This window comes from Agelaius tricolor, unplaced genomic scaffold (genome assembly GCF_023055355.1).
Source record: "Agelaius tricolor isolate 1412-34295 unplaced genomic scaffold, bAgeTri1.0.p SCAF_5, whole genome shotgun sequence".
Taxonomy (NCBI): Eukaryota; Metazoa; Chordata; class Aves; order Passeriformes; family Icteridae; genus Agelaius; species Agelaius tricolor.
The window spans coordinates 39,378,060-39,621,678 of NW_027269265.1; the positions used below are offsets into that span (position 1 = coordinate 39,378,060).

Here is a 243,619-nt window from a genome sequence, read left to right on the forward strand (position 1 = left end):
GAGAAGAGAGGACTGTCCCTTTCTGCTGTGCCAGACAGCCTTGCTGGGCTGCCAGAAAAACTGCTGCAGTTTGATGGAAAGGGTGATGGGAGTGTAGGGCCAGGACAGGAGTGTGTTGCTCCTGAGTAGTTGTTAAGTGAATGTCTGTGTGTATATACATGAGTATCTTCAGGCTTTGGTTACTCCATTTCCAATATTAATGTTAAATGTTGATTTGCAAATGTTTGGTAATATTACCTCTGGCCTGGCAGGTGCTTTGGACCTGGGAAGCTTTAGATATGCCCCAAAGTAGGGGTATTCTAGCTGATGTGGCCTGGAGTTTCCTGGATCTGAGGACTAGTTTTAGATCTTGCTGTGGTGGTCTGTTTGGAGATGTTACAGGTGTCCCTGCTGAAAGCAGGCTGTTTGGCAGGGGACAATCACTCAAGTGATGGAAGACATACACATCACACCACATGGAAGCAAGGTGAAAAACTGAGAAATGAGTAGACCCTGAGCTCTCTTCTTTCAAGGGCAGTTGACAGCACAGGCACTAACTTGCCTGAGGTCAGAACCAGCAGGACTGTCCACCCGTCAGACATGACTCTTCCAAATTTTCCAGTAGGTGTGTAATCTCTCTTCCCTGCAGATCACCCCACTCAGGAGTTTCCTAAATAAACTGAATCCCTTTAGTACAGGGACTAGTTGCCTGCAGCCCCTACAAGCATTGGGAGTGTGCCTTAGGCAGAAGACTGACCCATGAAAGAAGGGCAGGCAGAGCTGACCAGAAGACAAGGTAATAAGCAAGGCAATATGAGAAAGCTCTTTTGAAAACAAAGGATTTTCAGAGTAGAATCACCACTGTCTAACAGGTCACTAGGACTGAAGGATTTGGGTGCAGGGGGAGTAAGTAGCAGTACTTCAGCTCCATAGGTGGTTGCAATGTGTAGAGGGGATGCAGAGCCACTGGTGAAACAAACATCCATAGAATTATGGATGCAGCATTCCTTAGGAACTGTCTGGCACTGTCTGTGGTGAAGCCCTGAAGAGAATCTGAGAGAAAGGGCTACTGTGGTTACAGCTGGGGGCAGTGACTGCTTCAGTGTCAGCCTTCTGCTGCAAGCAGGATCAATAGATTCAGGAAGGAGGTTAAGTCAAAGGGGGAGAGTGGAGGACCTGGAAGAAGACTTCCAGCTGCTCGGACAGAAAGAAAATGCAGGAAGGAAGGGACCACAGGATGTGTAATTAGGACCCAGTGAAAGTGCTGAAACTGAAGAGGAGAGCTTATGGATCCCCACACTACGGGGGAAGAAGTGTTGAGCACCACTACACTGCCTGTTGAGCTGTCTCAAGCTGCAGCTATAATTGCCTTAAGCTGAGAGACTGATAAACCAGAAACCTCTGCAAGCAGGGTTACTGAATGATGAAAAGCAGGACATGGCCAAAAAATAGATGTGCTGAAAGCAGCTGAGGTGATTTGCCTGAAATTTAGTTCGGAAAACTTCACTGGAGCCATGTTGCTTAGTCAAGATGTTCTGAAGATAACTAACCAGTTTCTTCCAGTTACAGAACCTACTTCACCACCCCCCCCCCCCCCCCCCTCCCTTTCAGCAAGGATTTGTTCATCATCTCATATTAATCCTCTTTGATCTGCTAAGAACCTAGGTAGCTTGGTAAAGTCTCACTCCCTTGTAGCCCTGAGTTTTTCAGCTCCTTGTAGCCTGGACCTGGGCAGGGCTTCATCACATGGTTACAAGTTTTTTTGTTGGGTTTTTTTTTTTTTTTTTTGGTTGGGTTTTTGTTTGTTTGTTTGTGGTTTTGGTTTGGGTTTTTTTGGTTTGGTTTTTTTTTGTTTGTTTGTTTTTTGTTTTTGGTTTTGGTGCAAGGTCCCTTTTGTTTGGTTTTGGTGCAAGGTCCCTTTGAAGACACTTTGCCTTGTATCATGCCATCTTACTATTCTTGTTTATTTTGCACAACCTTTGCTGCCAGCCTGCAGTGGGTATTTTCCAACCACATTTCCATGGGTCAGGATGGGGTTTGTGGCACTGGCTTTGTCTCACGTTCAGCCCCATGATCTGTCAGCAGCTGGTCTCAGTGCAGTTACCCTAGAAATGATCACCTATGGGTCTGAGTGTAGTGTTCAAGCCCATTTAAACTCCAACACCAGCTTTCTTGGCAAGCAGAAGGGATTTCAGCAGCCTGCTGTCCCTAAGCATAATGCCAGCAGCTCACAAATGCAGCCAAGGCAGCTCTAGTTCACACAGAGCCTGCACTGCAGTCGGGGGAGCCTGCAGGAGACAAGAGAGCTGAGCTGCACAGCTGTGGCCTGGGGCTGGACCTGCAAAGAGAGCAGAGCAGAGGTGGTGCAGGACACTTTTTAACAGCACTATGCAGGATTGCCACATACTTGCACCTGCCTCGCTGCTTAGTGCCAAGCAAAACAGCCACAAGGACACAGGGGATGGGAAGTGGGATGGAAAGTAAACTAAAGCAGAAATGGCCCCAAACTCCAGGCAGGGCTGTGGGAGTGCCACCCAGAGCTGGAGGCTAACCACAACTCAGCTGCCATCCCACTGCACAGCTGGCCTGTGGGCTCTGTGACCCAGATTTTGCCTACAGGGCAAAACCTTTACTGGGTCAGGCGAGCTCAGCTGCTACTTTGGGGAAATGGGTGTGATCTGTCATAGATAATCTTTAACTTCCTCTTCCTACAAGATTCATCAACAGGAAGTCCAAGCTTTGCATGATAGTTCTAAAATTCTTTTCCAGGAAGATGCCAGAACCAAATGAATTATCTGCTAACCACAGGTGTATGTGCTTTCCACAAGGAATGGCTTTATTAAAAAATAAAATATGACTAGATAATTATTCATTGTGTTGCCCATCAGGCACAGAGGTGCATTTGTATTTTCTTTTACAAAAACCATGGGGGAAGAACAGGCTTCACTGGCCTTCTGGAATTCAGGCACAGCAATTAGTTTCTGTGTACATGTCTCTGTTCACACACAAAACTTTTGGCATGGCACGGAAGTTTCAACTAGAACCTTTGTGGTTAACTAAAACCTCATTTGCTTCTGTGGAAAACCAAGTATCCAGGTAGAGCAATTACTTTAATGCAAGATCATTAGATGTGGGTTGGCTTGGGGTTGTTTTTTCCTCCTTCCCTCCAGCTAGATCTTCACTACACAGGCTCTCTTTTACTAATCCAGATGGTTTTGGGAAGCCAGGACTAAGTGCCATGCCTGTTTCTGAGGTATAGCCCAGCCAAGCAATTTTTCATTCTCAATGTATTGTCTGCTGTCCATTACTTCAGCTCTCGGCAGGAATTTCTGATGTGCAAACAGTCATTAGAGAACTTGTTCATGTAAGATACAATATGTCACAATTTCTAGAAACCTTCAAGCAGCCCACTATAATCAGGTGGTCATGTTTTCCTAGGACAAACAAGCCTGTTCAGACTTTGTCCTGTGGAATTTCAGGTTGTTTGTACTGTAATCAGAGGTTCTGTTCACTGGACATTTCTGTCCTTTAGCATGTTATGGCCACCCCTACCTCCATCCCTAATTACAGCCAGACTAGAACTCAAATAGAGTTAGAAGTAAATTTTCAATGTCATCCTCTGTAGCTCCCTTCTACCCTTTTTTGACCTTACATGAAAGTCTAGCACTAGTGTTTGAAAGATGCAGGTTAATCAGGGAAACTTCAGTATTGTTTACAGGACATCTCAGGTCATTTTAGTGCAGTTTTAATCTCAGTTCTCTCAGAAGCCTGGCAGGCTCTCTTCACATTCATGTGTGCTAAGACAAAGGAGCAACAAACCATTCCACTGTGGGTCAGCAAGTATAACACTTGCAATTACTGCACAACACTATATTTTTACCTGGGACACAGAACTGAGAGCAGACTGGATCTTTAAATAAATCCAAGTGCTTATACACCAACATGTCTAATTACATGACATAAGCTTAGAGGCATCTTCAGATACTGAATCTAGAATACTAACTAAATTCATAGCTAAATCCAGCCATTTTTAATGTCTGTTGCTTAGATATTTAATTGCCTTTTGGAAATATTTTCTCTTTTATTGAAAAATGACATAATAGACTATGAGCAAAATGCTTTAGCCTTTTTCTTTTGGTTTGCACCCCTCTTCCCCATTCATGAAGTACATTGCTAGAGATATTTCAAGCAAAACTTTCCAACTGTAAGTTTCTGTGATCTCCCATCTCTTTGTCCCTGGCAAATTACATTTCAAGGCATGCAGTATGCTGTAAAAGGTTAATTTCTGTTGTCAGCCAGGCAATGAGATATTTGTGATACATTAATCTTCATAAATTAAGTGTTTGAATATGTCTATCCCCTCCTCTGTTTCAGTCTACATTTTGGTTTACTAGCTGCTGTTAACACAATACTGGCCATTTAATCTTGATGTTCACCCATGACTTCAGCCTTTCTTATGTGTAGCACCCTTTTTCCAAACAGCTCTGAAGCAGATCATCCCAAGTGGTTGGTGGAGGCTAAACTGAGTTCTGTGAGTCTGACTGAGCCAGGTCACTCACACGTGCTAGGCCAGAATAAGAATGTCACTACAGAAGGTTACTACAAACTCAAAATGCATTTCAGCAGCAGTTTCAAGCAGATGTACTAAGTAAGCCATTTTTAAGCAACTGCTTGTTTGCCTTTGTTTCTCTGGCAATGGGAGATTTTCCAATTTTTTGTTCCCTCAAGCTCTTGGGTTAATGAGTCCCTATGCTGGAATATACAGAGCACTAGGATCAGGTCTTCCCAGCAGCCTCACAGGCTTTCAAAGGCATGAGGACAGGTGAGATAAAAATGTTGGATACATCCTCCCTGCTGAATGGCACTTAACAACTGGGCATAAGTGCACTTGCAGCAATTCAGGACAAAAAGGGGAGTTACCCCTCTATAGGTAATTTGTGCCAGCCAGCAGGCAACTTCCACAGTGCAACCCTCATCACAGTGCAGGGGTCTTTGGCAAAGCAGGGAGTGCACTTCTAGCCCTGTGTAAGCCAGGGCTAGATACTGGAAAGGAAAAAAAGAGGGTCTCTGCTGCGCACTAAGTGCTCTTGAAGAGAGGTGTAGCCAAAATAATCTAGATGCATTAGAAACCCCAACATACAGAAGTGAATTTAGGAATCCTAAGCAGAACAGCACTGGAACGTGGCTGTCATTTTGTTAAAACCAGCCTTCAGCATGTGTCAAAGACCATTCTAGTTCAGGGAGCATTCAGTCAACTCCAACTTGCTGCACAACAGGTCTGTTCAGAACTCATTAGCCTGAACAGCCACACCATGCAAGACAGAAGCTTCTTTCTCCTGTGCCTCAGCTATACTATCATTCATTCCTGGGGTTATCCCAATAGAAATGAGGGCAGTGAAAAGGGATGTTCAGGTTGTAGCTGTGTAACTTTTACCAGCTGTCTTATCAGGGAAGCCAACAAGCTTGCAGGTGAGGGATACTGAAAACTTATAAAATACATGGGAGAATAGAGACCTTTCTGCCAGTCAGCTTGATGGAGCTAAAAGGGGTAAACAATAGTAGAAGTTCCTTATTACACTGTATATCAAAAATTCATTGAACAGGAAGCCTGGTGGCAGGGCAGACCTCAACACCCAATGCACTATGGATGCATGTGCACTGAAGTCAAGGAAGTATGCTTTCTCTCTTTTATAAAGCTCCATGAAAACACCTCCTTTCACTCAGTGCAAGTCAAAAGGATCTGTTTCTTTCTGCACTCCTACACTACTGTAGTGCTCAGAAAAGTCTTTATTCATCCTTGTTTATTTTTTAGAAAATCCCTACAGGTCTAGATGTTTAAATGAAGCATTAGTTACATGGAATATGTGCCTTTAAAGTCCAGAAGCTGCAGGATATACCGCAAAGGCAGGTTGGGGCCAGGAGTGACCCAGTGACCTCTGCAGGAGATGCTGGTATGGCTGTGAGGCACTGGTGGGGCAGCAGCAATCATGATCCAACCTTCTCAACATAATTAGCAGGATAGAGTCCAACTTGACCAGTGAGAAGTCGGCCTTTGCACCAGCCCTGCTCATCTTCCTCACTAATCTTCATTAGTTCTTCACCTAAAAGTAAGAACAGTCATTAAGAGGCAGCCTTGAGAAAGGTAGCATGGCATTTTACCCACCCAAGATGACTTTATAAAAAACAAAACTATTGGTCTCAATCATCACACTCTTCTCCCCTTATCAACACCCTTATCATAATGCAGTTTAATCAAAGCCAGAATCACTGATCTCTTCAGTATTTATACTCAGTACTACTACCTTGGCCAAGGAACTTAAACAGACCTTCACTTCTTCTATTCAGCATCAGAAATCTTTTGGCCCTATAGTTATCTGCCTGCTTTTCTCTCCCTAAGGAACATGCCTACAAACCAGAGTGATCAGACTGATCTGAGACATTTTTTTCTTAGTGGCTCCTCTGACAGGCAAGTGGGAAGGAAATTCAAGAAGCTGCTAAAGCTCTGGCTGGTAGGACCCAAAATGTCTATTCCATGATGGAGTGTCTGGTTTGGCCAGTAAGGCATGAGATCAACTGATTTCTCAGACTATGACCAGGAAAGACCTTTAACATTCCCACATCAACTTTGGGAGGGGCAGAAAGATCCCCTCCTCAACCAATAGTCATACTTCTGCCAGAGAGGGAGGTCTGACTGCATCAATAGGCACATCCCACATTGGCAGAGTCTCAGAAAGTCACTGCTGTTCCTTAATGGTATGTGTTGCTCAGAGCTGATTCAAAAAGGAGATGACTACAGCTAATAAGTCATACCCCATTTCATCTGCTGAGTGGAAAGAAAGAACAAAGTCAAGTTCTAGAGCACCCATATTGCAGGATATTTTAAAGCAACAAGTTAATGTTAGGAAGTTTACTAGTATGGTAACACTGCAGCACAGATATTGGCCTCAGGCACAAAGCCCTGCTACTGAAGGACTTCAGTGACTTCCAGTGGGTGTGTTTTGGAGAGCTATAGCACAGAGATACCATGTAAAACTCAAAACAAGCAAGATCAGAGACACTCCCAAGATCATGATGTCCACTTGAAGATGAGAGGAGGCCACATGAAAACTTAAATTTAACTAAAGGAAGAAAAGGGGACAGGTCTGTTTGCTCCAGCGCTCAATCCTCTGCTGCAGGCCAGGATCTCCATTCATGAGATACCCATTCTGAGCAACAGTTTGCATAGCTGTTTTTTTCCCAGCTGACCTCTGCCTTCAGTAGTGCATGTCAGTCAGGTGAGCTTCTCCCAAAATATCTATCTTCACATTATTTGAAAAGACAATCCAGAACAGCCGTGTAATTTTTATATCAATGGTGCAAGGGAGAAACATTTAATAAAGGTTCAAGACACAATTCAGAATAAATGCCCTAAGAAGAGGCAGGGGTCTGCTCTCCCTGCACTCTGACCAAGGCCTAGGCAGTCTCTTGCCATGTGGCCTCACTACCTTATGGTCTAGAAAAAGCTGGATTTCCCACTGTGTCATCCACCTTGAAGGAGCTGGCAGTGGTCCGACCAAGGGAAGAATAAAGGTCAGTTTTCAAGTGGACATCCAATTCTTACAGAGTGTTGCAATCATTCATTGAGCCCATTGAGGACAGTGGAAGGTTAGTAAGAGATTAGTACTTCTGTACCTGCTTTAAAGCTCAGCTCATCAGCCTCCTGTCCCGTGTAATCATAGAGTGCTCGTACCCGTACACCGGGTACCTTTAGGTCTTCCTCATGCCCATTGGCATCCAGGCACTTCTTGGGAGTGTCCTCATCTGACCACTCTGAAATGTCTTCCTTCCCTCCGCTGTGTGCGTGGAAGGTGAGAGGGGACAAGATGGTTGTTAGTGGATTGATCTTTCACCAACCTTCTCCTGAATCATGCACCACCCTGACTCCCCCTGATACTGCTCTGCTATAGGACAGGGTGCAAGAGGCCCAAAAGTCAAGCAAGGGCAAACAGGGAAGAGAGATCCCAGAAGATAATAGATTTTGTTGAGAGCACCCTAGCATTAGAACCCTGAGGGCCAGGAGGATAACTCACTGTCAAAGTATTTTTACACACACACTCTTCATGACCTCCTCCTACTCTAGCAGACGTTCTTATACGAGGAAGGCCACTCCTAACTGGACAGCCCGGCTGCATCCAGAGTTATTCCAGCCAAGAATAAGACAGAGAGGAAAAGCTGTGTTTTGCATCCTGACAAGATGTCTGGAATTATGTTTTCCAAGTCAGGGACAAGAGCAGAGGGGAAGAGCAGCAGAGGACAGACACCTGGAACCCAAAAAACCCTGCAGAGGCTATGTTCCATACTAACTTCACATTGGTTGGTGCCTTCAGGGTGTCATAGAAGAGACTGTTCTGCTCCTCTTGATAGGAAAACCTGTAGATTGGCAAATAGGGCCCTTGAATCCAATTGACTGTGAAATACAGTAGTGGCCTTGAAAAATCTCTATATCCCCATTCTTCTCTGCTCAGTTAACTTCTTCTTCTCCGCTCAGCCAGAGTCTATCTTTTAAAGCAGGACAGCTACTGTTACAGTAGGATGAGTCTGTTCTGCTTCTCCCTGTTCTTCAGCCTTGCCTCCTGGCAAGGGAAGCAGCTATACTCAAACTTGTCAGGTACTGCTCAGCACCATACCAGGGAAAAACAGTAAGAATTTGTTACTTTCATTTAGGAAACCACACAACCCCCAACTTTTCTCATCCTGTCTGGGAGGAAGAACTGGGGAAATGCATGCCAGAATCAGACAGCACTAGTCAGGATTGGGCTAAATCTTTTCACTAGAAGGATCTTTACCAGGAAAGCATTTTGTGAGGCAGAATGTGCTAGACAAAAAATCCCCAAAAAACCCTACAAAACAAACCCAAAACCAAACAGCTACCCTAAACAGCATTTTCTACATGGCCTTTTTCCAGAATGCCACAGGTAAGGCCATGGGCAAGAGACAGGAAATTAAAGAAGAGATTACTCTTTATCAACCCAACTCATTCATGACCCTAGGCAGGACTGTACTTTTCCTAACATGATATATCCCAGAATTCAGCCTTTACCTTGTCTGCAGAGGGGTCTGTGAGACAACACCATCTCGTGTAGGCAAAATGCTGGTCAGTGTGACATCATCAGGCATCTTGCCACTCTTCTCCTTCTTGGTGATTTGCCTCTGTGTTTCAAGGGACCATTCCTGTCCAGGGAAAACCAGTAATACCATCAAAGCCACTCAGATAGAAATACTCTGTGCATCTTTTCTACCCAATACAGAACAACAGAAGACCAGGTTGTACTTCAATAGCAGCTGAAGTGGTCAGCTCAACAGCCTTGCTGGTATAGCAGGCTCATTTCTGTTGAATCCCAAGCTGCAATGAGAGAGGCTGTGAGAAAATCATCACAGAAAGCTGTCCCACGGTCCTGAGCACCACTTCCTGTTCTCTGACCTTGCAGTTGGATGGCTGGAGTATAGCTTGGCAGCCTGCGTGTGCCCTTTTGGGCAGCAGACACCTTGCAACACAACAATTTCAGAAGAGCCCAACATCCTCAGCCTGCTGAGCAAAGACATGGTCTTTCCAACACAAGACTAGCAATGGCCAGTTTCAGCTGAGCAGCTAATTGTTTGGAAATAGCATTACCAGAGTCTAGAATGCTGCCCCACCTCAAACTGAGGCCAATTCATCGCCATGCCCGGTCCGTGAGTGTTGCGCCACCACTTCAGGTCCTCCTGGTTGTCTGCAGCCATGATGACTTGGTGGAGATCCCGATACAATGCATGAAAGCTACAACCAGAACAGACAGAACCACCAGTAATCAAATCCCTCAGCAATTTCCCAAAAGCCAAGTAGGAAGGAAAATATTAACCTCATGCACAATTACATAGCATCCTCAATCCCACAGGATTGAGCATCACCTATTCAGCCCTAGGAAAACACAGCCTCCCTTTCTGGAGAGTCAGCCTGGCAAACGGGACGGGCTTGTTTGGTGTGGCAGTGCCTAACAAGTGCCAGCACAGCTCATTAAGTGAGCACTGAAATGACTTGGCACACTCTCACACATGGACAGGGAGGTGGCTCAGATTTGTTGTCTATACCATAAAAGGGGCAGAGAAGATTTTTGGCTGCGCCTGTTACCCCTGTGTAACCTCTGCTTAGGGCAACTCGTGGGCATTACTTCACAAAAGGTCTCTCTACTAAGGGCAAAATGGGAATGGAATAACCATCAATACTAGACCGCAACAGAGCTACTACATTCCTTAGCCTGGGATTACATACATAGCTACATGAAGCTTTTAATAGGATAGAAGTACACACACAGGACAGTACTGGAGAGTAGTGAAAAAGAAAGGGTTCAAAGGCAGAAAATCCTCTTTGGGGAGCCTGGTGCTGCCTACAATCACAGACCCCAGCACTTGTCACTCTACAGAGACCAAATGCCAATTCTAATATACACTTGAAAGGGGAAGAAGTGCGATCTGCCTGATGCAAGCAGCTTCCAGAGACCAGAACTGGCACCCCTCATCAGAGCCTAAGCACTCCAGGCTGGCAGGATTCCCCTCTGCATTGGGGCCAGTACCTTTCACTGGTGGAGAGGTTGAGATGCTGGTGCAGATTCAGAAGCATCTCCTTGAAGAAGCACAATCGCTTGCGCTCTGCCTCCTGACAGCCCTCAAACACTTGCTCCATGTCCTCCATGTAGCGGGGATTGTAGCGATTCAATTCTTCCAGCATCTTCTCATACTGATCCTTGCACTGTAGCAGGAACACAGCAATGGTGAGATGTGTTGCCCTGATGGCAAAGAAGTAACAACCCTCCCTACTCTGGCTTGGGACTGATAAATTTTCCCCCCCCCCGCACCGTTGAAAAAATACACCAAAGAATTAAGAAATCCTACAGCTGATGTGCCAGTCCATTGCTCTCCTAATATTCTTGCAAGTTCCCTGGTTTCCCTTACTACTCTCTTTCATACAGGACCTTCCACACTTTCCCTCCTGTGAAGGGACAAATCAGGTATTTTTGGTAGCCAGGTCTTCAGCTCTACAGGTTCCACTCCCTGCGCCAAATCCCCTACACTTGTTTCCTTTTTTATTTAAATTAATTTATAAATTAGGATCTTGCATAACTCCAAAGACCAAGATCTTAGTTACTGAAGTCTCAGTCTAGCTCACTAAAACCGCAGATGATGGGATTTCACATCTTCTTACAGGCTTCAGCTGAGTAATTTCACAGAGGGACATTCCCACCAATGCTTTCCTTGAAAGAAGTGTCCTTGTGACCCCCATCCACAGAACACACACCCCCCCACACACACCTTCTCAGCCTCCTGAGTGCACTTCTCTACACGCTCTTGCAACTTGCGCATCTGCTCCTGGGAGACAGACGAGTCTGCCTTGGCATGGTTCTCCCTTGTATGGGCTGTTTTCTCCTCCTTCCGGGCTGCATGATAGTTTTTCTTAGAAGTCTCCACCTGCAGGAGAAGGAATGCAGAAAAAGCTGTGATCCTGCCCACATTGATACTCAGAGGAGGCATGTTAACATTTGTTAGAGTCTGCAGCAACCTAACAAGAATGCCAGTTCAACATTCAGTAAACAATGCTTCAGTGGGAGTGGTACCTTCAAATGATCTCTTTTTCAGTGCTCACCTGCTGTGCAGGAATACAAAACCTGTTGCCAAAGTCTTCCCATATGGGAAGGAAGTTATAAAACCACAAGAACATGAGATCCTCGAGAGATCCATCCCTCTCTGGGAATTCTCTGCTACACTAGCTAACCTAGTTTGTTTGTCCAGTGGCTCTTGAAATCAGGCAGCCAGCTCAACTACCCTTATCTCTCTTTCCTCATTCACACTTTGCTTACATCTTTCATCTTCTTCACCCAGGGTTTCTGGGCTTTGCGGAACCCATCCTCTGCATCCTTTGTTTCCTTGAAGCCTCCAATCATCTGCTTGTGGTAGGCCTCCTTCTGCCAGGCCTTGATCTTATCGGAATCTTCACCAGCCAGGTGGTTCCGCACAGCCAAGTGAATTTCACTCAGTTTGTCTGCAGCTGTCAGGAAGGCATGCCAGGCCTTTTCCAGAGTACCATACTGCGGACCTGCAGGAACAAGCACCAGAGAGACTCTTATACCTACTGCCCACAGAAGGGAATGCAAAATCTCTTCCTCTTATATCTACCAGTATGGAATCACTTTCTCATCCAACAATTCAGCACTGACTGGTCTCCACAGTTCCACCAGGCAGCATCTAGACTGGCTGGTAGAGCTGGATGACATAGGGATTTCTTTGGGCAGCTTCAACTGTCCCAGACGGTGCCTGCTAGGAGAAGGTTTCTGTAGAAAAAATTCTGTTCCCAAATCTGGCTTAGGCTTCAGAGCGGAGAGCAACATTAATTCATGTCTGAGGCTAGGCTTCTGTTCCACAGACCAGCAGGTCCTTTGGGACATCTGTCCCATTGTTTCCCGTTACTTTGTGAGACACTATCAGTTTGAACACACTGCCACTAAGTCACAGCGTTAGTAGTTATTCTCAGACTGCAGGAGAAGACAGCTAAGCCATCCTTAAAGGGGGTATCTCCAGCTTGATTTAAGACATGGACTGCCCAAGGACTTGCCAAACTAAGCACCAAGTTTTTTTATTTTTAATAACCATGCACATGGCAAGAGAATACATCTCCAAGTGAATCAGAGGACTCACTCAAAAACAGGCAAATACACAAAAAAGACACCCAAGAAAGTTACCCCCTTCCTGGGGAAGGGAAGCCTGTCCCTCAAGGAAACAATGTCACCTCAGTAAAAGATAGCACTCAAAGAGGGGAATGAAATGATTGCTTCCTGTTCCCAGTCTGATATGCCAACTTTACCTCTCTCCACATTGGTCCTCCACTTACGGGACCATTCTGTTAGCTGCTGGGCATAGTTCTTCTCTATCTTGGCTCGCTCCTGGAAGCAGGAGATAAGGTCATTGCAGAGCCGGTAGCCATCATCCACACGTTTCACTGTCCGCTTGTAGTTCCCAGCCTGAAACGTCACACAGCATTATCCTTTAGACCGTACTGACTTTCACATTCCTACAGTACACACAAGAGCAGGTCCATCATTGCACGGGGAGGGAACATGGGTCCTTCTGAAGCATCTGCGCTCAGACCCTCCTCTGGCAATCTCAGGCAGACACAACACTGGAGGGAAGAAGCTGAGATGCTTTGCTTGCTTCTCTCACAGCTCAGATCAATGTCAGCTGAACAAGGAACTCTCATTCCACAGTATCTATGGAAGAAAGACTCACTACTCCCTGCAGTAACACACAGCATAGCACTGAACCTTCCCACAGCTCCTCCCTTCCACTCCTCAAGGGCAACATGTCACCACAGACCTGGAACTCAACCCAATTCCAGTGGGCGGTAAGATGACACTCCTACCTCCCTCACATTACAATTATCCTTCCTTACCTCCCAGAAACTGCCCCCAGGAGCCTCCCCGCCAGCATCATCTTCTGATGACATCACCCTTTTTTTCTTGCAGCAGAGAATGTTTGCAGATTTCAGTTAACCTGAGAAGAGAGAAAAGTGATTTCCATCATAGCACTTGGCTGAGCCTTTGCAGACAGCATAGTTCTCCGTGGCTCTTGGAGCTGGAGGAGCCCAACTTGCTGCCCTTCAGTCAAGTAGTGTCATCAGTACTACTCTAGCTGCAGATGGCAAGGTCCAGCAAAGATGCCTAGGGCTGAACTGGCCTCCTCCCTCCCTGCAGACAAGAGGCCTCCTTGGCAGGCCTGTAACACATTGGGAAAGGATGTTGTAGAATACAATCTTGCCAGCCTTGGCTGTGCAGATATCAGACATGCTCATGAATCCAACACTCTTCAGCAGCACCAAATACTTCTGCAGAGATTCTGTTCTTAACCAAAGCCCTGGAGAGGGTAACAGAAACTGAGGTAGCTAAAGCTATTTAAAATCTACCTTGAAAGACTTTAAATAAAGTCTTGTGTCAATAGAGATGACTCCAGCTTCCCAGTGTGACTCAGGATTACAGGATTACAACTGACTGGGGAAAACAAGGCTGAGCAGTCAGCAGGCAGGCATGTCTTGAATGGGGAGGAGCCCTATAAGCTGCCCACCAGCTGAACTGGGCTTGAGCAGAGTACAGAAATGTTCTGGGGCATACCCAGCCAAACGGCAGCACAGCACACATGCCTGTTACCCATCAGCACTGCTTCCCTAGAAACATCCCTGCACAGCTGCTCTTTTCACTACACTCACTGCATTAGGCTCAAAATCTAGATTGGAAGGTAAAAGGTTCCTGTCATTCTCTGCTGTCTCAGAACTTCTGCCCATTTCCCTGTGCACTGCCAGTTTGTTCCTGATGTGGTATGGAGCCATGAATTCCTTGGGGAGAGGTTCAGGGTTGTTCTTGTGCAAGAATGAGAGAAGGAGTAACAGGACCCAAGCCCAGTCACTTGCTGACAAACCCAGTTCTTTTCAGACGAGCCCAGGTTAATGCAGCATGCATGGCCTTTGCTGCCACTTCTCCTCTTGCACATTCCTAGTTATAAAAAGCTTCCCTCACACCCCAGAGAGGTATCTGCTCATTCTGCCAGCCCACAGAGCACACAGCAGAGAAGAAGATCAGGTCAAGAGTCCACATCTCCCACCTCATGGAAATCCTTCTTGGTGGCACGAGCCGCATAGTGAAGCGCCCCAACCCAGACTTCAGAAATTTCCCACATTTAGCTATGTTTGCCCAGTGTCATCCCATGGAGTGTGTCAGAAGTGTATTAGTGCTGTTCCTCTGGCCTTCTTCAGAAGGCTGGAAATGCTGAAATCCAGTCACTGAAGCAGGTTGTTAAATGGGATATGACATCCAGGTACACAAACCTTGAAAAATTAATTCCTCCACCATGCCATCAGCTGTCCCTGTCCTCCCTCCCCACATTTGTCATCTGACTGCAAAGCCATCCTACAGCCTCCAGGGCATGGAGCTCTACTCCTGGCCCCAGTAACTACATACCTGAAAGCTGAAAGCGAGACGCTGCTGCAGAGGAGCAGTGGGAAGCTGGCAAGTGTGTCTCAAGCTCTTCAGACTATAAAAAGACTGGAGGAGACAGAGATGGACATGGTCAGACACTCCTTTGCAGGGATGATGCCTGTTCTGATGCACACAAAGGGGTGTCCCTTTTCTACCAGCTACTTAGGAGGGGCACCCTCTGATATAGCAGCTGCACCCACTGTGCCTCCCGAGATGCCATGTTCCAGCACGTAGGAGAGATGCCAAATCCTTGTGTCACAAGATCTAGCCCCAGAGAGAGTTAAAATAGAAACACTGGGGTGGCTGACAGCACTGTGCAGGAAAGGCAGCATCACAACAGCTGAGCACAGGGAACGGCTTGGGCCAGAAAGACCTAAAATAAGCACCCAGGCACCCCACATGGGGCCTGCTTCCCCTCACTGGACAGTGTCCATTTTAGCAAACCCCACTGCCTTCATGCCCTTGATGCGTACACTTTTACACAAAGCTGCCTTTGGAACAAAGAGAGAAGGACACACACATACCTTCTCCAGTCTCTTTTACTAAAGATGAAGATTTATACACAAGTCAAAGAACTTGATAACTCTACATAAAGAAAAAAAGAAAAAGCCACCAAGTCACCAAAATGCATATTCTGGTCTACAGTTCCTTTAGTACAAGAGCACCTAGCACTGCACTGGTAGAATGTGGCCCTCTAGCAGGAGAGCTTTTTTGTCCCTTGCTTCTGTAGGCTGTTCCCATCTCATTCTCAGAAATACCTTATTTTGCTGTATGGTACAGGTAATGGTATGGTATGGTACAGCCTTCCACAGAGCAAAGAGAAGTAAAAGGTCTGCAGAAGCTAAGAAAAGCCAGGACAGAACAAGATATTTTTGTTTATCTCACATTTACATCCCTGGGGATTCACCTCAATCTAAAAAGTTTATTTATTAAAAAAAAAGAAAACCCAGACAAAAATAACAAAAAACCTCAACTACAGACAAGCAAAAAAAATCCCTTCTCAGTCACCAGCATGCACTCAGCTGAGGCTGGAGGGTTAGGGCAGCTGAGAGTAGAAACCGCAAAACATGGAAGTGGGATCTTTAGCCAGATGATAAGACCATTATTGAGAAGAAATGAAAGAAGGTAGGGAAACTGAAGGATGGAAAGAAAAGCAGACTGGGTTATTGCAAACTATTGACTTTTGGTGAAGAAGGGGAAGGCAAGAGGTTGAGGGGGAAGAGTTGTGACTCTGAGTCGTCCAGGTCACTGGATTAAAGGTTATGGCTTTCCTGTAGTCCCTGATAAAACCAGACTAAACATTCCTGAAATTGCTATGATTAAAAAAAACTTTGTGAAGGTATGTAAAAGTGTATTTAAAACCCATCCTTTCTTTCTTTCTCCTGATGAAGACATAGATCAATGATACATGACACATGAATGCTGTATCACTTTTTCCACGCTACTCCCCATCCCCACTTTATCAGGAAGCAATGAATCACAAACATGCCTTCCATCTCTTCTTTCCAATTCAGGCTGACTACATGGCACTATAATTTGGGGGGTAAATGTGGAAAGCTGTTGTATGGCAGTATATGCTTGTTCATTTGAGGGACAGTCAGGCTAAGCAAACATCCCAAACCCTGAATCCATTCTTTCTGCAGTTTCCATGTTAGAATTTGAGTCACATCTGCTAGCTTTCTCAGGAGTCACAAACTCAAATAAGCAGATTTACTATCACTAACAGGCTCTGAAATATAATAGTAGCTGTGCTAGATCAGACTAAGTTTTATCATGGCCTCGTAGCCTTTCAGACAGCAGCCAAAAGGAGGTACCTTCCCTCACTTTGACAACAGAGCAAGCATACATGATGCCTCCCTGCGTGCTCTCCAAGCCTCTAACCACTTGCTGACAGGAACTTCCCTGAGCTGGATGTGCCACCTATGAATGAGCACTCAACAGATTTCTCTTCCATTAATTTCTTCAACCTACTTTTGAATTCATATGATTTTGCAGCATCTGTAATATCATATGCCAAAGTATGCCACAGCTTAAGGCTTTACTGTAGTCATCAGCACAGTAGCTGGGGGGAAAATACAATGAAGTGATATTTCTACAGACTAATCTCCATGACCTGAGTAAGCAGTCAGTTGAGTACATATTTCCATAGCAATTCCATAGCCTTTATAAAAATCCAGAAAAATCCAGCTTGGTAGAGGCAAAAAGGTCAAAGAACAAGAAGGACCCTTTCCTGCTGGGCTTTTTCTGGACTTTACATACTTCATGAGTCCAGAAGAGTCAGTCAGCAGATCAAATTGGATCTGCATGCAGACATAGGGAAGGTACTTAGTACTGCACAGAGGGGCAGAAAAGAACAGCTGCTGCTGTCACCCTGAGTGAGCCCTGGATGAGCTAGTGGATTGCCAGTCCACCCCTTCATGCCGATCTATTCCTGAAACACCACATGGTGTGAGCCACTAAGTGTTTGAGACCAAGTTCGACAGGAAAAGTAAATGTATGTGCCAAAGCCTGGACGTTGTTTTACAGCAAAGTATAGATGACAGGGATACCTCATGGACAGCCTGATTTAGCAAGAGCCACCAAATGATTCAGGAGGGCTGGCAGAGCCTGTACAGTATGAGCAATGTAGCTGGAGTTATATTGAATCAACTAGAGTTTTGGAGTGTTGTATGTAGGCCAGTACCACATACAAGACTCCTCCTGATGCCACTGCCACCTCTGCTAAGAGGAGGCTATCTAGCAAATCATATTTGCAGGGCAAAGGAATGTTTATGCCTACCTTCCCACCTTTGTTTATCAGCTCTCACAGTTAAGAGCTACTTGAGACCTCACAGCAGCTCCTGCAAGATAAGGTCTCTGAAGAAGAAGGAAAGAGTGACTACACTGTCATTCATTTCACACCTCCAGAGGAGTAATGGATAAAGGCATCACAGACACCACTTCAAGCAGCAACATCAGGCAAACCAAACCATGCAAATGACAGCTACAAGTATTTCTGCTTGCTGTGTTAGAAAAAATACCTCCCTTCTTCTCCCACATACCTGCTCTCACTTAGGAGCCAACATAATTATTAGGCCACACCTGCTATCAACTCCCTATTAAGTTATCAAAAAATGCTTCTTGTTCTTTAACTGCAGAAAGATGGAATGGCTCATGACTGTCTCACTGGTAATGAGCTCCACTCAGGAAAATACCTGAGGCCTCATTGTGATAGAGCTGTTTCTACCTTTAAGCCATGTTGTTATTCTCACTCGTGATCCAGTCAGGGACACGTCTCAGACCACACATCCCTGCCCTCAGACCAAGGTGTCAGGCTAAAACATTCCCTTTCAAAAACATGTGAAACCCATTATGCATTGTAGGGTGGACCTTGTTGCTTCATGCTTTCACAGCATCTGTGCAACAGGGTCCTGATCCACAAAGAAAACTTCTAGATCCAAAAGTAATAATAGCAGTTGTCCATTGAAAGCTTTCCCTCAGGAGGTAAACCACAGAAATTCTCTTCCATCTATACCACATTCCAGTACGTCCAGCCTCCAAATGCCCAAGGCACCACTTCTATGCATTGCTTGACTGCCTCCTGAGAATCCTTATGAGCAACCGTTTTCCTAAGTTCCCCAAGATCAAACCTCTGAACTCTACAAAGGCTCAAAGGGCTGCAGTCCTGCAGGAATTCATCCACACAAACAAAGCTTGTATATTGCACCAGACAAGGCCTTCTGCTCAACTCCTCTTCCCTTTCCCAACTACAACAGCAAATGCTGGATACAGACACATGTAGGAACAAATTGAGTAACATTTATCTAGTAAGTGAGGCTTTGGTGAAGACACCTTTTTATTGTGGATCAATTTCTATATAGGTGCTAAAGCCAAGCTAAGCAAAAGTTTTAATCAGTAATAGGTTGCTACTAACTAATTTCCACCTCAAGACAACTACCACCAGAAAGGAGGAATTTCATACTTTCTGCAACCAATTTGTTTGATTCCCTGGTCATTCTTCTGTACAGCACTACAAGGCATTATTTTCCCTCCAAAAACACTGGCACTCTAGTACAGGTTGCAGATAAATGTTTCAATCTGAACAATCCAACTACACAAAATGGCAGCCCCCCTTCCCTTACAGCATGAAATCCCTTTTTTTTTTTTTTCTTCTAACTTGTCAGAATGAAACTAGAGAGCTGAAGCCAGGAGGTTCCCTGTCACTCCAGCAGTGTAACAAACTCAATTGCTGTTGGTACAGCAGAGCTAGGAAGGTCCCCAACAGAGAGAATGAAATGGGGCATGGGACAGGGTGTCCTTTCCAGACTCCCCAGCTCTGCAACTGCACATCCAGTAGCTCTGCACCAGTAACTGGGATGACGTCCAGTAATGTCCTCTCCACTGCCATTATGTAGGAGGTCTGGTATTTATAGGCAGACACTCACCTTTCTGAAGAGGGGACAGTTCTCGTCTACTGCTAGAAAGAATGCCAAGTAACACAAAGATCCCCCAAAAATTCCCTTAGAGGTATTTATCTTATTGCAGTGTCATGCCCTCAGCAGTCACCTGACTTGGAAAGGGACTAAGCCAGTGTTTCCCAGCCTCTCCCTAAGGACTGAAGCCTGCCAGAGCTGTCTAATACAGTTTCAGGCAAGATTTCAGTTTCAGCTCATTTCTCCAGCCAGGGAAAGGTCAGAGAGACAGCAGGCAGAACAGTAACTACACACAGAGGTCACTAACAGAAGCCCATCTCCCAGCCCATGATTCTCTAGAGATCATGTGGCTGTCCACTAGCAAAATTCTCAACGATTATACCAAAATACTAAAACACAGACAAGATTGAAGAGCTGACCCCCTGAGTCCAGACCACAGCTTCTTTAGCTTAGTCTTCACATTCAGATCAAGTTAATGTACTGATGACGGGCATTCCCCATGTGCCACCCCAAGCTGTTTTCAAAGTGTTCATGCAGAACTCAATCCTTTCTACTATTAGCTATTCCCTGTCAGCAGCCAAGGCTACAGGCCAGGCTTCTACTAATACACTGCTGCTGATCTAGGGTTTAAGATTCCCGGCTGACATAGCTTTACCAGACAGAAACTGTTTTACCAAGAAAAAGAAAAAAAATCTGCTTTTATTTCCAATATGATGTAGAGGATCTTTAACATTACAGGAACACAGATCTATTCTGGTTAACATGACAGTATGAGACAATGTTAATGAAGGAATGTAGTGGGCTAAGGTAAATGTTACATTTTTTCTGAGTTGTTCTTTTTATTAAAAAAAAAATCACAATCTCAAATACAGACCTGAAGGAGGGAAAAAGCCAGCAGCAAACCATTGTGTACCATACTCAAACAGGGCAATAGGCTATGTTAATTTTTATTCCAAATGGTTGCTGGTATAATTTAAACATGTATGTTGTGTCTATATGTTTAGCAGCTGCAGCTGACTTCTTAGTAAGAAGCCACACATACAAGTTACCAGGAAGAGCACTACCCTAGCTGTTTTCTTAGACCTGTTAACAGCATCATTGCTGTTCCACTCCTTAGTCACAGAATGCCCACTTTCCAGCTCTCACACTCCCTCCCTTACCACTCTCTCAGGGCAATGTTTTAACCCAGGCAGATATGGAGAACCTGTAATTGCTACTGTCCCACTCCCTGGCCTCTTCACTTGTTTGCTTCTACGCTGGATATTTCCCAGGGTACTTCCCACCCTGCTGCATTCAGTATCTGCAAGCAAACACCAAACACGTGCACTTCCCTCTTCATCAGATAGGACCCCAAACAACTGAAAGTTCTTTCTTCCTAAATCACTGATAAACAGGTGTTTAAAGCTCTAGTAAAAGCTAGTATATCCCTCCTTAACAGTCTCAATCCACACTGAATGCAAACATTTTCCAGGATTTAATCTACATCTTACCTGGTAATGTTCTTTTCTGCATTTATTAACTGGTAAGATCAATAGTCCATTCTGTAACACAGTTGCCTGGAACTTTAAGTAAAGATAAGTTATTGCAGTAGCAGGTTGGACCAGTCTATCCTCTCCAACTAGGCTTGGAATAAGAAGTTTGCTTTGTTTGGATCTTTACGTGAACAACACTTATCCAAACAGAATAAAATGCCCTGGACTCATCTAACCCTGAGTAAAGAAGGCAGAAGCAATAGGAAGTGGTGAGCAGGGGTGTTTGCTGTGGTTGTGGATGGGAAGTGGGTAGGGGGGCAAACTCCAGTAAGTTCCTGCCACTGGAATATTCTCCTGTGATTGAATCACCTTGCAATGCCAAGAGCAGGGATCAAGTTTACATGAATGCATTAGAAGTCCTAAGGAAGCAGATTGCCCTCAATGCAATCAAACTTTGTGGGAGCCACAAGCCAATTAGTTCCATTCTAACAATGAGCTTCTGGAGGTTTCTTGCTTCACTAGACTGCACAGCAGTCAGAAATCTCCAGCCTTCTCTGCTACCTTCTCCCACCTGGAAGCCACAGTGAGTTTTTAACTCATTTGTAGTTCTGGAGCTTCTGGGTTTCCTTTACCAACAGTTGTATTTTCCACTGGCTGCTTTTTGAGAAAGGGGAATGGGAGATAAGAGTTGGAAGAAATTTGTCCTTCAGACCAAATGTGTGACAATCATGGTAAATTATTTCAAAGTACTGCATTTCTTTATCTATGGCTGCATCAAATAGATTTCTGGTTTTACATGGTAAAAGCTGATTTACTAGAACTGCTTATTATGTGAATACTTTCCTTCCAAATATTCATATAATGGAGACAAAAACATTGAAGATCATCCTCAAGGCATTTCTGAAGTTCATCCAGTTCCCTGAAGAGTTCTGAGTCCCAAACAGTGAGTAGAAGGGAGTGCAACCAACTCCTTGACTTGAGAGCTAAGTAAGATAAAACTGAGTGCTAGGGCATCTCTCATGGTAAAGAAGAACGAGGTTAAAGCATCATACCCATTGCTTCTGTTCCAGGTGTGACCAGTTCCTCCACTTTGACAGCAAGGCTCTTTTTTCACCTTTTGTTACCAGAGCTAGGTTTATTCTGCAGGAAAATCTAAACAGCATAAAAACAACTGCAAATTAAGGCAGATTGCAATACCATAAGAACTGGAAGGACTGCAGAGTAGCTTTTACACAGAGTCATTTTGCATTTTTTATGGGACCAGATGTGAAAAGAATGCATCCTTTGCTCTGTGGACTGGAGAGAACTTATATTCCCTTTGTAGCATCTCCTGGTTCAAGAAGAGTTTGGCAGATCAGCCACTTTGGAGGTACTCCACTTCTAAACATGTTCATACACCTTTCTGACAGATTTCCCAGAGATACAGGTAACAAGGTTGAAGTAGGAAAGCCATTAGGAACTGGCCTGCTCTGTGGCGATTCATACTTCATTGAATATTAGAATGGTTTTGGTTGGAAGGGACCACAAAGATCATCTAGTTCCATGCCCATCTCCATGGGCTTGGATGCCACCCATTAGACCAGGTTGTTCAAAACTCCATCCAACCTGGCCTTGAATACTACCAGGGATGGGGCATCCACAACTTCCCTGGGCAACCTGTTCTAGCAACACTTTACTTAAACAATTTCTTCATAACATCTAATCTAAATTTCTCCTCTAGTTTAAAAGCATTCCCCCTTGTCTGATCACCATCTGCCCATGCAAAAAGTTGCTCTCCCTCCTTGTATAAGCTCCTTTTAAGTACTGAAAGGCTGAAATTCTTCTACTGAAAGGCCACAAATACTTCACACATTCTTCTTGAAGTTCATTGCCCTGCATGTCATGGAGCAGCTTTTATCTACTTTCATAGTATCTGCACAGAATCTGCTCCTTAGTATCCGTAGTGCCTCTTAAAATAAGTTTTTGGATCTCAGGCTGAAAAACAGAACTGTTAACACTTCAGAACAGAACTATTAGCACTTCATATCCTAAATTTTATTCAGAATACTTTAGGACAACACAGGCAAACAGGGCAGTCAGCCCAAAGTGCACACGTGACAGGATAGATTTTAATGTTCAGCATCACTGGAATGTCAGTTGCTTTCTCAGTCCACTGCCCAAAGGAATGATTTCAGTTTCTGGTCCTCAAGATACAACCTGACATGTGAGGGAAGAACACTGGAAGGCTTTTTAAAAAACCACAAGCACAACAAAGCAATCCAGTGGGCTTTATTTCCCTGCAAGGCTTCCTGAAGCAGCTCAAAACCCTAGCTGTTTGCCTGCATTGGAGTAGAAGCCTGCTGGAGTCAACAGCAAGGTTTCCCATGGGTTACCATAGCTCACCAGTCCTTGTCCAAGGCAGAGCTGACTGAAAACATCAAGAAGCAGAAGTAAATACTTTCAATCATTCAAGGAGTCAAATATGCTACATCTTCTCTCAATCATCCATGAAAGCTTCTTGCCCTTGTCAGAAAAAGCAGCAAGGCCACTTCAGAGCTCTGCACAGCAGTACTGCAGCTGGTGCAGCTCAGCACCCTCAGGAGTGGGAGAAGTTTGGCTCAGCAGCAGGGGTACTGTACTGAGGCATGGCAGGAAGCTACTACCAACAGCAAATCATCTGTAGGTGACTGAAAGGACTATGTCCCTGAGAGCCAAGGAGGCAAGTACTGTGTCTTCCTGCAAACAGGAGAGACACAGCATGGGCGAGCTCACAGTAGGGACAGGACTGAGGAGGCTGAAGGGTTGCCAGCACTGTTACTTATGGGTTGCCTGCAGCAATTCTAACTCCTCTAGCCTGGAAAAACTTGGTTGCAATAAATAGAGTCCTACCACAGTCACCTATTAAGAGAGCATAAAATCCCATACAAACCTAATGCCTCTGGATCCAGGCCCCCCGGTACCATGGAGATCTCTCACATGCCTTTTCAACAAACTACAGTGCCCAGTGACAATCACTAGATTTAACACACAAATTCCAACTATCCCAAGTCTGAAAGGCTCATTGCCATCGTCCCATTCACAGCAAGGAGAATCCAGTGAAGGCTCAAACGTGATTAGGATGCCAGTCACATTTACTGCCTTATAGCGGTGCCCAGCTACTGGAGACCAATGTACCATCATTGAAACAAAGCTGGATGATTACAGCAGAGAATGCACCAGGTTCTTTGCACAACATTTTCCTTTGTGCTGCTGGAAAAGCTTGTGCTCAAACAGTCAAGAGTGCATTTTGATGTTAAATTACAGAGATCACCATGCTGCAGGGTAGTGGCAAAAAGCTACCACTTGAACAGCTTCTTAACTGCTTCAAGGATGCCAAGTTCTTTTTTAATTCTTCAAAGAGCAGAATCCTAAATTCTTTGTGGAAACTTCCAGATACAGCCGTCACTGTTTTCTGACCCATCCACTCAAGTCTTAGACTAAACATTAAGGCTTTTTAAAAATCTATCTGTCACAGTTGCCTCTTACAGAGTACCCTCTACACCCATCACACTGAGTAACTAGCGATAAAACAGCTTGCCTGATCACAAAGTCTGTTTTAAAAAGATAAGAGCTCCTTAAAGGGCTTAAACAGCTCTCGTATTGTTCAGGCATTTCCCCATGAACTCTCAAGAGCAGCCCAAATTCACAGATCACTGATCAGCTGATGGCAAAAATAGAGGCAGTTTATTAATGCTCTCTGATCAAGAGTATAGCTTTTTCCAGTCGGGCTATAAGCAGATACTTTTAGCTTTTGTTCAAACCCTGGATGCTAGCCATGACACAGACCAAATAGTTCAAACAACAACTGAATAATCTCCAGCCCTTGAGATGGCCAGAATAAAGAATATACAGTGTTTGCCATGCTTGCTGATATCATGAGTTCTGACAGAAGCTCACATCACCCCGTTGTGGTGGTAAAGGCATTCTTACAGCTTTGCATCTCCTAAGAAGTCCCATTATTGTATTACTGTGTGTATATATATATATATATATATAGTATTACATAATCATATAATATATATACATTATATATATGTATATATATTATTTTATTTTTTATATATATATATGCATGCATGTGTGTAAATATACATTGATTCTCTAATACATATTTATTTTCTTTTTGTTGTAAATTTATGAGCATCCAGGGAAAGCCCAGAAGATTCAGGCTAGGTCCACAAAAACCTAAAATGACTAAAAACACCAATCATTATCCTGTGAAGAAATTAATTTGGGTCCATAAAATTTTCAGGCTTTTATGACTTGGTTACACACATGGTCTGCCAGTGACCTGCAGCATTTTGGTGCAGTGCAGCCACACACAAGCCTATTCACTTGTTGACATTTGATAATAGAGTTCCAGGTGGGCAGTTGTTCTCACCCATATACATAGATGATACACTCAGGTTACTGCTTTTTTCAGCCTGAGAGAAAGACAGTCTTCACCTGAACAAGTGCAGGCAAGCCAAAGAAGCTCAAACACACAGATCAGAAGAAAAAAATTAAAAAGCCAGTAAAGCAATACAATGGACCAGGCACAAAACAGGGAAGGCAGCAGGCAGCTGATCAAGCTCACACATTCATTCTGTTCCAAGCTGCAACTCAAAGGACAATCTAGTAAATATTTTAGGGAACTTCTAGAGAAATACCACTAATTACACAAAACACTATCAAAGCAGACTCCATCTCACACAAAGCATATTGTGGACTTCAGGGAAAGGTGAATCCTTGCATGAAAGAATGTGCCCAGTTATGCAACTCATGGGGAGAAGCTCCACTTTGACTCCACCCAAAGACCAGCTCACACCTGGAGCACGGAGTATCTGGACCCTGTCATTTTAGCCCACACACTGCAGTTGTGCATTCTGCTCTCATTCCTTCCCGAGAATGACTTGAGTCACCCACTGTAAGGCTTAGTGACACTTCAATGTCAGGGTGGAGTGGGAGGCTCTGCTTGGGTTCTATACTGCAATCAATTACCATCGTATCAGAAATTCCTTTGTGTGAATTAGACCAGCAGCTGATTTGAAGGAGAGAGAAGTTCACTTCCAGTTTCAGGAAGTAGGGAGCACCAGTTCTATAAGGTGGGTCAAAGAGTGAACAAAAAGGCTAGACTACTTCCTAGGGCCAGGAACAAGGGTCTGGCGGTGGTCAGCTAACCTCAACCTCACCCGTCCCACCAAGCCCTGAGCCTTCTTGCATACCTGAAGAACTGAAGCAAGGAAAGAACACATAGTTGGCACAGAAAGTGGTGGAACAGGTTAATGTGTTTGGGCCACGCTAGCTTCACTTATCGATAGCTTTGCAGAGACCTTGGAACCCTCCTCCCATGCCCAGTGACAAATCAGACTGTCTTCTCAAGCGCTGGATATTCAGGCCCACTAATACCCTCCCTGTTTATCAGCTTTCTCCTGCCCTAGCCTGGAGAGGACACAGTAACCCCAGCAGCCTGCCAGGGGCCCGGTGACACAGCCACAGGCAGCATCCCTGATGCCTGTCCCTCGCCCTCCCCTCACTGCTGTGGGCAGCCAGAAGAGAGGAGGAGGACGAATAAGGACAGAACTGTCTCATCTGCCGAACTTCTCCATTCAGCTGCCCAGAGTGCGGCTCACAGACCAGCAACAAGGACACCGGAGACAAGGGACTGCAACCCCGCGAGCCTGGGCCCCGGCGCGGCCCCTTTCCCAGGGGGTCCTGGGAAGCCGCTTTAACCCCACTCTCCACAGCGCTGCCAGCGCCCGCGGCTCCGGTTTCAGAGTGGGAAGCGGCTCTGCGCGGATCCGGCACAAAGAGGCCCCTGTCCCCGCGGCGGAGCGGAGGCGCGGGCTCCAGAGGGAGGGAGGGGGAGCCTCGGCAGCCCCCAGTGACGGGGCGGCGGCAGCGGGCCGGCCCCGGGAGGCCGGCGGCGGGGCACCCAGCGAAGCTTAGGAACGCAAAGGGAGCGAAACTCTGGGAAGAGCTTCTCCAGCCCCTCGCGAACAACCCGCCGGGACCGCAGCCCTGCCGCCCTTCCCAGCCCCGCGCGCCTCCGCTCCCGCACCTACCGGGGGTCTCCGCTGCGCCTCCAGACGAACCGCACCAAGCCGCCTCCCAGTCCCCTCCTGCCCACAGCCAGCGCCCAGCCGGGTACCGCCTCCCCCACCCGCCCCCTTTCCATGAGGAAACTTTTCCCTCGCAGTTGCCAGCGCGTCCCAAGACGCGCTGCCCGCCGCGGGAAGGCGGCGCCGGGACCAGGACGGGCTCCGCCGCCAGGGCCGCCAGGACCCCCAGCACCCCACGGGGCACAGGACCGAAAGGCGCCGGGCCCAGGAGAGCGGAGCCCGCAGCACTGACCCCGCCGCTTACCTCGCAGGCGGCGTGGCACGGCGGAACGCTCGGCGGGCAGTGGCCACCTGGGGGAGGGACTGGTTGAGCCCTCCCCCTATTTCAACCGCGGGACTCAGGGGTCCCGCCCCGCCTCCAGCAGCGCCCGCGGGGCGGGCCCAGGCTCGGGGTGCTCCGATGGCAGCGACGGGGCAGCTTCGGCGCAGCTCCCGCCTCCCCGCCCCCGCCGCTCGGCCCTTGATCCAATTAACGGGAGTGGGCTCTGCCCAGGCAGGTGGGGTTGGAGGAGGGTGTGGGGAGGGTAGCGCCGGTTCCTGTCGTCGTTCCACCCTGCCTCCACATTGGGAAGGGCCTGCAGCCGTGGGGTGAGGAGGGGGCTGAGGGAAGTCTCCCTGGCCGGGATCCCCCTCGTGGCTGGGGCGGGAGGGAGGCAGCTCTGGGAGCTGCCCTGAGTTCGGCTCCTGTCCGTGAGTTCGTTCATCTGTGTGCTGTACCGGGCAGATGACCTGTAGGGCCCGGAGCTTACCTGGTGTTGGAGGAGGAGGTTCCCCAAGGCTGGCTTCCACCCAAGTGAAGTGCTGTGGTCTCGCTTGTGAGAGGGGTGTGGGTCACTCTCCCTGGGCTTAGAGGGTGGCATCAACTCAGTTCGCCTTGGCATTCATCTTTCTCTTTTAGCCCGATATTGCTAACTGGTTTCAGTTACTCTTCCATTTCTCTGAAAATCTCTATCTGAATAATCGGGACCTCATCTTTAAGTCCCCGAGTGCAATTTCTCTTGAGGCCGGGCTTGTACAAGGAGCACTATGAGACCTTGCTGGCCCGCCTCCTCTTGACTGCTTCCAAGTGACTTGGGACACAATTCCAAGGCCCAGCTGTGGGTTTGTAGTGATGTTTATTCAATTGGTCGAAAAAGGAAAGACTGAAGAGCCTTGCAGAAGGGAGAGAGGAAAGACCGTGCCATAAATCTTCCACTTCTCTGGAGTACTTGGGTATTTTTACAAGTGCCTTAGATTTCATAAGAGCCAGAAAATAACTGTGCTGATGCCCTTCACATACAGTGAAATTCTGTGTTAGAAAGTGGATATTAGAAAACATTCCACTTAATTTCTTCTGAGACCAATCCTCTGTTCACTTTTACCAGCATAGGGTCCCTGGAAGATGGACACCCGACAGGTCATTGCTTATTATGGGTGTCACTATGAGTATCCTTTAAAGAAGTGAAGAAAGATGCTTGTCTTGTCCTCAAAGTTAATAACAGTTGAGAGTATAAGCAACAACATTGTCTTTTACTAAAACAAAGCTGAACCCTATTCTTTGGCTTAGATACTCCCTAATTCAATTAAGATCTGAGTTTTTGATTTCCATTATCAAATTAATGTACATTAATGAAGGTCAAAAAAGGTAAACTCCTGTCATCCATTAATAGTCTATATTCAGTGTTTGCCCTTGTTGTGTTTGCATACTGATTTCTATATCGATATCCCATGTGCATCTAAGATAGCGTGTCTAAGACAGATGCTGCCCGTGTGGGACTTGGCCACCACCAATACTGATTGCAAGGTGAGAGTATTAAATAGCATGGCTGTTACAATCCTGTCTTCCAAGGCTGAAATGGCTTGGAGAAGATATGGTGCTTGGGTAAATGAGGCCATAATGGTAGTGATCTTTTTGTTCATTTTCCTGGTATGGGCAGCTTAGCAATGGTCATGGAAGAGAAAGAGGTCAAACAGCATGATATTTACTCCTTCATCTCTAGGGTTTTATATTTTATTTTACTTTTTCATGAAATATAGGCTTGTTTTCATATGCATGGCAAACTCTAGTTGCTCTAATGATATATACATCAGTATATATAATTTATATATTTGTATATGATTATACATTTGTATATAATTGTATATTTAGTTAAAGTAGCCAAAATTATTCATGCTTTAGACAAAGATCCTGGAAACAAGGAGGCAGAACACCTAATGGTATTACTAATACCACTAAGCTGATCTTAGTTACAGTATAGCTTTACTGGACCCGGTGACAACACAACTTGATTCTGTGAGAGAGAACCATGTCCCATAACTGAGGTAGAGCCTCAACATAATTGTACATCCGAGAAAAGACATAATAAAAATAAGCCTAATATCCTGCCCATGCAGAATTCTACTCCTCTGACTTTGTTGCATACTGCAGTTCTAAAAGATGAAAGAATATTTTTTCAAACTAGTCTTTCTCTTGCTTGCTCAGACTACCATCCAGACACTGAGCTGTGAGACATCAGGGCAGTGGCATTTTTTTTCTGTGTATGAATTGTGTACTGTCGGCTGTTCTTGCCCTTAGCAGATAATAATTACAAAAATATCCCATGATTCTCTAGACAGAAATCAAACTTGGTGTTAGTCATTGACACAAACACTCTATTTAGCATGTGACGTCATCGTGAGTACTGTGTGCAGTTCTGGGACTCAAAATTTGAGAATGGTGTTGAAGTCCTTGACTGTATCCAGAGTTTGGCTTTCCTAGGCTGGGAGAAAGTAGGCTGAGGGGTGACCTCACGGCTCCCCACAGCTTCCTGAGAAGGGTAAGTGGAGTGGGAGATACTGATCTCTTCTCCTGGGATCCAGTGATAGGATGCATGGGAGTGGTTTAAAGCTCCACCAGGGGAGGCTTAGACTGGACATTAGGAAGCATTTCTTTACAGAGGGGGTAGTCAAACACCAGAACAATCTTCCTAGAAAGGTGGCTAATGCCCCAAGCTGTCAGTTTTTAAGAGGCATTTGGACAATGCCCTTAATACCAGGCTTTGACTAGGTCAGCCCTGAACCTGTCAGGCAGTTGGACTAGATATTCACTGTAGGTCCCTTCCATAGGCAATAGCCTTTTCTACTCTTTTGTATTCCATTCCATTTCTAAAAAATGCTAACTGTGATAGCTCCAACTTGGAAATCTGTAGGTTACACTGTTTTTTGCTAATGGATACAGTTGTAAGACAAATGCTGTGTATTACAAAAGTGCCTGATGAGACTTTAAGATGTGCTAATTGGTTTGATGTGTATGTCCAAAACCAGATTGTATTAGTGATTATCGTTTTTGTGTATGGCATTCTGATACAGCAACTAAAACAACTTTGTTACTGTTCAGGGAAAGAGCATAGAGACTGAGTATTTGTTGTTTTTCTGGGGAGTTTTCCTGTGCATTTTCTGTTATGTGAGAAAATCCACAGGTAACTGTTGTTATAGCTCAAAAAATAGTAGCACTTGAAACCAAACCCTACAGAAGGCATGACTATGTACAGCTACTTTAGAACCTGTGTTCATAGCTTCCTGTGTAGATGACTGTACTTTAATTACTCAGCATAGTTACTGGCAGGCCTGAAGCCAGGGAACCTTACTGCTCCAGAGATGAGGGATGAGGTTCCCCATGGTACATGGCCCGCAGACAGCAGCCTCCTTTGCAGGTGCGGGAGGGAAGTGCTGGTACCTCCCTCTGTGTTGGTAGAGCTCTTCCTTTCCTGTTCTTGTCAGCTTCGTCATGTAGCATCTGGTACTCTATGAGCTGCTCTCGACAAGACTGTTATCAGCTTTTGAAGCGCCTTTTCTTGCTCACGGTCCTGATGCTATTGATGATGTTGTGTTCCAACACCAGCTGAATTTTCTTGTGGAAATGCTATTTTGAATTTTTTTTGGATTGCCGTGTTTGGGGCCCTTACCAAACAGCTTTAATAGGACAATTTGATGCTCTACAAACTAATGAGGGGCATATGATTTTACGTGCTGCACCAAATAAACAAGAGGCAGACAAAGACGGATCGCGCGTTTCAGGGCGGCTTGGCCCTCGCAGCCGGAGGATCTCTCGCTGGTCTCTCGCTTGCGGGAGCCGGAGGTGCTGCTCATGCTGAGGGCCGGGGAGGCCGGCAGGGGTAGGGGCGGTGGAGGCGGACAGGGACTAGACAAGCACACCGAGTCATCCCCGACCTCCCCCGTCGATGGCGCTGCCCCTGCCCCTCTGCCTCACCACGGCCGGCGAACTCGGTGCCGCTCCGGGGGCAGGGCCGAAGCCGCTGTCCCCCGTTCCCGCCCCGGTTATGAAACCGCGGGGGAGGGGCCAGTGCCGGCCGCCGGCCGCGGCGGCGCCGGGAGAGCGGAGGCCGCGGGAGCGCAGGTGAGAGCGGGGTGGGCTTTCCGCCCAGGCCGCGGGGGCACCGGGCCGCGCCTGGGGCTGCAGGGCGGCCCCGCGCTAGGCCCGGAGCTGCCGGAAGGGTAAGAGCCTGCGCCGTGGACGCCGAGCTATATTTAACACGGGCAGATATCCGTGACGGCCATTCAGGAATTCTAAATAAGCTCAGCGAGAGCACAGGCTCAGCCTAGGGATGCTTTGCGGGAAGGCGCTGCCGCTGCGGAGGGCGTTTGGCGCACGGCGCGCTGGTTGCAGAGAAGGCTGTGGAAGGCCCATGCCTTTCCTCAGGGGCCTGCTGGTGTTGTGGCCGGCATAACGCGGGACACGAGTGGCTGAATCCCACCGCCGTCAGAAGAGCAGTTCCGGTGTGGTTGCCAGGCAGTGCAGGAGCCCAATCCGAATACCAGGTGGTGGTTGTGAGGAAAAGTGGCCATTATGGAGGAAGTACCTTCTGAGCACACTTGTTGCAAGGCCAGTCAGCCCTGGCCATCGTCACAAAAATTCTGACCTTTTGCTTTGCTGAATCTAAAGAGCTCAGTGTGAGTTACCAGAGAAACAGTTAGGGTAATCTGTGGTTTCACAGATGTACTTTATGCACATCTTTGGGTTTTGTGTTTAAAAGTCTGGTAGAGGCACATCTGTCAAAACATAATCTAGTGCTTTAGGATACGTTAATTTTCATATGTGAGCAAAGAAGATTTTATTGAACCTGTTTCTCTCTTCAGTAGAGAACAACAAAAAGCTAGTGTCATCCCAATGAAAGAGGATACAGGTCTAATCACTACCTTCAGACTAACTGGGATATGTTCCATTCCAGTTTTTCTCTCTGTCCTCTGGTTAGAAGTGTATGACAGTCTTACCTTCCATGCTTTGTTTGCTTTCAGTGGTCAGACAGAATGGCTCCAGTGAACCAGCCAAAGGACAAGAAGCGTGAGAGGGCATGTCAGCATTGGCCAGAGGAGGCAAAATCAGCTGGGAAGAGGAAACGGGACTATGGAGAACGAGGGAATGAGAAACAAGAAAAGAAGTTGTTTGTGAGAAAAACACCTAAACCCTCAGGGAAAATCGGTAACATTTCTTCAGGTTCTTATTTTTTCTCCCTACCAGATTTACAACAAATAACAGGCATTGACTAGTTGAAGAGGAAGAATGCCAAGAAGCATGTTCAGACATGAGTGTTCAGATGGGGTTATGTTGAAGTAATAGGCAGACTTGTGTTGGGGTAGTACATCCTCCAAGTTTTTGTCTAGTGAGTGTGTGTGCATGCATGAATGTTTAAGTTTTGAGACTCTATACCCCTTGAAAAAAGCCCGAAGCACTGAAGATGCTGTTACAGCTCATTTGAGGGTGGTCAAGTTTTATAGAATTCCTGTATTACAAGATCTCTGCTTTAGTGTTGGACAGACCAGTCTTGGTAATACATTCTTACTGTCATGCAATTCTGAATGCAGTTGTTAGTTTTAAGGCTGGTGTCCCACAGCATCCAGTCTGAACTGGTATTTGAACTCCATTCTTTTCCTGTTCTAAGTTTTGCTACAGTAAGTAGGAATACTTTCTACCTCTGTTCAGATTCTAAAGGACAAAATTTTCTTCTGCTTATGTGCATTTTTTTCCTTTAGCGACTAACTTACGAAAAAGACCAAATCTTAATGATTTTTGATGTCATGTGGAGTTGTGATTAATTTCTAATATACTGGAAAGTTTAATCCTTTGCATTTATTGAGGAAGTTGTCTAGACTTTATCTACAGCAACTTCTTAGAATCATTTAGGTTCAAAAAGACCTTTAAGATCATAGAATCCAACTGTTAACACAGCACTGCCAAATCCACCACTAAACCATGTCCCTAAATGCCACATCTGCACATTTTTTAAAATATCTTTAGGAATGGGGACTCATCCACTTCCCTGGGAAGCCTGTTCCAATGGTTGACAACTCTTTCAGTGAAGAAATGTTTCATGATAGCCAATCTAAACCTCTCCTGGTGTAACTAAAGACCCTTTTCTCCTTTCTATCACTTGTTACTTGGGAGAAGAGACCAACTCCCCTCTTGCTACAGCCTCTTTTCAGGTGGTTGTAGAGAGCAATATGGTCTCCCCTCAGCCTCCTTTTCTCAGATAAAACCTTTAATTCCATCAGTGATTTAGGAGATCAATAGGGTTACTGCCATGTGGAGATACTATGTGTTTTCTGTACAATTTTGGCTTAAGGATCCAGAAATTACTGAAGTGTTTTTCAAAAGTCAGAGATACAGGGATTCTATGATTTTGCACATTTCCATTGTGTGGTCTGTAAGTCCAAACTTGGAGAAGTTAGCAGGATGAACAGTGACTGTGGAGGCAAAATGTTCTGTTTGAAAGGAGATCTGTCTATAATTGCAAATAGTTAAAACATCTTCTGTAGTTAATTTAGCTACATGATTTTATTGAAACTTCATGACCTGATTTTTGTATTTGGTAAGCATCTGCCATTCCTGTAAGATACTTCAGAAAAATGAGGCTAATAATATTTTTCCCTTAACCCTTTCTTAAAAAGATTAAGACCTTTGTATTTGAGCCTTCCGGTTCTGTGTTCCAGTTTGTATGTGTTGGGAATTTTTTTTCTCCTGATTCATATATGACAGTTTCTGTTTCTTAAAATTAAACCACCTTTTTAGAGGGTTTCTTTCAGCTGATCCTAAAAAGGCCTGAAGCATTGTTTCTTAATAAGTTATCCTTCATTGTAAAATGGAATCTGAAAAAAACCCCTCAATTTCTGTTGCCTCTGAAGAAGGAACTGTGGATACCAATTCTTCAGTGAAAAAAAAGCAATTAGAATAGAAATACTTATGTAACTATTTCAATAAGTGTGACAAGTGTTCTCACTATGTGAACAAAAAAGTGTGCTTTTCTCCATCATTGCATTAAAGAAAGATCTAATTAGGTTCTAATCATATAGGATGATCTGCGTGTTTTCAGTCTTCTGTGTTTGTTTTTTTAAAATGTGTCCTTAAATGAAAATAGCATTTGTGTTTCTTAAGAAATGCATTTGACATTTAGTTTGCCTGGGACAGACCATTGTTGTGGGGATGATTAGATCACAGACATGGAACTGAACAGATCTAATTTTTATGTAAAGGTCCCTGAAGACAAAAATTTGGAACATGAACAAAATCTAGAAACAAGCTGTGCTCTCAGCAAAAATCACTCAGAACAGAAAGGTTTTCAGGCAGTGAGGCATCAGCAAGTCTATTATCAAAAATAAAACTGGCAGCGCTGTAAGCAGACTGTATGGGCTACAGCGTGAGCAGACAGAAAGTTCTGATTCACAGCAGGCTTTTCAGGAACTGTGTGGGAGCTCATGTTGCCATACCTGGGAAATTTTCAGGTGTTCCTGCTGATCACACATGTGACTTTTCTTTTGCTGTATGCATGGGCTTACCACCTCCCATGGCATATTTCCAAGTTGCTGGGGCTTTGGATAGCAGCATTGCATTTTGGGTATGAAACATTGAAATTGTATGTTGTCCAAGAGGTGCACCATCCACCTGTGGCATTACTTTAGTCCTTTCCTGTTATCTTTGATAAATCTGTGGGAAAGAGAAGGAAAGTTTAACAAGAGGAAGTATACACAAATCTCTGGTGGCCTATGGACTCCATAATTGCAGAAGCTGTTGCACCTTAGATGTGTAAGAATTATTTAGAAGCTTTTATCTTGTGGCTGAAGCTTTTCATGGATGTAGCAGAAAATGCAGATGTCTTCCTATATTGTTTCTATTGAATGAGCATGACAGGTGTTGCTAATCAGTAGGTTTTACTCTTTTCCTCACTGGCAGGTTGCAGTGGAGGTGGGTTTGTGATGAAAAACAAGAGAGTCCTTTCCTCTCAGCTGGAGCGGCGATGCAGCATTGTTCATTATGTCTACCAGAAAATGCTGGGGGGCTCCATTCAGGCACAGCTCAGGCAGGTGAGGAGTGTATCCTTCAGGACCTGTTGGACATCTCAGCTCCCTACATCAAAAGGTCTTCAGCACAAGCAGAGGAACTTTAAGGAGCCTAAAAAGTTCCCCACGTACACAGTTTGTGGCTCCAATTTTGGTGCACCCTTATGTTTCTTAATCCTGTAAAATGGAAGAGCTGAGATGACTTTCCCTTTTGGTTGACCCAGCCCTACCAATTTTTATCCTCTGTTAATTCTGTACTTCCTTGAATCATATTTAAACTTGTCCACTCTCCCTGTTGAGTTATTGCACAGTGATAGTTTTGCATGCTGGTCTGACTGTTTTGTCATACTGTTCTTGTATCCACACTACTTTGCCAGTCTTGTCACGTTGTTGATTTTTTTTCCTCTTCACAGACATAGTCTTCAAGTCCATAATGTTTTACTGTTTTGTAGAGCCAAATGCCTTTCATTTGAAAATTAATTCTTCCTGTAACATCTGTAGGTGGGAAGCACCTGGGCGAGCTTTGTTGTTAAGATTTTGTGTGAACATATTAACATTAATGACAATTAGAAATTGTTAGCATTCCTCATTCAGAGAATCTCAGGGATGCTTGCAAAAGTCATAATTCTCTTTACCTTTTGTAACAGAGATTGGAGCTGGCTTTTCTGCGTTCTCTTTCCTCATACTGCCTCTTTCGAAGAGCAAGTCCCTTTGACAGGAGAGTGACATGTCTGGAATGGCACCCAACACACCCCAGTACACTAGCTGTCGGTTCCAAAGGTGGAGACATCATCCTTTGGGACTGTGAAGTACTTGCTAAAACCTGCTTCATAAAGGGGGTAAGCCTTTGTATGTGAGGAATGGGTGGGAGGGAAAACTGGAGTACTATGAAATACTGCAGATAAAAACTGAGGTTTGTTGTGAGAAGCACATAAGGGTCTTGGGTTTTGAAGTAGCTAGTTAAGGGTAGGACTGAGATGCAACAGCATGTCTGTTCCCAAGTCCCAGACTGTTTTAGCACTGGGGAGAACTGAGGCATGGTGATTAAGTTCATAATGAAGCAGCACTTGGTCTATGCTCAGTGGAAAATACAGCAACTGGCAAAACCAAGGGATGCCAGAAACAAGTAGGCAGAGAGGGTCTGTCTGGTTTAGGTCTCGATCTTTCTCTGCTCACCTTTTATTGTGGCAGATGAAGAAACATCTTTGGGGAGAAACAAGGTGCCTTCATCTCAACAGAAAAACTAAGATAGAATGAATGGTGTGTGCATCTGGCATACCCCCTCATTGCTGTATTCAGCCATTTCCATTCCAATAGGGGATCAAAGACTTTGTTCCTTTTATCACCCTTCTAAGTTAAGATAGATACACATTGAGAGGTCTGTCCTCCAGAAATTCCAGAGTCACCTTTCTCTTTTTGTAAATAGTGTGGTGCCAGACAGCAAGTACCTTGCCTGGGGACTGAAGGAATTGCAGATTTGTCCTCCAGGAGGGCAGCTCCTGGTTTAGACAACCATCATGTCAGAGACATGGTTGTCTTTCCTGCTTAGAGGACTGTGGTGTGTTTCACTGTTACTGTTAAAGACATAGCAGTGCCTGCAGACTTACAGAACACACTTTTCTCCTTCCACATCACTCAGTGGATTTTTCTTTTGTTCATCCCCTTCCTTGTAGATGGGAGCTGGAGGGGCCATCACAGCAATGAAGTTTAACCCTTTTAACCCTAGTCAGCTGTACACTGCGTCAGTTGCCGGCACTACCACCCTGCAGGATTTTAATGGCCATACTGTCCGGGTCTTCACCAGCACCGAGGACTGGGAGTAAGAATACAGTAATGCTTTGGGCCTCTGTGTCCTGCTGGCAGAAAGCACTACAGAGAGCAGGAGAAACAGGGAGAGATATGTTTGTCTCTAATATGTGAGAGCTGGGCTTCCTCTTCCCCATATACATGTCCTTTATTCTCTGAATTTCAGGGAGGCTTATTCTTTTTATTTTTCCTTGAAATGGGGTAGTGGGTAGGAAAGAGCTTTTCACTAATGGGGAGGGACTCTTTGATGCTGCTCTTCCTGTTGTACATGAGTGAGTGGGGATCCAGTGGATTTCCTTACTTGTGTGTTCTTAACACATCAGAAAGCTCTGTGCCCTGGGGACTGTCTAACCTCTTCATCTGCTAGCAGTGCTGCTTGATGTCAGGTGGTTTTTACAGGACAATTCATAGTTCTCTCCATGCTTCTCCACGAATACCACTGACTTCAAGCAGTGCCTGCCATTAGGGTCACGCCAGTTAATCCCACCAAGCTTCTGGTGCTTGTCTAAAATACCAAAATTAAGAGTCTGGGTTCCTTCAGTAGTGAGTGAAAAGAGGAGATGAATTGCTAGAAGCAGCTGTGAGAATTATCTTCTCAAGACTGTTGTTTTTTCTGTGGACTCAAGAGGAAGCCTGAGATCTTCAATTAGTTACTTGAGTTCTGTGCTTAAAGGTAAGTGAGAGAATTTGAGTTAGCTTTCACTTTACTTTCCCCCACCTAATTCTTTCTGAGTGCAGCTTTCATGGTTACTTTTTAATTTGTCTGTTCGCCTGCAAGCTTGTAATAGGGCAGAAGGTGAACCCAAGTCATGCTGGGATGACTGGTGGGGTGAGCAAGGAGAGATAAACTGCATCCTGAGACCTAAGTAGTTGTTCTGTGAGCAGCAGATGGAGTGCATTTGAGTAGCAAAGAGTTGAGGGACTCCCAGGTAGTGCTCTTTTCTTCTGTCCTTGTGTAGGGCTTCCACTTTTCCTCAGTAGACCAGCTAGGGGAAAATGACATAACAACAATAACAATACAACATTACATAGAACATAACATTCCTGCCATGGGGTTAGCTTAAGTAAGATTTGCACTTGGCTTTCCCTGCTTGTTGGTACCTTGAGAAAGACCAGAGACAGCACTGGAAGCAGCCTAGGGAGCTAGTCAGTGTAGTTTCTGTAAGAAAAGCTTGGTGCTGGGCTGTGAGATTTTACATGGTTTATGCATGGAATGGTGATGGTGTTGCTTGTGATCTCCTAAGCATGGTCTGAGTGAGGTAGTTCACTGCAGATTAGTCCTACCTCCATACAGAAGCAGCAGTCCTTCCTGCTAATGAGGTTTGCAGCCCAAACTTTGAAGGCTCAGAATGTATGTGCTCGGATTTGAAACAGGTTAGAAAAAAAGAGTTCTTGTGTATGTGCTCTGCCAGAAAGCAGTGCTTGTACCTAGAGAAACCGACAGTGTGTACCAGGAGGTGACTGTTGAATTAAGATTTTCACTTTCACTCTAACCTTGATGTCTCTTGGCTTTGTGTGTATTTCAGAAAGGGCCAGGAGATTCTCTCGGAGACATCAAGTTCAGTCCTTATGAGGCAGAGAAGCTTTATGTGGCATCAGGTGATGGCACCCTAAGTCTGCAGGATCTTGAGGGCAGAGCGGTGCAGGTGATCTCTCGTGCCCTGGACTGTGGCCATGAGCATCATAATGTTTGGTGAGAAGAGGGCACTGCAAGGTTAATTTTCTGTTCCTTGGGGTTAATGCTGTGTTGCTTCTTCATCTCTGCCAGTGTTAGGAGACTCTTGGTATGCATTGGTCCCATGGGGGAGCTTGGAGACAGGGTCCTGGTTGCTAGGCATCACAGGGCACGTAGGCTTTTACATTAGCTGAGCGTGCTGCCCACATTTTCCCATGTTACTTTCTGGTGGTGCCATCTCCTATCTTGCAGATACTGATGGCTTTTCACTTGATGAAATATGAGGTGAGAAGAGCAGGGTAACTTCCTTCTCTTCATTGTTGTCAGTAGTCTGTTTTGTCAGTGGCAGCTCAGGTACCGTAAGGAAAGCCACACCACATTCCTGCACAATCTGAGTTTCAGTTTATTGAGTTTACCCCGTGGCCCTTTTGCAGACTTCAGGCTCATCATGTAGATTTCCATGGTCTTGAATTCTTAGAATAATGTATCTTGCAAGTGAAGCTTTTGCAACAAGTTCCCAAAGGATCCCAGCTCTATTCTCACTGCCCTTCTCCTGGGAGAGCTGGCATTAAGACATATGTCTTGATCAGATAAGTTTCTATTTAGTTTTGTTTCCTGGACCATGAAGCTGAGACAGTTTGATGTGCAACTCTTCAGTCCAAAGCTTCTGTCTTTACTGCTGCTTCAGTGTTTTGTGGAAAATGTAATTTTAAAGCTGTTTCTCCACATTTGTCAAAGTCCCAAGGATGTTCTGATCTTTCCCAAGGTATTTTCATGTGCAGGCACAAAGTGGTTCTTCAGTCTCAATTATGTGCCCCTGTTGCAATGTGTTACACTACACCTAATAAGCACTTCAAAATGACTTTGAAGTTGTTTCACATTCAGTCACAGACAAAACATTGCTGATAAGCCGTCCTTCTTCCTCATACTCGGACCCATACCACCAGGCAGGAGATTACAGTTACAATCTGTTGCAGTCTCCCTTGTCAGGGAGGAGATGTGAACCAGAACTCCACTGCCTTCACTTTCTTGAAAGAACAGCACTGATTTGTGTCTTTCCCTCTAGTTGCTGGTACTGCAGTGTGGACGTTTCTGCAAGCTGCCGTGCAGTGGTGACAGGTGATAATGTGGGCAATGTGGTCCTGCTCAGCACTTCCGGTGAAGAGGTTTGTATGGCTCCATGCAGCATCTCCTCTACAGGAATCTTCATGGCTCATGTGCTTTCCTACTCTACAGGGACCCTGCAAAGAGGAGCAAGTGACTTGCAGCTCAGGAGATGAGTTCACTCATTGTCTGGGTGCTGAGAAATCCTCCACTTCTGCCACCCAGTAGACATTTTACATTGTTGAGTAAAATGGTAATAATTTCTAAACAAGGAATTATTACCTGTCATGTGCTGCCCCTTCCTTAAGAGTATTTGCTACTAGCCAGAGTAATTATAGGGTAACCTGAAGATGTGAGCACCCTCTGCCAACAACCTTCACACTTCCAGAAACTTAGTGCCCTGATGGGAGTAATTTAGGAGGTACTGCTTTGCTGTGCACCCTTCCATGACCTGAGGGTAGGCACGGAGCAGTAATGCAGTGAATGTTGGGATGGAAATTGCACTCCTGCCGTTGGACACGAGAGGGCAGGCAGAGGCGCAGACTGTGAGTCTGGAATGTGGTGAAAGAGGAGAGAGTACTTGGAGTGGGCCCTGCTTCGAGTCCCTGCAGTACTGTCACACTGGCACTGCCCTCTCTGCTGCATGTAAGGGTAACGTCTGTAAAAGTTTGCCACCCAATGATCTGTGGCTAGAGGCAGCTGTGCAAAACAGTGGGCAGAGTCAGGAGTGCTCCAGGTGACTTGTCCGTATTCAGTGTTAGTTGCTGACTTACTTTTTTTTCCCCCTGAAAGAATGTGACAGTCTTTTCTGCAGTAGGGAGATATCCATTATTCTAGAGAGGATAGGCCAGCTTCAGCCCTTAGATGAGAGATAACCTTCTGGCTTTGTATAGAAATTTATTCATGGCCACTTTGTGTTTAGTTGTTGTTGTTAATTGAAATATTTGTCCTACCCTCATGTTTCTTTGGTGACATGTTTCTAGAAGCCAATTATATCTTCTCTCACTTTTTTTTACTTAAATGAAGGTTTTTTTGCTTTTCCACACAAAGCAGTTCCTTCCATCTTGATATCTTGGCAGCAGATTTTCTCTACATGTTCCAGTTTGTTTAAATCTTTCTGCAAGTGAAAGGCTGGCACTGCTTAAGGTCTTCCAGATGTGATCTTGCTTTGTACAGTGACACTAATATTTCCCTCCATGAAGGCCTGGGCTTGTGTTTTCTTTTCTCATAGCTGTAATAAATTGTCAGATCAAAGTTTTTCTAGAATGAAATAGTTATTTCCCAAGGTCATTCTTTTCCTTTCTTGTTTCCAGTGAATACACTCTTGGTGAATTGTAGAAGATTTGTTACTCTATAAATGTGAGACCTCTTTACTTGGCACTAGTAGATTATAATTTCATTTCTTTACTCCAAATCTTGATTATTTTGTTCTACATGATTTTCTGTTTGCTGCAGGTCTGGAAGCTGAAATTGCACAAGAAAAAAGTGACTCATGTAGAGTTTAACTCCCGATGTGAGTGGATGTTTGCCACAGCATCTGTGGATCAGACAGTCAAAATCTGGGACCTCAGAAGCATCAAAAACAAAACAAACTTTCTTCATCTGCTTCCACATGAGAAACCTGTCAATGCAGGTGAGTTAAGGATTTCATTGCATGTTTCATTGCACTGGATTTCTGCAGAGAGTCCACTTGGCTCAGCTTTTATTGTGGTGGCAGTATTAGGTTTTACTCAGATTCCAAGTTGCATGGTAATTAAAGCAAGGAAGCTGTTGGGAATGTGTGGCCAGAGGCAGGGAGGTGGCTAGGGCAGCTGCAGCACCTTGTTAAGACTTGCCATACAAACTGTGACACTGTACCTTAGAAGTGAGTTTGAAAGGAGCAGTGGCTGAGATTAGAAAACTGAATTTATTGGGGCAATCCCTTTAACAAGAGCAGAGAATGGAACTCAAACCTCTGTTTCTTGGGTGCAACTTCACCAGTTGATGGAAGTCCAAACTGCAGGTATTCATCTCATTATTCCACTGTCTTTCCATTTGAATGAGCAAGTTCCTTTCTTTGCAATGTTTCCTCCTGTGATTCTGAAATGAGAAAAAATTTCTTCTTAGGTAACCCAGCATGGTAGGTGTCAGCTTTCTTTTTGTAAGAGTTTTGAGTTTGTTTGAGACAGGTAGTCTGTCCTGTCAGAGTCTTACCTATTGGGACACACAGCCATATTCACATATCAATTAAAGAAATAGTGATGGATTTTCAGTCAGTGAAATGTGACACATTTCTTGTCAGTCACAGCATTGTGATCTTTAGTTTGCCTTATTGTCCCACTTTCCTAGCTTACTTCAGCCCAACACATGGTGCCAAGCTTCTGAGCACAGACCAGCACAATGAAATCAGGGTTTACTCATCTTCAGACTGGACCAAGCCACAGCATCTGATTCCACATCCACATCGGCAGTTTCAGCACCTCACACCTATTAAGGTGAGTTAAGTCTAAGAGGAGCATCATGCTTGGTGCTAGCAGCCATCTGCAAATCAAAAATGGTCTGATTTCTGGTCAGGATACTACACTGGTGGGTGGATATTTACACTGCTGCAACTCCTAGTGGAGCAGTGTTCCTCAAGCTGTGGGTGGGATATAATAAGAGTTGCTCCCAGTGTCAGTTGTCCGGATTGTGTCAGTGCTGAGCTCTGTTCCTTTCCCTAAGCTCTCCATGATTCTGTTTCCTGATCAGGCGACGTGGCATCCTCGCTATGACCTCATAGTGGTAGGTCGCTACCCAGACCCCAAGTTCCCCGGGTACACACTGAACGAGCTGCGCACCGTGGATGTGTTCGATGGAAACACCGGCGAGATGGTTTGTCAGCTCTACGATCCAAATGCTTCTGGGATCATCTCGGTGAGCTGAGCGCTGCAGCTGAAAGGGCTGTCAGTAACACTGCTCTGTCTGTGGGAAAGAGGCATGGCTTAGGGACTAGAACAGTATCCAATTTACTTGTGACAGACTCATGCTGCCATGGGATATGGCTGCCAGCTAAAACTGCTGACTCAAGCAGGGCTAGCCCATGGTCCTTTGTGGGGCTTTTGTGATACTCTTAGGGAACACTTTTTTCCAGATGGTTTGTTGCTGTTATATAAGCTGTGGTGCTCTTATGACTGTTACATAAGCAGTGATGCTCTTACAGACTCTGTGTTTTCATTTTCAGCTCAATAAATTTAACCCTATGGGAGACACACTGGCTTCTGGCATGGGTAAGTGAAGAGAACCTGGGGCACTAAATGTGTGGGTTGTAGTCCCAGGAAAGGGCTGGCTTGTTATTCCATGCCATCCATGAAGCAGTAGAAGAAAACAATGGAGGGGGAAAAGCCTTTTCCTGCTAGGCTGTACCATTTCCCTTTGTTTAATTTACCTCATTTCCTAGGCTGCAGAGCCAAGTTTAGTCAGCTTTTCACAGGCTGTGTGGGATTAAGTTAGCTGGCTATAGATTTAGGTCTTAGACCTGTGACAGATGACCCTAGGAATTACGTATATTTCTTAGTTAGATCAGATTTCCATGGCTATGTGGACACAGCATCTGCAATAACTATTTTTACATCCTCTATACTTTGGTAATACCTTAGAAAAAATATTTTTGAATGTCTGGGATTTAAGTGACATAGCCTAAGGTATTACGATTGATGCAGAGTTTCTGATATACAGTATTTAATTTTTCTTCTCAGGCTTTAATATTCTGATCTGGAACCAGGAGGAGATGGCAGCCAAGAAGCATGAACATCTCTTGAAAGCCATGACAAACGAGGAGATTGAACCATGAGAGAACAGGGGATTGGAAGCTGGAGTTCATCCAGACGTGGAGGGCAGGGACAGGCAAACCCTGGCACAAGCAAACTCAAAAGCTAAGTTAATGTCTGGGGAGCTGCAGGAGATGAAAACAAAAAGCAGTGATTCTAAACCGCAGGGAAGGAAGTAAAAAGAGACCGGATCTAGAGAACTGTTTTAGTATTTTGATCCTTTCTGAATCCCAGCATACAAATTGTTGGCAATGGGAGTATTAAGCTGTGGAATTAGACTTTGTCCTTCCTCCCCAGATCTGATGTTGCTTCCGTGATCCTCTTGGCCTCTCTTTCTAGAAAGTTATGTCAGTACTTGGTTCCTCCAAGTGGAGTTACTGCTCGTTTTCTGAGGCACTAGGAGAACTTCAAAGACGTTCCCAGATCTTGTTGAAGTTACTGCTTTCAGCCTACCATATCTGTTTGTCATCACTTGTCACAGGTTCCCATTTCCTGTAGTCTGCAGTGGAGCAGCTCATGACAGGGTCCCCAGCTTGTTCTAGTCCAACCACGCTGAGAAACCATTTGCTAACAGGATTAACACCCTGAAAAGATAGAATGTTCACAGGGGTGAATTCATGGATAGCTTGGGTATCCTAGGAAACACCAAGCTTTCCCATACGCAAGCTTGGAAAATGTGTTGGTCAAAACATCAGGCTTAGCCTGTTCTCTGCTTGCAGCTGAACCACAAAGAACGGGATTCCAGAGGTCTCTATCATTGATTGCAAGGACAGTATGGAGCTGGGCACCTACTGATTCTGTAGTTTCTATTTTCAGAGTTCTAGGCTGTTTCTTGCCAATGATTAGGCATTTTTTTTCACCTATGCCTATGTGCTTCAGAATGTTTGGTAAGAGTGTTATAAAACAAATGAGGGATTTCTTCCAAATACCCCTGCTCAGAGCCAAATCTCAAGACTGTTGTTAAAGGGTTAAGTTTTGCTTTTTCTACTTTGTTTACAAGGCTGCTGCTGTCCCAGAGGTTGATGGGATGGGATGGGCTCCAGGCCTGTGCAGATTCTTCACATTCACGTTTATAGTTTTGCAATATTAATATCAATAAAATTTTGTACTAAACTAAAATTCTTTGATAGAGTGGCTGCTTTGAGGATACTGCTGAACTGCTTTCATAGGGGAGAAGTTTGAAACCTTTATACAGGAGGGCTATGAGACATAGTAGTGGGTCTGCAGCAGACCCCTCCAAGTTGGACAGGATGCATCATAAGCTGTATCCCCGAATAGCTGCTGCAGTCAAAACCAGTTTATGTCAAATCTCCCTGTGTGATATGTGGGATTGTGAAACAGGGAATTCCTTTAGGGGGGGTATGCTGCAGTAAATTCTGTCTGCTTTCCAACACTGAGCACAGTGGTGCTAACCCTGTAAACTCCTAGAGAAGAGGAGAAGAGTTCACTGAGAAATTGATTTTAATAATGAAATGTATTGGAACAAGTACAGAAAGTCATTCACAGTCAAAATGTCTAAATCATCATAAAAATCTTTTCTGTGTGTGTGCAAAATTTGGTGCCTTTAAAAATAACAGGTCTGGTCCTTTTAAATGCACTTTCTATTACCTCTTTCTTGTGCCTGTTCTCACAGGCAGTAGCTTTTTCTTTATGACTGTCTTGCTGTGCAGGAGACCTAGTCTGTATCTTCAGAGGACAAAAAGGTGAGGAAGATGCTGAGAACAGCAAGCTGCTTCTGCTGATTTAGGGTTCCCATGCTGGCAGATGCTGATTACGGTGTGGAGAAAAGTCCCCATGGTACTCCTTAGGGGGAACAAAAGGAAATGTTTGTAACCTAAGAACTGGCTTCTGCATCCAAGAGGGGAAGAGAACTGCACCAGAAAGAGAAGTAAAAGTAGGAAGTGAATGTGCAGTTTCACCACGTGAAGAGCCTGTGCTTCTGGTGCCTGCTGCAGTCTCATTTTCTGCCAAAAACTACAAGGCAGGTAGTGAGCACTTGGTGTGAAGGTCTCTGCAGCAGCTGCAGTGTGCAGAGAGGCCAGGCTGGAGAAAGAATCACACTTTGGACAAAATGCCCAAAACTGTGTCAAATAAAGGAATCCATACTGGCCTGCCAATTCTCATCCCTAATGTTTGTTGTCCATCCAGTAGGGAAGATAGGAAGAAAAACTATAGAACTTGGCATTTAATCTAGTCTTAGGTAAACAGCTCTGCTACATCTCTTAATTACAGCATAAAAACATTGTGCTAGTAAAGCATATTCCTTGGGCTGAAATCTGGATTACCTGGAGTACTGGATACTCCCTGTAATAAGTCCTTGAAGTTCAGATGTGGGAAGTAAAAATTAAACTTGGGATCTTTAGACAGAAACCAAGTTTCTTATCTAGAGCGACTTTCTTTTCTAGAGCAACATTGCACGAGAAATTGAGTGTGGGTTTGCTTCGGTCACAGAAATTGCTCTCTCTCATGAGAGAGCTTTTTTGGGTTTACTCTTGATTCTACTCTGAGCCAAATCCCAGGACTGACTGAAAACTGCTAGGTTTTCAGGCTTGTCCTGATTTCAGTACAGTCCTCTCTTGACCCACAATGTGAAGAGGGGAAAAAAACCCCAGTTGCCAGCAGCAACTACTTGACAGCAACCTCAAGAAATGCTTTACATTTCTCCCATTATCTGCAGAAGTTCCCTCTGCATGGACAGTAGATGAGTCTTGGTGCATTGTTGGTGAGCTGTACCCCCAGCTCAAGTTCAGCCTTTCTACCATCAGCAGCTCTATGATGTGAGGGAAAAGCACTCAAAGTGGGTTGACCCTGAAGAGAAATGCAACTGGATGTGGCAGCTACTGCACGCCCAAGCTTCTCTGCCACAGCCGTGGTGAGTGGTAACGTTTACAGTCACTTGAAAGGAGGAAAACTTGAAACTGGCCATGTTGGGAATCATAGACTGGGTGAGCTGTATGAGGACCAGAGCACCACAGAGTATATTGGCTTCAAAGTTAAGGTGTCATTTCCTTAGAGTAGGTCAGTTCTTTTTCTCAGTTATTTCCAAAGGATGTCACCTTTAGAAAGTATCCAGAAATCAAGTCCAGTTCTGTTCTGGGAAGTAAAGGCCAAAATAGAAGAATGCTGAGTAACTGAAGGTGCCCAATCATCCTTAGGGGCAACATAGCTCCTTCCTACTGCCTGGGAAGGAGTTGAAGCAACTGTCAGGCCTGCTCTTCTCCTTCATTGGAGACGTGCCGGTAGCCAGGGGGCTGAGACTGTATGCGAAAGAGTACAGTCAAGAGGAGAATCAAGAGGAGAAGGAGAATGGATCCACACACAGCCAAACCCACAAAGAGCTCTGTAAGGGAGAAAATAAGTGGTCAGCATGGTATCATCCAGACTTTCCCCTTCTGCCACACTCTGGTCAAGCCTGGGCTCACCTGTGTCGTGCATGCTGCTTGATACCTTGCATTCCTGCTCCCAGTCCTGGGGCACAACAGGATCTGTGAGTTCCAGGAATCTTTGCAATGGGCATTTATGCTGACAGCCAGGGATTGTCAGTGGGAAGGGCTCCTTCCCACTCTCATTCCGGTAAAACATTTCCACGGAGAAATTACTGAAAACGAAATAGAGCAAGGTGGTTTTTTTTTCTCTAGTTGAAGTCATCCCTTCCCAAAAACTAAGTGTGCACACCCTTTCCTTTATTCTGGTGATAAGTTTTCCTCATGAGTCTTCCACTAGGAGCAAGATTGCATGCCCCAGGAGTGGAGCCTAGCCTAGGTGTCTAACCCTCAAGGTGAAATTACAGCAGACGTCTTTACTGCAGCCCTCACCCATCATCCTCTTGGTACAGTTCAAATAAATGACATGAGGCGTATGGTGCTTGGTTCTTGTTGTAGACATCTAGAGCCGTCTGCAGTGCCACAAGTGTGGTGTCATGCTGAGAAAGAGGGAAAAAAACCAAATCAGTCACCCTTAGGGATGTGTCAGGGCAGCTCAGACCATACCAGTAATGGAGAAGGCAGTGCAGAGAGGACGTCACCTTTGTAACTTCCATCTGGAAATGGGAGAGGAACTGTACTGGTAGAACAGTGGTCTGTGATGGTGCCAGAGAAGGGGAGGAAGTGAAACAGCCATATGCACTGTTTTTCTGAGAATTAATCTCTAGAGAGCAATTTGGAAGAAATGCTTGGCCTTTCAGGCAGTAGGCTGCTGGAATGGGGAGACAACTGTATCCACACTTCTGAAACATCATATTTGAGTAGCATCAACCCATCTAGCAAATAAATAGTGTCTCCTTAAAGTCTGCCAGTCTTGTTCATGAGCCTGAGCTAACAGGAATAAGGACACATTGGGAATTTTCCTCAGGAATCCCAGAAGAACGATGCCAAATACTGCATCTCCCACCCAGTCAGAGGCAAAGATGCATGTCCTGATCACTGCACGGGGGCTGTAGGGAAGCTAGAAAGGGTTAAAACTATCACCAAACCCCAATCCCCTGCAGGCAGGAGGAGATGGCTAAAAGCCAGCCCCAGCTTTAACTTACCGCTGAATAGACAAGCAGTTTTAGGTTCTGATGGGCAGAAGCATTTGCTGCTTTGGTTAGATTTTTCCTTATGTGATCCAGCAGGACCCCTGAGGAATGAGAACAGCTGGTAAGAGGCAAAAGCCAGAAAGAGCAGCATAAGGCTCCCTCCCTGGTGCACTCACCGCCTTGCAGACGAGCTTTTTCTACCCGATTGTGGATCCCAAACAGAAATTCAAAACCAAAGTCTTTCAGTTCCTTCAAGTGAGTCATGACTTCTGGAGTCACCCATCCAGGCAAATCCATTTTGTGTGCTTGCTAGAAAGAGAAATAATATTCATGTGCAGGTAGCACAGGTCACAGATTAAACAGAGAAGGGGAGGGTGTCTAGAGACCTGCCCATACTGCTGCTACTTTCCTACACTATTTTAAATATGCAATATAATATGCCCCTTTCCTATTTGTGCTTTTGAACCTCACACTGCTATGCTGGATACAAAGAATATATGTGGGTTTTGGTGTTATTCCAGAAAATAGTAATGAGAAGAATAAAGATTGCAACCTAAGAGCTCCATTTCTGTGAAAGCACAGCTGGAATGCAAGGTTATGTTCTAATTGATACAATAATCTTAGGGCATTAACTTTACATGTGGGTAATTCTGCCCTGCAGATGGCATGCAGTCAAAGAAAAAAAAACAGGTAAGTGAGTGAACACAAACTCAGGGTTTCTGGTGTAGCTGCACCTATTTCCCTGGAGGCTCTGAGGACCACTGAAAGACACTAGACAAAGTTAGCAAGTGCTCTGTGGACAGAAGAGTGGGATGCACCACTGACAAAGTCGTGTACTCAAACCCAGGAGCCCAAGAACTGGGAACCAAGAGAAGAACTTGCTTTGCAGCCAACCCATTACACGAAAGGATTAGTTATAATGGCAGAGAAACAGCAGTTGTGGTTTCCCGGCATTACTGAGAACAATTTTCTTTGCCGCATCCCATTAGATTTCCGGAAGTTGAGGCTGAATATCCTTAAGGGCACATTCTGTCTGAGTGATTCAGAGAAATTCCATCAGCAGCTTGGATATTTAGTTAGTTCTTCATTAATTTACAAAGAGAATCACCGGTAAGTTCAGCTATTTCTTGGACTTTTTTATTGTCTCCGTCCAGATAGCAGAATGACTCTACTGGCAGAGGTGAGAAAAACAATCCTCTTCAGGGCACTTTTTGCATGACTTACTAAAAAGGAGGAAGACCAAAGAAGCTGAAGAGACCAATCAGCCTGAGGGTACAGTTCTGAGTGAGAAACACTCTTTCCTTAACAACATTCTGGTTTTGCTTTGGGACTGTGGGCTGTTCTCAAAGTTCTTGGGGATTATCATGGTTGTCACCTGGCCTTCTAGGCCCAATCTGCAAGTTCGTTAAGTGACTCTTGAAAATGAAGATCTGAAATTCTTGATCTCTCTGACCAAAGGATATTTTTTTACCAATACATGTTGATTCACTGTGATTGTTACAAGATAGGAAATGAGATTTGTGATACAAAGGGCAGATTCACATGGGACAATGCAGCTTTGGACTGGAATATTCTCAGCTTGTAGCAACCCAAGCTGCTACTTTACATAGAAAAGTGCAATTCCCTGCTGATTTATCTTTTACACTCCCAAAATAGTGCACACCACTGTATACCACTGCCAGCAAGCGAAGCAGTCTTGCACAGTCATAGAATTAGCGTGACACAGTGTCAAAATGCTTTGGTTTACTGTGTCCATAATTCAATAATTCATTAGTTTGACATGAAAGATCATGCTGTACAGTTATACACTGAGAAACTTGTGTGTAACAACTTTAAGTATCCTGGATTTGTGACCTTTAGTTTAGCATTACCACAGCACAGCTAACCCATTCTGATTTTGTTTAAGTCTTTGTGAGATATGTTTTCAACAGAAATCGACTCAAATACTGAGTTTGGTGCCCCCATCCCAAATGGTAAAGGGTAACATCTGTCTCTAGAGTCTTTCTCTGACAAAGGAAAATATGTCAAAAACAGATGTGAGTGAACCCCGCTTAACTTAGGATAGCATTATTTTCTTTTAGATATGGCATTAAAATAAGCACAGAAAGATAAGTGATTGATTTAAAAAACCAGAGAGGTAGAGATATCACCAGGAATAGTCCTAATTAAGGTCCCAATTTAAATAATAAATTTAATGTTTCTTCAGTTTGCAGAGATCTCATTTCTATGGTATTTGACTTAAGCTGGTCAACAGATGATCTAAAGATTTCAGATTGCAGTCATTTTCTAGCGACTTTCAAGAGAGGTAGGGCTTTTTCTGACTCTGGCATGATATATATCTGAGGTACAGAGTGGGAGGTTATAGGGTGCAAAAATAGGTAATTCTTGGCACATGCCTCTAGTGAGTGGGAGCTGTTATTATTCTGAAATTAGAACATTACTTCTAATTGTAAGGTGAAAAGTTGTTTCACGGGATTTTGTAAAATAATTTCCACCAAATCCAGTGAATACTAAAGACCAGATTCCAGTGGGTGTAAGATGATGGCCAGACTTACTTCACAGAACAGTGTGTCATATACACTCCATATACTCTCGAGAGAGATATCCCGGATCCCAGTCTCCTTTGCCACCATCTCCAGGAATTGCTGTAGGTTGGACAAAAGAGAAAGGTCTTCAATTTTCTAATCTCATACTGTATTATATGCACTGGTATCCCTTCCCTTTTCTCAGAGCTCTGATTATATGGAGGTGATAACTACAAGCCTAGAACCACCTTATTCTCATGTAAACAGTCACTTACCCAATTCTCTTTGGTCTTATTTATGTATTCTGCTGAGTGCCGTGTTTCAGTCTGTAGCTGTTCATACCGTGGACAAGGGGTCAAAGGGAACTTCAGTAGCTGGGCAGAGACAAGAGCAGCCAGGTCACCAAGAATGCTGGAGTACAGAATTTGCAGTAAACATGCACAGCTGTAATAAAACCCTGACTGCATCTATAAACAGCCTCAAGTACTGCCTGTTGACATACTCCCGATCATGTGTGGTCTGCTCGGGCGTTGCACCTGACATGTTGAGTGAACCCAGCCCCTGAATTCTCTCATCTTCTTCTGAAAATACAAAAACCTCTGCAAGGTAGGTCCCAGGAGAAGTTCAAGACAATCTGAATCAAGACTATAGCAAATATTTTTGGACACTACACTACTTGAGTAGTCAATACATGTCTTTGAGATGAACTTACCCTTTCATCAGACTCAGGGACTGTGTGCACAGGGATAGGCTGCCAGGAGATGTTAGGGTTGAACATCTCTTGTCCTCCTGGGGGATAGAGGCCTGCCAGATTTGCCTCTGCACTCATCAGTGTCCGATCACAGTCTGTGCTGCGGATGAAGATCTGCCAGGACAGGGACAGTGCACCATTACTAACGCTCCTGCAAGCGGTGATGCTCAGGCACAGGATGATGCACTCGCCCAGGAACACTGCCAAGTGCCCTGCAGCTGCTCACAGACAACAGGGGAATAGGAGTCAAAGGGACCAAGCCTGCTGATGTTGGCCTGGACAAAGCTGTAAGGACACACACAGAGACAATCTGCTGTCTAATACTGGAGCTGTCTGGTCTGGATCAATGGGACACGCAGGTGCAGCGTGCAGAGGTTAGAGATAGAAAAGAGTCTGAATCTGAGTCTGAGGAAGGTTCAGAGAAGAGGAAGACAAAGATGCAGAAAACTATGGGTACAGATAGGAAATGTGCTATATTTGCAGAGCAGGACTGAGGCAAACTCCTGCATTCTGCTGTCAGTTCTAGGAATGACTGACTGTGCTCAGGAAAAGAAATGGCTTCTTCAAACCTCAGTTTTTCCATCTGAGAAAAAAAGACAAAAGTGATCTGACTAACAGGAGAGTAAACAAAAACAGGGAGGGCTGGGATTTTATCTGATCATTGTGGGCTCTTGGGATTAATGGGCCAACACTTGACCATTCTAGAGCTCAGAAGAGAGAGTTCTGAGCCAGAAAAAAGGAAAAATGAGAAAAATACAGCAATGTTCAGAAGGTCAACATGGCAAAACTTTAGTATTCCGGTATCTGTGTACTGAAAACAGTTAAGGGGAAATAGAGAAACCAGTGATAAAATAAGAGGACCAACAGGAAATCATAAATAAACGTCCCAGGAAACAGCATGTTTGATCCAAAACAAGAACAAAAAGCCTGAAGAATGAAATATAATGTAAAGATACTGATTTTTTAAAGTGTTAGGACAGAATCGTAAAATATATATATACTCTGTATAATACCTCTCATGTGAAGTGTACCTCAGAAACTTTACAGTCACAAGAAAAAAACCCAACTGTCTGCCCACTTTTACCTCTTAACAGTGGCTTGAAAAAACTGACCCTGTACTCATTAGACAGGTTTGCTTTTATCCTTGGTAAGCTCTGAAGAAATGAGATATTTTAAAAGATAAGGACCTAATTCTAGAAGTATCATAAAAACCCCAAGCAATTAAGCCCTGAGTGTACATGCTTTCTTCAGCACCTTTTGCCAGGCTCCAGCTTGTCGCTGAGTCAGGTGACAGACAGTCATATGGTGTCACCCAGAGGCAACACTTCTTACAAGGGAGGTTGCTCAACTTGAGCAAGGGTTCAGGCTTGGTTAGCAGAACAGCTTTTGTTTGCACATCTTGGTTTGTTTTTCTTTCTCAAGCAAGAGAAGGAAAAGAGTTCCAGCTTGCAGAAGGTGTATAAGAGTGAAGTATGTTTGGAAAGGAAATAGTGAGGATAGTTAAAGGATCTGTGTTTGAGACAATGCTGGAAGTTTTGTTGATGAAGTAAATGTCAAAGAAGGGATGTAATCTTAACTGTGACAAACTGGGTTCTTACTGGGAAGCCCTAGAAGGGGAGAAACATGGAAAAGTGTATGGGGATTCTTAGTTTGCCCCATCTGTACAATCAGCTAATTGAGCTTAGATAAAATAACTGAAGTGGTGCAGAGCCTGTAGCAGGGCAAGAGGTCTTGGCTGCCCGCTGTCCATCTGAACAAGCCTCTCATCTGGACACCTGTTCATGTTTCAATTGACTCAGTACCAGTTGATTATTAGCAGAGGTACTTGGGAGGACTTTTTATTTCCTTACTTTTTTTTATCTTTTATAATTTCGTCTGTGCTTAGTACATGGTTTCACAAGGGCTCTGTGACTTTTTCCAAAAGAAACCTACCAGTTTCTCAAGAACTATTATAAAGTGTGAGGACATCCTAATGAGAGAGAGGGGAATGAATAGCTTTGGGCAACTGTCAATACTTTACAGTTGAAAGGAAAGGAGAGGGTCATTGCTGGCCAGTAACTACTACTAATATCTACTCTGGTAAGATTGTACCTCAAGTGCACTGGGGAGGGCAGGGCCAACACGGGCTGCATTCTTGTGAGCTATTGTAACAGGAAAAGAAAATCTCATAAGCTCGAGTAAGAAACAAATACCAGCTACAACAAACATTGCTGTTTAGTTCCCTGGACTTCAGAGTGAGTGGCTCGAACAGTCACACAACTCTGGCTGGATTTGCCTTCCCACACCGCGGCCAGACTCAGCACAGAGCCGGCGTTTGGGCCCTTCTTCTTCCTCTTGCAGTGGGAACGGGCTAAGAAACGAAAGTACTTGGAGACGAGTCCCGGCGCTGGCTTTTCCCTTCCCAAAGGAGCCACCCGCAGCCCCAGCCCGCGCGGCGCCCCGGGCCCACCGTGGGGCGGCCGAGAGCGCCGCTCCCCGAGCCGGGGGGCTGGCACTGACCTCCTGCCGCCGGTACGTGTCGCTGAGGAAGTCGCGGTAGCGCCGCCGCAGGGCCTGGCCCAGCTCCCACTGCTGCCGCATCCCCACCTGCAACGGCACCGGGCGTCACCGGCGGTCCGGACCCCGGCCCGGCCCCCGCCGCCCGCCCCGCCTCGCACCGCACCTGCGTGAGCTGCCCGAATCCCTGGGGCCAGGCGCTCTCCTGGTACGGGTCCCGCGGGAAGGCCTTGATGGGCGAGCGGTCTCCGTGCCGGTACACCTGCGGGCGGCACCGCGTCACCCCGGCCCGGCCCGGCCATCGCGGCCCGGCCCGGCCCGACTCCCCCCGCGTCCCCCCGTCCCCCTCACCAGCGTCACGAAGCGGAGGCTGCGGGCCCGGGCGGGCGGCGGCTGCAGGCACAGCGCCAGGAGCAGCAGGACGGCGCCGCCCCGCCCGCCCGCCATGGCGCTCGCACACCGCCCGGAACCAAGCGCCGGCGGCCGCCGGCCCGCGCGGACGGCGTTTCGCAGCGCACAGCCCCGGCCGCGCTCTCGGCGCTGCGCCCGCCCCCGAGGAGGAGGATCCCGCCGGTGGGAGAGCCCCGCTCAGGCCCCTGAGTCTCGGGCTCGCCGGGCTGGCGGCGCTGAGTTCTGCTGTCAGCCCTCCGGAGGCTTCGCCCTGGGCTGCAGCCGCGCAGGCGCTCGGTAGGAGCGGCGGGAATGAGGGCGCTGCGGTGTCACCCCCGCCGCAGCTTCGCTCTAGGACACGAGGTTTCGCAGTGCTCTGACGCTGTGCGTGTGCTCCTGGGTAAACTCGTGGGCAGAAGTAGGGAAGGTGGCCTGGCGCGCAGTGCCCGGCAGCCGTGAGTCGCTAATCGTCGCATCCCTCCGGTCAGCCTGAGGATGCCCGTGTGGAATGGAAAGCTGCTGCTGCTCCTTGGCAAAGAGGCTGCCCAGCGTTGGCGGCTTTTGCCCAGTTTTGGTTGTTCTTTACGAAACTTGGTCGAATTAGACGAGTGTGAGATGAAACCCGGCTTCTGCTGCCGCCTGTGCATCCACTGGATCGTTGGTCGAGGATCTCGTAGGTGCCGTGTAGAGGGAAAAATCATTGGCAGTTAAACGAATTTACTGCTACTTAGTGCTTGCCTGCACGCAGAAGTGTATAGAGGGGGGTGAATGAGGTTCTCAGCTTTCTCTTTTGAGGAAAGAAGGAAACATGGCTCTCGCGTTTGCAAAGAAGTCTTGGAGTCATGAAGCACAGCGGCTCATAACCCAGCTCTTTGGTACCTGTTTATTTGCTTAAAACTTTCCGTAGTTTGCAGCGTTAGAAAGTTGTGTGTAAGGTCTCAGTAAGGGTGCCAATTGTTTGTGAAGCAGGGGGGTTATTTCAGGGCAGGGTTGGTGCAATACACGAGGCTCAGCTGGACGGAATAACGTGTTTAATTTGCTCATGCTCGAATGCTTAGTGAATTTAAACTGAATTCTATTTCCTATCTCTAGGACAGCACGAAGCCGCGTTCTTTTTTTTTACTCTGTTTGCCGATACCCCACCACTGAGGAAGTTCTTGGCGAATGCTGGAAGGAAAAGGTTCTCTGCGGAGGGGGAAGGCGCGCTGTTCCTGCGGCACCTGCTTTGGGATAGTTCTGTTGTTGCAGCTGGTTTTGCTCCGCTGCTGGGGACTGAGCTGAGGGTGGGCGGGCGGGCGCGGCGCGGGAGGGGCTCCGGGCCCCCGTGCGGTCCCACCGTCCGGGAATCACCCGCGCCCGGAGCCTTCGCGTCCCGCGGGACCCGCGGGGGCGGAGCGGGGCGGGCGGCGCCTGCACGTGACCCGGGCCCGCGTGACATCACGGCAGCTCCGCCGCGGCGCCGGGAAGAACGCCGGCAGGAGCGCCGGGAGCAGCGCCGGGCCGGGCCGCCCCTCCCGCCCGCGGCTCGGGCACCTGCGCCACGGGAGGCGGCGGCCGCGCATCGCCGGGAGCCGCGGCCCGCGCCGGTAACTTTTCGCGCTGGCTTTGGGGGCGGCGGCATCTCCTTCTCGCCGCCCGCCGGGCCGTGACTCACGGCGGGGGACGTGGACGCGCTGTCCCGCCCCGCGGCCTGCGCCGGCCCGAGCGCCGCAGCGTTCCCTGCGACCCGGAGCCGGCGGCGCAGCGCCGCCCGCCCGCGTCCTGCTGCCGGCCGGGCCGGGCCCGGCGGCGCTGGAAGGTGCTGGAAGGAAGGGGGACGGCGGCGGCCCATCCCGCTGAGGCACCCGTGGTCTGGCGGGGTGCGGGCCGGGCTGGCGGCCTCAGCCCAGAGGGGCCCGGCGGACGGGATGGAAGGGGTCACTCTCGGCCTGGGTCCAGAGCCCAGCGCCGGCCGTAATGCGCGGTGTCTGCCGGCGGGGACTGAGCGGTCGCGCTGTCGGAGAGTCCCTTTGCTAAGGGGGTCGGAGGCGTCTGGGGAACGGAGTCAGTTTCTCGTGGCTACTGTCGTGCGTCTGAAGTGCCCGGGTTTCTGTCTGCTGTCTCCGGACGTGCTGTCAGGAGATGTTTACTTGCTTTGTGGTAACTTGTTAGCTTTCCACTCTGCTCAGCTTGAAGTTCTCTGTGTCATTCACCTGTTGCATCCTGTCAACCCAGGTCGCGAGTTTTCTAGGACAGAAACTTGTCTGTACGGCTGTTAGTTTGCATGGTGCTGTTAAAAGGTAACTTTGCTTACATTAGTGGTTACTCTTCATTGTGCTGTTTCACTGACACTTATGCTGCTGAAGTCCACAGATCTGTCAAGAGATGATTTCGTTATGGGCTGGAAGCAAACCTTGGATCACTGGTGAAAGAGAAATGCTCTGTCTCCTGAAAATTCCTTCCCTTCTTTTCTTTTTCCTAAAGGGACAGCTGGGCTCTTCCCTGCAAGGCTTTTTTTGAGGGAGTCTCCAACACTGAGTCACGTTTCTGACTAACAGTTTGGATCACTGTGTGTCAGACAGTTTCTGGCTATGACTGCAGGTTATGTTTGTCTGTAGGGAAGAGTCCTCTCGGATCTGCTTCGTGTTCCAAGGTATGTGGAGTTGATCTGCTGTTCCTGGCTGTCAAGAGAGAGGGCTATACCTGAGCACAGACAAAAGAAAACAGAAAGCCTGTTTTTTATTTCCTTTACTGAGTGATGGGGCTTGATTTTTTTAATTGAGTCTGAATCAAGACATAACCCCCTTGCTGAAATGGAAAAACATTCCTTATATTTTAATTATAGAAACAAAAACTGTTTGAAAAGTTCAGCCAGTTGTTGCTGAGCTCTACCTTTCTATCATTTGGGTTGTGGAAGGAGGGCATTGGATGTGGTACACATTGTGCAAGGACCAGGTGGAGATTGGCCTTGGTACACTTCTTTGTCACTGCACCTGTGGCATATTCACCAGAAGATACTGCTGCTGTAAGGCTTGTAAGGGTAGACAGGCTGTGTGGCTTCCTGCTGTGACCCCTTCTTGAAATCTAGCACTTGCAGTGATGCTTCTTTCTCATACATGAATATGCCCATGCATTCTTCTTCATACAGGAAGGCCAGCATTTGCAGGAGAAAAACCAGGGTGAAAATATTTAACAACTTTCTCCCAGACCCCCAAAACAAAAGGTGGAGGAAATAAACCTAAACCAGCCTGAGGGAGGATAGAAAATGGGTCATTTTTGAGCTGCATGGGAGTTCTGTAGCTGCCAGAGGAAAGTTGCAGCTACTCGTGTTGTGAAGGGATGCAGAGAGAAGTACCACAGCAGGATCTATGTCTATATAAATTGCCTAATCTAAAAAAATATGGACAGGAAACTTTATCACAGAATTAGTGTGTCCTGGCAGTGTGCCTGGGGTTGCTCTTGCTTGCTGTTTCCAGTTACTGCTGCTGCAGCTCCCTGTGCCTTGTCAGCATGTTTTCCTTACCAGCTGGCTGTGCGGGGAGGCAGGGGGAGGCTATGCAGGACAGGCGTGCAGCCCTACGAATATAGAGCAAGAGTTAGCTGCCTTGTCCCTGTCTTACACCTGCAGGAAGAGTGTGTTTCTGCTGTGGTAAAGTGCATTTGATTGCTATGACTCTCTTTTCCTTTCTCTTGGATTAGTCCTCGCAATTCGGCATGCTTGTTCTGAGGCAAACAGAAGGAATTTTGCTGTTTGAATGTTAGCTCAAATGGTGATGGTCTCACATCTTGGAAGTATGTCTCTTGTAATTAGATCTGGCCTGTGATTGTATGGCTGTCAAGACTGACAGTTTTCAAAATTTCAAGTTTTGATTTTAAAAATCTTTAACTCTTGCTGTTTTTCAGAAGTTGTGATTCCATCTGTCTAAGGAAGAGTATAGAATATAATGTGCTTTGTCTTGGGTACATTGAAGGATGATCCTGCTTTCTGCTCTGGAAGCAGCTGCTGTGAAAGTCTCATTGTTGCAGATGTGTGGGTCTTTGCATGTTGAATAGGAAAGCTTATCAGATTGTTTGTCATTCTCCCTCTTCTCCCTCCCCCACCATGTAATGAGATTCACACACCTGACAGCCTTGGAGAAAAGTCAGTCTTCCAGAACTGTCATAGGTGTTCCTGCCCATTGCTGTGGGAGTTGAACCTACCTGATTTTTTAGGTCCATTCGAAACCATTTTATGATTCTATACAAAGATACCTTGTTTCATTGTGGGAGAATTCTCTGCTGATCTTCTGTAGGATGTGTTGACTTGTTTTCCTTACAGCATAATAACTCAGGAAGGCAGATTCACATTCTCTTGGCTATGGAAACTGTCTCGGTGTGAAGGAACTTAATTTTAGGTGGGAATTCAGGGGAGTGCTTCCTTCTGATAGGTACAGGTCTGCATTAAGACCTGCATTCTGCTTATGAACAGCTTGAACTTGATCATTAGATCATACTTCTGCCAAAATACAAGTACTGTTTGACTTAGCATTTTCATTGTAGTTATTTCAGGTTTCAGAGATGTGTTTAATATTGTTAAATGAAAAGAGGCTGTCCATGTTCAGTCAGACCATAAAAATATATCAGTTAGAAATGGAACAACGGCTTCCTTTAGCATTCCTGTGTCAATTTTGTTCTGTGACTTCCTGTGACCAAATACTTTTTTTCCCATATTTGGAACACAGACATATTTCTTTCTTGTGTTCCCGCTGAAAGGGAGACACCCCTAAAGCTAGTGTAACTTGTACTTTTATATTTGGAGATCTCAAAACTAGATTTCCTGTAAAGCAAAATTACTTGCTTAATGGAGTGTCAAAAAGAAAATTTTACAGTGATTTACATAATTTTGGTGTAATATTATAAATCACTTTGGAGTATGCACTGTCAAACTCTTAACAATCTTATTTGGGGAGGACAAAGGTTAACTAAGGTAGTGCACAGAGGAGAGCAGAGCGTTGCAGATCTTCCCAGTAGGTTTAAGGAGGGGAAAAAAAGAATGTTTATTTAGTGGGAAGTCGGTGAAGAAATGAAGAGAAAATGTTAGAGAATGAGAAACCTAAGCTAGTGCCTATCAGGATTAAGTAGGAGAACTATCTTGTGGGATGTGAGAATTGAAGCAATTTAAAAGCCATGTTGCAGAGTCAGGTTATATTTTGTACTCACAGAAACCTCTCTGAGATGTAAATAAGGTGTTAGGTGAGTATCAGACTGATTGCTAAAGCACATGACTGACAAGAGAGTAGGTGTCCCCTGGCACATAAGGCTTTCTGGTTTGTTTTAAGATTTAAAAAATATTGGCAAATATGCTCACAGAATTTCTTGAAACCAATAGTGCATGGAAGCCTATCCTCTCCCTCCAGGGAGCGGGGCAGTGTTGGCCCACTGGTCCTCCTGCAGCTGTGGAGCAAGCAAGGTCGATTGGTTCAAATCAAGGCTTCCCACTTGCTGATAGAAATCATGATTAAAGTTAGTGATTTAAATAATTCATTTAAAGTTTGTTTTGCATTTGGTAATTTCTTAAAAGGCAGCTTTAGTCTAATCAGTTAGGCTCATCTATTACTGCTTCTTGCCAAACAGGATGATACACTGTATCTGCATACATCTATTTATGCTATTATATCACAGTAAATGTTTACATTACAAAATGGCCAGTTGTAATTACTGGGTGAATTTCTTTCCTCATGAATTGTACAAAACTGCATTTGAATAAAAAGGTCAAATCAAATATCCACTTTTTTATACTTATACTATAATCACACAAATCATGCGCTGGATACATAAGAAAAAATATCCTTGCTGGAGTGTGCTATTAAATAATAGGGATTCTGTCAGGGTAGTGTTATCTGTATTTAGCAGAATGAACTGGTTAGTTTTGGTAATTGTCTCTTTGCAGATCTTAGAATGAGCATTACTCATTGTTCCTTGTCTTGTTTTCATTTGGAGATTGTAAGAGAGAGGTACCTTCCACCCATTTTATACTGCCTGCACCACCTTTGAGTGAACTGAACTAATTTAATAAGTGAATTGAAGAAACTAATCTCTCTGCCTTTTTAAGAAAGAATTGTTTTGTACTGACTCTGCATGACTTTCTGGAGTTTAGAGTTAGACTTTTTAAACATTCTCCAGTAGCCATGTCCTGCTTGAATAGGGCCTGCATGTGTTTAAATGGTTGTTTTAGATTTAGTCATAATTTGCCATTGACTTAGAAAATAAATTAACAAGTGTAATCTTGAAAACTGTGTGTAAAACCAACTCAAAGGAAAATGTTTGGAATTTAAGTATTCTCATCTAGAGCTCTTATGAAACGTGGGTGAACAGGTAGGCTTCTGTAACAGCTCTGTAGTATGTCTTGGTTGCCGCAGACATACATGCAGAAATGTGCCAGCCCCCCAAAGGACTCCACATGCCTTGCCAGCGATTTTTGCTGGAGGATCTCACAGCCAGAGAGGCACACATAGTGGCTTTTTGCACGTTCGCCAGCAGAAGCTCACATGCAGCTTTGTGTGGGCACATGAACTTGCACTGGAACAGCCTTTGGGACTTGCTGTGGTGGTGCATGCCTTGACATGCAGGCACACATGCACACTCAGAGTCCTGTGGGCAGCCCTCAGCAGCGTGCATTGGCTTGCATGAGAAGTGCTACCGAGGCAGGGCAGTTCTGCTCAGCCAGCTGCAAGCTTCAAGAGTACAAGGAGAAGCTGTCACGTGGCCCTCAAAAAACAACTTTGTGATTCCAGTCTTCTGATTGACTGCTTCCCACCTTTGGCTGTTGTGTGCAGGAAAGGAATAATATGTTGATTTCTATGAAAGGGCTAGGAAGAAGTTCAAAAGATGGCTTTTGTGTTAGCAGCTGGTGAGATGGACATTCTCAGGCATCTGCATGTCTGGACAGGAAGCCAGGTAAGGATATGATAAGTAAGGATGTGATTTAAGGTCCATACAGCATGAGGACAGGCAAGGTTGCACTAATGCCCCTTCAAGAAAGGTGTCAGAACCCCTTCCTTAGCAAAGGAAGAAGGAACTTCTGGTGTGAGGAGTGTTTTAAAATGAAAAATAAAAATTTAAAATGTAAGATACAGAATAACCATAGATCATACAAGGTAGCCTCTGTTATCAGTATGTGTCTGAAAAGCAGGGACATAACTTTCTGGCCCGTATGAGACTGAAAAAAAAATTTTCCTTGGTCTGCAGAAAGCTCCCAAGCTGCTGTTTGTTCCTGTAGAAATTGAACAGGATTGCAGAAAGGAGAAACTATTGCCTGAAGAAAACGTTAATTTTCTCCCTATCGGTTGTACTTTGAGGGCATTTTCTAAAGAGCTGCTTTTAAGCAGCAGACTAGGGGTGAGGGTTGAAGAAAAAAAACAAGAAGAGACTGCAGATTTTTTTCTCCCTTGTTTCAGTATCATCTTCCACTGCTACTCCCTGATACTTGCTCTGGGTGGTGCCTTTAGCAGTGTCCCAGAATCAGTGGACCATCCACACCCTTCTTCCTTGACACAAGGATCAAAATAAGAAATGGAGCCACTTGTTGGCTTAGTCCCATTGCCTACTCCCACACACTTGTACACGTGCTGCAATTTGCAGCCTTGATCTTGGATTTGCGCTTCTTTCTGAGAAGTCAAGGTTATAGGAGTGCTCTGATAGGATAACACATGCTGGCTTCCTGCAGACTCTGCTGGGGCATCAGTCTTTGCAGGATTGCTGGCTTCTCATTTGTCCTTGGGTCATGTGTGATGGCTTCCTTCTTGTGGCGGGGTTGTGCCGAAGTTGGGAGTAGACTGCAGTCCTTGCAGCAGGATGCTTGTGACAAACTCAGGTGGTCTGATGGTTACCTTCTTTTGCATTTTTCTGTTAAAACCTTTGTGCAAACTTTCAGTCTGTTCTGAGCTGTTATTGGGGAAATAGGAAAACATTGTTCTGTTAGCACCTCTGGTTCTGTGTACCTTGGTAGGGCACTTTGTGCATGGATGAGGGTGAGGCCTCCTGGGCGCTTGGAGGCAAGCTGTGAGGAGAGTGGGTGGCTTGCTTTCCCATCTGGTGGGTGTGCCAGCAGCGCAGCCATTTCACTGGCTGGGGTTTCAGCGGTGGATTCTGTCCGGATCTGGACTGTTTTTGAGCTGAGTATTTGTGGTGATGTCAGGCAGTGTGAGAAGGGAACATGACTTGGCAGGACAAAGTCTGCAGAAAGTTCAGCTCCACATTTGGCCAAGAGCCTCAAAGGCAATGAGATTGACACACACATTCTGCTACACAGCCTGTCACACGCCCTCTCACATGCTCCCTTCCTGTCACACAGATCTCTTTATCTCACTTTCAGACCTTTAACCCTTCCCTCCTAGCTTCTGCTTGGTGAGTTTATAAAACTCAGAGAAGTCCTCCTTTTGTTGACACTGTAGCTTGTAAGGGTTCAGTTGCAATGACCCCCAAAGCAGAAATAGCCTATACAGGCCAGAATCCAGAAGAGTAGTCAAAAGCAGGGCAAGTTTACTTTGCAGCAAAGCTCTTAATAGTCCTTTATTCTGACCTGCCCCCCTCTGCCAGTCTTCGCTTCACTTTCTTGGCAGCTCTTCTGATCTCCTTCATTGCTGTGCCGCAGTCTTCTGGCTGATCTATGTTTGGATATGTACATCTGCAACCCTGCCTCTCTCCTCCTGCTCTTCTAAGAGCAGTATTAGCAAAACCTAACAAAATAAATCCCTGATGATGTTTGAGTTGGGAATAGACTACCAGTCAAGCTTAGTCTGAAGCAGTTTAAAACTCTGTTACAGTATCCCTCTGATGTGTTCTTTGTATGGGTATTTCAGTAGTACTGTAATTTCTTCCTGACCTCTGTGCTACATCTAGGGATGATCCTTCTATGAATGGGAATCAGTGCTTTTCCCCTACTGCCCTGAAGGGAATCTTAATGAGTTTCCTGCCTGTTTTGCAATCCAGTACTGTATTTCTGGTTTGCCTGTGAGCATTAGTATTTGTTTGGATTGATGCTTTTGGATGGAATGGTGTTTGGATACAAAGTGTTATATAGAGACTTTATTAAGAGGTTCTTTCCCAGAAGCAATCTTGTATCAGTTGTATCAGGAGTATGCTGATGGAAGTACTCCTGGGGTGGGAGGAAAGGAGGAAGTCAGTAAAATGAGCAAAGAGTTTTACTGTAAGCAGCCTTCCCCTTCTGTTCTTTCCTCTTTTGCTTCTCTTCTTCATGTCCTCTAATTTCATAGCTGGTAGAGGATGGAGAAGACCAGTTTGAAAGAGAATGTAGTCTGGACAAGGGATAGGAGTTGAGAGCTTTTAAGTTCTCTTTTTGTTTATCTTTTTGGCTTTGTCATGATATGTGCTATGGCTTTATGTGTCTTTTGTCATCTTGTCTTCCTGATAAAATGGCGCAGCTGCTTATTTTTTGCTTTTGTCTGTTTTAGTAGCTCAGTGCAGTTAGTGGACTGTGCCATGTTCCTGCTCAGAGGAGTCAACAGCAGTTTGAGTTTCTGTGTTGAAGAGGTGCACTGAGACAGCCCGGGGAGCTGAGGAGATTTCCCTTAATAAAAAGTGCTTGGCTAGAATAGGCATGGATCATGAAAAACTGTTCTCTTACTGCATAGTTGAGATGAAATAATTTTTTAAGGAAACAGGTAAAAAAACCCCAGTATGTTGTGGTATTACTTATCACTACCATATCACTACCATTTTCTGTCTGCAGGGAAAAGGCCTGCAGTACTCTCTTCTAGACATAATCCTTATTGGTCCTCTTATTCCTTATGGACTAGGTTTAGCCCTTTTCCCTGGCATTTCCACTACCAGGATGTTATTTTGGGTATTCTTTTTTTTTTCTTCTTTTTTTTTTTTTTTTTTTTTTTTTTTTTTAAGTTCTGATCTCATGCTTCAGATTGGAAATAGCATTGGGGTGATTTCTCAAATCTGCTGTGAATCAGACTCATGTTTCCCTGAAGCTGGGCTATAACGTCTGTGGGACTGAGGGTCATAAAAGAAGAATGTAGGATTCATGGTAGAGTCTTTGTTCTGTAATATGGTGCTCCCAGAAAAGTCCACAATTATTAAAGAGAGAGGCTTCTCTACTTTTTCCCACTCCCTTCCAGCTTCTATGCAAGCCCCATTTAAAAAAAAACCCAGCTTTTTGGACCTAGTTGGTTATTTTCATTGCTTCTGATCTCGGTGACACTATTACTTCTTGCCTCTTTTAAACTCTCTTCTCTGGGAAGACAAAGGAAGCCCTGGGTTCTAAAACTGTTGCTTCAAAGAATGCCTGACTGTTATGTTTTGCATAGCTACTTATAATTGTGCAGAGCAAGATATTGATGGCTGAATAAATATAGAGAAGGCATCCAGAAAGAAACTGAGTCTGTGGTCCTGTTTTCCATGATGTCATGCAGTGGCGTTTATAAAGAAACAGAGGTGATGGGGTCAGATTGCATTTTTGGCCTTCAAGTAGGATGTGATGAGGTATTGCTTCACGAAGGGTGTGTAAGAGCTGGTCAGTAGCAGGATTAATGAGCTACAGACACCTCAACTTTAATTTTCCAAACTGAAGGGGGATTTTGTTAGCAGATTATTTTATAGTAGGAAGTTTTATTGGTTGCTTGAACACTTTTTACATTTGGGGTTTTTTTTGTTTTGGTAGTGATTTTTTTTGTTGTTGTTGGTGATGTGTGTATCTGGTGTTGTGGTTAGAAATGTGAAGGAATGACACTATTAGCCATTACAGGGACCCTAGAAAGAAAAACAGACGTGTAAACCAAAACCACATTTGCATAGATACATGTGCAAGGGGAAAGAAGACTTACTGCTAGGATAGCTACATTTGCTTGGAGAAATTGAGTGCTACTGGCAAAAGAATGTTGTTTCCAATTTAGAGTGAGTTTCCATAGGAAAAAATTGCTATAATTGCTATTACAGTTGATGCTGACACATTCTGTGGACAAGGACCCAGGCTGGATTTCCTCCCTTCTGCTTCCCCAGAAGTGGCACAGAGCTGCCCTTTGCTTTCTGCTAGCAGGAGGGGGCAGCTACTCTGAGTGTTTCATCCTCCTGGGAGGAGCACAGATGGAATTTTTCCTGTAGGAAGCCCCTATCAGAGACTCAGTCCTGCTTCCTGCCATCTGAAGGTTGGTGCTGATAGTAGTGTTGAGCTGTCAGTGAGCTGGAGTCGTGGCCAGGCACAGGGGATTATTGCAGTTCAGCTACAAACAGCAAGTTCTGCTCATGTTCATCCCTGTGAGTGCTGCAGAAGCTGGTATCCCTCTAAAGTGACTCTGCTTTGTCTCCTCCCCCTGTTGAGAAACTGGCTACACAGCTCATCTGGCCAGACAGAACTGAGGAGGGATGACTTGTCGTTTTACAGGATGGCATGGAGGGATGCTGCTGCTGTCACATCTGTAAGCTGCTGTAAGCCTGTGCATGCCCTGGTTTGGCCATTCCTGTGGTGGCTATACTCTAGGTTAGCCAGAAACTTGAAGGCTGAGGTAACAGTAGAAAGCCTAGAAGGGGTTAGAGATTTTTTTATCTAGATCAGGGTTGTGTTGTTTTCCAGAGTTCAAAGGAACTTGTGTCAATGGCCTTTTAAAGGAATTTCATGGCAGCAAGGTGGCTACATCACTCCTGATATGACTTGTTATTCATTTCCAGTTCATTAACCAGGGAAAAGTCTTATCTTCTTACCATAATCCCTTCCTCCCTCTCCTTGTTTCCCTCCCCTCTCTCTCTTCCCTTCCCTCTTCTTCTCACTCTTCCCCTATCCACGTGCCTGCCTCTTTCTGTCTCCCGTTGTCAGTGGGAGTGATATTTCCTTGCAAACAGGAAGAGAGGCGGGAGCAGCCCTGTGTGCAGTGTGAATGAACTCCAATAACCTCGTCTCCTTTCTCCTCCTTGCAGAACCAAGGACATCTGGCAATTGGGAGAGAGGGAGGGAGGGAGGAAAAATAAAGGCACAGTCCATTTCAGAATCTTACCCACCCTGAAAGTAGTCACATTTGTGCTCTCTTTTCCTCTTGCTCCTTGTGTTGACATGGCTCTCTTTAATCAGACAGAAACCAAGAGTTGAAGGGAAGGGCAAACCCAAAACCTCAGCCTTTGCCAGGCAAGGTATAATGAGAGGCAGGTGAGAGAGATCAGGGAGCACCTGTTTCTGGATGAGGCATGTGAGCAAGAGAGCTGACTTGCAAAACAGTTGCTGTTGGGGGTGAGCTTTGCAGAGCCTGTAGTTCCCTGGGTGGAACTGGAGTCAGTGCATTCTGTCATCATCTGATTTAAAATTTGGGAAGCCGTATTTCTAAAATGAGGGAGTCCACAGGTGCTGCAGGAAAGAAACAAATATTGTACTCTGCAGATCGTGGACAAGGAGCAGGTTTGGTTTTTTTGGACTTTTTATGTGGAGCAAAGCAGAAATACTTCAGGCTTATTCTGCCCTGTTTTATTGCATTGTGTTTGGTCATACAGTTGTGCCTTAAGATTCTAATTCAGTTTGCTAACCCATTTATTCACTTATTTCAGTCCTACATGCCTTATGTAGGGTGAAACTGGCTTGAACTCCTGTTGCTACTACCGTTGTTTGTAGACACTTCACCTACAGAATAGCTAAGTCATATTAAGTTCAGATTCATAAGTGTCCATGGAACTGTCTGTATTTTGGTTGTAGTTATAAGGTCTAATCCTAGAAGGAAAGTTATGGAGACTTCCAGGTCCCAGAACTTAGCTTTAGGGTGTTTTTCTGTAATAGGAGCCAGACTTTTCCCTTCAGTGTTCTTTTAGAGATACTGTCTTTCAGAGTAACACCTTTCTTCTCTTCCCAGTACTCTTTCAACCAAGTGACATACATTTGTTTATTTTAATCTTTTCAGTTGTTAGTCACTTCTGCTGTTGTTCTCTGAACTTTGTGGTGGTTTCCGTGCCTGACCTGGGTAGGAGACAGCGTGCCTTGTGTTGAGACCAAATGAAACCCAGTGAGAACTGGATGCTGCAGTAAGCCCACTTCAAAGGGAGAGACAAATGCCTGGGCAAAGACCATGCCAGGAATCAGCAAAGTTATGGGTAATAAAGGAGTTGGTCAGCAGCAGGAGTAAAACCTAAAGTAAGGTGGGGGACAGGGGGAGAGAGGCAGGCTTTGGAAGTGAGCTAGGGAGGGAGAGGTGGCAATTAAGACCCTTAATTTGAGGGCAAGAGACCAGAATGCAGCTGCGCAGCTGGGAGTGACTTGTAGGACTCTTCTGCATAATTGTTAATGGTGGCAACAACTTAAAAGGCTTACAAAGCAGTGCTACAGTCTTGGACAGCTACTCATGGTCAGCTGAAGCTTAGCTGGACAGCGAATGAAAGCAATCAGGAGGCTGTGACTTTTCCTTATCAGCTTGGGACTGACGGTGGCTCGCAAACTCTTTCCAGCTTGTGGTTGCCTTTATGCTTCTGGGAGATCAAAATGGATAATGTGATTTCAAACTCTGTCCCTGTAGTTCTCTGAGAGAGGGATTTACAGCAGGGCAACTGAGCTAGTCTGTTCCCTGAGTGTTGCAGAACTTTTTTCCATTCTTTGTAGACATACTCTTCAAAGTCATTCTTCATAGTGTCCTGTTGCACTGCTTTTCACATTTTGCATTTTTGTGATTTGTCTCTCCCACTTTCAATCTGAAGTTACTATTTTTCATGTGACTTTTGATAGCCTTCACATGAAGTATTACTTCATTTTCAAAGTGACAGATTAATTTTCTGTCTTGAAAGGTACAAGGTGTCTTTTTCAACTTTTTCCTAATTGAAACGTGTCATATGTATACTTTTGCCTCTCTCATAGACCTCCTATCTGTTTCAGCATTTTTTTGAGAAATGTGATGATGTAGAGGGAAGGAAGAAGAATGAGCCAACATGAGCTGGGAATAATCTTTGTTTCTCTGAAGCAGCTACAAGGTAGTACCAAGATCCAATGGAAGATTTGTGAAAATACTCTGGCTGCTACACCAGGCACAGTGTAGGAAAAGCATTAGGTCACAAAATATGGTTACTCTGTATGAAAGGATTGGAACAGTGATGTCTCTCAAGAGGCTTAGTTCTCTGCTGGTGCTGTAGAGTCCTGTGAAATCTCAGTCTAACTGGTGCTGGTTTTTTTTCTTGGCCACGCTTGGCCATCTGCAGCCAGCATTTGATAGCCAATGTAGCATTATCACTGTGTGAGTTATGCATTTAGGTTTCAGCAGAGGTCATTATGCACTGCCTTGGGCCCAGCTTTCAGAGATAAATGCTAGCAGCCAAAGTCAATCTATACTGCATGTCAGAGCACACCTAGAAGCCAAAATGCCAAATTATATCCCTGCTTTAGTTACTTCTGAAAGATAGCCCTTCCTGTCAGTTCTATTTGTTCACCAACAGCCTATTAAGGCCCCTGCAGAGAGGTGCTGTCCTGTTGACACGCAGTGAGCACAGTCATGTTAGCATATGTGTGCAAACATGAGGTCTCTTCCTCATGATGCTGACACGCTGCAGAGTGGCTGCTTGTGATTCATTACAGAACTGAAACATAGCTATATATGTTTGCCTTGGCAGAAACTGTAGGATATTGTAATTTACAGGGCCAGGACTGCAATGAGTAAATCCTGTTTTGAAACATCACAGAGACTTGAACAAACTTTCTAAAAAGCTACTCTTTCTTCAGAGCATCCATTATTTGGATGTAAAGGGCTTGTTGTACTGTTCCTCTGATTGTTCATGTGTTACACGTGAACAGTGAGTTTCTTCAGAGATGTGCTTGCATCTGTACTGGTTCCTGATCCTTAAACTCCTCACAGAAAGTGCCAAAATAAGAATACCAGGGAGAGAACAGCACTCTTTAGCAGAAGGCTCACACTAGCTGCATTTGGTTTCTATATATTCTGTGCTGCTCAGTGATATCTCATTTACTGGCCTCAGTGATCTGTAGCTTAGTCTGTTGATGATGGGTCAGATCAAAGTCTTCCAGAAGAATGTGTAAGTGCTTCAGCTGGCTTAGAGGAAGACTCAGCTGAGGGAATGGGATGAGATTGTTGCTGGAGGAAGTGATGAATGTTTCTGACATTCAGCATGAGGTACAAGAGCCAGGGCTGCCATCTTTAGTCTCTGAAAAAGCAGTACTTTGTTGTAGGAGTGCTGACCTGGAGACCATCAGTATCGGAGTTGTTCTGTTTTCTCAGAAAAGAAGGGGAGATGGAAGAAATGGAGTAGGGTGAAGCTGATGGCAGCACATTTCAGAAGTGTTTAGTGTTACATTTGAGACATGGGTGGCAAGGGCTAGCAGAAATTTGTTTCCCTCAGCCTTTCATCTCCACATGTTTCTTCACTGGAGTATGTCTGCTTATCAGGTTACTCTCTTCAAGATGCTGCATTTGAGAGAAGCAAGTGCTTCATCATTTGTCACATGGCCAGTCCTGGTTTCTGAAACTGAAGGAGTTGAGACAGACAGTGGGAGGCAGCATAGCTGACTGTGTCAAGAAGACAGTGTTCCCTCTTGCAGTTAGGGCTTGCATCACCTTTCTGCATTTTTGGTTGAAGTGGTGGTGCAGATTGGAAGGTGTGAATCTCTAATAACATCATTATTAGTACAAAACTTGGCAAGATTTTTAGTCATATAAAAACAATCCTCATGCATTTCTGTGAAAACTAAGCCTCAGGCCTCGTCACATAGCCTCTCACTTGTGTGCGTGTGAGGAAGATGCTCAGTAGGCTTCTTTACCTAACACCAGAGTGCTGCTGTTCACTGTTAGGTCAGTTTTTCAGCCTGCAAGTGTTATTATTGCACCTACAAAAGGATAAGTGCTCTGTCTTAGGAGCAGAGAAGACAAGTAACCTTTTCTATCTGGCCCATTCTGTTTTGGGAAGGTTGGAGGCTAGTGCATGAAGCAGAAACACATTGGGTAGTTCTACAGTGCAGAAAGTGGCTTCTCTGTTGCTGTGTCCTGGATGTGCACATGGATTTATATTCCCCTCTCTTTTGGTAGCTTGCAATCTCTCAAGACACTCCTTTTTGGTCTCCAGATGTCTTGCTGACAGCAAGTTTCACTCTTGCAATGTCAGTCATTGTGCAGATCACACAGTTCTGAAATCCCATTAGACTGTACCCTTCTGTTGTTTTCTGGAATAAGTTTCAGTTGAGGCAGGGGTGCACTAAGAATGGGTCGCTGTACTGGAGGTCTGGGCCTGAGCACTGTTACTCAGTCCCTCAGATGGGTGATCAAACCCTTCCTTTGAAAAATTGCTGCAGTAGTGCTGCTGGTGATTCATTCTGCACAATAATTAATCTTTGAGTGAGTCTTTTGCGTGGTTTAAAGGAATGTGGAGATGCAGAGGCTTACTCTTAGCTTTCTTGTTTCATGCCCAAACATGTCCAGAGACATCCGTGTCAGCATTGCTGAGGAGCTTACATAGGAATACAAATTGGGTTTGGATTTATTGCAGTAAAGTTCCCATGTCCATCTGATGCTCTATGCTGCTTCCACAAGGTTTTCAGATTCTGCAGGATTTACTGGGGAGACTTTTTTAAAGAAGTTGATTGTGGTAGCCACATGGTTCCTTTAAGGACCATGAGTTTCTTCAAATTGCTTGCAAATCACATTGGTTAGGTTGTACTATCCCATAGTAGGACTTCCTTCTGTCTGTAGGTTTAAGTTTGATATTTGCTGTCACTGCTTCTATCCTAGATAGTCTGTTTCTCCAGCTGCCATAGGGGGAAGGGAGCTCTGAGTTCCTGATGCAGTCTGAGGCTGTGTTTACAGATGTCACGTGAATTAATGTGCCCTGTGGGTTTTAACACCTGCATCCACAGTGTAATTGGAGATGACAGGATCTCAGCAGGCCTGACAATGTGACTTGCTTTTATACTTGATGCCGGTTTCAGAATTCTGGGAGGTGGTTCATTTTTAGAAACATTGCTTTCATCTTTGTTTTTGACATTCTGAGAAAAGTTGTGTGGTCTGGTCCAAATACCCAGGAGGAAAGAAGGGACCTGGGACAGTGGTTTTCTGCCTCTTCGTGGTGAGCACTTGAGTGTGTGAGGCATGCCCCTGCTTGCCTGATGCTCTTGTATCTGAACTGCTTCAGAGCTTTCTGTCACCTCCTGCCTTTCAGGGACTGATAGGCTTCCAGTCCTGAACTCAATCATTCAAACAGGCCTTTCACGTAGTTGCTTTTTAAATCAGTTAATCTCTTTAGCTTGCATTGGTAAATCACTGAGTTAAGATCAAGTGACGTTCAACCAGCTTAGGGGTGTTTACATTAGCAATTTACATGAGTTTCACTGAATCTGTGCGATCTACTGAGTCGGCTCCTTTCTGTGCAGGTGGGGCTTTTTGGAAAAAGTGGTTGGATTTGCTTTCCAGTTTCAGATTCTGTAGTGGAGTTAGGGCTCTACTAACTGTAATGAAGATGCTTTTCAGTATGGTTTCTAGGTTCCACAAAAGGGTGTCCTCAGAAGGCTGCTGGTGAATCCATTTCCTGAGAATGGCATCATGGCCATTTCCCATAGGGGGGATGCTGGCTTTCAGTTTCTTACTGTAGGTGAGGGGAGGATTTGTCATCCTTATCTTTGATGCATCATCGACCTTTGTCAGTCTTCAGCTACTGATACTAATATGGAAATTGAGTGTTTTGTAGTCTGCTAAATAGTTGTTTGAAAAATCTCTTTTCCAATTTTCTATATGCTCTGCAATGCATGCACCAAAATTCAGGGCAGCTGGCAGCACTGAGCTATTTGTTACTGGAAACTTTAACAAAGGCCACTGGTTATAATGTCAGGAATTTCCCTCTTACACACTTGGAGAGATCAGGGATGAAGTGCACTGGTAGTGTTGGCAGTAATGAAGACTTGTCTCGCTTTGATAAATCTGTTGGCATTGAAATAATAGTTTTGCACCTGGATATGCTAGTCTTGTATCTTTTCCCACAGTTTGTTAAAATATTGTGTTTTAAGAGTGCAAACATTGATAAAACAAAGCTAATTACAGAAATGAAATCTTGAAGCTTGCTTGTGATACAGCTTGTAATAGATTTTGGAAGTTAATAGTTTCAATAGCTGAACTCTTGCCTCTTTTGCATCTGTTTGTTTTTTCCACAGGTACTTCCTGACTTTCAGTAGTAGAGAGAAACTAAGGACTTTGAAGATAGATGCCTGTGGCCCCTTGCTAGGCAGAAACAATGCTGCAGCGATGAGATTATAGTGAGCCCTTCCTGTGTGGCTTCCATGGGTCCCACTCAACTCAGCACACAGGATCATGGGAAGAGAGTGGCAAGTGTATTGGAAATGGAGGAGGAAGGGCTTGCACTCTTCCCTGGCTCAGAGAACCCCCCTGAGCATGCAGGTATGCAAAAATTCTCACTAAATCTATGCAAGATAAAGACTATCCATTCTTCAGCTGTAAGCAGCATTGCTACTTGGCAAAATTTTAGGACAATTTCTACTGTGCTTGAAGCACTCAGAGATGATGTCTAAGAATAGAGTCAGTTATTGATAGCTGAAGACTGGGTTTATCTAAGTGAGAAATGCGTTGAATATTTTGCTTATTTGACCTTCTAGAGACTAGGTCCATGGCGGTAAGATAAAGATTTTTTGGGCTTACCAAAAGCTGCTGAACAATAAAGCTTTACTACAGGTGACAATCCAACAAGGGTAGGTGGTGCAAAGAAGTGATAGGGTTTTGCAGGTTGGTGCAATGGGAAGACAGTAGGAGTTTCTCCATGTATTTCTTAGGTTAACTGAGGATGAAGAGTATCAGACATAGAACTGAGATTCTGTAGTTAAAGCTGCTGCTGATAGCCACAATCCTACACTTTCAAACTGTAAGAAGACTGTATAATATCTCTGGATAGGTAACACAAAAAAAAGGAAAGTGTAAGTGCATAGGATCATCTTCTTAATGAAAATATGACAAATTAATGTGTTTGCTCAGCAGTGAGGCAATAGGCAATCTTGATATGAAACAAAGAGATAATCTGAACCTTGAATGAGGATTCCTCAGTGGAGTAGAAACAAACAGAGTAGTTAAAAGGTGATATGAGATTTTTCAATAAAAGTCCTTAAAATGGGTCTGAGGACTTGAAAAGAAAGCAACTGATAGATTAATTCCTTATGAAAATGTAAGGAAAAAAGACACAAAATGTGGAAAATATTAAATAGGGAATCTAAAGAGGAAGGAGGACCCTAATGAGAATTGAAGGTTCAGAAGTGGCATTCATGCTTTCTTTATACATCTTACATTATTTCTGTAATATCTTTGACTACAGAAAATAGCAATAATCATCTATGTAACTAAAATAATTCATGCTCAGAGATGGAAAGTAATTTGCATAGATCAAAGAATAAACCTATCTGTCTCAATAAAGCAGTCATAGAAAATGTAATAAAAAATTTATCTAATGTCTTAGAGACAGCTAAGAAATCCAAAAGAGGGACAGATTTATCTGTGGAAGTCATTGGAGTACTCTGATGTTTCTCAGAAGCATATGAACATCACTTAAGGCTTCAGCAAAGTTGTTACACTAGTTAGTCTGCCGTTACATGTGTTTATACTAAGTAATCTGAAATAACTGTAGGCATTGCATCATTTTTACTTGGTAGTGTGTGAAAAGAAATGTAGTTGAACAAGAGAGAAGAATATCAGAAATTTAACCTTTCTGATGACATTTTCTTGCTGTCCAATCTACAATGAGAAGTGCAGGCCAAATTGAGTTACCTCCAGGCCTCTGTAAAGTCAGTGGTATTGAAAATCAAGACCAAGATACTTATGGCTGGAGACTTGTATTGAGGAACACAGATAATAATGTCTGAGAGTGACCCAAAACTGGTTACCGTTTCAGGAACTTGAGCATAATAGTAAATATAAACACAAGTAAGGATAGAAGTATTGGAAGAGTAAGTAAAAAAATGAGACATGCAATTGTAACCCTGATGCTGGTCAAGAAATGCAGTAGCCTTTTTCTTCAAACTAAGCAGTAACTCCAGTGTAAAGGCTTTCCAGGCATATCTAAACATTATCTGGAGATTTATCAAGACATGCTGGTTGTAATCTTTATAACAGCTGCCATGAATCAATAATATCTGACACTCACAAAAATACCTGCACTATGAGCTGTGTAGAGTATCAGATGTCAGCATAGCTAGAATTAAATGGATAGAAAAGAGAGAAGGCTAATAGAAGGGGAATGCACATGTAATATCGGCAAGCATTTGACTGGAGTGCTTAAGGTAAGATGTGTTGGAGCAGAGCAAAGATGTTTTCAAAATGCAGAGCCACTGATAAGATTAAAATCTCTCAGAATGTTATAGGAGGACTTGGGAGCTGCTGCACAAAACCAGCTGAAATGTGAAGCAGTAGTGAAGGTCCCATATTTGAGATAGAGCAACAAGCTGTAGTAAAGGAACTGTCACTATGAGAGTGTTTCAGCTTTAGGAGTGGGAAGCGCCCTTCTTGAAGAGGAGATGCTGGCTTCAGGATTCCAAAGGCTCCCGGAGCTTGTGAAGTGTACTGCTTGTGTGCTTATTGCAGCTAACTCCACAAGCTGCTGTCTTCTGTTTCAACAGTTTTCCCAAGTGTTCAGTTGCAGGGATTGTCTGCTCAGTCTGGCTTTTGTAGGGTCACAGTTTCAGCACTGGCTTTCTGTCACTACTGAATTGAGGAAATATTTTTCCTTATTCTTGTCCATATGTATGGCAGAAAATAGAAGTAAAAGAACTTGAGGTGAGTTCTGAAGAAATTTACTTTTTGCGCAGTCTTGGATTTCAACTCAACTTTTTTATAGGTCTTTCTCACATTAGTAACATAACTGTAATTGGAAATTGCAGAACACTTGGCCTCAGTGTGTTTTGGCTCTTTCCCTCTGTTATGGAGAGGAACAAATGTTGAAGCTATATTTGTTTATATAGTTGAGGTGAAACCTTGTGGATTATGTCAGTAAGTTTGTTGCAGAAGACTTGTTTGCCCAGAAGGGGTGTGTGGCTGGTAGATAATGGGTTTGAGTGAGGATGTTAGTTGTCAGGAATGGGGCAGTCAGCTGCAAACACCACACTTCCTTCATGTCTCTGAGTTTACTTTTCTTTTTTTTTCTTTTCCTCGCTACCGTTCATGTCAGTAGAAAATCCCCCCTTGAAGCGGAAGAAGGGCCCAGCCCCTAAGATGCTGGGAAACGAAGTGTGCAGCGTGTGTGGGGACAAGGCTTCCGGCTTCCACTACAACGTGCTGAGCTGCGAAGGCTGCAAGGGCTTCTTTCGCCGCAGCGTCATCAAGGGCGCGCAGTACGCCTGCAAGAACGGCGGCAAGTGCGAGATGGACATGTACATGCGCCGCAAGTGCCAGGAGTGCCGGCTGCGCAAGTGCCAGGAGGCCGGCATGCGGGAGCAGTGTGAGCACTGGGGTGGGGATGGCACAGCTGGGCTCTGGGGACCATGGCTGTAAGGCAGGGGCAGTGCCAGTGCTTGAGGAGGGGGGATGTGGAAGGCGTGCAGGCTGAACATTGGAACATGTGTGGGAAGTCACTGAGAGCTCAACAAGGATCACTTGGGGAGGTGAGGCTGTTAGTGGAACTCTAACACCCAGCCCTGCTTTGTTCCTTGTAAGAACTTGTGGAATATACCAGCAGAGGAAAGACTCACATGTTCATCAGGGTGCTGTAAAGTGTGTCAGGCACATCAGGCTTGTGACCAGGACTGTAAGATTGGTCACCGTGCTCCTTGAACAACAGGCACTTTTCTTTGCTTCCTACTGTGAGCTTGCAAAAGAGGTCAAGGGCAGCACCACAGTACTGCAGCTGTGTTTGTGCATGAGCTAATCTCATTGCTCCCTTTAGTGATCTCTGCTATTTTCTCACGCTAGCCATAAGGCTAGTGTTTCTGAATATTCACCAATATTCCTGCTTGCATATCAGGAACAGCTCTCTTTAGCCAAGGTATCCAGGTTTCATCCCTTTGCTGGTCAAGACTGACTGAATGAATGCTCAATTAAAGTTAGATCTGTGTGAAGTCTTCTTTTTTGACAGTCAGCACCCAGAACAGCTAGGAACAGTGGGTGTTTCAGAAACAAAAAATAATTTTGCAAAAATTAAGTGCCAGTGAGCTAGGAGACGTGCTGTTCAGTTTTTCAGCATGAAACACAGCACTTCATATATCTTTGTCTCACTGGTTTTTATCAGCATTATGTGTGTTGTCTTTACCCCATTTCCCCGTTTCCAAGAGATACAAAACAGATGTGTTTGAAAAGCAATGCAATAAGACCACTTGTTCACTTTGGTTCTCTTTTGTTGCAGGTAGATAGAGAGAGCCTCAGTATGTTTCTGCATCTAATCATTGTTTTGTGTTGAAGACAGCTCAGGAAAATTAGGTCAAATAGAATCTTGGTGTTATTATCAAGAACTTGGCAATACTTGTTGATGCTGTAATCCCCACTGCAAATTTGCCTTGTTAGTTTTGACAGAAACTAAGGGCTTTTTCCTCCAGCTGTTTCACTTACAAGGTCATTCCAGAACTTCTCCCCTAGTAATTGCTGGAAACATTCTTCTAATTCCCAGACTGAAGTTATTCATGGCCAGTTTATTGTTCTTGAGCCAGTGTGAACCATGAGGTTAAATAATTCCTTCCTGACAAACCGAGTAAGTTAGATTGCTTTGAATTTAGCATGGTGTAGGAGCTTGCACATAGGCAGTCTTTAAGATTAATAGCCAGGTAACATGTTACCAGATAAAATTTTTTTTGTGCATTGGAGTCCCAAGATGAGGGACTGTTATCACTTGGATCAATTACTTCCCTTCTTAAACTGACACTGTAAGTAGCATTCTCTAATCTTATAGATCATCCTTATTTTGGTAATTGTATTGAATGCCTTTGCTGTTAGAATGGTAAATTTTGTGCATGGTGCATGTACTTGTGCACACATCCTCCGTGTTTGAAGTCAGGGATAAAAGTTACTGTTCTTTGTCTATCTTTCCAATCCCAAGAATGCTGTCTTACAGCAGCTCTCTAGTTCTTGTCTTTGTTTAATGTGATTCTGTTAAGAAGTACAGTTATATACCTGTTCAATTTTAGGGCCTCCTGCTTTCCTGTATAGCAGGTATAGAATCATAGAATCATCAAGGTTGGAAGAGATCTTTTAAGATCATTAAGTCCAAATGTCTACCCAGCAGTACCACTGTAACCCTTAAAACACTAAACCATATCACCGAGCACAGATCCAGGTGCCCTTTAAACACCTCCAGGGATGGTGACTCCACCTCCCAGGGCAACTTGCTCCAATGCATGCCCTAACAAGGAAAAATTTTTTTAATACCTAATCTAAATCTCCTCTGTCTCAGTTTAAGGCCATTTCTTCTTGTCCTCTCACTGTGGGCATGGCAGGGGGAACTAATCCCACCTCATTACAACCTCCTTTGTTTTCTGTGTTATCTGTGAATTAAAAAAATGGCCAAACAATCTTTCAGCACTTTTAAAGTCTTATTTGTAAAGTCAAACTTTGTTTATTTATCTATGTTCCTGAAGATACAGAGGGTGTTGTTTTTTTTTTTTCCAATCAGTTCTTTTCTGCTTCCCTTCCCTCCAGAGTGTCAATCACAGCACAGAGCCTGGTGCTGTCAGAGCCTTGCTGAGGCTGTACTCAGTCCCACTGTCCATGTCACCAACAAAGGTGTTAAACAGTCCCAGCACCAACCCCTGGGGAACAGCACTCCTCACTGATCTCCACCTGAACATTGAGCCATGGGCCAGTCTTTGAATGTGACCATCCAACCAATCCAAGTGATCTATCTGTCAAATCTGTGCTATTCCAATTTAGAGACAGGGATACATTGCTCCTGAGCTTGGAGGAGGCAATCCTTGAATATTAACCAGCTTTCTTGGGCCCCTCTCCCTCCAGCACTTTATCTGATAGTACTCTACTGAGCAGATCCCTGAAGAGGCCAGAGTCTGCTCTCCTGAAATTTAGGCCAGCCAACTTGCTGTGCACCCTCTCTCTGTGATGCCAGTATGATCACAGCTGTGCAGGTGTGTGCATGTCTCTTAACTCCTCTTATTTGTTCCCTATGCTATGTGCATTTGCACAGAGGCATTTAAGTTGGGCTCCCAATGAACCTGACTTACTGTGGCAGGAATTCCATTGTGCTGCCCTTCAGGTGCTCTCTCGTTGACCTGCATACCCTCTCCAGGCTCTGGGCATCTCCTGCTGGCCCTGGCATCAAACTGGTTTGGGAGAGGAAAGGGATGGATTGAGGTTCCTGTCCCTAGGCAGCTTTAGTTTAAATCCCTCTTTGCTGCTTGACAAGCCTACGAGAAAAGATGTGCTTCCCTTTCTCTGACAGAGGGACCCCATCAGCCCTCAGTAGAGCAGATGCCTTTGAGTTCTGTTCCTTACAGTGTTACATCCAACTAACATCTGCCCTTTGACTTAACAACTGAAGGAGACTTGTAACCCTATTCCTGAAGGACCTGTGGTTGGTCCTCAGTACATTTATGCCAAGTTGCTCTTCCATTATTCATCTTGGGGTATCTTACTGCTCTAGAGTTGGCTGCAGATGTCCTGTATAGCAAATTACTTTTCACTCTCAAACTCCACCCAGGGCTGAGTCTGACCTTTGAAGAGGGTGAAATGACACAAGTTGTTAAATTAACAATATTGAAAAAAGACATAACAGTGGGATAATATAAAATAGGGTGGACACACTGGCATATGAAGGGAGCATCTGTTGTAACATGACACTTTAGGGAATTGCTTTATGGGAAAAGTCACTGTTGTTTTTCTGAGATCTGCAGGGCATCATGAGGGGAGCTTCTGCCTTTTGTGAACACTTTACATAACAGTATGATTAGAAGAAAGGCAATGAAACAACTTAAAGAAGGGAATAGAGAGAAAAACAAATAAGTATCACTGTTGACTCTGTTGTGTACACTCTGCTATGCCCAGTACAGGCAGCTCTGATCTCTGCCTCTCCATCCACAGCACATTACCCTGTGTTCAGTGTGGTTTCCACTGTGTTCCTATGATTGATCATGAGCTATTCCTGCTTTAGATGTTCTGTCTGAAGAACAGATCCGACTGAAGAAACTGAAGAAGCAGGAAGACGACCAGGCTCGGACAGTTGTGGTGCGTCCAAACCCTCCAAATCCACCAAGCCCTTCCCACAAACTGACGCCGGAACAGCTGAGTATGATAAAAAAGCTTGTGGCCGCTCAGCAGCAGTGCAACCAGCGCTCCTTCACAGACAGGCTCAAAGTGACGGTAAGAACTCTACCAGTGTACCCAAAATAAGAAAAAGTGAAGTTTGGGGAGTTGCATTTTAGGTAAAAAAATTGGCAGAACAGAGTTGCTTTAGACATGGCATCTGTGGGCTAAAGCTCTGTAAAGAATAGCAAAAGATGATATTCCGAAGTTGTCATTTTCTTTCCTTGTTCTCTTCATCTTATCTTTCATCTTTGGCTCCATCTTTCACAAATATATGCTGTCTCTTTCCATTCTACAGCCATGGCCCCAGATTCCTGATCCAAATAACCGCGAAGCAAGGCAGCAGCGTTTTGCTCACTTCACAGAACTTGCAATTATCTCTGTGCAAGAGATCGTGGACTTTGCCAAGCAATTACCTGGTTTCCTGGAACTCACCAGGGAAGATCAGATTGCTTTACTGAAGACATCTACCATAGAGGTGAGGGTTTGACTCCACCCCAGATCATAGCAGCAGAGATGAAAGAATTTGGAGTTATCCACCCAGAGAACTAGTTCTGTCCCTTTTTCGCGGATGGCATACTGAGGGATCTGAGCTGTGGGACCATTACTGCAGTGCGAGGTTATATTGGCAAGAGGCCTGGTTATATACTGCAGTGCCTGGTTATACAGGAAGGGAATGAGGCAAGTGCCTTGGTAGTGCTAAAGAGGAATTTCCCGTTTCCCAGAAGCAAGACACCACAGACTTTATCTTGGAATTTTTAAGCACTCTGAGAAACTGGAGTGGTTTTGTTTGGTGCTTGTTTTGTTTTGTGTTTTTTTCCAAAGATGCTTCAACAGTCAGCAGTGTATTGATGTTGTAACATTTCTTCCTGCTTTCAAAGCAAGTATATCTTATTCCTGTCCTCAGGTGATGTTGTTGGAGACATCTCGGCGCTACAATCCAGAGATTGAGAGCATCACCTTTCTTAAGGACCTGAGCTATAATCGGGATGACTTCGCCAAAGCAGGTGGTGCATTAGACAGGTGTTTCTTCCTCCCTACTGTCTTGTGTTCTTACATATTTTCCTTTTTAATGTGGGCAGCTGGAAGTAGTTTGTGGTGAGAGGTTTAGAACAGGACCAAACCAATAGCCTCACAAACGATTTTTTTTTTTTTTTTTGCTTTTAATGTACCAGCTCATTTTATGTCTTTTTCTATATGTCAGTTTGCTTGGGAAAATCTGGACTCTTAAAGCATAAAAATATTGCCACCTAGGACTGGCAGTTGGTGTGAAATTCCTTGCTTGTAGAAATGTGACATGGTGGTGGATCTGTATCAGATCATACCAATCTAAACCACAGTCTTCTCTCCTTTGCAAGTGTGTCACTTGCTAATCTGGATGGATGCTTAGAGTGCTGACATTACTGTGATTACATTTCAGTTGATACAAAGTTTGTGCACTGAGGATCCCCAGAGACTGCTTTAGACACTTTATCATCCTATTATATGGTAGCCTGTGGTGCTGTGATCTCTGAAGTGTATTTTTCCAGGAGCTATGAGTGTTTGTAATTTCAGATGCAGTAACAAAAAGTGTGTATCTTCAGCATTTCTAAAAACAAGACTTTAGCCTGTGCTTCAGCTGATTTTTTAAAATTTTATTCCTTGACTAGCTATTTAACCATTTATACTTGAGATGGCCTGTATATACAATTTTTCTTTATGACACTTTTCCTGGTAACCTTTTCTTTGGGTTATTGGAAAGGCAAAAAGCAGGAATCCAGAATTATTCCCTCCACTTTGTTCTTCCTTCTCTGATGCATTTGTAATGCAGGAAATTAGAAACTTGGATGCTATTTTGGAGGAAAGGCCTGAAGTTTTCAGTATGATTACATAGCACAAAGGGACCTGATTTGACAGTGGTCTCTATTACAGCTATAAATATCAGTGCATTTCTGTCTGACTGCATTTATCAAATGAGGTGATTGGAAGCCTAGGTCAGACTCTGCCTCAGGTCTCCCAGTTCTTTGAGCTGAAGGAAATGGCATAGTTCAGAGTTCTTGGAACCGCATATTTTCAGCTCATACATGCTTTAGATGAAGCAGAAGAGTGGAATTAAAGCTTTCTTTGAAAGCATGAAGGCTACTGGTGTGAAGGAGGTGATGCTGTGAGAGTGGACAGTATAAATGTTGTGCTTGTGACATTCTGATGTTTTGATGGACTTGTCTGATGGCTGATGTTGTGTTCCTTTAGCATTGCCCAGTAATGTGCTGTGGGGCATTTAAGGCTTTAGGAAAACCCAGAAATAGTTTCATTTTACAGATAGAATCTGAATTCTCAGCCACTGTTGTTGGTGCTCACCAGTAGTGGATGTAAAGTGAGGATTCATTAAAGCATAATGTAAGGTTTTTTTCCCTGCCTGTCTCTCCTTCCCACTCTCTGGTGTATAGCAGTGGATTTCTGGCAGCCTTTTCCGTGAAAGGGAGGGGGAAAGAGGGGAGACAATTGTTACTGCCTCACCTTGTTCTCTTCTGTTTGTTGCAGGTCTGCAGTTTGAGTTCATTAACCCCATCTTTGAGTTCTCAAAGGGAATGAATGAGCTACAGCTTAATGATGCTGAATATGCACTTTTAATTGCCATCAATATTTTCTCTGCAGGTAAAAAGCCAGGAACACCTGAAGAGCTGCAGTAGTGAGTCAGAGGGCAAAGGAAGTAGAGTGAAGGGATGTTACATGCAGAAAAGGAGTAATTGAGCGTGTATAGAGTCTAGTGATAAAGGGAGCATATTGTTCACTATATTCTGAATTGTCTAGTGCCGCTTCCAGAGGAAATTTAATTCCTTACTACTGGAAAAGTGTGCAGAAACACCAGCCAGTACTTATCTTCCTCATTTAGAAATTGGTATTTTACTGCCCCCTTCATGTCCTTGGCACCTCTCTGGTGTGATGCAGGTCCCACAGCATGAGTGACATCTAGTGGGCAAGCAAACATACTCCTGACAAGAGGCAGTATCACTCCCGGCCAGGACTGGGCTTTGCCAGGAAGCCACCTCTACTCTTCTGTCTTGTGACCTGATTAATAACTGTTTTTCTTTGTTCCTGTTTCCTAACTGGCTCAACTATTGGAGAGACTTTCCCATTTGCTTTTGAATAGGTGGCTTCACATATTTTCTGGGACAGGAACATGAGACCAACCAGCACTGTGTAAATGTGTTGGTGAAGTTTTGGGAAGACACCATAGGAGGAAGTGGGGTTAGACAGAGATGTTAAATCCAGTGAAGCTGCCCGTGGCAATCTGCTTATATCTACTCTGCTTACTTGTAACCTGCTTTTTGGCAGACCGACCGAATGTGCAGGACCAGTCCCTGGTGGAGAGGCTGCAGCACACCTATGTGGAAGCACTTCATTCTTACATTTGCATCAACAGACCAAATGTAGGTGCCTGACCAGAACATCTCCAGGGATGATGCAAGCAGATTTTGTATTTATGCAGGCAGAGTTCCTGCAGTATTGTCTCTGACAGGTCTCTTGCTGCCTGTACTGTCAGACTTGTCTCTTCTGGACTCTTTGATAGCACCTGTAAATGCAGGGTTTGTGAGCTGTCACAATCTGCTGTCCTGTATCATTAGGCAGCATGGAAAGTCTGGAGTTTTGGGACATGATGTACTTCTTGTGTTCTTTCATACTGCATCCTCCTGGACAATGCTGGGTCTAGAGGAATTAAGGATTGTGATTACAGTGTAATGTAATCAGTAGTGGTAATTTTTTTTTAAACAAAGTTTTATATGAATTTACTAACAGCTGTCTATTTGGCCCTGCAGGACCGTTTGATGTTTCCACGGATGTTAATGAAGCTGGTCAGTCTTCGGACACTGAGCAGTGTCCACTCTGAACAGGTGTTTGCCCTGCGGCTGCAGGATAAGAAACTCCCGCCCCTGCTCTCAGAAATCTGGGATGTGCATGAGTGACTGCATGCTCCCAGGGCGCTGACGTGCTGACATAATGCCATCTCCCAGCCTTTGCTAACGAGAAGCCAGCCTCCCCTCTCCAAAGCACTGAACCCTGGGCTGGACATGCAGGGAGTGATGAGCCTGGGGTTTCAGTGTTGTCATGAGACTATGCAGGAGGCAGCTGGGCTAGATCAGATGGAGGGGTTGGTTTCGATGTAGTGCCCATACCCCAAAGGAATAACATGAAACATTCGAAAACGGTAGAAATGAAGACCTTTCCCCTGCCCCTCAACTCCTTTTTCTTCAGAGTCTTTCTCTTCTCTTAAGCATATGCTGAGGGTTTGCCCCATTGATCCTCTTCTTGCTGATTATGAAAATGAATTTGCAGGAACTTGCCAAAAGCTCTCTGTTGAGAGTAACCCAGCTCAAAAGGCTTCTGCAGGGTCCCCAGTGTACCTGGATCTGAGGAGCTCAGGGAAGTCAGTGTGGATGTTCTAGGGGTTTCACTGGGTTTCCTATAAATAAAATCTCTTGAATGTGCTGCCCTTTACAATGATTCCAAGAGAAGTAGCTTTTATTTCTTTATTATGAGACTACATCTCTAAAGCTGCCCTTTATTCTGGCCCTCCTTTGGAAAAAGGATTCCTGTAATGTGTAGTGCCCTTTGTCTAACAAGGAGGTCCTCTGGGTAGGGAACATTGTGTATCAAAAAGATGTCAGGCATAAAGTAGTGGATTTTTTTTAATGTAATGCATCACAGTTTTATCTCATGGCGGTTCTCAGCTCAATTTACCTTTGATTTGCTAACAGCTGGACAACTTTAGTTCAAAACAAATCAGGGCATAGATTTTATCTTTAGGGATGAAATAGAAGGAAGATAAGTGGGTAGGCCTCATACCTAGGTAATGTGGGTGTGGTGGAAGAATCTCAAAAACTTCCAAGAATCTGGAGCATGTGGTATGTGTTCCAAGGTGGGTGTGAAGATGTATTGACCAAGGAGAGAGGACGCACTGCATTTAGTGAAATATGTGAGCACTGCATAAGCTGTGGGCTGCACAACTCTCAGATCACAGGCTGCAGGAATATTGGGTGTAATCAGATCCACTTGCATCGTCTTCCTTTTGCCAAAGTCTTTCCAAGGTACTTGCTCAAGGTTTCAGTGGTGATCACGGGATATGGAGATCCTTCCTGTATGAGGAGTGCCAACTCCTTCAGAAGGACACTTGGGTCTTGTATCCTTTCTTCACTTTGGGCATTGTGAGATCCACACTGGATTTATGGCCCAAGTTTTAAGTATCCACATCCATAAGTATTCTAGGATTTACAGCAATATTTTGTCTGGCGGAATAGAAATATACTGTTTTAAACATGTTCCTTATTTTCCAAGAAAAAAGATCTTATGGCTGATCTCAGAGATGTAACCTTAAATATCCTGGTAGCTTGGTCTCATGACTCTTGTCTGTCATAGGGGTCTATGTTTGCTTGCCCGGTGAGCATCCCAAGAGCATAGGTTCACATGGCTCGGGGTTTTTTTGTCTGTCTGTTTTTTGGTTCGTTTGTTGTTTTTTTTGGCTGTGTATCTGAGCGCTATGCCCGTGGTGAGGGTATCGTGTCCATTTTGCACTTGAGGTTGGTCCCCTGCCACTGGCCTTCACTCTGCACCTTTGTAAAGCACTTGTAACAATCTGTAAAATAATCTGTTGTTTTTTATAACTCATTGCAATTGCAAAAATTCTTGTTTAAATCTGTATTTTTAACTAATCTGTTTGAGAAATGTTAATGTTTATATAAAAGAATAAAGCCTAATACAGGATTTTGACATTCTCTGATGTGTTGTCATGAGACTGGAGGAGGGTGGAATAAGTTCTTGCTTTAACAAGCTCAAAGCTGATAAGAAATTATGAGTACATGTGTTGGGGGAGAAACAAGAAGTGTCGAGAAAGAAATAGCAGTGCAACCCCAGGCAGTTTGTTTTGGCCTTCGGTATGAGATTTGTAGCTCAGTATGTGCCTTGCTGTGTGCCAGAGCTGGCAAATAGCTGAAGTGGATTAAGTGTGTATCAGGAAGACCATGCATTATGCATACACTCGTCACCTTGATTTGTACAGCTGCATTCAGAATGTAACCCTTTCATTGTGTGTGCTCCTCTCCATTTCCTGCATTTTGTGGCTCACTGAAATTGAAAGAGGAGTCCAGTGTGCCCTGGCTGTCAAGTGGATTTCAGTGGGGCCTTACCTGACCCTGGTATGCTGCTCATTTCTGATGTCTCCATAGGCGAAACACCAGGAAGAGCTGAACATGTGCATTACCTCAAAGGGAGCGGCAGGATGGGGGAAAGCAGAGAGCTGTCCAGCATTAGCTGCTTCTGAAATGCTTGATGATCCCCTGCCCCAATGGGAAAAGAAAGCAATGGTCAGTTCAGCAAGGTTCCACACCTCAGGCTGTTCTGTTGAAGCCTCTAGAGTATCAAATTCCAATTGGAATCTACTGAACCAGAGGAAGAAGGAATAGCAGTAGGCTTACAGGAGACTGGAGCAGGGTAGGAGATGGGGAGTAATGAGCAGAGCTGAAGACCTCATCACTGCTGGGTGGATTAGAGGGTGGCTGGGCCCTGCTGTCAACAAAAGAGCTGCAGCTTAACTTCCAGCTTTATATTCTTTGGGCTGCATCTCCTTAATTTGAAGAGAAAAACTGCATGGGAATTTGAGGGATTCTCAAGGTGTACAATGTATAACATTGCTGTGGAGGGCAGTGGTGAAAACAGTGATTTCTCTTGCCTCTGTAGTGGTTTAACCCAGACAGCCACCAAGCCCCACACAATCACTCACTCACTCACTCCCCAGCAGCAGGACAGGGGAGAGAATCAGAAGGGTAAAAGCCAGAAAAGTCTTGGGTTGAGATAAAGACAGTTTAATAGGGAGAACAAAAGCCACACACACAAGCAAAGCAAGGACTTCATTCACTGTTTCCTGTGGACAATTCATTAATTCACTGTGAATTCACTAATTCACTGTGGACTTGCAGGTGTTCAGCCATCTCCAGGAGAGTGGGGCCCTATCACATGTAATTGTTATTTGGGAAGACAAACACCACCAACTCCAAACATCCCCCTCTTCCTCCTTCTTCCTCCCTTTATATACTCAGCTACATGGTCTGGAATATCCCTTTGGTCAGTTGGGGTCACCTGTCCTGTGTCTCCTCCCAACCTCCCATTCACCCCCAGTTCCCTCGCCACCGTGGCAGCATGGAAAGCAGAAAAGGCCTTGGGCTGTGTGAGCCCTGCTCAGCAATAACAAAAACATCTCTGCATTATCAACCCTGTACTCCGTACAAATCCAAAACACAGTCACTGTGAAGAAAATTAACTTCTCCAGCCCAAACCAGCAGGATTTTCATTATCATGTAGTCAAATACAATCTTCTTCTTTACATATTCACATTCTCACTTTTTTTGAAAGTGCAAATCAGTACAGAACCTTTTTTTCTTTGTTTTTTAGAAGCTTCGCAGGTTAGCCTGTCGAGTTCAAGTAAGCAGGTGTGGGGGAAGAACCATCTGTGAGGTTGGTGACCCTTTGTACATTTATGTTTACAAAATGCTATCTCGGCCTGAGATTCAATCCTGCTGCTCTAAGTCTCTATGCCTGATCTATCTCATATCAATTTTGCTGATTTGGCTGCTGGAGAAATCTTGGGATGTTTGAATTATAATCCTGGGAAGTGTTCCTGGTTGGCTGTACCCTTATTCAACATCTGTATCTGCTCATGATACATTCAGATCAATGGGGAGGGAGGAAAGTTATTTCTGAAAACCCAAATCCTCTACAGTGGGCAAAGTATAGATAACAAATATCAAAGAGTGTTTCTCCATTTTGCACTCCAGATATATAAAAATTGTGAGTTACTTGTGGGGCTTTTGGTTGCATTTTGGATTTATTTTAGTACTTTTGGTTTTGTTAATAAATGGATTTGTTTGAGCAGCATATTGGTTTTTCGAAGCTTGGAAGGAGTTAAAGCTTTATCTCAAGCTTTTAATAACCAAATAATCTTGTAATCTTATGAAGCTGCTAGCAAATCAGCAAGTACGTAGCTCAACACAGAGGGTGAAAGTACACGGCACTGTGTCTCCTTGCCGCAAGGCAGCGTCTTCTTGTCCGTCTGGAGCTGAGCTTTGCTGCGAGGCTTCAGCTGCTGCTTGCCAGGACGAGGTCTGAAAGCACCAATTCGAGCGGCTGAAGTGTTCCCGGTTTTCTGGACGCCTGCGCAGGACAACTGCGTCTCTCCACGCTTCCTAACACCCCGCCTCCAATCCCGCCTCCATCCCGCCTCCATTTTCCCTCCAATTCCGCCTCCATCCCGCCTTCCCCTCCGCGGCTGCAGCGCCCCCTGCGGGCGTCTGGCGGGGCAGCTCCCCCCGCCCCCGCCGCGAGTGGTTCGCTCCGCCCGCCCCCGCTGCCCCCCTGCTCCGGCTGTGGCGCGCGCCGCCGCCGGCGCTCGATGCGGAACTGGGCGGGCGGCGCAGAGCGGCGGCGGCGGCGCAGGTGAGTGGAGCGACCCGACCGGGCGGGGCCCGGTGCCGGTGCCGCAGGCGGCCGGGTGCGTGCACATGTCACAAGCGGAGCCTGCCGCACCGACCCTACGTGTGGGTCGGGCTGGGGAGCGCGGAACGCGGCCGGCAGCGCTGCCGGCGGTGACCCGCACCCGGACAGCTGGCGGCGGGGCCCCCCCGTTCGCCCCGAGCGCTGCCGCAGCCGCCCGGTCGGGCGCGATGGTGATGCTCGAGAGCGGCGAGCCCTTCCTTCCCCAAGGTCACGGCTGGCGGCGGACAGAGATCGTGTCCCCCCGCTGCAGGAGCGGGGCCGGCCGGGTTCGGCTCCATCGTCCCGGGGCGCCGGTGGCGGGCGGGGCCGCGGTGTCCCGCTGTGGTCGCGGGCTCAGCCGGCCGCTGTCGGCAGCAGCCCCTGCGGGGTCGCTGCGGGTTTCCAGGCGGGACTGGGCCGCTGTGGGAATAGCGGCGTGGCCGGCGGGCAGGGGGCTCTGCCGCCGGCGGGGCTGTGGGCGCGGGGCCGGCGCCCTCGGTCCCGGCCACCCGGAGGCTTTTCCTCGCTCCCTGCCGGGTGGAAGCGGGCAGGGTGCTGAGGGAAGGGAGAAAGCGGCTCAGGGCGGACGGAACCCCTTGGAAAGGGTGAGGCGTGCAGCCGTGTGAAGGGGTTGCTGCGGTAATGTGACTGGAAAGGTGCTTTTACTCCTTGGTTTGTAAACAGCAGATCCTGTTACTCTGCAAGACAGGAGAGTATTTCCTAATAGAATAGGAAATCCACTTTATACTGGGCAATTTCTTGTGAAGTCGACTATAAATCAAAAACATTTTCCTCTCAGAAATGGGTGTCACCACCTTGTTGTGTTGCTCGCTTTTATTGTCAGGTGGAGGAGGGGAAGAAAGCTTGGTCTGTGTCACTGTTTGTGTGGAGTCACGATAAAGAAGTGTTTCAAGAAATGATAAGCTTTGAAGGAAACTGATTTGTTTCCTGTTTTCTTCTCTCTCTTTCCCCCCTGAACTCCTCCATATACCACACTGTTTTCAGTCATATGTAAAATAACATACATTATAAATTTGCAGCCCCATGGAGATGGGGCAGAACTGTGATCTGGCAATATGTTGTGCTCTCCCTAGACAAGCCAGCCATTTTCTCTGTGTCCAGTGTGACTCTGGGTCAGCATTTCTGTTGGTGTGCTCTCAAGTGTCCTTGCTGTGCTCCTTGCACCATTGCTTATCTGCAAAAAGGATGCTACTTGTAGACACAAGCAAGAGGAGGGAAGATTTATTGTGGTGTCTTGAGGGTCACATAATGAAAGTCATCCAAATATAGGTTCTTTGGGAAGTGTTTCTATTTTTGGACTTTATACTGCTTGGACCCAGGCAGCTGTTTTGGATTGGGCACAAGATGCACTTGCTGTGTTCAGCACTAATGAAAAACTGCAATCCTGACACATCCAAGAGAGCACTTCACATCCAACACAGCTAAAATGCAGTTTTTACAGGATCTAATCTGGCCATCCCCTCTCAGCATGTTATGTAACACTGAACTGATAGATCATTCAATCTATAAAATACTATTTTTGCATTACTGTTGTATTGTTAGAAAATGCACACCTTTTGAACACAGTTTAATAGACGCTGTAATTAAATGCACACTCGTTAAGTATCTTACTGTGTGTTTAACAAAATGCAAAATCATTGGCAAGTCTCTAGAATGCTTTTGTTTGGAGAGTAATATAGCCTTGTCCTCACTAAAAGATCTTGTAGCTCCCTGTCCAGTGGTGCTGCAGTTGTATCACAAGTCTGGACTCCTGTGTTCTTACCAAATTAACAGGTTTCAAGCTGTAAGCTTCAGAGTCCTACTGCATTGCTTTCCGGGTTACTGCTTTTAAAACAATTCTAAGTTTACTGGATGGGCAAAAAAGTAAAACAGTATCCTCCCTGAAAGAGTGTTGTCTACACAAAATGCATAAAATGGCCAAGATACAGTTCTAGGATGTGTGTTATGTGCCAAAGCTGTGAAAGATGGTGAACCAAAGGCTGTGTGGAAATTGGCAAAAAAAAAAAAAAAAAAAAAAGGCATCTGGTTTAAAGTTTTCATGGAAAAACATAAATATATACTAGAGGGCAAACCTCTTCTTCAGCCATGGTACCATTCTGTAACTCTTTTGAAAGCAAACAGGGCATGTATGTAATGAGTCACAGAATGTGCTGAGCTGGAAGGGACCCACAAGGATCATTGAATCCAGCTGCTGACCCTTCACAGGACCATCCCCAAGAGCCACATCATGTGCCTGAGAGTATTGAGCCCAACTTCTGTCTGTTTTAGAAGGATTTGGGGATCAGGGGAGTAAAAGTTTTGAGGATTTTAAACAGTAATCCTTGCCTACCTAGCCAAAGTAGCTTTTTAGGTTTTAGAGCATCAGGACTGATGGTTCAGTAGAAATGGTAGAAGCATCAGTGCATTTCAGGCCTTACTAGAACACTTGTTCATATTATCTTCCTGAATTAAATTAGTGTTGGCTTTGATTTTATCTGCCTTGGGCTCAGGGGCATAGAGGCTCATAATTTATAGCTTTTCCCCTCTCAAGCCATATCAAATACTCGGGTTCTGTATAGACAGGATATACTAGGCATACCTCTGTCAAGATGTTCAGTCTGGTCTATTTAATATCTTCTGTGGTGAGTCAGTTGCAAAACCAAATATTTATAAAAACTTTGAGTATTAAATTAGAAAGTCTCAAGTACTGCTAAATTCTAAGAGAATAAATTTCTTCAAAGTTTTTAATTTCCAGCATTCCAGCTAGTAGATTTTCTCTGATACTCCTTTCCAGATACATTTGTTAGAAGAATGGCTTTCTTTTTTTTGGGGGGGGGGAATTGGTAGAGATTTAGTATGTGAGAGGGGATAACAAAGGGTGTAAAAAACTGTGTCTTCCCTGTCATTTCACACTGTCATTTTTTAACTGGATTTGCCATAATACTCACAAGATGTGCCTTGTGAGATACTTTTATGTTAAAACTTAGTACAGAGGTGAATGGTTCACTTACTTTCCATTAGGAAGGAATTGAAGACAGGCAATGCATGGCTTACAACCCAGATGAATTCCTGCAATGTCCTTTGGCCCTGTTGTGCCTGCATTTAAGATATACTGCATTAAATTTCCAGGCAGTTATTTAGTGGGCTGGTAAAAAGTACAGATGCAGCTTCTGATTAGGGATTTGCGGCAATGAGGAAAGGATTTACTAAAAAAGAATGAAAGAGCTTGATATGCAAGATTAATATCATGTCCCCAGTTTAAAGAGCTTTCATCTATCTCAAGCTATGAATTTTTGTGAAGTGAAAGCATTGTCAGTGACCTAATAAGAAACAAAGTGAAATAAAAATGAACATCATGAGGCATCACTTAGAAAGGAAGGTATTTTAGTGGGATAATCTGTTAATCTGTGGAATAATTGTGATATTTCTTTTGAAGACAGAATGCTTTACTGCTTTTCTTTCTCTACCTTGAGAGCTATGAAAAACTTCCATCGATCTACTGCTCACTCTCTGTGGCTGAGCCTGTATAATTCGGCTGGTCTTTGCTCTGTTGTTTGAGCTGGAAAATAATTCTAGAGCAGCTAGATTCTCTGTCACTGGATCTCCTTAAACCTGTCATAGCAACATGGAAATTACTGTTGATTATTGACAAACATGCTCCTGATTTCTGTCTTGGAACTAGAATAATCAGCTGAAACCCCAAACCAAGCAAACTGAAGAGCTGACCCATGTACTGCCAGGAGCTCTGAAGTATCTTTACACTGGGGAATTCCTAGATGGGGAGGTTGTCCCTGTTGGTGCCCAGAAACCACTAAATTGTGAGAGGTTGTGTTCACTTTAGACCACTGCTACTAGCAGGACCCTTGCAGGGATTTAGAAATAAGAAGTGCTGCTTGCATATGCCTAAATTACCTAAGCTGAGGCAGTTCTCATGCTGTTATCCCAGACAATGCAGTTAAATGAGAGCCTTGTGCTTCTGGGTTGCTATGAGGAGAAATAATGCATCAGAGTAGCAGCACGGAACGAGGTTTTATGGTTTTCTGTTCCTTCTACTGCCTTCATTATTTCAAAGCAGCAGCATTCCTCGAAACAGAGCTGGTCATCATGTTGCCTTTGATGTATCCGGTAATATTTGACAGATAGCGCCTTTTTGTTTTATTTGTGACTAATCTCTAAAAGTTGTGACAATCAGGGAATTAACTTTGCTTCTTTGTGCAAGGGACAAAGATACGTTACTGTCAAATTTGTTATCTGATGACCTTCAGGAACTGTGTGTTATCTTTTGAGCAGAGCAGCCTTTTATTTCATATCCTGTTACTTTGTCACATCTCCAAGATCAGTGTCATGGTTGTGTCCTGCTTCCCATTATATTCTGACTGAATTTGCCAATGTCAGTGTAAAACTTTTGATCGCCTTCTTGCCTGTAGCTTTGACACCAGCTTTCCTGGGTCTCTTCCTGTCTGGGTATCTTCTCCTTGCTCTGGAAAGACCTTGGTGACAGGAGATGAGGAGTTGTGCCTCTGCCTGTTTCCCTGTCATCAGCTAGCAGGAGGAGAGGAGTGCTTTTTGTGATACAGATCATTAAGAATCAAAACCAGTACCCACCGAAATTTGCTGCAGCCACGAATGCTGATCAGCTCTGCTGCTGTGTCTGTTTCCTCTTGATCAGCAGTTAAACTGCTCTGCTGGAGCCATGAGCTGGGCACGCTGCTTCTGTCCTCCAGGCCACCTGGTTTCTCCCTTCTCTCTTATTAAGTAGTCTTAAGGCATGCCCAGCAGGGTGGTGTTTGCCCTCCCTCCTTTGCTGTGGTGACTGCCACTGCCAGTGTCTGGAAGGACCTCTGGGGAGCCCTTGCTATGTTGTTTGCTGGCTCCAACAGCCCCTTGAGGTGGTTCCTGTCCCTTCTTCACTCTGAGCTTGCTTCCCCCAGTGTTTACGTGTGGGTGAGTCTGCCAAACGCACGCTTCTCACACCCCAGAGCTCTTGTAGAGAGAAAATGGGCTTGTCTCTTTTATTTCTTTTCAGTTTTGACCAGCTGGTACTATGATTTATCACCAAAATTAATAGTAGGATCGGTTTGAGAGTAGGAATTTCTGGTCTCCCACAGTGTTGATGAAGAGTAGGGGAAGGTGTGTAGAGGGAAGGAATAACAAGCAGGTGGCACACCTGGCGAGACAGGCTGAGTGCTTCTAATACACAAGGCAAAACAAATGTGGGGCTCTGGGTTCTGAGGTGCTAACAACAGCCAAATGACTGGATTATTTAAAGTACTTTATTTTCTGGTTCACATTATCCTGAACAATGTTTCAGTGTTTCCACACTGCTTGTGATCATTCCCCCTCCTCTGTATTACAAATGGCTGTAATTTATTGTTGGGATCCCATTTGTCTGTATGACCGATTTCCAGGAAAGAGTTGAATGTGCCTGTATCTGTATCTGGTGGTGGTGATGCCTTGAGTGATGTCTCCTGGCCCAGAGCTGCTCACTGTGGCTGGGGGAGGTGCCGTGGCAAGGGAAAGCACTGAATAATTTAGCAGTTGCAGCTGCATCCAGCAGTTCTCTCAAATGTCACATGCTTTGTTGTTTTCTTGTTAATTTTTTTTATGGCTATACATTTATACTATTTGGTTTTTGGAAAAAACCCTCTGGTGCCTTATGGGAACTGTGGCCTACTGCTCAAATTCCCAGCAGAGGGCTGGGAATGGAAGCATCTTGTGGGGGCTGGGGTCTGGGCTGCCCCAGAAGCAGCACCAGCGTTTCTCAGCTCAAAGCTCACACCAAAAGCACTTCTGGTTTGGAAAAGAATGTAATGCTGTAGTGGTTGCAGGTGATGTGAGGCTAATTGGGCTTGGGGCATTGTGTGGGCATTGGTTTGCCCTTCCTTCCTCCCACTCCTTCTCCTTGCAAAATATTTAAGTGCAGATTTGAGGATCAGTGAAAAGCTGATGGCGTATAGAAAATGAGAAGGTTCTTGTATTTTGTGATGGTGACGTTTCACAAGGAGGGGCAAAAAAGGACAGACTTCAAAAGAGTTGGCCTTGTGTTGCTGTTCTCTCATGCAAATCTCCGGAGATGATTTTTGAATAAGCGGTGAATTTAAATTCAGACAGTGTAGAGCAGGAGAACTGGCCAGATTGAGAGAGGGTTTTTATGCTGGAATTTGTCCTATGATTCTATAGCGAGTGGTGCCCTGCACAATGATCCTGCCCAGGAAGGATCATGAGAGAGATTTTTAATACAGTAAAGGAGGGGAGGAGAATAAGGTCTTTAACCCAAATTGAAGCGTGTGAAATGTCCTGTGGCTGAGGCTAAAATCTGTCATCTCCTTCCTGTTAGGAAGTAGAGTGCTATAAAAGTGTGTGCTTTTCCTGCATTAGGTTACTGTTGATGGTTTTCCCCAGGAGTGTAGTGGAATAAAATGGATAGCAGTATTTGCATACCGTTCTCCCTCACATGCTTATCTCTTGGTCATGATTTTTCTTCATGGCTTTCAGGTACTACCGGTGGGTGCAGCTGTGGCTCTGTGGGGCAGGTGCTGCTGGAACCTCTCCTTTGCCTTTGCTGCTACCTGCAAGTTCCTGTTAGGATTGTGTGTTTGTGTTAGCACACTCTGCATGTTCTTTCTGTGCCTGCACTGCGTGTTTGGGGAAGCATCCTGTGGGTGCCTGGGTAAGCGGATTTTGTCAGCTGTGGTTGGTAACTCAGCTTTCCGTGGGCAAGAACGCCTCCTGATATTTGTAGTACTCGTGGCTATGGCAAACTCACGGACTGCGGGGTGTTTAGCATGGTGCAGATACTGTGCTATCTTCTGGCCTGGGGCCTGCAGGTGCCAGGAGGGCTCTGTTTCAGCACTGACTCCAGGCAGTTCTTGTGTCTGGGTGAAGCTTGCTGGTAGTGTGGGCAGTGCTGGGAGCTTTGGTGGTGGAGCAGAGGGGGTGGAGCGCTGCAGCTGCTCTATAAATATACCCGACAGGCTGAAATCTAGGGACTAAAAGATTGTGTTGCTATGGTGATTGATCTGAATCAGATTACCTGTGGGGCTGTTCTCACAGCATGTGCATGTGTGGTGACTGCATGATCTTGCATGTACAGCAGGCTGCATTAGCCAAGCTTTTGGCTGAAGCAGGGAGGAGAGAGGAAGCAACACTGAAGGGCTGACATATGGCAAGGACGGGAAAATCTGTCACTATAGCAACCAGGAACCTGAATCAGTCCAGCTTCACTCCGTGATACTGCAGAAAGGTTCCCATCTGTGTGCCATGATACTTCTGTTTGTGGAGCAATTCTGGTCATTTTCAGTTTATCTGTCAGCACTCCTGCCCATGCTACTTCCATTTTGCCCTTGACAACTAATGTGGAAGCTAAAGAAGCTTGACTGTGTCAGTTCTGTTTTCAGAAGGCAAAGAGATAATATTACTTAGTAGGAAAGGAAGAAATCTTTTATTTATTATAATTATTGAGAAGGCCTTCAAAATAAGTCTTCTTGTATTGCCAAAACCTGTTTTCCCCATTCATTCTTTAATTTTCTTTTATCTGGTTTGTTCTGTCCTTTCCCTGAAGATTTATTGGTAGATGAAAAGTGGAAATAGTTGGGGTGTATCTTCTGTTTTACCTGTAAGCAACTCTTAATGATTGAAGTGATGCATGTGCTCCAGGGCAGATGCTTTTAGAATTTGCCTGCAGTCCTGTTCTCTACTTCTTATGCTCTGTGATTTCTTATGCTTGGAGCTATCCCCATAGCATTTTGCAGAATCACACCTATGTTATAGGTTAGCCATACTAGATAAATATGTCACTGTCTGTTTAGGTATGCTTGCAATTCTTTGAAAATGCTCTTTTTTTTTTTCTTTTTTCTTTTTTTTTTCCTCCAGAGTGCAAATATCTTCTTAGGAGTCACAGTTTTGGCATGCACTGCTGCCTTGCCAAGGTGCATGGTAACACACAAAGCAGCTGCACCAGTATAGCAAGTCCATCCAGTCAGATTTTAGAAGTTGTTCATGTTCTGTCAGATTCTGGAGAATGGGAAGTGTTCTCATCTCTGCTGTTGTCTGTTTCTTGTGTTAGCAGAAACACTGTAGTGTCTGGATAATAGCAATAATGAGGTTCTTAGAATGTTGCATATTTTAAAGTATCAAACTATTTGCAGTGTTTTATATAGTTAAGCCGAGGAAGTGAAAAATGGCTCATGTGAAAAGAATACTGCCTATCTGCTTCTTTAAAAGCTTAGTACAAGGAAAAATAGCATGTGGTATACCAGAGATAATGTCTGGCATCATTTGAAACACACTTGGAAGAAGAAGTAACCAAAATTTCAGTGGTACAGATTCCATAAAGATTATTAAAATGTCTAAAAGCTACGATGAACAGTTCATGCTGGGCTTCAAACCATGCTGTTTCCACTTCAGCAGTGAGTGGAGTTCCTGCCCACACAGGTGAGGTTGGCTGGTCCTGAGGTACTCACACCTATTTCTCATAGCTTAGCAGATAGGTCAAGGTGTGTGATGTGAGAAAAAGAAACATAAATCAGTCTAAAGGTGGGCATTGAAACTCCTGGCCCTATCTGTGTTTGTTTCAGTGCTCAGTTTAGTTCAATTGGTGAGCCTTGAGTTCACAGAAAACAATGCACTAAGGTCAGGCATAGTGGCTATTAGAGCTGAACTCAGTACAGACCGTCTTGGCTGAGAGTAAATAGAAATTCAGGATGTTCCAAGGAAACTAAAAATTTAGTTCTTTTTGGGCGTGACTAGAAATCTGGTTTTTCACAAAGTGAAATTTCAGTGAACCGTAATTTATGTGGCTTCTGTCCTATAATTTGTTCTGTCTCCTTCACAATTTCCTCTTTTTTCTCTTACAAATTAATGTCCCATGTATGCTCATTATTCAGTCAGTGTGCAAATTGAATTGTATGATGGTGATTTATATTCTAAAGGTATCCATGCACTGGTGAACTGCGCAGTATGATCCTTTTACCAGGTAAAAACTGGAGGTAATGAAAGGAGAAGCCTTTCTGGTCCCACCTTAAAGCATGGAAGAATTGTAAGGAAAGCAGGGCTTAGCATGTTCCTGTTAGAAATTAATCTGTTGTCTTCATACCATTTTTGCAAGCAATGATGTAAATACCTGCCAGGCATCGTGCAGGTCAGTGTAAGCCTGGCCCATCAAAGCTGGGAGCCTCTGTGTGAGGAAAACAACTGCAGCTGAGTGTCTGAGTGTGGGGAGTTGTCCTTGGCTGGATGCCACTTATCCACCAAGCCACTCTATCGCACCCCTCCTCAGCAGAACAGGAGGAAGAAAATAAGATGGAAAAAACCTCGTGGGCAAAAGTAAAGGCAGTTTAATAAAGCAAAGATTACATTCATAGAAGCAAAGAAGCCCAAGAAATTTTATTATCCACTTCCCAGAAGCAAGTGCTGTCCAGCCATTTCCTGGGAAGCAGAGCTTCAGTAGGCTTAGTGGTTGCTCCAGAATATAAATGTTTTAAATAATGGATTCTCTGCCCTTCTCCTCTCTCTTAGGTTTTTCCTGAGCAGATGTGATATGGGATATCCTTCTGGTCAGTTGGGGTCAGCAGTCCTGGCTATGTCCCCTCCCAAGACTTTGCATACTCCCCAGCACTGCTGGGGGTAAGATATTGGAGAGGCAGCCTTGATGCTGTGCCAGCACTGCTCAGCCATAGCCAAAACACAGATGTGTTGTTAGCATCTTTCCAGTTACCAGTACACAGCGTATCACTGGGAGGGCTGCTGAGGGGAAAATGACCTCCATCTCAGCCAGACCCCATACAGTGACACTAGTTAACACTTTGTTGTATCAAAGTTATTCTTAGACTGAATTGCTTTGTTCCTCTAGATTTGTGTCTCTAATGAGAAGACTCCTAACAAACATTGAGGGCTCCAAGGGATAGATGAAATAGGATAACTGCACAACTCATTAGTCCCAACTCAACTTGGGACTAATACAGGGCATGGCTCTGACACAGCCAGGGCATGGCTCTGACACAGTTTAGATGACTCTAAATTGGTAGAAAGTCTGCTGTGGTTCTTTCATGCTGCCCTATCCATTGTGTGCTGTGGTGCTTTTCATGAGTGTGTGTGTTTGTTTATATAGGCTTTTATTTCTGGGAGGACTTTAAATTGCAGAATACCATGCAGATTTTCCTCTAAGAAGTTGTGCTGCAACCTAAAATGTGGGTGTTTGGGGAATTTTTAAATGCAGAGTAATGCCAATAATAGAAGTGTTTGTTTTTTTGAACACTTTTTTCATGTCATGGTTACTGGTAAGCCGTGGTTTTGTGCTGGTTCTTGCTTTTTGTCTTTGTGCCTAGGCTACAGTGCCAGCTTTTACTCCTGAGTATTGCTGACAGCTGCTACAGTGGGTGGGTAGTGTTAGTTCTCACCAACCCGTTCACCATCCATATAAGTGCTTATTTCAATTTTGGTGTTGTCTGAGACATGATCTGTTGGTGCAGTATTTTTCTGTGGTGGGCCTTCCCTTCTTTATTTTTCTTCTTTTCTAGAGATGAAATAATAGGAAGTCTCTTCTCAAGTGCTGCTTGAGGATTCAGCCTTCCAAAGGCTGCTTCCAATATGTTTGCAAAGAGAAAAGACACTGCACAAGACCTTTTCAGAGAAAGCAATGTAAAGTTAAAGCAGTTTGAGAGAGAGAAGAGGTTTTGACATATCAACCATCTTAGAGTCAAGATAATTTCTTGGTTCACGTCCAAATTCCAACATAAAAGAGGAAAAAATGAAGTATATCTTGGTTGTTTGATCTATTTCTGTCCTAATGTACTTAGTCTCTAAAATCTAGGAGGATGATTGGAAGGATGATAGGAAATCTCTCTGTATTGCCTGTAGAGGTGCTGTCTGTGGTTCTGTGATCACCTGTGTTCAGTCAAGTCTTCCAGATTCCCTTAACTGTTTTCTCCTACCTTTTCTTTGTGCCTGCACAAGCATTTGTGGGGTCACTTGGTGAACGAAGTAAAAAAAAAACCTTTGTAAAAACAAAAACAGGGAGGGAGAAGAAGGGAGGCTGTTAGGTTTAGTCTGTATCAGTTCCACAGTCTGTTTTGCCCTGTAGCTGCACAAACTCTTCTGCCAGCACAGGGAACGGAACGATACTGGCCTGAAAGAAAGCTTTTGCCAGATAGGGAGGGGGAGGCAGGACTGGGATGCCTGTTTGTGTTGCCTTATACAGATCATCATCTGTGGTGTCTGGTTCCAAGCAGGAGTAGGAAGACGAGTTCCAACAGATGCTGGCGCAATACTCTTCTAAGTGGTGTCATCAGCCATTGCTAGATCTCTGAAGAAGCCAGAGATTGAATAGAGGAAGGCAAAAAACCTACACTTGGTTCTAATTCTTCTACCTCTTGCTCCGATCCAGCAATAAATCATCTTCCCAAAAAAGCCTTTGTCCTCTTATGTCTGACTGTAACTGTTGTGTTGTTAAGTATAGTAAATCAATAAAGGTGGCTCTGGAAGCCCTGGCACATCTGCATCAGTCTGGTCTCCCTGGTACTTGTGTTTAAATAGAAAGCAGAAATCGGAAAGTGCTCAGATCTTTTTTTTAAAAAAATGGACAGAAACTTCAGTGTTTGATGTCAGTGGGTTGTAGCTTCAACCATTCCAGGGATATTGTAAGCCCTGCATATATTCCTTGTACTTGTCTGCTCAGATATTCTTGAAATTTCATGATTTCTAAGACCTTCATAATGCATACCTTGCTAACTTCTTTGCAGAGCTGTGGGACCCATGTGTAGGGAATTGCAGTCATAAGACAAATGCAGTGTATTTTCTCCACCTTCACTGAGGGGTTGGGTAGCCTCTGTTTTTGAGGAAAAACATCTTTGGTTACCACTAAGTAGCAGAATTTCCTTGAAGTCATACTTCTAGGTATGCCCCTGTCTGTGACTGAGCAGTTTGTTCTTTAAAGAGTTCTGGGGAAAGCCATTTGGAAAGAAAACAGATAAAGTAGTTCTTCAAAATGGAGACAAAAAGGACCACTTGATATCCCAACTTCATCTTGTTCCTCTTAAGTTTTTCTGTGCCAAGATATTTGCAGAATATCAAGGATCAAGAGCTTTTCCAGGACAGATTCTACAATGTTTTCAATAATGTCATTAAAATCTAGAAACAGAAACTTTGCTTCCTGTGTCTGTATTTTCTCTGTTGTTCAGAGAAGATAATTTACAACAATATTGCTGCTCAGAGAAGATAATTCATACTGCTGTTACTTAGGACTTTACAGTAGCTGTAGTTGAAGATGTACTAAAAACATGCCACAGTTTCACAAAGTGTGGGATTTTTTATGTGTGAGGCTTTAAGTTTCTTTCAGTTTATTACTCCTTTAATAGTACCTACTGACTAGTATGATTTTCCTTTTTTATAAATTGCATATGTGCTTTTTTGTTCTTACTGTTGTAATGTTTTTGTGTTCTTACTGCTGTTTGCAGGGCTAATGAATAAAATTTCCCTGCTGTGTATGTGATATGTTTACATCCTGCCTTAGGATGTAAACATGAACTGAAATGGAAACCTTATTCTGAATATGTCCCCGAAAGCAATTAATTAAGTTTTTAATGTAAAATAACTCTTATTAAAAAATCCATTGGAATACTTAGAGACTTCTAGAATACTCTGAGTATCTCTGATTTTTTAAGTTTCTGAGACCTTTCAATTTCAGGAAGTTTCTGTTTTCAGGTTGGTTTCAAACACTGTAGGGAACACTGTAGTGTGAAACTGTATTCCTTTTTAAAACTTTTTTTTCTCCCTGTTCTTTCCTGAATTCTGTGAACTAGGAATGGTGGGATTGGAAAGAATTATTTTCTGGATATCTATTAAGCATAATTATTGACAAGTAGTAATGCTGCAGTATAATCTCAATTTTACCAAGAAGATCTTTCGATCATAAAGTACTCAGAGAAATTTGCTGCAGGAGGCATGGATATCAGGAGTAAGGAGTGAAGTTAAACAAGATAAATGGAACTGAATGAAGTAAGTGAAAAATTCAGTGTGCTTTACAAGATGCACTTTTGCTATTGTAAACGGAAGTTCTGTAGAACTGCAGTTCTGTATCTGCACAGAAAAGGTGTTAGAGATCATAGTCTTTGGGAATTGTGGAGATCATTCCTGCTGACAGCCATTTGCAGGTTTGGGAAGGTGGGATGCATTTTATCAAATTGGATTTCTGGTGTTACCCCTTTGTTAGTTGTTCTGTTTATCCCACAGCTAAAGTTCAGGTTGTGGTTTTTTTTCCTTCAGTCTTGCCAGTTGAAGCTCCCTTCCCAAGCACTCTCAAGATCTTATGGATTTGCCTAAGCAATGCACAAACCATGTGATGAGTAGTTCCTTGGCAGTGGTAGGCAGCTTTGTTGGTCTGTGTTCTCCCTTAGAACAGAATTGTAGCATCATTTACCTTGGAAAAGACCTCTAAGATGATTGACTCCGACCATTAATTCTTGAGATACTCTTGTACTTTTTTTGTGTGTTTTTCATCTCTCTGCTTTTGTGGGCATATGGCTGTGTTTTTGTACTCATGAAGACAGAGATTGTGGATGACCATGACTGCACTCCACGAACGTGGAGGCTTTTTGGGAATATAATTAAGGTCATTAAGTTGCTTGTATGTATTTGGTATTCCTGGTTGTGCTTTTGACACTCTTGCTTTTCTTGCTTATAGATTGGACTTGGCAGACTGTTCCAAGCAGATTCTGTTCCCCAAGGCAGCGATCACGGCTGATGGGATAGCTGACCACTGGATCAATGAACAGGAATTCCTTGAGATGACATAGGGAGGGGCATCGAGCACAATGGTGCAGAAAAAGAAAATCTGCTCTCGGCTACTTGACTATCTTGTGATCATTGGAGCCAGGTAATGTGAAACAATCTCAGCAGAGCTTTTGCTTGGGCAGTAGAGTGAGGATAAATAGCCTTGTATCCACTGATGAAATCTTCCTGATGCTCAGGAAGTGCTGTCTGAAATGTGTGCAGAATGCTCCCCTAAGGGGAGCACCTGCTTGAGCCAGGGCACTTCTTGAAAGATACTAGTGTAGTCAGAATTTTTTGACTTGTGGTCTTTAGACTTCTTTTCAAGGGTCTGCAGAGAGTGACTAAGAAAAGCTAATTTAACTATCACTCTCTGGTTTTCTTTGTGTCTGAACTTTGCTTCTACTGGCAGCAGGACAGAGGGATTCACAAATTGAAAACACTGAAAGCTAAAGACAAGTAAAATACAAGTTTTCTACTACTTTTATTACTAGTAATGTGCTAGCAGTAGAATAATACTACTTTTCTAGCTTTTGAAATGTAGTCTATAAACTCAGTTAAAAAAAATCTGAAACTTGCTTTACTTGGCTGTTTTTCCCTCTAATACTTATTTATCCTCACAGGAATGACATGAATGCTTTCTTGTTTTAAAGTCTTATTAATAGATAAAATGTTATGCATATTTACTTAAAGCACATATGAAATGAAGGGTTGATGTGTTCTGTTTGTCAAACATAGAGGTACTCAATAAATGTTATTTTTTCCTTATTCAAAGTTTATGCAGCAGCCTTCTGCAAATTCTATATAATGGATGTATCTCAAAGTCTGTTTTGCTTTCATTTCTAAATATCAGTGGTTCATGCACATCAGCCTGTTGCTGTACCTCTTGCTATAATAGTTAAATACTTCTTACTGTCTGTAGAAAAACAACCAAATTTTCTATATGTGTCACCAGCTAGGAAGAGGAGGGAGAAATGTTAGCTGCCTCCTCCAGTGAAGCTTATAGTGTCTGATGTTCTCACTTAGAAATTTGCTACTATCACTTCTGGACTCCTACAGTTCTCTTGCTTTTTGCCAGCCCGTGCTGGTTAGGCTGCTACTGCTGTCTTGTTTGGCACTTTGGCAAATGCCTATGATGAAAGATGGAGCTGACTGAAACAGCCTCTCCTACAAAGCCCTTAGGAGCTCCATGTGGCCTTTACTATTACATCTTGTTATCCACTGTGCACAAACAGCAATACTTTTTGGAACTGTTGGGTTCAAACTTTCCCAATGTCTGAGAAAACTCTGTCCTTGTAGCTAATATTACAGCAAAGGCACAAAGTGGTGATACATGCACTCGTACTTTGTTGATGTCATTTTTTGGACCATTTGCTGCCAAATAGACTCTCTAAATAGTAGCAGCATTATTTGACATTTCTTTTTCAGCAGATGATGCATTAGTTGTGTCCATTAACGTATAAAAGCATTTTAGTGTTTCTCTTTTTTTCATACAGTATTTCGGTATCTAACTTTACAGGCAGTATAAATCTTGTTACCAGTTTTATTATGAAAGCATATTTACTTGTTTTAAATAAAATATTAGTTTGGAAGAGTTAGTCAGCAGAGCTATTTACACCAGTGATTTTCTTTTGTAAATTGTGAGCATTCTATTACTACTTGTTTGAATTTTTTCACATCTCTTATATGAGAAAAGCAAGTGTCATTTGTATTTTGAAATAGGCAAAGGTATAATATCTTGAAAGAATCTAGTGGAAAATTAGGAAACAACAGTTTTGCCTTTCTGTCTTCATGTTTCTGTGGTGATTTGTAGTCCAAAGATTAGTGAGTCACAGTGGTAAATAGCTGTGCGTATTACCATGCAGTTTTTATATAAATTACATTTTAAATCCCAATTTGAAAATCAAACACATATGTTTGTGTGGTTGCTAGAACTTTTAATGAAAGTGGTTTTAGGATGAGGTCTATATCCCTCCACTGTTGATCTGAGTTCTTGTAAATTCTTGCTTTCCCAGTTAGGAATTGATACTGGATTTCTCATTTAATTTTTCATCTTGTTCATAATGGCTGAAATCTAGGAGCTTTTCCTCTGACTGTGTATTTGGAAAGGGACAATGTGTTTCCTACTGAAATGTTGCCCAGAGACCTGTGCAGTTCAATTAATTTTGAAAATCAAAGTCAGAGCAACTGGACAATACAGTGTTCTCCTGGGAACAACATATTCCTGGAAGGCCTTTTCCTAATCAGATTTGAACAGGCTCCTTGCTAATGACTGTATAGACTTAAACTTCTTTACTGAACCTTTCTGCCTTGTGCTAGTGAGTGAGCTTTGCGGCTCATGACCGAGAAGCTACTTTCCATGGACAGTAGGGAAGAGAGGGAACAAACGTGAAGCTGAGTCCACAGGCTCTTGGCACATTAGTAGGAAGTTTGCAAAAATATTTATTACTGGTCAGCTATGTATGTGGTTTTTTGTTTGCTTCTTTTGTAGGCACCCCAGCAGTGACAGCGTTGCTCAGACTCCTGAGCTGCTGCGGCGTTACCCTCTGGAAGACCACGCAGACTTTCCCCTCCCGCCCGACGTTGTGTTCTTCTGCCAGCCTGAAGGATGCCTGAGCGTGCGGCAGAAGCGCATGAGCTTCCGCGATGACACTTCCTTCGTGTTCACCCTCACGGACAAGGACACGGGGGTCACTCGCTATGGAATCTGCGTCAACTTCTACCGCTCCTTCCAGAAGCGAGTACCCAAGGAGAAGGGAGAGGGCATGGGGGGACATCGAGCTCGAGAGGGACAGAAGATCCCTAAACCTGGGGATGCATCAGCACCGCAGGAGGAAGTGGGCACCGAGAGTTCAGAGAGCGGTTCTTCTCTGCAGGCCCCCAGTGCGGAGTCTACCCCTGACGTGAATCGATCCCCGCGCAGCAAGCGCCTGGCCAAAGGCAGCCATCGCTCTCGGAACAGCACCCTGACTTCTCTGTGCATCCTTAGCCATTATCCCTTCTTTTCCACCTTCCGTGAGTGTCTGTACACCCTCAAGAGACTTGTGGACTGCTGTAGTGAGAGACTGTTGGGCAAGAAGTTGGGCATTCCGCGTGGGGTGCAGAGGTATGTTGAGAGGGAAGAACTTTTTTCCTCCTACTGTTTGTGTTCAGTGCTGCAATTTATTTGCACAGTAAATTGTGGCTGCAGATGTGGTTGCAGAAGCAGCCAAACGCCAAGGGTTGGCCTTTTTCACTGTTTTAACCCAGGTTCACAGTAGGAAAAGGAAATTTTTATAACAATTTTTTTAAAACTTCTCTCTCTGATTCTGTAATCTGGTATGATTTTAATTTTTGATGCACCTAAGGAGGCGCTACCCTTCTGATGACTGAAGCTGAGTGCTTATGCTGCTTCTGTTGCTTTGGCATTTAAGCTCTGTGGCAGTATATGTCAGGACTGATTCTCTGGGAAATTAGAAGCAGCCAAGAAATAACAGAGAGAATTTCTACTTGGGGCAGGAGGGAAATTATGAAAATGTGCTTAACAAGCTTATGAAACAGTCTGAACTTCAGCGTGGGAGAGAAAAGACTAGAGAAGCAGGATCAGCTGAAATAGGTCAAAGTACAATATTTGAAGGAGAGTGGGAGGAGCGGTAGAAAACAAAGTAGTTGTCTAGGAAACATGGGAATGGTTGTTGGTAACAGTAAATTGACAGGAACGTGGTGTATATTTAATGTAATGTAGGAATCCTAACGTATTTGCTGTTCTAGTGTTGAGTATGTAACAGAAGCTGTTGCACTGTAGAGTATGGAAGGGACAATATCTGTATGTATTTCAGCCAAGGATGTGCATCTGTGCTTCTGTGCCTGACACCTTCGTTCCAGGATGGTGTTTTCCTTTCCAATGTGCTAACTGAATAGAAAAAGTATGAAATTAATCTCTGGAGAAGCAGGGGATTATCTTCAACAGTTTGAGAGACAGGACTGTGAGATAGTACATAATGTGAGTTAAGTAGCTTGGTACACTCAAAATTTAACTTGTCAAAAGCAAAAAATGACAGGATTATAATTATTTTAATTTTTATCTTTATAAGCTCTTTACATTTTGTATGAAATGGAAAATGTGTCCCATTTATAGAGCAGTGGCCTACTTCTTGGGCTACTGCCCTGGAATAGTTCTAGGAGACTGTTCTGGGCTAGTATGACTGCATTAGCAGATTTATCACTTGAATCCACTGATGGAGAATAAATTATTTTGTCAGAGCAAAACTTCCCCCCAATGGAAGTAAGTGTTAAGGAATGCTGTTTTGTCACTTGGTTTAGCCTGATAATTATTGAGGAAAAAACACCCCACTGAATTTCATGGTTTTCCTCAATTTGGTGTTTGAATGACATGTGGTATTTGAAAAATTTGCTCTTATTGGGCATAATTCTTAAAGAGAATAATTAAGTGATAGATGAGGATAGCAAGAGACAGAATACTGAGCATACATCTCTGGGAAAAGTAAAGCAGCAGGTTTGAATTACCATGTGGTTTTCCAGTGGTGACCTGGAAAAGTAGAATAGTTTTGAAGTGGTGGCAGAATAAAGGTGAAACTGAACCCTTACAGCTGGCAAAAGTGGAGCACACCTCTTAGCAGCCTAATGTCTTATGCATGACAAGTAGCTGAAGGAAGAGTGGAGGATGAGAAGCATTACAGTTCCTGAGAGGTGTATCATGTACTCAGTGTAATCTCAAATTGCCCTTATTTTGAGCCATCCAAATTTCTCTAATTATTCTGTCTTTGTGAAGCCTCCAGTGTTATAATCTTTTTTCCTTTTCATTATTTTTTTTAAAGTTGTGAACTGTAAGATAGAACCTCCAATTTGAGCCCATAGCTTTCTAGGGGATCTGTTCCAGTAACTCAAGATATTTATCAGGCTGCAGTTATTTGGAGAATGAATACAGAAGGTTTGCATCCTTCACTGTGCTACAGGGTAGAGGGCTGAAGTGGACAAGACTCTGTGCTTCCCTTGTCAGACCTAGTTTTGAGTTGTGAAGCTCTGAAGGCCATGAGCAATGCTGTACATGTTTTTTGGCCAGTCTGTCTATGAGCTGCAGGTTTGCAGATTGCCAGCTTAGGGTGTGGAGAACTTGCTGCTTGTTTTGCTAAGGTATCTAAATGTTTTCTACGCAGCTTTCTGAGATTTAGCTGAAATAGATCCATTTTCCCATGGGTTATTCAGCTCTTAAGAATGATACATTGCAATTTAGGACAGAATGATGAAGGGTATTTTATCATGCTAAAACATCTGGGAGATCTTGGATGTGGCATATTTTTATTATCTCAGGTTTAATTCCTATTCTTGCAAAAGTTTGTAGACTGCTAGAAGCAGAGTCCTGCAGTCAGTGTGCTACAGTTCTGGATGAGATAGGAAAGTATCCTGTGTGCCCGCTGAATTTCAAGCATGAGGGTGATGAGAGTTCTTCAGAGATCTGGACCTGACTGAATCCTTTAAACGTGTGAATGAAGTCTGAAGTGACATCCTTGTGTTGATTCCTGCCACAGAAAGATTTATTCTTCCTCACATTGTGGGTTGTGTCAGTATGAATGCCTATCTTCCATTCCTTTGTGTGATCAAAGGTTTGTTAGTTGCCTCTTTTAATCCTTGGTGGATCTCCCCTTTCTCTGGAAGAATCTTGCAGAATGGCTGTCAAGTGAAGTTCTTGGAGTGTTAACCTTGGCGTTCTCCCTGTGTCCAGGGACACAATGTGGCGGATTTTCACAGGCTCCCTGCTGGTGGAAGAGAAGTCCAGCGCCTTGCTTCATGACCTGCGGGAGATTGAAGCTTGGATATACCGGCTGCTGCGCTCCCCCATGCCTGTTGCTGGGCAGAAGCGGGTGGACGTGGAAGTCTTGCCACACGAGCTGCAGCCAGCTTTGACCTTTGCTCTTCCTGATCCATCCCGCTTCACTTTGGTGGATTTTCCATTACATCTGCCTTTGGAATTATTGGGAGTGGATGCCTGCCTGCAGGTGCTGACCTGCATCCTTCTGGAGCACAAGGTAAGAAGGGAAGATCATTGATCTTTGATAAGTATGTAGGAAGTTCTGCCCTCTTCAAAACCAGGGTAGGCTGGATGTGTAGAACAGCTGTCTCTCTGCACTGCCTGGAATGAATTTTGTCTGTGGAGATGAGGGGAATAAATAGCTCCTTCTGAGGTTCCTGTTTTGAAAAGTTCTGTTCCCACTCAAAAAAAAAAAAAACCACCCAAAGCTTGTTTTCAGACAGTTTAGTGGAGGGTTACTCAGTTCACAGCCATTGAATTTCAGTCTGTGGAGATCACAAAATCTGTGGTCTTTGTATGCACCTGAGGGGAGTATTAGATGTGAATGGTTGCTGCAGTGCTGATGGGAGTTTCTTTGGTTGCAGGTTGTATTGCAGTCCCGAGATTATAATGCACTTTCAATGTCTGTGATGGCCTTTGTGGCCATGATCTACCCACTGGAGTACATGTTCCCAGTGATCCCTCTGCTTCCCACCTGCATGGCCTCTGCAGAACAGGTACACATTTTTCATTTATTGGTCTTTTGCAAAAGATGTTTCTGTGATGTCTAAAATTCATATAGTTGTAGTCCTTTCTTTGTTCACCATCTTTTCAGAGATTGTATCAAAGTCTGCCTTGCAAAGAACATTGCTTGAGTGTGACTATTTAAATCATAGGTAACACCATTTATGTAGGATATCTTCAGAGCACACTCAGTGAATAGAATGATTCAAAGCAGTAATTCACAAACAATGAACTGGATGACCATAGAGCAACAATATTATTATGATATTTACCCCCTTCCCCCTCTAAACTGAGTAATAAAATTTGTTGAGGAGGGTCCAAAGTAATATTTAAGGATGCTTGAGGGCTCTATAATTCAGAGTTCAGAAACTATTGCCTGCAATCTCAGAAATATGGAATGTTGTTTAGCTTCAGCTGGGAGCCTGGGTTTTGCCAACAGTCAGTTCTTTGCAGGAGCTCATTATTCTGCTTGGAAAGATAGAATTCAAGCCATCTTACTACTTCAGTGCTATCCTGCAACTGATGCTGTAGATTTGTTCTTGTGCCACTCCTTGGAGGGGACCAACAGTTCTAGATTAAAAGAATAAATTAGCCTCCCAAGTCACTGGTCTCAAGCTGCTATGTGCCTAGTTGATTTAAACCTTTTTCCTCTGTTTATTGCCTTATCAGAAGCAACCTGAATTTGCCCATAAGTTTTCCACATACATCTGAAAAAATGTGTCTATCTTGTACTTTTTAGAATGTTATTATTTTGAAACCAAACTACCACTACGAGCATAAGGGTAAAGTCCTTGTATGTGCCTATTTGCAGTGGCACAGACTCAGTTTGAGCTGAGGATGTATTCATCCATGACTTCCTGCCTTTCAACTTACGCTCTTACTCTGAACGTTATTTTTTTTTTTGGACCATGATAGACACAGCAAGCTGTTTGCAAAGAGCTGTGTAGCCGTATAAATTATGTTCTGGGTGGCAGTGGGACATGAAACATGGGAGATGGAAATGTATTTTCTCCTAGATGAAAACTGAGGCTTTCTGAGTAGGAGCTTTTATTCTTTTTTTTTTCTTTTTCTTTCTTTTTTTTAATGCTTCCATTGTATGGTATTAATTACTTATTTATCAATGCATTTTGTGTTGTTTACCTTGCTATAAACATACTGTAGTCAATAAATAAATATTTGGGAAGAACATGGTGATATCAAATGCAGATCTTGTCCTTAGTAAAGTCTGTCTTTCTCTCAGTTGCTTCTAGCCCCTACACCTTATATCATCGGTGTTCCAGCAAGTTTCTTCCTTTACAAACTGGATTTTAAAATGCCTGATGATGTATGGCTTATTGACCTGGATACCAATAGGGTAAGTGGCACACATAAGAAGTTATGGCTTTGTTTCCAGAGCTGTGTACTGTCACCAGTGTACCCACTGAGAATTCAGTAATGCCTGGCCTCAGTCTGCCTTTGCCACTCCCATCTTAAACTTTAGGATTCCATTCCTTGTCGTGTCTCAAGGTCTCCATGTCTTTTGCATTAGGCATCCTTTTTCAGTTAATTGACCTGGCTATATCAATAGTAGGTGAATCCTCAAGCAAATGATAGAACTTTCTTCTTGACTAATTGTCAGACTGGCTTATAGCCCTACTTAAGAAACCTGATCTGTTAAGAACCTTCCCACAGGTTGTCATGATTCAAGTGGGGCTATGTATCTCACTTTCTACAAGGGTATGAGCAAGGCTAATTTAAGGAAAATGTGAATAACATCATCATATTGATGGAAAGTATGGGTTGATTCATATTTCTTGGTTTTGTGGTAAATGATAAAGTAACCTTCATTGTTTATTATATTGTAAACAATAACAACCTTAAAGAAGTGAAGAGCAGGTGTCTGTCTGAGACTGTGAAGTTTTTTATTTCTTATTTTACTTCTGTGTCTTTTATTCCCTGGTGTCTGGAGTGCTGGAGATTCTGGGGATTCTGTTTTGGAAATGACTACAGCTGGGGAATTTTTAGTCTGTTGTTGTGCTTAATTCCAGGTGATTGTTCCCACAAATGCAGAATCTTTGCCAGCACTGCCAGAACCTGAAGCTTCAGAGCTGAAAAAGCATCTGAAACAGGTAATATGCACTTTGGGGAAAGGACTTAGATGCAGCAGAATGTAGCATATGTAGTGTTGCCCAGTCTTCTGCTAGAATGAATAAGAATGCAAGTCAGTGAATGTAAAGCTAAAATGTCCCTATACACAACAGGTGGTTTCTTATTTGTTGTTTGAGGCCAACTTGTTTCCAGTCGATGCAGAAAGTTCCAGATTCCTCCTTTATGTTTGCCATGTGGGTTTTAAATTCTGACTTGATCCATCAAGCTATGATCATCTTTGTTTCCCCTCCATTCACAGATCTGTGTGTGAAGTGTCAGTCTCTCCTCTCAGGTCCTGCTAAGCCATTAATCAGCTTGGGTCATCCTGGCTGATCGTGTCAAGCAGGTTTTATCTCTTTATTTCTGTTTTCCTTATGCACGCTGCATGCAGTATCTAAAGGTAAAGTGTGTTACTAATGTGATGAGGTTTGCTCTTTCTCTTTCCTCATAGACCAGGAGAGCAAAGTGTGTAACCTCTCTGATATCCCAATACCTGCTGTCCGCACAGATGGAAGTGATGTATTGCCTGGAGTTTTGTTAGATCAACCTTCCCCCTACTGCTGCCTCACCCCCTTGCAATTTCAGATACTATTTAGCAAAACTTTCTCACTAGTGCAAAGGTAAACTCAAGTATCAGAAGAACAAATTGCAGTTTTTTTGAAGACATATTTAAAATTCTCAGTGTTCACACAAATTCAGCTTACATTCCCTGTGTATTCCTATGGACATGGTTATTAAGGTTTTGTCATTGGCAAAGGAGTGCTGCTGGTACAAAGCAGACAAATTGTGGCCCACATTATTAGGGTTAACACTTCTGTGTGCCTTTGGTTCTTAGAGTGAATAAATGAATTCCAGGATATCTGCTTTTAAACTGCTGTAGAAAGTTCTTAGCTGCATCATTAAGGACAACAGGCTTGCCTGTTTCCAAAGTGGCCAGATATGAATGTTTGGGGGTGGGGCAGTTATACCTCTTCCCCAAGATGTGTCTATTTTGTGGTCCGTTTCGTTTTCCTCTCATTTGTGATATTTGGTAGTAATAGATATTTTTTTTTCCTTCCATCTGTTTCTCTGTGGTCATGTGTTCGTCTTGGCTCTGATGGGCTGCTGTGGTGTTATCATATGATCTTCCATCTTGCCTCCAGTGTCTGGTTAGCATGACTGCAATCACTCAGAAACAGCTGCTCACTCCTGACAACAAGGTTCTTTATTTTATTCTTTTCCCCTCAATTTTCCATTTTACCCTTTTCCTTTAGAGGTTTTTTTTTTTTTTGTTCTTTGTTTGTTTCTTTGTTTTGGTTTTATATATTTATTTATTTTTTAAGTGAAAAGATGAAACCTCGGTGGCAAATGGGAAAAATGAGGAAGATTTAGGATAGGTCTGGGTGTGCAGGACTGATTCTCCACTTGTGCTGCTCCTTGAAGATTTTACAAGGGTTGAACTGGTATCTTTATGGACAGATGAAGGCTTCATTCCAATGGAAAGTGGAGGTTTTCAGAGATAAAGCAGGTGTTTGTGTAGAGGTGTCTTCACATTTTCCTAGAATATCAAATTACTGATTGAATAGTCACCTTTAAGGGCAAGTTTCAAGGCCTCTATTCCCAAGATGTATTCAAATTACACATGGAAATAACTTTACAAGCAGTAGAGTTATGCAGTGCCATACTACTAGTGGTGCAGTTAGGACTATCTGTTTTCATGTCATGAATGATCTAGCAAAGTGGAATTCTGTGCTACTCCTTGACTGGCTCCAGGACTGTTTCAGCATTGAGGAGATCATTTTGACAATCACCATAAAGGAGGGGCTGGAGATGCTTGTTGACTCAGCGTGGAGGTGGTTTAAGAGGAATTAATGGAGCATGCATAATTGTTGCAATTGCCTAGAGGGCAGGGTAGCTCTGATCATTTGTTCCTTAAATAACTGTTCTTGCTGAATGTGTGCATAATGTCCTTCAATAGGCCCTGGCCAGCATGAGCCTGAATACTCAGCCAATTCTTAATCTAGAGAAGTTTCATGAGGGGCAGGAAGTGCCTCTGCTGCTGGGAAGACCACAGAATGATTTGCAGTCTACTCCCTCCACAGAATTCAACCCTTTGATCTATGGAAATGATGTGGACTCTGTTGATGTGGCTACCAGGTGAGGCTTAACAGGAAGGTGGCATTGAGTCTTCGTAAAAGTTTGTCCTTGAGGGCAGCACAAATATTTCTGTGGGTGAAACAGTATCTCTCAGGTACTATTGCAGATTCTCCTTGACATCCTGTGGGGAAAAAGAGCAGTAATTACAGTCTTTATCTCACACAGTTATGTTCATGCAGGTAATAGATATATCTTGAGGGGGTGTTTTGCTTCTTACATTTTCCTATAGATCATCCACTTTACCTGGATTTGTCAGTCTGATACTGTATCCTCAACTTAAATCACAAACCTTAACTATGGAAAATAAACAACTGGGGACTTAGTTGTTACCTCAGCTTGTAGAAACAAGAATTATGTCCTTCACTGAGTGAGTGTTTGTGTTAAGATGGTGAAGTAGAACAAAGTGATTTCTTGGGTTTTGATTTGTTTGGATTTTTCTTTTATTTTTTGCAAGACAGCTGTTTTCGAAGAAGAGTTAGGTTACCGTTCTTCAAAGGTTTGAAACATATGGCATACCTTTTAAGGGCTCTCTTTATTCTATTTTTGTTATGCTCTGTGTTTTTTTCTAATGTATTGTTCTCTGTTTCTTTTTAGGGTTGCTATGGTGAGATTCTTCAACTCACCAAATGTTTTGCAAGGTTTCCAAATGCATACTCGCACTCTTCGCCTCTTCCCACGACCAGTGGTAGCCTTCCAGGCAAATTCTTTTCTTGCCTCTAGGCCGAAGCAAACACCTTTTGCAGATAAGCTTTCCAGAACACAGGCAGTAGAATATTTTGGAGAATGGTCACTCAACCCTACTAATTACGCTTTCCAAAGAATTCATAACAGTAAGTGTTGGTCTTGCCTTTCCTGTACTTGGATGTAATGCAGGAGCTTAAAAACCAGACATTCTAGGGAAGGATTTAATTTTATACCATATTAATCCTGCTGGGGTGGGGTGGGGGGGAGGAATCTGGTTCAAGGAATATTTTTCTCTTTTTATGTATGGCCTCATGTGTTTCTCCCAAGTTAGCCCTGCTATTGGTGAGTTGCTCCTCCAATTAATTTTACCTCTTGTTTGATTATGGAGAAGTCTTGTAGGTTTCTTAAAGACTGCCCCTTTGTGCAAGACTTAGTAGAGGGTAGTGTCATTGTGAATGAAGCCTTTGACACCAGTAAATGAGTTTGGTTAATGCTCTCCTTGGTTTTTTGTGCAGACATGTTTGACCCAGCCCTTATTGGTGACAAACCCAAGTGGTATGCTCACCAGCTGCAGCCCATCCACTATCGAGTCTATGACAGCAATTCACAGCTGGCTGAAGCCCTGAATGTCCCAGCAGAGAAGGAAACAGATTCTGATGCCACTGATGACAGGTTAGTGGGGAACATGCCCGTAGTCACATGAGAGTTATTTCAGATTGCTGGACCTGTCCTACTTCTCATTTACAGCCTTTTCCTGTAGTCTGCCAGGCTGTTGTTTCATTTCTTGTCTGGGCAGAGTACTGACACTGAAGTAAATTTTCTCACTGCTCTGTTATCACAGCAAACCTCTTAACCCTTTGCTAGTGTATTCATTTAATGTGATTCTCCATACTTATTTTCCTGTTTTCTTTTGCCACCCTTATGCAACTTGACATTTGTCATTTCCTCACACCCTAATTGTCTTTTCTTCCATGCTGTTCTTTCTCTGGTTATTTTTGTTGCAGTATTGCAAATACTCCCACCCATCCTACAACTCTTAAATCTCTGTTCCCTGTCCATACTTATGCAAAGCTTGTTAGCACTACCCACTGCCTGTGACCACCTTGTGTGTTTAGTAAAATGAAAGGAAAGTTTATATAGTAGTTCTTGGCCATATTTCATGGAGTTTTGTGTCTAGTTTTATTCCCTTTCATTCCTTCCTGGTTTGTGAGATCTTTCAGCCTTGGACTTGCACGTATTTTGCATTCTACACAGCACCAGTGGTCCTAACAGAATGGAATTTATCACTAGTGTAAAAAGGAAATGCTTTTACTTGTGATTCCCAGTTCCCTTGAATTTGTCCTACATAAACACACACGTTTTGTGAATTAATATACTATTCTCTACTCACTTATGTTTAGCCTCATAACTTTACTAAGAGATTTTAAATGTCTTCCTACAACTCTTCACATACCTAGAAGTTATGGTTTTTGCTCTTACCTTTCATGAAGTTGGCCTGTGAAATTTGTTGGTAGCTACTATAATATGAGATTTTTGGGAGGTCCATGAAACAGTGCTGATTCAGGTCTTTAAAGCATCAGAGCCTGCTGTTGCTTTGATGCTGCCACTCATCTCTCTCTCTCGTGGCAGTGGCAGTGACAGCGTCGACTACGACGATTCAAGTTCCTCCTACTCCTCCCTTGGTGACTTTGTCAGTGAGATGATGAAATGTGACATTAATGGTGATACCCCAAGTGAGTAACTTTTGTTTTTACTTTCACGAGGTCCACATAGGTTCCCTTTCCTAATTCATCTGAAGCACTTTGGGAAAATGGCCTCCCCTAAATCCCTGAATCAGAATGAAGTATTGTCCCATAGTGGTCTTGCTCTGAGGTAAAAGTGTGTGGGTAGACTGAGAAAGGACATTTCTCCTGCTTACAACCAGCTTCCTCCAAAGAACACTGTGAAGAAGAAGAATAGAAATAGGTGCTGCTGAACAAAACTGGTTCACTAGATCTGGAAACAACCTGCTGCTGCCAGTAAATACTGTGCAATATGGACAGCAGAGTCCTGAGACAGTGAGCTCTCTCCTGTCCCTGCATATTGGTTCTCAGTGCTAGCTTTAAAGTATTGCTCTGTCCTAGTGGGGACAGAAAAATGCATTCTCTGTGGCTTATATGGAAGCTGCATAAACACTCACTTTGTTCAATAAATTAAATCTAGAAGTCCCAAAACATTTCCTGTGTCCCAAGGACAAGAGCTAATAATCATAAGCTGCAACAAAGAAACTCTGCTTGGATGTAAAGAAAAGAATTTAATGGTTATTGTAGTTGAATAGTTCCCAGGATCACTGTAGAATGTCAAGCCTTGAAAACTTTGAAAACTCAGTGGGACAAAGCCCTGAACAACCTGCTTTAATTTTGAAAGTGCTCCTGCTTTGAGGAGAGAGTTGGAATGGATGACCTCTAAAAGCCCTTTACAACCTAAATTTTGATGCAAGTTGATTCTGTTGAGCAGTCCTCATCTTCTAGGAATATTTAGTTAGATGGGCAAAAGGCTGAGGAAGGCAGTTTTGTTTAATGAATGATGGTGTGTTTGCAGATGTTGACCCCCTGACTCATGCAGCCCTTGGTGATGCTAGTGAAGTGGAATTTGATGATTTTCAAGAATATTCAGGGGATCCTGATGAACAGACCATGGACAGTGAGAACTCCCAAGAGAATAACCAGCCTCGTTCAAGTTCCAGTACTACAGCCAGTAGCAGCCCCAGCACTGTCATCCATGGAGTGAATCATGTGTGTACTGAGATGAGTTCAGCCTCAAGATCAGCATATTAGGATATAAAGAATGGGAGAATGCACATGGTTCTTTCTGAGAAGGGCAAAAGCTAATAGGACTGTGACACCATGCACAGATTTAATTGCATGCACACCCTGGATTTTCTGAGCAAGGTGGAGTTTGCTGGTATCCTCTTATGCTGGGATAGACCATTCCTGTACAAAAAGTTCCAGTGCATTGAAAAATGCATTAGCAGAGAGAAATGGTCCAGGTTGGGACTGCAGGAATTGCTTTTACAGAGTCTGGAAAGACCTGATACTTTAAGAGAACAGGTAGTGGGGTGGGGAAACTCAAGAATTTGTGGTCTTTTAAGAAGAATGGGAACATGGTAATGGAAAGCCATTATCCTGAGCTAACACTTCCTAGTCAGAGCTGTTTTAAAGGGAAGTAAGTCCCTAGAACAATGCACAAATACTGCAGTGTGTATGAAATCCTAGTTTAGAGACACAGATAGTGAGGATGTGGTGGGGGCCCCGTAGCAAGTAACAAGGACTGTGCAGATTTCCCAGTTTGAAATAATTGTTCTTGTCCTGCCCTTCAGTTGTATGTAACGCAAATTAGCGAACAGATCAATGATTTGACTGGTCCACAGGAGGCAGCAGACTCAGCAGAAATAGAGGAGAAGTTGGCTGCTGGATTTTCAAACCATCTCTCTTCCTTGCCACTGCAACCAAGCTTTCCCAAGATAAGCTTGGATCGTCGTGAGAGTGACATCGCAGCTGGCAGCATGAGCTCCTCAGAAGGGGCGGTGAGGAAGCGAGAGTATGACAATCCATACTTTGAACCGCAGTATGGTTTTCCTACGGAGGATGAAGATGATGAGCAGGAAGAGAGCTATACCCCAAGATTTAACCAAAATCTCAATGGAAGCAGGCGAGTCCTCCTTGTCTCCTGCCCTTCTGTACAGTACTTCCGGGGTTTCTGTCTGCTTCATGTAGTTTAACATGCATGCACTCAAATGTCTTTGGCTATTGAGATTTATTGTTGATCACTTTCATTTAATATTGAAGTGCTGTCAACCCTTCTGGTTTGAATAAAAGTATTTTCTTAGTCCCTCAGTTCCTTACTTTTATGTAAGCAGTAGAAGCTGTGAGAATTGACAGTTCTTTCTAGAACATTCTAGTATATCATGTACTGATTTCTGGAAACTGTTTCAGTAAGTCTTTGTCTTCTGGGGGAAAGATACTGCAGTGATTGGTGGCAATAGGTTTTCTTGTTACTCCTTTCAAACCAGAACCCTTTCACCTACAAGTCTGCCCTTTTGTAGACAAGTTTTCAGCATGCCCTGAAAGGCTATAAAATCCTGAATGTAAAGATGTTTCAGTTCTCTTTTTTTTTCTTTTCCTTGTTTGTTTGGGTGTTTTTTTTTTTTCTTTTCCAGAGGGTGCAGGTAGTATGGTGAAAACTGGTGGGAATGAGACCAACATCAGTCTCCCACAACCATATGATGTATTGATTTGGGGTGGGAAGGGGGAATGCTAATAACAGTTGTACTTAATTTCTTTAAAGGTCTCAGAAATTACTTCGGCCAAACAGTTTAAAACTGGCCAGTGATTCTGATGCAGATTCAGATTCCAGGGCCAGCTCCCCAAACTCTACTGTCTCCAACAACAGCAGTGAAGGTTTTGGGGGCATCATGTCTTTTGCAAGTATGTACCATGCATTAATTAAGCTAGTTTTATTTATTATATCAGAGTGTACAGAGAGATGTAATAGAGAGATGGCTAGTCAAGAGAATGAGTTGGTTGTCAAATTGTGACCAGCTCTTGAGTAGTCATGGTGGCTTACTGACAACTGCTGACAACTACTGCTTTATATATTCTTCAGTAGGAAGGACTTTGGTTTTGTGGTTAGCCCCTTGAGTTGTATGGCATTTTAGAGCGCAGATCAGAAATTTCTTCAGTTTCATTTAAACAAAGCATTGTGTAATTTTATGAAACTGATAAAAAATCTTACACTAATATGCCTTCCATACTGCCATGTTTTGTGCTGAGGTGCAAAATTCAATTCCTTTATTGCCTACTTTCAATTATATTTTAATTAAAAAAACCACAAGTGTGGAACATGAATCTAGAATCTCTTAATCAGTGACAGAAGGCATGACCACTTGAGTCTTGCACTACAATAAAAAGCAGTGAAAGAAGTTTTTAGCACTGGGGAAAATATGTTAAATGTTTCTGGTAAGATGACTGTTACTAAAATAAGGCTACAAAAAAACAAAGAACCAAAGAAAATTGAAATAATAAGTTGACACTTTAATAACTTGAAGTGTTAATCAGCTCCTTTATGTAAATGCGATGCTTTCAGGCTGTCTATGGGCTATGTTGATGATGCATAATTGTGTCCTTAAGATCTGCCTGTACCAGGAAGAATGTATGTTTTTTCCTAATAAATGAAAAGCTTCTATTTCAAAGCACGGTTTCATGGCAGATTTACAGTGTTTCGCAAGACACAGTGCACAGTCCTCACTTCAGAGTTACATGTTTTACAGATCTTCTGTCATCCTGTTTTCTCATGTGGCCCAGCCATTCATTTGCTCCCAAAAACAGGATCAAACTAGAAGATAGACCTAAAGTGATGTGTTCTAAGTGCAGGAAGACAGGAGGATTTTGCTGTTACATTTCAGCCTCGAAGATCCAACATCAATTATTGTAACATAAATGCCCAGACTTACGTTTTTGTACTGTTTAGAATAATCTGATTACAGATGTGGTTGCAGTGTAAATGAGGTCATATTATGGTTGTGAGACTTTTGGGTAGTAAAGAAGAACTTAATCATTAAGGATCTGAAATAAGATGGCAAATTACAGGATCTTTGGGTGCGTTCAGTGAGCAGTAGACATTAATTGTTTTTGTCTTCTGTCATAGGCAGCCTGTACAGAAACCACAGCACAAGTTTCAGTCTGTCCAACTTGGCCCTACCAACCAAAGTTGGGAGAGATAAGAATACTCCCTTTCCCAGCCTGAAAGGTAATAATTTTTCCCTTTGTCATCTACAGCCTTTTCAGTTCTTGTGACTTGGCAGTCTGAGGTCCTACCCCTAACAGGAATCCTGATAGTGATGCCTTTTGGTTGTTTGGGTAGGAGTTGTGTTAAGGAGCAAGACAGTAAATTGTTATGATATTTCTCAGTCAGTCTTTTTCCCACAACTGTTGAGATGGGAGAATGTCTGGTCTAGGCTGAGTTAACAGATACAAAACAAAACCAACATTCATAGTGTATTTTGTTCTCTTTTAAGTACTTAGTATAAAGAATGGGAACTAAGAGGTAGGTCCAGCTTTTGTACTGCCACTATCTTCATGCTTAGCCTTATGTAATTTATAAGAGTGATGATGCTGCATTTGTAAATGGGGGTAATGCCAACCTCCCATGGAGACTGCAGATTATGTGAGTTTCAAAAGTGTTTATCATCTTTTCAGATTGCTAAATAGAAAATCAGATTACAATCATGCTTTCAGTTCTATGAGAGTGAAGATCAATCCCTAGCATATGTGCACAATCTTTTCATTAGAACATCTCCTGTTTGTCTGCAGTGTCATTAGATAACATGTCTGAATGGGCACTAGAGAAATGCCCCTCACACCATGGGTGTTAGACAGCCTGGTCATCCTTTTACCAAATGTAATATCACAGGGGTGACTGAGCTTGCACTGGTGTTGTAGTGTTGAGACCTTTTCAGATGCTACAGAGGAGAGGTTTTATTTTGCCTTTTGAGTTATTCTATCTGATTAGAACTTACTGCTTTTGTTTTAATGTGTTGATTTTTTTTTCATTTATTTTTTTCCTCCTCATCACTTTTATCGGTAAAGATTACTTTAATCTGGAATTGGGAAGGGATGTGGATGAAGGTTGGTATGATGTTTTGCTGACCTTTGACCTTGTAGAAACAAAGACCAAAAGGTGGATTTTGTGTTTCTGCTTTGGACTTTGTTTTTGAGACAAGTAATCATTCCCTGTGTGTAAAATAAGGAGTAACAGGACTGGTAGGGTGAAAACACTAGCAGAGACTCTGCACAGCTGTTTTTGACAACCTTTTACCAGTTGGTTATGTTTTTATGTCCAGTTGTACTGGATAAGAAACATGCTTCGTGTCAGGGTTGTTTCCATGGGTAAACTTAATGACTGATTCCATGCATTGGAAGAAAACAGTGATGGGGTTTGCCATTCCTCATTCATGCTTTGTGCCTCATCTTCTGCACTTTGGTGTTCTTTTCTTGACTGTTTTAATCCTGTAGGGCCTTTAGTGTTACTGTGCAGATATGAGGATGGGATTTCCATGGAGTAGCTCAGTGTGTTTTATGCATGTGCAAGTGTGTGTGAGAGAGTGTGTGTGTGTGTGTGTGTGTGTGTTCTTTTACACGTGCATGCTGGCTCACTGGGATGCCCACTGGGCACTTCAGTGGTTTTTAGATGTTTTTGTCTCTGTTGTAGAGATACAAAGTTGCTACATTAACTTGTTCTTGCCAAGTGTGTGTTTCTAACTGTAATGGGAAATGATGCTGGGACTCCATTTCATTGCTGCTGTTTGACCACTTTCCATCTTCCTTTTTAATTTTTATTTCATGTGCATCCATTGATATTTTTTCCTTGGTGATGCCGATGGTTTTTGTAGTGCCTTTCAAATACAATATGTGCAATAATTTCCTTGAAGATGCATTACACTGGTTCCACGATGCCAAATTTCAAGTCAAGCACTATCTCTTAAGATAAGTTATTCTGGCCCTTGTGGTCTTGGGCTTTCAAACATCCTTCCTGCTCTAGTGTCATTTGGGTTTTATTTTGAGGGAGGGCTGGGAAGAAGCTGGTAGTTGGATTCTTTTGATGCTGACAGTGGGGAGTGTAGGTATTTCAGTACACTACTAATTGTATATTTTGTGTCCCAGTATTTGGGTTAAATACTATAATGGAGATTATTACTGAAGCTGGCCCAGTAAGCAATGAAGGTGGGTTCCCTACAGCATGAGCTGTGCATGATGTAACAATTTCCAGCATTCCCTGTGCCTGACTTCGGGCTACCTTTCTCACTGGGTAACCAGTACCACATGATCTATACTAGTCACCCTCAATGCATTATGCTTTTACATATAGTGACTAATTTGAAGATGATTCTTGTTGTGGAACTGCATGCAGAGCAGCCAAACTTTTCCTGCCTCTCGCCTCCTGCTCCCATTACCATCTCTTTTTCTCTCTGCATTACTCCCATTACTGTTTTCTGCCGATGTGTGGTGCTAGAATATGATATATGCTGCTGCTTTTTTGGAGTTTCCATTTTGTTTGAAGTCTGTTACCTGTAATTCAAATAGGTGTGTTAGCCAACTTTAGTGTTGCTTGTTACTGTCCTGGGATCAATTTGTTTTCTTCCTGCCCTTTCCTCTCATTCTGTTTCCTCTCCTCTTTAGGAAACCGACGGGCCCTTGTTGATCAGAAGTCTTCAGTCATAAAGCACAGCCCAACTGTGAAAAGAGAATCTCCATCACCTCAGGGACGATCTAGCAATTCCAGGTAATATTTTTTTCCTGCTTTTCAAGTATACAGTGTAGTTGGAGTGACCTCATACCTGTCCAATATTTTCTCAGAAGTCTAGCTGTTGAAAATTAAATAGTACTTTTCTGTTGCCCTAGACCTGGACATGTTATTGTCTAAGAAGATTTGGAACGGATGTCTTACAGTTAATAGTGCACATGCTTATTTTTCTGTGCTCCAAAATGTATCCTCCTTCTGTCTGAGATCCAAAATGTTCTAGGTTTCTACTTTAACTCAGTAGTTATTCTTTGTAATTGGGTGTTCTGAACACGGTGATCTAGCCCATTGGAGTTCTAATGCACCATGCAGGGGGATCAACTGAGTCCAATGAAGAAGTTTGATTCCATAAATTCATGTGAAGTGCTTTTCTCAACCTTGGGAAGGGATTCAGAATGGTGCAAGTAAACATTACTTGACCTGTGCCTGTGCTTTCTTCTCCCTTTCTTATGTAGCAGTCATGGGTAGAGTGAATTTATTTTGACCTACTGGGTTTGGTGGACAAGTAAGAGCAATAACTGCAGTTCAGACTGGGGAATGCAGTAGGTTGCATTCTTACCTTTCTTACCTTACTAGGTTCTTCTTACCTTTCCCTCTGTGGCAAAAGAAGCTGAGCAAACATGTGCCAAGGCTGCTGCAGTAATGCATTAGTAGTGCTGCACTTCCTCTTTTAAAGGAAGCTTACAGCTCAGATGTGGGGGCTGTAGAAGAAGGTTGAGGCATAAAGATTCCTATGGATTCTGAGGGATGCTGTGAAAGTGAAGGATAGAGTGGTACCTAGAGGAGCTAGAGGAAAGCCTGATTATGGCTTTTTATAGGAAATAAAGGACAAAATAAAGTATTTGATACTACACCTATGGAACAGAGCTTGAGCTATGTGCAGTTACGTTAGCAGCAGACAGTGCTACATGTCAGATATGTTGATAGGGAAGGTACTTCTGTGTGCGCCCTGGCCATAGCTCTCTTCTCATGCAGGGCAAGGTAAGCAGAGGTTAACTAACTTTTGCCTGCTTTCTCTTAAATATTTCAGTGAGAACCAGCAGTTCCTGAAGGAGGTGGTACACAATGTTCTTGATGGGCAAGGCGTTGGTTGGCTGAACATGAAGAGAGTCCGACGTCTGCTGGAGAGCGAGCAGCTCCGTGTCTTTGTGCTGAGCAAGCTGAACCGCACGATCCAGTCCGAGGAGGACGCTCGACAGGATGTCATACAGGACGTGGTCAGTGCTGAGCTCGGCAGGGTCCTCACTCTGCCTGTCTGCTGAGGCTCAGTTCACAGCAAGTTTTTGTCAATTGCGAAAAGATGGTGTTACAGCAGTTTGAGATTTTATGTTCTTGACTTTCTCACATGAGAAATAGCAGCACTAATGGGGCTTTCATTGCAGGAGATCAGCCGCAAGGTTTATAAAGGCATGCTGGACCTGCTGAAGTGTACTGTGTTGAGCCTGGAGCAGTCATATGCAAATGCTGGCCTGGGAGGTATGGCCAGTGTTTTTGGCCTGCTAGAGATAGCACATACTCACTACTATAATAAAGGTAAGAAAAGTGTTCGTGAGAATATAGTGTTCATGAACCAAACAAGATTGGGAAGGTAGCTGGTTTTGTGCCTTTTGATATTTCAGGGCTTTTCCAACACTTCCAAAATGGTGAGAATTGTACCATTGTTACTGAAGTCTTGTAAAGCTTGAAGCCTGTTTCTTACACACATGTTACTGGACCAAAGCAAAATAATGGCCATACTGATACTTAATTGAAAATGGAAACTCTGCAGTGAGATACAAAACCTGGCACTTCTACAGCTGAAGTGGAAAGTCTGGGAATGGGGACCTTCAACTAAAACTTCCCAGCCACAGTCTTGGAAAGTTGTTGCAGGCAACCTCAGTAGGGGGGGAGATACTTGTAATATGCAACCATACGGTGACTTAGGTCTCATCAACCACGTTGCACTACACAATTATTCTCATACAACTAAATATCTTAGAGAAGAAGGTCTGGAAGCATCTCCTTATTTTTCAGCTGTTTCTTAAGAATCTGATTCTTAATGCTAAATAAGAAAATGCATGCTAAGGAAGAAAGCAAAAGATGACAAAAAGATAAATCTCTGCTTAGTATCTGACTTTTCTGTAATCTCAAATGATGAAAAGTTACTTATTTCATTGTAGCAGAGAAGTAGCATCTACTAAACCCTTTATAGTTGGTGTTCTGGGTCTTGTATCAGGGATGTTTTAATGAGTCAGATACACCCCGTGTCCCTGTCCAGCATTGTTGGAATGCTGAGGAAAGTAAGGAAGGCTAGTGCTAGTGGAACAGTCCTGAATGTGGAGAATGGGCTGATCTTGGTAATTACAAGCTTTTAGTCTGACACTGATTTCTAAGAAAAATTGGAGGGGTTGATGTAAAACTCAGTAGTTTTAGAGTGAAGACCAAATAGCATAATTTGATGGTAAGTAGAGTTTTCCCAGTAAACTAATTGTGGTCATGACAGACAAAATTTGGTGCAAACTTTTAAAGATTCTTTTCAACTTTTAAAGACTCTTCTCATTATTGCATAACATCTTAATTTGTAGTCATATTTTAGCTGTTTAGTATGTTTTACTTGTTTTCAATTAGTATTTATTAGTATAATTAATTAAATTAAATTAAATAATTAATTTAATTTATTAAATTTAAATTAAATTTATTTAATTTAAATTTAAATTTAATTAAATTTAATTTAAATGTAAAAATTTTAATTAAATTTAATTAAATTTAATTAAATTTAATTTTTATTAATTTAATTAATTTAATTTGTTAAATTAAATTAATTAAATAATTAGTTAAATTAGTATTTATTTCTAGAAATGTTTTACAGATATTAGTCCTTATGTTGATATTATTTAACATATAGTAATAGACTAGTAATCCTACAGGACATGATGGATATAGCTTATTTGTCTGGAGTAAGCTAAGTCTTAATAAAGCATGGTTGTGATTAAGTTATTATAATGTGGTCAAACTAAGGACTTGTTTTTAGAACAAGGACAGTTGGCAATAGTAGTAGGATTGGGAGGTATATCCTAGGAAGCAATCTCCTGCTACTGTATGTGAACTTCCCACTATTTACCATGTCTGTAAAAGCTGGGAAGGGGGGCACTGTGTAACTGTGAACACACATTTGGAATGCAGCTACTGTATAGTATCTTGATGTATCAGTAACAAGACCCGCAACTGAAGTAGTGTTCCCACTTCTGGTATTCACATCTTACAAAGTTGAGGAGGTTTCTGAAAGATCTGCAAGGAATTGGGGAAACACTTCAGCTCTGAAGGAAGGAAGTGTTCAGTCTGTAGGATGTTAGGTGTTGATTCTTTTCAATCACTCTAATTGAAAGGTTTTACTGATAGCAGAATCTTAAATCCACTGAACAAAGGTATCACAAAATCTAGTGATATGACAGATTTAGATAATAGGAAATGAAGTTTTGACTATTAGATTCATCAGGTATTGAAATAGTTTGTGCATGAAGCTCTTTATGGAAAACCTGGTTTTAATTATTCTTTTCTGAAGGTTTTGCTGTAGTTCAAACGGTGAGGTTTGCTACAGAGAAATAATCCAAACTGCCTTTAGGGACATGTAGTTATAGGAAGTCTCAGAGATTGATGGAAGAGCTATAGCTGATTGGTATTTTTGGGATTTTTTTTTTCCTAACTGAAGTTTCATTTAGTGCTACCCATAAAATTGATTGCATTTGTCCTTTTTGCACTGTGAGTGGAACTTCCTTATCTTCTACAAATTGTATTCTTGGTAGTTTATGCAGAGTTGTTTAATTTGTCACAATTTAGCACAGGAGATGCTACAGTTACTGCCTCAGAGAACATTCCTAGGTTTCAGATATACAGAAATTAGATACTTGAGTATCCCTAAAACAGTACTCTGGCTTTCTCCTCTACTGTTTCCACCAGTGTGTCAGACTATCAGCAAGCCAGGTTGGCCTATGGGAACAAATGTGGCACTGAGCTGTTTCAGTGCCAGCCTTAATGATTTAGGTGAGACCATCTGTCTCATCTTTCTTCTCCTGCTCTCATTTTCTTTTTTCTTAGGTCTCTTTCTATTTATTTATTCATTTATTTATTTTCTCTCAACACTGTTCCTCTAATTTAAAGAACCAGAAAAGAGAAAACGAAGTCCTACAGATGGATCTGTCACTCCAGTTGGCAAGGATCCTGCATCATCCCCAAGAGTGGAGCCAAAACCTGCAATGCAGCTGCCGGTACCTCAGCTAATGCCAAAGCCACCGAGCCCTGCAGGCAAAGGGCCAAGGGAGTTTGACACAAGGAGTCTAAAGGAAGAAAATTTTATTGCTTCCATTGGTGTGTATTGAGGTGCATGTGGAGTGCAGGGGGGACTTCTGGTTTGGCATTAGGTTCTATTTGCATTCTCTCCATTTTAACGCACTACATTGCTACTGTAACATGCTTCATTTACACCTTGAATCACAAGGAACAATCATATGTGTTTTCACCCTACTCTTGGATAAACTATCCACTGCAATTTTCTCCCAGAAGCTGTCTAATCTTATTTTTTTCTATATTTCATTACACCTTAAACAGCCTTATTTTTTGTTCTGTGATTGCTGTTTTCAAGCAATGGGAAATGGCAAAAGAGGAACAGGGACAGCAGGACTTCAGAAAGGGCAGCTGTGGAAGGGAGACATGAAACAAAGGGTTTCTGTCATTGCTGGCTACCTATGAATTATGTAGATTGTATCCTGATGTAGTGGGATCCAAAATCTGCTGTTTGTTAACAACAAAATTTCCAAAAAGATTTTAGTTACAGAGTTACAGTTTCAGTGAGCAGGACTGATGGATTTTCCTTCTATGCAATAGCAAATAGAATGTGTGTTCTTGTAAACAGCATCTGCTAGGCTGGTCACTGGAGATTTTCCTGTCTTACTCTTAGATGACGTAGCTTTTCCCTATGTCATGGGAAAAAGTTTGAAATAGGGCTTTCAGAATTGTTTTATTTAAAAAGGGCTTTACAGACTTTTTTGGTGGAGGAGAAAGAAAAAAATTACTTTGGTTGGATCCTCTGGGCTGTGGGTTGTAAACATGAGAAGTATCATCAGCATATGAGAAATTTTTTCTCAACTGCAAAAATATGTCATGTTAAATTATAGATGTTGCTTTTTGCAGCCTGTTTAAAATAACATTTTAGTGGAATCACTGTGTGAAAGGTTAATCTTCTGAAAGTGTGGTGCTGTGAGGATTTGTATGTAGTTTGTGACATAAGACAAGGGATTGTGTGTGTTCAGCAACTAAGTGACAGGAGTACAGACATGCATTTTTATACACACATAATAACTGCAAGCTGGGTGTTGTCAAGTCCTGAAGTGATACTGTACCCCTCTGACTTGATTGGCTTTCTGTTTAAAGAGGCAATCTATGGAGGCAGTTGCTCAGAAACTAGTCTTGCACTCCATTTGAAAAGCTGTCAGGAAACAGAGAGTTGCAAATTCAGATGTCCAGCATTTCAGTTAGTTGTTTGGTTTGCTCTGGGTACTTCATTCCTGTTCTGTAGAAGAGAAAAAGGAAAGTATGCTTCTGGCACAACTAAGAATAAACCAGGCTCTAGCACAGTGTTCTTTTAAAGAATGAAGAGAGATCTTTTGATGAGATTGCTAAGACTGCTTCTTTTCCTTTGATGAAATTAAAGCCTCATAGAAATGGAAATCATAGACATCAGATAGTTCCTGCTTGTGAAGCATCATAAGAAGTGCTTTTCAAAAGAAGTGCTATGCAATATGCCATGTTAGCTACTGTTGCCAGAATATAAGCCTTAAACAATTCACTGTCTTCAAGGACAGACAAAGGTACATTCTTGTTGATGGTTCTGATGGTTTCCACTTGTCTCTTATAGAGTAAGTTACAAGAAGAAAATGGTTGTACCTAGACTGACCAAAGTTCAAAAGACTTGAATGTTTTTCCTGAAGCCTTTTTTTCTATCTGCTTTTGTCATTCACCACAAAACATGAACTGGTATGCAAGTCACTTCTTAGGAAATTGCTGTAAAAATAGTGTAGTCTCCATAGTGTGTTCATCTGACTTGTGTGATCTAGAAGTAAAGGGTGTTTCTCTCGTGTTGCAGAGAGATAATTTAAAGCTGCTTGCCTATTATACTTCCTTTATATTCTGTCATAGAAACTTCAGAACAAGACAGCTTCAGATATACAGGGCTGGTGTTAGTTGTGGCTTAGCTGTGAAATGCAGGTGTTCTCATTCAAACTAATTTATTTAGGGAAAAGCATTTGGTAAACATTTACATCTTGCTGAAATAACAACGTATTTGTAAGTAGTTCCATTTAAACATGGGAAAAAAATGTTTTTATGTGAAGATGATCCAGCACTAGAACAGGTTGCCTGGAAAGGTGGTGGATTCTCCATCTGTGAGGAAAGTGAATACCTGAATGGACATGGTCCTGTGGCAGGCCTGCTTTAAGCAGGGAGGTTGGACTGGGTGATGTTCTCAGGTCCCTTTGAACTTCAGCAGTTCTGTGATTCTGTGAAGTTTGGAAGGTACTTACAGCCTCAAGTTGCAAAAATGTAAATACAACTTTGAATTAATCTCTTGGTATTGTACAGACGAAATGCAAATTGGGCTGCTACCCTTTTTACCTAGATACAGGAAGAAATACTAGAATGAGAAGTCTTCAGAAGGATGGAACAAAATAATGTACAGCTCTGTTTGCAGTAGTCATATGTAGAGTGTATGTTAGTGTGGTGATTAAACTGCATCTCAAATATAGAGCTGAATCTATGGTAGCTGAATCTGTGGAGTTTTCTGGTACTACAGAAATAATGGCCATAAAGTTCACAGGGTTTCCTATTTCTAAGGTGAAGTAGGATCTGAGTTACCATCTGAGCTTTGATCTTGACTGTGCTTGATACCTAATTCCTACCTAGAAAATTCAGTATGAAGATGATGCTTCTGATACTCAACAGTTGCTTACTTCTAGAGTTCTTGTCTTCCAGGGCTTATCACCTGTAGTGCAGGTCTTTTTGTTAGGATACTGGTGGCTTTTAAGTTGATAATTAATTTGCCCCTTCATGTTAGTGATAAGTTTGGTTTATTGCGTACTTTCCGTAACTGTTAATGAAAATGTCAGTACTTACTGAAATTTCCATTACTAGTTTTTAAATAATTGTTTAATCTGATCACTTTATTTTGGCTGTTTTTTTTAAACAGAAAAGATTGTGCTACATACTTCATCCACATCAGGCCCTTTCTGGACCTGCTGTCCTGTTTAGTTCAGGGTCACATAACAAAGCCATAGGTGTAGTATTTATGCCCTGTGAGTTTATTTGAAGGTTTGTTTTTCTTCTTCGACTAAGTAATTAAGAGTAAAATCTAGTCTGTTTTTAATGTGCTAGGATATGCTCTGCACTAAATTACCAGACAAGTCAGCTAAAAGTAAGTTAATGGCAGGTGTTGTAGCTTTCAGACTGGTGGTTTTTAAAGTAAAGCCATATAGACTGAGCATGGAAGAGGCCAGATGTTTTCAAAGCCTTTTAACAAACAAATTCAGTCCATCTTAGAGATTGTTATCTCTGTCAATGTATGCTCAGCTTGATAAGCCTGTTGGATGCTGTTTGGATCCCTCAGCAATTTTATCTTATCCGTCTGTTTATGAAAGTTGAAGGAACATCCATCAATCATGAAGCAGATCTAGAAATCGGTAGGTTAGAAACCATCTTTCTTGCTTTTTCTCCTTGTTTTTCATAATACTTCGGAGCCTTCCTTCGCAGTTGTAATCTATCCTTTTAAATTTTTTTTTTTAGTGGATATTTTGCTCATTTAGTGACATTTTGCTATTTAGAGCCTGTCTTGCCCTTATTTCTATTTGCAGGGTGGAATGGGTTTCTAACACACTTAAGTGACCTTTCAGTTGCCCAAGAAGTTTTCTTAAAGAGCAGTAAAAGAACTTTTTACCTCTTTTTCCTTCCATTTACCACTTTTCTAAGAGGATCTTCCTCTGTAGTGTCCCCAACTGTAATGGTGCTAGTGAGAGAGGACAGTGCCTGACACTTGGAGTCAGCTCACCATGGCAGCTTGTAGTGTTTCCTTTGGCCAAAGGGCCCCTGCCTGGAATGATCTGATGTTTCTGAGCAGAAAAGGTTGACTGCATTTCAGAGAGTTGAACAGAGTGATAGAAAAGTGCAAGTGTCTCAAGACCATTTTGTCCCAGGGCTGAGTTTCAAATTCAGTTTTAAGAAAACTTCAGACTGTTTTGCTGGTCTGCGCTTTGTATATTCTCTTATGGAATTCGCTGACTTGATTAGAGTGCTGTGACTTCTGTGACTTTGAGTTTTGGAAGTTGGAGTGAAGCATGTCTGATATCTTGCTAATTTTAGTTCTTCATCATTTTCTATTCTCTATACCCTGATGGGAGCAAGTGGATGCAGAGGAGTTCCACTCTTTGCATATAGGAGAGGTTCATAGGCAGAGCCAGGAATTTATTGAGAATGTTGTCAGGTCAAAAATAACTTGTAAACTTTGTGATAATATGTAAGACATAATATTCTTTAAATATTGTGTTAACCTACACTTTAATATTTTTGGACTTGCTGCTGTTGTCTTTTGTGTCTTTCTCCTTTCAGTGATATAAACTAGAGACATAATTATTTGTTCCTAAGAGCTGTTTTTCCTTAGTTGAGTAACTGCTGTCAAAGTGTGGCCTGTGGAGGGGAGGGGGGATGCACCACCACCACTGTATGAGGTCATCTCTAATGTTTGAATACTGTTACTGAGAGATGATGCAGTGCTCAATACCTAACATTGATTTCTTTTAAACTGGTGTTAATTAACCCTTCACTCAGTAGTTGTCATAAAATTCTTCCTTTTTTTTTTTTTCCTTTTTTTTTCTTGGTTTTTTGGGTTTTTTTGAGGTGAAGGGGTGGGATTTTTGTTTGAAATTTTTTTCCCCATTTTTACATGTCTGACCAGCTGCTGACTCTTTCTCTTTCTCTCCTGCTTTCAATGCACCTTGGGTAGAATTGTGGAACAAGCACCAGGAAGTGAAAAAGCAAAAATCTTTGGAAAAAACGAGTAAGGAAATTTAAAAAAATGTAGAAACTGACTCCACCAGCCTCCCCATAACTGCCAACTCCCCAGGTGCAGGGTGAGCTTGCATCTCTGGCACACAGGTTTTATACTCACAAGAACAAAATCTATCAAGAAAGTCTCCATTAAAGTACCAAACAGATCTGTTTGCCCTGAGGAAATTATGTTCAAATATCTCTTCTTTTTTTTTTTTTCCCCTTTCTTTTTTCCTCCCCCAATTGTTGCCTTCAAAGAAGAGGAAGTAGGTATTCTGCATCCTCACCAATCAGATAAATATTTTTAAAGATACTCCATCTCCTTTCTTAAAAGTTAAAACTTATTTAACAAGTTGTTGACATGGATATATTGATTGATTGATTGATTAAATGTTACTGGAATGAAGAATTCCTGTTTGTTCAAGCTGTGGGATGGTGAATTTTGTTAACTGGCATCAACCATGAACAGTCAGTCTCCAACAAGAAATACTTCTGAGGGGGAGAGAGAAGGTGTATGTGAATAATTGTATTTAGTGATGACTTCTAGAAAATAGCCTCATAATAAGGAATCAACCCGATTTTGTTTTTCAAATCCCTTGGTAAAGAAGGAGTGAAATAGTTTGAGGCTGTTACAGAGTCTAAATAATAGTCTAAATCTACACAAATCTGAACATCTGTTGAAATATGATAATGAATAAAATATTGAATATGTATACTCTGCAGGTGCAATATCAGGTTTTGCTCTTTTGGTTGTCACTGTTGTAAATAGGGACATATGACTTAAAGGCAACAGCCAATTTATAACAACCATATTGTGGTAGGTGTTTCCTAACGATAAGCTTAGTTTGTACTTTGCAGAGCTGATGCTACCTATTTTACAGACTGAAAATTGGGAAGGATTAATAGCTGAGATGAATGAGTGAAGATTCCTAACATTCTGACTAGGCCTGGATTTGCTTCCATTGGTTTTAGGCACCTCAGTTAAATATTTCTGTTAAGTACAAATTAGCAACTTCTGTCAAGTAGAAATTAGCATGTGGAGTTAGTTCAGAGAGGATGGGGTGACTGGGACAGCTCTGCAGTACAGCTCACTGTACTTCAGTTGTGAATTGCTTCCTGCTGGGGTAGGAGTGTGTGAGACAGACACACAGCACCATGCACAAACTGAGCCTTTCAGGTAGGTGCCTACGCTGGGAGGGATAAATTGAAGCTTTAGTGTTCCATGTGTATTAGACATGTCTCCATAAAGAAAGGAAAGGGAGGTTTTTAAGTGCTTGTAAATTGACAGTGACAACGATGGAGTTGTGGCTATTGTGCTCCTTAAACTCAGTTACAGGCCTCAAATATCCGAACTGCTTCAGTCAATTTCAATTCCTTTAAAAGTCAAACTGCCAGAAATATATCTGAATTATGTGTTGGGACAGGAGACTCCTAAATTGCTTAAAACACACAGCTGAAATTTTGTATTATTGCTGTAGTAATGAGATACAAAACTTTTGGCTGTATCAGAACTAGAAATGATGACCACTTGAATGAGTGCATATAGACTTCTAGAAGTGAGCTATGTGTATTTCAGTGGAAAATAATATTCCAAATTCTTAGAAAAGATATTTTTACTTATTTTTCTTCATAAATTCTGTTTATGCTTTCTCTTTCTTAGAATCTTTGAGGAGTTGATTTACAGTAACTAAGGCATTTGGGTCTGGAGGCAAAATACTATATAGCAACTGAAGAATGCTTTCTGTAAACACTGCACAGGAAGTATTGGTGGTTGAGTAGTAAGCTAGTATGGTCTGCCCAGCCCACTTATGGCTTTGCTATTCATGAGTTTACATATCATCTCAAACTCACTCCCACAAATCTTTGTATATTATCCTTCTCTCTCTCTCTCTCTCTCTCTCTCTCCCCTCCCGTCCCTTTTTCTTTCCTTTTCACGATCTTATCCTCTCTAATATTACATATAATACAAACATGTTCATAATTCCCAGGTTGTTGTGATCAGTGCTAACATAGGTAGTGGCATTGTTTGTTTAGAGATACTGGCTATAGACATGGGTATATAATACAAATATTCCAGCAGCTGATCATGTCTTCCTGTTACTGAATAGTTGGCAGATATGGCTATGGCAGCAGTATTGCATTCAGTCTCTTCCCCTTTCTGAGAGTATTAACATTTTGTGTACAGCCTATAACACACTCTTTTCTTGCATTGTTATTTACTTCATTCAGTGCTTATCCAAATTTCTTTTCAGGCTCTACCTCTCCATCATTCTCTTTTCCTTCTGCCATCCCATCTGAGGACAATAGATGATACGATTCTAGAAGTGCATGGGAAATTGAACATAAAGTTCTTTATCCTTTCTTTCCCTTTTTTGTATTGTTGGGTTAATGAATGCATGACTTAAAAGCTTGCTGATTTCCTCTCTCTCTCCTACCTATGTGATTGCCAACTCTGGAGAGCCATTTGTTAATGTAATTGGGGAATGTTGTGAAGTACAGCATCATACAAGTTTAATCTTTGAAAATCTTACTGGGTAACACCAATTGTCACTGTTTATTTTCTTGTCATGTGTTGCCTGATTTTTGCCTAGATAGTTGCAGTGGGAAACCAAAAAACTCAGTCCAGGACTTTCAGTTCAAAACAGGATTCTTACTTATAAGTAAATAGGTATTCTTTTTTATTACCAAGAATCAAAGGAAGTGGCTTCCTAGAGTTGAATGTCAACTGCTCTGCATGTGTTATTGTAACTGGAAACTACTTGACTGTTGTCCGTCCTCTAATCTCTCTTGAATGGCTAAGAAAGGTACTGTTTAATTATAGTCACTCCTGGACGTTGGAATATTTGAAATTCAAATTAATGTTTGAAGACTAGCAGATATGTTCTGCTGGCCTTGTTGTTTTCAGTACCAAGGAATAATAAAAAATGCATTAAAAATCAAAGAAATGAGAAAGCAAATCTGTTTTCTTGGTACTGTTTCTGCTTCCAGTCTGTCATCTGCTTTCTCCTATGCTGTTTTTTCTTGGTACAGTAATTATTTACTCTTTCCTTTGTTCAGGACCAGAAGGTGTGAAACAGTTTGATTTGGGAGAAACAGATGAGAAGAAATCCCAAATCAGTGCAGACAGTGGCCTCAGTTTGGCCTCAGGTTCTCAGGTCAGTGGCTCCTATGTTTGCATTATTTATGTGGTAAGAGACAGGATTCTTCTATTCACTGCTTAATTCTGGGAAGACTTCTAGGGATTGAGTATTCTTGAGAGGGTCATTTGGTAAAATTTCTTTGCCCCTTTCTCTAGGGCATTGATCTTTGTAAACTAAATTACAGGACACCGTGCTCTTTTTTACACTCAGACAGTAGTTTCTATTTGATTGGTTAAATGTACTAAGAAAGTATAAGGCATGGGATTCAAGAGCCCAGAAGAATGGGAAGTGATGTTCTCTCCTTATGGTAAAAACTAATGTGACTCTTCTTGTCCTTTCTATGTTTTGACTGCAGAAGAGTGATTTTGACTCTATTCCCAGTGGAGGACCAACAGTTATGGTCCGAAGTACAAGCCAGGATTCTGAAGTCAGCACTGTGGTAGGATATGCCCAGAGTGAAATCTGGATGTGATTGACTGCTTGTTAAAGTGAGGAAGGGCATTTTGTGCCTACAATTTGTGTGGTGTGGCAGCATGGTGTCCCACATGCATCATATACTCTGTGAGTGCTCTCTCCAGAGCCTCTGAGTGGGTAGGAAGCATGTGTGTGTGCCAGAACATAAATGGTACTTGCTTTATGGGCACATTACAGCCTTCAGATATGCTGCTCGTTGCTGCTACATATTGGTGTATTTATGGAACTGGTAGATTGCAACAATTCTATAAATATGTCCTAGTTTTGTATCAACTATCTATAAAAAAAATAGAAGTTTTAGAAGGTAACCTGAGAGCAAAAATGGCAGATTGTTTGATGCATTAAAAATACGAGCAAATTCTCTGGTGTGTTATCTCTTGAAGGTAATGGCTTTATTTTTCTCCACAGGTTAGTAACAGTTCTGGAGAGACATTGGGAGCAGACAGTGACTTGAGTAGCAATGCTGGTGATGGCCCAAGTGTGGAAAATGGTGGCAATTTAGCAGGATCCAGAGGAACTGTGTCAGACAGTGAAATTGAGACAAACTCTGCTACTAGCTCTATCTTTGTAAGGGCATTGCAAATTTAATTTTTTTTTAATAGATCTTGTACAGTAATATTTCAATGTGCATGCATGGATGCAATAGGATCTCTGATTCAGTTCTAAGGGTTAATCAGCAATGACTTACAATACTACAATGTCAAAGATGTAGTTTTGTCTGGGTCCACATACCTTTCTTCATTTCCTGTGCAATAAATGGTTTTTTGAAAGTAGTAGATTCAATCTTGCACCACTTTAGAGACTCTAGTAATGTTTAATATTAATTCAGTATTTCTCTCAACCAAATGGACATTTGGTGGGCATTGTTCATCCTTAACTAAAAGGAAAATTCCCTGTTTCCTAGGAGAAGCTGCTTGATAGAGTAAAGGAGTGATCTATTTTAGTTTTAGCAGCTGTTCTGTTTCTTTGAAGTATTACTTTAGTCCCATTGGAAGTGTAGGCATAACTTTCAAATATATTTGCCTAGTTGGAAGATCTGTATGCAGTAAAACCCAAATAATTTGTGAGCACTTAGTTTTGGAAAGTCCTTGATTATTGTGTATAACCTCTGATATACATCTTACCAAGAAAATAATGATACATTTGATTTGGCTAAATCAAGCTCTCAGCAAAATAAGAAAACTTGCAGTGCCTTAAGATTGGTCTCACTGTGTTCTTTTTTTATAATCTTGATAAGTAGAAGCCTTTACAGGGCTTCTACTTCTAATGTTAAAAAACAAACAAAATGATTGTGTTTTATGGCAGATTTCTGCAAAAAGCATTATTAAAATGCTTTATTAATTATTTAACCATGTCTGCTTCCTTAGTTGCAAGTGGGTGTCCTCTCAGTTACTGAAGAGTCAGGCATTTTTTTAACATTTACTTTTCTGTGTTTTTGTACTAAACTAAATAAATAGAATTAAATAGAAATGAAGTAGAATTATAAGAAACCTTGCAAGAGATTTAGAAGAAAGATGATGGGTGTATATGATGTGCAATGAATTCAAATATTGCACCATAGTTTACCTGGTGTAGCAAAATAAATGGACCAGCTTTGGCTGTCACTGTTGTCACAGTTCCTGCTGGCTGATCTTCCCAACTCTCACTCTTCAGGCCAGATGAGATGGAATTATTTGCTTAATGTCACACCTTTATGAATGCATAAGTGTGAAATATGGGGGATGACAGAAGAGGTTCTTCCCTTCAGTCTGGGGCTTGCGTTTTTGTTTTGCCTCAGTTTTCCTTTAGGGAAGCACTGTGCCTCCTCTGTGTTTTGATTTCTGTGTTTGTCTCTCTTTGATTTTTCTTTGGCTGACTTTGGATGCTTAAATGTATAACGCTGCTCTTTGAACACAACAATTGTTTTGTGAATATTTGCAGGGGAAGCTTTTTTGAAATATAGCTTGCAAACTTGTGTCTGTTAAACCCAACAGCACAAGAGAGAGCCCTGCAGGGTGCAGAGTTAAATTGCCAATACCTCTTGTATTATTTTCAGGCCAAGTCTCACAACCTGAAGCAGAGTGTGAAGGATAGCAAAGGGAGCACTCCAGGGAGAGGTCCAGAGGATGGGAACCAGCGTGTCTATCTATATGAAGGACTGTTGGGTAAGCTATGTTTTTTTTTGTGGGGAGGGAATCTTTCAGGTTGAAATTCAGAAGAAATCATGTCTAGGACAGACTGGAATTTTCACTTCCCCCAACACTGTTTTTAACCTCTAACTATTGTCCATGCTGGTAGAATAGGAAGGCACATCAGACCATTCAGAGTAAAGCCAAAGTTTTGCTGGGGAAATTGAGTAAGTGTAAGAGGAGATTGGTGTGAGTGGTGTAGTTTGCATAAAATTAAATCTGTCCAAGTCTCTTGCTCTTCTTGAATACAAATTCTTTAAACAATATGAAGAAGGGGAGAAGGAAGTTAGCTATGTGTGGAAAGCTAAAATATTTCACTGATCTTGAAAAAAGATCATTCAGCTTAAGTCACTGAACAGAGGGCTAAACTCAGAATACGAAAGGGCTTCAAGTAGCTCCCTTGAATTAGGAGTGCATTGGCTATTTTGTATTTTGTCTGGACTTATTGTTAATCAAAAGCTCTCTCTTCCTGTGTTTTTCATCCTTCCCATTTATCGTTCCTACCTGCTTGGAATGGTGCAGGTAGGGATAAAGGATCTGTCTGGGACCAGTTAGAGGATGCTGCAATGGAAACCTTCTCTCTGAGTAATAATCTTATCTTTCCACTTCTCTGTGTGTTTGCTGTGATCTGTGTCTGTATAAGATATTCCTATCTCTTTTGGGCAGTGTTAACAGTTTATGGAAGAAGCTATACTCCTTAAAGAATAGAGATGAGAGGTATTTAGCTGTAAGGGATTAAAAATATTGTGCCATTAATTAGAATGAGAGATTTGTCTGGTCTTTTCTTTTACACTTTTCTTCAGTTGTGATATTGCTTGTGGTTTCAAGTAACCTTTTTTAAAAAAATATAGTTTCATTGTGTATTGGCTTAGGGTATTTTCAAGGAGTGGGATTGAATAGGAATTAATGATAAAGTATCTGATTGGATTAAACAGAATAAATGCTCAATTTTTTAATACATTGCATAGGCAAAGAGCGTTCAACTTTGTGGGACCAGATGCAGTTCTGGGAAGATGCTTTCTTGGATGCTGTGATGTTAGAGAGAGAAGGAATGGGGATGGACCAGGGACCTCAGGAGATGATTGACAGGTAAATTCTTTAGTAGACATTTTTCCTCCTCATTGTTTCACCTGGGGCTGAAATAGTAAAAATAGTAGGGAAAAAATTATTTTAATTCTGCTTAACATGCTATTGTCACTTTGTAAACCTTGTTACTATACCTGACTATTCCAAAGGGACCCTTTCTCTCTCTGCTGGTCAGTAGCTCCTGATACTGAAATACTTGTCTTTAGTTATGACATACGCTTTTACTCTTGTGGTGAGATATTTCCTGAGAAAAGGGTAATGTAAGCATAAGAACAATATGAATGGATGGAATAGACTAGATCATTAGTAAAGTAAGAGATTTCTGTGGCTATATTCTGGAATAATAGTGTGTTGACATACAGTGAAAGAATTAAATAGTTCCAGAAATGGCATTTTGAGCCTTCTCAAAATGCAAAGTAACTTAAAGGTGTTTTCACAGCTTGTAGTTAAAACAAAACAAAAAACCTCATGAGGAAACCACTCTCTAGAAATATCTACATGGTTGCCTAAGGCTTGACTGCTTCTAAGATGTCAGTCTTGACTCATTTCCTCTTCCTCCCCCCAGCTCTATTAACAGCTGATCATTCTGTGCTCTTGTCTACCACCTGCAGCTCTACTGCCTCCATCCATGCTATCATGGAACATGAAATCTGGTAGCCAAAATAAGAACTAGTTTGGGGTGATAATTTCAAAACTATTATTCCAGAAACTGCCTACCTTACTGAAAAAAGAGAGTGCCTGGTGCACTTCCTTCATCAGCTTTCTTCTGCCTTGCAGTTGTATTTAAACTCTAATGTGGGATAGCTCTTGTGCTGAGCTATGTGTTCCTCTTCTCATAGTTGTAATTGTCACGGAGCTGCCACTGCAGAGAACAGGAAATGAATGATAAGCCCAGCAGACCACTAACAAATTTCCCACTGAGCAGATGTTATTTGCTTCAACTAGTTAATAATTAAGGGAAATGTTTAATTACTGATAACAGTGTTTTACTGGAAAATGCCCATTTGACTTAGTGTCTTCAGAGGTTTTATTTGCTGTATGCTTTGCAAACAGTGCTGTGTCCTCTGGCAGTGCTTTAGGGAAGTGGATGAAGAATGCCTGTGAGTCTGCCTCAGATGTAGCTCTTCTTGCAGGTATCTTTCCCTGGGAGAACACGATCGAAAGCGTTTGGAGGATGATGAGGATCGCTTGTTGGCTACACTGCTGCATAATATGATTGCTTATATGCTTATGATTAAGGTGACTTCTTGTTCTTTTTAGTAGATTGCTACTCAGATTTAAGCAGTATATTTTGTTTGTGTTGTTTTGGAACCATACATCTGTTTATGAAACTCAGAACTGTGGATAATAAGGGCAGTTTCTAGTGGAAACTGCAAAGTTGGAAGGCTTTCTGTTACTAGAGAGATGAATTTATTTGAGCTGTCAAGGGAAGCATAATCCTGCTAACCAAACACTTTGGTACTTTATTTTCTTGTTTTGCATAACAGAGCCTAGTAGGCTTTAATTTTAAAATATTTTGAAAAATACAATGCTTCTTTCAAGCACAAAGAATTCTTGTCAAAGGAAGGAAGCAGATTGAGTTTGTTTTATATACTCCACAACATTAAGGTCATAATGCAAATGTGTTCAAAAACAGTGTTTGATCCAGCTTGAAATCAGCACTCAAACAGGGGTGTAAGGTCTTTGAAGCCTTTAGTATCAATGGCTGGCATTCATAGTACCCTTTTGAAATGGCAACTGAGGCAGAAATATTTTGCTTCTGAGCTTGCCTGCTGCTCATCTTCAGGAAGAAACTTTTGCTGTTTGAAGGCTCTCTGGGAGTGTTTGTTAGAGCCACAGCCTAGTGACCAGGAAACACATGGTGAAAGAACAAGAACTCTGAAAGATACCGTGTTGTTTTGAGGGCTCCACAGCTTCATAACTTGAGTCTGTGCAGAGAAAGAGGTGGAGGAGCTGGTATGGCCAATGAGACTCAGAAGTGGTAACATGGAGAACTGAGGCTTTTGATGTCAGTAGTTGGAAGTGGTGGGTAGTGGAACTGCAGCTTGTGCACATGGGCAGAGTGGAAATCTGTTGTGCACAGCATCACTTGCACAGTAGCTGGAAAAAGTGGGATATGTGCAATGTGGTCCTGTACTGCTGATTAAAATGCCCTAGCATGGGTGAATTGCATATAAGTTGTTTTGCTTCTTAGCAATGGAAACCAAGATATATTTGGGAGATTGGAGTTGCCTCCTGTGAATAGAAAAGAGTATGCAACTGTCTGTATATCTGCTTTCTAGGTGAACAAGAATGATATTAGGAAAAAGGTGCGACGTCTAATGGGAAAATCACATATTGGATTGGTGCACAGCCAGCAAATAAATGATATTCTAGACAAACTTGCCAATCTGGTAAGTAAAACAGTGATGAGTGGGATATACCTCTGGGAACTACAGTGGAGGAAATAAATTGCCTGAAAAATCTTATGTATATTCTCTGCAACACTACTTTAAAAATATTAAAAATAATTAATTGAAGTTTTAAATGCTACTCTTCACAAATATAGAATAAAGACTGTGACTATATGACCCTGTTTATAATGTTTTAATGTTACACAGTTATCAGTTAGAGCTGCAGTACAAATATGTATAAACATGACACTTATGTACAACAGTTCTGTGCAACATTAATGTTTTCTTAATAACGTTTGTTGGCAGGAACCTTTATGATAACTATGACTGTAAGAAGAGTTTAGTTTTCTATGAATTTCCAGGCCACTATAAGAGCAATCAGCTTCTGTACAAAACTGTTCCCAGTATTCATAGAGAATAAACCTGATGTCCTCTAATGATCAATAAGAATATAGGCTAAAGCTTCAGTTAGTAAATCTAGCCAGTTTTTAACACAACCATCACCAGGGTAGACACAAGTTAGGCTCTTTTAAAGGTAATTTCTACCTTTGGAGCTTACTTTTCTGCACAGAAAAGGCACAAAATGATCTTATAATTAATTGGGAAAAATCAGACCAGTTTACTGCAATGATACCAGAACTCAGATACCTCACTTTCCCATACTGAGTATGCTACCACGTGAATACTGTGTGCTGTCATAACTCTCCCAGTCACACTTGTTGAAACTAAACTTACTAGAGTATCTTGCTTACAGCTTTGTCCAAAATTGTCTCCAATGAGCTCATTAAATACTGTTAAAATTCCTTCTTTCATTTGTGACACCTAACGTTTTGGGATTTTTCCAATGTTCATTCATGATTGCATGTGGGTTTTTTTCTAGAATGGACGGGAACTCCCTGTGAGACCCAGTGGCAGCCGCCACATCAAGAAGCAGACTTTTGTAGTACATGCTGGGACAGACACAACAGGAGACATATTTTTCATGGAGGTAGAGACAAGAATAATACTAATGCAACCAGTAGCAGAAGAAATAAGAGAAACAGCATTAAAAATCTTACATAATATTTTGTGCTCCCAGGTATGTGATGATTGTATTGTGCTGAGGAGCAACATTGGAACTGTGTATGAACGTTGGTGGTATGAGAAGCTCATCAACATGACTTACTGTCCCAAAACAAAAGTGCTTTGCCTCTGGCGCAGGAATGGTCAGGAGACACAATTGAACAAGTTCTACACAAAGAAGGTTTGTATCTTGTTTAATATACACAATACTGCAGGGAAAACTGCACAGAAAAAAATAAATCCTTTGTGTGTCATATTCCATGTTTAATCAAAAACCAGCACTCTCTTGCCAGCACTGGTTACTGAACTGCAATGGCTGTTTAGCAGCACTGACATCTGAAGCTAGCCTTGTGCCCTGTCATTTACTTGAAGACAGTTGTCCACCAGAAAGTATTTAAGAAATGATATGTAGCTTTTTTGTTGGAAGAAGGAAAGCATCAGTATTACTAAATATTGTGTGAGCTTGCAGGCTTGTGAAGATAGTAAAAATACTACAGAGGATTCATAGGCAAAACCTAAATAAAACTATGCCCTAGGAGTTAGTTGTATAATTTTTGATCTTACAATTCTGGAATGGCTTGGGTTGGAGAGGACCTTTGAGATCATCTACTTTAAACACCCCACTGCCATGGGACACCTTCCATTAGTCCCTCTGTCCATGTCACTGACAAAGGTGTTAAACAGCGTGGGACCCAGTACTGACACCCAAGGAACAGCACTTTTCAATGGTTTCCACTTGGATGCCGAGCCATTATCTCAACTATTTTGAGTTTGTCCATCCATCAGATTTGTTCCTTTCTAGTACAGAGTAGCTCAGCTCTGTGTCCTGTATCTTGGGCTATTGACAGAAAATTTTCTTAAATTTAGCTCTGAGATTATGGCTTAATCACAGAGTTGAAGGAAGAGGAAGAGAAGAATATGCCATAAGGAAATTGATAAGAATAACAAAAAAATAGGTATTAGGTGCATGACTAACAATATTGATTGCTGCAAGCTGAAAGAAAGGGAGGGATTATTTTGATGCCTATTCTACAGTAAGGAACTGCATAGGCTTGGTTAGAAGGTGCCAATGCATGAACTCTTCACTAACTTATGTGGTTAAATGCTATGAAATAGTTTCTCTATCATCTTGTAAAACAAATATAAATACTAACTAGTAATAAGGTGTGCTTGAACTTGTATAGGCTTTTGGTCATTGGGCACCACATGGGGCTTGTTCTTTTTGTAGAACCTTAGAATATTGCTGTTCTTTTCCCTCCCTTGGTAATTTGGAGGAATAACATTGTATTACTCTTGTATCTGTTAGTGTCGGGAACTGTACTACTGTGTAAAAGACAGTATGGAGCGAGCAGCAGCAAGGCAGCAAAGCATTAAACCAGGTACAAGATTTTAAATGTTGGGAACATTTGTTGTTTAATCTGCAATCAGCAATTTTTTAAATTAATAACTCCTTTGAACATAATCTCCTTTTACTTGGAAATCTTGTGGTAACTTTGTGCATCTATACGCAAGTAGCAGATTGTTGTCTTTAGCAAGAGTGTATTTGAAAGGTATTTTAAGAATTGGACAATAATGTAGTATTAAAAATATGTTTGAAATGTGTTTGCATTATGTTAAAAGCCATTCCCCAGAGCTGAGTGGTTCTGCAAAAAATTATAATTTTTCAAAAATAATTTTAAGAAGGCTTTTTTTAGCTGAACTGAATAATGCATAAGAAACTAGATGAAAATGTCTAGATTATTTACCTATTAATAACCTCTATTAAATTATTATTTAAATAATATTTTGACATTATTTAAATAATATTTTAATTACTTAATACCATGCCATGCAGCTCACAAATACAAGCCTCCTTTGTGCTGCTTATGTATCTGTACTTAAGATTATGCTCTCTATGGTATTATGTGATTGCAGGATGTTGCTATTCAGAAAGGAAATGTGGCATTTAAAGCAAACAAACAATACCCCAATATGACATAGAATAAATACCGGATGAACTGACATTGATGTTACTTCATGTTACCAGAATGAAATTTATTACAATTCGAAAAATTCTAGTGGTTCTTAGAAAACTGTCATTAGTGAGTGGGCTCACTGAAATGGTCTCTACTATTCTTAGTAGTGTCCTTTTGCTATGCAGATCAATAGGAATTATGTTTTTACTATTTAATATTCCCCTTCAGCATACCATGACTTGGCTGACTCCTTTCTGCTCTCTCTCTCTCTCTCTCTGAATTTTTCTTTTGGTTTGTTGTTTTTGTTTTGGATTTATTTTTTCTTTATTGACATCACAGGCCCTGAGTTGGGTGGTGAGTTCCCGGTGCAGGATATGAAAACTGGTGAAGGAGGTCTTCTTCAGGTCACACTGGAAGGAATTAACCTGAAATTTATGCACAGTCAGGTATGAGGGAAATCTGTGAGAAGACTGAGCATGAAGCTTTCTGTAGCACGCCTGTATAGGTGTTTCCTCTTCCCAGAGTATCAGTAAGGAGAGGGGATAGTTTGATGTGGGTAAAAAAACTTAGATATATTTACACTAAAACCCACAAGGATGTATCTATCTATCTGTCTATCTATCTATATATATGTATATATATATATATATGTAAAAACACACTGAAATTAAATATCCTCAGGAAAACTATAATCTGTTAAAGAAAAATGTTGATAGATCTTTCAGCTTCTTGTTTGTTGTGGTCTGAATTGTCTAAGCAGAAAACAAATGGTAGCCTGTATTAAGAGACAGAAAAAGTGATCAATGATAATCTAAGCTGCTGTAATGCATCACACTGTGAACAAATCCTCATTGCATAAGCAGTGAGTCTTAAAGATAGTGTTTGAGTGTTACAGGTACAGAAGGCAACCTTCTGCATTGTATTTAATCTATCGTATTTTAAAATTTTAGAAATTATCTGGAGAAGTTTGTAAAAAAATAAAAAAGGACACTGGCTCTTGATGTAATTCACAAAAATAAGAAAAAAGTACTGATTTCTTTTGCCTTCCAAAAAGCAGATATTGTGGGCATAGAGGAAACACAAGTAGAATTGTCGTTTCTTCTTCCTTTCTCTGGATGTTGTTTCTGTTGCTTCCTTTGATCCTTGTTTTTTATTTTGCTTTATGTTTTTTTGTTTTGCATATATTAAATGCATGCTATGCTAGACAGTAGAATCAATTTTTAGGGGAGAAGGGAGAGTGTGTATGTGTGTGTGAGAGTGAGAAAGAAAGAAAAGCTTCTGTCAGTTCTCTGTGAAGTGTTTTTTCCTTTCCTCCTGACTAGACTTTTCTCCCCACACAAGCTTTGTTTTTCTTTGAGGATACATCAGTGTAGATCCCACTGGAAGTGCACATGCATCTCAAACACACATGCTCAGAATGTTTAATACGTCTCCCAAGGTCACAGCAGCACCATGTGCCACTTTGAGTTCATATGTGCCAGTGTAAGGAGTGGAGAGTTGTGAACCTCCCTCAGTTTTCTTGCTGTCTCTTAAAAGTCCTACCTGCAATGTCCAACCTGCTGTAGAGTTTCAGACCTACTCTGATGGAACACTCTACTCGACTAAGTTACAGATTTTATCTTTTCATTGAGTGTACTGAAATACAAAGAACTGTAAGAGGAAGTTATTGGTTGCACAGAATGAATTTTCATAGTTCTTGAAAATGACAGGTCTAAAGCCTTTGAAAATTAAACCCTGGTCTCAAAGCAACAGTATGATATCCTTATAGATTGATATAATAGAAATTAATTTGTCGTAAGGTAAGGACACAAAATAGGAATGTTCTGTTTGCTACTTTGCCCAGAAGTCAAAAAAGTTCTGCTATAATGGCTCATCTCTATGGAGATGACTCCATTTCATAAATGAAAAGGCAGGCAAATTCACATTTGCAGTGAGAAAGAACATAGGAAAAGATAGCCACATCAGCAGCAGCATGGTTTTTTAAGCATTGCAGGCATCTTCACAAGACAAAGACCCTCAGTGTTAAGCACATAGTGAGCACACATGAATTTGTACAAAAGAAAAACTCCAGATGCAAGCCTTATTTTTTTTTCCTGAAAGGTTGGAATGACATTCAGAAAGAATTTCAGGGAAACCTTGTACTGATTTTTAGTATGGGACTGTCTGGAGCATTACTTTAATTTTGTACAACAGGTACTGAGACCTGTGCTACTACCAGAATTCACAGAGTACCAGCTTTATCATATCCTTTCTTAGAGAGAATGGTGTTCTAATTCGCTGTCTATCATGAAGATTCCTATCTTTTTTCTGGAAAAGAGTCTGTACAGGCCAGACCCATGAAATATGCCAGTAATAAACCTGAAGGATTATTCCTACTCTTCATCACCTTTCCAATGAAGCTATTGCCATTACTTAAGATGGATATTGAAACAAGTGCAGCTCTGGAAAATACACTGGGTTTATTCAATATGTTTAATTCTTGGTCTGTTAGATTATGTGACCAGGGCATTCAGTACCATTTAGGGGATCCAAGATATATAACCCTGTTTTCCTTCTCAAAGCAAAGTGTCTAGACAGATAACGAACATATATAATTTGAGGGTATCCTTAGAATGGACAACTGTATCAATTACATAAAGGACTCCTGCTAGTTGCACCATGAAAAAAAAAAAAATCCCCTCCAGTTTCCTAATCTTTGGAGCTAAAGGATGTTGGCATTCTTATTCTGACACTGATCAACCAGTCTGTTTTCTTAATAAAAGGTCTGCTATTCTGGATGATTTTTTTTCAATTCTTGTATACATTGTGTGAATTGCTTCGTAAGGCGGTTGATTTCAGAATATTTAAATAAGCATCATTGAAACCAGGATCCCACAGCTGTTTTTTGGTGTTGAAAATGGCATTTTCTATTTCTGTTGAATTTGAATGGGAATACTGACCAACAAAAGCCTACAGGATCTCATCAGCCCCAACTTTCTCTTCATCTTCCTCTCCTTACTTAATATGATGGCCCTGTTCTTGGCTATCTTTCCAAGTACTCTTTTCAGTATTGTGGCTTACTAGTATAAGGGATTTCTATTGCTCTGCTTGATTGGACATCATAGAATTAATTCAGAACATAGGAAGAGGGGGTTCCACTTTTTAAAAGAAAAATATATATGGAGTCTATGTGAGAAGACTGAACATACTGCTTCAGTGTGAAGCTTGCTTTTATGAAGGTGTTTTTGAAGGCTCTTGATTTGTGGAGTGTGTACTTTCTTACCATCTTGTGAATTCCTTAGGCAATGTCTCAGATACATGGTGGGACAACCTGTTACTGACATGTGAGAGTTGTCTTTAGTGTTCACAGATTGTCTCACCATGCTGCAGCACATGTAAGTTTAAGAATAAAGATGTTGAAGTCTGTCTGCGCCCAGCAGGTTAGAGGATGTTCTTTAGAATAGTGAGGAATCAAGTGTACCTGTGGCGTTGGCAGATAATTCTGAGTTCACATCTACAAACTCTGTTGATATTGGGACTCAGTAGCCTGTGCCTGAATACATCTGTGTCAAAAATAGATGGAAGCTTAATAAAACATGCATAAGGCACATGCCCTTCTACAGTAGGATCCACACTGAATGCTCTGTCTTGAGGAACCACAGTTTCCCTAGGGTAAGTAACTGCTATTTCCTTTATGTGTGTTTTCTGATGAAGTGAGAGGAGAGGATCTCTGTCCCTTAAACAATATAGCAAGAAATTGCCCTTTAACTCATATCTTCTGAAAACGGATTGTAATTGTGACAAACTTGATAAATTTTCATCTTGCTCATAGGTCTTGTAGAAATGCAGCACTCTGTGACATTAACTCAGATCGTGAGCACCTGGGGCAGTCAAGTCTCTTAGGCAGTTTTACTCTTCCCAGATAAAATGGCCAGTGTTTTGCCTGAGCCTTTCTACTGAGTTTCTGAATTTTTGTACTTCAGACTATTAGCAAAAACTTTTCACAGCAAATATTACAGAATAAACAGAACTAAGTGCAGTAAAGAAAGTATTCTGTTATTGATTTATTCTGTAAGTGTACCTCAAAAATTAAAATGTTTTTGACCACGTAAACTCATATAGAATATGAATGAAAACAGGCAAATAAAAAAAATGGGATTAAGTCTCCTTTCCCTTGAGTGCTTGAACATACGCAGAAATAAAGATTTCTGGTTAAGTAAGTGGAAGTTTTGAGTTTTTATGTTGAACAAAAAATATCTCAGGTCTGTTGGTTAGTTCTCTGTCAATAAAAATAATCATAAAATTCCTTTGACTTGAAAATCTGCATGTCTTATCTCAGATGTACAGTGGATTTACTGATCTTCTTGGCAATAAATCTCTTCAAAAAAAACTCCGCAACAATTTCTAGTGTTGGCATCCTTTGTCTTTCATGCATAGCATATAATGCGTGACTACATTGGTGTTGCTAGTATGGGATTCAAGAGGGTTGCAGAGTTTTCCTTTCCCTTCTTTCCAAGACAATGAAGTTTCTCTAGTACCATTTAAAAAAAAAGTTCCTGAGATCATGGTGTCCTAAAGGTGTAGGCACTTGAAGTATCCAACCAGACTATTGTAATACAGTTTTTAAAAGACCTCTCTAAGGTGTTTGACATAGACACTCCAAATATTAGGGCAATGTTACTCTTAGTGTTTCTCTTGCCTTGAAAAGTAAGTCTATTAGAAAGTGGGATGTGGTTTAGAGTCTTTATAGCACTTGCTACAGCTTCTTATGTCTATGTACTGACTTTGACCCTTCTAGACATGTGCACATAAGAAGGGTCTGTTTTGTATCTTCAAATAGATTGGATGTTAAACAAACTCATTATGCAAAGAGAACTTGTTTATTCATGCAGTCTTGGTATCTGCGTTCTGGACTGAGAAACCTCATTGTGTAGTTCAACAGCTTTTGTCTTTTGGGGTTCATGTATGTAAAACATGACTTTAAGGCAGGTTTGTTTTCTAAATGACTTGCTCAGCTGGCAGAACCATATGTGAAGTGAGCAAAACCAGAGAAGGATCCAAACTCTCCCATCCTGCTTCAAGCAGAAAACTGGTACTGACTGTTAAAAGGAGATGGTTCCAAGAGTAACTCTGAAGATTATGTGTCGTAAACTCCAGTAAAATCTTACATGGCAGAAGTGTCAGGGAGAAGAAAGGTTGGTGGTTCCTCATTGGATTCAATTTGACTGCTTGGTAGGTTAGGAGGATCAGTATCAGGGTGGGAAGTATAGTGCCCCTTACCTGCCCTCTGTGCTGGAGGAGGATGCATGGAGGGGCAGAAACTACCTGGGATGGATCACAGGCTACAAATAGTGCCAAATTTGGGAGCCAGCTTTATTCTCGTCCCCCTCTTTTGCTGTATTTCAGGTGTGTTGGTATTCTTTTTGCAATAACTCATTTGAGTGCCTGAAGGGGTAGCAATGTTGGATATGTCAGAGTTACTAACTCCTTCGTTTCTCTTCCATGCTTTCTCCTCCTGCAAGGAGCGGAAGGTACTTCATCTTCTGCTGTCTTCGCTTCTTAGCACTTTTAAGTTTTTTGTTGATTTCTAGCATTGTGGCAAGTTTGTCTTCTGAATATTTATTTCACCCTTTATTTATATATTAAACTGTAAATGAACTGGTAGTGTATGCTATCAAACTTCAGGTTGTACCTGTTGTGATGATGTTTTTGTTTAATTTTGATTTTTGGTTTAAAAAAAACTCCCAACTAATTTTATGTTACTTTTCCTCCTGTTTTTGTAGGTTTTCATAGAGCTGAATCACATTAAAAAGTGCAATACTGTGCGAGGAGTCTTTGTCCTGGAGGAATTTGGTAATTACATTATTTTGATATTAGGTCTGTACTCACATGGCAGTAACTCAAATTTCCAGTCTTCAGATTCAGAGTTGCACTGCAGTTTCAAAGATGGGAGAGAGTGTAGATTGCCTATAAGGAGTTTCCTGAGACATGGGTGACTTTACATAAAAATTTCTGCATTAATTTTTATCATATTAAGATTTCTGATCTAGGTGCTTTTTATTATGAGACAGAGAAAAGGTCCTGAGTCTTTTGAAACAAACAGAAACCAGACGTGGATGTGTGTGAGAATTGTCTTGGTCTGTTCCTTTTTCATCTGAGAAACCACATTTTTAAAGCAGGATTTAAAGTTGATCTTGCTCAACACACCACGCTTTCATTACAAAGAATTACTGTTAATTGCAAAGCTTTCTTTTTGCTCTAATGTAGTTTAATTTTTGTAAAATGGAGCAGAAGCTGTGTTGTCAAGTAGTACTTTATTTATCTTTTGATTGGTATTTTAGAGAATGAGTGGAAAAGTAAAGATTAAGGAGAACAGAAAGTTTGTGCTGTTTTGGTCAGTTATTGCTGTTGCATATCTGCCTACACTGGAGTCTGGGCAGTATTTCAGGTTACTCTTCAATGTTAGTGTCAGTCACAATATTCTTAATTAGGGTCTGAAAAGTACAAGTGACTTCAGATGCAGCTCTCTGGAAGGGTGATCCACATACTTCTCCTGAAGCCCAAATTGGTTTATTCTTCCAGCCATCTTTGAGACATTTGTTCAGGTCTTAGGAGTATGTCTGAAACATATAAAAAGGAGCTGAAATTTAATTCTATAGTAGATCAGCATGCATACTTTGGCCATTAAACAGAATCTGCATCAGCAGCTCCATTACCAGGACTGTCATTGTTCTTCGGTACTGTGAACAGAATGTTCTGGCTGAGGGCTTCTCTCTTTAATTATAGAAGACTATTAACATGAGATTTCTGAAATTAATGCCTTTGTCCAAGAGAATATATTGTTTCCTTTGGGTGACACAAAGTTCCAAGTGATAAAATCCTTCTGGCTGTTGCAGTTTGCTTGTTGTTTACCATAAATCTTTCAGGTGTTTCAGATTTGGATTGGTGAACAATTTTTTTCCAATTTTTGAAAATGTTGTTCGTGGTTCATATGATCAGATCTGTATATTTAAACCCTGAACATGTTCTAACAGCTTAGATGTTTATAAGTTCTGTTCAATTTCTGTTCGTTTGATAGCATGTTTTCACGCTGATGGGCACTATTCATTTTATTACTTACAGAAATTTCTGGAGTCAGTAAAAGATTATTGATTGGTTTAACGAAGATGAGAATTCAGAAGCCGTAAAATTAGCTTAAAGAATGGCTTCAGCATCTGAAATCTTTACTTAAAAGAAATTACTTTGATCAGAAATTAGTTTGGATCATTTTTTGAGGTTTTATGCAAAGAACTTCTTTTAATAGTTTGTTTCTATTGCACAAGAAGAAAGACAGTGTTTGACTTCGTTATTTCTAGTTGATTTGTATTGGTGACTCTGTAACAGAGCATTTAGCCCCTAAATAATATCTGTAAGAAATGTAAGAAAAAGGACTTCTTATTTTTTTACAAAAGATTTTGTAAACAAGGGCCTATTGCAAAAGCTACAATTGTCATATGGAACTTAAAAAGGGTAATTTTAAGAAGTAACTAAAAATAAATTGGGAGTTGAAATCTACAAGCAAAAGGTGAGAAATTAAACCACTTGAGTTAAAAATGTCCTCTCTTACAAAATAGAGGTGACAGACAAGAGCCAATTTAGATGTGCCAAAAGACATTGACAATTTGCCCATCTAGCTAATACAGAGGAAAAAAAAAAAAGGAGGGTGTTGCAGGGGAGTGCAGGGGAGGTAGCTTTTCTTCTTATGCTGAGATTAGAGTCTACCTCACAGCTGTTTTTTGGATTGTTGTAAAGTTGAGAGAATATTACAATCTGTCCTGTTCAAGATAAATGAACATGTTTGGTAGTAGTGGACTAAAAGCATTCATCAAAAACTTGCTTTAGAAGAATGAAGTTATTTAGTGTTAAACGTTGTAAACCTTGCCATGAGATTTATTATCGTAGGAGCATATTGAAGTAGTAGATGTTCTTATAAAGGTAGAGTCTGGTAAGTGTGCATACTCCAGTCTGATGGGAAGTACTTAAATGCAAGATTTTGATTTTACCAAGCATGAGTGCTCCAAATTAGTGGTAGCACAGGAGGAAATTAAAGGTCCGTTTGTGTTAATGCTGGGTTTAGATGGCAGCATCACAGCTGGACTTGTGGTTTCAGAGCAGGATGCAAGCAGAAGTTCAGGAATTGTGTCCCACAAATGAAAGTGTAAACTTAAGTGAGGAAATGAAAGGTTCTTCCCTCTGGAATTTGAGTTACTGCTGTGTACTTGTGCTTTACTTTCTTGTGGCCCCTTCACCGCCGCTGCTATGAAAACCTTCATTCTCCAGCAGGTAAAGTGATCTCCCCTCAACTCATTTTGTGGTAGCACCATATTTTCATTTACAGGACCAAAGGCTGCAGGATGGTGCCTAATTTACTCCCTTCACCCACTCAGTTCAAGAGCATCGGGAATAACTTCTAATGTTAGAAGAAAATGCTAATCTCTCAGTTTAAGGCTTGAATCTTTGGAAGCTTGGGTCTTTTCTTGGGGTTTTTTCTTGTTGTGGTGGAGGGGTCTTTTTTTTGTGGGAGGGCAGTTTCTTTTTTCCTTTCTTCCTTTTTTCTTTGTATTCCGCAGTAGTAGTGCTTTGACTTCTGTGTTTGTAAATGCAAACCCACTCTTCTTAATCTTCCTAACTCAGTCCTCTCAGGAGAATTTTCTGCATTGGAAGGACTGTGAAGGAGTACTTTAAATAAAAACAAGGCAACTTACTGTGGAGAGATAGTACCTTGCCTAGCTGCTCTCCTCTTCCCTCTCTTCCTATTCTCAATTATGATACAGGACTTTACAGTTTCCCTTCTCTCCTTCCCTTGTGGCACAAGGTCCTTACAGCTTTCCCTTCCTGCTTTTTGAAGAGTATATGAACAGTTGTATGTTATCCAGTGGGCAGTGAGACTTAAACAGCTGTAAAAGTCCTACCCTATTTGGCTGTGCACCAGCCTCACTCCCACCTTTATTCCCTGGTGACATGGAGTTAATTTGGAACATCTGGTGCCAACGGGTAAGGTAGCTTGGATGTGCACCTCCTTATCTCCCCAGCTTTAGTCTCTGGTATCACTGGGGCAGTGCAGCCTGGGTGTGCACTTCCCTTGTTTCTCAGCCCTTCATGCAGCTGCCAACTCCAAGGAGAGTGAGAGTTGAAAAATAAAACAAAAATATGACTTTTTACCATCATTTCCTGTACTTTTCAATAGATTATTTTCAAGAATGACAATACCATGACATATGAGAATTAGTAGGAACTGGTTTATATTTTGAGAACGTTCTCAAACCCAGTCTGCACTGCCTACTCTTGGCCCCTTAGAGTGTGATCCGTCTCCCTCTCCAGCGTTTAGCTGTGTCATACCATAGTTGAAGAGATGACATCTGCATGGACAGGTTTTGTTGTGGACTTTTCCTGGCTCTTCATACTGAACTCATCTGCCTCTGTTTCTTTTCTTGTCACTAGTACTATGTGTAATAAAACATTTATCCTTCCTCTATGAACCTGGAATGATTTGGTTTTGCATAATTTCTGTACTGCTTCTTCTAAATTCTTTTGTTGTGACACAGAAATTTCATGGCAAATTCCAGCTATTCTGGAAGGGAAGTACTCAGAGCTGGCCTTGGTATTCCCCTGATATTGACATTTTAAATTTGCCAGTTGAATGTTCTAGTGTGGTCTTTGTTCTCTTCTGGTGATTTCCCATGGTATCTGTTCACAACATTTGCAGACCGAGTGCGGGCCAAAGGCACAGTTCAGATGCACTGCGCACAAATGGGCTGGTTACAGTTTGCTTTTTTGTGCATTCTACAATGAGAAAAAAAGACAAATTTCCTTTACCTGTACTATGCCAGTTTTCTTTCTATCAGTTTGAGGCAGTGCAACGGAACAAGGACAGATTTTCTGGATAATAGATTTTTTTATCAGTGCCCTAATCTCCCTTTTATATAAAGATTTCTATAGACAACCAGCTTGGTATTTTAGGAATATGTGTCACTGAACTCAGCATTTTATTTTAAGGCAACTCATTCAAAAACTATGAATGTTTTCAGTGAGTATGTCAAGTAAATACCATCACAGACAAGAGAAAGAATATCTTGAGAAACATAAATAGAGCTGGAAAACAGTCTTCAAGTTAAGAAAAAAATTCTCCCTCAGCTCCTTTTTTTCCCCCTGGATTTCACTAGCTTACTATACAGTATACAGTGTCCAACAGTTCTTTTAAAATTTGTTGCTCAGCAGAGAAGATCTCAAGGGTAAAATCTCTGGGATTTGTATAGTGACAAATTCCTATGGAATTTTTGGGTTGTGTTTTATTGTAGTAGGCATTAGACATAGTTTGTTATTAAGAATATTTTTTCATTATTTTTACTGTCTAGCAGGAATAAGTAATACGAGAAAAGCGTCTCTTAAGAACCATTGAATATCTGCTGTGCCAAACACAGGCAGTGAAAATTTTTGCCAGCTTGAGTAATTTATTATAACATTACCAGTGTCTTCCAAGGATATATGTTATGTAAATGAAAAGAAGTAGAAGTATGTAGAAGTGAGGGATAGTGAAGTGCCCTGTACCTGCACCTGCTGTCTGTCTGCCTCCCTTCCCTTTCCCATGGGAACATTGTGCTATTTCTTCCCCATTTGCCTCTCGTTTTTTGAACTTTTTGTTTTGTCTCTTGCCCGTCCGGTTTTAGTTCCTGAAACTAAAGAAGTGGTGAGCCACAAGTACAAGACACCAATGGTGAGTCTACTGTGATGCCTCTGGTGGTTCTCTAGAGGATGTATCTTTACATTTTCATGTGGAGAAAAGAGTTACATTGAGACTGCAGGATTTACAGTGAAACACCAGCTGATCTTTATGATGTTTTCAGTAGGGGGAGACAGCAAAACTCAGTGATTATTGGATCTATGAAAATAGAGGAACTCGCCAGTAGTGCAGAAAGCACTGTTTCCTTTTTTAAGACAGATAAAGATGAAAGATTGCCAATTTGGCATTGAACTTCAGCACAATAGGACCTGGTGGAACTGTTAAATTTTAAGACAGTGCAGAACACAATCCTTACTCCATAGAAGTGGTGGAAAGGGAGGCTACTTCCTAAGAATAAAATGATTGTTAACAGCTTACAAAAAATTCCCATCTCCTCATGAGCAATGACTTGTGAGAAAACAGTAAAAGTATTGATTCCTGCTGTATAGATGAGTTCGTGTTCTGGAATAATATTCAGTTTGTATAGCAATTTTTGTGAGCATGAACCGTTGATAATGATGCCTAGCACTTTTATACGTGATCAGGCTTATATGCATTCATGAGGAAGAAATAGGAACCAATGATTATCATCAGAAGGGAAATTTCAGTTTATGTCTGATGTGCACTGTGCACATTTGGTGATTTCATGGAGACTCAGTCTTTCAAGAGCAGAGAGAGCAAAATTGTTTGAAGAAGCTGGAAATGTTTTAGAACAAAATGCTTAGAATATATGTAGTTTAAGAAGCAAATAGCTGTATCTGCTAGTAAGAAAAGCCAGTTTAATGGAAAAAAAAGTATTTTATGGAAGTGTTTTAGCTTATACTGTAATACAACAAAACATATTGTTATGCTTATTACATTTACAAAGATTTTAAGTGTCTCAGTTTAAAGGACAAGAATTTTTAAGATCGTCAGAACAGCTGGCCTTAGAATTAATATATAAATTAAGTCTAAGTCTTACCTTCACCGAATTGTGCTGCCAGTCACATGGTAAAAGAGGATTTTTGGTTAAATAATAGCACAGTTAATCAGTTAAATAATTGTAAAACTGAGTAGTGCTATGTGAAACCCTCTCTTTAGTTAGCTCTTTCAACCTGTCCCAGAAAATATCTTGTAATTTCATGCAAAAGACCAAAAGCAAATATGCAGAATGGTTTTTCCAAAGCCAGTTAGCCAACTTTCTAGCTTAGCATGCTGTTCTTAAAAATTATTAAATCATACTGTTAAGCAGCTAATGTTTTTATCCCAAAGGAAGTTTTTAGTTTGTTATATGGCTCTTCTTCTCTCTCTGTCTCAGTTAGAAGGTGGTAGGGGACACATTTTCCTGATTTTGTCTGTAGCCAGAGTACTTGTCCCATGAAGGAAGACATGCAGGAAAATACAAATGTACAATGGATTTTGTAAAACACTTAATCTGAATTTCAGTATCTCTTCTAAATTCTTGTAGGCTCATGAGATCTGCTACTCCGTGCTGTGTCTCTTCTCTTATGTGGCTGCAATTCGTGGAAAAGAGGCAGAAAACAAAAGCAAACCACCTCGACCAGTTTCCAGTTGATCAGGATACTTGGAAATATCTACCCTTTGGCACACTGATATGCAGTACTCCCAGTTTTACTGCAGTTACTGGAGCTCACTTTCTGTCTTTTCTGAGAACTTGATTATTTATGTATGACCCTGCAAGTCTTTCCCCATAGAAAAACCTAAGCCTTCCCTGTTCAGTCTCCTTCTGAATTCATCCTTAATGGAGTTTTTAAATGAGCTTTTAATCAGACAGTTTTGAGCATCTGCATCCAGCTGTGAGTGACTTACTCTGGACATTCCTTTGAAATACCTTTTTTGTTAAGATGAGTAACAGCTTGAGTTTGGTTGTTTTTTGTTCTAGTGGTACTTGTTACAATTTGATCACTTTTCAACTGCAGGCTTCTGCTTTCAGATTCTCTGGTATGTGCACAGTGGAAGCAGCCTGGTCCTGTATGTTGTTTCAATGTTGTGTTTTTGTTGTTTTCCTTCTGTGTTGTTCATTTTAAATTACCAACACGGCGTTCCTGTCACATAGTTCTACAATCCCTTTTGGTAGAGGTGAACAATTTAGCTGTCATAGTGTTAAACTATCATGTGACAGTTGAAGTTTGGTTATTTAATTGGTCCATCTGTGGAGATGGCTCTTCTCAAGTGGAGAGAGAAACTTTGAAGGTAGTATAGTGTAAAAAACCTCAACACTTCATGGGTTCTGTGGATTTTCAAATGAGATTTTAGGTAACATTTGTAGCTACCCCAACAGTAGAGTTCACAGATGCAAATAAGCACTCCCTAAAGCAGTTAATCACAGGGATAAGAAAATTAATAAGGCAGTGTAAAACTTGGAAACATTATTGGCAGAAGCACAGTACAGAAATCTGCAGAACATGTTCAGAAGCCCAGAGGATTTTGCTGTCTCCAAATTTTTTAAACTATTGCTTTTTATTTTGTTTTCAATCTGTACCTGTATATGAAGGGATCTTGAAAATATTGTGTTTATGTATAATGAAACTCACATAGTTAAAACTATCCATCACATTCCTTATTTTAAATAGGCTGGATATGAATGTTTTTTTGCATCCCGTTTTTGTTCTTGAACTGTACTGCACTTGTCTAAAAAGCTCTTAGGATGCTGGAAGGTGAGACTGTCTAGAGAAAATAATGTTACATGTAAAATACCAGGAAAAATTGCTCTGACACAAACTGATGTATTGTATGTTTTGACATAGAATCCTGACTAAATGCACCCAGAAATAACCCTGTTTTGGCTTGGTCAGGGTATCTAACATTTACAATGGAATATACTAGTATGGGTGAGGATGATGTAAATATTACAGTATCACATCTATTTATAGAAACTGTACAGTTCTCTGAATGTGAAAATAAAATGTCATTCAACCAGCAACTAGTTTTCATCCTCCTGTGCTTTTCTATCATTTGTTATTCTGAAACAAATGTAATTATATACAAAATACATCACACACATAGATGAAATAGTGGAAAAGAGAAGACTCTAAATGGACAATCTAAATTTCTTTCCACATAAGCAGCTTTAAATAATGAGGGTTTTTTTTCTTCTAAAACAACATCTGTATGTCATTTGTCTTTAACACAAAAGTTTTTGAAAAGCATGAATAGGGAAAACAGACACATCTGAAATACGGAAATTTCTTTTGCAAGCTTGCAAGTGGAAGTGGTATGTAAATGATCTTTCATCCTTTCCTAACACAAAAGCAAAGCTGAAATTGGCAAATAATGAAATTAATCTGGTTTGAATTTATTATCTTTCTTTTGTATTCTGAGACTATAAATTTTCTTATAGTAATATCTGAATTTTTAGCATTTGTAGTTTTCTGCATACTATATTTCAAGTACAGTTAAGACTGAAAGCACTTTGGTCTACAGTAGAGGTTCCATTTATGCAATGCTGGGTCCCACTGAGGTAGACCATTTCAATTTTTAGGTTGTAATTATGTTAGTAGTCCTATTAATATAATCAACTTAAAATTATAGGGGGAAGATAATTAAATGCACAACATCATTTACTATGTACAGCTCCTTTTAAAATTACATAAGCTGCTGTCTGCTTTAGGCTGATGAGAAACATCAGTGCAGAATAAGACTTTTAAAGGACCTGATAATAAAAATGGCCCTCTGTCCCTTTTGACAGAATTTGTTTTGACAAACAAGTGTGGCTAAATATAGAGCTTGCTGTTCCATGGCTGGGATGAATCAGTAACAAGCTCAGCATCTGCTCTGACACTGGGCTTCTGCTCTTTAGGTGAGACTTGGCTTCAAAACTGAGGACATTTTTGAAATACATGAAACGTTTCCCATACTTGATGTTTTGGGTGTAGCACGTTCATCTGAGCCAAAGACGTGCTGTGCAGAGTTTCCACCACCAAATGACCAGTGCTGCTCTCTGGATACCAAATGCAAATACAAGTTGGATTTTAAATTGTTACAAAAGTGTAAATATTTTGGAATACAGTCTTCCATCCTTTCCACTCCATCACTCTGAAGCACTAAGAGATAGATGAACGAAATTGTTACAGTGATTTGCAAGTGTTTTTGGTTATATCCCACTCATTTTGATATTTAGGTAACAATACCTTGGTAGTAGATAAGAACTTAAAGGCCTCTAAACCTTCCAGAACCAAATGAAAGGCTAACAGACTAATTAGGCTAACAGACTAACTATAAATAGTTCTAGAAATTTCCTAACACAAAAAGAATAATTCCTATGTTTTTACCACTAGGAGGAGCCTGTGTCTTAGTTTTTAAGAATTTCAAAATTGCAACCTTTTTATTTTAATGCTTGTGTTAGAACATAAACTTGTCTTAAAACTTCCTTATGGCTGAACAGGTTTTCTGCTACAATTTCTTTTTTGTGGAAGTTGGTTTTCAAAGTGAGGGTTATAAAGTGTTCTCTCCAAATGCTGGAATTCGTGAGTAGTCTTCCTGGCAGTTTTTGAAGTGGAACCTAAGTTACTAATTTATCTGTATTCTGGTTATCAGATCTTCATTGTGATGTTCCAAAAATGCTTTTTTTTTTTTATTTGTGAACGCAGTGTCCACTTCTAATATGAATGGGTCCACGTTTTAAAGGTTAAAAGTTTAAACATCAGCGAATGTCACGATGCTGGTACTTATTAAGTGATATTTGCTAAGGATATGTCTGGGTAGAGCATTTTGAAGATCTGTTGAGGGAAAGAACTCATTACTTTAAGAAACCTGTTGTAAAAATCTCCTATACCCAGATTCCTAACTTGAGATAATCCCTACCATCCTACTTTAACACTTTCAGGATAGCAGAGCAAGATGAAATGTTCATCTAGATATTAAAAAGCTTAATTGCTAGTAAATATAAATCATTAAGAATTGCAATTCCAACTAAAGTTCCAGCTTAGTAATCAAAGTGGATGGGAAAATTGGCTGTGATTGTAAGCCTTATGAAGCTTTACATTGCAAAAATATTGAAAATATTTCTAGAATGATGCTACTTATGCCAGAAGAGGGCTTTTGGCTCACAGAGTGTGTTTCTAATAGGGACACATTTGCCTGCAATGGTAACAAATCAGCTCTTGCCCCAGTGTCAGGCAGAGGCTCTGTTATCACTGAATTCAGAACTAGGCAGGAAATAGAAGCTAAGCTTCTCACAAAGAGCAACATTTACATCCCAGTTCCCCTTGACTGCCAAAGGGATGAAAGTCAGATGATGTTGCCTCTGAGGCAAGATCTTCCTTCTGGGAAAAAAATGGTTTCTGCTTAACTCTGACTCCAGTGGTACTTACAAACTCCAAGTCTCTGCTCTTAGACAAGCCAGGTGTTGAAACAAAACATCTCAGAGCTCCAGAAGAAGTGGAAATTGGCACCAAGAAGCAGCAGCTTTGTGCAAAGGACCTTGTCATACAAAAGGCAGTGCCAAACGGTTTCTTGCTGTTCTAGAAGTCACAATTCAGCCAGAGGCATCTGCTTGTCACAAGGGCAGGACACTCCCAGGCAGCAGAGTGGTGACTTAGTCTGTGCTGGTGGTAAAGGCTTCACACAGAGCCCTACCCTGTGACACCCTTGGAAGGTGTTAAGTGTGAACAACAGCTTTGAGATTCTGCGGCCATTCCCAGTGTGGCTGTTTCACTAAAATAAAGGAAATGTGATGAAGCTTTAAATAGTAGGTATGTGATCCCTCTTTCCAGCAGTGTGTCTGGAGGTTTAAAAGCTTGATGTTGGTGACAAGGGAGGTTTGAGTGCAATTGAGTACATGGCAGGCTTAGGCAGGACCACTTTCAGGCAGGTACTGTACTCAGATATGACAAAAATGATCTTGTTTATACCAAGGTTAGTAAAATCATAAGTTAACTTTCTGTTTACAGGTGTACAATGTTTTGAAACTTCTGCAGCATAGTACTTCTAGCACTGATCGATTTTGTTTTAAAGCATCAGTCCAACAAAGAAGCATATATATGTCAGCCAAGGGCAAACAGTCCTGCTTCTATTTGCACCAGTTACTATAGTGATTTAGGAACCTACATAGAAATAGAAATCCCCATCTCCCAGAATAGCTTTATATAAAAAGGAACAAACGGTGTCAGGAAAAACACCAGTACAACTCTAAATAGTTTCTTCCTTCAAGTGTGTGAAAACTCTGGTTCTGTATTCTCATTCTTTGCTCTCATTTTTTTCAGTTTCTCATACTAAGTACAGTGAGTACAAGTCTATCCATAGTGCTCTGGATATCAAAGAACTCTCCTTCTTTTTACACGTCGCCCTGCTTGGATTCCTCGCTGTTTCCTCACACATCCTTGGCCTACACTCTCTTCAGCCAGTCAGGCTGAACTCTGCACCTCAATTTCCCATCAGATCATCTCCATCTGTTTCCCTTTGTAGTTTTTCTATACATTCTTCTTGCCTCTGTGGCCATCATCACTTCCCAGCCTCTTTGCCCAGGCACTTCAGCCTTATGCTCTTCCCGGTCACCTGCTCGACCAATCCTTGCCCCTTTCCAGCATCCTGTCACAGTCTCTCATCCCTCTCTCCTGTCCTTACCAAGTGCTCTGTCATCTGCTTTCATTCTCAGCCATGCTTATTCCATGCTTTCATTCTTATTCCATGCTTACTCCTCTCGCATTTAAATCAAGTTATTTTTGGTGGAGTGCTGAAGAGTGCTATAGAGGGAAAGGAAAGGTTTCCAGTCTTAGTGCTGCTGTTCTGTGATAGCTTCCAGCAGCAGCTCTTCCCTACACTGCTTGTTAGAAATGACTCAACCATTTAATTTGATATTAAAAATAAATAAATTGGTTAATCCAGATTAATAAATAAATAATAAATTGGTGTAATCCAGTAGCCTAAAAAATGTCATAAATTATTAATGTTTTTCAGTACTGTAGGAAACAAAAATCATAAAAGCAAATACTATGCTTTGTAAATACACAGTCCAGTTATCCCCCCTTGTACCAGTGCGGAAGAACAAGTCTTGTTTTCAGGTAGAAATTTTTGAGGACTTTCCTATGATCAAAATCTACTGTACTTGGGGTTTTCTTTTCAGGCATCACATACAATGAGCTCACCTACAAAGAAGAAGAGAAGCTTGGATTTTTTGGCCATTTTTTCCCTGGGTACATGAAACTGTAAGTAAATAACAAAAGTGTGTTTGAGAGTTATATTGATACTTAGTCTTTTTGTGATCATAATTTTCTGGAATATATCTGGATTTCTAGGGCAATTGTTAGCATTATGACAGGTACCAAGGGAGTGCAACCTTATTGAAGGTTAAAGTGTATCCATCCACAGTTTGGGTTCATGTATTTGGGTCCCGCAATTTATACTTTCAAGCAAAACAGTGGAAACTATGTATATTGTTTATGCTTCCTAAATACATTGTATAGAACACAAAATCACATTCAAACTATTATCCATGGATAAGAAGAAAAACGGAGCACACTTAACACTTATTTTTGTTTTATATTCGCTTGCCCACTGATGTTTTAAATATTTTAGATTAGTCACTTTTTTAGATTATTTGTCTTTGGTACAGCTGTGGTAATACACAATTATTGACTGAACTGTGTTCTTAACTATGACACTTATCTGTGCTTTCAGGGCTGGTTATTGTCAATGTTTCTGTCTGGCACAGAAAGCAGATGCTTGACTATTTTTTCCATATCTGGACCTAATGAGTGAGGCTGTTCTTATCTATTTCTTTTAAACTTTCACCAGTTCATGCTGTTTAGGATGTGTTGCTTATGCAGACTGTTGTGGGGACCTTGCCCAATGACAAGTAAAGGATATCTCTATGACAGCTTTTGTTTCCCTAAAATAGAGTTCTCTTCTTGCTAAGCACTTGAAAGGTATCAGTGGGGCTATTTTTAATCTCAGCAGACTGTTCTTATAAAATTCTTTTGTAAGGAGACAGGAACAGCTTGTAGTTCTAAACCTACTCTGAGATGACATGTTAGTGACAAACTTCTCTCCTAAATACATACAAGGACTTTGTTTCAAACGAATTCTGTGATCAAAGCAACATAAATGATTTTCCTGACTTCCAGAAAAGTCTTTTCTCTTGCTACTGTCCTTCGAATGGCCATTATATGATTCCCTTAAGGAAAAAGTTCTATCAAATAATATTTTCTTATGTTTTGATTCATTCTACTCAATTGTAGATCTCTCTTGACATAACTAGAACAATAATCCTTTCTCATAGGGAATGGAACATGCAGGTGAGATGTCCTGAGACTATCTTTAAATGTTTGGCATGTCCTGCACTGAAAAATTTGTTAAAATAATATATAGGAATGCCTGGATCTCTCACTGTAATTTTCAAAAAGTAGAACTGAATTTTTATATATAATTTGATATAGTAAACCTAGAAAAATCTGAAAGAGTTGGTAAAGATAACTGTTCCATCTTACTGAGAGGAAAAGGAAGATAATCTCAAGACAGGTGAGGTACTTTTCATAAACATTTTGTTGGGACAATTTCAACTCAATCAATTTAATTTGCATTATACCCCACTATATTAGCAAGTATTGTAGCTTAGGCAGCAAAGCTGCTTAAGAATAATAGAACATTTTGGGTTGAAAGGGACCTTTGAAGGTCATCTAGATCACCTAGGTCATGGAAACATTGGTGACAACATACACTGATGGAAACATGGCTTCTTATTACACAGGTTACCTTTCCTTGGACACGCAAGTATTCACCTGCATTGTGGATGGTATAAAAATATATTAGAAGTTGGCACCCTTTCTGCAAGAATAGCTTTAGTACTAGAGCATATACTTGGATTTACAGTGACTTGGGAATGAAATACTCCTGAGATTTTTATTAACCAGTCAGAAAACTAAAGCTCAGGAAAGAAACAACAATCACTTATTCTGCAGGTGTCACTACAGATAAGCCTGCTAGTTTTAAAGTAACAGTTGTGGATCTATCATAGCAGAATACAGAACATGCTGCAACCTGAGAAGCTCTGCCAAACAGTCACTGTCATGACTGCTGTGTGGACATAACTGTAATTTCCTTCTTTAGCTTCAACTGATCCACTTGTTATTTGTTAATAGGAAAAAAGAATTATCTCCATGGGGGACCATCCATTAACTCCCACAGCCTTTGACAGCTTCTGTATAAGCCTGCTGAAGAGAAAAAGGAGGAAACCCAGCAGCTTTACCTTAATCTGCTATGCTCACACCACAATTTGAAGAGATTTTCTTCACGCCTTGCAGCCCTGAGCAATAATCTCTCAGAGCAAGAGTTGACAAGTGGGTGGGGGAGCTCCTGGCACTGAAGGGGAGAGGTGGTGCTGCAGCATGAGAGAGCTCTTTAGCCATTTTCTTTGTTATTTTAGAAGTAATGGTCAATCATTAACTCATTTTGCTATTATTATTTGCTCACAGAATAATGGTCAGGATTTGAGGACTAAGGCAATCTCAGGGAAACAAGGTGCTCAGATAAGGTTTGTTTTAATTTGATAGTTCAATTCCAGCTGGTGGCTTTTATGAAGGTTCCCATTGCCAGGAGTAAATAAATATTGTTTACTTAGAGTATTTACACAACAGTGCTGAAAACACGAATGAAACAAGAGAATTGATACTGTGGTATGAAATATGTGTTGTCTCAGGCTAAAGTGTCAGCAGAGGGTTTGTTTGGCAGATAAGCCACCCTGAGAGAACTGGGCTGGTAGGAGTACTAGAGGTGCTTTTTCTTTGCCATAATATTTTAGACTTGATGCTTCTTACCTGAAGTGAAGCACTGGGCTTAGTCATGCTCTGCAACACCCCTGTGCTTCAAATGAGTCTTACATATGTTAATTCAAAGCATCCAAGTATCTCCATCAGGTGTATAGTTCATAGTCTGAAGGAAAGGCATGTACACTGAACAGGCAGCCAGCAGCCTCAGTTGATGGGATTTAAATGGAAATTGTGGAAGCATCAAAACTTACAGTCAGTTTCATGTCCAACTGGATAGAAATAATCAGCCTGAAGAGGTTATGTTTGTCTAAGTTACATATATTTTTCACATGGAAGGGTCTTTTTACTGGAGCAATAACAGATTTTTTTTGTCTTGATGGAGAAAACTACTGGAAGAACTTCAGTAGGACTGCTGTTTTTGTAAGTAACTGCTGTCAGCTGTGAAAGGCACTTAATGTGCTGCTAGGTAGGAATTTTTAAACTTTATGACCTATTTTAATTTTTTCTTTTACTATTGAACAAACCTTACACACTTCCAACAGTACTAAACAACTACAAGGTAAGAATATTTGCCATGACATTTAGAGATAAGGCTGATTTTACATCAGAGGAGATCTCACCCAGGAAATGATAGTGTAGACTGTCTTTCATCAAGTAGTCTTTCAGGTGTGATGGGGGGAAAATTGGGAGATACTTTGTTGTTCTTAACCAGGTAGCTTGGGAAAAGCTTCTCAGTGTATAGGGTTTTAATCAGATTGGGATGAAGATTATTTACTTAATCATTTATTTATTACCAGCATGGAATTAATGGGCAATTAGTGACTCTACTTTTAGGATCTGTGTCAGCCACTGAACAGATAAATGTCAATAGTATATGCTGGCAAAACATCAATAAACACCTACAATTTTCTGAAGACCTTTCTTGAAATAATTACAGGAAGTTGAGACTTTGCAGGTGCAACTTGCCCCTTTTCCTCTTTTCAGGAAAGTGAGGAGTGGTTAGTGTTTGGAACTCAGAATTCTTATCTTTATGAAGACTTTTTAAAAACCTAGTTAGAGTTAGTGCTTCTCTTTTGTAAGGCTGTGGATTTGCATTTGACTAATTGTCATTGGAAGTTTTGGAAATCAAAACTAATTTGTGTTTTTCAATTGCAGCATTCTTAGAAGGCCCTATGGAATTAGGCTCCAACTTTTGCAATTCAGTCACTGCTTTGCAGTATGCATTGTCCCACAAATGCTGGGATGGTCCTCTTGGTCCACTGCCTTCTGATCCCAAGTTCTTTAGAATATAGATCATCTCTGTCTTTTATTTGTGGCATGTGCCTTTTAAAAAAAAATAATAGCATTGCTCAGAAAGTGTAAGCACAAAACAATGTAAACCTGGCTGCATCTTTTCCTTTTTAAATTTTATTTATTCGAATATTGTTGAATAAAATTCAATGTTGAATATTGTTGACTTAGTTGTTGAATAACAACAATGTGCAACAGACAAGTGTTAACCTGGAATAAGTTTGCTTTGGTTTTAGAGGGTATCCTTTTTTGTTCTGATATCATAATGAAATTATTAAAATACACATCTTATGACCATCAGTGCTTTTATTATGAAGATGCATTTGCTAGGCTAATACAACTAACACACTGTGCCAGATATGCTTTGCCATCCCAAGTGGCATGTTGGAGGCAGAGGAGGAGTATTACTTCAGTTCCTTTGTGTAGATTCTTCCAAAAGACAATGCTGTCTGGATTAACATAATCTTCTTGCCATCTCCTGTGATCATTAAAATGTACTTCCCAGCCAGAAACTATCAACTACTGCAGGAAAAACCTACCCCAGATACTCTTCAAACTTGTAGGTGAGAAGCTAGAAATGCTATTGTGTTATTTGCTTAGACCAAATAATCTGCAAAAATGCTTACATATCACTCCTGGCCTTTCACAAACCTTCAGGAAGAGTTATTACAGCGAGTTTATTTCATTCATTCCAAGCTTCTCTTTAAAGTTTTTTATTTACATGCAAATAGTCTCCCTTGCTAGAATTTTCACTGTTTCATCTGACATGCAAAATTATCCATGTAGATTTGTGTGATGTCTCTGATTGGTAGAAAAAAAACCCATCTAATAACTGGAATTCTATGCTGGTGTCTTTTTAAAAGCTAGAAAACAAGTAGTGAGTAATTATCAAAGGAATTATTTTCTATAAAAAGCATAACAGTAGCTATAGCCAGTGGTTCCCAAATGGTGTGATTTGGATGCAGTTCTGCTTGAGAACACAGCAGTGGATAGTTCAAGCACTCACTGACAGCAAAAACAGCAGGAATGAGAGTTACATTCTGTTGCACAGAGACAAATATAATGATTGTATACTGTAAATAGTATCTTACTGCTTCATTATTCTGAGCTACTTGTTTCTTATGAAGAATGTCAGAGTTCTGCAAAGAGAAAATGGAGTGGACTATAGAATTGGGGGATTTTTGCTTGTTTCAGACATTAGGAAATGACTAGGGTTTTTTCAGTTTTACATAATTTCACTATTTAAAAAAACCCCATATTTTATGTATGTAATGGGGGAAAAGTTTATCTTGATTTATTTCAATTACTTCATGTGGAGACAAGGGCAATCTAACTATGACAGATATAGGAAAAGAGGAAATATTGTCTGAAAACACACTGAGTAAGCAGGACATTACAAGACACTGCTGCCTCCTTGTACATGTGTATTAAGTGATTGCTAAGATGAGCAGGACTCCTATATGAGCAGAATTTGTGTTTCATTAATCTCTTCACTTTTCTTCTTTTCAAATTCCACTCTAATGCTGAGACAGAAAATGGAGAGAAGGATTTATTGTCAAGTACATTACCTGACTGCTATTATACCACTTCATTCTTTTTAAGTCTAAAATGTACATTACACATCTAGATGCATTTAAATGTTAACTATAATTTCTTTGTTGAAGCAAAGTTATTGATATTAGTTAGTCCTATTTTAATAAATAACTGTCTCTTAGAGGGAGTGCTTGTAGTGGATTAAGAAAAAATGGCAACCAAGTATTCTGTAATTCTTACAGATTTTTACACTGGCACAATGTATTAAAGGTGGAGACCCATGAAATACTGACTACTGAAAAACAAAAAGAAATCAAAACAAACACACGTTTCCCACCAACATTATAAACATTCTAAAAAGTCTCTACCATGAATATTTAATGATTGTTTATTCACAGATCTGACCAAACAGCCATTGCTCCTTTTTCCAGCTGAATTATTTTTATTCTTACCTTGACTTGCAGATCAACTGAGATTCAGAGTTTTACTGAGGAGCTGGAGAATGAAAAAAAGTTTAAGACATTATCAAATATTAAAGAATGGTAATTTAAAATTGAGACTTGGTACTGAAAGTGAAATATAGACACTAGTAGTTGCTTTTATCTGAGATTCTAAGAAGATTTAATGTTCCTAAGGCAAGGAGGCAAGCTTCAGATGATGATAAAATTAATCTGTGAGCCCTGAGGGTATTGGCACCCAGCACTGCAAGGTGTACTGTATGCACATTCCTGATTTAGCACCGAGTCAAATATTCAACTTGGCGCTGTGTAGAAATACCTTCAGGCTTGCTGTGCTGAAAATGGATTTCCATCAATTACTGTTATGTAGGTCACTTTTGCAGCTTTTACTGGGTTTGAGCACTTAAAGTAATGCTACATACATTTGTATTGATAAATAGATACTTTGCTGGCAGCTTTACAAAAAATATTTAATGTTTCATATTTTTTTATTCTGTTATAAACATGTGACTTTTGTTCCTGGTCCTTTTGACAAACAAAATAATTTATTACAGTTCCAAAAATGTTTGTGATGTAGCATGCACTACCTTTTACATATGTCTAATAGCCAATGATGTGATTTAAAACCTTCAGTTACAGAATAAGCACAAAGTCTAATGAAGTTATCCTCGATGCAGTGGTGGTAGGTAGACCTCCCTTCCACTGCTAAGTATCTGCTCTAGAAATAGCAAGTCAGAAGTGCAATAACTGTACACCATCAGACCTGTATTACCTAGCAAGTAACCTAATTCTATCATAATGCTTCAGAATGAAAAAACAATCTTGCTGATGCATGTAATTAACAAACTTTTTCTGTACCACCCAAAAAATCAGATAAAGGGGAACTATGATTTTATTTCCTTTTAACTACTCATTACTCTCTCTTCATTGCAGTGTTAGGGTTATGCATAGGATTCATCTGATTACCTCTGACGTCCAGCCTGCACTCTATTTCAGCTTCACCACACTCATTGACAGCTTTGCAGGTGTAAATGCCTCCATCAAAGGGAGTGGGCTTGCGGATCTCCAGGGTCAGCACCCCCTGCTTACTGAACATGCGGTACTTGGCATCCCCAGAGAGATCCATTTTGTTTTTGAACCAGAATATCTTTGGCTGAAGAACAAAGAAGAAGATTTTTAAAATAGAAGTTAGAGAATGGAAGACTTACACCTGATCTTGCGGCCTCCTGTAGCCATCAAAGGCTAAGTAGTATTATGAGGAGTATTTAAAAAGAACTGTTAATAATTTTTCAAGGAACATCTCATTCAGTAGAAATTCATGAAACCAATAATTCAAAACTTTAGTATTTTTGTTAACTCAAAAACATGCAGAAAATGTAGTTTTTTTCCCTCTTTTATTGCAATTAAAAAAAACAAACCCTAACCCCTATTAACTGTCTACAAGTTCATTCATTAGGCGTTATTGAGTTGTGCTTATTAAAATATATTTGAATGCTGCAAGTATCTTATAGAAGGGGAATTAAATGTCACAGATTATTAGAACAGTCATAAAAGTCCACAGATGCTGGGTGGCTGAATTAGAATGCCAAGGTTTGGTCCAGGAAAGGGTTTTCCAAACTCTCTAGTGTATCTTTAGAAACTTCAGGAATTTAAACATGAAGTCTTGGAATTTAAACATGTTGGCTTCCGCTGTGGAATGAAGTGGCTGCTTCTATACCAGTTCAAGCTTTTATGTTTTGTTTCCAGTCCCTGAAAATGCCTTTAATTTTTATAAATGAAATTTTGAAAATGAAAAATCTGATGAAACAGACTGCTTTTGTTTATTTCAAGCTCATTAGTACATACAGTGAAGAAACAGTCTTTAAAGAATAGAAAACCAAGCTTTACATTGATCTGTTTTTCTTTCAGACATTCATGTCTTCTGTTTCTTCATCCATAAACCCCAAAACTACTGCACTGTTTTTACAGAGTGCTTTCAAATCCACTGAATTACTTTTGTCTTTGACCTGTGGTATAACAATCCAGTGCATCCCACCTGCCACTTGCTAAATTTTCTTGTCAGACCTCTGCTGGAATTTTTCCTGCCTTAACATTTTTTCCCTGTTTCTCTATAGCCTCTTTATCTTTCTGGGTATATGTCTCTTGTTATACTTCGTTACTGGCAGGGCATGAGTACTGTCTCTGCTTGCAGTGGTAACTTTTCCATGCCATGCAGATCATCCTGAGGTGTGTTTGAGAACCTACAATTATTAAGAACTGGGAACTTTTCATCCACATAAGGTAATGAGAGCTTTTGCAGAGCACTGCTGCAGGTCCTGAAACATTTAATCAAGGTTAATTTGGGCAATGGAAGTACAAAAACATATCTGGAAAAGCTGCTTTAACAGCATTAGGTGTACTGAAGGTTGAGGACTCCTTGGATCCTTCAGGCTAATGTGAAGGAGGAGCTAGCATGCCTGAATTGCAAAGCCTTCCATTACTGCACAAGAACAGCTGTAAAATTGAGAAGGCTTTTTAAAGAATCTTCTTAAAACCATGGAAACAGAATGAAGTGGATGCAGATGCACAAAAATGTCAGTTAACCAAGAGGGAATATTGTCAATAACACTGTAATTTCTAAGTTGAAGCAGCTACTGGAAGATGGATTTTGCCTACAGTTGCTGGTGTTTATTCTGTAATGTTCTTGTTTTTTTGAAGCTGTTTACATGGATATGCTTCCTTTTTACTTTTGAGTTTTGTCTGGAGCTCCTTCTTTATCTAATGAATGCAGCAAATGATTTTTTATCATTTGGACTGAGTGATTGTTACATGTTTTGCTCTGTAGCAATCAGATCCTTTCACAGGTATAAGGTCATGAAAGAAGCTGAAAATAAGCAGCCAGACATGAAGGGATTGTGCTAATTTAAATTTAGGACAAGGTTATGTCATAACATGGTAAATTCCTACACTGGAGGCAAAAATCTTATTTCCCTTTTCTGAGAAGTCTAAATTTAGCTCTTAGCTGATACGGTTTTTACTGCTTGTTCCTGATTAATAAAATAGTACATCTTTATCTACTCTTTGATGGGACTTTCATAAATATATTTAGAATGAGAAAATATTCCTGTGAGATTAAAAAAAACAAACCAACAAAACCCCTGCAAAAAAACTTCACGCGAGACCAGGCCTTATTCTAGTTAGTTTTGCAAAATAGCTCAGACTGTCAAAAACTTCTGTGGATGCATTGGTGTTACAGAGAAACTGCTGTTCCTCTGTGTCATTTGGTTAGTGGAACAGTAGATGACATTTACTGCTGATTTCTTCAAAGCCTGAAGAGAGCAGAGTATAGATTGTGAGCAGACAGTTTTGTTGTTTGCCTTCTGCAGTGAGCAGGTTTTGTGCAGAGGGGGTACATTTCCAGTGGCGTGGTGCCACCAGGAGCAGAGAGTGCCCTTCCCTCTGTCCCCATCACTGTGTTGCCCCCCTGGTTGTGCACTTGCCCCCCTCTCTGCAGGCTCAGGTGTGGGCAAGGTGGGCATGACCAGGTGGCCTCTGTGCTCCTCTGCACAACCATGCCACACTCAGCCACCCTGAGCTGGCAGGAATTCCTGCCTTGGTGCAGCAGTCTCAGTGAGAGTGGTGACTGTACCTTGGGGATGCCTCTGACAGCACAGCTGAGAGTGGTGTTGTAGCCCGCGATCACAGAGCGGTTCACCAAAGGGTGGGTGAATTTAGGGGCTTCTGAGAAGTCGTGTTCTTTGTAACAAGGGGGTTTATAAGTGGTGCCTGCAGTTCAAAGAGACAAAATAGTAAGAACCGTGTTGGCAGTTCTGCTGACTTCTGTACAATCTATCTGTCATTTATTTTGTCTGTATCATTTTAAGAAACTTCAAAACTTTTGGCGTTTGTGATATTAAAAGTCTTTAAATACATTTCATTCCAAAACACATCTCATGTTTAATGTATTAGTTAAGGTAAAAGGTCCTGGCAATCATGGGTTTTCAACTTCTATTTAAAATATGACAGCCATATGTGTGCAGAGAAAGACTTCACCACAGGCATCTTCAACTTTTAACCCCAAAATAGAAATATAATCCCCCAGCTGTATTATTTACTTCAGATAATATAGTTTAGGAAGACTCTGTGATTAAATATTTTTAACTAACTTTTGTATTAGTTCAGGAGATCTTCCTAGATAAAGGGTCTTTATGCTAAAATTCTTTATAAGTGCTAGTTAGTAAATAATGAAAATGTCTTTAGGGATGCAGCTAGTAAAACTGTATTTTCCATTTTCCAGTGTATTACTTCTGGTATTTAGTAGCTTTTGTGATCTTTGGTTTGAAGAATATGTTACCTGTTTTTTGGATATGGGCAGGATTTTTGGTGGTTGCAGCAGTTTCACTCAATCCACACAAATTTTCACTGAAGATTCGAAAAAAATAGTCATTTCCCATAATGAGGTCTGACACGATACAGTTTGTGCGACGATAGTGATCAAACACCGTGTACCATTCCTGTAACAAGACTGTACTGTTTAGAAAGATGTTATGAGAGGTCACACTGGTGCTACTTTTGGTATGGAGAGAATTATTTTGTTACAAGGAAAAAACAGGCAGAGAGGTATTTAGCACTAACCTGTGAAATTAACATTATGTTGCTCCCTGTGAAGATCAGCTGATCTATTTTCTTACTTTTATATTCTGGTGGTGTGATAGGCATATTAATGCTTCTATTTTGAGAAAAAAATTCCCTCAACTCTCTACCATATTTTGGCCACTCCTATCTGGGGAATCTGGTACAAGATGTGTACTCAGAATGTGACTGCTCAGTGGGCTCTTCCATGAGAAAGATATTTTCCAGTTTGACAGGCATACATACCTCTCCAGTACATACCCTGCTATGCCTAGCATCTCACTTCAACTCTAACTCTTCCTCCCTCCCCTTCAATTTTTTGCTGCATTTATGAAAAATATAATTCTAAATAAAAACTATCATTCCACCTTCTAAGGAGAGCTGTCTATGCAGTCACCACCTGATACTGCACAGGCTTGGTCTCTCGTCCATTTTCTTCTGAGTATTTAGATTAATCTTTCACCTTTTGGGGGTTTTTTAGATTTTATTTTTCAATGTTTTATTGCCTCTGAGGTGCCACAGGACACCTTGGACGCACGAATGAGTGTCATGAACTCAGTAGTTTCCTCAAGTCTCTGTGTTCCCAGAGCAGGTGCTGGTTTAACTCCCTTCAAAGCCACAGACCCAGCCAAGTTTTACCATTGTTTTTTTGTCAGCTTTCTGAACTGTGTAGCCCAAGATCTGAGCATTGCCATCATCCTGGGGAGGTGACCACTCCAGGGCTGCATTAAATCCCCAAACATCCACAAGCTTTATATTCTGAGGAGGACCAGGCTTGTCTGCAGAGGAGACATAAGAAAACATCTTAGCTTTTAGTTTAAGATTCAAGAGCTTTGTCATTTCCCCATGCAGGGAAAAAAATAGAACCTGATAGCAATCTGTAACATTCCATAGCAACACACTTCATTAATGTGAAATTAAAACTGTAAACAAGAACATTGGGAAATTTTCAAATACCCTTTGAATATTCTTTTGAGAGGTTGAATCCTATGGAGAAATAGAAAACACACGAGAATTAGTAACATCTTTAAAATAGAATAAGAAGTTTGTGTTGTTTGAATGGATGTGATTAACTCTTTAACTGCAGTTTTATTACTTACTTTGTTACCTCAGTGCAATTTCTTGGCCATTTATCTACACTGCTATAACTACCAGGGCAATGGGTGGTGTGCCTTCCAGCTGAGGACGGCCAGCCATTTGGGAATACACCTTTTCCCTCTTGGCTCAGTGCTTGTTAGCTGGCCCACTAGGTGATTTCTCTGTAATAGCTAGAAAATGAACAAACTCTCAAAGAGATAGAGAAATCTGTGTCCTCTTTAAGATACATGGAAATATAGAGAAAAACAACATAGTCTGAAATGATAATAATTTTATTTTTTCTTTTTATACCATGTTGTTTAGTCAAATGCTGTAAGATTTAGATTAGATTTATGAAATAATATTTCTCTCTTTTTTTAACTTGAAGATGCCAGTCCACCTTTTTGATGTTAGATTGTTGCACCCAGTTATGGGGCCTGCTGGGGACAGCTGGATAGTTCATCTTGTTATTGAGTGAAAAATAGTTCAAGATCATTCTAGACACCTGAAGGGAAACTGTCTCCCCATTGTGTAGCTAAGCTGGAAAAATTAAGAAAATTGTAAGTATCTGATGGATGTAGGTTTGAGATGAGCAAAGCACAGAGGATGCAATTATAGGTGGCTTGTAATTTAATTCCTTAAAGAAGGATATTCAAACCAGTAATAAATTAGCCTTTGTTATTGGGGGAACTGTGACTTTCTACATCAAAGCATAATGTGCTAATTCTCTTTTCACTGACAAACTTTGGAATTGAAAAGCTGCTTTATAATTAGGTTTGGCCCCTACTGTCCTTCTTCAAAGTGGTGCCTACTAGAGCACTGCATGATGTCTGATAAGGGATATGGAATGCATGGCTCTCATTCCTTTTATCATCTTCTTTCTGCCTATCTTAACCAACATTTCAGAGAAAAACCTGCCATTTTCTGCATTTCTCAGCAGCCACCAACCAGGTAAAACCTTCATACATTTTCTTCTCTGTTTCTGAAGCAGGGAATGGCAATATGTTGTCAAATGAACAACATTGCTTATGGGGATGTGGAAATGCATTTGTTGTTAACTTGAATCACAACTTAGAAGAAACAAAAATCTAGTTGTTTTGTTAGATATGCATTTCATTTTACAGAAATCAATCAATCTATTCCAATTTAAGAGAAGAATTTTTTATACTACATGCGTGTCTGCATATGTGTGAAGAACAACCTTAAAAAAGGCAGAGATGGATAAATTTGCTACATGGGTTTTTATGTTCTTGATCTTTGTGGTTCAGTGGGATAATGCAATCTGCAAGAAGATCTATCCAAAATTTCTTCATAGAATGGTAGAATATTTCTTTCTTAGTAATAACCAGTACAACTCTAGCTTGTGGACAGAGGATGGGAAAAGTTAAACTTATTGATGCTTCTGACTCAAATTATTTTCCTCTGTAGAGCACTGTGTCGGAGTGGGGATTTTTATTCTGAGGAAGTATTCTGTCTTACCCGCAGCACAAGTTCAGCTGAGGAGTTTTGCAAACTAATGAAATTTATACAATGGGAAGAAGAGATAGTGTGAATTATCTTTCAAAGATAAATTCTAATTTATATTTTCAAATAATACATAATTAGAAAAAGAATTAATTACAGTTAAAAAAATAAAGTATAGATCTGAGGTTTGCTTCGGTCAGTAGAAGTCATGATGAAAGACATAATTTATTGATTCATGTAGAGGGTGAAAGAAGTTGAGGGAACCATATTCTCCAGAGATTGAAGATATTTTCATTATCTTTGAACTTTCTAGAAGTCTTTAGTAAATACTTGATTCCCATAGAAATAGTGCACATCTTTTTTTGATCTGCAGAGTAAATGGCAACAACTGTTTTGGCAACGAGGGAAGGTGATGGCAGTAACAGAGTTGTTTCCTCTTGTTTGGAGCTGACCTGACTCATCACCACAGCAGAGCTTTTGGCTACCTGCACTCTTGCCTTACCCCAAAAAGAGATAGGTGCTGAAGCCACAAGCATTACTTGTTCATCAAGGAGACTTTTGCTAAGGGAAGTTAGTTGATGAAAAGACACCTCAAAAGATCACTGGTTGATTTGTTGTGTCTTTGAAAGCCAGGGTGGATTTTCAGCCTGCTGTTCTACAGCACCTAAAGCACCACTAGGAGTGTAGAAACAGTGCCTGAATCACCCATTTTCTGTCGTGCCAAGAGAATATAAAATCTGGGGAACAAAAAGTGCAGTTGACAGAATTGAGAAGAGGTAGTTCCTCTAGAATAACACAATAAAGAATCAGAGTAGATGCCCTGATTGCAGAAGTATCTGCATATGTAACGAGCCGTTTCTCTTCATGGTCATGAATTAATGAAATATATATATTCCCATTCATTTGACCAAACTGCCCAAGAAGTACAAAATTAATGTCCTACAAGTCTTACTTGTGTGATAAGATTAGTTCTCTTTTTCATTTTCTGTATAGTATAATTCTCTGGCAATGGTAGATGGATATGTTTTTGTGACTTTCTACACAAACAGTAGGCAGATGCTATGCTTGGTGCTATGGCCTAAAAGCAATGGCCAGAATCAAGAGTCACTAACCAGTTTTAGAAAGATAAATTAGAATGTAGAGTGCACTACTCCCCTTTACCTGAGTCATAGGGTCAGAGAATGGTTTAGGTTGGAAGGGACCTCAAAGATCTTTCCGTTCCAGCCCCGTGCCATGGGCAGGGACACCTTCCAGCAGACCAGATTGCTCAGAGCCCCATCCAGCCTGGCCCTGAACACCACCAGGCATGGGGCATCCACACCTTCTCTGGGCACTCTTGGGATTATTTTGGTTTAGCTGCCATTTACTTATTTTGCTCTTGCAGAACTGCAGTCATCCTTTGAGCAGAAGCTGCTGCTGGTATTAAGACATATTTGCTCCAATTTTTTGTGCCGTTCTTGTTTGCTGTTGGCACCATTGCATAGCCATTCTGCCAACATAATTAATAAAACTTTAAGCAGAGCAAAGTCAACATTTTTAATTCCAAAGCATTAGGAGGTGAGCCAAAACACATATTCTAAAAATGTATTGATACACTGGAAGAAATTCGGGATAACAGTGTGAAAGTGTGGGGAACGAGAAATAAAAACAGTTATCAAGAATGTTAAAAAGAGTGCTAATGAGGAGAAACAGAAAAGCTCTGGCTAAACATTAATGAAATCTGAATAGGCAAGATCTCAGAATATCCCTCATATAATCCCAACAAAAGTTATGGAAACTTTGGCAATGGCATTAGAAAAGAGACTAGAAATTGTATAGTAGAGAATAAGCCCCAGACTAACTAGACACTCTTAACAGAGTAAAGCATTAAATGTAAATTTTTCAAATTCACAGGACTGTGCCTTCTAATTTTTGGAACTGTAGAGGTATATTATGGCAATGATTTTATCTCCCTATCCTTATCTAATGAAAAAAACCCATGTATAAGTACGTCCATTCCAAGAGTCATATTTCCTTCCTTGAGTACAATATGACTATGCCTAGGAGCACCAGAACTCTGAAATTCTATCTCTCTCAAAGTGACAGAAGGGAGATTGATAAGGATGATCAAAGATATGGAATGGCATCTGTTTGAAAATAGTCAAAATGAAGAGGGTAAAAGTTGAGAAAGTTAACTGAGGCAAGTGGGACTGAAGGTTATAAAATCATGAGTAACATGGAAAAGCTGAATGATTATTCATGGTTTTTTCTGATACAAAACTGTATGGATGTTAAATGAGATTGTCAGGAGACAGACTCGAATCAAAACAAATAGGTATATGTATTTAAAATTAAATTCTTTATAAAAGGATGTTTGGATTCTCAAACTAGACCTGGATTAAAATACATATTGGATAAAATTAGGCAAGAGAAAGATCACTAAAGATCACTAAATAGCTATGGGACACAAAAGAATATCCCTCACCCTCTGAAGGTCTCTAGGACACAGATAATTTCAAGGTGGGAAAATGTAGTAGGAAAATAAGGTCACACGCTAGCCCTGCTCTTTGTCCTACCATCTGCAACCAACCATTGCAAGAGAAGGGATTCTGAGGGAGTTGGACCTTTGGGTTGCCTCAGTCTGGCCATTATTTTGTTTTGCATGATCTGCTTAATTCTGATGTTGTCAGGGTCTTACCTATGATTTGTATTGTTATTGCAACTTTATCAGACATGTTTTCTATCTGAAGAGTGACTTCATATGCTCCTGAGTGATGAAGCTCTGCTTTTCTGATGAAAAGGATTGTGTCCGTGCTGCTGTTCCGAATTCCCACATCTTTGGAGTCTAGAGTTTGACCATCTTTCAGCCAAGTGATTTTGGGTCTTGGTTTACCCTAAATAGAGAAAAAAAAGTTTTAGAGGCTTTAGTATTTCCATTTTTCTCTTAGCAATAAATCTAGAAGGTTTAATATAGTACACAGAGTTGAGATAGTAAACTCTATAAATACCTTACAATTTCTGTTTTCTTCCAGACAAATATTTGCTACCATCTGTGTGGTTTAGTGGCACCGTGCTCTGAGGATGCCATTTAGTTCGAGACTGAAATGATACTGAGAACAAATCCAGAAATACTATGCATGTGCTGGGCTGGTACTCTTTCCCAGGCATCAGTGAAGCCAACAGGTGATCTGACTTGTTCTGATTGTTATTAGCAGAATCTTTACACACCTGAGGACTTATTAGCTCTGCTCCCCTTCTCCTTCCTTTCTTAAAATGTTTGATGTTCTGTCCTCAGGCATTTTAAAGATTTTTTGAAAATTTATTGTAATCTTGCAGTCTTGGGAAGTGAAATTTACTGTATAATTCTTTCTGCATTGCAAAATTATTTTGGTGACTGTCAACCTAAGCAGTCAGTGTTGCTCCACCCATGGAAGATGGCATTGTGGAATCAGTGAGCTATCAGTGGTGTGCACTGCTCTCATCCAGCCATTTCCAGGAAAAATGGTAAGTGCTATTTAGTTCTTCAGAAGTTATTGGGGTGCTACTTCCACAGTACAGCTCCAAACAAGGAATCCCAAGAAAACAGAAAATGGCCATAACATATTTATTAAGTATATTAATAGTTAATCCAACAGAAAATAACTCAGTGGGGGGTTTTAAGTTTCTGCCAGATTACCAAGGTGAAACAGAGCAGCCCAGGCCTAGAGTAGTTCAGAGGGGTGGGGAGGGAAAGTGGAACCTTGCAGGGTCAGCAGTCACCTCTGCTCAGGCTGCCCTGAACTGGAGCCCAAGGCACTGAAATGGGGACACTGCCTCAGGTAAACAGCAGAGAAAGCAGCTCTGGAAGGTTCCTCAATCCACTGGAAAGACTCCTTCTCACTCTGAAAGACTGTATCTCTCCCCTTAGCCTACAGAGGGAGATTAAAATACTCAGACTCTTGGTTTTGGTGCCTAAAGGTAGACAGAATAATAATGAATCTTTGTGCATTGCTACACCTTTATTTCAGGTTTTTCTGGTATTTGCTCAAAAAGTCTGTGTACCATCATTCTTTTTTCCAGTGGTATTAGGAAAAAAACTTCACCTTTTATTCGAGTCAGGCCAAGATCTGTCCAAAATTATACTTAAAGGATGTCTAAAAGACCTAGAAATTGCCATTTGTTCATTGATGCTCTTTTCTCTTACTCATCAGATGTATTGTAGTTTATTTTACATCAGGGCTGATAAACACCTTGAATGAGCTGTGGTTTTGGATCTTGCATTCTCTCTCTCTGATAAATTATTTTCCTACAGCTTTCTGCCAAGGAGCATAGTTAAGAGCACCTCAGGGCTGAAATAATAGATACAAGAGAGTTTTGTCCTGTTATGGTGTACCTGTACCCTGGTCTCATTTCAGAGAACCCTCACAAAAACCTGTTAAGCAAGAAATGGCTTCCTCTCTTCAGCTGGAATGTATAGATGGATATAGAATATATGGATATTCTGGAATAAGTGAAAGGGTTTGGGTTGTTTTGTATTTTTATTTTCTATATCTGATTATTGGTGAACAGGCTGAGAACTGACTCTACTTTACTCTCCACATATGCCTGTATTTTAAAGGGATATGAAGATCCTCCTTGAAAAATTTGGCTAGGGAATGCTTTAAAAATAAAAACAAGCTGCCTAAATAGTATAGTTCTATGGGAATTTATTTAAATTTCTACTTTGCCAAGACAAATACTTGGCAGGTTTTCAGGCTGATTACAAGGTTGTTGCTGCTGGTGTTCTAGTGTGGTTGATCAGATATGTTCACTCACAGCTCCTCCTTTTTTGAGGTGCTGGGAGAGCCAGTGAAAGATTCCAAGTGTTCTAAGTGTTGGCTTTCATATACTCTTATATTTATAGACTGTGAAAAGCATAATCAGATAGAAAGCATGTTCCTAATACATATGTCAGAGGATTGGATTTCTGCAATGTGTAATAGATAATCTGAGAGAGAATAGTGAGTGACAGAGTAGCTAAATAGCACCAGAGAAACTTAGGGAGTTCACAGCCAGGGAAGAATGAATTTAAATGCTCTTAGATATTTATATTCACACATTTATGATGGACAAAAAGACCACTCAGTACTACTGTGAATTTTATCCACTAATAGCACATAATACCCCTCCAATCACCTGCCACATTGTTAATTTTGAAGCAAGAATGTGTTGATTCTCTTCCTTTCACCAGAATGTTCCACCTGCTTAAAGCACTCAACCTAAAAAAGGTTAGTAATAATGTTTTACTTTCTTTTCAGGATATTTTGATCTAAAGGTTTAAATAGATCTGCCAGTAGCATTGAACCCAGGATACCTTTACAATGTATTTCACAGAATTTTCTGTAGTGACCAGAGATGTCACTGGAAAGGTTTCACTGGAAAGGTTGCACAGAGACTGTAAATAGTAGAAGACATTGACTTCCACTTTCACTAGATACCAGATTCTGTATTTATTTAGAGTCTTCTTCTGCAATAGAAATGGCCAGTAACTTAAAATTTTTCAAAATATGAAGGGAAAAGATCTTTTTGATTTGCTTTTTTGGAAAGGTCCCCTGTATTACATATTCTAAAGAGCTATAGCCACAATTTTTAATACTGTGAGAGCTGAAATTCAACACTATGACAGATTTAATTTATTCAAATAAATACTTCTTGAGTTAAAGTCTTCTGGCTTCATTCTCAGAGTAAAATCTGGTGTTGCTGGATAGATTTTAGCATTTTTTGTTAGCCTTACCCTTTAAAAGACAAGAGCTTATACCAACACATGATTTGTCAGTCAGCTACTCAAATCACTTTTCAATTAGTTCGTTCAGTTTGGCCAAATTTGCCAGAGCACCTGAAATCACTAAGATGAGCTTAGAGCAGTTCTGTGAAAAATTGAAATGCCAAAACCTCAGTTAGTGTCCCACTAAGAAAAGTCAGGGAAAGCTCAGTCTTTTAACTATTTTGTTTTGCAACAGCAGAATGATGAGGCAGGATTAAGTGAAGCTCTGGATTAGTTGCCACATGCACTTAGCCTGGCCAGGGAAGTGAGGATGTGTCAGTGAGGGGAGGAGGGCCCAGAACTGGCAAATCTCTGGGAATATTGCAGTGAGGCTGCTCTCAGAACAGGAGGTGCTGCATGTGCTGGAACACTGGTGATATGGGGCTGTCAGGGTTTATTTAGCACCTCCCTTCCTGGCAGAGTCTTGTGGGGAGCAGAGAAGGCCTTGACTCTGTGTATGCACTGCTCTCAGCAACAGCTAAAATACCCCAAAATTATCAGTACTCTTTCCAGCACTAATTCAAAACATCACCCCATAGTATCTTCCATGAAGAAAATTGACTGCCCAGTCAAAACCAACACAAGGGGACACAAGACACAAATCTCTAAAATGCTAAGCTTTATTCCCCTGCTTATGGGGCAGCTTGTCAAATTTGTGCAATTTTTCTTCAACCTGGATATCAAAGCAGGAAAAATATCTGTTTATTTTAGGGGTTTTTAAAAATAATTACATAACTCAGAAATAGCAGATGTACAAATCTTGAATTTTGTGTGTGGCTAGACATCAGTAAAAAAGTGATTTTAACAATTTTGGAGATAAGAAATGTGAAAGAAAAAAAATGCCTTATGATTATACTGACATAATTCAAGCATGCAATTCAAGAAAGTTATCCATTCATGAGCGTGCAATTGTGTACTAATCAGATATATCTCTGTGGAAAAGCAACTTTTCATGTGACCCAGAAACCATAGTGCAAAAAAGACATGTACCTTTAAGTTTATATAAATTTTGCTCTAATAATTTTTTTCCTGCTGATGCTACTCAAACAAAAAATACAGAGGATGTGTGGCTATTTGTCTGCCTTGTGGAAAAAATGTTTTGCATATCTCCAGCATCTTTTATATGAAAATTTCGAAGCTCTTCACTAATAACAGGATTACATTTCTATAAATGTCAGTCCTGGATAGTAGAGAAATTTCAGTTTCTTGAAGTTTTAACTGAGGACTTGATTAAGTGGTATATCTGTTATTACTAAGGACATCTATGTCAGAGCCAGAGTCTGTAATTGACAATTTCTTCTGCTATTTCTCCCTTAGGAAACCATTTCCTTACACACATTCATTCTTGCACTCTATTGATATTATACTCATGCATCTGAAGAAAGGCATGTGGGGTTTTAGAAACAGTCAGATAGTTGTCTGTACAGCTCTAGAAAATGCCAAGATGAGGTAACTGGTCAGGTCAGTCTTTGTGTGTATTTGAGCACTTTTGTGCATGCCTTAGTGAGGTGTAGTTACATACATGCACCCTTGATAATCCTCAGCAAGCTCTGGTTTTTATACCTTCATGCACAGTAATGCCCAAGCAGGTCTTTATACACACACTGAGGTTCTGCATCCCAGGGCCAACCCGGGTCTTCTGTTTATGTGCAAACTCAACTTTTTGCAGTCGGCGTTTCAGAAATTAACATACACACTTTTGCCAAAGAAGTTGCCCAGTGACATCACATGCCTTGTTTCCAGAAGAGTAATTAGCTGGATTCTTACATTTGTGTCTACTTCTCTCTAAGGTGCCTCCTGTGCTCAGTGAACAGGAATGGGCTTGCACTTACTTAGACCACTTTTTTCTTCTTCCCCAAAAGGTGGGATTAAGGCAGAAACTCTGACTGTAAAAAAACAATTACTGAAAAAAAAGAGTGATTCCCTCCCTTTCTCAATTTTTTGAGAGTGTTTCATGAATCATCAGCCATATTTATGTAATTCTGCTTAAGCAGTGAAGTAATGGGAACTTGCATTAAGGAAATTACTTTAGGTAAGTAATCATAAATAACCATGACAAAATAGAAGCTGATACATACCTGGAAAGGGATCACAATATTGATTGTTTCACCCACTTTCTTTACCAGAGTCTGTCTGAGGTGGCGTGGCAGCCAGAATTTGGGACGCTCTGCAGTTAAGCATTAGCACACTAAGTACAAAACTTTTGATAATATGCAACATTATTTATAGCAAAAATAAGGCAATGGATAACTTTAAGCATAAGAAAATTGTGGAAACACTGTTTACATTTTTAGGGACTATCTCAGTCTCTCAGTAATTTCAAATGTATTTGTCTACTGGATAAAAAGTTAATATTAAGTCTCAGTTATACATTTACATCTAAGCATGTTTTCAGTGACAGCAGCATTATGAAAACGTGTCACATCTGAAATGCCAAATTTGGGTGGCTTCTGTTGGATGTGAGTCTTTTATATGGACTTTGTTTCTTTGGAGAAATTCTTCAGTTCAGTAGAAAGGATGGGACGAGGGATGTATTGGAGTAAAAGAGTGATGATAGGTTATAATTATCTGTTGCTATATTGATACTGCAGCACCTTGTAAATTGCCACTGGGAGGTATTTATGGACATACTCAGAAAGCACAGCAACTGATGGATTCCTTTATCTTGCTACGGTCATTCAGTTACAGTTCTTTGAGATGGATGTAGTGTGATCTCTTTGTAGCATCTTACTTTCACTTACAAATAAGGACCTTACTGCATGGTTTTTTCCTTGGTCTCTGCTTTCCTCTACTTCACTGGAAAGCTTTTTAGGCTCTCCTTTTATCTTTAGTCTTTCCCCTATTATTTACAGAAGGAATTTCTTAACATACAGTTGGAGTGTCTGTCTTCATGACCATTTGGTATTGAGATGCATTAAACTTTGTTTTATTTACATTGGCTCAGTTTACTGCCAGTGAGACTCTGGCAGACACTTCGTGTGAGCCAAGGTTGAGGAATTCACTATTAGCAGCTCTTGATGTCTTTTGGACTCCAGTCAAATGAATTTTAATCTACTGCTGTTGGGTGATACACAGGATGGTAATTAATAATCTGAGACAATGAAGTAAATAGATCTCTTGCCATAGCCAACACAGTCATTTTGCAGTAATACAGCAGCTTTTCAAGCAGAGAGGTAAATATTAAATAAATGTTTCTTAAATGCTGAGAGTGCCATTGCAAGAGGTGAAATGTCCATATTTTGCAAGTAAGAAGTAGAATTTTATTTTAAGAGCTATGCTTTACAAATATAAGACCTGGGTGCTGTAGAGCTGTTCTCAGAGCTAGAAGACACTGGGCACCTAATCAAAGTGGAAGAGCAGTTTGTGTGTTATTCTCAGATAAAGGCAGAATTTTGGCCAGAGGAAATGAAGGAATAGGATTTATTCAGTATAGATACTCACGCAGGATCTCTTGAACGGTAATTGGCTCTTTTATTGTTGCTGCTGCACTCTCACCAGCCAGGTTTACAGCCTTGATACGGAAATAAAGTTTGTCCCCTGTGACCAGATCTTTAACCAGTGCAGATGTGCGCTCAGTTAGGCCAGGAAGGGCAGGAATCCATTCTGTAGCTACAAGTACAGTATTTGCATATTGCATTAATACATTATCTTTCCAAACTGAGGCCTTGTTTGCAATTGAAAGTAAATTTCTATTGGGATAAAATGAACTCAAGTTACAGCACCATACTTAAAAGGGAACAAAATAAGTAGGAAGGAGAACTCTGGATCAAGGAGATTTGTTTACAAGTGGAGTTAAACAATCTCTAGACTTCATTACTCAAAACAGCTAAGGATAAGGGAATCATGTTTAGGTAGTTCCTTTGGCATTTTGTTTTATAGAGCTTAGAGCTGTGGGACTTCTTGACACTTATTTTACTACATGGGAATGGGGAGGATTTTGGAAGAAAGTGAAGCCTTAATTGAATTTTTTTTCTTGGAGTAAATATACCTTCTGCTACTGTCCAAACAGATCAGTGAGAGCCACATATGCTGAAAATAATAATAGAGCACATAACTGTTGGAATTTATTGTTTAATTCTCAATTGACACAGTAGAACAGAATTCTTAGTGCTTCCTTATTATAAAGCACAGAAATATGACTGATAAAATCCTTCTGCCTGACAATGACATAGATATTCTGGTAATTCTATAGTGATGTCTCATTAAAGACTCTAAATTATTTCTGCATAAATTATGCCCTATAAACCCCCTAGTTTAGATTATTTGGCAATCAAGCCTAGTGTTAGGGAAAATGTCAATATTGAAGTGACTATAAATTTGTTCTCAGACTGGTGACATAAGTATTATGTTGTAGCATCACAGAACATTGAATTTTGTAGATATGGTGCTGTTACACTCTTTATTACCAGTAATGGTATTAAATGAGGTAAGGTAATGGTTACTTTAAAGTTTGACTGATGTTGTCACAATCATGTTATTTTATGTGTTTTGAGGAATATGCAATTCATGAATGATACAGAAGTATAGGAGGGACTATAGAACAGTAATGATATTTTTGTATTACTAATGTTTATTAAAGCTTATGATGATTGTGAAGATGACATTATGGATGTGATTTCCATGGTTTTACGGTCACATCGTAGTGAGTATGGTGATGGTTGGCAAGGATGGTAGACATAGATTAGAGTTAAAATTTGGTCATGCTGGACATGGTTAGGTTGTTGGTAGTGTGTTGAGGTGAAGTTATTGCAACTGTAGCATTTTTTTAAATGCTCTGTTGCTGCTGCCTAGTAGTCATGCTTACTTACATCCATCTTTGCAGTATTCCACCATGTAGCCATCTAATCCCCCAGCTCCAATCCGCTCAGGGGGCCTCCACTTCAAGGAAACAGTGCTGTCAGAAACATCCTCCACTGTGAAGTTGGTTGGTTCACTTGGAGGAGCTGTAAGGAAATACAGACAAGTAGATTCTGAGAAATAGCAATACAACTATGCGAATTCAAAGGCTATACAAGGATTGATTAACCACTGATTTATGTACCACTGTCTATATTAATAAAATAAATCTACCTGAAGCTGAGTTGGAAAGCATAACACCTATTATATCATTTAAGAAAAACACAGCATAAGGTTCCTATAATAAGAAGGGGAACAAGAGATTAAGATAGTAGTTCCTATTCACAGATGCTCCCTTATGAGAAAAGCCACTGAAAAAACAAAGACTTGTAGAAGGGAGTCAAATTGTCATCATAAGTCTGCAGAGAAGTTTAAAAATGAAAATATGTACCTTTTATATTCTGTACTTACACCCTGATTGTAACTGGACAAAATTTGCATGGTTAAAGAAGCAAACTGACAGTGGCTAAATTTTACTTCACTCATACAATGAAGAAAATGACCAAAAGTTATGACTACATGTTTAGAGAAACACTACTTCTGATTTGTGCATTTGTAACAGAGACATACTTGAGAAAAATATTTTAGGGATAAAAAATTTTGGTTTAGATACAGCTTTTTCATATCTCTTCAGAACAGGTGTGTCATGGCTTTTTATAAACCCACAGTTCAGAAAGACCACTAGCTAAATTCAATCTTCTGCAGTATGACTATTTTCTACTAATTTAAAATAATCAAGAAAAGCCCTTACTAGAGGATCCAAAATACACATAAATGTTACTGTGAAATAATTGATATCAAAAAGCAAACAGAAAACAACTTTTTCAAAATAACATTTAGGGTGCAGGACCATAAAATTTAGTATACATACCATAAAAGCAATCTTATTAATGATTCTGTTTGGCATAATCTGTGTATTTGTGTATTATAAATTGAACATCTACTGAATATACATAATAGATTTTACAAGGTAAGTTAAATACAGGTTCACATATTGTGGAACTAATTGAAATCAGTCTTAGTTCCCAAAGTTATTGTTTAAAAAAAAAACACCACCAAAAAATATCACCTAATTTCATTTCTGTAACTGTTAAAAATTTTTGTATTCACATGCTAGCAAGGACAGCACACAGGAGGAAATGCAATTGGGAGCATACACAACCACACAGTACACGATCAAAACCCCAAACCTCTTCTCTGAAGAAGTAAGTGTGAACTTTATCCTTAATCAAGTAAAACTCTGCCTATCCCATGAAAACTTTGGACCTTTTTTTTCAGTAGCTCCACTTGATGGTTCTTGTTTGACCTCTTTTGTTGCAGACCAGCCGTTGTGAGTTTGAAATCCAGAATTAAGAGACCCTTCTTGCAGTTCAACCTTCCCTTCTGACTCCTTTACTGCATCATCTGCTTTTACATGATCTCCGTCAGCAGGCTGTCCCCCTTCGCTGTTATTCGTAGATTTAGAAACTCTAGTCATTTTAATCTCCAGCTATTTGTACTTTTGTGGGTCTTCTCCCTAAAAGACTTAGCAGGCAGGCTTCCTGAGGACTCCTTTAGTTTGCTCCTTGCTCAGGGATTGCAGGAGACACTGCACTGCTGTGTTGGGAAGGATTATTTATAGAAAATCATTCCTCAAATATTTTCTTAATCATCTATCCTTTTAGCTGTGGAGAGGGCTGGGATTAAGGGAGCACTGGACGGGATACTGTGATATTTGCACCCATAAGGGAATGGAAGAAGCTGAGAGGGACAGGGAAATCTCTGTCAATTAGTTCCCCTCCTTTTTTCAGATCCAGCTTAACTCTCACACTTCTAATTATAACAACTAAAATTTCATCAGCAATTTCATGAAACTGGAACCTCTGTGCTCTTCAGGAAGAGGAATGAGAGACAGAGGAACATTACAAAGGAGAAGCTTGATTAAATATAGAATATAGAGATGGCTGATAGCCTCTTTCCTGACACAGTCTTTTTAGCTGTAAGAACAGTTGAAAAGAAGAGATCAGAATTGTCCTGTCTTGGTTTTATCCTAGAAATACCATGGAGTATCAAAACTCACCAATTGGCATGAAGGGTTGTGAGGCCGGGCTTGGCCGGGACATGCCAATAGAATTCACAGCATAAATCCGCATCTCGTAAAACACTCCTTCAATCATCCTCTTGGCTTCATAGGTCAGCTCCTTTAAAAGGTCAAAGTTCAGTCTCATCCATCGATAGCTCTTCTTCTTCTTTCTCTCTAAAATATAGCCTGGAAAGGACAGCTGTTATGTGGTAAAAGAACTGGAAATTGTTATCTCACATGGAGGAAAAAAGAAAATCCTTTTAAGTGAAGGAGAAATTTCCTTGAAATGTCTAAGGTGTGGTATAGAGTTAAAAAATTAATTTATTTCTTTTATCCTGCTTCAATTCACTAACCTTGACTAACAGCCTAAATCCCCCACAAAGAATTAATTGGATGAACAGTTTGAAAATTCCTTTTATTTTAAATTAATGTTTTATTAAAGAACTGATGCTAGATCTCTGTGTTCTTTGCAAAGCAGTGGAAATGCAGAATGCTTCCCAGACAGTGCAGATCTCAGCTTGCTTCAGCCCTACAGTGAGTGAGATATGGCCTCTCACCATTTTTCTTGCTCTGATTTCCTTGGGAAGGAAAGAGAGCCTGTATGACAGCGGAGAACAAAGAGAGCCGGGTGCACTGCAGACCACATCTGCAGTACAGCTTAAGGTGTCATCTGTATGCCTGGAATCCATGTCTTAGCACTTCTCCAGAACATCCATAGCCTTTCCAACACTACCATGCTCTTTTCCATAATGACTAAGTGAGACTGGATTATCAGTATAAAAGATAAACTTCTCATTTCCCCAAACTGGGAATGGAATCTGTGATTTATGATGCCTAATATGGAGGATGGTTGTATATCACATTGGAAACATAGATATTTTCCAATTGACCTGCTACAAGGACTCCTGAACTGTTTCTTTCCATTTAGCTATATTAATTTCTGCTGCTTCTCTGTGTTGCAGATAGAGTAAGTGGATGGGATCCACATAGGCTTCTTTCAAACAAACTTTGCTAGGAAAGCTATTAATCTTTTAACTACAGAATGAGTATCAGAGAATAGTCATGTACACATGCCATGTATGTGAGTGTATTGTGTGGGTGTGCTCCTACCCATGGACTGCAGAGGTCTCTACAGATGTCTGTAACAGGGGGCAGCTACAATAGTGTGAGTCCACAGCAAGGACTTAAAATTGAAAAAAATTGAGCCATGCAGGAGAGTGATTCAGTCCCTGCAGCTCACAAGGTCATAGCTATCAAACTTGCAGAGGTCCCTTTGGTACACCTGGGAAGTATGATTCACACTTCAGGTGTCTCCAGGGATTAGGAGAATGACAGGCACATTTGATTTGCTGGCATGCTGTAGGCACAGACACCATGCAGCCTTTCCTGTCAATGCTGAAATGCAAGAAGTGCATGGGAGTCTACAGAATGTTCTGGGAAAAGAACAGTGGAAGTATCTTTAAGCTGACAGGTTGTATCATCACTTTAAATGCATGAAGATGTACTTCTGGCATACTTGTTCTCAGCAACTTTCAGAGTTAAATGCTGTAAGCAATGAACCTATGGTTCTTTGGGTATGTTCCTAGTTTTTTTTTTCTCTTCAGCAGGGTCTATGAGACTGAGAGAAGTTTCATCAACTCAGTTTCTGGGGTTTTTTGCTTTTATAGATAACCAGTGTTAAGCACATAAGTGTCAAAATGAAGAGGTTTGCAATTAAAAAAACAGGCAGAAAGGAGGTAAAATGACAATACTGGTTGTATTGGTGACATTTGGTAAAGCAGATTATTTCCCCAAATGCGTGAGAGTTAAAGATACTGCTTTAGTAGTACAAAAAGCACACAAACTCTCAGGAAAGGTGAAGATGGGGTGTGAATTTCTTTTTTATATCTGTTGGATATAGCTAATAAAGACTGTATCTGACTGCCTACAAAGCCATCTGTACCAATATGAAGACAGATGAGAATGAGTATGCCTTTTCCCCCCTGCCTTCCTAACTTGTTTAAAGCTCTGTGTGAAAGGGTAGTGCTGCATCTCAGTTTTCCTCTCCCCCTGCTGCAGGTGTTTTACTGGCGCTCTAGCAGTAGTGCAGCCCTGTGCTACCTGAAGGAACCTCCTCAGGTAGTGTGAAGGGTTGTTACTGGAACAACAACAAAATCCTTCCTTTGACAGTGAGAACAAAGCAAGGAACTTTTCAAAATATATGCCCTGAGAACCCTACAAAACAAAACCATAGCCTTTGTTTAGTCAGTGAGGTGGGGGTTGCCTGTGGTAATGACACAACTACTGGTAAATGTCTTTGCATGTAATATTTTGGCTTCTTGCTTGCTTCCTGTCAGAATAGATGAAACCACAAAGCACTGGCCCAGCAGTACCTTGTTTATTCCTGCACAGGTAAATTATTTGATTTAAATAATACATATCTTCTGGAAATGAATGAAGTCCAAACATCCAAATTCAAATACAAACTCCTCTCTTCCAGATACTATTCGGGGGATTAAAAGAGTTTTAGACATTTCTAGCTCTGGCATTCCCATGAGAGTCCATATAGCTTTCAATGTATATTTTTTTCAAAGAAACTTAAGCTCCAGAGATCTTTGTTAAACAAATTGCTAGATATGGACTCCAGAGGAATTTTTCCCCCTAAAATTGGTCAAGACCCTGAATTGTTTTCTTTTTCTTCGGAGGATCACAGAGATTTCTATCAAAAATTTACCATGCTCTGTGCAGAACTCAAGATGGCGTCAGTGGTAATCTTGAATGTGCCTGCTCATTTCCTGCATTGCATGACAACTTTGCACTCTAAGTTTTAGTGCAGGTTTTAAGGTCACTAAAATGATTGAAACTATTTTATGAACCATTGTTTTATATGAAGTAGATTTATGAAGTAGTTTTCCACTATAAAACATATATTACATAAGTGCCTGAGATTGCAGATGTCTGGAGTTGATGACTGAGGTGGCCACAGATCTCTTTGGATATTCCTAGGTAAGCACAAAGGCCTGTACACTGACTTAAAATTTCAGTCTTGAATGAGGATAGTTAACTTTAGCTATTTTTCATCTCACCTTTTTGTGCTTTGGTAACTCGTTTGCCGAAATACTTCTGACTCAAATCGCACAGGCAGGGGGCACTCTCTGCTCAAAATTGCAGGGCCAGACCCTGGGCCGGTTTGAAGGTTCAGTGCATCAGAGTAGCTCCTGCCTGGGGGTCTGCCTTCCTTATGTCTAAACAGAGAATCCTTCTGTGCCATTTCAAAGGAACAGCGAAAAATATGTGCCAAGCTGCAGGGGACTTCATGTGTTTGCGCTCTTACCAAGTACTGGTTGCCCACCATCGTATTTAGGGGGTTGCCACTGCACAGTGCAGTAATCTTCTCCAATGTTGCTGATTGTGGGAGCTTCTGGAGGGTCAGGAACATCTGAAGAAAGGGTGAAGAATGAATGAGAGTTTTTATTGTTTCAATTTCTTTATGAAAGTAAATTAAATATTTTTAGCACTTTTTTTTTTTCCTGTGTGGTATTGATGTAATGGTGTCCCCCAGGAATCAGTGTTGGGCCTAGTCCTGTTTAGTATCTTGAGTGATGATCTGGAAGAGGGTATTTGATCTATCATTAGCAAATTCATGGATGACACCAAGTTGGGCCCGAGTGTTGATTTGCAGGAGGGCAGGAGGGCTCTGCAGAGGGTCCAGGACAGGCTGGATCATGGGCCAAGGCCAATGGTGTTAAGGTTCAACAACATCAAGTGCTGGGTGCTGCACTTTGGCCACAATAACCACCTCCAGCACTACGGGCTGGGGGAAGAGTGGCTGGAAAGCTGCCCAGCAGAAAAGGACCTGGGGATGCTGGTGAACAGTGGCTGAATATGATCCAGCAGTGCCCAGGTGGCCAAGAAGGCCAGTGGCATCCTGGCCTGGATCAGCAATAGTGTAGCCAGCAGGACCAGGACAGTGATTGTCCCTCTGTACTCAGCCCTGGTGAGGCCACACCTGAAGTGCTGTGCCCAGTTTTGGGCCCCTCACTACAGGAAGGACACGGAGGGGCTGGAGCACATCCAGAGAAGGGCAGTGGAGCTGGAGAAGGATCTGGAGCACAAGTCCTATGAGGAGCAGCTGAGGGAGCTGCGGGTGTTTAGCCTGGAGAAAAAGAGGCTCAGAGGTGACCTGATTGCTCTCTACATCTCCCTGAAAGGAAGGTGTAGCCAGGTGGGTTTTGGCCTCTTCTCCCAGGCAACCAGAGACAGGATGAGAGGACATGGGCTTAAGCGGCATCAGGGGAGGTTTAGGTTGGACATTAGGAAGAAATTCTTCACAGAGGGGTGATTCGATATTGGAATGGGCCACCCAGGGAGTCACCACTCCTGGAGGTGTTTATGTAAGGACTAGATGTGGCAGTCAGTGCCTGATCTAGTTGACATGGTGGGGTTGGACTTGATGAGATCAGAAATCTTTTTCTCATCCAAATTTATTATCTGATTCTGTGATACAGCTTTGTCAGATAGCAACAGTAGGTACAACCACAATGTATTAACTTAGTCTAAAGGGAATCCTGCTCTTTAATGCTTCTTTGTTAGGTTGATTTCCTTTAAATAGCATTGATTATTCAGCTCCCTTTTTCTTCCCAGACATAATAAAATTTTTGCAAAAATGTAAGGTAATTCTGTTCTGTAAGATGAGGCTTGCTCCAGGGTTTCCTATTTTCTCTAGAATAAATTTTATAAAATACAACTGCATGTCTCACATATTATGTCACTTTGGAGATATTCATAGTAAATATCCTGATTTAATATTTATAAAAGATGGAAGAATACTTAGTATTTATCAAGCAATTCTAAATTTTGATACTGTAGGTGAAAGTAATTTTCTTTTATCATTTCTGATTTGCTTATAACTTGTTCTTTTGTTATGTGTGCCAGGGTATCAGCAAATTAAATATTATGAAAAATTTATAAAACTTACTGACTCAAAATCATATCCCTCCCAGGTCTTTTGTGACTCATTGAAGAGTCTGTCAATCTGTTCAGCTTCTATCAGATACATTACATTTCTTTATTCCATTAACCATTTACTGCTTACAGAGTGAAGTAATCTCTGCTTAAAAACATAACCCACGACAAAATGACTAAAAGCTTTTCTTATTTCTGACAAGCATGAAGCATGTACTTCAGAATGGAATGTCATCCACAAAATGATAGAATCACCTGAAACAGGGAATACATGGATTACTACTGGGAGTTCTTCTCTTTTCACCTCTGAAAAAACACTTCTGCTGACTTGATGATTGATACTGTTCCTCTCTTATGATCCTTTCCCACTTTGCTAAAGCTAAAGTCAGAACTTGTATCAGAGAGATTTTAGACTTTTTGAGAAGGGTGAGCTTCAGCAGACTCAAGATTCTTTCATGCTCTGGCTGTTTCTTTCCTTTACTTACCAATAACTTTGACTGTGATATCAGCCTTATCTTCTCCAACTGGATTCTTAAGTATAACTCTGTAAACTCCCTCATCCTCTTTTTCTGCCCCTTCAATGATGAAGACACAATGGTCTTCATGCATCTCCACACGGACTCTGCCTTCAGATTCAAACAGGAGCTGTGGGCAGTGAAAGGGACAGATAAAATCATTGCAAGTTGTGCCAGGGACAGCCTGATGAGTCTGTAAGGTGGTGAAAAACTACAAATCATTGAATATTACAATAATTATTGAAAAGCCATAAAATGTTTCAAGTTCTTTTTGTATGTGGAAGAGAGGAAATAGAGACTGGTTGGCTCACATAAATATCATTTGGGAAAATTGGTTCTGGAAGTCTGCAGGTTGTTGGGATTCACCACTAGTTACACAAACCCAATTATGTTTCAAAGAAGTTACTGAGTACTTCCAAAAATTCCTACCTGGGACAGCTGCTAACATCACTGTGAAGAGTTTCATGGATAACAGTTGGTTTCTGTATAAATTAAACCAAGATTCTTGTAACTGTTAATGGCATCAGTGTGATTTCTGTCACTCAATGGCCACAATTTAGTTGTACATATGTAATACTCTCCTTTTTTCCTTATGTGCCTATGTATCTTTAGATTTAGAACAGGAACCACTAGAAAGAATACATGTCCCAATAGTGATTAGTGCAGCAGGATCCTAACCCTGAGAATGGTTTATTGCTGTATAATAAATGTAAAATATTTTTTACTCTAACAAGAAAGAAGTAATTTATGTGAAAAATGAAAGTTGCTGCAAAGTGAGTCCAGTTTCACTTCTTTATAGTCCATCCACTCTTTGACTCATTGTCATTTTCCCATGTGTCTGTCCTGTAAGATTTTGTTCTAGTTATTATTGGAGGTTACTGAGGGGAAAGCATCACCACAAATAAATCTAAACCAGTTTTCAAATAACTGCTTTGATTCTTGTAACCCAGTCACCATGTGATGGTGATTAGAAAGACTTTCTCAATCAGCTTCTTACTCTTAAATTATTCACCACATCTCTTGTGCCCAGCAGGGGTCTGGTAATTAATTACCACTGTGAGGCAGGATAGTGGGCCTGACGTACTGTTTGACTTTTAATATCTACTGACTTAAAGGTTATTTCCTTTTGAGTATGACCTTTTATCTGGAAAACTAAGAACATTTGTGTGGTTGCATTAATAATAAGGAACTTACCTTATTATCGGTACTTAAATCACTGCTGTTTTCTGAGGGAGTCATGGAATCATCACTGTTTCGAAGCAGGTCGTTTCTCTAGATAAGCAAAGAAACCACAGAAAGTCAGCTAAGGCTGAGCAGAGCAGTAAAGCTGTTTCTGCAAGACAGAGAAGAGTCTGTTGGGGGGGGGGGTTGAATATGGAGGTGGGAGAAAAGCAAAGTTAGGCAGCAAGCAGACCTGGGAAGGAAATCTTCCAAAACCAAAGTAAAAAGCAGAAATGGGAAAAAAAGTATCAGGATACAGTGAATTAAGGGAAGGATAAGTCAGCTAACTCAGATTTGCTGCTTAGCAAAGGAAGAAGAATGACATTCCTGCAGTATTATTGTAACTGGTTGTGAACCTGGCTGTGTCCTCTGGTATTAGTTACTCTATATGTGTAAGTACAAAAATAAGGATTACTTCTCTCTGTAACAGTGGGACAGTAAATTGATGTAAATATTTTAACACTCAGAAATAGTCAGGTCTGTAGCACTCATTGAACAACATCTTTTGAGGCTGTGCTACTCTTTGTTTGGAATTTCATTAGTAAATATATTTTACACAACCTTCAATCAGGACTGGCTGCTTTTCCTCATATATTGAGACCTGCCACCTCATAAGTAATGCTGCACAGAGATTGTCTGATACCCAGTCATCATTTTATCAGAGAAGCTTCTGTATAGAAGAGTCAATTTCTTGGCTTTTTAAAAATTTGTTTCCATACTAATTCTGCATTGAAGGAAAAAGTTCTGAGTACTATTAGATAGACCTGAGCAAGAATGCGGTATAATAATGAAGAAATAGGAGATTAGGGGAATTAACATAATTGGCAATATTGTTTTTTCTGTATCTACACATATGGATGTGTAATGGTGCTGTAGAATGTTATGCAAAATATTTCTGTTTTGTGCTAGTTATAGCTCAAAAGCCCACAGATGGTGAGGGGTGGGGATATTTTGAGATACCCAGAAAGGAAGCTCACTTAACATTTTAAGTCTAGCTTCTAAACTCTTTCTCTGATGTTTTGTAATCGCTTTGATAAGATAAATAGCAAAGTTCCTCTATTTTTATTATATGAAATTCTGTTTTATGCCACTAGTCTGCTAAGATGACATTTACTTCACAAATGGTAGAATCCTTGATAACGACTAAAAAAAGAAGCTGCCACCTCCAGATGTTCGTTCTATCAGGTGAAGGTGATGGGGATGACTCATAATTTATTTATTTTTCTCTGAGGTAGGAAGAGAATAAATATGTATGGTATCCTTCTATCTGCATCTACATATGTCTCCTCATATATAGTCAGCCCCTTCTTTTGGACTAAAAAACCAGGGAACAGTTCATAAAAAGGAACAGTTCAGGATGAATCACAAAGCCAGCTATGTCCCAAGCAGCTGCAGTTCAGGTATTTAATTTTTTTTTCTCTTGAGGTTTAAAAACATAAAATTGAAATGAAGATGGAAATACTTGTAAATAACCATAAACCAAAGTAATATTTGAGAAGGAAAAATAAATTTGCAGTTGTGACTTGCCTCAGACACTGTGTCAGGTTGCACATTACCTTGTTCACTTTCTGCCAGATGACAGTGGGTGTTGGATCTCCTGATACAGGAACATCCAATCTCAGTTTGTTCCCAGCCACCACGACAATAGTGTCAGGGGATTGGCCCAGACAGTCAAGGTGGATTTTAGGGGGTTCTGTAGTAAAGATAGAGAAGATAAGTTTTAAATAAAGTTTGAGTAATCTGAATGGAAAATGAAAAAAAAAAAAAGAATATTCATGCATTAAATTAAAAAAAAATTCTGTTTACTTTGCTATTGAAAACATTCTTACTTGCATATAAATAATGACTGCAGTTCTTACCTTCTCTTGGTACAAAATCTATCTTGACCTCTGGGGGGGTGGGAAAGAAAAGATGAGACAGGAAAGAAGAAATGGATCAGAAAACAGAATTTACATAGCATCTGCACAGACAAAGTAATTTAAAAACTGATTGCAACTTCATAATGCATATTAATCAGCAGATTTATACAATAAATTAAAAAACAGGCTCTGTAAACCCATGTGATAATGGTAATGCAAAATAACAGGGAAAAGCAATGTGTCTATGTTGAGGTATCAGAAAAGAGGTTGGCCTTCTCTTGCCTGGTATAACCATGATTAATGTCACAATTTTATCCCTGTGGAATTCCCATTACATGTTCTAAAATAACTTACCCAAAAACTGAAGCTTGGCAGAAAGGTTATAAGCAAATCCTTGAGGAATGAAGGAATAATCAGCCTCGTCCTCTGGTGTTACATCCTCAATAGTTAGCTTATGGATTCTGCAAACATGAACAAATATATTGCACTCCCTTCCCTTGCCTCCCCAGGAGAAACAGGTCTATCTCAAGAGGCAAGGTGCAGGCTATAGGATACTAACAGAAATTATTATTTCTTCTTCCCATGCCATGACACAAGGCAGCAACCACCAGCGCTGCTGGTGTCTGCTCTGCTTTCAGTATTAAATCCAATCCTATTAAAGCAGTACATTGTCTATCAGTGGATTTTTTTTTTTTTTGTCAAGGTAGATTGTTTGAAGAGAGGTAGCATTTTCCTTGCTCTAGTCCAGTCCTTTGCCATTACAAGGGCAGTTGTAACACTGCTGACTGGTTTCATTTGATCCAAATGTGAAACAGTAACTCTGACTAAACAAACTGAAAAGTGATTCTCCATCCCTGTATTATTTTAAGTTCAAAACAGAATACAGAAAAGAGTACCAGGAAAGACTTCACCTGGTATTTAATGCTGAATCTTCTTGGTCTCCATTTCCATTAGCAGCTAGACTGCTAGGAAACTTGAGCTCAGAATTACAAACTGTATATGTTAATATAAATTCTAATTTTTCTGTAGGGTTTACTCACATGTACTATCTTAACACTACTGTTAGTTTTAAAGTTCTCAACAATGTGTTTTGAATACCAAAACACCATGTAATCCTAATGAAAACTAAGATTTACTTTTGCTGATGCACTGCTGAAGTCATATATAGAAAATGCACCAACTCAGAAAGACTGCACACGTGCTAAAACAAGTCTGTCACTAAATGTTGGTTGCATATGAAAAGCTTCTAAACTTTTTACCTGTTAGCTGGAGCCAGGACAAAATCTCTCTTTATATTCTTGAGATAACAATTCTTATGGATTGTACTGCAAATCCCAAGCCTGTACCTGCTTTCTGAAAAAGACTGACCTGCCAATATGGGAGATCTTTATCCTTTCATCTGGGATCACCTCCTTTCCGTTTTTCAGCCAGATTCCTTTCACGTTTTCATCTGAAACTTCACACTTGAAGACTGCCTGGTCACGTGCCTTCACTGTCAGGTCTGCAATGCTCTGATAAACTTCCAGCTTTTTCTCTGATATCGTGAGAATAATCGATACACACATCAAAAATCAGAATAGCTCTGTAAGTAGATGATGTGGATTTACTGAGTAGAAAAGGCAAGGGCTGAGCAAGCAATATGAAGGGAAATAGACAGCCTGCAGGGCTTTAACAGGACTGATAGCTAAGCACCTGTTGTTATCAGAGTATCTGCTATATCCGGCACACAGGTCTGAGTTCTCCTCATAGCCTTTATTATCAAACCCTATGGCCCTTATTGCATCTCCTTTTTCCCTGTCAGGGGGATTATGCTACCACTCTGCACTATCTGGAGAAGGTTACCTTCAGCCTATTCTCATTTTTCAGCTTCTCTGGTTCTGGGCCATTCCCTGTGCCTACCTTGCACAATCAGTTCAGCGACTGATACCCCACCGTTGGTCTTCACAGTGTAGTGTCCACTGTCCTCCTTGGTTGACTCATTAATAATGAGATACTGTTTTTTTCCATCTTTCTTGAATCGGTATTTAAATGTTTCTTCTCGTGTCAGTTCAATTCCATCCTTTTCCCTGAAATACCAAATGGTGTTGAGTCATTTTTGCTGCGGTTGAAAGAGGAGAGTAAGGATCAGTTTGATGTTACTAGGGATTGGAAGACACAAGGTACATCCAATCTTTGTAGCATTTCAAGCTGGCAAAAAAGGGGATTGTTGCACAAATGTCAGTGCAACCAGAATGCCTCTATCTTGACCATTAATTTTCCCATAGGTATTTGACTTTTGGTTCAAGAGAATTCACCACAAGTCATTACTTGATTTTTTTCTATTTATATGCTATAGATAAACATGAAAATATGTTAAATGCTGTAGGAGATAAAAGGTTGAAAACACACTTCACTAGCAGGAAATTTACTGTCTTAAAAATGGCCATAAATTAAATGGGACTTGATGGGATATTACTTAAAAGTCTTAATTTTCCTGATATGAAATATAACTGTTATAAATCCATGATTTGTGGGCATCAGCAAAAGGAGAAAATTTTAGGATGGATTCAAATGAATGTGTATTTTGGATTTTGTAGATCTTTCCATTCAAGGATGCCACAGTATACTTAAGACTTTACTAAATTAAGCTTCACCATCTAGCACAGGAGGAAATTGAATTATTGTAATTTCCAGTCATCACGAAGGGAAATGCACAGGGAGGACTCACGCTGTTTAATCAAGGACATACAAAAATACATAAGGTGTTTCAAGGGTTTCCTGTTCCTAATCCTAAATAACATAAACAGCAAATACTTGTAATTTCTTCAATTTGCTAATTTTGTAGCATTACATTTTTTGTTATTACTTGAATATACTTCTATTTTGTTACTTGAATACTGCTCCAGTTTGTAAATGAAAAAGGTTTTCTCTTTGATAGCTAGTCACATGGAAAAACAAATAGAAAATATGTGTGATTTTAATAGAGTAAAAATATTCTTTCTACTTTTTTGTTATTTCCCTTATTTGTGACTTATTTGTGACCGGTGACTCAGTGACTATTCAGCTTACAGAATAGCAAATTGAAATGCTACTTGGGACTCATTAAAATACTATAGCTCTAATTTCTAAGTAGATATATGCAAGAAAACCTTTTACCTCTATCAGAGTCTGCTAATGTAAATCACAAGATCAAAATTTTAAGCAGAAACAAAGATCCTACAGCTTGTGACTTAGATGTTCCTGATGCAACTGCATTTCAGAATACCTACAGGTATTCTGTACATGACAGTTTGTTAGAGCAGAGCTCACTGGAACTCAGAGCTGGTTTAGAGAAGGACCGGCCTCCCTTCCAGGTCACACAGCAGCGCTAAGTAAGGGAGGAAGCAGAGGATGCCTTTAACAACTACTTGAAACACAGCACTTGGTATGATTGTCAGGATAATGTTTCCTTTTCTTTCCTCTTCATTACTCTTCAGACAAGAGTCTGAGACAACATGTAAGATGATCTCTTAGGGCTGTTGTGATTCATGCAAATTAGTTCTGGAACAAGTGCTACAATGCTTTACAGAACCTTTGCTGAATTGCTGAGAATGGACTTTAATCTCAAAGCTGAGCATGCTGCTGTCACTAAATGCAAAGCCAAGCACACACGCTGTGCCTAGACTGTTGAAGCTGAACTTATACATTTTTTTTTCCATGGTCTATTTTGATACAGGGCTCATGAAAAATATCTGAATGTTCTATTCACCCATTGCTAAAAAAAGAGTTCTCTTGAAATCTTGACTAAATAATGAAAATAGTCTTTTTGTAATGATTAGTGTCTTAAATCCCTAGGAGGAGAATACTGTCTTTAACTTGTGTTTGTTTTACTGACTGGCACGTTGCTGGTCCTGTGGATGAGTAGAGAGTTTGCAGAAGGGTATAGTGACAAATAGAGACTGTAAACCTTGAAGCAGAACTCCAGATAGCATTTAGCTTAAAATAATACTCTGCTGCTGTGAAAAGCAGAAAACCTCTTTAAGGTAATATTACAGGCCTTCCTTTGGCAATTGGAACTATAAAATAGAAGAATCTGTTGATATTAAAGAGTAAGTGAAGCATTATATAGAGTCATAGAAATGTTGGTTTACAGAACACCATAGGTCAGTGGCCCAGCCTCACATTTGAAGCAGAACTAGTGCAGTAATAGGTAGGTCAGCTGTGGTTTTGTCTTTCCAAGTCCAGAACATCTGCAAGATCAAATATCTGTTCTCAACTTCACCACTCAATTCCTCTTTGTCTGGAAATGCATTCCTATTTCCTGTTTGGATTCTGAGGATTAATTGCTTAATGTTTTCTGAGATATCACTGATGTAGGTGATGATTGGGACACACAGATTTATTGCTATAAATATATATTAACATGGTTTCTTTTGATTTGGAGCTGATAAGATGGTACATCCAGCATTCAGAGATGGAAAAATTAGATCAAAAATATGTATTTTATTATATATTTTTCTTCAAGTATTATCTTATTTCCAAGACATCTGGAGTTTAGAAAAAACCCGTTCCATGGTAATGCATGAGATGTAATAATGTGCAATCTTCCTTGGTGATCAAGAGAACATTCTTTTCTGATTGCTCTGAAGACACCTACATGATGAATTCTCCAAGCCCTAGTCTGATGGCTGTTCCTCAGCCTTATTTCTGTCTTGTGCAAGTCACATAATTGCCTTTGTTCATGTGCTTGTGGTTTTATATCCTGGGTTTGAAGATTTAAGAACTATAACAGGTGTTCTGAGTTAGTGCCTGTTACTTGGCTGAAACTGTTGATCATTCCCTAATGAGCCATAAAACTGGAACTCTTTCTCTGCATTGTGTTTCAAGTTTTCCCTGGACATTTTTCTCTGTGGTCCAAAATGTTCCCTTTTGTTATCTTTGGTTATATCTTTTGTTGGCAAAGAGTTTTTTGTTGACAGAGTCTCACATAACAAAACCAGTAAAATACAGTGTGAATGTCTAACTGCTCAGTTTTCCATTGCAATGATTTGATGAGTTTCTCTGGCCACTTGCTGCATTTCAGACTGGGACAGCTGCTGGTTTGCCCTTGTCACATAAAATGCCCATCCCACAGATAACAGCTCTGTGAGATGTATGGGAGTTGTTCAAAGGCACAGGATCAAAGTGTGGCAGCTGCACTGTGTTCTGAGAGGGACAGATCTGGTTGTCCCCATCTCTTGTGACCAGGCATCTGCAGTCAGTTCCTGAATAATAGAATCCATGTCCCTGTGCTTGTGGATTTAATAGTGTAATGCACACCCTGTACTAGCTCTTGGACTCCATTTAAATTCTCAGTTCCTTCCTTGGGGACAGCAGATCATTAGTTGGCACTTTCCAGGAATGTAATGGGCATTGTGGGAATGCTTGATAACCATGTGTCTGAAGCTGTTAACAAGCACAAAGGAATTTCAGCTGGTAGAGAAATGAAGTGAGAATATGAGCCCTGCTTGTCATGCCTGCCCAAGCAGCATGCACCTTCCAGATTCTGCTCAGCTGGAGTGCCCAAGAAAACAGGATCCATGGTCTATGTGTTTGTCATCTTAATCCGTCTCACTGCAGAAGCATAACGACCAGCTTTGCAGGATCACCACAGCAGATGTGTTCCCTCTGTGTCTCAAGAGACACTTCTTTTTTACCTAAGGAAAAATACTTTAGAAACCCAAATGCCTCACTGCAGTTGAGAAGATTTCAAAGAGTACATCAAAGTCACCACTGTATGGATCTGATTAGTCTGGGCAATACTTAGGCATTACTGAAGTGTAAACACTGAGCAAGAAATTCTAGAGACACTATAAAATATGTATACTTAATCTGGGATTTTGTGTCATATTTTTGCTTCTCAGTTCCTCCTCCATATTTGACATATAGGAGGAGGGACAATCTTTTGATGAAAACAATTATGTAGGATGTGTTCTCCCTTTTTATTCCACACCTCCTGGTATGTTCCATGGAGGAAGATGTTTTGTGTTGGTTTGGTTTGCTTTGCTTTGTTTTTTTCTTTTCTTCTTTTCCCTTACCATTTCACAGTAGCTCCTTCCTCAGACACTTCACACTCGAATTCCACTCTCTCTCCAACCATCACCATCTGGTCCTCTAGTGGGTGAGTGATCAGGATTGGAGGTTCTGAAAATAAGGAGAATTTTATTAAAACAGTATTCTGAAACAGTGGAGACCAGAGGTAGATTTCACCATTCCCTACTCCACAGGAAGAATCCATGGACAAATAAATGGTGATGATCTCTGTCTTAGAACTTAAAATTTACTATGCCAGACTGTCTTATCTGAGTTTCCAAATGACATTTTTCATGAATTGGAATAAAAATATAGAATTAAACAGTTTTCATGTATATTGTAAATTTCTAAACAGGAGGCATTACTTTTCTGTACTATTTGATCCACTCGTAGAGCTTGGGGCAGATGTTTGTTTTCAGCAGAATCAAGTTTTTAAAGTAAGTTTCTAGCCCCATTGTTGAGAGGTAAATGAGAATTAATGATAACTATCACTGTTCTGCTTTCCTGGTTGCTGTTAGGCAAAATTTTCCTCAATTTAACTGTAAGAAAAATACCTACTTCAATAGATCTCAGAATTTGTTAATATGTTTAAGAATTTCCTTTCCTGTAAGATAAATCTGTGAGTAGAGAAGATGACAGTAATTCAGTGCTAAATGTACGGGGAGATCTCTTTCCTTTTGCTACCATTGCTCACCTTTTACAAATAATTCTGTGAAGCTCTTCTCATCCCCTACCACACATTCATATGCTGCATCATCAGCCAGGGAGCAGTGGTTTATGGTCAGTATTCTCTTATTCCCAACAGCCTCAAAAATATATCTGAAAAGAGAATCTAAATGTAATTATCAGAGAAAATGCCTTCTAGACCCAGTCACTGTCTTCTCCTGCCTGGAAGAAAAAAGATTCCTCCTCTTTTTCTGATATCAGTGGCAAGATTTGTAAGGACTCAAGCCCAACAGGCCTGTCCTGGTGCAGTGAACAGCAGCAGTGTTTGAAAAACTAGCATAGGAAATCATGGGGAATCTTCCTTCAAGTGTGAGATGTGATCATATGAATGGTGTTGGATGCTGTCCTAAGATCTAGCATGACTACCATTAAAAATGGCTTCAGCACAAAATCACTGGAAATTTGTTTTACATACAAGTTACACTGAGGTATATCCCAGATCAGGAGAAAGGTCATTTGTACCCATCAAGAGCAGAATATAATCTCAGGACTTACTTGCTAAGTTGGTAGATGAGGGCATCCAGTCCCGCATGTAGATATATAAAGCAGAGGGAAGAAAAAAGAAAGAGTTATGACAACAGCACACTGCCCCTGAGCCATAGCACTACATGGATTCCTTCTCAGCTCCTATTTCTCCCTGTTTATTCCTTTCTTTCTAAGAAAAGCTAGATTTTTCACTTTGTCCAAGCTGTAGCTCATTCCATTTTGGATTTCTCATATTTCTAGTTTACCTGCCGCTCACTTGGATCTCCTGTCCATTCTTCAGCCATTTCACATCAGCATCTGGGTTGGCAACTTCAACCATTAATTTAATCTTCTGCCCCTTGTCTACTTGGTAAGCTGGATCCAGTTTCTTGAGGAATGCTATGATAAAGAATGATAAAAAAAAAAACCTTATCATTTTTGTACTTGTGTTTTTTTCATTCTGGGTCATAAAACAAATCTTTATTCCCTTTCATGTTGTTTACCATCATGTTAAACGTTCCCCAATTTCTGCATCCCTGTTTGAATTTTTACCCTTTCTGTCTGTTCTTCATCCTGTACTGTTTTTCCTTAATGTAGGATGACAGGCATGTGTTACAAACCAAAATAAGCAAAGTAGAATATTCTAAATAAGATGTGAATATGTACTTCAACACATCCTAAATAGAGTTGCATCTGCTCGTATGGGAAAATTATACTTGGTCTTCTCAGTACTGATGAATGAAGGCTGTTTGCCTTCTCTGTTTCCGACTTTTTAAGAAGTCAGTTACAATTAGGTAATTAATACTTGACAGGACTAGGAAAGGCTCAAGAATTTCAAAGGTATCATACCAATGAAAATAAAATTGTTCAAATATATCACTGTTGCTTGACATACTGACTAACTGGGGTGGAGGGCAAGTAGGGGATGTTGTTTTATGTTCAGGGAAATATAAGGTGCCAATCTTGTGGAACTGGTGAAGTGACTGCGTTCAGTATGTCCAGAGTTTCAGAGCAAGGTATCTCAGGGTGTTGGACATAGCTGCAATCTTTGGTAACCAGTATTTCATATGCAAAGGCTGGGTAATAACTGGAACAGGAAATTACTATTTCTCATGCTCTTGTATCTCGCTGCTGTAAAGAAGATATGAACATCATATTTGGAAGAAAAGCATCTCACCAACCTGTGCTTTTTTTCTCTTCCTTCTTTATGCGTTTGAGGCGTTTCAGCATCCCACGCAAATCTGTGATACCATACTGGAAAGCAATTTTCTCATATTCTGTAGGAGGAGCTTTCCTCAGGATATCCCAGACATCAACATCAGATTGTGATTCAGATTTTCCTTCACCTCTGCAGAAAGGGATTAGAGTTTGAGTGCTACTATTAAGAGTATTTAAAGAAAGCTGTAGGGTTGGCAGTTACATATTGTCTTGATGAAGCCATTTCTTAAAAAAATAATTAACATTCTAACTTTTTACTATATTATTATGTAAAATAATGAAATAAAACTGGTGCCTCATTTTAATTTTATTTTTATATATAGTGATTAAAAGTGAATTCTGTCCTGAAGGGTTTATTTCTAGCAACCAAAACTAATACATTTTAACTTCCTTTAATGATTGGTAATGGAAACATAAGGAAACTTATTTTCTTGTCATGGTCAATGAACAAAACATGGAACGTGGCAAAGCAAGGAACTGAATGATATGCTGGCAACATCTTAGAAAAAAGGCACTTGGTTTATGTTGATAAGAGCATATCCTTTTCTACTCAGGACAATTTTTATCTTCACTAAAAAGAATCACAGGTTATTAAGATGATTATCATCTGTTGTGAAGAAGATTGTTGTCTGTAGTAATGTATAAAACATAAGAGACTGATGAGTAGTGGCAAACAAGACAGTATTTACAATGAACTGCTTATTTTATATTTTAGTCAAAGAACTAGTGATTATGAAATAATTAATGTTTGGTTTAGTAAAACTAGGGGAAAATTTGGCTGGCTGGCTTTGGGAGAGGTGCTCTTTTTTTATCTGCCATCATATCTTTGTTTGAAAGATCGTAAATAGAAAAAGAGATTGGCATGACCTTACCGGTTTGAAGGGCGCAGGAAGCTGCTGTGCTCCAGAACGACGCCGAGAACCATGTGGGAAAACACACAGCATCCCAGTGGGCAAGAAAAGGGCATCATGTGTTAGTACAAAAGAGCCATGAACCTCATCTTCACCCTTAGCAGAGAATGCCTGTGCTTCAGTAGCAGGGAAATGGAGGAATTCATGCAAATGCTCTGAAATGGGCTTGAGGAAAATGTTGATCCATACTGAAATAAAACTTGCTCCCACACTTTGTACGTTACAGGTCCACTGTGGGATTTATCTGCTAAGTGCAAGCACTTCTGTTTATTCCTACTTATGGCTGATCACCTTCCAGGGAAACAAATAACTCTACTTCCCCCAGCCATCATGGCATTTTTGCCTGTCATCGTTTTCATTTTGATAAATAGAGTAATTATAGAAGAACTAACATTTTACTAAAAAATTTTTAGGAGAAAAACTTCCTTTGGCTGCTATTTCTGATTATCAACAGCACCAAGCAGATCCTGGTGCAGCAGAACATACCCTTATAACAAAGTCATGTTCAATGGTAAACCCCAACAAGAAGACAAGTTATGCAACAGGTGATGCAGAGAAAAGTGGCGTGTTAGTGGAATGGTGTATTTCCATTTTTTTGCAGGAAAATAACAGTCCAATTAGTCTGTGAGAAATATTGCTACTTAACAGTACTGCTGTGGTCAGTTCAGAGAGCAGATATAACCAAATATTTCTGGTGCTGCTTTTATTGCCAAAAAAGTGCCTGCTTGCAATAGGAACACTGTGTTTATTAAAGTGCTGCAGTCCAAGCTTGGAATTTCCAGCACCTTGTAACTCTTGAACAGAAAGGAAGCAAGAGAAGGGGATTTCAGCTCAGTGAGACTGAGCTGAAATATGGTAGGCAATATCTCATATCTTCAAAGTGGTTTAGCACTTGCTAAGCCCGAAGCCCTCACCAGCACTCACTGAATTGATAGGAGGAGCTGAAGTTTGGAGTGCCTGTGATAAGAGCAGCACACTGGATATTTGCTTTGCTATAACACTGCATCAACATCACCAACAAATTTTACCAAATTTTACTCTTCTATATACCAAGCGTTTAGTTTGAAGTTGCTACAAAGAGTTTTTAGTTTTGCTTAGCAGGAGACAGAAAAACTGAACTGATTTTCCACATAGATCAAGATTTTTTACATAAGCAGTTCTTGGGCTTGTTGCTGTGATCATGCAGAGGAGTGGCTTTCAAATACTTGTAAATACATGTAAATTAAAATAGATATATAAGTACTAAATACTAAGTACTATATAAAACTAAGGGCATATAATATTTCTAATATGTATTTAATTTTTGTACCAGTACAATTAAACTTCTGTGGAGAAACTGTATCTTAAAAAATATAAAATCATAGGAAATAAGAAAGACTTAAGAGATCAAATATTTTAATCTTCCTAAAGACATTATATAAACATTGGTAGTTTCTCTAGCTACCTACTTATAGGCTTGTCTGTAAATACACACTCTATATCTGAAAATTTGCAGGTAGGACTATTAATGGAGCTTTCAAAAATGTTTTGTGTGAGTTATTTTTAAGTACATAATGAGAAAAATCTTCCAATTTCAAAAGAGTTCCAAAGGAGTCTAATATCTCACTATTGAGAAGACTTCCCTAGTTTTTGCTTTAGCTTTTCCATTACTGAGTGTCATCCCATTGTTTTATCTTGCAATACTGTTCTGGTGTATGCAATATAAGAAAGTGAACATAAGAAATAATGTAGTCTCTCCCTAGGAAATACTTTTTTTTTTTTTTTAATTAAAAGAAAAGGCTTTTGTGTTTCATGCAAAATGGGACTAAAGGCTAGAGGTTGCAATTCCTGTTTAAATGAGTTCTGAAAATGAAAAGAAAAAAATGTGTTTGCCTTTGAGCAAAGTTTTCCCCATCCCAGCACTTCTTTTCACCATTTTGCATTTGTTAAAATATTCTCTTTGATCCCAGAGAGACACAGAGTTTGCCCAGAGAAGCTGTACTCCTCCACTACCAACAGGAACTAAGCAGTGTATGAAAAGTGAGAGAGCACTTGGACTCATGTGGTTTCTCCCCCTCCTCTGCTCTCCTCCCTGATGCTGGGGATCCTTATTCACAGAGATCACCTCATAGGTTAGCTATGCACTTGGGGGCATCAAGATGCAGCTCCGTGAACCTGCTGTAAATGGAATATGCAGCTGATATGTTTTAAACATATGTGGAGGGGTTAAAAATAGTTTTGTACATCCCAGAAATGGTTCCTTCCTATCCAGTTACTGTCAACTGATTGGACCCTGTCAGCTGTCACCTCCTTCAAGGTCTCTGCTCACTATCCCATTTAATAGTCCTGTGACAGCTGTTCCCTTCCTCTTCCCAATGACCTTTCCTTGGCCCATGACATCTGTACGTCAACACCAGTTAATTAAATTACAGTGATAGGAGATACAGTGTTAAATGAAGCTCTTCATTATAGTCAAGCTATTTATTATAGAATGATCATTACCTGTGGATTGAGGGACACTTGTAAAATGGTGTAAGAAAGCAGAAATGGTAAAAGAATAATTCTCGATTCTGTTTGAATCTGCAAAGCTCTTGAGAGTTCCCCAGCATGAGATCCCTTTTCCTGTTCTATTTCAATGAGGAATTATTTCATTCCATTATGAGATTTTATGCCTATCTGTTCTCATTAATAAAATGGTCTTCAGCCTGAGGTGTGCAAAGACTGAAGAGTCCACAAATTACTTCTGAAGTGGCTGTGAAAAACAACTAGGAGCAGTGAATTTATGTTCTTAAATTCACTAGGCAGAGATTTTTAAGTCAAGAAATGGCAGAAACACTGCTAAAACGTAGAGAAATGTATAAGCTTATTTTAATAAATTACATTTCTAGCCTCAAAAATAATGAATAGTTAAATCAATAAATCTAACATTTCTGTAAATACTGAAGATTTTTACTGCTGTTTTGAGTATGATTGTTGCTCAAAACTAATTATGAGAGCAAAAGAGAAAGGCATGAGGAGAGGGGCTCTTACTACCCAGCACCTCATTCCAGCTGGAGATCCTGTATGAAATTATGCAAATATTTTCATGTTGGTTTTCATTTATTTAAAGTTTTATAAAGAAGATATGCAATTGCTTTATGCCTTACATCTTCTATGGAAACCAGAGTGTGTTTACAACAATTTGTGTTCATGCTGGAACAAGAAACTTAGTTATCAATGTCAGCTATAGAAAGTTTGATAGGTGTCTTTTCTGTCTGATCTGTCTGTCCCCCTGAAGTGTTCTGCTTTAGGTGTTACTGCAAAGCCAGGATTCACCTATAGACAGGTGCCCTGCATGGAGTGTAACACAGGGGTTTGTGCAGCGTGTGGCCTTGTTTGCACCACTGAAGTTTGGTTGACTTAACCTGAGCCTACTGTGGCTTTATTGCCTTCTGTAGGAAGTTACTTCATATGTCAGCACGATCCTGTACTCTTTGTGAGGATAAAATACTTTTTATAAATAATGATACCACTGCCTGAGCAGAGACTGAACACAGATTCACAACAGCACTCATCCAAGTAGCTGACTGTGAAAACTTAAAGTAAGAAAGGTTAGACTTGCAAAACATGAATCTAAGTGATAGTTTTTATAGTAGTTTCAGGTGCTGGAAAGACAGAGTGGTCAGTGAACAGAAAGAAGCAAGCAAAACTTCATCACCTATTTGATAGGCAACAATATTATGTAAATTATTTTTCTGATTCTAAATACTGTGAAAACAGGAATACAAAGCAGCAGGTTATTGAGAAAATCTGGAAATTCAAGGGAATTTTAGAACTGGTTGCATGAAAGAAAGTGATGGTAAAAGCCAAACGACATTCAGAGAAATACATTGATTGTATGAAATTGTCTTAATTTTAACCTGAAAACTCTTTAAAAGAATTTCTGTCTCAGAAATTAGCAGTCAATAGTTTTCTTTCATGATATGAAATTTTTGTCAAGTTCTACACGTAAAGAAGACAAAGATACATGCATTATTTCAAACCAAAGGGTTCTTATATTCAGTCTGACCCATGCATTTATAATACAATTAAATAGAAATCTTACTCTCTGTTGGCAACAGTGGAATCCAAAACATTCAGATTAAGAGTTTGGTAAAAAGAGAAGAGCATAAGTAAACAGGTTATGAAAACAGAGACATCAAGGAAAGATGGGAATTAGAGAAAAAATTACAGCAAAAAAAATAGTGAAAGTAAAAGTAACAGAAAGAAATACAAGTTACAACTGGAAGAGTAAAACATATTTGTCATATTTATGCAACAAAGAATATCTATATAATAGAAAATAATAGTTGAACAGTGTAATAGTTACATTAACTATCTAATAAAAAAATATTGGTTCTTAATAATGCAGCATTATAAATAGGTATTTTTAATCCCTCCATGAAAAGAGCTGCTAGAAACATGTAATTACCTGAGTCCAGGCCTTTTCTATCTTGGGAAAGATTTTTTTCCCTCTTTTTTTTTTTTTTTTTTCTCCTGTATAAACCTAGCAGAAATGCAGCAAATGCTGTGTATTTCAGGAAGTAGCCATAATTACCTGTCATGCTTTTTCCATTTAGAGCTGCTTTAGGAAAATGACAAGGATTCTGAGTTTGTGAAACTTTCACTTATTCCAGTTCTGGTGTTTCAGAGTTGTTCAACAGAAGCCTTATTTCTCTAAGTCTATGGATTTTTTTACTCACCTTTTTTTCAGTAGGGAGCTGAAATTAAACTCTGCCCCATCATCATGTCCTTCAGTACTGTACAGTAATAAAAAGCCATAATTAGTTTCAGAAGGAAATGAGAATAGCTTGTGAGACTATAACATAATATAGATGACATATTTTTGTAGAGGAGTAGTAGATGGGTTTATAATTAATTAGAATGTGCATTGATGTGGAAAGTGACTTAAGTAGGCTCTGTGTTCATATTAATTTGCATTTAGGTTTAAAAAGAAATGTAATGAAATTGTATTTTTTCAGCGCCGATTGTGCATGAAGTTGTACAGGGTATTAATTTGGTCATCAAATTGATTTGGAATGTATTCATTATCACAGAGGTGTTGCAGAAGCTTCCCTCCTTCCTCTGTCTTTCAGGATTGTGGATATTGTTTACAGTTGGGGCACTATTTAATCAAGCTTTGTGTGGAATGCCTCACATTCTAAAATCACTGGTTTTATCCTTAGCATTATCCCAGCTGGAATTTTTTCTTGAGGCTGTTTGTGTTAACAGAATTCATTACACTGAAAAAAAAGTGTCATGTCATTTGTGCCTGGGAGAGCTGAAGGAGGAATTCTGTGATCTGTCTTTCAGTTCAATATACCTTTGCTCAACAAGCATCATGACAAGCAATGTTGTGGGGAGTTGGTCTGGGAAAACAAGGAGCACCAGGCAGGAGTTTTTTGATGTGTAGTTCTGCCCATTGCACATGGTGAACTCAGATGGAATGCACAATGTTATTTTTGGTGTTCTGAATCCAGTGGGTTTTAGCTGTGCTTCTGAACATTTGTAATACTGACCTACTCTGGAAACAGCATAAAGTCACTACAATCACTTCTTTAGATTTAATTCCTAAAAAAAGGTCTTCTTTGCATTCAGACAGGATTTAGAAAGCCCAAATGTATTTTCTTCATCTCAGCCAGTCTACTATCATCAATGACCGGCGGCTCTTTAACATCTCTGTTGTCTTGAGTGAAAGAATCTGGTGACTCCACCTCACAGCATTAATATTCTTCCAGAAGCAACACCTTGCATTTAATTATTGTTTCATAAGCAGAACTTTTTCATTCCAGTTGTACTGGTGGTAGTTGTAGACCATAATGCTGCCTCTGTCCACACACAGTCCTAGTTGCTTCAGAAAAAAACAGTCCATCTACAGAATGTAAATGGAAGTGTTGGGAAAACTCAGTATTGCAGGAACAAGAATTTTTAGAAATAAGAAAACAGCCTCAACAGAAAAATGATGGGCATTTTAACAGTACTATTAAAAAATGAAACAGATACAAGTACAAAGTTCTTGTGCTGCTGGACAATATAAGGTTAAAGAACAATTGAGAGTTGCTGTAATTTGAAATATGCTGTGAGAAGAGATCTTTTCTTTAAGAAAATACTGGCTTTACATCTTGGATTACTTTCAGAATAGTACAGTACTGGAAAGGATAATTTCCTGGGTATAAAGCTCAAACAGAGAAGTGTGGTTTTGGCCCTACTTTCACAAGAATTTTTGTGTTTGCAGGCATAAAATGTACATAAAAATAACTGTGGTAATCCCAAATTTGGAAAGGATTTCCTGTGATCAAATATTCAGTAAAACAGGTCTACAGCTAGCAGAATAACTATTCACCTTATTGTTTCACAAGTGGTAGTTAAAGTTTCAGGAAAGACCAGCAATCAAGGTTTAGCTTTTTTGAAGAATAAGACCCTAATAATTGCTTTAACATGCATATAGTTAAATCTAATCTCAGAACTCCAGTTCTTGCTATAGTAGAAAACATTAGGAGCAAAAGGCATGGAGTGAAAAATTTAATGATGATATGATAAGGAGTGTGCCAGGAAACAACAGATTTTCAGTTGTGTTGATACATTTCTGTGAGCAACAGCAATTTTAGTCAAAATGTGCTCAGTAGAGAGGAAAACATGTAAAACAGAGAGGGCAGACATGCATATAATTTAAAGTTGCTTTTTTTCTTCTGATAAGGGTGAGAAGATGTCACTTGCCAAACACATGCATGTTTTCTCTAGATGAATCTGCCTCTCACTGAACTACCAAGCTACTCTTTTCTTTATTTATCTGTTTTTATCTATCCTTTGATATTCTTATGTTTTATCTTTTTAATTTTTCTTTTTTTTTGTCTTACATTACTTCATATGTATTAATCTCATATAAATACTACACATTATAAACAGTGATTTATTTGAAATTTAAGCTGCATCATAATTCTTTGGGCCTGTTTTTTTCGGGTTTTTTTTTGTTTTTTTTTTTCCTAAGCAGAGAGAGACAGTTCATTGTAAGACTCATCTTTGTCTGCTGACACAGTCAGTGACTACCTGAGAAAGGCTGAAGTCATCCGTCTCCCCCCTCCTGCTAGGCTCCTGAGCGAGGGTATCAAAGACAAAGCTTCAGATTTAAACAGTTCAGTTCAAAATCTGGCTTCATTCTTACCGGAGAAACTGACAATCTGAACAGCCTGAAGCTGCTCACACTGCACTCCCTTCAAACTGATTTGTAATTCTTTTAATTGTGCTAAAAAGAGGAGAAATTCTCACTGCAGTGAAATAACACAAAGCACTTAGGCACTGAGTGGCCCCCATTTTACAGTGAGGCTGGTGAGCTACCTACAGATGGACTCTACAACTGTAGACAAATTCTACTAGCCTTGTTTAATTCTTTGTGATAAATCTTAGAAAAATTCTCATATAAAAATAGGACTTATAGAGAAATACTCAAAGAGTTGCCACAGATGATTTGTGTCCTTTAGAGAAATAGATGTCAAAATATTCTTGGTCTAGTAACTTTTCAAAAATACATATAAAAACTAAAATAGAAACTTATTTATTATTGCATCAAGGAAAAAGGGAGCACATATTAATGTCTAACACTAGAAAAAATCCAACCAATTTTGTGACTCTTACTAATAGAAGGGAATATTATTCCATTAGGAGAGACATCAGAAAGAATTAAAGATGGGGGGAGATTGGCCTTTTCAACACCAGTCTTTAATATCTAAGACAACATATACCTGAGTTTTCACCACTCCGAGTGTCATTGTCTTCATTCAAGTAATATAGGTATAGAACATGAAAACAGATACAATCAAAATGCTTGCAGGAATGTTATCAGTCATATGCTGCTTACAGAGCTCACACCAAACTCCACTCTCCTTGTTTGGCAAATGCAAATGTTTGTACTAAGATACATGTAAGCCAGACAAAATCAAGACCAACATCACACAATATCTTTTCCATCTCTATTGGTCTATATCTGGAATGCTCTTTACAGGCCTGGAAAAAAGGTGCTGAAGTTCTTGTTACAATTATACACATTATGGATTGCCTAATTGAAGGCAAGCATGATTATTACACCAGTACAAAGTCCAAACTCTCTTAGGTGATTTCCAGGAGTAGTATAGTATTTTAATAGTAGAAATATATTCTTAGTAGACATCTCTCTCTTTGTGTTTGTTTGTCCAAGAGCTTTGCTTTTAGCTAGATTTATCTGGGAAAGTGATGAATTCCACAAGCATGCGTAGCCTGATCTAGACAGGTTTCTGCTGTGCATACTCACGTGCGGCGGAAGGCAGCTCGGATGTCCAAGTCTCCACTTACAGGTGCTTCTGATGTGACAAAAAGTAATGAAGAAAAATGGGAAAGCAAGTCAACAAAATGTAAAAATAAGCTGCTATTTTTAAAGTTTTCCTTTGCTGACCTTTTTAGAAAGAAATTCTTATATTGTAAATTGTGATTAATTGCATATTGAAAGATTAACACATCATCTTTAAGCATGTAACCTTCACTAATTAGCTTTCAACATCCAGTGGTTTTTTGATAACTTATTTCTGTCTCATGTTTCATAATAACCTGGAGCCTGATGGACTATCTTATCTCTTGCTTGTCAGTTCTCCTGCTGCAAAATTTTAATTTCAATAGTTTCTTCACAGAGTATTTAAACCCTAATGAGAATATGACTGGACATCAACTGAATACTATTATTAATAATAAATTATAGTCTATCCTCTGACAGCAGAGATAATTCCTGGAACTATGTAGAGAGGTACAGAAACCTAATTGAGGATGTTGTACGGAGAGCATTTTATTACATTGTTGGTATAAATTGGTATGCTGCTACTGCTGGGAGCAAAACGGTTCTCATTTGCTGCTCCTAACTCTTATGAGTCCTATCTATTGAAACTACAAAAATTAACACTGCTGATCAAATAACTTAATAAACCTTTGTCATTAGGTTCACTGGTAGCTGGACAGAAGTTAATGTTGCAGCCCCTTCAATAGAATTGCTGAAACCAGAAATGGTCCAAACATTCGGTTCTTTCAGTCAGTCCATGCTTATACTCTTTTACTTAAGCTTTTCCACAGTCAAGGCCAAATTGATGTTGAAATGTACTTCCTTTTTAATTTTTATAAACTTTTCAGTATAGCACTTGTGAGGGTGGCACTATGCATTGAGTAAAGTGAGTCATCTGCTCTTAAAGCAATTTTATCTCACAAGGTGCTTCTGGACGAGTTGAATTTATTTATATAGGAAGGAAAAAGGAATTGACAATAGTGTCACGTGTCTAAATCTATCTTTTTCAAATATCCATTTTTAGTACTGAACTTTTGCCAGAATAAGAATGAACTTATCTTCTATTCTAGTGAAATTGAACTTAATGAAAGAATTAATCTGAAATCAGAATAAAGCCAGAGAAAAGGTGGGCAGTTTTACATCTTTGTGTGTGCTTTCTTTAAGAGCATCACAGTTCTGACCAGAGTGACAACCAAGTGGTATTTCTAATGATCTCAATCCCATTCTCCTCTCTAGATCTTCAGGTCTATACTTCAGATTTGTGCTTGTCTAGTGATCATAATGTACCAGAAAGAATTGTTGGTGCACAGGGAAAAAAAATACAGGGGCAGGAAGAAAAAAGAGATGGAAGGAATTCACCTTACCATTGACTGTCAGGCTGAAATTAGAGCTATCAAACTTGTCCTTGGTAGACACCTCACATCTGTACCCTCCTGCAAAAGTCATGTTTGCTTCTATGATTTCCATTTCAAAGGTGTACACCTAAAAGAGACACCAATGATACAATAATTAAGTTAGAAAATGAAATGGTGAAACCTGAGAGAGGGAATACATGGAGAGAAATAGACAAAGGATGAGCTATGTCTTTGTGTTCCTTTTAGAACTAAGAACCTCGTGAGTGTCCAACTCATTACTATAACAAAAAATTATCCATAATCCCCAATTCAGTAGAAACAGTTGAAGAGTGCTGTCAGTACAGGTATTCTTGAGGATAAAAAGGTGTATTAGCAAACTGTGCTGGGGCATACACTAATTCCACGTGCACTGGAAACAGGAATAATGCTTTCACTAAGCAGTTTTAGCCTCTTCCCAGAACGTTTGCAGAAGATGCCAAAATTCAGGGAAAGGAGTGGCTCATGTGAGCCAGTCTGTCCAGTTCCCTCCAGGAGAGGGTGGTAGTGATTCATGTACCACAAGGAAGCAAAGTCGTGGTACAGACTCGTGTTCCTCCTCAGGTACCTTTGGACAAATTTCTGGTAAAAAATGGGCCTTACTCAGCTTCTTAAAGCAGTCTAGACAATGCAAGAAAGCAATGAATTCCAGCACTAATAGCAGAATGATTGACCTATTAAGACCAAGATAGACTATGCTTAAATAGTTGTCTGATTGTTTTCTCTTAAATATACCAAGTTTCTTGAAGGAAGATGAAGGGAATCCTGCAGTAGAAAGTGAAAAACTACTCCCCCAGTCCTCCAGATGTTTTCTCATTTCACCACAGATAAGGTTTGCAAGAGTATGTAGTTTGTCTCTTGTCTGTGTGGTCAAAACACAGACTTCTGTGGATAAGAATAGCCTTGTGTGTTGCTTTGGCTACCTTAACATCAAACCAGTCCTATTTTAGTTTCTATTTTCCTCAGATTAAAGATTAGTACCTAGAAGACTGAGAACTCTATTCTGCCAATTGTACCTTGGTATTTCGATCATAACTGTCATGTAGCTGGAGATGTTTCCCCACTTTGCTTCCCAGGTCCATCCACTTTCCTTTGAACCATTTCACTGATGGCTTCTTCAGCAGGCTCTCACCTGCTACTTTGGCAGTGAATGTGATGTTTCCACCTTGTTGGAGAAGTAGGTTAAAGTAAGGTTATGAATTATGTTTATCTGTTGTATCACTGCTGTCACCCTGTACTTAAGAGCTAATGATAGTCAAGCAACAGGTGCAGTTTACAAACTTCACTTGGCCAACGTGCACTCACCAACAGTAACTTCTCCATCCTGTGGTCGTGCCACAAAGAGCCCAATGGGGTCCAGAGGTTCTTCTGGGTGTGTCTCAGCAGATAAAACTGAAATAAATATCATAATTACTATTTAGATTTTTTTTGGCATCAGACTATATATGAACTACTTAAATAATTTAAAAATTTCTCATTAGATTTCTTCTGCCTCTGAGATTCCTTATTCTTTATGATCTGCTTTCACCTACCGTCTCTATCTCACATTAAGGAGTCCCTGTGGATGTTCTTCCCTTCTGCTAATAAACCAGACTTGATGTCAATGTGAATTCTCTATTACCTTCTGTGTTTTGGCTGCTTTCTGCTGGTGGAGCAGGTGACTCTGAGGCAGCTGGGGCTGGAGCAGCTTCTGCAGGAGTGACTGCCTCACTCTTTTCTGGAAATGAATGTAAGCCAAGATTAGAGAAATTCTATTTCCTCTTTCTTTTTGAAGAAATTTTGCAAAAGAACAGCCTTTAATATATTTTAGGAAATGCAGAGAAATTAGCTGTTGTTTCCTAGAGCTTAGAGGATGTGCTGGAAGCAGAAAGGGCTCACTGAAGCTGGATGATGAGGCTTTTTCTTTTGATGAGCTCAGAAAAAACTGGTGCCTGGTTTTTAAAATTCTATAGTCTTGATGTGTAGAAACTTATCAGGTGATGAATAATGCTGTTATTTGTTGCAAATGTCAGTAAACTAAAGTAACTACCAAAGCTGATGGACAAACAAACACAAAGATGTCAATTTCTAAACAGAAAAAATAATGAAAAATGATGTAATTAATATATTTGTAAACAGTTTGCTTATTCAGGATATTTTGTTTAATGATGCTGTTGGAATGTAATGTTACAAAGCCTATTGTTGTGGGCAGCTTGGAAAAAGCTCTAGACAGTGCTAGTAAGCAATATGGAGAAAGTATTTTAAAAATCCATCCGCAATGTAATAATCCCTGGCTTATGGAAGTTTGTATCCTCTCAATTAAACCATGACCTCAGAGACAAATTTAGGCAAATGCATTTGGCACAATGGAGAAGACAGAATTGTCTGAAAATGGAGTAGGAGTGAGCAACTGGAGCAGATGGAGGGAGGTAGAATTTCTTGAAATAGATCAGTTGCAGGAAGATATTTTTTCTCTGTAGGTAGTGGAGCTGCTTCCAAATAATAATGGACAATCCAGTTACTCTGTGACATTACATACTCCATTATGCCCCATAGCATTATTTGCAAGTATTCTGCCTATAGCAGCCTCTGCATGGAACTAACCTGAAAGGGAATGAGGAAAATATGATGAGTGCAATATGGCCCAGTTTGCTTTCAGGATGAGATAGTCAGCAGGACCATATTTCTGCATGCTCTGACAGCTGTCAAGTTGTCCTAATCCATACCAGGATTTTCCCTTACACATAATCTGTCATGCCCTGTCTTTGCATATGGAACAGGACATCTTGAAGCATGCTAAATTTTCCTCCATTTATTTTCAGCTGACCAGAAGGTGTCACAAGGTCCCATCATGTTGCTAGAACAAGCAGTGATAGCAAAGAAAAGGAAGTGATATAAGCAATCTGAGTTTGAGGCTTTTCACCATGTTGAAAAGCAAAAAGTCAAACACCAGAAGTGGTAAATGGATACAATTTTGGAGGGGAAAAAGGGATCTGGAAGGTCAAAATGTTTCAAAAAATGAGTGATTTCATCTATCCTAAGCATCTTCAGATACTTTTTCATGAGAAAATTCCAGGGAGTTTGACTCTTTAAATTTATTCCCAGGAAAAGCCTGGGAAAGTTTTTGAAACTTCCATGTAACTGGTCTTTTAATGTGTACAAAGGTAGTAATAATGGGAGGTACACAATAATACAAAGGTTACTCTTCATATTCCAGCTCCTCTTGAAATACGCATTTTTGGTAGCAGGAGATTTTGAGACAATTTTGGGGAATGTATGAGCTTCTAGAAACATTACAGTATTACTTGTGTTTTGTCAATTGCTACAGTTTTGTATTTAAATTAAATAATTATAAGAAAATTCCAGTCCTAAGATCAGGCATCTCAGTTTAGTTCAGGGTGAGGGTTAGATTAGCTTTGCTTTGCTTTTCAGTAGTTAAGTGTAAAAGCTTGACAGAGTTCTGAAGATGTACATTGACATTTCCCTTATGATCTCTTCTCTGTGGACTTCTGACACCTGGAAAGAGTGTCTTAGCCACTGGAAATGTATTCCTCAGCTTAATAGGAATTTGCAGCTTCAAATAGTTGGGCAAAACAGATGTATTGCTGGTAGAGAAATTTTACAATGTTAAAATAGGATAATTTCCATGGGATTTATCTGTGAAGGTTGCATGTGGGACTGGAAATACTGATTAAACCAGAGGAAATTGCATAGGAAATTATGTACCTGGTTCCTTGACCTTGAGTTCAAATTTGACCTTGGAACTTCCAGCTATTACAGCATATGTCACATCATCTTCTTTTCCTACATTATTGATTGTCAGTGAATGCTTGTTGCCTTCTGTCTTGATGACATATTTTTCACTTTCAGTAATTTCTGTGCCAGCTCGCTGCCATTTCACCTTGATGCCAGATTTTTCTGTCTCTGCTTCAAACACAGCTGTGTTTCCGGCTGTCACCTCTGTTGTCTTTGGCTTCTTGGTAAATGCAGAAACTAAAAAAAGAGAGAGGGCTCACTAAAATCTGTTTTGCCATTGTGGCATATCTGGTGTAGTCAGCTGTTGTGGCTGCAGCAGCTGTCTCCTTTCTCTCCCATCTGCCCATGCAAGTTATAAATTACAACACTTTCCCCAGAGAAGTTGTGGAATTGTCTTTGAGTTTATCAGGTTTTGTCTCTCACTGGGATGTCTTAGCTCCTCCACATTGTAACGAAATAAAGTGAAATGGAGAGCAAAATCGCCTCACTTTCTGTCTTCCTCTTTCTTTTTCCCCATATTGAGCTCTGGTTTTTCATTAGTGAATGTTTTGGTTGATGACAAGATGGCATGGAATATATTCTTACATATTTAGCTGTCTACATTAATTTGCCATGCACTTTCATCTAGAATTATTAATTTTGTCCTAACAGCTGCTTAATACAGTTGTTACAGAGGATCAGGATCTGTTCTTCAACAACACTGCAGTTAGTGTGTCCTAATAGACCGCAAGGAATTAATGGTTCATCTTTAGTCCTTCTGTTTTGACTGATGAAGGCTTTAGTGGAAAGGAATTCACATTCCTATGATGACCCTTTCATTCCAGCTATAAGGATATAAATTGTTGTTTGTATTCAGAAGTTTACCTCAGAATTAAAAGTTGAAGTACTTGCCTACGTGACACTCTACAGCAATTACTTTCAAGGTGTAGATTAAAGTATTTCCTCAATTGTCAAGAAACACTTGGGAAGCTTATAAGGAGAATTAATGACATTATTAATATATAGGGTGAACAAGTGTAAACCAAATGATGTTTTACTTCATATGCAATCAAAGTAGCACACCAGATAGAGAACTTTAAACAAGTAATGTATCAAATAATGTATCAAAAATGGATGATTTTGATCCATGGGTATCCCAATCTCTCTCAAGACTAGGTTTTAGTAAAGTAACTTGTTTTACTAATTTCTTTAACCTGATTTATTTATTTATTTATATTTCTTCATCTTTATTTTGAATCAAGTTTTTCATTTCATGTTCGTGTTTTTTCTCTTAATGAAATCTGTTATCATTTGCTAATTGCTATGAGCTATGTTGATGTGTAAAAATACCAGCAATTAACATTCTGATTCATACACTGCATGTTTTTTGTGCATCATTCTTTCATCTTTCTATTGACTCACCCCTGTATAACTACATTTTAAAAAATACTAGTCATTTCATCACATCTAATTTTATCAGTCACCTCTGTGGCAAATTGTCTATGGCTCTACTCCTCTGGCAGTCTCAGGAACTCTTCCATACAGCACAACAACGGTTATAATTAGCTTTGAACTTTTAGTTCTGCTTTATAAAAATGAAAGAAACACGGCATGAAAATGTTTTAAAAGAAAAAGCTTATATTCATGTTCAAACAGGTGCTTAAGTTCATGTAAATGGTATATTATTAAAAATACCATCTATTATTTTTATAAAATCTCTGCTCCTGTAGCATGTCTTCAGACTGCATAATTTACTTGACCTTAGTGGAGTTCCATCTGCAAAGATTTAATCTGATGGCCTTTGGTCTTTAGCCATAACACAATTCATGCTTCTTGCATTGTTTTGCAAAGGATTTGAACCTTCTTAAGCATGAGGTAAAATATGAACTACAAACACTTTTAGAATTTAGTAAAGATTGAATTTTGCTTTTCTTCATTATATAAAAACCAAAATTACATATTTTCAATTTCTTTTTCTTCCTCCCCCTCCCCTTTTATATTTCTGATGAAAACATAATTTTAGTTTTCAGTGAGCCTAGGAAAGCCTTGAAAAACCTCCTGTTTTATTCTTCTGCATGGTTTCCTTCCCTGTTAAAAGTGTGGAAAATTTCCCCTGGGAGTGGAATGTTCCTGCATGTTTATAATTGAGGTTTCTTCTAATCTGGTGCAATAGTTCCTTAAGAATTTAGTGCTTTGTAGAATACAGGACTTTGTACTGTAGTGTCCTACAGCGTGCTGCCTGTTACCAGCTACACACCTTTAGATACCGTCCTGCACTTCTGTAAATAACACAGCAGGGTGTGCATTGGTGCATCCTGAATAATTGCAGGAGAGTTACTGTACACAGCAGGCTGGGCATGCAGGATTCCAAAGACCTGTGAAGGTGGCCAGGCTGCTGCACAGTGGGGAGACAGGTCAGTTCTGGGAGCCACTCACTACTGGCTGGCTGGCTCCTATGATTCTACAGACAAAGCAGCAAAGAGGCATGTTTTCAGTCTTTGAGTGCTATTATCATCACTCTTCTATTTAAGCACAAAAGAATCTATAAATATATTAATTACCTAACAGCAAAGTGATTTGTAAAGGTTCCAGCCTACAGTGTCAGGGTTTCATGACATGCATACTTGGAAGTAACTCTGTGATCTGCTGCACACCCTGTAAAGTGATTAGATTTCTTACATTTGCTTTGTAGATGACTCAACAAAAACAAAATTGTTGGTGAGAACACAGTGAGAAATCTCTACCACTACATAACATTTCTGGCTTTTAGGAAATCTAAACACATGTGCAGAAGTTTATATGTAAGGCTCCCTTTATTCCCTCCCATCTTTCCTGCCAAAAGACACTTTAGTTCCAACTTAAAATGATTGTGAATATTTCTGGAATTGGAAAAGCCCAAAATCTCCCATGAGAATGGAGGCCTTCAAGAACAGCTGCTGTGTACTCACTTTTTCACTGGTAAAGGAGACTCAAGTTTTAAATGAGTATTTTTCCTGTCCTTGCGATTCAGTCAGGGGCAGTGTCTAGAGTGGCTTCTCTCTATCCAGCTTTTCTTTCATCTTTCACTGCTCTTTTTGCAAAGGAAAACTAAAGGTGTAGGGCTGGAGATTTTACAGGAAATTACTTTGCTGCAGAAGAGAGATTGCTGAAGAAGCATCTGAAGAGAATACCGTATTTTTTCCTTTTGGGGAAGAAAAGGGGCTGCTTAAGAGGTTAAAGAGTTCAGTTATTCCCTGCCCCTTCATTGTGGCTGCTACTTTAAGTAACGTGTAAATAAATCCAAGTTGACCAGAGGTTTTTTCTCATGCAGTTACACCAATGTAATTCAGGTATTTCCTCACTAGGAATACTCCTAAACACCACCACCCAAAGCTTCTGGTCTGTCCTGAGAACCACACTTCTGCCTGCTTTTATCAGAAACACATTCCCCATCCCACAATCTCTCTCTCTCACTACAATGTTTGGCTTCTACCCAGACACACCCCTCTGAGTTCTATATATTCATCCCATACTCTAAACACTCTTGTACATGACCACCACCATGAGGCTGTGGAAAACCCAGCGACTGTGACACGTCTTGTGTGATGTTGTGGAATGTGTCTGTCAGCCACTGACAGATCTCAGCCGCTGTCCTGTGTTTATCCAGGCTCCAGGTGCCCATGAGTTAGGAGCCATAGGCCTGGGGCACCTGATGTCCTCTGCTGCTCACTGTGTTAACTCTCTGATTCCTGGTACATTCTAACCCAGTCACACAGGGGGAGAGAAAAGTGACATTAGCACTAACACGCCATGGCACTTCTGGAGAGATCAGAGAGCCACGTGAGTTACCAGGGCTGATGAAGACAGAAAGAGTTGAAGGTGCTCTGTATATTTATTGGGGATGGAGTTGGTGTTGCTGTGGGGATTTAATGAAGGGAGAGAAGAGGGACGTGAAGCTAATAAAAGAAAATGAGCCTAGGGCCACTTTGCACTAAGCCATTTTTCAACACTTCACCTCTCATAACCCAGGCCTTCCTACTCACTTCTAGCTTCCATAATGCAAACACACTCACATAATTTCTGAGTGACATAAACCAGCAGATTTTACCCCAGGCAGAAGAGGAAACAGCTGTATGTGGTCTGCAGTTATCTTGCAGAAACTTTTTGGTGGTTAGGGCTGAAGCTACCAGAATTTGTATCCTCTAAAACTCTTGAAACACCTGAAAATGTAACATTAGCCATACACTGTAAATGTTACACAAGTTTCAGCTTAACTGGTCAGTAATAAAAACCTCTGTTTGAGATCTGTGATCAGATTGCATTTTTAAAATTTACTGGTAGGTCTTTCAATCACGAGGATGAAGAAAAAAAAATACATTTGCTTTGCGCCAAATTAAACTAGAATAAAATAATTTGAGTTCCAAAACTAATTTTCTGTAATAGTCACCTAAATAAAATAACAGAATTAGTATTCTGCCTTCATTCTGCTGCCATTTATTAAATCTTGATAGTAGCACCTTCATGCCTTCTCCTTTACTTTCTGACCTGCTTTGAAGCAATATCCTTCTAACATCCATCATCAAACAAGTTTACTACTATGATTCAAGTCTTTTTCATACTCTCCTGTGCAAACCCCAAGAAATGGCTAAGCTACCACCAGGGTTTCTATCTATTGCACTAATAATTGTTTCCTTTGCTCTCTTGTTGAGCTATCGATCTATTTACTGGGCTTTTATTTTATGAGTGTTTTCAGGCAGAGAATGTTTTTCTGTTGTCTTTGTACAGTATTAAATTGTTAGTAGGTAGCTTCTAAGTACTGTTGTATCTCTAATAAGAATAAAAATTAGTATTAGAACCTAGAAGAGCCATTCTTATTTCGTTATTGTCAGAAAAAATGGGGGTAAGGTGTATAGTAAAATAATGTTCAAATTACCAAAATAATTTCATTTGCCAGCAACATTCCCTAAATAATCTGGCTTAGAGTCACAAGCATCAGGTGAAAACCTATTCCTGAAATACTAGAATTTCAAAGTATGTGTGAACTAACTGAAATGAAAGTGAGCAAGAAATGTGTTTTCTACACAGAGTGGTAGAGGAGAATATGTGTTAGATGACATTTTCAGATTATATTTCTGCCTTTCTGAAATAAAACCTGTTAAAGGTATAAATTCTTGAGGAGAATCTAATGTATCTGGTTGAATGCAGCTGCTAGAAACTACAACAGAAATTTGTGATGAGTGAAATTAGACAAAATAATCACAGGTTTCTCCCACAAAGCTGAGTTATCTTATTGCACATTCTCTGTATTTGGTGTTAAAATATGTATTGGTCAATATATTTAAATAATATTACAAAAGCAGTGTTAGCTTTTGGAATTCTTTAATTTGTTAAGACGTCATGTTGAAAATTGATCTTTGCTTGCACTTGGCATCTAGTTTTGCTTCTATATCATTTGCTCTTCCATTGAGTTAAAAGCCCAACTGAGGATAAGCAGACTTCAGTAATGGAGCTTGTAAATTCCTTTCTGAGGAACTATATAAAGATGCTGCACGTTCCTCAGCCAGGACCTAAGTGGCTTCTTGCAATTACAAGCTTAATCATTCCATGATCCAGAAGCTATTGAAAGACTCAATCTTATCATTCCTTGCCTACTTCAGCAGCTGAGATTGCAAATTCCTGCAGCATGAGCCACAGGCGAGGAATAGTTTCACTAATCAGTCACCTCTCTCTCTATGCATCCATCACACTTGCTGTAAAAGGGGGATAATAATGTTCAGCTTGGTTTGAATCTTGACTTGCACAAGAGGAAACTGTCTGTATGAATTTAGGGTTCTTTCTGCATTCCTGCAGTGCAGAGAAGTTTGTTGCAGTACTTTGTTCTGCTAGGTGCTTGCAAATGTGAAAGAATGATCTCATATTCAAACTAAAATTATGTGGTTTACTCTTAATTATGCAACTACTACTACTACTACTATTATTATTATTATTATGGAAGCCTCTGTGTACTTACAAGTTATTTGTAAATTCTTGATGAAATTTCCTAATCAGAACTGCAAAATCTAGACTCCCCAATCTACAAAATATGTGAGTAAAAGCTGACTGATTTTCAGAGAAGGTGAGTAATATAGACTTCTCCTTTCCCAGCTATAATAAAGCACACACTTCCCATTAAGTTCCATTTATCTACTAAATTTGGTGTTTAAAAAGTCAACTATTTCCTCCTAATGTCATAAAATATTTTTAGGGAAATGGTTGGGTTTTTTTAACATTTCTGAATTTTCAGAACAAAAAAATGATAACAATTTTCCAAATAGTGAGCTTTTGAACAAAGATACACTATGAAATGTTTAAATCAAAGGGAGAAGAACATAAAATTCCTGCCACAGAATCCTGCAAAAAGTGTGCTTTTCAAAGTTTGATGGTTTACTCTAACACTAAAATCTTACAGGCCTTAAAAATTCTGTTTCTCTTGTGGATGGTGTAGATTTTCTAGAATGCTAAGGCAGTTCTTTTGGCATTCTTGAAATAAGTAGGGAAGTGCTTTGTCCTGAAGTATTTTAGTTGGACAGTTGAAAATGAAAGAATGTCTGTTGGAAAATCTACTTCACCACACCATTTTAATTTGATGGTTTATTAAATTATTTTTGGTTTTTGGTGGGATTTTTGGGGGGGGTTTGGTGGGTGGGGTTTTTTGTTTATTTGGTTTTTTTGGGTGTTTTTTCATTGTTGTTTGTTTCTTTTTACATGTAAAAAGCCCTGTTAAAACAGCAGATATAAGGAGAATATCTCTGATCATTCTTTGACATGAAGAATTTTCTTTTGCCTATACACCAGATGCACAAATTTCAGTAGTACAGACTAGGGACTTCTTTGGGCTCTTCAGTAATCTTGCTATATGGTGTGTGAAAGGCAGGAATTGTGATTTATCCAAGTATGAATTGCCCAATGGTTATTTGGCCCTCCTGAGATGGTGCTCAGCATTATCCCATCTTGAAATGGCTTGAACTGTATAAACAACATGAAATAGAAAACCAAAGGGATTAGTGTCTCCTGGGAGACTGAGAAGATCCTCTCTAAAAGTTGTGAGGCATGTGACTGGTTCTGTCTCGGTCAGAGTGTGTAACAAGAGCTTTTCCTCCCCCTGCTGTGATAATCCCAGTGTTTGGTCTGGTTTGTTCATAAGAACTGTGTAGGACTAGTGATGTTAGACACCTGTTAGATTTCTCTGGAGAAATAAGTTGGGATAGAATTTCTCTTCACCATTAGCCAGCAAAAGTGGGCATCTTCACAAACAGAGACATTGCCTCTCCCCCACGGAGAATGGAAATGTTAATTTAAAGGCAGTTAAACAATTAGAAATCAGAAGTCATAATGCCAAGGTGTCACTGTCAAATTTTGCCTACTCTGTTGTATTTCTTTTTGTCTGCATTCACAATTAAACATTTAAATAAAACTTAAAAATGATGTGACTTTAAAACCAGAATATGAGTATAATTTTCTCATTTTTGAGGTGATGACCGAAACTTTGCAGCTTATATTTTCAAGCTTTTGTCTATAATTACAGGATCTAATATATATTTCTTTTTTATATACAAATCTACTTTCATTAGAAAAGGCACCCTTATGAATATGAAATGATGTTATATTTGTAATACAATGTAAGGATTGCTGACACCACTGTTGCTTTAGGGTTATCACACAGAGGGAACACAAAGAATCTTGTTGGAGTTAACCATGCTTTGATGCTTGGCAGTTGTAAAGGGGGAGTCTCTGGGTGTGTAATTGGTCTGCCTCTGGTAGTGGCTGATTTCAAGTATTTTGGTCAAATGAAGGTTCTTAGCAAGTTCTCCTTTTGTTATTGTGACAATAGGAGATTGTGTCAGTGGCCAAACTTAGAGGAGACCAATGCCTGCTCAGGCCTTTGCAAAGCACAAAGGTCATTATTAATAAGTCTCCACAGCTGGCACTGGCTGATTCTGGAAACTGTGCATTACTAAAAACACGTGCACCTTGTACTGTACATTCAGGTAGTGGTGATTCTGGATGTTCACTGGCATCAATGAAGTGACAGCTCTAAAGTGGAGAATCCCAGATTTAGTACAAGTTTCTCCAGGCCTGACTATTGAGCATGTTCACACTTCTCAAACAATCATAAATTTAGCTTTTGTCAGCTTTTTTTTCCAAACTTGTGGATGCAAAGTGCTCCTGAGGCATCTTCCACTGCAGGTGTCCTGAAGTTAGCTGCCTCTTCCTTTTCTTCCCAGGCTCTCTTCCTCCTACAAACACCAAATTCATTGCGCCTTGCACCCCATTCTAGGCCTCCTCTATGTGGACAGCATCTGAGTGATTCCTTATTTGAAGATTTTTAATTAAAACATTAATAAATTTGAAATAGTTTCCTGGCATTTTTCTCTGTGGCTCTGTGACCTTGGCTTCCTGAAAAGGGCTAGTTATCTTCTGGCTCAAGGGGAAAGGATGAAAGAGGGCAAGGGAAAAGAAATTGCCATGTATTCTTCACAGTACAATGTTGCCTTTTTTCCTAGAATTCTATTGTCAGTGGATAAAAGAAACAGAAAGACTAAACTCTGACCAGGTTCTGTTTGCTTTCATTTTCACAGAGATTTCATTCACAATAAATACCATCAAATTTTGCCAATAATACTTCTACAAATTGTCAAGGAGAAAAAAAGCCCAAACCCAAAATAAAAGCAGGAGAGATTTATACTATTTAGCTGTCCAAGAGAGAGACTACAAGCCTTTATTTATTTTTTTTTCAGAGTCCTAAAGGTGACTAGGAAAGGAAGTGAGAAATTAAGTGCAAGTGAGAATTAAATGTGTTTCACCTCTATTTTTTCCTCATCCAAAGTCTCTTGAGAAAATTCTGTGGCTGAGGGCTATGAAAGCAGTTAGTGATTTCTCTTCAAGATCACTCAATATCTCTTACATTTATAACTTAATAATTTTTTTTCCCTGTCTATTTATTTTTTGCCTTTGAGGCATCTCATTTCTCTAGCATACATAATCTACTCACATTTTCCTGTCAAGCTGTTCCTAGTTTTGTCTGTCAGTTATGATCCTTACCTGTTTTCTTCACCGGCTCTGGCATCTTCCCTTTGTTTCTGGTGGAGCTCCCAGCTGTATCTAGAAAGCAGGGTGTGAGTCACACAGGAATGGCACTGCAGGGCTTTTGAGACCCCCTAAAGCCCCACGGGGTGGAAGCCCCCATCCTGCTCCTCCCCCTTGGTCCCCCCCTGTTGTCGGCTACGGCACCTTATCAGCAGCAGGGCACTTGACAGGCTACATCAGCTGGGATAAATATAGCCAGGTTCCAGGAGCCAGGGAGCTCAGGCCACCCAAGGCTGGCTACCACTGATCTGTTGGTATAAACCAGAGCACAATGGGATGCTGCACATGCGTGCAGAGCCTTTCTGGCTCCGGGCATGTATTGCATGGAGAATTCCAACACTGCCATGTTTACAGCACATGCAGCAAACTAGATCTGATAGTTACATCTCCTGTGTGCTGGTTCCTGCTTACTTTAAGTGTGCATTTGCTTATATTCTTACCACTTATTTCAGTTTTTGTTTTTGCCATAATTGGGTCAGAGCTGAACAACCCCTCACAAACTGGTTTTCTTGTTTCTTTTTTTAGCTCTTCAACCAAAGATTGTATTTGTAGAACTAACTGTGAACTTTAAGGAAAGAACTTTCTTTTGCAGAGACACTTACACAACACTGACATTTGCAGTCACAAGTAGAAAGCATGACACTACTTAAATAGTTTTAGTCCTCCCTCCCCATCCACCCACTTGATCCACAGCATACGTTTCTTGATAACTAGCAAATTTTTTTTCTTCTTCTTTTAACTATCATTTTAAAAATAGTTACAAGGTTCTGTTTTATGCCACTAGAAGTTTCAATTTTGCTTAATCATATAGAAAAGATCTGAGGAAAAATCTCACTAGAAAATAATTCTTGTATGGCCATTTCATGCTCCAATCATTGCTTCTTATTTATTCCTATATTTAGCAAAATTCATATATGTCAAATATATATATATATTAAGATTTAGCATATTCATATGCATATTATTTAGCATATTCATATATGGCAAAATAGTAACTGTGGACAGTCATTTTTTATTATCATGATGGTTTATCAATTTTGAGTTTTAAGCTTTACCAGAAAAACTCTGGAGGCCAAACACTGAGCATATTTTAGCCACCACTAGTATTGACAAAATAATTTTTAAAAAAAGAGAAAAAAGGTGTGGTTTTCATTTCTCCCCCCAGTTTTACTCTCCTGTAAAAAATCTCATTTTTAAATGATTTAATCTTTTGGCATGGAGTTCAGAATAGACCAGTGTGCAAGCAGGTCATCAGTCACTGTACTCTGTCTTTCACATCTGACTCTCTCAGTAGGCTGATAGCACAAATGTGAACATGCAAGAATCACTGCTGATACTTCTCCTGATTTGGGGCGAAACACCTCCTCCCCTTCCCTTGAAGCAATTTTTAATGGATGAGTGAGGAAGATGGGCAGGATGTTGCCTGTGTTTATTTTCCTTTGCCTGGATTCTAGTGGAGCACAAGTTACCATGATATGTGTTTGGCTACTATCCTGTGCCTGAGATATTTCACTGGGAGTCAGGAAATTTTGGCTATTTGCTTTGCCTTGAAACCTTTCAAAGGGCTTGGGTCTCACTTCTTCCCCACAATGAAACACAGCTATGAGGATTTAATCTGATGCAGGGAAATGATCCTAACCCAATAAAAAATTTGCAGATTTTGTGACTTTTAGTGTTATTTGAAGTAATATTTCAAATATATTGCTATGTTCAAGACTGGGAAAAATGAATGTTTTGTCTGCTATTACACGTTAGGTTACCAGGTGGCAGCATTGTTGTAATAGTAAACTTTTTCTAGCATTTTCTATATTATATTACATTACATTGCATTATATTATTTGACTACTTTTAATAACAAAACTGCTATGCAAATGAAAGGTATAATTTCAAGGGCTACCCTGACCCAAAACTATACAGTTGATTGTGATAACTGCTTTCTAGTGCACTGCAACACTAGATAATTGTTTAGCAAGTGTGTGAAGTTTCTCCTGTATTCAAATGAAACTAATGTACAAGAACAGTGAAGCAACATGTAATACATGTCTCAGGGCCTGTGCTTAAAAAGTGAGTGAGAGGGAAAATTCTTCCTTGTCAGAAGAATTACTCTGAAATTATTGCTCTGTGCTTCAGACAGTGTCTTTCACCACATAATTCAAAATCAAGTTCAAAAATGACAGAAATTGGTGCCCTGCCGTGACATGCTGCGCAATTTTGGATAGCTGCACCATGGCTTATACAGAGAAAACCAAGGATTTATTATTTATAGCCAAAGTTAACAGCACCTCCTTCTAAAAAGACTACACAACTTCTTATTAAAAAGCTATGTATTTGGGTGCTTGTGACTCTGCCCGAATTTAGCTATCCAGACAGAAAGTCTATATATTACTTTTCTATTTTGGGCTTCTTTTCCTGGTAGTTTCTGTCATGCCATTTAATTTCTTGTCTCTATTTTTGTTTATTTGTTTCTCTGCCTTTTGTTTTGTGTCATGAAATTACCACCTCCTCAGTGGTTCTGCAGTTTCTGAGGACAAGGCAGTAAAATTGCCTCAGTGGCTGCAGATTTACTGGTGGGACTGGTGGGACAGCTGGGGTGGCTCAGTGCAGAGCACAGGCCCAGCAGGACTCATCCACTGAAGTGCTCATAGAATCATGGAATATCCTGAGCTGGAAGGGATCCACAAGGTTCATCAAATCCAGCTCCTAACTTTGCACAGGACAGCTCCAGTGCCCACCCCAGGTCCCTGAGGGCATTGTCCAAACATTCCTTGAACTTTGGCAGGCTCCTACTGTGACTTTCCTAGAAGTTCTGTTCTAGTGCCCACTGACCCTCTGGGTGAAGAATCTATTCCCAATATCCAACCTAATCCTCACTGTTTCCTTTGTGTTTTTGAATCACAGAGTGCTGGTGTGTACAGTGCAAAGCCACTTGACCTTACTGACAGAGCCTGAGTTTACAGGGATTTAGGAGATTTGGGTAATGTTTATTTGAGCTTTCCTCTGCACAACCATTTTGTATCCCTACCCTTTGCACTCCATACTTGAGTTCTTTCTGTATATTTGACAGCAGCTTGCTTTCATTTCAGGGATGGTCTTTTAACTGGCTTCATGCTAAACAACCTGAGTTGCTGCATATTCTAGACTATGGGGAAAAAATGCAGTCTCCATATGCTCAGTGAGAACTTTCTACATTTCATCCTCTGAAGAAGGTTTTTTGGGTCAAAGAGGTCCAGTGCAGGGGTCAGCAGAGTTTTCTATGCATTTATGTCAGGGCTAATGTGGGACTTGGACTTAATCCAGACACCTAAAATAAAAGCAAACAGCCTTTGTGTCCTGTGCTCCAAACATTATCACCCTCAGGCATATCAAAATAAAGGGGAGAACCAGCAGGGTTGGGGGGCAAATAGTTGGAACTTCTGAGAGGGAAGGGATCACACCAATTTGAGTGGGAGGAGGAAGTAAAAATGTGTGATTGAAGGGCATGGATGGGGGGAGAAAATTGTTTTTTCTAGGTAATATGGGAGGGATTTAAAACAGATTCTCAAAGGACAAGAATATTAGATGGGGAGCTGGAATAGAAATGTGAAGGGAAGAGAACTGGTGATAAGACTGAAACTGTAAGAGGATGTGGGATGGAAAAACTATAAATGGCTGAACAAATAATTTGGAACTGAGAGCCATTCACATAAAGAGAAGCTGACTGGAGGCATTTGTGAGAAAAGTTGGCCTGAGAGGAAGCAATGAACTAGCTGGGCAAAAGTTGAAAAGGGACATTGAGAATAAAGCAGTTGGAATCTACTAAATATGGAGGCATCTACTGGCTGAATCTAGGTATGGAGAAAAGCTGACCAAAGAGCTGGAAATTGCTAGCTCAGGTTAGCAGAGAAAGGAAAGCACAGTGTGGGTGAGTGGGAAAAAAGGGAAGAGGGAATATCTAGAGAAGAAATCTAAAATTATGTTTCTGAAAGCAGACACCCAAAACTCAGAAACGTCAGTAAATCTAAAAGAACCCAAACTGATTTGTATACGCAAATGCCCAGCTCAGCACCCAAACATTCTTCACTTTGCATAAGGCGGAGGAATCGAAGCATTCTGCACAAAGGCACCAGTGGTCAAAGGGCTCCTTATACCTAAAGCACTGCTGCTCTGCTGCTGGGGAGTTAAAACAGAAGCTCAGAGGGAGCCCTTAAGGCACAGAAACTGCATTCCTTCCTACCACAAAGCCGCTTCCCCAATCCTTTGCATAACCTTGGTCTCCCCAATACCTCCTCCCACCCTTCTTTCTCCTCCTCCACCTCCTGCTAACCCTTATCTGCTCCACCACATCCTCATTCCCCTGCTGTCCATAGACTGCTCTGCTCATTCTCACGTACTGCTTTGACTCCTCAGTAGCAAAAAGTAACACTGTGGGGAACCAAAGGCATGAAGGAGGATGTGGCTGGATGAGTGGAGAGAATGGAAAGAAACACAGAATGGAAAGAAAGTTGCCCTGAAAAACCTGATCTAATAGGCCTGCTTTGAGCAGGGGGTTGGATGGGGTGACCTCCAAACATCCCTTCCAACCCAGGTTCCTCTGTGTGCTGATGTGAGGTGCTCAGCTAAGGCAGACAGGGGTGAGTTGTGAGTGAGGAAATGAGAAAGAATATCTCAGCCTTCTGCTGTTTCCATGCTCTCTGGAGGACATTCACATTCCCCAGCTCTTGGAATAGGACTGATTATTTGGTTTATATACAGACCTCTCTCATAGCACAGGCTCAGATGAGCCAACTGAATTGCAGTGTGCAAATTTTTTAAAGAAGAAAGGTGAGATTTGGTGAAGTTTTAGCTACTGTCACAGTTTCTTTAAGAGCAAGCTCTTCATCTACTTAACTGTAATATATAAGTGGGTTCATAACAGTAGCATTTTTATTACAGGCACTACATGTTTAGTGTTTTAAGTATATGGGTATGCAAAATTATGTAAATCTCATTTGAGTGTTTCTTAGAAGAAGAAAAGGTGGCAAGATAGCAAGGTAACCCACAAAATAAATTAGAAATAAATGCAAAATCTTGGCATTAGTACCACAGTCTGTGTCATACCATAGTCCTTTCTCTCTGTAATCCATACATTTTAAATACACAAGTGGGGGATTTCCATTGAGAACATACTGTTCATGGCATTCTCAGAGGAAAAATGCTCATTGTGTTGTCATCAGCAATAAAGTCTTTGCTATGAATTTACAATGTGCAGCTATGGTACAGGGAAAATTTTGAATAACTGTAAAAATACACCGAATTGAACTGTCATGTGATATATGTACTAGTTATGAAGCTGTCAATATAGTTTGAATTAAGCTCGATGATAATGAAGGGAATTTTGTTGTGTGGAGATCTAAATAAGGGAGGAAAAAAGTAGAAAGAAATGGAAGGAAGTCAAAGAGATTATGTGATACAAATAAACTAAGGCAAAAGGCTTACTGAGGAAAAGAAACCTGGCAATGTACAGAGCCTAAGCCTAAGCCTAAATTGAATTCACAAGTGAAGACAAACATGGATTGTAAGACTCTGTCAGTGTATGAATCTTGAAATGAGGGTATAGAGATAAAATTTCATGAAGGAGGAGACCAAAAACCTCCATCAGATATATTGGGATGTGTGTATATGCATTTTTTAGGAAGTTTGGAGGACTCAATAAATGTGGGCTTTCAGGCAGAAAATAAATAATAACACCTTCATCTGCATTTCTGTCTGGTTCAGGTGAGTAGTAGCTTACATCTAGAAATGTCTAAAACTCTCTTTGACTGAGTAGAATTTAAAAATACATGCTACCACTGTAAATTGTTATAAGCATATTATCTGTATAGCCAATGCAATTTTTCTAACTTTGATGCCTCTGATGTACTGCTAGTGGGAGTCTAATATATTGTAAGTGCAGTTTAGTATTTTGAATTTAGCTCACTGATAGTTTCCTGAATAATCTTTCCACAAGAATTGATTAAGAACCACTCAGTGGCTAATAAAGCTGATTTTTAAAGCAGGCTGCAAGGGCCAAATATAAGTTGACTCTCCAGTTGGAGTATGAACATTTGCTTTGAAAGAGGATTAATGATCTCTAAGAGCAGTGGGCTGCAAAATGTTCCAATGAACTTGTCCTAATCATGGGTCATCTCTCCAAATAATAACCCCCCCGACCTTTTTTGATCACATCTGCCTGTCTAGCACTTGGCCACCTTCAGAGAAAGCAACTCCTCTGTAATTTTGCAGAACCTGTGATTTAGTCATATTCATGTTGGTATTTTTGTCTAAAACAGCCAAAGAGCTTCTGTGCTTGCATGAGCAGCTGAATGGCAGTAATTCAGCTTGCCTAGACTGCCTAGTGTCCTGAGCAGTTGGATTGTGTGGCAGACAAACAGTACTCTGGCAGAGAAGCATCATCATTTGGTCTCTTTCACAGCTGCAACATATGATTATTCACTCTTTATGCCACAGATGAAAAACCTAACCAGAAACAGATGGGGAGAGAATATTTTTAGAAACAGTATTTCAAAGCATTAACAAGAGGAAGAGAAAAAGTTTTCAGCTTTGAAGATAAAATTTTAAACCTTCTTGTTAAATTATATTCAATATTGTTTTTAAAAATATTTTTTTGCTAATCCTACTATTCCCTCAAGATAACTTTCTCAGAATCTTCAATTTCCATATTTCTTGTGATCAAAACCAGTGTAAAATGCAAATTCTTTAATTCAAGTATAAGTAGTTGCTCTAAATTAGCATTTTGAAGTAATGCACACACTCGAATAGCTCATTTAAAGGTTCTTGTTGTTTGTTTGAAGGCTTACTTTAATTTTGTATTATTTCTCCAGCATCTAATAAGATTTTATGCAAGACTTGCTAGGGAAATGGAAAAATATGTCTCATAGATCTTAGAAAGCTTTTTGGTAAGCTTGAAATGGCTTTTGTGATATCCTAAGCATCTCCACAATTAACTCATCAGTTGGCTCTTTTCAGTTATCACAGTTTTCCTGCAAGAGGAAATGATCCTTCTACTTCAAATTACAGTGTCAGAGAAGGATCAGTTCTGCTTTTGAAGCTGTGTTTGTGATAAAGATATTTTTATGAAGACAGGAATTATTACTCTACTTTTCTTGAATATCAAGTCTGCAAGTCTGATGAGTGAAAATGTCTTTAATCTCTTTTTAATTCCAGATCAGCAGTGCCAAACATCATCAGTACCAAGCAGAGAAGTCCTGAGTTTCTACCTCAGCAAGAAGGAACCTTAATTGTGTCAGTGTTGGGTGCTCTAGTCTTCTGAGAGCTGCCTTCAACAGCTTCCATCCTGAAACTTCAAAATAGATGCAGATGGAATGATCCAAGTCTAATTTAGTGAGTATTACAGTATTTCCTATAGGAAGTAAATCCTTCCAGTACAATTTTAGAAATAAAATGTCTTCTTAATTTGACTCATCCTAACTCTAAGTGAATGAAAAATGATCCTCAAAGCACAGTAACTAAAAGTTGGATTACAAGATTTTTAGAAGCATGAAAGATAACTCTCTGCTAATTTTTGGCACTGACTGATGTATTCATCAAGTTCATAAACTGGGAATAAAAATTGGGAAGTAGTACTTTGGGATGTTTTTTAACCAGGAGCTTCTTTCTTGTTTGGCTCCAAAGAGACACTGGAGGCCATGATGCGACCAGATTTTCACTTCCACAGTGAGATTGCTAGTGCAGACAACAATGACTGTGTGCAGATATAATTTTGAGAACTCAGGTCTGTAAGAAGCTCATCACTTCAACTATTTCTGATTTCGTTGAGGAGCAAGCTCTGAAAAAATTCAGATTATTTAGTGATATTTGGCATGTTGTACTGCATTTCAATATTGCTAAAAAAAATTTCCTTCTCTTCATTCTCAATCTGCCTCATTTCACCTCATCTATTTTGGGAAAGTCCTGATTTTTGAGTGATTGAAACAGTTGAGATATGTTAAATAATGTTAAAATTTGAAATGCTAATTTTCTTACTGTTGCTTGAATTTAGATTTAATTTCTGTGCTTAGATGTACTGGGTAAATTTACCATGATATTTCAGGTATTGAATTATCATTTATTTTGCATTTTGAGTGTTATCTTTACAGTGCAGTTGTTATTAGTTACTATTAATTGTTTTACAGTAGGGCTTAAAATCCACAGTTAAAATCTTGAAACTCTTTTGTCCTGGAATTCCGCAAAAACATGATTAAACACAACTTACTTCCAAGAAAGATTCAGGAGTGAGAATCAAGGTATCACTGTGGGGGAAAAGAAGACAAAGGAACAGGAGCAGGAAAATAAGTAAAACTGCAAAAGAACATGGTTAATTGATACTTTCTAAATGGTATGGGGATATAAATGCAATTCTTGGTATATGTGACCAGAAAATGTTCAACTGGCAGGGTTTTTGCACAGGAAAAAATAGTGAGAAATATATACATATAGGTATTTTTAAATTTCCTTAAGTACTGCAGTCTCTTTCATAGTAATGTATTTCACCTCGTAACATTTGTTACCGAGTTTGACACCACTGATGATGTTTCCAGGTACATTAAAAAGTAGCTACAGATGGATAAGGCCCTACAGCCCAGTGCATCTTTTATTCAGACACCACACAGGAGCTGTATCTGCATAACTGAATGCGTGACATGTGTTTGTGAAGTAATCATTTATTATGCAAACATCAAAACTTCATTATACCTAATTTTATTAAATATGTACATGTTATTACTGTTTAAAAGAACGAGTCTCATTCCAAGATCTGCAAACTTCTCTCTAGCTGTGAGAGCTGCGGCAGAGCCTGTATTAATGCTAGTTTAAAAGCTGGAAGCTAACGCGGTGTCACTGTGAGTGACACAGCACCACCTCTGGAGGCAAAACTTCATTGGCTGTATTCTTTAGTTACAATACAATCAAAAAAAAAAAAAAGAAAAAAAAGAAGAAAAAAATATTTTTCCTGACAGTATATTTGTACATTGTTTAAATTTCCCAACTCTGTCCAACTTGGAAGCAAAGAATTCTGTCATGATTGGGATTCTCAGATGCTGAAGAAGGGGATTCGTACCAGAAACATCTGATGATAAAGGCTGTTTAAAGGCAGAGAAGGGGGCACAGGAAGAAAAGAGAAAGATGCGTCCATCTCCTCTGCTGGAATCCAGCCAGGAGCTCTCAATATTTTTCTTGCTTAGGGTCCCATGGCCTCAGTGAGGATAATGCTTCCTATCAGCGGCCCCCCTTCCCATCACCTCTCCACTAAACTGGTAGGTCAGCTTCTTCTTAACTTTCTTGACCTCCCCTGTCTTGCCATAGTTTCTCAAAGCCCGTGCCATCTTCTGGTAGGTCATTTTCTTGCGGTTGCCTTTCTGGATGCCCCAGCGATGCGCCAATGCTTCTTTGTGTTTGGAGGAGAACTGGAAAGTACCTTTCTCCTTGTCCACCCACCAAATGCTGTCCTTCATGTCCCCACTGCGAAGAAGGTCCAGAAGGAACTGATACAGACGTATCTTTTTCTTGCTGCCTGTGTGAGAGTCAAAGAAGAAAGCCAATGGAGCATTAGTATTTGTGTGTAGTTCCTGGAGAAGCAGCAGAAAGTATCTAAGTATTCCAGCTAGCTTGGGAGACATAACTTCAGTTTGCAGCATTTATAACAGTAGGCAATATAACAGTGTGAGGAAAAAATGTGGATTTATATACCAAGAAGAAAAAGCATAAGATTAAAAGAATAAAAGAATAATTCCAATGGCTAAACTTCTGAAATTCATTTGCTAATTTGAAGCTAATTGAAAAACATTGCTAATTCAAAATTAACTTAAACCTAATTTTGGCAGGTTATACAGAATGTGACTCTCAGATACTGAGCAAAGAGAGCTAAATATTTTTTTTAATTGGTTCTTCTTTGACTTTCTTGTCTTGGTTTCCCTGACTGTTATTAGAAATTGGAGTAAAAATGGCAAAAGCCATTTCCATTCAGGAAGCCTGAATAGACAAAGCCAAAGGAGGCAAGGGAGTACATTAAGAAATGAGGTTTGAGATAGTTTTGGTTGTGAGATTCAGAGGCCAGGAGAGTGCAGTGAGTCAGGGAAAGAAAAGCTTTGGAAGTGGCATGAAATACTAGCACAGCAGTTCTACAGTTTCATTCATTATCCCCCTGGTAATAAAACACCTGCTCAGTTCATAGCTTGACAAAATCCTTCTGTTTTCACTGACCTGTTTCTCCATGCATAATTCCAGGCCCAGGCTCCACACCATCATTCTCCCCATCTGACACCTCCAAGGGGGGGCTCTGCCTCTCTATGTCCTCCTCATCAGAGCTGGGCTGAGGTGGAGAGAAGTACATCCGGGGCAAATAGGACACCTTTGGAGAACAGAGCAGTAGAGGGAGAAAACAGTGACACAGAGTAGGACATCAAGATTAAAAAAGGAAATGCAATGAAGAGAGGCACAGAGAAAAGGAGGAAGAAAATTAGAGGTATGAGAAAATGTTCAGTGTAATACTGAGTGACTTAGTTGTTGACATTTATAATAAATGCCATCCTATTAAGAAACACTTTCAGATAACAGTCAACACACATGTACAATGATGCACCTCTACTAGAGGGAAGAATGAGTAACGTAAATGCCAGAACTTTCTCATACCTTATATCCTATGCAAGTAACACTGTCCATCTTCCCCATATCTCCCCAAAGCTTGCTTTCTTCCTAATGAGTTTCTGATCCTGGTTGTCTATCCCAGAATGAAACTGCTTTTCAGAACAACTTTTTCCTAATGCAGACCATCTCGAGCTGAATTTGAAAGGGATGAACAGTTCTGCCCTATCATGGCTGGCTTTGGCTCTGTTGTCCTATTCCTTTCTCAGGCACAGCACCTCCTGATGGCACCGAAACTCTATAGCACTGCATCCAAATTTGGAGATGGGATTGTACCGGTCCGTCAGCTTTCTCTCATAAACTTCCCCATGAGGAGATGAGTAGCCTTAACACTAAGATAAGGATATATCATATCAGCCCATACTCTCTTTTCCCAAATGGCTATCTGAAAATTCCCCATTAGGGGGGAATTTCTCATCTGCAAAGCTAGCAAGCCAGTTTTTGTGTTAAATTCTCTTGCCCTTATATAGAGGTGTTGTCAGAAGCAGTGTGGAATATACCTCAGCTCTGTAAATTCTCAGTTGTGGTCTGGTTTGCTAGGAAACATGACCAGTTGGCACAGATTATTGCATCTTCTTATTTAATAACATGAAACAGGTCAGTCTGAGGGGCAAGGAGTAAGTACCCAGTCCCTACATTAAAAAAACCCAACAAACATTCCCCAAACCCAGCAGCATATCTTATGCAGCTTTCATGAAATGGGACAGATGATAGTCCTTGAAAGTGAGCTCCTTTTGTACTGCTCTTCTCCTTCACCAGAGAGGGATGTTTTGAGCCCGATGCCCTCCCCAGGGGATCTCAGATGCTGGGTGGGCAGTGGGTGTTCATGAGTCACTCACCCTGTGCTGGCTTTGGCCGAGTGGGGCTTTTTGGGTGAGTTTTGCACCACCTTGAAGTGTCCCAATAAGGCGTGTGCCAAGGGCTGCGTGGGGCACTGCAGCTGGCAGTTAATGAGCTGGCACATTGGCTGCAGCCGATCTGGCAGGAAGGGCAGGATTGGGCAAGAGCCCCTGTAAGCTTCCTGTCAGATCCCCAGGAGTGAAACTTCAGCCCTCACCACAGCCACCTTCAGCTTCTTACAGTTAACAAAGCTGCAGCGCTGGGGTAGAAGGGAAGGGAGAGACTGTGCCATGGGGGAAGGGGAAGGAGAAGGTGGGACAGGGTCCTACAGAGGAGAGGAACAGAGATTGGTGCCCTTGAGAAAAGGGCTGTGGAAACCTGGAGTGCTTTGGGAGGTCATATGGGAGTAAGGAACTGCTTCTCTGTGGCTCAGAGGGACAGTGGGAGGGGACACGGTGTCTTGCAGAGGCCAGCCTGGGATGTTGAGTGAGCATTCCCCACGCTGTCCCCACTGACCCTGACTGCTGTACCTTTGCTTACACTTCCTCTGCACCTGAAATTCAGCAAGGGCAGTCAATACAGTGTCACACAGTTTTGGGACAGAGTCACAGAGGACAGTCCCATGTGCTATAAAGAGCCAGGTTACTAATACAGCTCTGGAGAGAGAAAACTTAAGGAACTACTAGCTGCTTTCCATATTCTGATGTCTTCCCAGGGTCTGTGGCCTCTACGTATGATTCTCCTCTTTCTAAGAGTTCTTCTCAGAGCTTTCCAACCTTCTCTTTCACTCTTCCTTCAGAATGAATATTTTTTTTTCTTATTGTAGTATTTCTGAGGTCCCTGTTGGCAGGCTAACAAAATTTTAAAAAAATCTTGTTCATGAGCATGTTAAACTTCAAATATAATTTCACAAAGTAATGTGATATCCACAGAAAATTAAAGAAATATCTTTGCACCTTCCTCCTTTGCTGCAAACAGTAACTCTGATATTGCAGGACAAGCATACTAGTTAAAAACTAGCAAATTTAGAGGAGGATTAAAACTTGCTTCTTGCTTGTTTCTTTGCCTGGGACTGTAACTGAGACACACCAGAAGCTGAACTTCAGAGCATGCCAAGTACTATTTGTATGAGCTATTCTAGGAATAAAAGTAAAATAAAGTAAAAAGCCAAAGATCCCCTGCTGGTAAGGAAAAGAAGGGTAGTGGTGAATTCTACATACTAACATCTGCAGCTTGGTAGGGTGTGGGGCAGGGAGATCACAGTGCTCTTTATCAAAAGTTGTAACAAAATTAGTTCCCTGCCTTTCATCCTGAAATGAAAGACCATAGCTGAGAAGAATGAACGTGGATACCAGAAGTGCCCTCTCTTGCTTTTTTGGTTGTGCTTCCTAGACATCCCTAAAGGGGCTCATTTTCATCCTTTGCCCTTGGCCAGAGGTCATGGTTGGTCATTAGGTATTAGCAGTTGCAATGAGCAACTGAAACAACTTGAAGCTTCCCACAGGCTGCTGTTCCATGATGCATTTTTTATAGTTGTAACTTTCTGTTCCTAATTCTTTGTTTGTATCTACATCTTATATTCTATTCCTGATTTTTTTGATGGCTTGCAGTTTCCTGTTGTCAGTGTTAACTTACTCATTCTATTTTTTCTCTTCTTTCTTTTTGATTAATACAGTACTAACATCCAATTTCGATTTGCTTTGAGCAGAGAAACCCAAAATGCCAAGCCCATGCATGCAGTTTTTCTCACAGTTTCAGCAAGGGTACTGTTAGATGCAGCACTGTAATCAGCAAACACTCTTTTCTCTAACTTCAGTTCTACTCTGTCTTGTATTTAGGACATTTCATGTACATTGGGGAACACTTTAGCACAAGATCTTCCAGCTTTCTTACTGCCCCCAGTAATGACTTTGGGCATATTCGTGTAGGATCAAGAGTCATTTCCACATCTGCTGTGCTTAGTATCTTTGTAGTATGATGGAACACCTTGTAATTTCAGGTTCAGCTAGAATTCACTGGTGCTTTGGTGACTACTGCATAGTGGAGTATCTTTTTTTTTTTTTTTTACGGGGAAATGCCTGGCTTAATGTAAAATCTGAGCAAAGACAAGACAGTGTGTTTTGGCTTGTGACTTATTTACTCACAGATAGAAGCACAAGTAGGGTCTCCTCAGCCTGTGGTAGAATTGTCAGAGACTTGTCTTTGTTAGCATTTCTCATACAAGTCATGTAAAATTTTCAGGGTTCCTTGGAAATATTTAAAACTTTAGTATTACTTCAAAGCTCAGAATTACTTCTTAATAGTCCTGGGTACCCTTGCTATGATGATACAAAGTTTCTCACCTCCAAATCATCTGCAGAATTGCAAACCAGTTGATCTTCATTCCAAATGAAACAAAAATTGAAATTCCAAACACCTCCACAAAATGCAGTTCTCATTTTAGACAGTGTGGGGAGCATGATTTCTCATTGGCAAAAAGAATGTTTAAAATACATTAGTCCTGAGAATGAAGAGCTTTACATCCCCTAAGAACCTGAGTAACTCATTCCAGAAATTTCTTTCACTTCATAGTATGCATTCCCAATGTTTTTTTTTCTTTACCATTAATTACAATCTGAAGTTCTGGGCAGGGCTGGTGACCATACCTGATGGTTGAGTCCAATGTGTGTGGTTGGGATTGCAGAATCCAGGACGTGCATTTGCTCGATCTCCATGTGCCTGTAGAGCTGCTGCAGCTGGGGAGGCTGCACACTCTGCAGCTCTGTGAAATGGTTGTCTCCAAAGGTCTCAAATTCACTGTGCATGTGGTGTGGATGATAGTCCCAATAATGATCTAAAGAAAGTAAAAATAGATTGTCCATCACTGCAAGATGAAAAAACATGGCATTTACCTGGCTTTCATGGATTCTCACTCCTGTCACAGCCCTTTCTGCCCTCTCCAAACCACTCCTGTTGACTTGTCTCTGCTGACAATTTCTATAGATCCCTGCAAAGTTTCTTTTCCTAATCTCATAAATTCCTGTGACTGGGAAGTATTACTTAGGCCACTTTTAGTAGGAAAATACTCTCAGATAGTGAGATGGATTTAAATGATAATTTAACACAAGATGCAGAAGATGTTAATGCTGGCACCTTTCTCAAGAAGGGACCATAACAAGTTTCAAAACATTGTCATTCTTGAGACAACAAATTCTACTGATTTACACACTGTCATATTCTTATTACACTCTTCCTCATGGCATGGAAATGAGGAGGTGGAAAAAATGTAAAGATTATTCTGCAGCTATCTTTAGACTTTATTTTACTATGCTAGCAAAATTTCAGGAATGCTGCAGAAAAGTCACTTCCTGCTGTTTAGCTATATCACACATTTTTAAGTACCAAGACTAGAGAATAAAAGGATAAACACTTGGAAATCTGGTGTACACTGTATGCAGGAAGGCTGAATTCTAATGCAGATTCTTTCTCTACCTTTTTTATCTCTTTAGTACATTTGAAATTTCTGTGATAATTTGGATTTTAAAAAAATATATAAAAAAGTACTTAAATAACCACTATAATGTTTCCTGATTAATTTATCTTTGAAATTAAATTCTCTATAATTCTCGGTTCTAGATTTCTGGATTTTTTAGTTCAACATAAGCCTTCAACTTTTTAGAATGTCATATTTTCTGCTCAAAATTTAAAATTTTCTGCAAGAAATGTGAACTAATTCTAATTTCTCATATACAATGGCTGCATACATAATTCTGCACATATCTATGTGCAACCTGTTTTTTAAATCAGTGTCAACACTACATCCTCTGCTGTGACTGAGCTTGGAACTAATTTTCTAGGGTTCATCTTTTTGTGTATCACTTTATGCATGGCTGAAATTTCTTTATGATATTCTGTGTAACAATTCTAATTTATATCTTACTATTCCACACCAATCCATAAATTATTTTTAAAATTTCTGTCCTCCCTTTTACATGTTTTCACTTTGCTGTCATGTTCTTTTACAATCTACTTCTCTTCATCCCTTAAGCTAGCATCAGCTCTGGGTCTTTCAGTGTAAATCAGTATATTCACCCCCCCATTCACACTTGTACACTTCTCCAAGCTCCCTCCCAGCTGTTGACATCCTTCCAATAACACAATGAACATAGTTGAACATGTTCCTCTAAATGTAGTTAAATTTATAGAGGAACAATTGTCTCATTCTGCAATATATGTTATTGTGCATGATATCTGGATATTAATGTGCTATGAATATTTTTCTTAAATATCAAGTTATTTCTTTTTCTCAATCCAAGGGAGGGACTTGGAATGTGGCTTCCTTTGGAGTGAACCCAGTGATAAGTTTATACCAAGCACACTCGTACCTGAGAAGCTATAAGCTCTTTCAGCTGCCTTTGTGCTCAGGCCAGTAGAAATTTATTTGGAGGCTCTATGAGATCATTTCTGACACCAGCACTTACTTTTTGTCCTTTCTGCTTTTCTGATTCATGAATAAACCTCTTCACTGCATGTGAAAGGGGTGGAAATGTGTTTATAAAAGTATCCAGGGAGCTGCTGCATTACTTTGTCATTTCTTCACTTTGTTATATGGCACTTTCTATGGGCTATGTATGGGTTTTATAGCCCTAAGATAATTACAATGCACAGTAGCACTTTTTCATGTTGCACTTCAAGACAGAAATTTCAGTTTCTAGTGTAAAAGAGTGGGGTTTATGGATGCAAAGCACTCAGGTGTTTTTATATCCACATCTACTGCAACCCAGGAAACAGCAGTGTGAGTTGAAATCCATCATTTACCTAAGGCTGTGTCCTGGTAGGAAGCTTTGAGCACTTTCAGTGTGAAACCTTTCCATTTAGTTGGGAGACTGGGCCACACTAACTCATGCTTTCTCTACGTTAAATTAGTGCAGATTTCTCTGAGCCAACCCTTGAGGTCCCATATACCATGGGCAGCCCTGCATATTAAATTGTTGAGAATATATCCCAGGAATAATCTAAACTCCTGTTCCTTAGAGTGATGTGGCTCTGCTTGCTGTGTGGAAAGTGCTCTGTCAGAGGGCAATGTATATTCCCAAAGATCCCTTGTCACTGATAATCCACAACAATTGAGATCAGTGCATAACTGGGAGGATGACAAAGCCCAGGAAAAAGTCTCTGAGGCTGT

The 243,619-nt window shown here is 40.9% G+C and overlaps 7 protein-coding genes across 45 annotated transcripts in view; 3 read left to right on the forward strand and 4 right to left on the reverse strand.

Moving 5' to 3' along the window:
• Positions 1-2,790: 2,790 nt before the first annotated feature.
• PACSIN3 (protein kinase C and casein kinase substrate in neurons 3) lies at positions 2,791-27,394 on the reverse strand. Of its 7 annotated transcripts, XM_071427471.1 has the most exons (14): positions 21,948-22,102; positions 20,914-20,985; positions 15,536-15,596; positions 14,994-15,077; positions 13,436-13,536; positions 12,851-13,007; positions 11,850-12,085; positions 11,305-11,460; positions 10,569-10,744; positions 9,655-9,775; positions 9,059-9,189; positions 8,323-8,388; positions 7,651-7,811; positions 2,791-6,080 (listed from the first exon to the last, which is right to left on the reverse strand). In XM_071427471.1, exons 5-14 carry the CDS (start codon positions 13,487-13,489, stop codon positions 5,965-5,967), a joined length of 1,374 nt encoding a protein of 457 aa, XP_071283572.1. In that variant the 5' UTR covers positions 13,490-13,536; positions 14,994-15,077; positions 15,536-15,596; positions 20,914-20,985; positions 21,948-22,102; the 3' UTR covers positions 2,791-5,964. The 7 variants fall into 7 exon arrangements, with proteins under 7 accessions (XP_071283572.1, XP_071283574.1, XP_071283570.1 ...); XM_071427473.1 differs by lacking the exon at positions 15,536-15,596; XM_071427469.1 differs by lacking the exons at positions 15,536-15,596; positions 20,914-20,985; positions 21,948-22,102 and adding an exon at positions 27,259-27,394.
• Positions 27,395-31,104: 3,710 nt separating this feature from the next.
• Positions 31,105-44,813, forward strand: DDB2 (damage specific DNA binding protein 2). The gene is made up of 11 exons (XM_071427468.1): positions 31,105-31,389; positions 32,289-32,472; positions 35,218-35,348; positions 35,972-36,163; positions 38,657-38,823; positions 39,872-39,971; positions 41,365-41,542; positions 42,238-42,383; positions 42,637-42,801; positions 43,109-43,154; positions 43,623-44,813. The coding sequence occupies exons 1-11, from the start codon at positions 31,120-31,122 to the stop codon at positions 43,715-43,717; spliced, it is 1,674 nt and encodes a 557-aa protein (XP_071283569.1). The 5' UTR covers positions 31,105-31,119; the 3' UTR covers positions 43,718-44,813.
• Positions 44,814-45,137: 324 nt separating this feature from the next.
• ACP2 (acid phosphatase 2, lysosomal) lies at positions 45,138-54,466 on the reverse strand. Of its 2 annotated transcripts, XM_071427477.1 has the most exons (11): positions 54,334-54,466; positions 54,149-54,244; positions 53,986-54,072; positions 51,448-51,600; positions 51,011-51,109; positions 50,766-50,855; positions 48,387-48,519; positions 48,223-48,311; positions 47,510-47,616; positions 47,117-47,292; positions 45,138-47,034 (listed from the first exon to the last, which is right to left on the reverse strand). In XM_071427477.1, the coding sequence occupies exons 1-11, from the start codon at positions 54,427-54,429 to the stop codon at positions 46,898-46,900; spliced, it is 1,263 nt and encodes a 420-aa protein (XP_071283578.1). In that variant the 5' UTR covers positions 54,430-54,466; the 3' UTR covers positions 45,138-46,897. The 2 variants fall into 2 exon arrangements, with proteins under 2 accessions (XP_071283578.1, XP_071283579.1); XM_071427478.1 differs by lacking the exon at positions 51,448-51,600.
• A 68-nt stretch (positions 54,467-54,534) lies between these two features.
• On the forward strand, positions 54,535-85,294 carry NR1H3 (nuclear receptor subfamily 1 group H member 3). Of its 9 annotated transcripts, XM_071427483.1 has the most exons (11): positions 55,735-55,958; positions 56,836-57,004; positions 68,198-68,292; positions 72,464-72,707; positions 75,478-75,744; positions 79,393-79,601; positions 79,843-80,022; positions 80,452-80,551; positions 82,065-82,178; positions 82,860-82,954; positions 83,342-85,294. In XM_071427483.1, exons 4-11 carry the CDS (start codon positions 72,590-72,592, stop codon positions 83,486-83,488), a joined length of 1,230 nt encoding a protein of 409 aa, XP_071283584.1. In that variant the 5' UTR covers positions 55,735-55,958; positions 56,836-57,004; positions 68,198-68,292; positions 72,464-72,589; the 3' UTR covers positions 83,489-85,294. The 9 variants fall into 9 exon arrangements, with proteins under 9 accessions (XP_071283587.1, XP_071283583.1, XP_071283588.1 ...); XM_071427482.1 differs by lacking the exons at positions 55,735-55,958; positions 68,198-68,292 and adding an exon at positions 54,542-54,669; XM_071427485.1 differs by lacking the exon at positions 56,836-57,004.
• Positions 85,295-87,859: 2,565 nt separating this feature from the next.
• Positions 87,860-156,631, forward strand: MADD (MAP kinase activating death domain). Of its 24 annotated transcripts, none has more exons than XM_071427492.1 (37): positions 87,860-88,007; positions 101,725-101,916; positions 104,302-104,916; positions 107,533-107,836; positions 108,204-108,335; positions 109,583-109,696; positions 110,370-110,450; positions 112,427-112,605; positions 113,200-113,435; positions 113,805-113,961; positions 114,919-115,022; positions 115,870-116,063; positions 116,648-116,979; positions 117,616-117,755; positions 118,975-119,076; positions 119,916-119,954; positions 120,990-121,049; positions 121,506-121,608; positions 122,657-122,843; positions 123,009-123,159; positions 125,764-125,970; positions 130,649-130,702; positions 133,750-133,847; positions 134,188-134,271; positions 134,715-134,873; positions 136,342-136,450; positions 136,997-137,059; positions 137,443-137,563; positions 138,694-138,799; positions 139,843-139,953; positions 140,834-140,941; positions 141,032-141,196; positions 142,322-142,394; positions 143,310-143,416; positions 148,733-148,802; positions 153,656-153,702; positions 155,156-156,631. In XM_071427492.1, the coding sequence occupies exons 2-37, from the start codon at positions 101,855-101,857 to the stop codon at positions 155,261-155,263; spliced, it is 5,082 nt and encodes a 1,693-aa protein (XP_071283593.1). In that variant the 5' UTR covers positions 87,860-88,007; positions 101,725-101,854; the 3' UTR covers positions 155,264-156,631. The 24 variants fall into 24 exon arrangements, with proteins under 24 accessions (XP_071283593.1, XP_071283596.1, XP_071283591.1 ...); XM_071427495.1 differs by having other exon boundaries at positions 116,699-116,979; XM_071427490.1 differs by having other exon boundaries at positions 113,805-113,960; positions 114,915-115,022.
• Positions 156,632-164,816: 8,185 nt separating this feature from the next.
• MYBPC3 (myosin binding protein C3) lies at positions 164,817-227,213 on the reverse strand. Its single transcript, XM_071427516.1, has 33 exons — positions 227,104-227,213; positions 226,915-226,974; positions 217,846-218,112; positions 215,762-215,857; positions 215,446-215,532; positions 215,157-215,305; positions 214,114-214,231; positions 212,735-212,783; positions 209,154-209,210; positions 203,506-203,699; positions 202,591-202,723; positions 202,355-202,357; positions 201,828-201,952; positions 201,139-201,244; positions 197,003-197,169; positions 196,472-196,637; positions 195,458-195,564; positions 195,104-195,133; positions 194,801-194,937; positions 193,218-193,295; positions 191,994-192,153; positions 189,878-189,982; positions 186,562-186,750; positions 184,415-184,549; positions 183,048-183,215; positions 181,685-181,773; positions 176,523-176,718; positions 171,944-172,083; positions 171,027-171,186; positions 170,322-170,458; positions 167,660-167,846; positions 166,688-166,730; positions 164,817-166,225 (listed from the first exon to the last, which is right to left on the reverse strand). Exons 2-32 carry the CDS (start codon positions 226,937-226,939, stop codon positions 166,720-166,722), a joined length of 3,771 nt encoding a protein of 1,256 aa, XP_071283617.1. The 5' UTR covers positions 226,940-226,974; positions 227,104-227,213; the 3' UTR covers positions 164,817-166,225; positions 166,688-166,719.
• An 8,408-nt stretch (positions 227,214-235,621) lies between these two features.
• Positions 235,622-243,619, reverse strand: part of SPI1 (Spi-1 proto-oncogene) — a 19,229-nt gene continuing 11,231 nt past the window's right edge. Inside the window, exons 3-5 of the mRNA XM_071427517.1 lie at positions 241,101-241,288; positions 237,175-237,322; positions 235,622-236,485 (exon numbers count right to left, since the gene is read on the reverse strand). Of these exons, the coding sequence (XP_071283618.1) occupies positions 236,169-236,485; positions 237,175-237,322; positions 241,101-241,288 (653 nt within the window). The 3' untranslated portion in view covers positions 235,622-236,168. The remainder of the gene's footprint in view (positions 236,486-237,174; positions 237,323-241,100; positions 241,289-243,619) is intronic.

Excerpts from the sequence above, each read along its gene's own strand:
- MYBPC3 (XM_071427516.1), bottom strand. The coding sequence starts at position 226,939 with ATGCCAGAGCCGGTGAAGAAAACAG. Across the intron at positions 215,306-215,445 it reads GGATGGAGAAGTTACTGTTG|GTGGAAACATCACATTCACT; the intron begins GTGAGTGCACGT and ends TTCTCCAACAAG. Across the intron at positions 194,938-195,103 it reads AGATTTTGTACCAAGAGAAG|AACCCCCTAAAATCCACCTT; the intron begins GTAAGAACTGCA and ends TCTTTACTACAG.
- MADD (XM_071427490.1), top strand. The coding sequence starts at position 101,855 with ATGGTGCAGAAAAAGAAAATCTGCTCTCGGCTACTTGACTATCTTGTG. Across the intron at positions 116,064-116,647 it reads TCATCCATGGAGTGAATCAT|TTGTATGTAACGCAAATTAG; the intron begins GTGTGTACTGAG and ends CCTGCCCTTCAG. Across the intron at positions 137,564-138,693 it reads CCTCAGGAGATGATTGACAG|GTATCTTTCCCTGGGAGAAC; the intron begins GTAAATTCTTTA and ends CTCTTCTTGCAG.
- ACP2 (XM_071427477.1), bottom strand. The coding sequence starts at position 54,429 with ATGGCGGGCGGGCGGGGCGGCGCCGTCCTGCTGCTCCTGGCGCTGTGC. Across the intron at positions 54,073-54,148 it reads GATTCGGGCAGCTCACGCAG|GTGGGGATGCGGCAGCAGTG; the intron begins GTGCGGTGCGAG and ends GTGCCGTTGCAG. Across the intron at positions 48,312-48,386 it reads AAAAGCTCGTCTGCAAGGCG|GGGTCCTGCTGGATCACATA; the intron begins GTGAGTGCACCA and ends CTCATTCCTCAG.
- DDB2 (XM_071427468.1), top strand. The coding sequence starts at position 31,120 with ATGCTGAGGGCCGGGGAGGCCGGCAGGGGTAGGGGCGGTGGAGGCGGA. Across the intron at positions 35,349-35,971 it reads TTCAGGCACAGCTCAGGCAG|AGATTGGAGCTGGCTTTTCT; the intron begins GTGAGGAGTGTA and ends CTTTTGTAACAG. Across the intron at positions 43,155-43,622 it reads CACACTGGCTTCTGGCATGG|GCTTTAATATTCTGATCTGG; the intron begins GTAAGTGAAGAG and ends TTTTCTTCTCAG.
- PACSIN3 (XM_071427469.1), bottom strand. The coding sequence starts at position 13,489 with ATGTCATCAGAAGATGATGCTGGCGGGGAGGCTCCTGGGGGCAGTTTC. Across the intron at positions 12,086-12,850 it reads GAGGACCAATGTGGAGAGAG|GTCCGCAGTATGGTACTCTG; the intron begins GTAAAGTTGGCA and ends TTGTTCCTGCAG. Across the intron at positions 9,190-9,654 it reads TGAATTGGCCTCAGTTTGAG|GAATGGTCCCTTGAAACACA; the intron begins GTGGGGCAGCAT and ends TTCCCTGGACAG.
- NR1H3 (XM_071427486.1), top strand. The coding sequence starts at position 72,590 with ATGGGTCCCACTCAACTCAGCACACAGGATCATGGGAAGAGAGTGGCA. Across the intron at positions 72,708-75,477 it reads GAACCCCCCTGAGCATGCAG|AAAATCCCCCCTTGAAGCGG; the intron begins GTATGCAAAAAT and ends TCATGTCAGTAG. Across the intron at positions 79,602-79,842 it reads CAGACAGGCTCAAAGTGACG|CCATGGCCCCAGATTCCTGA; the intron begins GTAAGAACTCTA and ends TCCATTCTACAG.